At 45.7% G+C, this 236,103-nt stretch overlaps 4 protein-coding genes and 2 pseudogenes across 14 annotated transcripts; 1 reads left to right on the top strand and 5 right to left on the bottom strand.

Annotated features, from left to right (window-relative positions):
* Window positions 1-427: 427 nt before the first annotated feature.
* Window positions 428-21,873, bottom strand: FAIM (Fas apoptotic inhibitory molecule). 3 transcript variants are annotated; one of them, XM_023621012.2, is made up of 6 exons: window positions 21,182-21,316; window positions 17,580-17,638; window positions 15,833-15,965; window positions 15,267-15,495; window positions 4,008-4,057; window positions 428-886 (listed from the first exon to the last, which is right to left on the bottom strand). In XM_023621012.2, exons 2-6 carry the CDS (start codon window positions 17,621-17,623, stop codon window positions 737-739), a joined length of 606 nt encoding a protein of 201 aa, XP_023476780.1. In that variant the 5' UTR covers window positions 17,624-17,638; window positions 21,182-21,316; the 3' UTR covers window positions 428-736. The 3 variants fall into 3 exon arrangements, with proteins under 3 accessions (XP_023476780.1, XP_070095206.1, XP_023476781.1); XM_070239105.1 differs by lacking the exons at window positions 17,580-17,638; window positions 21,182-21,316 and adding an exon at window positions 21,432-21,873; XM_023621013.2 differs by lacking the exon at window positions 17,580-17,638.
* Window positions 21,874-25,859: 3,986 nt separating this feature from the next.
* Window positions 25,860-26,786, bottom strand: LOC100064644 (disks large-associated protein 5 pseudogene; annotated as a pseudogene).
* A 170-nt stretch (window positions 26,787-26,956) lies between these two features.
* On the bottom strand, window positions 26,957-29,643 carry LOC138917960 (disks large-associated protein 5 pseudogene; annotated as a pseudogene).
* A 1,573-nt stretch (window positions 29,644-31,216) lies between these two features.
* Window positions 31,217-90,671, top strand: CEP70 (centrosomal protein 70). Of its 3 annotated transcripts, none has more exons than XM_070239104.1 (18): window positions 31,217-31,418; window positions 34,005-34,107; window positions 49,824-49,947; window positions 52,800-52,890; window positions 52,998-53,121; window positions 53,447-53,627; window positions 58,579-58,748; window positions 59,249-59,305; window positions 63,352-63,439; window positions 63,531-63,619; window positions 65,155-65,229; window positions 73,548-73,653; window positions 81,186-81,353; window positions 85,085-85,231; window positions 85,409-85,577; window positions 85,760-85,874; window positions 87,181-87,260; window positions 89,924-90,671. In XM_070239104.1, the coding sequence occupies exons 3-18, from the start codon at window positions 49,861-49,863 to the stop codon at window positions 89,983-89,985; spliced, it is 1,809 nt and encodes a 602-aa protein (XP_070095205.1). In that variant the 5' UTR covers window positions 31,217-31,418; window positions 34,005-34,107; window positions 49,824-49,860; the 3' UTR covers window positions 89,986-90,671. The 3 variants fall into 3 exon arrangements, with proteins under 3 accessions (XP_070095205.1, XP_005601013.2, XP_005601014.2); XM_005600956.4 differs by lacking the exon at window positions 31,217-31,418 and adding an exon at window positions 31,972-32,173; XM_005600957.4 differs by lacking the exon at window positions 31,217-31,418 and adding an exon at window positions 32,139-32,642.
* A 4,429-nt stretch (window positions 90,672-95,100) lies between these two features.
* On the bottom strand, window positions 95,101-144,348 carry ESYT3 (extended synaptotagmin 3). Of its 2 annotated transcripts, none has more exons than XM_023621008.2 (23): window positions 143,779-144,348; window positions 127,797-127,838; window positions 125,702-125,836; window positions 122,313-122,389; window positions 120,746-120,812; window positions 120,000-120,089; window positions 119,515-119,570; window positions 117,982-118,102; window positions 115,547-115,717; window positions 114,760-114,842; window positions 113,016-113,064; window positions 112,491-112,580; window positions 111,943-112,005; window positions 111,752-111,814; window positions 111,089-111,157; window positions 110,522-110,608; window positions 109,644-109,793; window positions 107,340-107,836; window positions 106,350-106,448; window positions 105,696-105,827; window positions 97,925-98,030; window positions 97,033-97,082; window positions 95,101-96,695 (listed from the first exon to the last, which is right to left on the bottom strand). In XM_023621008.2, the coding sequence occupies exons 1-23, from the start codon at window positions 144,094-144,096 to the stop codon at window positions 96,659-96,661; spliced, it is 2,652 nt and encodes an 883-aa protein (XP_023476776.1). In that variant the 5' UTR covers window positions 144,097-144,348; the 3' UTR covers window positions 95,101-96,658. The 2 variants fall into 2 exon arrangements, 1 of the variants encoding a protein (XP_023476776.1); XR_011427368.1 differs by having other exon boundaries at window positions 95,751-96,695; window positions 105,696-105,765; window positions 143,779-144,332.
* A 24,639-nt stretch (window positions 144,349-168,987) lies between these two features.
* Window positions 168,988-227,548, bottom strand: MRAS (muscle RAS oncogene homolog). Of its 6 annotated transcripts, XM_023621006.2 has the most exons (7): window positions 226,832-226,939; window positions 226,601-226,692; window positions 202,841-203,051; window positions 179,924-180,077; window positions 178,166-178,265; window positions 173,679-173,758; window positions 168,988-172,333 (listed from the first exon to the last, which is right to left on the bottom strand). In XM_023621006.2, the coding sequence occupies exons 3-7, from the start codon at window positions 203,031-203,033 to the stop codon at window positions 172,234-172,236; spliced, it is 627 nt and encodes a 208-aa protein (XP_023476774.1). In that variant the 5' UTR covers window positions 203,034-203,051; window positions 226,601-226,692; window positions 226,832-226,939; the 3' UTR covers window positions 168,988-172,233. The 6 variants fall into 6 exon arrangements, with proteins under 6 accessions (XP_023476774.1, XP_070095203.1, XP_023476773.1 ...); XM_070239102.1 differs by lacking the exons at window positions 226,601-226,692; window positions 226,832-226,939 and adding an exon at window positions 227,352-227,548; XM_023621005.2 differs by lacking the exon at window positions 226,601-226,692 and having other exon boundaries at window positions 226,832-227,027.
* Window positions 227,549-236,103: the final 8,555 nt, after the last annotated feature.

Below are 236,103 nucleotides of genomic sequence, written 5' to 3'. Positions count from 1 at the left end.
CTGACGAGTGTAGGTCTGTACCAAGGATCTGAACCCGCAAATCTGGGCTGCCGAAGCAGAGTGCGCTGAACTTAACCACTACGCCACCGGGCCGGCCCCCAGCCCTGCCTTTTTAAACATGCCTGAGGATGCAGCTGTGCAGTCTCGGTAGAGGTTTGCTTCTTCCTCTTGTTTTGCTTGTCCTCACCATGCTGATTACACAAAACAACTACATCTTCAGAAACCCATTTTTAATTAAATTCTTATGTGTCACTATTTGACATTTCCTTAATATTAAATTTCCAGTTAGAAAATGTTCCTCATTTTCTCCAATTAAACTAATCATATAATTATGTACCAACTGCTTTGAACAAGAGACAACCTAGCTGAACAGGTTAAAAATATATGCAGACATCCATTTTTAGAAACACCAGGAAGCAGGACCAACTTTGTTTCATAGTATTTATTATAGTAAAAGTTCCCCTTGTAAAACATTAGTGATTTTGGTCCATATCTTATTTTCCATTTGGCTTTAAAACATTTTACATTATTTACAAAGTAAATTGGAATTTTTATGATTGTACATAATTCTTTTGGTTTTTTCTGACCCTTGGAACATTACAGATTCAAGTAACTAAAAACTAAGGACATGGCAGACTAAATGTACTGAGAAGTACATACTGAACATATTTAATTACCACAGTAATTTAAAAGTCCTGATCTTTACTTCTCAAGATTAACATTCATGAACATGAAGTCACCCAGAAGCCTCTGGGATTTCTCTGTTATCCACGATGAGCGTGTGAACAATGCCTTCCTTCCGCTTCCCGCTGCTCACGGCCTTTATGTAACAGGCGTGCTTCCCCAGACCGAAGTGCGTTTCGGTCCCGTCATCTACGAACTCACCCTGGGCCGACAAAAGGAGGAGGAATTAGTGTGCCAGAAACATCTGTCTTTGTCTAGAACGTTAACACCATGTCAAAGGGGGAATAATAAAGTACGTATTAGCTAAATGTTAAGCTTTGCAAAATTAAACTTAGAAGTTGATATTTTGATGTTTTTACATTTCTGCTAAGAATCGAAGGTTTCTTTTTTGCCCCCCCCCAACAATGTTTAAGAATCTTAAGTTTCAGAGGAAAAAACTACACACCTCATGGCTGTGTGTTTATAATACCTACTATGCAGACATACAGATTATCTTCAAAAGTAAAAGCGGTAAACACGCTAGCAAGCCTTGACTAGTCACTCATGCTACGCCAGGAGCAGCGCGCATGCGCTACCTCATTGTGACCTCACAATAACCCTGATGAGGGGCCATCATTATCCTCCTTTCAGAGACGAGGAAATTGAGGCACAGAGTGGTTAAATAACTTGCCGAAGGCCCCAGTCAGAGGGATGGAGTGTTCTTAACCGCTCTGAAGATCTGAGTCCTTGGGGTTCTAAGGTGTCTTACAATAAAATACACAGAGAACCTGAAACCCAACACTCCTAAATCTAGACCTGCTCCGGCCAGCACAGGAGCCACTAGCCACAGGCAGCAACCGGGCCCTTGAAATGTGCTGAGTCTGAAAGGAGATGCGCTGTGTAAGTATAAAATACACGCTGGATTTGGAAGACTTAGTGTGAAACAAAGAAAGCAAAATAACTCACTAAAAACTTTTATATTGATCACATGTTAAATGATAGTATTTTTGATATACTGATTTAAATCACATATATTATTAAAATAAACTTCATCTTAAAACTTTGTATTGTGGCTACCAGGAAGTTCCATCTGAAGCTCACACCTGTGGCTCATGTTTCTATTGAACGGCACTGATCTGGAGTAAAAAGATAGGGGCCAAGTAGTAGAGAGAAGGGAGGAAGAGGAGGCTTAGAGGATAAAAGTGAATTACGCCAGGCAACAAAGAAGCCACAATCAGACTTAAGATTTGTCTGTGAGCTCCCTGGCAGCCAAAGCAGAAAGAGCAAAGTCCCACAGCTGACATCTAAACCAAGAAAGCACGGGCTGTGTTGGGAGAGAAGCTCAGCCCCAGCTCTGAGAAGAACCTGGCCAGTGGCTCCTTCTGGGAGGTGTACTGAATGCCACCACAGGACCGGATGGACTGGTCCTGGAGCGCAGTGTGTGCTTTTCACTCTTTATATGGAGCCTTGAAAACAGCCTTTAGGCCATGCTTCTGCAAAAATCAACTTAGAGGGCAGGGCAAGGGGTGAGCAATACCATCCCCGTAAGTAGCTTCTTGGCAATCTGACAGATGCACAGTCTTGGTCACGATGCTTTGAGATGAAAAGACAACGGAGAAAATGAGCTGTCACTCACAGGCCGCAAGAACAGGTGTGCATAGTACTGGGGAAGGCTGCCTGGATACGGAGCTGCCCCAAATGCCCTGCAAGCTAGTTACAATGAGGAGGGAGCTGGCTTAGAAGGAACTATTACTCAAACGCTCGTGGGTTCCCGTCCACTACCGCGGAACAAAGACACTGTGAGTGAATATTATTTTCAACTTCTTACTCACTTACAACCACACTTTTAATACCACGAAACAACATTCTCTTTACATTTGCACTGGAGAATTCCTTGAAGGGGGGAGGGACCATGATTCAAAATTGCTGATTCTCCATCTAGAGAATTCCAAGGTAGAAAAGAAAGGACAGGAAGGAACGCCAGCTGTGGCATTGGGCACACAGTAGGTACCCAACCCACGTTAATGGAAAATGAAACTGTCCTAAAAGGGTCCAGAAAATATCGCCGAGCTCCCGAACGTCTCCGCACAGAAGTCTCCATCAGTAGGTCTAACCCAGAGAGTGGCTCAAGCTCCGAAGATCAATTCTGAGTGAGCCCAGGTTAAATCTCCCTTCGAGAATTAACACCCGGATTAAGAAAAACAAAAGCATTCATTTTTGTAACTCTGGAGTCTGGCTTCGGCTTCCTGAGAAGCAGACAGCTAGAGGGCCCAGCAGGTTCTAGGTAGTTTCTCTGCCCTTCCCTCCGGGCGCCTCTCCTCACCTCCCTACCTGTAACAGACTAAGGGGATAACGGCAGCAACCACAATGTGCAGCTAGCTGAAGTGTGACCAAGAGGAGCTCTCCAACCCAGCCCTGGCGTTCACGTCTGAAGCCAGCGTGAAAGGCGGGGGCCTGCGAGAGTGCCCCCTGCTCGCCACAGATCACATGGGGATTTCCACCCAGTGATTTCAGCTCCTGGTCCCACACTCCCTGCTTCCCACGACGGTCTCTTCTGCTCCCACTTTCTCCCCATGCCGTGCACACCACTGTGATTCTCGCTTGAAAGTCACGCCTATATTCATCCCACCCACAATCATGACAGTGCAAGCAGCTGAGAGCAAAAGCAGAATGTCCTGGGGTCGAGATGGGGATTGCAGCGCGCTCGGCCTCCATGAGTGGGGCAGCCTGTTTCTCCCGCATCTTGACTGCCAGTCTACCAGTTCCACCTGTCTCTGGGGTTTCTGATGGTGACTCTTCCTGTCTGCTGTGTGTCATCTCACATTGTGTGCATCACTTCTTTTTCAGAAACTTTGCTTTTAGAAAATTACCACCTGTGTTGAGTGTGTGGCGTGGAGCCTTCTGAGTCTCAGTGTGACCTGGGGCCCAGCAGCTTTGGCATCACCTGGGGAAATGTCACACTTAGCATTTTAACAAGATCCCAGGTGATTTCTGTGCATGCAAGTTTGAGAAGCAGTGGTATAAACATGGATAAACACAGCATGCCCACTGTTGGGGGAGGAATTTTTTCACACGGGAATCTAGGCTACAGCCCGGTCCAGGAGAGGAAGGGCGGAGGGGCAGGTGTACCAGCTCAAAGCCTCAGTCGTCTCCACGCTCTCACTGCCCCAGGCACCGTCTGGGGAGGGTCTTCAGAATTTGGTATCCGGAGTACTTAATCTCTTTTTTGTTTTCAACCAAGAGGACCTTTTTTAATTATAAAATCTCCATAATTAGGAAACACAGCAACATTTCAATGGTAACTTATACACATGGTGCTAAGAGTAATCAAAAAGTCAACTTACTGCTGTCTCCATTTTTTTACCGTTGCACCATACATCCATAGTGTCTTTTTCTGTAAAAGTAACAAATTTAAAAAAATTATAATCTACGATTTAAAGATAAAGTTAACTCTTGATATTTATTATTTTAAAAAAGTTTGATACACTAGATTTCTAAAACTCCATTAATATCTAAAACTCAATACTTTTCATGGCTTTGAAATTCTTCTAAATTTGAAGGAAGTGTCGGTTCTTTGTTCGAAGCCTTGTTAAACAAAATAAACAGTGAAGCGCAGTCTCTGACGGAGGATGCACACCCATGAAGGCGAGGAGGGACCTTTCCACGCTGTCCGTGATCAGATGACGCCCCCGCCTCCCCAGGTGACGGCACAGGGAGACCACCAAAAAAGGCTGCCGTGGGTTCAAAGGAGATCGCATGATAATAGCTATTCATTTCACTGTCTCTATTTATTTTCCCCAAATGGTTTCACTTTGGGGGAAAATTATTGGATCACAAGGAAAAATGTACTGTGGACTCAGCTGTGTGAGTAGAGTGCTGACGCCACAGAGCACAGTGCTGCCACGAAACATGTGGGCATTGGTTAAGCTGCCACAGCTCACTTCAGGGAAGTGTGTATTTGTGTGTGTGTGCACAAAAGCAAGTGCATTTTGGGGGGAGGATCCCCAGACTGGCTTGTGAATGTTAATGTCCCGGGGAATGGAGGGGAGAAGTCTGCACTTCAAGCAGCCAGAGGATGAGCTTTGGGTGTTACTATTAAGACGGGAGAGAAGTGTGACCTGTGTGTGTGACCTGTGTGTGCATGAGGAGCCCAGAGGTCAAAAACCCACCTGGGAGTTTAACCACTGGCCCTGTGTTCGAGTGGTTAAGTTCACGTGCTCCGCTTCGGCAGCCCAGGGTTTGGGTGGTTCAAATCCTGGGCGCGAGCCTCGCACCACTCATCAAGCCATGCTGGGGCAGTGTCCCACACGCCACAACTAGAAGGACCCACAACTAAATATACAACTATGTACCGGGTGGGCTTTGGACAGAAGAAGGAAAAATAAAAATGAAAAGATAAAATAAAATCATTAAAAAAAAGCCCCCCGGGAGTCCAGGTTGGGGCATCAGTCAGGGGCTTGACTCCGACAGGCCGTCTACTCCAGGAACACGGTCTAAAGTGGATTCTCTTCTCCCCACAACTCGAGATGGGAGCCTCACTCAGAGAATGCAGAAAGGCCTTTGAGCTGCGCTAGAGGGAGACAGAGAAACGTAGAGGGGCCCAGGGGACACAGGCAGGGTCGCCCCAACGGCAGCCTGAGTGGGAAGCGTCCACAGGCACAGCTGCAGGGAAACCCAGCATGTCCCAACACATGAGCAGAGCACACAGGCCTAAAGCGAACCACGAGGGTGGTGAAAATTGGAATTTTATTTAATGTGCCTACTAGACCTGTGCACGTCCTCAGATTTTCTACAATAGCTATTACTAACATGCCTCTGAAGAACACCACTAATCCAGAAGCCATAAAAGTAATATGGAATGAATCTGACTACATAAAAGTAAAAAAGACTTCTGCATGATTTAAAAAACCAGGCACACATATAAGCAAAGTCATACAATAAATGACAAACTGGGAAAACATATCTGAGACTCACAGCACAGACTAAGGGCTAATCTTGGTAATGTAAGGGCTCCTAGCAACCAAGGAGAAAAGACCAAGAACCCAAAAGAAAATGAGTCAAAGGACACGAACAGGCATTCTCAGGAGAGAAACACGCAGAGGAAAAGGCGCTCTCCCTCGCTCGGTGTTGAAAAAGGCAAATAGAAACAACCCTGAAATACCATGTTTCACCTAGTAGAATATCAAAAATCCCAAACTCTGACAACAGGCTCTGTTGGAGAAGCTGTGGACACGCAGGTAGCGAGAGTACAAAACTGTAAAAGCCCCATGGGTGGGGGGAAAACCTACTACGATGATAACTGCAAGGCTTCCCCTTTTCCAACTTATGGGAATTTATCCTAACGCGACACGCGCACTGTATTCCGAGAGGCGTGCGAACAAAGCTACGCAGGGAGCACTGCTTATGCTGACAACAGAGGAAAGAAAGCCCAAGGGCCCATCATTCGGGAATGAGTTAAATAAACTATTTTATTTACTTTTGAAATTTACTCTGCAGCTATAAAAAAGATGAGAAAGTTCTTTATGTACTGATATAAAAGGATCTTCAGAATATACTACAGAGTCACAAGCAGGATGCTTTTATGTAACAAGGAAGTAATAAAATATTTGTATTTGCTTGAGTCTGAATAAAGACACACTAGAAAGACTCACTATTAAAAATGGCTATCTCTCAGTTCAAATCCTGGGTGTGGACACGGCACTGCTCATCAGGCCACGCTGAGGCGGCGTCCCACATGCCACAAGTAGGAGGACCCACAACTAAAAATACACAACTATGTACCGGGGGGCTTTGAGAGAAAAAGGAAAAATAAAATCTTAAAAAAAAATGGCTATCTTTATGGGGAAACAGGGTGGATGGGAGCAGGAGTGGAAGCGAGATTTCTCAATGTGTCTTTCTGTATCATCTTGATTTCCGAATCACGTGAGTATATCACCTGTTCAGAAAGATACGTTGATAAAAGAACCCATCTGCCTGACGAAGTATGAGCTCATCACGGCCCAGCAGTGGATCCCATGAACCGCAGCGGGTCCTGGCACATGTTCACGTGGGAGCCTCTCCTCCGCCTGCCTGCAGACTCCCTCAGCCCACATGACCAATGGCGGGGGAGCCTACAGACGAGTCCCGAGCAGGTATGTTCTGTAAATGCTTGCACAGAAGGGCACAGTTTCAGAACAGAAAGACAACTTCCTCCCAATGTGAAGCTTCATCATAACAGCACTTCCCTCTTGCTGTCTTTCTTTTCCTCCCATGATGTTCAGTAGTGTGTTGACTACCAGACCGAACAATGCTAACCCATGCTATCTTTGGTCCCCTTGTGTGCCTCATATCCTTCGGGTGGTGAAAAAGAAGTACGTGATCTTTGAGGTCGGAGAGCCCTGGGTTCAGACCCCGGCTTCACGATTTACCAGCAGTCTCCTTGGTCAGGGCAGCACCACCCTGAGCCTCCATTAGCCTCAGTCTCCTCATGGGTAAAAGAAGACGACACCACTTTTCTTGCAGGCTGTTAGAAGGATTAGAAATAAAGTGCCTAGCGTAGTATCTGGCACAGAATATGGCCTCAGTAAATCATACTGTTTTTGTTATTAAGAGCTTTTTCTGGCCTTGTTCTAACTTTTCAATATAAAATTTAGAAAATTATATAATATTGTTATTTGAAATCTGTCATATAATATGTAGGTCACTTTCACCCTAAGACCCTAGATAAGTCCTTTCTTTGCCTGTAACAATAACCACAAATAATACTGTGAAAGAACTGACTGTGTGAGAAACACTGCTAAGTGTTTACCTGTACTAACTCTGTTAAAGCACATCCACCCGGCTCCGTGAGGGACACACTATCACTATCCCCACTTTACAGCCGAGGAGACCAGGGCTCGGAGGTTAAGGAATTTGCCCGTCACACAGCTCTGATGCTGGACCTGCTTTCTTCATCACTCATCTGCAAAACACAGGCCTTAGGCAGAAGAGTCTGGGGTTTGGTGGATCTTGGAAGCAGAAGTTCAAGCAACATGAATACTCTAGGTAATTCTGCCCTCACCTCAGTCAATGACACTGGCCTTGTCCCTTTATCAAGGTCCCTTTCAGACAAGCAGCAAAAGGGACAAATTTGGGCTGACCTTCATCTCCCTTTCAGGCTCATGAGGGGCTGCAAATGGACAGAGCAGAGTGAAGGCAGACGGGGGAAGCAGGAGAAGAGGAGCTGTAAAGGACTAAGAGAAGTCACAGTGGATAGGCAGCTTCCCGGGCAGTTAGAGAAAACTAGCTATAAGCTAGGCATGGCCTACGTAGTCTCTGTCATTTCACCTATGGAAATCCATATCAATTGTATTACAATGTTGGTGAAGTAGCTGATTAAGTGCCTAAAAGTATTTCAAAGGCTTGGCTTCATCATATGAAACCCAATATGTTACAATGTGTTGAGAGTCCTGCTCATGGCCAAGTGGGTAAGTTCGCACGCTCCACTGCAGCAGCCCAGGGTTTCACCAGTTTGGATCCTGGGCGCGGACATGGCACCGCTCGTCAGGCCATGCTGAGGTGGCATCCCACATGCCACAACTAGAGGGACCCACAGCTAAAATATACACAACTGTGTACCGGGGGCCTTGGGGAGAAGAAGAACAAACAAACAAAAAAGATTGTTAACAGATGTGAGCTCAGGTACCCATTTAAAAAAAAAAAAAAGTGTTGACACTAATTCTAATCCCTTCAAAACGAAAACTTCCATTCGTAAGCAAAGATGGAATGTTCTCCAAATTTATTGTAGATTGAGCCACTACAACTCTAAACACATCATTATGAAAGATAAAGACGAACCGCCAAAAGCTTCCAGAAAGAAAAAAAAAGAGATTCAGACTGGCACAAAACTTCTCATTCAAAACAATGGCGAACACAGGATACTGAAACAAGGCTTTAAAAAATTCGGAGAAAAAATTATTTTGAAGCTAAAACTCTATAATCAGCAGAAATACCAATTTTGCATGAGGGCCAAGTAATGTTTATCTCCTAGGCACCTTTTATTAGGAAATTACTTAAGGATATTTACCAGTAAACAAAAGTGAGCGGGGAGTTGCGGGGTTCCATAACTGAGGAACTAAACCAGGAGCTCCACGACACCAGGGCGCTGGCCGCCACGCAGCGGCTGGAAGGCAACCCATCTAGTTTCAAACAGGAAGTCAACAGACACCCGAGAACATCGTCTTTAAGAATGAAAAGAATTCCAAGCAATAGATAACATGAGTAAAAATGCTAACAGACATTGGAATATGAGCAAAGATACACATCCCCTTCCAATAAGAAAACACAAAGGCAATCAGGAAAGCCTAGAAAAACAAAAAGACTGTACAGAAAAATCATGGTCCGACTATGCAGCAGACTAAAATGAGGTATAATTTTGAGCGACTGGTAGATTATAAAACAGAAAACCCATTTGACCATGACTGAAAACAACTTCCTTTGAGTGGCACGGGGGGTGTGACAACGTAGAGAAAGAATGTAACCACAGCCCACCCTAAAAATGCTTATATAATCATAATAATATAAATGCTCTTTACTGGCTTTTAATTTTAGCATCAATCTGTAGAAAAAACAAACAAGACTTAATCATGGCTGCAGAACAGAATGCAAATATTAACGACTTTGTGATGTAAAACCAAAAGCAGAGGAGACAGAGGTCCAGGCAGGGAAACGCGCACTGCTTACAGCCTCGTCTGACACGACGGGCATGAGGTAAATCTACAAGCTGATGACGAAGATGCTGGTAGTGGCAGCAGGGGCAAGATTCTTTACTGTCCCCTAACTCCCTCCATTAAAACAGACAGGGCGGGACCGGCCCTGGGGCGCAGTGGTTGGGTGCGCACGTTCCACTTCGGGTGGCCCGGGGTTCGCCACCCGGGTGCGGACATGGCACCGCTTGGCATGCCATGCTGTGGTGGGCGTCCCACGTATAAAGTAGAGGAAGACGGGCATGGATGTTAGCTCAGGGCCAGTCTTCCTCAGCAAAAAGAGGAGGATTGGCAGCACTTAGCTCAGGGCTAATCTTCCTCAAAAAGAAAACCAAAAAAACAAAAAAATAGACAGGGTAACATAACCAAACCAAAAGCCCATGGCCAGTATCCACAACACCAACAGGTGGGGGAACCATGGACAACCACATGACCTGCAGTGGTAGGATGGGCACCTGTGCAGAAGAAAGCAGGAGGGGCAACAGGGCCTGTGATGGACCTAAGAGTCCCCCAAACGCTGTCCCAGTCCTACCTGGAAAGTTGGGGGGGGGCCAGTTTGTGAAGAGCAACTGAAACGGAAGGGGTTTTACACACTCTAACGGTGGCTGGAGTACAGGAGGAGCATGCAGAAGTCTGGAGCAGTCTGGCCCAATGACCCCACAAAACTAACCAGCCAAAGCTACGTCCAGTACAAAACGCCACGCCAAGAAGAAACTTCTGGGAAGAGAATCCACATTGAGCAGCTCAGGGACACTAGAGCAAAAGAAGGAGAAGACCTAAGGAAAAATGGGGAAGGGAATATGGCATGCATTTGGGAAGTACGCCCTTGATTTTTAACATTATCCAAAAACAATGGAAAGGGGAATTCTAGAGCCTGACGTTTATGAAGTTGTCCACAACCACACTCTCTTCTACAAATTCAGGAAGACTAAGTTCATATAAAAATGAGCAAAGAAAGGTATTGAGCTCTAGCTCCATAAAAAGTTATAAGGAAAAAGAACAGACATCATTACAGATAATAAAAGCATCAGAAAGACATGCCTACAAAAAAGACAAAACTATAAAATACTGTTTCAAAATGAGCTAAAAGAAATTTAGAAAACCATACAAGATATGTAATAACATAAATAAGAATTAGAAAAACTCTGAGAAATGAAATAATAAGAACTCAGTAAAAAATTATAAGTAAAAATAAAAATAACTTCAGAAATGAAGACTAAACTAAAAGGAACACATAGCAAATAAACACAATAAACACTGCCTTAACAGAAATAGAAGATGAAGAGGAGGACTCTTTTTTCTAGTAAGGAAGACTGGCCCTGAGCTAACATCTGTTGCCAGTCTTCCTCTTTTTGCTTGAGGAAGGTGGTTCCTGAGCTAACGTCTGTGGCAATCTTCTTCCTCTGTTTTCTATGTGGACGCCACCACAGGGTGGCTTGCTGAGAGGTGTGTAGGTCCGTCCCTGGGATCCAAACCCACAAACCCTGGGCTGTGGAAATGGAGCATGTGAACTTAACCACTACACCACCCAGCCAGCCCTAGAGGAGTAAATTTTTAAAAATCAAAAAGAAGGTGACAAGACAAACCACAGATTGAGAGAAAACATTTATAAAACACTTATCTGATAAAGAATTTGTATTTAAAATATACAAAGAGCTCTTAAAACTCAACAATAAGAAAACAAACAACTCAATTAAAAAGAGGGCAAAAGATCTGCACAAAAAGGTCACCAAAGAAGATACACAGACGGCAAATAAGCAATTGAAAAGGTGCTCAACACCACACATCATTAGGAAACTGCAAATTAAAATGAGGCATCGGGGCTGGCCCTGTGGCCGAGTGGTGAAGTTCACGCCCTCCACTGCAGGTGGCCCAGTGTTTCGTTGGTTCGAATCCTGGGCGCAGACATGGCACTGCTCACCAAGCCATGCTGAGGCAGCATCCCACATGTGACAACTAAAAAAGGACCCACAACAAAGAATATACAACTATGTACTGGGGGGCTTTGGGGAGAAAAAGGAAAAAAATAAAATCTTTAAAAAAAAATGAGGTATCATTATACACTTATTGGAATGGCTAAAATCTAAAACACTGACAACACTACTGGCAAGGATGCTGAGCAAGAGGAACTCACATTCATTGCTGGTGGGAATGCAAAATGGTACAGCCACTTTGGAAGACAGATTGATGGTTTCTTCCAAAACTAAACATACTCTTACCATATGATCCAGCAATCAAGCTCCTAGTTAATTACCCAACTGATGTGAAAATTTATGTCCACATAAAAACCTGCACACAAATGTTTATAGCAGCTTTATTCATAATTGCCAAAAACTGGAAGCAACCAAGACGTCCTTCAGTAGGTGAGCAGATAAACAAACTGTGGTACATCCGCACAATGTAATACTATTCAGCAAGAAGAAGAAATGAGCGTTCAAGTCATGAAGAGACATAGAAGAATCTTAAACACACATTGCTAAGTAACAAAAGCTAGTCTGAAAAAGCTACATACTGTATGATTCCAACTATGTGACATTCTGGAAAAGGCAAAACTATAGAGACAATAGAAAGATCAGTGGTTGCAGGGGCTGGGGGAGGCGGGGGGGAGGGAAGGATGAATAGGTAAGAGCATGGGATTTTTAGGACAGTGAAAGAATTCTGTAGGATACTGTAATGGTGGATACAGGACATTTTACATTTGGCAAAACCCACAGAACTGCACAAGGCAAGAGTGAACTCTAATGTAACCTATGAGCTTTAGTTAATAACACGTCAATATTGGTTTGCCAATTTGTCACCAATGTACCACACCAATGCAAGATGTTAATAATGGGGAAAACTGAGGGGGGCGGGTAGAGGAAGTATGCGGAAACTCTGAGATATTCTAGTAAAACGAGGCAAAGACAAAGCACTTCCAAAGGAAAGAAGATCAGATTGTCATCAGACTTTTTGACAGTAACACTTTATGCCAGAAGAAAGTGGAGTAATATATCTAAGATACTTAAGGAAAGGAAATGTGAGCCAAGAATATTAAGTATAAAGTACACAGAAAAATGTCATCAGCATGCAAGAACTCAAGTAACATCGTTAGTAGTCCTAAGGAATGCACTAGAGAACAAGTGTCAGACAAGCAAATGATCAGAGACAGGAGCAATACGATAACTTCAAAGCAAGAGATAAATATTTACTTATAGGACTGAGAGTGGGTTGGAAGGGAAAGGGCACAGTGTATAATGGCCGTATGCTCTGACAATGTAGATACAGTACAATTGGAAAAGGATATGCAAGAAAATGCTTTAAATTTTTTTGGTAATAGTATTAACGATGGTAGTACTTGTGTTGTTAACTGAGACTACTATGCATGTAAGGCGGCACAAAGCAAAGGAGTAATTATATCATATTTTAATTGCATCATCCTCTGTGTCCTTGAGAAGCAGGATTCTCAGTGTGGAAGAAAGAACGTACAGATGTTAGCCAAGGTTAAGTAAAAACCTAGTATTCCCGGGGCTGGCCCGGTGGCACAGCAGTTAAGTGTGCACGTTTAGCTTCGGCGGCCCAGGGGTCCCCAGTTCGGATCCCCAGTGCAGACATGGCACCACTTGGCATGCCATGCTGTGGTAGGCGTCCCACATATAAAGTAGAGGAAGATGGGCACGGATGTTAGCTCAGGGCCAGTCTTCCTCAGCAAAAAGAGGAGGATTGGCAGCAGATGTTAATCTTCCTCAAAAAATAAAATAAAATAAATAAAAAATTTAAAAACCTAGTATTCCTGAATTTGAATTACAAGGATCAGTACAAACTCACAATCTATTTTATCTCTAAAAAAGTCTCTCCCTCCTCCCTCCATCTACCTATCTATCTAATCTATCTGTCTATGCATGTATATAATTTCCTTGCTCCATCCACCGAATACCTAAAAATACTGAATAAGCATTCTGAACGTATGCTCACATGATGCTCTTGAAATACCATTTTTCTCTAACAGAAACTAGGGCTTCTTGGAGAAATGGGTGATTCCAGGTCTGGGTAGAAAATGTTCAAAATGAGCCTAGAACATCTTGTCATAACAGCCAGTCTACCAAGGATGTGTCAGAAGGGCTCAGTGGCCAATCGAAAGAGCACTCCATTGGCCAAAAATGGGACAATCTGAGCATCAATAAGGATAATAACTCAAGAAGTACTGAAACACATCAAATTGTTTAAATCCATGAGTTAAAAAACAAAAACCAAACCTAAATGATCACCTTTAGGGGAGAAGGAGCCAGTTCAATATCCTGAAAATTGGTAAATAAAGGGAAAATAAGCAGATCTCCTGCATTTCTTATGCAAATTATACCTCTGTGTAACCAAATAGTAGAGGACAGGAAGTTTCTCATTATAGAAGTATTCCAGCTAATGAGCAAGGAATGAGAGAAGCAGAGTATCAGCACTGGGCGACTGCTAATGAGTTAATGGATGAGGCACTAGGTATTGATGGTTGTCGACATCCTTGGCAAATAAACACCATGTGCCTCTTGATATAACAAACAATAAAGTGGTCTTGCCAGAAAAAAATAATCACACCTAAACTTGACCAATTCTTCAGAGTCAACTACCAAGTTACAGGAAATATTAAAGACAGAAGCACATCACAGGAAAGCCATCAACAAAATCCAGACCACAGCAAACTCTTCAAGACAAACTGACCCAGTTTCGTCAATAAATAAGCTATACAGGAGTTTCTGGTTTCATTTTTCAACTATGTGTATTTATTACTTGATAAACATTTTCATTGTTACAAGTTTTTTTTTTTGAGGTATTTGCTAGCATTTGACTAGACTGCAGACTCTTTGAGGTATGGACAAGGTCTCTTCATCTCTGCACCCTCAGTGCTTGCTACACTAACTGCCTTAGAAGGTGTCAATATTATCTAAATAAATCAGTCAATGAATTAACAAGATGATCTAAACAGTCTTAACTTAGTGATAAGAAAGGGGTAACCAGAAGAGAGATAAGGTAGTAACTGGCAAATATTTGTCTCCCAAGTTTCGTGGGCCTGATAGAAACTGAGAACACACATCGCAATCTGTGACAACAGAACTTAGTTTAAACATCAGCAGCTTATTACTTTTTATTTTTTAATCTACTTTATCTGGACTTTGACGATTTTGATCTTGCTGCAGTCCTAAACCTATTGCCACCTAGAGAAAAGTTCTTACTGATGAATCTTAAATTTCCAACTGCCTTTAGATATGCTTTTAAATAGAAACATCAAATAATAACAAATGTCCACATCAATCTTTTTTAATCCAAGTTTAAATAATCCTCAAATCCATCACTATATGGTTCTCATATATTTTATATATAAATCAGTCAATTAAATGAACATTCCATCCACACAGGACACATGAGAAATACAGTGCAGCTGGGCAGTCCTTGAGGGTATTAGGCTAAGTGAAATAAGTCAGAGGGAGAAAGTCAAATACTGTATGATCTCACCATAAATAGCAGATAAAAACAACAACAAACAAACACACAGATGCAGAGATTAGATTGGTGGTTACCAGAGGGGAAGCGGAGACGGAGAAGGGTGAAGCGGTTATTAGGCACACGTGTGTGGTGATGGATGGTAATTAGTCCTTGGATGGTGAACATGACGTAATCTACACAGAAATCCAAATATAATGATGTACACCTGAAATTTATATAGTGTTATAAACCAATGTTTACCTCAATTAAAAAAATTTGTAATTCCACAACTCAAAAAGAAAAAAAAAAGAAATACTCTTGCACTTATTCTCTCCTATTCACAGCTCCCACAAAAGGTCGGGACAGTTAGAGGAACTAATGAAACAGCCATCATAAAGAGCCGATAAATGCTGCAGAACAGCACTCACTCACCCAAGACGACTCTAAAGTCCTCCCCGTCCACATGTAACACCCAAGTGTTGGTGGTTTTTGATCTGTTCTCCATATACTTCTTGAGACTTTTCCCATTAATTTCCAGAGTATATTCATAAGCAAAGCCACTGACGGCATCTATATTTATGGTTGCTTTTGTCTTCGCTGCTCCAACGCAGAAGGTTTCTTTGCCCACTAATTTGAACATCCATTCTTTTCTTATCTCTTCCTAAGTAATAAAATACAAAAGTTGAAAACACACAAATGCAAGAAAATTTAATACTTAATTTTAGAAATAATGTAATTCAAGGGAGCAAATAGCCATGCTACTTAGATGTAATTTTATTAACTCATGATGGAAAGATTAGAAAATAAAGGCATTTTAAGTTCAAACATTAGAGGTTATAGTTTATGAGTTTTATAACCATTATTAGTTTGCTTTGTACAGCAAAATGATGCAGGCCCAAATAGAGAGAGAACCACTGTAAGAGAAAAGCCTTGAATTCACAAATGAAGAATCCACATTAACAAAGCCACGCTTTACGAAGTAACATATTTTTTCCTACCTTCCCATCTACATATACCACTCGTTTGCCTGACGTGGTCCCGTGTTCAAATTCGATCTTATGAACTCCGTCACTTAAAGCAACATCCCAAACGGCGACGAGATCTGTCATTTTTTCCAGGCTATAAGGAGGGCTAAGGGAATAAAATAAAGCAATTACAATCGGCCAAAACCAGTGATAGAATAACCACGTAATCCTCGCAAGATGAAACATCAGGTTTCTAGAACCCCTGGAATTACAAAATATTAAAGTGATATTGTCTAAGAAATCCTCCTCACAGTTCAGGGAACTATCTTCTGCCTCTCATGCACTCTCCCTTTAAGATGAAACTGCTATCTATGGGTTTATAGTCGGATCATCTCAAAGTCACCTTAATATTAATAGGATTAGGAATCTATCAGGTTATCCAGCACAGTATTCTAAGTTAGGCTACAGAATAATGCTTGGAAAGGTCAGTAAAAAGTCTGTACTTCTCCCTCCTTCCACTTACAAAGCGCAGTATTTAATTTTGGTTTTTCTTTTTCAGATGCAATCACGCCAAAACAAGAACTCTCCAAACCTTTCATACTTAAAACAGCAACTAGAGATTCATTTTAAGAAAAAGGTTCTAATTTATTACACAAAGACTGAGAAAAAGAGAAGTCACGGAAGACGTGTCCTATAATAGAGATAAAAATGCTATGGAAAATAGTAATTATTATCATTATTATAGGAAATCTTATTAAAAAATAAACGATTCTGTTTGTCAGAAGTTTCTGGCACAACTTAAATACATATTTTTGATGTTAGTATTTTTTTTTTTAAGATTGGCACCTGAGCTAACATCTGTTGCCAATCTTCTTTTTTTTTTCTGCTTTTTCTCTCCAAAGCCCCCCAGTACATAGTTGTGTATTTTCAGTTGTGGGTCCTTCTAGTTGCGGCATGTGGGATGCTGCCTCAGCATGGCCTGACGAGCGGTGCCATGTCCGTGCCCAGGATCCAAACCAGCAAAACCCTGGGCCACCGAAGCAGAGCACGTGAACTTAACCACTGGGCCATGGGGCTGACCCCTGATGTTAGTATTCTTAAATAAAATATATAACATATGCGTCCTATGTGAATAATACATATTATAAATAATGCATGTATAATATGTAATTAACATTTTGAGAGATGTAACATTAGAGCAATAAAGATCATAGCTAACAGCTATTAAGTGCTTACTGTGTGTCAGTCACTGTTCTAAGAGTTTTACACATATTAAATCATAGAATCCTCACATGAGATGGGTGCTATTATTATCCCTATTTTATAGATGAGGAAACAGGCACAGAGCGGCCAAGGGCTTGTCTAAGGTCACAGTGACAGAAAGTGGCAGATGGGAGTTAAACCCAGGACTGTGGTGCCAGATTCTGTTCTCTCAACTATGCCCGACTCTTCATTCACCCTGATCTCCTGTGTATCCTCTAAATCAGAGACGAGACATGGATTTATACCACTCTGAAGTGATTTCCAAGAACTCTGTGCTGAGAGGGATTTGGAGATCTCACAACCAGACCCCGTGGGAAAAGATGCCACATGAGTGGCAGCCACCGCCATGCCAGGTGTTTCCTACACTTGTTCTAAATACAGAAAAGCAAAACCATGCATTCTGCAATCTTACAAAACGTGTCCTTAAAAAAGCAGCCTAGATAAATAACTCTTTTGAATGATTAAAACAATCTTGAAAGTTCCAAAAGCTAGTTTTATTGTAATGTAAGACATTTACCTTTCGTCATCTTCAAAGATAGGACTGTCATCTCCAGATGCCATGGTTGGCAAAACAGTCTTTAATCCAATTAGCAGCCAGGAAAGAAAAAAGCAGAATTGCAGCGAAGAAAGCATGAGAGCGACAAAGATGATATCTGCAAAGGGTTGTTATAACTTTGCAATCCATTTCTTAAATTGCATGCAGTTTCTGATGAAACAACTTTTACATACAATAGAATTGCAATCTCTAATTTGCAGGGAAAGAAGTCATGCAAATCGACCAAAATTTTTCCCTAGTATGGATTTATAATTTCCTAAAACTAGAAAATAAACTCCAGTTTACTTCAAGTATTATACCACATCAGAGTTGCAAGAGACCTAGAGGTCCTCTGGGTCCCACGCTTCTCAAATTGAGGCACAAGAAGCCCCAAGGGGTATGAGGCAGTGGGTCAGGGAATACATAAAACTCCAAGATAAACAGAATGCATATTCTGGAAGCACCAACATTTCAGGGTGGTAACATTTAAAATGCAATCTTCATATTAAATTTCAGAAAGCTATATTAGGGTGGAATATATAATTTTAAAAATTTATTTTTTAGATAACTTCAAAGAAATGTTGAGTTTCCAGGAAGCAGCCAGGGACAAGCTAGTTAGCTTTCTAAGAGTAAACAATTTACCCACCTACACAAGCCCACTTAATTTACTAGTGCCAGTAAGGAATCCCCAAAAGTAATGTGGTTTGCTCAGGTCACTAGCAGGGCCCAAGCCAGAACTAGAGCTCAGGACTCCTGCTCAATTAACTAAACAGCGAGTGGGCTGTAGTGCTAATTAAGTTCTACTGAAATCAGAAGCACACAGGTACTAACATGCATAGGAAACTCTCCACATTTGAAGACTTGGGATTAACAGGTATACCCCTGCCAAAGCTGTTGGAAAACAGGCTCAGCCATTTTTTGCTCCCAAGATCTACTCTAGCCTTTTCCCTATAGATGCCCAAGAGTGCTCTCTCCTTGTTAAAAACGAGAGATTACCAACCTTCTTTGGCTGGAAACAGCCAGAAGCCACAAATTATTTTTAAAAAGATGTTAAAGAAGAGATTAGCAGCCAGAAAAGCAACCCAATAGGCAAAGAAAAGTTAAGAATTTTAGAATAAAAACTAGGTAAAGATTCAAAACACTTTGTACCTAAAATAAATCCCTCGTTTTTTTTATCAGCACCTTACAAATGTGTGGATTTTTCTAGTCTTAAGAAGCCCTAAGATACCTTCTGTGAAGGTGGAGGGTATCCTGCAACTATGAAAGCAAAGAGAAAACACAGCAATAGAGTAAGCCAAACAGCATAAGAGAAAGGCGTCCTTTGTAAGTCAGAGTGGACCTAGGGATATCATTCAAGTTTTGTTCTACAACTTTTATTCTAGAAAGTTCAGTAATGCAGCATTCAAACTTGAAACGACTGCCCAGTTTTTCATTACAAGGAACTTCAAACATTACTAAATCACACTGAGATAAGGCACGGTAGCATCTTAATTATATTAACTTTTCACAAGGAAGTATAGAAGACAACACAACAGATTAGAAGGGAGTTGGAAATCAAGATCACATTTATTTTTTAAACATTTTCTCTAAACTATCAACATTCATTGGTACATTCAACACTTATTTATGGAGTATTCTGTTTAAGGTGTTGAAAAAGTTTTGGAAATAGACAGTGGTGAATGGTTGCACAACACTGTGATGTACTTAATGCCAATGAGTTGTACACTTAACGGTTAAAATGGCACTTTCTATGTTATATATGTTTTAGCATAACTTTAAAAAATTAATACTGTAATATACAAAAAAACACTGAATTGTAGATGCTTCAAATAGGTGAACTGTATGTATGTGAATTATACCTCAACAAAGTTGTTATAAAAAAAAAAAAGAGACCCCGTGGCTCTGCTGGTTGTGTTTCCTGGAATGTACCTGTAACTAAGAGATGATCGCAACTGTCCTTGTTCCTGATTTCTACTTCACTGATGTGAATGAGAAATGTGTGTCACACACAGATCTCTAAGTTACCAACTGGACTTAATAACCACATGCCATATTCCAACTTCGTCCAGTACGCTAAGAGTTATCAGTCACTTCTGTGCCAGGCGCTCAGCTGGGCACGAAGCTCAGAGGAAGGGACTCTGGAGAGACCCAAAGATGACTACCGCACAGCCATGGGGGTGTCTTGTAAAGAGGAGCAGTAAAGGACAGAGGGGGCCGCAGAACAAGGATCCTAGCCCTGCCGAATGGGTGGGAAGCCCAGGGAAAGCTTTGGTTTAAAACTTGGGAGAAAGGAATTAATCCGCTGTCATTTTTAAACTCTTATACACACACTTAATGTTCAGGATCATGTGATCAAACTGGAAAATGATAAATACAAAGAAAAATTCTCTTTCTTTTAGCGCAAAGTTTTAAAATGTAAATGAAAAGGATGGAAAACAAATTCCATTTATTTTGATTGTCGGGGACGATGTTGCTCATTTGAAATTTCTTAGCTGGCTTCAAAGAGAGCTTTTTGAGTATCTAGTGATGTACCCATCACCGTCATCTTTTAAAATCCTTTCCCTAGCAACCCAACACCCATGTTTCAGAGTATGGCTTTAAATATTCACACGTTTCCACTGTTCATCTAACCCCAGCTTGAATTGTCCCTTAACTTAGGTTTAACTGTACTGGGGACCGCACTGGTTTGTCCAAGTTGAACACAATTCGTTTTTAAAATTACTAAAGTGCTGATAGTTCCCTTTTCAGCAAAAGCTCTAGGCAAGGCCGGCCACAAGGCAGGCCGCCCTTCAACAAGCAGGTGCTGACACTGTACGCCCCGTCCCTTGCGAAGCACTGGGGCCTCCAGCAAAGTCGGCCAGGAACCTCCTGGAGCCAGGTATTCCCAAACGCTACGGGAGCGACAAAGACGAGAAACGCTCTTCTGAGGATCATTTTGCAACGGATACCATAAGGTTTATGAGGGATTCACTCTAAGCAAATGATCACGCCCCCCAAACAAGCCGGAACCGTGCTCACTGGAGCCGCTTTTTATAATACCGAAAAACCGAAAACCACCTTTCTGTTCGCCGTGAGGGAGGGAATCCGTTGAGTAAATCACAGTCCTGCCCCTCCACAAACCGACCGCCAAGCCCGGGCGGCGGGCACCCCGCCCCGCAGTCAGCGCGGCCAGCACAGAGGACGCAGAAAACCCCTGGAAGCCACGGGCACATGCGCGTGAGGTGTTATTAAGAGAAAGCAGCCCAGTTACAGCACGCCACCATCCAGGTTCTGCAAAACTGCGGTCCGCTCGTGCTCACAGGGGAAGCGGGGCTAAGGAGAGACGCCTTAGTGTTCAGCGCTGCCTCCGGGGCGCAGGGTCGCCTCCCGGGCTTCCTTCCTGCGCCACCTTTGCCACAGCGACAAGGAGGAACCGCAGAGTTGGGGAGAGGCCGACGCCGGTCGCCGGGCCTGGCCGGGCAGGGGCTCCCCCGCCTGCCCCCGGCCCCGCCTCTGCCGCGGCCCGACCGTCCCGAGGGTCCCGGGGCCGCACGGGCCGCCTGGCTGCCGGGCACCCCCCAGCCCGCCCCGGGCCGCGCTCTCACCTGCACGCCGTGGCCACGGAGGCTCCGGGCCCCGCCCCGGGGGCCGCCGACCGAGCGCCTGGGGCCGCGGGGCCTGGCTCCCTCCGCCGAGAGCAGCCGCAGCTCCGCGGAGGCCACAGCGCGGCGGCGCGAGGACGGGCGCGGCGGCTCTTGGTCGCGCTCGGGTCCCCGAGGTGCCCGCGCAGGCCGCCCCCCGCCTCGCCGCCCGGCCCCGCCCGCTGCCTCCGCCGAGGCCCGGCCTGGAGCGCACCCGGGAAACGGTCCCGCGCCGCCTCCCGTCGTCCTGCCGGCCAGTGGCGGTGGGAACCGGCCGAGGGCTGGGGGGCACGGCGCGCTGGGGACGCCGGGGACGCCCCGCTGGACAAGGGCAGCCCTGGGCCCCCTCGAAGACTCTTTATGGCTTCTGGTTCCCCCGTGCGGGGGACAGGAGGCCCCGTGTATGATGCAGCCCCTGCCCGCGCGGCTCCATTTAGGTCCTCTCAGGAGGCCTGCTCCGTCTGACCCCAGGGCCTCGGCAGCTGCTCTTCCCTCTGCCTGCACGCTCCTCCCCGCCTCTTGCCTTAGTTAACCTCCATTTTGTTGTCGACATTGTTCCTCAGATATCATTTCTTAAGGAAAACTCTCCTGGCCCCTAAGATTTGCGGCACCTGGAATTCTCCTTCTAGTTGCTTTCGGAGCGTGCAATCGTGTGTGTAATTTCTGCTTGCTGTGTAACTTAACAGTAGACTGAGGTCCCTGAAGGCCGGGACCGTGGCGGCTTTGCTCTCGCTTTTGTGTCTCCCTCACTGCACACTGCAGGCTCGGAGTCGGCTCGGATAAATATTTGTTGAATGAATGAATGAAGAGCAGGCCTGGGTAATGTTTTAGGGGGCCTCGATTTTCACTTTAAGGAGGAGACAGTGTCACCTGTAGAGAAGGAGGAAGGTTGTCGAGTGGGCCGTCTGAGAAGAGCCGTGACTGGTTCCCGTGGAGAGTAGGGCCAGCAACAAAATAGAGACAAGCGGAGAGATTCTGGAGGAGTTGTGAGGGCCCAGCAGCCCTGGGGGCGGAGGGGTGTCCAGGCCCCACTGAGGAATTTCTTCTGCAGCTTGATGTTAATGTAAAGAAGGATTGTCTCACCCTTGGGCTTGGTAGGGTGGATGTGATTTCTAGATGCTGAGCAAGTATGTGAGAGAAGGGAGAATTGAAAGGTAGTGGGGCACAGTCCGTAGACTAGGTTGACCAGCCTGCAAAGTCGTGACTGAGCTCCTCACCAGGTTAGTCACAGGGATTCTGCTTAGGGAGTCCTTGTTTGCCACCCTGTGTTGAAAGCTCTCCAAAGACAAAGACTTTTCGTATTTGTTTTTTCTTCTGCACCAGTATCTTGAACAGAGTTTTCAATAAATACCTATTGAAAGAATGAATTAGGGGGGAAAGGTGAAAGCCCGCAGAATGGAAATTTCCAGAGATGGGACAAGGCTAGCTGAAGACACCTCTCTAATTCCTTTTTCCTAGTGCTTAGTTCTTCTGAAAAACAGTCCTGAGTTGTTGAGCTAGGACCAGGAAACCCTGGTTGGGCAGCAGCTCAAAGAAGTTGTTTAATGAAGAATCATATGTTTTTGTAAAACTTTAGGAATCGGGATGTCTTACAAGACCAATAACGTGTAATTTATTGAATGCTTGCTATGTGTCGTATATATCGTGGCCTGTAGTGCTCACTACACCCCAGTGATAATATTTACAATCATTTTACAGAGAGACCCAAAGCCCTTCAGAAGTTGCAGGGCCAGCATGTGGAACCAGGCCTATGAGGTTTGAAAAGTTCATGTTAGAGGGCCTGTTATGAGAAAAGTATTCACTGTGTTTGAAGAAAAATCTGGGCACTGTCTTAGAGGCCTGGGGAGCCCCTCTGCCCAGGGGCCCCGGAGTGCAGTGGAGTTCAGCCTCCCCACGAGGTGCACCCCAGTCTGCATCCAGAATAGGCAAGGCAGTCTGAGTCCTCAGCTGGCTTGTTTTGTGCCACTATTTCCTCTTTGGGTGTGGTTTCTGGGGTGCCTGGAATTAAGGAACATGCCTGTTTGGGCTGTATTGCCCACCTACTCATTCCCTGGGCCCAGGACATGGGAGACAGGAATAGTCACTTGTTACCAGACAGGATTGTTATGGAAAGAAAGAAAACCTGAACAAAGCACTGTGAGAGATATTGGACTTGAGTATCAAACATACTCCTCCAGGCTGATGCTGCTTTTGACTTTATTTTCACTCAGATTGTTTCCCAGAAAGTACCTAGTTGCTGCTCTAACCTCTGAAACTGCCTCTCACCAGCTTACTAATAGACATTGGGGATTTATTTTAAGAGAGCAGCTAAAAATGCTTTCATTCATAGGAGTCCAGGTTTTCATTGGGCTTCCTTTTGAAAAGGGAACTGTTAATGGATTGACTGATTTTCTGAACTTACTTTTAAAACAGCCTGAATGAAGATCAAAATAAAAGGAAAAAGTTACATAATCTGATACCTACAGATTTAGAATTTTCCATGTGTCCTTCCAGTGTTGGTCCAGCGTGACTATTGGTTGTGTGTTAGGGAAAGAGGCAGCAGAGCTTTAGAAAGGAGCGCAGGGCCCAGGATTCTGGCCTCAGAGGATTGTGTTGGAACCAGGGCCAGTAACCACAGTCTCAGCTGCCGGCCAGGCTGCTGCTGTGCAGGCCTCTCTCCCTCAGCACAAGGAAGCTGTGACTCTATCTACATCAACACAGAAAGTGGAGAAGCAGCGGACCAAGGTGATTTTGTAGAAATTCAAACCAGAAAAGCCTGGCAATTTCAGGAGGAAATAAGTTTTGGTCTGAGTCATCTGGAGAGGGGGGTTTGTAGATACACCCTTAATTAGAGCAGAAAGCCAAAGGAAGGCAGGATAGACACATGTTCCAATTGGGTGAGACTTTTACAATTTGTATCTAGCATATTTTGAGAAATTTTAAAAATATAGAAAAGTGGAGAGAATAATACCCATATTCCCACCACCCAGAATTGACCATCATTAAATATTGCCTCAATAAAAAATTTCATCAGAAGAAAACATTGCAGGTGAAGCCCTATTTGACTTTCAACCCCAACACCATTACTTTCTTCTCCTCCTCAAAGGCCATCATTCTCATGAATTTGGTGTGTTTCCTTCCAAGCCCACTTTCTATAGTTATATAGAAATTGTATACATGAATAAAGGTTCTTGGGCATCATGTATTCCTTCTTTTAAAAATTATTTAAATGTTACCATGAATGGCAACAGGGAATTTGTGTATGAGTGTAAGACAGGATTATAGGGAGCTCATCCTTTGGAATTCACATCACCATCATCATTACATTTATTTGGTATTTGCTCACAGTCTGTTCTGTGTCAGGTGCTGTGGCAGAGAATATAACAGTGAGCAGCACTGATGGTTTTTCCCCACTAGTGAAGTTTACATTCTAGTAGAGGAGGCAGTCACAAAAAACGAGCAAACAGACTGAGTAGGTTGCCTCCAAGATGGCTCCTAGTGATCCCCACTTCCTGTATTCTCATCCTTGTGTAGTCCTCTCCCACATTTTACCAGGGTTGGTCTGTGTGATCAATAGCATAGAGCAGAAGGGATGAAATGTCACTTGCAAGATTAGGTTATAAAAAAGACTTCTGCTTCTCTCATAGGTGGTCACACATTCTCTTGGATTACTCCCTCTATGCAAAGCTGCCAGTCGTGGGGACCCTCAGGCAGCCCAAGGAGAGGCCCACTTGACAAGGAAAGAACTGAGGCCTGCCAACAACCACGTGAGTGAGTTTGGAAGTGAATCCTTCAGTCCCAGTTGAACGTGGAGATGACTGCAGCCTGACCAATAGGTTGACTACAACCTCATGAAAGGTTCTGCCAGACCATCCAGCTAAGCCACTCCTGTATTCCTGACCCACAGAAACTTCGAGATCATGTTTGTTTTAAGCTGCTGTGACTAGGGGTAGTTTGTTACGCATCAATAGATAATTAATACACAGACAGATTAAATAATTGCAAATTGGAATAAGTGCAGACACCAATCCTGTGGAAGAACAGACGCCCATCATGAGAAGTGATATGGTCAAGTGGTTAATGAAATAGGCTTTGGAGCCTGAATGCTGGTTTCAGATCCTGGCTCTGCCACATACTAGCTGTGTGAACTTAGCAAGTCATTTTTTTTTACTTCTATTTTCTAATCTGATCATTTGTAAAATAAAGATAATAACAGTACTTACATTAAGGTTGCTATGAAGAGTCAAAAGTTAGTAAATGGAAGTGCTTAGCCGAGAGCCTGAAACATTTTAAGGGCTCAATTAATATAACTATTGTTATTCTGTATAGATTCTTTTTTTTTTCCATATTCTTTAACTTTTCAGTATTTGAAGAATACACTACAGCATGGAGAATATGAAGAGAAATGTTTTGCTTTTTTTAATTCACAATTCTTCTGGTTGATTTCCATTAGGAGGCGTTGGAGGTGAAAAGGCAATTAAGTCCCCACCAAAGGAAGTATGTCTGGCATGCTCCTGTCGTTTCCTCTGCACCTGTGTGAAGGGATTGCTGCACCCTGGGCGTGGTGAATCAAGAAGATGGCATTCAGTCATAAGATTTTTATTGTCAAATACTGAGAACGATTTAACGGGACTTTCAATTCTAAAAAATCCAGCGTCAAACACTATTTGATCAACTTCCTTCGGCGCTGCAGAGCCCTCGGCCTCGGCCTGCTCTCCCCGTGCATCCTCTCTCTCACTGCCTTCTTCACAGCAGCGAGGCGACTTCTGGCTGCAATTCTCCCAGCATCGTCCTGTTTTGGTTTACTTGCTATACCCGAAACAACTTTTTTCTGAAAGACTTTTTTGCTTGTATTATTATTGTTTTGCCATTCACACTCCTCCAGTTTGGTCAGATTGTTGAATTTTTGGTTTACATCCCATATCTGAAGGCTAGCCATATCCCAAAAGCCATCCAGGTCTGTACAGGTGGTATCCTTTTCTCCTCGTTTATAGTCACAATTGTCCACCAGTTCTTCAAACTGTTTGAACCTTTCTTTCATAAGGAGTCTTGTTTGACCAACTGCCAGGCGAATAAGGTCTTTGGCTTCATCTGGAATGTCCAATTCAAGCTTCCTTTCCCACTCAAGGCAGTGTGAAGTTAGTTTTTCAGTTTCTGACTGGAGAATATTTCTGAAATACAGCACGTGTGGTTGCTGAGATGTCTGATCCTCATTTATTTCAAGTGATGGGACTTCTTTTATTGGAAGGCCATGTAGATTTTCAGTAGTAGTTTCATTTTTCTTTAAGACACGATCTGTGCTCCCGACTGCTAGGGAGCGCAAAGGACGGCGAAATTCATCGTAATCTTGATGTGCTGAAGGTTTACATTTCTGTGCCAAAATTTCTTTTGTTGCTTCTAGAGCCTTATCAACTTCCGTGTTTAAAGAGCTGCAGCTGTAAGCGGGCGTCCACGCAGTGGTTTTTGTGGGCTTCCTAGGTGTTATCTCGTAGCTCTTCAGACCATCTGGAGGCCGAAATACGAAATCTACTGGTGCGAAGGATGGCCTCCCTTTCACTGCTGCAGGATTTGACTTAGGTAACTTTTCCATTTTTTATAAGACTCCATCTGGATCCGTTCCGTTTGTCACATTGGTTTGTGACTCCAAAGTATTTTCTTCACTATCAACTTTAAAGGAAACGACCTTGCCAGGTTTTCTTTCTATCTTTTTGGTAGGCCTTCCTTGATTGGGTACTTTTCTTTCTGTTTCTTTATCACGCGTCACTCCTGTGGCCGGCGCGGCGGAGGCTGCTTTCGCAGAGGCTGCACCGGCGGAGGCTGCTCCCGCGGTCTGCTTCGCTCTTTAGTCATCAATCGAGTGGTTCTCACGCACGTGGGCATTGCAGGCTGCCCTGCTGTTTTCTCGGTGGACACTTTCTTTTCAGAAGATTGTCTTTGACCAGATCGGGTTGCTCGAACATCACTCCCATTACCAATCTTTTTTGGGTGGTATTCTGTTATTGCTGAAAGAAAACAAGGCTTGTCAGGTCTATAAAGACCCACTTTAAATACTCCTTGCTGAGCTTTCTCTCTCTGCTCTTTCAATTTTTAAAGTTGCTTTTCCTCCTGGTATTTCTGGAGCATTTGTCTTCGTTGATCACTTAGAACAGATTTCACTGACCTTGGCTTGACACTCATCTCTTCTGGAATAAGCTCCTGAGATGTCTCCTCTAATTCAAGATTTCTACGTTCCAAGGTTGGAATGTTGACATCTTTCAAACCAAAGCGTCTATTTTGTTCATATTCCTTGTGTCTGTTTGCTTTCTGAGATAGAGATTTCCTATGAACAATTTTAATTCTAATCATATCAATACTTAAATCCTTTCTCAGTCGACTGGCAAAATGTGATGAAGCCATCTCTTCTGGAGGATGGAGCCATGGCTGCGGGGGGACAGGTAACTCGTCCTAGAGGAGCCTCCCCTGAGCGGCGGCCAGCTCGCCACTCCTGTAGAGATTCTTGAGCTTTTGTTATTAATATGTTTGCCTGAGCTGTTTGCTTATAGTCTTTCAAAATGGAAAATGAGTACTGAAGGTGATTGCCCCTGTATGAATCTGACTCAGATTTAACAATGTAATTCAACCCTGTATTGAGCACCGACCTGTGCCAGGGACCATGCTGGGTGCTGGAAAAAGTTTAGTGAGATATGATCCATGTCCCCAGGAGTTCAAATTCTCATGGAGGAGGCAGAAACAAATGTATTAGTCTAATAAAGGGTTCTAAGTCTAAAAGACTTGTGAGTTGAAGAATCTTCCAGAATTCATCACCAAATGCCATTCATATTTGGTATACTCTTTGTTGTGGGAAGAAACCTGATAGTTCTGTATCCAGGAGAATATCTGAGAATCAGTTTAGAAGTTTCGATATTAAGAGGTCTGTTTTAGTTGCTAATGAAGGTTATAATTTATACTGGGAAGTCAAAGCACAGAGGACAGCAGTAAGCTGAAAGGAGGAGAGGCTTTGGATCTCAGCTTAACTCTCATTTCCTCAGACAGGCCTCCTCCACACACCACTGTTCTCCTTCCTAGCACTTAGCATAATTTTATGCTCATTTGTGTTTTATATTCCTCTTCCCAACCAGACTAGCAGCTCCACGAGGGCAGAAACCACATCTGGTTTACTCACCACTGTAAACTCCACATCTGGTTCAATCCCTGGTTCATAATGGGTACATGAATGAATGAATGTTAAATGAGTGTTTAGAACCATTAGAATCCTGGTGGGTGGATGAGGCCCAAAGAAAACTCTTGAGACCAATGCAGCAGGATGCTGCGCTAAAGACTGAACTTGAGTGCAGTCTTTTCCTTCTCTAGAAAAAAGAAAGGAAAGGGCTTGGTGGTCCATAGGAAGGGAATTCCTTTGGGGGACAGTGCTACAGAGCTTCCTCCCCTCCAATGGCTACACACAAAATCAGGAGTGATGAGAGGGAGGCTCTGTGGTTAGGAAACAGAAAGCAATCAGCCTTTCTGATTTTCTGTGCTCTTTCTGTGCTCTGAAGATTGTGAAGGATAGTGGTGATCATGCACCTAGCATCCATTGTCTTCTCGCCCCTTCCAGGACTCCAGTTTGACTCAAGTAGCCATACGTCCACGTTGCAACCCATGTCACTCAAGGAGCACCTACCACACTGCCAGTTCCAATTATGGTAACCCCTTTCCCCTTCTGGAACCCAGGCTTACACCATCCGCACATTTGCCAGGTAGTTACTGATTGGGAGGCAGAGTATGTACCTGTGTGAACTAATTGGCTCAAAAAACCAGGAGGAAAGATTTTAGCTGGAAAAGAAAGCATGTGGTCCTGATTGTTCCTGGTAGACATCTGGCAAATCACTTTAGTATGAATTTGAAACCTACCATGTTTACAGCAGAGCAGAGAGACCGAAAGAAATTGGGTCCTTGATAACTTGAGCCATCAAATTAACCAGCCCCAAAGTCTATGTTGCCTCTGGACTTCCTGTTATGTGAGATTGAAACTGGCTCAATACAAGGTTGACATAAGTGAAGCCATATTGTAGAAAAGAGACTATATTGTAACTTTGAATGACATCTGACTAACCCAGCTGGATTCACATCCTCCAGGAGATCCACCTGCTCTGTAGATTTTATGATCCCTGCTTGTGCATGTATCTCCCAGCTGCGATAAGATGATAACTTCGTTCTTTTGAGTTCCTTAGGAATGTGATGACCCCGGAACAGAGAGTCTGTGCTGGTAGTCATCATTCATGAAAACTGAAAGATCTGGTGTGGCAGTTCCCAGTCTGTAATACCAGAGGGTCAACATTCCTAACCCCTCCCCTATAACCCACTGGCCCATATAACCACTTTAAGATTCTGTGCCCTTTCAAACGGTTGTTTTGGACATTAGTTGGCCATCTTCCCTCTTGCTAGCAAGCTGTAATAAAATGCCCTTTCTCTGCCACCATCTTGCCTCTTGACGATTGACTTTTGTCTTGGGGTGAGCAGATCGTGTCCTTTGTGTGGTAACAAGATAATCAATTTATTTATTTTTTAAAGATTGGCACCTGAGCTAACAACTGTTGCCAATCTTCTTTTTTCTTTTTCCTGCTTTTTCTCCCCAAATCCCCTCAGTACATAGTTGTGTATCAGTTGCGGGTCCTTCTAGTTGTGGCATGTGGGACACCGCCTCAACATGGCCTAACGAGCAGTGCCATGTCCGCCCCCAGGATCTGAACCTGCGAAACCCTGGGCCACAGAAGCAGAGTGGGAGAACTTAAGCACTCAGCCACGGGGCTGGCCCCAAGATAATCAATTTCTTGATTGTTAAGAAGACAGTTTGAATCACGTTTTCTCTTATTTGCTGCCAAAATAATGCTAACTGACCCAATGATGTTTGGTCCTGGCCACAATTAGGGTAGCTACACTCAGAAGAGTGGGCAAGTCACCCTATTCTCCTGGAAAAGGCAACCACTGAGATTCTTTGTGTTTTGAGCATTGAAAATGAAAATCTTCGAGCCTTTGCTAGTGTGAATAGCCAGGTATGGAAAAGGCGGGGGCGGGGGGGGAGCATGTTTGCATGGGGCAGAAACAGAGATCAAATTCACAGTGGCCCCAGATGCCTGGAAGAAGGCTCAGTATGGTCCTGAAAGTAATGAACCCTAAGAGCTGTGACCCCAAGACCTCCTTGTGAGGGACGGCCATGCCCTCCGTCGAAGATCCCTGTTGGCCACTGTGGGACCCGCACCCACACACCTGCATCATTTGATCAATTGGAAAATACAGGTTGTCAACGGCGACACCATGTGGCTGTAAGATGCAATGACAATGGTGGGCAGATGAGAGGTGAGGCCTTCCCTCAGGTGTGTGGAAGTTGGATTTTCCCTTAGGAATTTTTGGATCACTTAACCAGGTATGAGTTTTTGAAAATGGTGGGCAGGGACCCTATTTGTAGATTCTGAATTTTTTAAAGTGCGAAATGAAGATTGAGCTGATTTCCTTTTGTGGGGGAAAAAAAACCAGAGCAGTGATTTTATTAGTATACTGTGGAGCCATTTTTACAGTTTTTACCTATATATCAGGATGCAAGAATATTAGGCTTGAAGACACCCAAACGAAAACGTTCCCATTTTATATCCCCTTTGAAAACTCGTCTATGGTTCCCCATCACCTGGTGGATAAAGTCTCAGTTGCTTACCACACCTCCTAAAGCCTTCTCCTCTGCCTCTCCAATGATGCAACACACTCCTCAGCTTTCTCAGGAAGCCCTCAGTAAGATTCACTATATTTGTAAATACTTTGGGATTTAGGTTTTGGCGGAGGGCAGATATGAGCTGTACCAAAGGCGTCCAGGTTTAATTACCAAAAAAAAAAAGTGAAGTTTACCGAGCACTTGCGAACTAGTTATTCACTTAGTGCTTTGGAGTTATTTAATTTGCACATGAAGTTTTCTCTAAATACCTTTCTTCCCTTTATTGCTGGGGAATTCTTATTCACCATTTAGAATTTTTCTCCTCATGTATCCCTCCAGGTTCGCAGTTGTTGATCTTGGCTGCACTTTGGAATTGTCTGGAAGCTTTACAAACTATCGACGCCTAAGGCCTACCCTGGAGATTCTGATTAATTGGTTTGGGGTCTGGGCATCAAGACTTTTCAGAGCTCCCCAGGTGATTCTCATGTGCAGCCAGGGCTGAGACCCACTGGTCTTGGAAGACTTCAGTGACTGACTTAGGTAATCCTCTTTCTCTTTCCCTTCTCTGCACTGCACACCCTTCTCTGCTCATGCCTATCACTCTGTATCTTAATTTCAGAGTGTATACCCATTTCCCTAACTATATTTTGAGCATCCCGAGTCAGCCACCTTTGCATTTCTGGAGGCCTGACAGTTCGTGGAGATTTGGAAAATGCTGAATGGGAGGGTAAAAAGTCCTCAACACTTATTGGGATCCTCCAAATGCCAGACGCTGAAGCTCAGCCAGGTCTGGAACGCAAAGAACACACTGAGCGGTCCCGCAGCAAGAGCTCGCAGGCAAAGCGTGTGTATGTATATAGAGGGCAGCCTGCGGCGGCCACGTGACCCGGGCCTCCCTTTCACTGATGGCCTCAAACGTGTATTTCTGACGTCTTCCTGGTAGATAAAGTTCCAGGTAGGCGATAAAGCATCCGTGAGACCTGCGCATGTTGAAAGTGCGATGGGAGCGCGCAGGCGCAGACGGCAAAGCAACCTCGGCGCGCTCGCGTCTACGTTACGGCAAGCCCCGCCCCCAGCAGCGGAGCCAACCAGAGGGCGCGGGCCGTCCCAGCCTCCCGGCGCGACCCGAGAGCCTAGCTGCCGGCGCTCGGAGGCGGGGCCGAGGCAGGCCCTCGACGCGCTCCGGCTCGATTGGCCGGCCTTCACGGCGCGGTAACGGTCGCGGAGGCGGGGCCGGAGGGGGCGGAGCGGGGCCGGGCTGGGCGCGCTGCTGGCGGAGGCGGCGGCTGAGGAAGGTGAGTGCCGCTCGGGTTCGCAGACTCGCCTGCCAGAGCCCCTCCCTACGGCAGTCCCGGAATCGGCCTCACCTGCGCCCTGCGTGTGGCCAGCCTGACCCTTGTCCGGCCCCGGAGAGGAGCCGTCTGGGACGGACTCGCCAGTGAAAACTCCCGGGAGACTTTTAGGGACCTGACGAACCTGGTTGAGTCCTGGCTCCCCGGCCTTTGTGATCCTCGGCTCCTCGTTGACCGTCTTCGCGCTCCAGTTTCTTCGTTTGTAGACCGCAGCTGGCATTCTGGCCCTTCGTGGTGGGCGAGGGGGTTAAACGAGGCAGTAAGAGGACGGCTTAGAGTGACACCTGGCGCGGACTGGATTCTGGATGAGTCGTAGGGAATCACACATGCACGAGGGTTGGCTGGGGCTGCCCAGCTCCGCTTCTCGGGGTCAAGGTGTCCCAGGAGGTTGCCTGGCTAGTCAAGCCTCGGAGTAAGCGGTGGGGGATGCGCGAAGGGGTAGAGGAGTAACCCCTTTCTCCGGTTTATTAGGCTCAATCCAGACGAGGGGCAGAGGGGGGCTCTAACATACACCAAACAGAAAGGGTTTCTACCACCGCTTTATTTTCTAACCGTGATGATATTAAGCACTGTGCAGGCGTTGCCCGTGTTGGTTTCAGTCCTCTGCAGGAGTTTTTTCACTTTTGGTATCCCCAAGTAGCTCCGGGCCGCCGCGCCCCGCCCCGGGGAAGAGGTGCTAACTAGATGGAGTTTGCGCGCGGCTTCTGCTTCCAGGAGGGAGAGGCGCGCTCTGGCCCTGTACGTAACCTGTCCCGAAGCAGAGTGTTTTGGTGGAGATGATGTCCAATCCTAACTCCAATTCCTTATATTTGATAGATTCAGTTCTTCTTAGGAACATTACGTAGCGTATTGGCGTATTTTTGGAATAGAGCTTTTGCGTTTAATAGACAATAGAGACTTTGAAAGCATTGCATGTTCCATCTAATTCAGGAATGTGACATAGATGCTTTTGAGAAAGCTACTCGTAGATTTCGATGTGACTCACTTGAGAAAGAACAGTTACTGGCCATGCTTTGTTATTTGCAGCTTTTTCCCAAAAAAGTGGTGGAAAATAACTACATTTTAATGTATGGTGCATGTTACAGGGGCTTCAGACCCATAAAGGGCAAGTTACCAAAGCACTCTTGGGAAAACTGGGCAGTGCTGGAAGATGGTATTGTGTTTTGCTTCTCTGCCCTTGGCTTTCTGTACCATGTACAAACCAACTCGTACCCTGCAACCCCTATTCCCACAGTCCTGCTTTAGGTGTGTTATGACACTGATGAAATCTACAGCTTCTGCCTTGGCTTAGGGAAGCATTTAGTCTCTTTCTGTAACATGAGGTTCCAGACCTGTGTCCTGTCACAGCCGGTAGTGGGGAAGAGGCTGCTGCAAATGATTGGCATGTTAATTTCGCAGCACGGACCTCTGAAAAGGAGGGCTTGGTTACAGGTGGAATTGAGAGAGTTTTTCTTCCTGCCTTTTGTGTTGAGTGCTGTTTGTCTATCAGAGAGTGCTCCGTTTTAGTACCCTGCAAACAAGAATACTCTACCGTTGAAGCCAGAAGTCAGGATTGGTGATAGATGATAATAGATTTGGACCCCCAGCTCAGTGTTTCCACAAAGCAGGGAGAAGGCACCTGGTGGTGAGCACTGGAGTAGCAGTTACTTCAGTTGTTTAGCTTCGGTTCAGGGTTACCTGTCCCACAGACCCCTGCTCTGGAAATAACACAAGGCCGTTCTTCCTAGGAGATTGAACATTAAGATTTTGGTCTCTTTATCTTTTTGAAACCTAGATGAAGATCCAGTTTTGGACGTGAGACTCACTGGCTGATCATTTCATTGAGATCAACCTCAATGACCAGGTGAAAGGTGCAAGAGGAATGTGCTATGACTGAGGTATGTCTGTTGTGACAGATCCTGTCTGGATGTTGGGAGGCCGTGGAAAGGTATTGAATACTCTGCTAGTTACATTATATATATCTCCTTTTGACCTCCTGATAATCCTATCAGGTAGATATTTCAAACTCATTTAAGGAAACTGAAGCCCAAGAGATTAAGTAACTACTTAAGATATCACAGATAGCTATAATCACCGACTATAATCACCACCTCTGTCCCATTGTGTGCCAGCCACTGTTCTATTTGTCCTTTCTATATTAACTCACCTAATCTTCACAAGAACCCTGTGAGCTTAGTGCTTCTGGTAGCCTCGTTTTATGATAAGGAAATTGAGGCATAGAAAGATTAGTACTTTCCTGGCTGTGTGGCGGAGTCCACGATTCCAACCCAGGCAGTTTGGCTACAGAGCTATACCAGCTTTCTTTTGGTTAGTATTTCCTTTTTGTTTTTATTGTTATTTAACAAAATCTTTTTATTGTAAAATGGATTTTTATTATGAAATCAAATGGAAAAGAACACACATACCAAATGTATAGCTTAACAAGTTATTAAAAGATGATACCACCTGGGTCAGGCCATGCCAGAGCCCCTCCATTGCCCCATCCCAGTCACAGCTACTTCTGTACTCTCATTAGTTGCCATTCTTCTGACTTTTGAAGTAGTTGCCTCCTTGTGTTAAAGAAAAAAGTACATCAGAGTTCCAGTTCCTTCAAATCCTTGCAAACACTTGGTATAGTCTGTCTTAAGCCATTCAAATTGGCGTGTAGTTGTTTCACATTGTAGATTTTAACTTGCATTTCCTTCCTGACTAACAACTTTTAGTGTCTTTTTATGTGTTTCTTTGTCTGTATGTCTTCTTTGATGAAATGTGTATTCAAATTTTGTGCCCCTTTTTAAGCTGGGTTGTTTGCTTTCTTATTAATTGTATTTTGAGAGTTCTTTATGTATTTTGGGTATGAGTTCTTTATGATTTGCACTTATTTTCTCCTAGTCTGTGATTTGGCTTAACATTCTTCTAACAGTATCTTTCAAAGAAAAGTTCTTATTTTTATGAAGCCCAATTTATCAGTTTGTTCCTTTATGGATCATGCTTTTGATGTTGTATCCAAGAAATTTTTGCCTTATCCAAGGTCACAAAGGTTTTCTCCTATTTTTTTCTAGACATTTTGTAATTTTAGGTTTTAGATTTATGTCTGTGATTCATTTTGAGCTAATTTTTGTATATGATGTGAGAGGTATGGATCAAAGTCTTTCTTTTTTTTTTGCATATGCATATCCAGTTGTACTATTTTTTGAAAAGACTATCCTTTCTTTTCTGAATCGCATTACACGTTTGGTGAAAATTAGTTGTCATGTATGTGTGGGTCTGTTTCTGGACTCTATATTCTGTTTCATTTATCTATTTGTCTATCTTGACAGCAATGCCATACTGTCGTGATTACTGTAGCTTTGCAAGCCTCGAAATCAGGTAGTGTTAGTCCTCCAACTTTGTCTTTTTCAAAGTATTTTGACTAAGTCCTTTGCGTTTCTTTTTCTTTTCTTTTTTTTTTTGAGGAAGATTATCCCTGAGCTAACATCTGCCGCCATTCCTCCTCTTTTTGCTGTGGAAGACTGGCCCTGAGCTAACATCTGTGCCCATCTTCCTCTACTTTATATGTGGAACGCCTACCACAGCATGGCTTCCCTAGTGGTACCACGTCCGCACCTGGGATCTGAACCGGTGAACCCCAGGCCACCGAAGTGGAATGTGGGCACTTAACTGCTGCACCAGTGGGCCGGCCCCCTAAGTCCTTTGCATTTCTGCACAAGTTTTAGAATCAGGGAAGTTTTCCTGAATTACATTTTTTACTATTGGTTCTATTCCGCTGCTTTAGTTTTCTTTTTCAGTTACTCCTATTATCTGTTTGAGCTTCTTTACCTATTTGGCATTTTCTTTCATATCTTTTTAATTCTTAAAATTTTTTTCCTTTAACCTCTGTTTCTCTTAAAACATTATCTGTTGTGTTTATTCATTCTTGTGTTTCTTCCTGCTTGCTCTTTATTTCTGAAACAATTATTATTTAAAAAAATTTTTAGGGGCTGGCCCCACGGCAGAGTGATTAAGTTTGCACACTCCACTTCAGTGGCCTGGGTTTGTGAGTTTGGATCCCAGGCACAGACCTACACCACTGGTCAGTTATGCTGTGGCAGTGACCCACATACAAAATAGAGGAAGACTGGCACAGATGTTAGCTCAGGGCTTATCTTCCTCAAGCAAGAAAAAAAAAAGAAGAAGAAGATTGGCAGTGGATTTAGCTCAGGGTGAATCCTCCTCAACAACAGTAACAAAAAACCAAAACAAACAAACAAAATTTTTAATTCTTTCCTGGGTTCTATTACCTCATTTCCAAGTTTTTCTAATTCTGGCTTATGTTGTTTTCTCATATCTTATAGAATTTTCCTAGTATACTTTAACTTATTTTAAAACAGTGGGTTATAGTTCTGATCTGTTTTGTGGGCTCATATCTGGCACGTTTGTCTTGTCTATAGGGATGTTATTCTCTTTTTTTATATTAACTTTTGTTTGACTTAGATCGCAAAGCTTTTTTTGTTCATTTTTATGTGAAATTTTTTTGTGAATTTTTTTCAATGTAACAGCTTTATCGAGATATAATTCACATACCACTCAATTCACCCGTTTAAAGGGTACAGTTCAGTGTTTTTTGGTCTATTCACAGTTGTACAACCATTGCCACAATCAAATTTAGAATGTTTTCTTAACCCCTGAAAGAAACCCCATACCCATTTGCCATCACTCCCCGTTTCCTTCTTATTCCTCCCCCTCCCCACTCCCAGTCCTAGCCGACTACTAATGTGCTTTCCTTATCTCTAGATTTGAGGATGTGGCTATTTTTGCCATTGATGTACTCACATCTCCTTTTAAAGGACTGGTATGAAATATACTATTCTCTGAGCAAGAGAGCACTGGTCTCCTTGAATATATGATTTAAATTCTACTTCTCTCATATCTAAGACTTTATTTGAAATAGCCGTCTTCCATCAGAACCTCAGTGGAGGAGACCTCTGTTACTGGAAGTTTGTCTAGGCATAGGCAGCTGGCCTCAACCAGGGAAATTCTGACTTTAAATTTCATATAAAAGCTTCAGTAACTTGTAGGTTAAGAAAAGTTCAACCATGTGTTTCTCCTATTTCTTTTCTTTTCCCTCTGCTCTTCTCCATCTGCAAATAGAACCGTGAGTGTTGGAATGTTGCAAGCAAAAATAAATGATACTCCCGTAGTAAATCTGTTCCAAGCAAAAGCAGAAAGTGCCAAGGAATCTCATGGACGAACCTCTTCTCAATGATTTTCAGCTGAATTTTTCAGGCCCAGGAGATTAGGATGGTTAAACTTTGGATAAATGCTCTTGGCTTTTTATTCACTTATAGACTAACCCTCAGTTCTTTTGAGGTTCAACCATCAGCACTTTTCCCCCCAACTTTTTGAATTGTGGTAAAATACACAAACTTAAAATTTACCATCTTAACCATTTTAAGTATACCGTTCAGTGATACTAAATACATTCATAATGTGCTAACATCATCACTATCCATCTACGGAACTCTTTTCATCTTGTAAAACTGAAGCTCTATACCCATGAAACAATAACTCACCTTTCCCTCAAGGTTCTGGCAACCCCCATTCTACTTTCTGTCTCTATGATTTTATTACTGTAAGTATCTCTTCTAAGTGGAATCATAAAACATTTTTCTTTTTGTGACTGAAGATCCTTAAGGTTCACCCATGGTGTAGCATGTTGCAAAATTTCTTTCCTGTTTAGGGCTGAATAATATTCCATTGTATGGATAATACCACATTTTACTTATCCATTCATCTGTCAATGGACACTTGGGTTGTTTCCACATTTTAGCTATTGTGAATAGTGCCGCTGTGGACATGGTTGTACAAATATCTGTTTGAGACCTTTCTTTCACTTCTTTTGAGTATATACCCAGAAGTAGAATGGCTGGATCATATGGTAATTATATGTTTAAGTTTTTGAAAAACCGCCATGCTGTTTTTCACAGCAACTGTACCATTTTACATTCCCGCCAACAGTGTGTAAGGGTTCCAATTTCTCCACATTCTCGCCAGTACTTGTTACTTTCTGTTTTTTTGATAGTAGCCATCCTAATGGGTGTGAAGTGGTATCTTACTGTAGTTTTGATTTGCATTTACCTAATGGATAGAGATGTTGAACATCTTTCATGTGTTTATTGGCCATTTGTATATCTTCTTTAGAGAGATGTCTATTTAAGTTTTTTGTCCATTTTTTAATCAGGTTGTTTTTTTGCTGTTGAGTTTTAGGAGTTCTATATATATTCTGGATATTAATCCCTTATCAGATATATGATATGCAAGTATTTTCTCCCATTCTGTGGGTTGCCTTTTTACTCTGTTGATAGTTTGATGCACAAAAATTTTAAATTTTCATGAAGTCCAATTTGTCTGCTTTTTCTTTTGTTGCCTGTGCCTTTGGTGTCATAGCCCAGAAACATCCAGTGTTTTATAGTTTTGGCTTCTACATTTAGGTCTTTGATCCATTTTGAGTTAGTTTTTGTATATGGTGTTAGATGTGAGGGTCCAATTTCATTCTCTTTCTGGTTTTCCTGGCACCATTTGTTAAGGAGACTGTTCTCTCCCTATTGAATATATGTGGGGAATTATTTCTGGGCTCTCTGTTCTATTCCACTGATCTGTATGTCTCTATGCCAGTTCCACACTGTTTTGATTTATGTAGCTTTGCAGTGAGTTGCGAAATCAGGAAGTATGGGTCCTCCAGCTTTGTTCTTTTTCAAGATTGTCTTGGCTATTTAGGGTCCTTTGAGATTCCCTATATATTTTAGGATGGGTTTTCTATTTCTGCAAAAAATGTCCTTGGGATTTTGATAGGAATTGAATTGAATCTGTAGATTGCTTTGTGTAGTATTGACATCTTAATATTAAGTCTTATAATTCATGTACATAAGATGTGTTTCCATTTATTTATGTCTTTTTAATTTCTTTGAGCAGTAGTTTGTAGTTTTCCTTATACAAGTCTTCCACTTTCTTGGTTGAGTTTATTCCTAACTATTTTATTCTTTTGGATGCTATTGTAAATGGAACTATTGTCTTAATTTCCTTTTTAGATTGTTCATTGTTAGTGTATAGAAATGCAACTGATTTTTGTGTGTTGACTTTGTATCCTGCTACTTTATTAAATTCATTTATTAGTTCTAACAGGTGTTTTTGTGGACTCTTTAGAGTTTTCTATATGTAAGATCATATCATCTGTAAAGAGAGATAATTTTATCTCCCTTTCCAATTCAGATGTCTTTTATTTCTCTTTCTTGCTTATTTGCTTTGGCTAGAATTTCTAGTACTGTGTGGAACAGAAGTGGCAAACGTGGACATCCTTGCCTTGTTCCTGATTTTAGAGGAAAAGCTTTCAGTCTTTCATCATTGAGTATGATGCTCACGGTGGGTTTTTCATATATGGCCTTTGTTACGTTGAGATAGTTTCTTTTTATTCCTAATTTGTTGAGTGTTTTTTTATCATGAAAGGGTATTAAATTTTGTCAAATCCTTTTTCTGCATCAATTGAAATGATCATGTAGTTTTTTCCCTTTCATTCTATTAATGTAGCGTATTACATTGATTGCTTTACATATGTTGAACTATTTTTACCTTCCAGGAATGACTCCCACTTGGTTGTGGTGTATAATCCTTTTAATATGCTGCTAAATTTGGTTTACTTGTATTTTGTTAAGGATTTTTACATCAGTATTCGTAAGTAATATTGGTCTTTGGTTTTCTTGTATTGTCTTTGTCTGGCTTTGGTATTAGGATCGCTAAAAATTAGTTGGAAAGTGTTCCTTCCTCTTTAATGTTTTGGAAAAGTTTGGGAAAAAAATGTTTTTTGGAAAAGTTTGGATGGATTGGTGTTAGTTTTTTAAATGTTTGGTAGAATTCCTCAGTGAAGCCTCTAGGTCCAAGGCTTTTCTTTCTTGGGAGATTTTTTTGTTACTGATTCAATCTTCTTACTAGTTACAGGTCTGTTCAGATTTCCTATTTCTTTGTGATTTAGTCGTGGTAGGTTTTGTGTTTCTAGGAATTTGTCCATTTCATCTTGGTTATCTAATTTGTTGGCATTCAACTGTTCATAGTACTGTCTTATGCTTTTTATTTCTGTATAATTGGTAGTAATGTCCTCACTTTTATTTCTGATTTTAGCAATTTGAGTCCTCTTTCTTTTCTAAATGTTTGTCAATTCTATCTTTTCAAATAACTAGCTTTTTATTTTATTGATTTTTCTTTATTGCTTTTCTATTCTGTATTTCCTTTATCTCTGCTCTAATCTTTACTGTTTCCTTTCTTTTGCTAGCTTTGGGTTTAGTTTATTCTTCTTTTTCTAGTTCCTTAAGTTGAAAAGTTAGGTTGTTAACTTGAGATCTTTCATGTTTTCCAAGGTGAATGTTTATAACTATAAATTTCCCCCTTAGCACTGCTTTCACTATGTCCCATAAGTTTTGGTCTGTTGTGTTTTTGTTTTCAGTAATCTTTAAGTATTTTCTAATTTCCCTTGTGATTTCTTCTTTCATCCATTGGCTGTTAAGAGTGTCTTGTTTAATTTCTACAAATTTATGAATTTTCTAGTTTTACTTCTATTATTGATTTCTAACTTCATCCCATTGTGGCCAGAGAATATACGTTGTATGATACGTATCTTTTAAAATCTGTTGTAACTTAATTTGAGGCCCTAACGTGGTCTATCCTGGAAAATGTCTCATGCGCACTTGACAAGACTGTTGGGTAGAGTGTTCTATAAAAATCTATTAGCTCTGGTTGGTTTATTGTGTTGTCCAAGTCCTCCCTTTCATTGTTTGTCTTCTGTCTGGTTGTTCTATCCATTATTGAGAGTGGGGTATTAAAGCCTCCAACTATTATTGTAGAACTGTGTCAATTCTGTCACTTTTTGCTTCGTTTGTTTTGATGGCCTGTTATTAAGTAAATAAATGTTTATAATTATTATATATTCTTGATGCATTGAACCTTTTATTAATATGTAATGTCCTTTGTCTCTTGTAACCTTTTTTGGTTTAAAGTCTGTTTTGTCTGATATTAATATTGCCACCCTTGCTCTCTTTTGGTTATTATTTACATGGAAAATCTTTTAACATCCTTTCACTTTCAGCCTCTTTGTGTCTTTAGATTTAAAGTGAGTTTGTTTTAGACAGCATGTAGTTGGATATTTTTTTATTCATTCTGCCAGTCTGTCAAGAGTTTAATCCATTTACATTTAAATGCTGATAAGAAGGGACTTATTTCTGTCATTTTTCTATTTTTCATATTGTCTTATAGTTTTTTTGGTTCCTCATTTCCTGTTACTGTCTTCTTTTGTGTTTAGTTGATTTTTTTGTAGTTTAAATGTTTAAATTCCTTTCATTTCTTTTTGTATATATTCTAGTAACTATTTTCTTTGTGGTTACCATGGGGATTACATTTAACATCCTAAAATTATAACACTCTAATTTGAATTTGTAACGGCTTAACTTAAATAACATCAGAAACCGCCCCTTTACAGCTCCATCTCCACCTCTTTTAGTTGTTGGTGTCACACAATTACATCTTTATACATGTGTGCCCCAAACCGTAAACTAATAATTCTTTTAAATCCATTTAGTCTCCTAAATTATGTAGCAAATGAGATGTGACATTGCAAAGCAAAGTTACAGTAATATTCACTTTTAGACTAATGATTGTTTTTAAAAAAATTCTCTCTCTTAAATCGTGTAGAAAACAAAAAGTGGAGTTACAAACCATTGTTATAATAATATTAACTTATACATCCGAAAAAAATAAAAATTAAAAAAAAATAATATTAACTTTGATAATTGTCCTGTCATTTACCTTTACTGAGATCTTTATTTTTTCATATGACTTTGAGTTACTGTCTGATGTCCTTTCATTTCAGCTTGCAGGACTCCCTTTAGCATTTCTTGCAGGGCAGGTCTAATGTTAATGAACTTCTTCAGCTTTTTTTCCCTGGGAATGTCTTAATTTTTCCCTCACTTTTGAAGGACAATTTTGCCAGATTCTTGATTGACAGTTTCTTTCTTTTAGCATTTTGAATATATCATTCCACTACCTTCTGGCCTCCAAGTTTCTGACAAGAAATCTGCTTGTAATCTTATTGAGGGTTTTTTTTATGTGATCTGTTACTTCTCGCTTGCTGCTTTCAGGATTCTCTCTTTGTCTTTCAAAAGTTTGATTATAATATTTCTTGGTGTAGGTTTTTTTGAGTTCATCTTTCTTGGAGTTTGCTGAACTTCTTGAATTTATATATTTGTGTCTTTCAACAAATTTGGGAAGTTCTCAACCATTGTCTCTTTAAATATTCTCTCTGCCACTCTTTCTCTCTTTTCTTCTTCTGGGACTCCCACAATTTGTGTGTTGGCCTGCTTGATGGTGTCCCACAGGTCCTTTAGGCACTGTTCACTTTTCTTCAGTTTTTTTTCTTTCTCTTCCTTAGGCTTGATAATTTCCATTGTCCTATCTTCAAATTTACTATTTCTTTCTTTTGCCTGCTCAAATCTACCTTTGAATGCCTCTAGTGAATTTTTCATTTCAGTTATTGTGTTGTACTTTTCAGCTCCAGAATTTCTTTTTGATTTCTTGTAGGTTTTCCATTTCTTTATTGATATTTCCATTTTGTTCAATTTTTTTAGTAGTAGAATTCTTTTTTATAAAAATTATTTAATTATTTTATTGAAGTAATATTGGCTTATAACATTATGTAATTTCAGGTGTACATTATCGTATATCAGTTTCTGTATAGACTGCATTGTGTTCACCACCAACAGTCTAGTTTTTATCTGTCACCATACATATGTGCCGCTTTACCCCTTTCAAGTTCCCCCCTCCCTCTCTGGTAACCACTAATCTGTTCTCCTTATCCATGTGTTTGTTTATCTTCCATGTATGAATGAAATCATATGGTGTTTTTCTTTCTCTGACTGGCTTGTTTCATTTAGCATAATACCCTCAAGGTCCATCCAAGTTGTTGCAAATGGCACGATTTTGTCCTTTTTCTTTTTTTTTTTTTTGAGGAAGATTAGCCCTGACCTAACATCTGTCACCAATCCTCCTCTTTTTGCTGAGAAAGACTGGCCCTGAGCTAACATCCGTGCCCATCTTCCTCTACTTTATCTGTGGGATGCCTGCCATACCATAACTTGACAAGCGATGCATAGGTTCTCCCCCAGGATCTGAACTGGTGAATCCTGCGCCGCCAAAGCAGATCATGCGAACTTAACTGCTGCACCACTGAGCTGGCCCCAAGATTTTGTCCTTTTTTATGACTGAGTAGTATTCCATTGTAGATATAGGTACCACATCTTCTTTATCCATCCATCTGTTGATGGGCACTTGGGTTGCTTCCATCTCTTGGCTATTTTGAATAATGCTGTGATGAACATAGGGATGCATAAATCTCTTTGAATTGTTGATTTTGTGGTCTTTGGATAAGTAACCAGTAGTGGGATAGCTGGATTGCATGATATTTCTATTTTTAATTTTTTGAGAAATCTCCATACTGTTTTCCATAGTGACTGCACCAGTTTGCATTCCCACCAGCAGTATATGAGTGTTCCCTTCTCCACATCCTCTCCAACATTTGTTATTTCTTGTTAATTATAGCCATTCTGACAGATGTGAGGTGATATCTCATTGTAGTTTAGTTTCCCTAGTAGTTTAGTGATGTTGAACATCTTTTCGTGTGTCTGTTGGCCATCTGTTTATCTTCTTTGGAAAAATGTCTGTTCATATCCTCTGCCCATTTTTTATCAGGTTTTTGTTTTTTTGTTGTTGAGTTGTATGAGTTCTTTATATATTTTAGAAATTAACCCCTTGTTGGATATATGATTTGCAAGTATTTTCTCCCTGTTGGTGGGTTGTCTTTTTGTTTTGCTCATGGTTTCCTTTGCCTTTCAGAAGCTTTTTACGTATATTGTTTTCTTGATTTTCTCCATATCTTTCTTTAGTTCTTTGCGCATCTTTAAGATGGTTGTTTTGAAGTCTTTGTCTAGTAGATCTGCCATTAGGTCTTTTTTTCAGGGACAGTTTCTGTTGATTTGGTTTTTTCCTTTGCATGGGCCATGCTTTCCTGATTCTTTGTGTGCCTTGTTATTTTTTTGTAAAAAACTGTATGTTTGAATCTAATAATGTGATGTCTGGAAATCACATTCTCCTCCTTTACCAAGTTTTCTGGGTTTTGTTTTGTTTATTTTATTTGTATTTTTTTTTAATTGTTGTAGGCTGTCTCTGTGCTGAGGATCAGCCTGAAATGTAAACTTAAGGTCTTCTCAGGTCTTTTTCAGCCTGCACCTTTCCCTGGACATGTGCAGTGACTTTCTAATGCCTCATATATGCATTTGCTTTTAAATGTCCTAGTCTTTAATGTCTGGCTCCTGAAAGGGGAAAAAGAGAAAAATGAAGGAGGGAAGAAAAGGATGATGGCTATTTAAATCCCTTGGAAGTCTCTGTAGCAAGAGTGGCAGGGGCTTATAACAATGGGGGTAGGTACAACAACGACCTCTGCCTCTTTCTCTGCTCCTCTGAGATCTAAAGCAGCAATCTGTGATCAGGTCACAGAACCCTGATATTTGGAGGACAGGTCCTTTTTGCTCACCCTGATACACAAACTGAGTGCAAGCTGCTCCTGGTATGCTGTGCACAGCTGTCTGCCATTGGGGTGGGTGTGGGGAACGTGTAGCTGTTACTGTGCTAAGAGCTGAAATTGATCAAAATTAACTACAAATTCTCATTCAAGCCTGCCCTGGAATTTGAGAGCCTCAATAGACTCCAAGTTCCAAAATAGTTACATGAGACAAAGATTCTAACAGTGCACTTGTTGTCTGGGTGGGGAGAGACATTCCTGCTGCTTCCTACTCTGCCATCTTCCCAGAATCCTCTCCTTCTGAACTTTTACAATGGGGTAGGATTCAGGAAAGCGTTTCAAAGTTCTCAGATTTTCCTCTTGTGTTGCTTTTATGTAGTGTTCGAAAATATAGCAGTTTTCCAAAATTTTGTGGCTCTGTTACCCATCCTACCTTAGTCTCAACCTTGCCTTCCTCTCTCTTGTCTCTGTCTTGCTCAATTTTGATTTCATTCCCAGAAGTTTCTTCTCATTGTGAACCCTTCATGGAGCTCTAGCATGTCAATTTTGAGAGTTCATAGGCTTCCAGCATCTTCAGTCCTTACAGCAAGAGAGAGCAACACCCTTTCCAGTTTCACCTGCTGTTTTCATATTAGTGCGGTAGTGGATATTAGTGAATACCAACGATTGGGGAATCCTCCTGTCCTCATAACTGTGAGAATGCTGCCTGTGCTTTTGTTGTCTTCCTGCACAGATGCTGATACCCTACAGTTCTTGTTGCTATTAGTGATTTGCCCCATCCCCTTATATTTTGATGTTTGTGGAAATAACTTGTCACTAAGTTTTAATATAAATATTGTTTTTTGGTTTTTGTCTTTGCTACCTTGTTGCTTCTGTTTTTGTGTAGAAATTCAGAGATTTAAAAACTGCTGTCACCATGCCATCAATCCTTTCTTTATTCTTTCACTTTTACCATTCTATATGTTTATATTTTGCATGACTTTTTAATATTTTAGATGTCTTTTTTCCTTCAACCACATGAAGTTTGATTTTTTTAATCCAGCTTGACAGTCTTTCTCTTTTCACTGGAGCAATTGATCTGTTTGCATTTAATATAATTATTAATGTGAGTTTAACTCTGCTATATTACCATGTGTTTTCTCTTTGCTGCACCTGTTCCCTGTTTATTTTTCTCTCCTTTTGGATTCATTTTTATCCATCATCATGATTTCTTTTTCCCCTTTGTTAGTCAGGAAATGACACATTTGTGTTGTCTTCTTTAGTGGTTATCCTGGAAATTCTCATGCATCCTTAATTTACAAAAGCCTGACATTAATAGATACCTTACCTTCCTTCTGGATTATAAACAAAATTAGAACACTGTTGCTCCATTTACCCTACTCCCAGCTAATTTATTTTTGTTATTGTGCATTTTAGTTATATTTTTTAAACTTGAAAAGATTATATTATTTTGTGTAGTCAGTGTGTGTTTACACTCACCCATTTCTTTGCTCTTTATTCATTTCTACATCTCTGCCTTTCTGTGACATCTTCTGCATGAAGTATCTCCTTTAGAATGTTTTATAGAACAGATCTGTCAGATTTGTTTTGTTTGTTTGAAAATATCTTACTTTTGCCTTTATTATTAATGGATATTTTCACTGGGTTTAGAATTTTATATTGGTGATTATTTTCTGTCAGCACATTGAAGATATTAGTCCATTATTAGTTTCCATTGTTACTGCTAAGAAGTTAGCTGACATTCCAACTGTTACTCTTTTGAAGATGATCTTTTTTCCTATGATTGCTTTTAAGATTTTCTCTCTGTTTTTGTTTTTCTATACATTAATATGATGTGTCTAGATGTGATTTTTTTTTCTCTAGTCTGTGCTTCTAGAATCTGTGGATTTGTGTCTTTCATTGGCTCTCAAAACTTCTTAGCCATTATATTTTTAAATGCTACTTTTGCTCCAGTCTTTCCTCTGTTTTTTGGATGCCAATTATACATGCATCCCTTCCATTTGTAGTAGAATTTCTTCCATGTTTTCCTGAATACAGTGTAGAGAACTAAAAAGGTGGATATCTCTTCCACCTTCTCTTCTAGTCATTTAATTTTTTCTTGCTCTTTCTAGTCTACTGTTAAGCCTGTGACTTGAGATGTTAATTTCAATTACTGTGATTTTTTTGCTATAAATTTTTAACTTATTCTTTTTCACACCTGTTCTGTCTCCTTTTCAGTTTATATTTCTCTGCCAAAAGTTTTAAGCTTTGATTTTTATTTCTTTGAACATTGTCAGCATGGTTGTTTTATGGTCTGTGCCTAATAATTACAATACCAAAAGTCTTTCTTTGTTGGTTGGTTTCTTTTGACTGTTGTTTCTATTCTCCTTTTATCTTGTTTCCTGTATACTTTGGTTATCTTTGGTAACAGGTAACGGACTGATCTTTAGCATGCATTTTCACAGCTCTTTCTTTGGATTTGGCAAATGCCTTAAGGGGAAAAATGAGTTCTCCTCCTCTCAATTTTTTGCCTGATAATTCCTCATTATCTTGTTAGTAAGAAAAAATTTTTTTAATGCATTTTATTCAGCTTTCTTCATTGTCTTTAAAGGCAGAATTGCTTACTCTACCATTACAAAAAAGTAGGCTACTTATCTCATGGAATTTAGTCTTACCTAGACATATTTATATAACCAACTTGTGTCAGATAATCAGCAGAGTAATTTGTAGAAAAAGTCTCGTATACAGTGGTATGGTTAGGTAAGATCCATTTTGTTCAGCATACTTAGATATAACAACCACCACCAATTATCTATCAGTTTCTTTGTGCCAGGCACTTGTTTTAAGTACTTTCTGCATGTTGTCTGACTTAATTCAATGTATGAGATGTAGCTATTACTATGTTTTCTCTTTTACATATGGAGAAATCAAGGCTCAAAGATGTTAATGATTTTGTCCATGTTGCACATTTAATAAATGGTTAAGCTGGTAGTCAGTCACTCAGGCCATCGGAGTCTGAACTCTAAACCTCTCTACTTTACTCTTTATAGTGCTACAAGAGCACATAACGGGAGGACCTGATCTAGTCATGGTATTAGGGAGATTTCCCTTAAGAAGGAAATTTGAACCGAGATCTGAAGGTCAAGTATGAGTTAACTAAGTGAAGAAGAAGATAAGAGTCCCCAGGCCTTGAGCCTGGAGGGAGAAGACACTTCTGAAGATTTAGAAGAGCTCCAGTGTGGCTTTAGGGAGATTGTCAGAATATGTGGCTCCACACTCTTTGGGGGATTGTCTACCACCCTTATGTCTGGCCAACAGGGTGTATTTTTCCCACTTAAACACTCTGATTTGAAAGGCTAATTCTTGGTGGTGATGCAGTAAGAACACAGTACCCCCTCTGAAGTATTCTTGCCAAAAACTACTGAACCTGAAGTTAATCGAGTTTCTACATATAGCCAGTTGACAAGAAATATAAGGGATGGAGAAATATGTTAAATGATAAGAATACAATAAGCCAAATCTGAAATGTGGGTAATTCTGCAAAACAGATGACTTGTTTTTTTAACAAATAAATGGCATGTTAAAGAAAAGGGTGGGGGAAGTGAGACTGTTATAAATTAAAGGAAACTTAAGAGTGCCGTGTGGACCTTGTTCGGATATTGATTTGAAAGGAAAAAAGTCATAAAAAGACATTTTAAAGACATTTGGGGGAAAATTGAACATGGACTAGATATTAAGTGATAGTAAGGAATTATTGTTAATTTTAGTGTGTGTGATAATAGGATTGAAGTTATGTTTAAAGAGAGTCTGTATTTGTTAGAGATGTGTACTAAAATATAAGTGGATGAGGAAGAACTGAAACTAAGGGAAGAATATTGTTTATCATTGAAGCTAGATTGTAAATACATAGGTTCATTGTACTCTTTCTCTACTTCTGTGTATTTTTGAAAACTTCTAGATGAAAAGTTAAAAAACTAGCTGAAAGGTGGTAGCGGCTGACGTTTCCTGATATTTTCAAAAAGGATCTTTATTTAAAATAAAGGAGGCGGGATGAACATAGTGGGTGATTGAGTTGTTGAAAGGACCAAAATTTAAAGAGGAGAGAGTAGTCTATGATGCCAAGCAACAAAAATGGCAGAATTTGAGAATTTGTAACATGTTGTTAGATTTAGTTGAAAATAGATTGTTGGTGACTACTAAATTGCTTAGTTGGATTTCACTGTCAGAAGCAGATACAGATGGGTGGAAGGGTGCTTTGGAAGAAATACTGAACTGGCAGCAAGGAGGCCTACTTCTAATCAATCCTGGGAAGATCATTTCTCTCTGCGTCTCAGATGGTTTTAGTATCTAATATGTTGGTACAACTTTCTCTGCACTATTTCCTGCCAGCTATGAATAGCTAGAGACTTCGGATTAAACAATTCCGAGGTCCTCTTGAGCTCTAAAATTCCGCGAAGCTAATGAATGTGTGTGATTGTGCCTCTGGAAAGGAGGAATTAGACCTATATATCATAGAATCCAAGGAAATATTTTCCCATAGAATGGCAGAATCAGATAACAAGAGCAAGTGATGGTAGGGTAGACTCAGTATAAACTTTTGTGTGTGCCAAACAGAATCGTTTGTTGCTGGCTTCTGATCTACTTAGAAATAAAGACCACTAAGAAAGTGGTACTCCATTCACCTTTCGAGTTAGTCCAGTGAATTGTTAAACTGACCTGTAACTTTGGGTCAGGCACGATTCTTTTGGTTTTTGGAAAGCAACTTCCAAAAGATAAGAGTTTATTTATTAGCATCATATGCTTTTTGCATTATATACATAAATAGTGTTCTATGTGTGTGTGTATGTGTGTAAAACCTCATAATGTTTTATTTCTAGAGAACATTATAAGGTAGGTTTTATTCTAATCATTCTTAAAATCAGCTTTCTAAGAAGTCATAAAAGTTTTTACACAGGAGTGTCTTAAATTACCCAAAAGTAGTGGGTTCTTTTAAATATAATTTCCTTTAACACCTATTGTACTTTTTCATTTTTCATTTAGGGAACTCAAATTTTTTATTGCCACTCTACTTCTTTTGATGCTACGAAAGAAACTGTTATCTCCAGCAGCCCCTAAAGCCCAGGAGTCCAGTAAATCATCAGACAGACTCATGACTGAAAAACAGGTAAACTTGTAATATTTGAAGCCAGTGTTTCTCAAAGTATGTGCCAAAGAATACTACGTCTACTAAAGTAAAAAAACCTTATTTTAAAAGGATTTTTTAGTAAAATAATTTTGGGAAATGCTGGGTTAAAGACTATTAAATGATTTCGTTATTTTAAAACTTCACAATACTGTCAGTCTCCAGAAGGATGCTTTAGTATACAGTATTTCCTACTTGTTTGACAAGCGCTGCAGCACAAACCAGTACCCTGCTTATCTGTGGTTTTACTTTCTGTGGTTTCAGTTACCCACAGTCAAACATGGTCCAAAAATATTAAATGGTAAATTCCAGAAATAAATAATTCATAAGTTTTAAATGCACCCCGTTCTGGGTGGCGTGATGAAATCTTGCTCTGTCCCACCTGGGATGGGAGTCACCCCTTCGTCCAGCATATCCGTGCTGTATATGCTGCCTGCCCATTAGTTAGTAGCCGTCTTGGTTATCAGATTGACTGTGGCGCTATCACAGTGCTTGTGTTCAAGTAACCGTTGTTTTACTTCATAATGGCCCCAAAGCCTAAGAATAGTGATACTGGCAATTTGCATATGCAAAAGAGTAGCCATAAAGCGCTTCCTTTAAGTGAAAAGGTGAAAGTTCTTGACTTAAGGAAAGAAAAAAAAATCGTATGCTGAGGTTGCCAAGATCTACGATAACTTTTGCTATGGTATGTTGTTATAGTTGTTCTATTTTATTAGTAATTATTGTTGTTAACCTCTTACTGTTCCTAATTTATAAATTAATCATAGGCATGTGTGTATAGGAAAAGACATAGTATATATATAGTTTGGTACTATCTGGTTTCAGGCATCTACTCGAGATCTCGGAACGTATCTCCCAAGGATAAGGGGGAAATGACCGTACTTTGGAAAATGCCATTCTCACCTATTTTCAGAATTTGCAAACAGGTTATTCTTTCTCTTAAAATGGTTATAGAGGGGGCTGGCCCAGTGGCACAGCAGTTAAGTTCACATGTTCCACTTCTCAGCTGCCCGGGGTTCATCAGTTTGGAACCCGGGTGTGGACATGGCACCACTTGGCAAAAGCCGTGCTGTGGTAGGCGTCCCACGTGTAAAGTAGAGGAAGATGTGCATGAATGTTAGCTCAAGGCCAGTCTTACTCAGCAAAAAGAGGAGGATTGGTGGTAGATGTTAGCTCAGGGCTAATCTTCCTAAAAAAACAAAAAACCAAGAGATATCAGAGAACAATATGTATAATTTGATCATTCAAAATGTGTGACATTATTATTTACAGAGCATTTTGTTTTTATGAGTCATAGTAGATATCCACTGAGATACCCACACAGAACTTTTGGCTCCTAAAACAGATATCAGCAATTTTAGTTCTGTGTCGTTAAACTTTGTGACCAGAAGACCTAAAGTATAAATAAGGGAAAAGCTTCTGGGAGGGAGAAGTGTAGAAAGGATAAAGAAGGGGTGGAAAGTCAGCAGTCAAAAGGAAAGATTTATTTGGCGCTGCAAGTGTCATGAGCAATTTGTTCCTTTCTTGTCTTGGTAGATTCTTGAATGTCTGAGGGGCATTTGGGTGCGGAGAGTAATACCTTTTTTTTTTTTTAAAGATTTTATTTTTTTTCCTTTTTCTCCCCAAAGCCCCCTGGTACATAGTTGTATGTTTTTCATTGTGGGTCCTTCTAGTTGTGGCATGTGGGATGCTGCCTCAGTGTGGTTTGATGAGCAGTGCCATGTCCGCGCCCAGGATTCGAACCAACGAAACACTGGGCCGCCTGCAGCAGAGCGCGCGAACTTAACCACTCAGCCACGGGGCCAGCCCCAAGAGAGTAATACTTTAATTTGTACTATTGCCTATATTATTAATATTTAAACTGTTGTAATATTTACATACTATACTACTAATAAAAAATTATTGTATAAATTATATATTTTTTCAAGCATTTAATCACTGAAAACTCACTCAAATTACCTTTTCACCAATATACTTTAATGGCTTAAAAAGCAAGCAAAGCACTTCACACAGTGATTTCAAAATTGATTATTGTACTTACTTTAAAAGCCCATTATAAAACTATTAATATCATGGCTTTAAATGTGTCATTTTTAAAAATCATCTCTATTTCTATTCTTTCCTGTATTTTATGTTCTTAGTACTTTTTTCTTCCCATTGTTGTTTTTATTCACTTAATCTAGAGAGTTAGATTTCCCCTCTTGGGTTTATGGTGTAAACACACATTTAGAATCAGGGAGACAAAACTTGAGCATGTCTTTCAGAGTGATTCCACCAGAATCAGTTACCTAGATGGACAGACTCCTTTGTAGAGGTGGGCCTTGTCTGTTATACAAGGACTGTCTAGATTATTGACTTTGGCCGGTCAGATACGTTTTGATCTTTTTGTGACTCTAGTTATTGTTAAAGTGGCACTTGTTTCTGAGTGACTCACCTTTTCTTTACTATTCAATTAGTGTAACCTAATTTGCAGCTGTTTCTTTTTAGTGGAGCCTGGTCTGGATCAGTTAAATAAAAAACCTAAGGTCTGTTTGGTTCACTGAAATTACAAGGTGTTTTTGTTTTAATTTATCCCTTAAGCCTATATATGAGTATTCTGGAAGTATATAATATAATTATTTGTGCTTATTTGCATCCTTTTTAGTCTGCTAATTTTGTTAGAAACAAATGTATTGTTTTAATTTTAATCATTATATGTGCATAACAAATTCACGTTAAAAAACTTTTGGAGAAAACGTTCTGTTATTCTGAAAACAAAGGAAATTATATACAAGAGAGTGTTTGTTCACTTTGTATCTTAAAGTTGATCCTTTTCTCTGTCCTTGTAATTGTAGCGGGAAGAAGCAGAATGGGAAAGCATAAATGTGCTCTTGATGACGCGTGGCTTAAAACCTTTGTCTCTAGTCCAAAGAACAGATCTTACAGGTAATAGATCCTATTCTTGCTGTTTATTGTAAAAAGCCTTCTTTTGCTTTAAAAATTATTGCCTTACCTTTATTTTTAATATCTGTATTGCATTTCAAAAAATGTAGATCTCATCATTTTTGACAAACAGTCATCGAAAAGGATGAGACAGAATTTGAAAACGTTGGTGGAAGAAACAACACGTCAACAGAACATGATCCAGGAGCTCATAGAAACTAATCAGCAACTTAAGTATGAAAATGGAAAAAAAAAATCTCTTTTGAATTGTTTGTATACAGGATATGCTTTCTAAAAATAACCTTTGAAAAGAATCTTGCAATTTAATTTTCTGTTTTGATTAAATATTAAGTTAAAAAATATATTTAATAGGTAAATCTTTTGGTGATAGCTTAGCTTAGGTATGTAATGGTATCCTATACTACTTCTATTGGTTTGTGTTATATGAAATTTTAAGAATGCAGAGAAATTTTAGAAATTTCATTTTCTTGTTAGATGGATATGTGTGTTGATGTGATTTATGCTTGTTAGTAAGGGAAGGGATTGTGTCTGTTATTAGAAATGAACTTCAGCTAGAGCAAAGCCGAGCAGCAGACCAGGAACAACGAGCTAATGACTTGGAACAAATTTTGGAGAGTGTGAAATCCAAAATTGGTGAATTGGAGGATGAATCCCTTAATAGGGCTTGCCAGCAACAGAATAAAATAAAAGATCTTCAAATGGAGCATAAAGCTTTACAGGTACTGAGTTATGTGTTTTCTTCCATGATAGATAGTACTAAAACAGCTCATCAAGGTCACAGGTTGTTAGATGGATTTGTTTAAGCAACTTCCATGTTGCTTCATTCAATGATCCTTACCTTACTTGACCTATCACTGTTGCCTTCTTGAAATTCTTTCTTTGCTTGGTTCTAGAATATCCTTTCTTCTGGTTTGCCTCTAGCCCCATTGGCCATTCTTCAACTGCTTTGCTGGTTCTTCTTGACTCCTTAACCTCTTAGTGTTGGGATTCCGCAGTACTCATTCCTTAGACCTTTTCTCTTTCCTGTGTACTCTAACTCCCTTGGTGATGCTCCATCTAATTCATAGCACCTAATTTAAATCTGTAGCCCAGAACTCTTCCTTTAATCCCAGACTCAATCCTGCAGCCTACTTGATATCTCTACTGGATGTCTAGTAGGCATCTAGAACTTTACACGTCTAAAACTGAGTTCCTGAATTTCCTCCCAAAACTTTCTTCTTTTAGTCTCCACTCTGGTCCAAGTCACCTTCATTTCTCTCCTGCTTCTCTTTTGGTCTCCCTGCTTCTACCCTTGCCTTTTTCATTGTGCTTTCAGCATAGTAGCTTGAAACCCTCCAATGGCTTTTGTTTTTCTTTAGAGGAAAATCAAAAAGTCTTACCATGGCCTCCAAGGGTGTACATGATCTGGCCCCTGTCATCTTCTGACTTCATCCACTGTACCCCTTGCTTGTTCTACTCCAGCCACACTGACATCCTTACTTTTCCTTGAACATTTTCCTTTAACATTCTCACTTGGAGCCTTTGTACATTTTGTTCTTTCTCTTTCCTCTGTCATGCATACTTTTTCCCAGATAGCTGCAGGGCTTGTTCCCTCTCTCCTTACTCATATGTCACCATCTCTCAGGGATTCTTTTCTCGACTACTTATGGTTGGCAGTCCCGTGCCCCACACATCATATTGCCTTCTCAGCTTTATATTTTATCTATAGTTCTTACCACCATCTAACATGTTAACAAACTATATATACTTTATTTGTTTTGTTTGTATATGTCCCTGTGTTAGAATGCAGTTTCCATGAGGGCAGATATTTTTGTTATTTTGTTTAGGGCTGAAAGAGTGCCTGCATTAGTATTAGTACTGGATGCCTAATAAATATTTGAATTATTGAGTTAAATTTTCCCAATATTTATATGGCATATGCATATAATTACAAGTTGTTTTGTTACTTTTCTTTTTATAGAAATAGCAGTATTATAACATTGAATACTTGATTTCCTAATTTAAAAAAACCCTTATTTTAAAATTTGGGTGTTTATTGTGATTAAAAGAAATAAATATTTTATAGTGATAACAAATGTTTAGTTGTATGAAATATTACAGATCCTTACAAACATCATATCATTATAAACATTATCTTATTTTAAAGTGGTTTTGTTGGCCCAACTCTGTATGTACCTATTGTACACAGGAGTTCAGGCTGCCTAAAAGGGACCAGTACTCATCAGGCCAGGGGGTCTGGGTGTCCCCTCAGTTGATGCTGGCAGCTCTGAAATGATCAGATGACTTAATATAAATTCCAGGGGGTCAGAGAGAATCAACTAGAAATACTAGGGAATTCTGGTGTAAGGATGGAGGCAGCTGGTGTTCTGCACACATTTAGGCTATCAGCTTGGGGTAGGCAGTGCTGCATCTGCTGGTGTTGATCATGGCTCCAAAGAAGACACTATCATTCTTTGATGGCCAACTCTGTTTCTAATACTCATCAGTCAACAAAATCCTCTACCATTAGAATATTCTGTTTTTGGGTTGGCTTTGTTAGGTTTCTTTCCTCATCAATGACACATTATAAAATCTCTATAAAGGGAGGGAAGATTTTGGAAATATTTCTATATCAGTTTGATTTTGACCTTGCTCTCAGATATAGGGCATGTGGAAACCTGAAGACCTTTAAGTCATCAACTTGTTGATGTGAGAAAGCAGCCACCAGGAGTGGTAAAGGTGCTGGGTCCTTGGCTCACAGAGGAAATTGAGGGCAGGGGAGACTAGTGTTCTTTTTTTAGGAAGATATCTATTTATCTTTTCAAAGAGGTTGATATATAAATAATTACGAAGTTAAATTATTAGAATATAAGACATGAATTTATCAGGATTTTAGGCACTTCGAAAAACAGATGCTTGAGGGTTCATTGGCAAGGGGTGGTTTGAGTGGAGTGACATATATTTTCTATCAAGTAGTTCCATCTGTCATAAATCACTTATGGTGCTATTAGCTTTTTGTTTCAGGTCCCAGCAGTTTGTTATGTAGCTTACAAATTGGTCCAGAGGAGCTCTCATGTTCCAATCTGCAATGGAGGAGGACAGACAGAATTAGCATTGGGGTGTGGACACCTGGTGTTGGGGAAGGCTGTCTGTGCTAATTTGATCAATTGAAATTGTTTGTTTTTAAGTCCTTAAAGGGTACTTTCTATAGTGTCAACAAAAATTGGCAAACCCAAGAAATTGCTGCCCCTCAGTGTTTATCTATTGTCCTGTTCCATTACAGACCTGCTCTGCATTCTATTCCATACTAGTCAGTCTGTGCTTTCTTAGGGAAAATGGAAGAACAATTATTTCACAGTTTTTTGGCATTTGGTTGTTTCCAATTTTAGAATGATTTATTGCTGCATGTTTTGCAATTGAGAGAAAGGAAACATTGATTTTGTAGGCATGTGGCAAAGAGGTCCAGGAAATCAACAGACATTTGATAATAGTATATTGAAAGTTTGCTGGAGAAATGCAGAAATCAAAAGACAACATTTTATTTGCAGTTTCTGTGTTCTGTAGTGCGGTTTCTTTTTCTGTACTTAGACCAGTGTATTGGCTTCTTTGGAAATAGTTTTCTAAACTTTTAAGTAACTCTTTAGTTTAAGTCAGTGTGATCTGTATCAGGATGTAGTTCTCCCTCTTTGCAAAAATGTTAGTGATCTTCGTAGTGAATATATGGATCAAGAAGTTGATTTGTACTGTTCTTTTAGTGGTTACCTCAAAGATTAAAATATGCATTCTTGACTTCTCAAAATCTAATGTTACTTTGTCATTTTTACCTTATTCCATGACAGTGCAATAATTCTAAAACAAGTTTGCCACTCCCCAACTTATAGTATTGTTGTGTATTTTAATTCCATATTTATTTTTATTCTCTCTATATAGATTTATTTACTACTGAAAATTGAAATAACCCAAAATATTTCCTTCCTATTATTATTTCATTTATTCTAACAGGTTTTTTTTGTGTGGAATCTTGAGGGTTTTCTGCATATAAGATCATATCATCTGCAAACAGAGATAATTTTACTTCTTCATTTCCAATTTGGATGTCTTTTATTTCTCTTTCTTGCCTAATTGCTCTGGCTAGCACTTCCACTACTATGTGGAATACAAGTGGCGAATGCAGGCATCTTTGCCTTGTTCCTGATCTTAGAGGAAACGCTTTCAGTCTTTCACCATTGAGTATGATGTTCACTGTGGATTGTTCACATGTGGCTTTTATTGTGTTGAGGTAGTTTCCTTCTGTTCCTAGTTTGTTGAGTGTTTTTATCATGAAAGGGTGTGGATTTTGTCAAATACTTTTTCTGCATCAATTGAGATTATCATATGGTTTTTCTTCCTTCATTCTGTTAATGTGGTGTATTTCATTGATCATCTTTGATATGTTGAACCATTCTTGCATTCCAGGAATAAATCTTACTTGGTCATGGTGTATAATCCTTGAATATGCTGCTGAATTTGATTTGCTAGTATTTTGTTGAGGATTTTTTGCATCATTGTTTATAAGGGATGTTGGTTTGTGGTTCTTTTTTTTGTGTCATTTGGCTTTGGTATCAGTGTTGGCCTCATAGAACGACTTAGGAGAGATACAATTCATTCTTGTATATTGCTCTTATACCTCCAACCTTACAAAACTCAATTATTAGTTGTAGTTTCACAGCTAATTTATAGATAGAGGTGGACCTGGGACCCATGTCACTTGGCTGTAGAGCTCCTGCCGGGCTTTCAGGATGAGACTGAGGCAGAGAATCAATTCCGGGTGTAGCCTGTGGTTACTGAGAGATGGTATGGTACCAGAAGCTGAGTCCCCTTTTCCCCTGAGGGTCTCTTAAGTCTCAGCAAATTTGACACTATGGACAGATGAACATGTGCCTAGACATGGCGTCCTCTTCTGAAAGTGATATGTCTTAGTAATGTGCAGGCCAGATGGGGATAGGATTTCTCACTGAGCTTTATAAAAAGTATATTCATAATAAGAGTGATGGTGCGATTGATAGTGAGCATTCAAAGGACACTGAGGGATAGAATCTAGGGAATAAGCTAGGGAATAAAGGAAAAGCAGGCCAGTGTTATTTCCCTAAAGACAAGGAAGAGAGTATCCAAGATTTATGTTCCTTTGTATAGATCTTGGGATATATATTGTTTGTTAATAACTGCCTGGCTAGAGACTTACTCTGAGTTTTCAGTCTCCCATATTGCATGAATGCCTAAGTTGATTAAACCATCTGTAATCTTAAGTTATCATTGATCACTTAAGAATCTTAATTTTAATTCCTGGTTCTTTTTAACATCCTTAATATTGGTCCCTTCCTGATGATTGTTTTCATCTAAACCTTATACATAAACTCATGTCAGTTTTATGGAGATTCTTGAGTTCCCTTACTTATTCTGAAACCTTGAATGCATGCAGTTATCAGCTATATTTTTCTCATTTTACACCTATTTTACTTGTTACATTTTTTGTATTTATCACATATTAATGTTCCTGGAGCTGGCACTCATTTAAAAACAGGCTCAATATTGAAGTTCTTGAAAGAAGCAGATTGATAGAAACTGCGAAGATGGCTTCGTGTACAGTATTGTTAGGAGAGCATGTCCTAGATGTGCATATCCTAATTATGTTTTTTGAAAAATTCCTTACAGGCAAAATGTCACCATTATAAGAAAAAACGAATGGAGCAACAAGAGACTATTGCTTCTTTGCAAAAGGATATCTGTAGATTAACAAAGGAGGAAGAAGAGCGCATTGTCACTCAAAACAGAGTGTTTGCTTCTCTCTGCAAGAGAGTTCCTCATACCATCTTGGATAGACAGTAATGTTTGCTACATAAATTGATACGTAGCTAGAAATACAAATTTACATTACTTCTTCTAATCCTTCATCATTTTCTTTAGTATGGATGTGTTGTTATTTACTTAAATTTTCCCTTGTTGGAGAATATTTAGATTGTTTCCGGGTTTTCAGTCTTATAGATAATGCTGCAATAAACAGCTTTGTTGTTCTTGAGTTAGAACCTTGGCAGATATTACCGTGGGAGTGATTGCTAGAGGTAGAAATGTTGGGACAAGGAGAATATGCATTTAATATCTTGAGGTATAATGTTTGTGGTTATTTTAAAATCTTTCCTTTGAAATTAATATAAAATATATGGCTTAGTATAATACTTGCTTCTGGCAAAAATCACTTAAATTTTTTATAAACTTGCTAGATAACCTGTATGTTTATCATTGTAATTTGAAATTTTGCAGAGAGAATAGGAAATGCTCCAACATCACATTTTGAAAATAATTTAGTTTATCTTCTGTTTTCTAGGTTGCTTTGCCTAATTGATTACTATGAATCTAAAATTAGAAGATTTCATGAACAGAGGTATGACTAATCCTGTATTACAAATTTTAAAGTTATTTTCCAATCACGAATCAGACTAAAAGTTTTTAAAAGCCTTTTGAGACTTTAAATATGCTTTGGAAATCTACCTAATATGTAACTGTGAATTCCTTTCTTTATATTGATCTTGAAGACTATGTTTTACCACTTATATTAAAATGTGTTGTTGCATTTATATTAAAATGTGTATGTTTATTAATCACCAAAGTATTGGTCACAGAAGAAATAATATTTACTTTTTATTTTGATGAAGTGTTATAGTTTGTTCTACTGAAGTCATCTAGCCGTTGGATAGTTACTCAGTGTATCCACAAAGTGTGTAGGATTAGATTAGCTGCCTACCTAAGAGAAACCTAATTAGTATACAGATTTATGGAATAAAGATAAAATGTCATAGTGAAAAATCATGCAATAGAGTAAAACACACTTGTTACCTCTGATTAAAGAAATAAGGATGAAGATTAAAATAATGGTCTTTGGCTAACCTAAAATAGCTGAAGGATATCTAAGGCCAAATAATCCAAAATGCTTTAATGTGAGATCATTAAAACAGTAGCTGTTCTGTTTCATTGTTCATATATGGAACAGTTCTTTTAACAAATAAAGACTTATCTGAGCACCTACTTTGAGCCGTGTTCTGTTTCAGGTACTGAGGATATCATAAAAACAAAGCAGATGAATTCTCCGCTTTCATCAAGTGTACATTCTAATATTCTTGCCTCATGAATAATAATGACTTTCCAGAAACCCAGCAGGACCAGTAGCAGACTGTGCTGGTTGCTGATTCATTCTAGCGTCTTGGGGACTCTTAAAAAAAGGAGAGCAGGGTGGAGGGAAGAAGGGAAGAAAGAAGTGAAAAAGGGAGGAAGGGAAGATGAAAGAACAACTAATGACAGAGCAACTTCTTTCTTGATTCTATTCAGAAAGCAGCATTGTATCAGGGAAGTTCAGGGCCTTTCTGATTTCCAGATGGAACTGTGTATGTTAGGTGGTAGCTGAGGTGTTAGATAGATTCTGTAGAGAGAGGACAAAGTTTTGGATATGGTCCTTACCTTCTAGGAGTTTACAGTCTAGTGAGGAAGATCAAATGTAAACACATTAATAATTAAGAAAAATAATATGAGGCTTAGAAAACACTAATATGTAATATCACAATAGAGTAATTACTAAAAGTTGTACAGACAGTAATATAGGAGTTTGGAAGAGGAACACATTAGTTTTGTTTGGAGTGACCAGGGTAGCCTTTACAAAGCAGGTGGGGGTTGTGCTTGAGTTTGAAGGGTAAGTAAAATTTGGGAAAGCAGAAAGGCGAGAAAAAAAAAAAAAGCCATTTTAGACTGCTTAGATGCTATGAACAAAAGTGTATTGATATAAAAGTGTAGACTTTTTTTATGGTGCTGTAATTAAGCCAGTTTGGCTGGAGTCCAAGGGATTTGTTGGCATCTTCATAAATAGAGGTGGTAATCTGTGGAGAGCAGTCGTTCACATGCTGGACCAAAAGTAAGCTATAAATGAACAAGCAGACGTCATTTGTCTTGGAAAGAAAGAAGGCACTTTTTCCTTTAATACAGAAAAGCTGGGTGATGGGGTTATAGGCACATGTGTATTTGTCAGGATTCTCAAGAGAAACAGAACCAATAGGATGTACATTTATATATAGAGAGAGATTTAATTTAAAGGAATTGGTTCATGCAGTCGTGAGGCTGGCAAGTCTGAAATGTGTGAGGCAGGCCTGCAGGCTGGAGACCCGGGGAAGAGTGGATGTTGCAGTGTTGGAGCTGAAGGCAGTCTGGAGGCAGAATACCTTCCTTCTCCGGAGTCTCAGGCTTTGCTCTTAAGGCCTTTAACTAATTGCATGAGGCTCACCACATTGTGTAGGTAATCTGCTTTATTCAAAGTCTGTTGATTTAAATGTTAATCCCTTCTGAAAAATACCTCACAGCTATATCTAGACTGCTGTTTTATCAAACAGCTGGGCACCACAACCTAGCCAAGATGATGCTAAAATGAACAACACAGTATATAAGAGTAAAGAGAAGGAAAATGAATTTTATGGCTTGAGAGGTTGCAAACTCTTATGCTCACAGAATCAAGAAAATAATGAAAATGAGTGAAGCAGGTTAGGTGGGGTCTGTGGCAAATTGGAGAGCTGTGTACCGTCTGTCCATCTGTCTTAAGGGGGTGGTTACTATGTACTCTAGCCAGTTGATGCCATGCAAGGATGTGAGCCCCAGATTTCCACTACAGATCCGTGACAACCAATGCAACACCACTAGCTGCAACGGCCTCAATCCTTTCATCATTTGTATTCAGAGACCCCATGTGTACAACTTCAGAGGCAACCTCTCACACCACACTGCACAGGACAGACTTCAGTGATGCTATGCTAAACTTCTCTACTCTCACTAAAAATCCCACTCTCTCTCCTCATCACCTGGATCAGCAGTCAGCAAACTCCTGTGGGCTACATCTAGCCACGTTTTATGGAACACAACCATGCCAATTTATTTGCATATCATCTATGGCTGAGTTCGTGCTATAACAGCAGCACTGAGTAGTTGCAAGAGACTATACAACCTAAAATATTTACTGTTTGGCCGTTTACAGAAAAAATTTTGCCAACCCTTGAATCTAGATTAAAATTCACAAAAGTTGCAACTGATACTCAGTTAACTGTCTAGCTGAAGAGCTGAAGTGAAATACTTTGGCCTGTACAAGCTATGCTCAAGTCAGATATTTGGATTGGATATCTCTCATTAAGGGAGAAGGAGATAGGAAGAAAAATAGGAGCTGGTATCCCTGAAAGCTCAAGAACTTTTTAATTTTATAAAGTCCAATTTATCTGTGTTTTCTTTTGTCACTTTTCACCCAACAGCTTTTTCATTTTGTTCTGCAGCAAATTACAATAGCATTCATTAGGAAATTTGTGACATACCTTTTTTCAGTGTCTTTTCTTTAGTGTCCCTGTTGTTGTTCTCTCAGATGTTATCTCCACTTGATTCTGTTAAAAATCTGTCCATATTTATTTTTTTAACTAGGAAAAATAGTTTCGTTTTTATAATTAAAGTAATAAATATATTGATTTAATTATCAATTATGATTATATAGGTTTCACCATAGACTCAGTACCAGAATAAACACATTACAATTTTATATTGGTGTGTAGGGGGAAAAAATCATTCCAGGTGAATCAATCTGTTGACACTGCCAGCCTGGTGGTGTCTTTTTGGTTAGTACTACAGACCACGCATGCACCCAGTGCCCAGTAGGCTACAGCAGTAATACCTTAATGTGATGCAACAAAGTGGAATATAGTCTTGAACAATAAAGTTGTGTTTAACAAAAAACTATTTTACATTGCTTCAGTTTTTAAATTTTAATTTTAATTAAAATTAAATTAAAAGTTTAGTTCTTCAGTCGCATTAGCCATATTTCAAGTGCTCATTAGCCATGTGTAGCTAATGTCTTTTATTTATTTTTAACACCAATCCTGTGAGGTGGATGTGACATATTATCTCTGTTTGACAGATGAGAACACACATTCTGACAGATTGACCTACAGAGATAACACAACTGGTTAATGGTGGTGTCAAGACTTGAATTGGGACTGTTAATCTGTTGCCTTGTCCACTTAGATTCTGCATTTTTTCCTGTAGGTTTTTTTGGTGACCTAAAAGTACTAGAAGGATAAAACAACATATGTTGTTTGTTTATTCGTTCAACAAGTTTTTTTTCACCCCTTCTCATGCCCCATACTCTTCTAGGCAGTGAGATATAATGGTGAACAAGACAAAGTTCTGGTCCACATGGATCTTAAACATTGTAGTTAAGATGAAAGTGAACAGATATATACTATAATATTAGGTAATAGTATGTTCTAATACCATTCTCTATGAGAACAAGTAGGAAATTTGCCTTCAGTTTAATAGGTTATAAAACTCTTATTGGATTGATTTAATTTGTTAACCAGGTTTTTTCTTTGAAGATTGATTTTTCATAAGAAGTACATTGCGTGTATCTTTTCATAGGCGGTATAAAGAAGATGAAAGTCAGTCAGAAGAAGAAAAAGACTACAGAAGTCTGGATGCTTCAGCAACCTACAAAGGCCTTCTAATGGTATGGGGACTGCATGACCAATAAATGCTTTTTTATAAAGTAAAATAATCTCCCAGGAAAGTTAATTGTTTTTCTGTGAAATGTGTTGCAGTCATTGCAGAATGAACTCAAAGAATCGAAATCCAAGCTTGATGTACTTTTAAGTGAAAAGCTGAATCTCCAAAAAGATTTGGAAAGCAGGTGAGAGAAACTTCAGTCATTTTTATTCAGTTTTTGGAAAGTAAACACATACTGGAGTTTGGAATGTTAAATGAATCATTCTAGCCCCTTTACTCTAAAACTAATCTTGGGAACCTCATACTCTTATAATTGGTTTAGTCAGTTGTCTCTCATACGATGGAAGGAACAAGAAAATATAGGTAGGCAAGGGAAATGAGAAAATAGGAGTCCACATTAAAGAAGATAAAACTGGGTAGGAACTCAGAGTATATTCAGTCTTATACTAGCAGGTTTCCAATTCCCAAATTACTTTAAAATGACTTGTTATTTCATCTTATCTCTGTGTTGTGGGAGAAGAAAACTAAGAGGTTTAAATGGCATACAATAGAAAAGTATACAGTGGTCTCCCCTTATCCTCAGGGGATACATTCCAAGACCCCCAGTGGATGCCTGAAACTGTGGCTAGTACCGAACTGATACTGCAACAGTTGATCTGATAACCAAGATGGCTACTAAGTGACTAACGGGATGGAGGTATGAGGGGGTGGGGTATACAGCATGGATACGCTGGACAAAGGGATGATTTACAGCCCAGGTGGGACGGAGCGGAACAGCACAAGATTTCATCACACCATTCAGAACGATGAGCAGTTTAAAACTTATGAATTGTTTCTTTCTAGAGTTTTCCATCTAATATTTTTGGACCTCGGTTGACGGCAGTTGACCGCAGATAACTGAAACTGTGGAAAGTGAAACCACAGATAAGGGGGGACTACTGTATTTATATACAGCATACTGCCACAAAAGGATGACATTCTAGATGTTGGCAGTGAGTAATAAGGAGTGAACATTGTCGAGACTTTTTTCATTCAATAAATATTTGTTTACCTATTATCACTTAGACACTGTCCTTGGCTCTGGTGTAATAGAATGACCAAAACAAATACCTTGTTCTCACAAGGCTTATACTTTAATGGAGAGACACTGATATCTACAGTACAAACCATTTATATAAAGTTTAAAAACCTGCCACATAATATGTAAATTTATGGTTATATAAGTATGTAGTAAAAATTTTAAAACGTGCATGGGAATAATGAACACTGAATCTGGGATAGTGGTTACCTGTAGTACGGTAAGGAGAGGAATGACATTAATGAGGGACATATGTGGAGTTTTAAGTATATGTATAATGTTTAAGTTAAAAAAAGATTTGAAACATCTGTTAATATTCAACTTTGCTGAAGCTGAGTGGTGGACACACCACTGTTTGTTTTTCTATTCTCTATTCTTGTCTGTATATTTGAAATATTTCACTATAAAAACAAGTAATAGATTTACAACAGTAAAAACAGGTAAAAAATTTTGAACAGGGACTACACAGAAGAAGAAATCCGATGGCTAATAAACACCTGACTAGCAGTCATGAAATATTTTAAGAATTTTAATAAGCATGTTTGTAACAAGTATTAAGATATACTGTATTGTTTACTATTCAATATATTATAATTTTTTTCAAAAAATTGAATGCATTCAACATGATTTATTTTCTACAGGCCCACACAGCATGAATTACGACTTTATAAACAACAGGTGAAGAAACTGGAGAAAGCCCTTAAGAAAAACATCAAGTAATTATATTTTACCAAAGTTACAAATTTATTAGGGTTTTGTATTTTATTATTTTTATTACCTATCAGCTTACCTTATGATGGTGGGGAAATGGCATTAAAAGGAAGATTTCTGGCTTCACAGTTTAAAAACAGTTTCTACTGTGTTGGGTTTGGCTATATATTTGTCTTAAATGAGCACATGAAAAAGGTAGTTGCCTGATGTAAGGAAGGGCAAAGGTTTTAACTAGAAAATTGTCTTTGGAAGTCGTGGAGGAATTGCAAGAGAATCATTGAAATTAGAGATGATAGGGGCCAGCCCCGTGGCCGGGTGGTTAAGTTTGCGCTCTCTGCTTCAGTGGCCCAGGGTTTCACTGGTTCGGATCTTGGGCACAGACACGGCACCGCTCGTCAGGCCACGTTGAGGCAGCATCCCACATGCCGCAACTAGAAGGACCCACAACTAAACATATATAACTATGTACTGGGGGAGCTTTGGGGAGAAAAAAGAAAAATAAAATCTTAAAAAAAAAAGAGAGAAATTAGAGATAACAAGCCCCAAATTTTTGTTGATGGTAGTCATGACCTGAATAGTGTATAACCTCGTCACACTTTAAGAGTTCCAGAACGAATGCAGTGAGCCATTCATATCCACCACTGGTACCTTCTTGACTTTGAAAAGCACATACTCAGAGGAGTTTCAAAAAGTTGGTTCTCAAATAGTGATAGTATCCCATGAATATTATCTATGCGTGCTCTTCGATTCAAGGGAATGGGGCGTGAAGTGCTATGGGGAGCACTGGGGTGAAATATTTTGAAAACTGTATGAGTTAATATATGCATTAGATGTATTAAATCAGTTATATTAGCATATATGGATTCAATTTTCAGTGACAGCTGCGTTTCCTCCTTCCATTGCAACATATGCCACAGTGCAAAGCAAGTATTCTGGACATCCAGGAATTACATGTTGAGTTAAATGAAGATAGTAGGGAAGGAAAACTAATAAAGAAAAGAAAAGTGGAAGGTTTGGAAAGGCTACATTTATTCATTCAATTAATATTTTTTCTCTTCCAACTATTGCTTGACATTTTGGGTATCTCTAGTACCTCCTACTATCTGGTTGGCATTCTGGGTACTGGAATTACAGTGGTAAACCAAATAGAAAAGGTCCCTGCCCTCATGGAGATTATGTGAAGGGAGAAGGACAGTGAAAAAATAAATAAGACAATTTTGATATAATATAAATACTAAATGTAAAATAGTGTGAGTTGCTATTGTGTGAATTTGGACAAGAGGTGGCGGTGACATGGTCACAGGTTGCAGACGTGGAGGTGGTGAGAAGTCTTTGGAATGTCGGAGGTAGAACTGATGGGACTTAATGATGGATTGGAAATAGGCCGCTGGGGGTGGGGAGAATCAAGACTCCTAAATTTTAGGCCTGAATAGCTAGGTAATTGTTGGTCCATTAACTGAGATGGGAAAATTGGTTGTGAAGCAGCTGGCAAAAGGAGGATGTAGAGGGATAAAAAGTCAGAGGAGAAAGTATCAGGAGGAATAACATTTCCTCAGCCCTCTTAAGGCCCCTGGCTAGGCCTGAAAATTAAACTGACGATGAGAGATTAACAGGAGAAAAACATACAAATTTATTTAATATAAGTTTTATGTGACATGGGAGCCTTCATAAGGAAATGAAGACCTGAAGAAACAGTTAAGCCTGAGCGTTTTTATCCTGGGTTTGATGAAGAGTGGAAAGTTGTGAAAAAACGTGATAGGACAAAAGGGCATGAGCTAAGGGCGGTAAACTGGGGGAAATGTGGATTCCTCTTGGCGTCCCTTTGTCTTCAGAGATAAAGATGCTCCTTTCTTCCGGGTACAGGGAGGGCACCTGTCACGTGAGGGTCTTAGGATCAGCTTCAGGAGAGGAGTAGGAGGAAGTCAGAGAGTCCTTCCTGCACCTGCCATTTCTTAAATTCCTTCAGCTTAAAACATTTCTTACGTCAAAGTGGCATATTTTGGAGTGGCGTATCCAGATCCCCTTCAAAGAAATCTTGTTGACTTCAAGGCAGATATGTTAGTGAAGTTCGACACACATATGCTCTTATATGTGTATGCACTTACATATGTATGTATGCACATAGATATACATATATGTGCATGCACTTATATATACGTAGACACAGTCAGTCCTCATTATTTTCAGATTCCGTATTTGTGAATTTGCCTACCTGTTGAAATGTATTTTTAATCCCAAAATCAATACTTGCCTCATTTTTGCAGTCATTCATGGGCATGCCCAACACACACATTTCCAGCTGTTGACCAGGGTGATGCTCTACCCTCTTGTTTCACCTCTCACACTATAAACAAGCATCCTTTTTTTTTTCTCATAGTACTACTTTTTTTTTTTGCACTTTTTGTTAGTGATTTCTAACAAGATGGCCCCAAGCATAGTGTTGAAGTGCTGTCTAGTGTTCCTACACACAAGAAGGCTATGTGCCTTACAGAGAGAATGCATGTCTTAGATAGACTTCTTTAAGGCATGAGTTATAGTGCTCTTAGCCATGAATTCAATGTTAACGAATCAACAATATTAAATAAAGTGTCTTTAAATATTAACACACGTAAAACAAGGTTATATATTGATCAGTTGAGGAAAATGTGAACAGAGGCATGCAGGAACCTGACTGTGGTTCCGTAGGAGCAGTGGTTCCATCTTCACTAATTCAGTGTTTATGGTGATTTTATAGAACATAACTACCACCAATAATGAGAATTGACCGTATATTCATTTTCTGTTGGGCTCTGGTCTTTAGATTGACTTTTCACTATTAGCCTTTAAGATTATGTTTCAGAACCCAACCCTGTTATATTTTATGCTGAATTTTGACAAAATTATTTGTTTATAAGTTTTGTCTAAAAACTTAAATTTTTAGAAATTTAAATTTGGAATTAAAAAAATTTATGTTTGGAGCTTTTGTAGTATCTAGATATGGAAACAGAGAATTAGGAATGTTAGGTAACTTGCCCACATCACACAGGAAGAACTCGGAAAGAAGTCAGGTCTGTACCCAATCATTCTGACTCCAGAGCTCACAGTTTTAACCATCACGTTAATAATTAGACCCAAACAAGACACCCAGTGAAGACAAATTTTTTTAAGGTAAAACTGTAGAAATTTTTATTATCTACAGTGGCAGAAATAGAATATATTTTTCAAAGAACTAGTGATATTGGGGAAATAATTTAAAATAAAATCTCTGTCAACCCAGCAAACCCTCTACATATGTAGAAAAAAAAAAAGAAGCAGTTTTATTACTGAATAAACATTCAGCTAGACTGTGATGTGCATTATGGGCAATCTGCTAAAGACAGTGAAAAGACAGAAAGAAATCTCACCTTTAATATAGGCAGGCAGACTCAACCGATTACATACATGTGAAGTGTCTTTATCTAAAGGAAAAATAAAACTTCTCATATCTTTGTCAAAGCAGGAAGTTACAACTTCGGGCCAGGAGCCTAGACTAAACTCTAACAGAGACAGAGAGACAAGGCACCATCCTTCTCAATGTCTACATTTCAAAGATATGGTTTCAAAGGGCAACCCGGTGGTGTAGCAGTTAAGTTCATGCACTCTGCTTTGGTTGCCTGGGGTTCACCGGTTTGGATCCCGGGTGTGGACCTACGTACCGCTTATCAAGCCATGCTGTGGCAGGCATCCCATATATAAAGTAGAGGGAGATGGGCACAGATGTTAGCTCAGGGCCAGTCTTCCTCAGCAAAAAGAGGGGAATTGGTGGCAGATGTTAGCTCAGGGCTCATCTTCCTCAAAAAACAAAAAAACAGATATGGTTTCAAGGTTTTTAGGAAAGACATTTCTAGGAGTTAAAATTGGCAAGAGGCTTATGTAAATATTAAAAAGATTTACTACGTACTTCTTAAAGGGACAGAGAAAGAACTTGCAACTACAACTTTTCCAAAGTAAATGCTATAAGAAAACGAGGGGGGAAAGTCTCTCGCCCTTTTAGAACTAGAGAAAATTAAGTTTTTTTCTTTAGATTTGTAGTTACTTTTCAACTAACCAACCTTCAATATCAAACGAGGCTATTAATTTAACGTGGGAAAACATGGACTCTTCTTGTTTGAGTTAATATTACAAACAGGTTGATTATAAAATTCTGTTGCTAGGAAGTGATCAAATAGGCCTGCCAGTGCAAGATAAGCAAAGGTACTACACTAATTCTATTTAATTTTTCATTGGTATTTGTATGTGGCTAGGAGAAAACAAAATCAGAATCCCACCCCCTTAGCGTTGAGCTGACTAGTGTTGAACACCCCAGTGTTGAGGTGTTGTGGTCAGTTAGGACAATGAGCCAAACTGAAATTAACAATCAAGCTTTTATTCACTTACGGCAATAGTATAAGCAAGAGGCCGAAAAGAAAAGGGCTTGCTCCTATGTGTTCCGTTTTTCCTCATGGAATGACACCAGGCAAGGGTCCGTCAGTGACATGCAGCCCAGATGGGAGGAAACATCTCCCTGCCTAGGATTCCTGCACAAAAGATTCCTGCTGTTTCGTAGGCCTAGAGGAGGGCCTGAGAGTGGAAAAATACTGAGTCAGAGTGGAGAAAAGTGTTTTATTTAAGGCTCCCCCACCCCATAAGAAGTGAAAAGTGCCTTAGTCACGGCCCCCCAGTAAAGAGGCCTCAGCACGGAGGCACCTGGGTTAGGAATGCAGAAATGCCTGTGAGCATGGCTGGCCCTGAAGTTGAGAGTCAGGAAGGAGGGGTTAGGGAGACTGAGTCAGCAACTCCCTCCAGAGATGCAGTGCACAGGCTGTGTATCAGTCTGGTGTGGAGACGGCATCCTTCCCCCATGAGGCTTTCCAGGCAAAGCCTTTGTAATTGCCTATGGTTTGGGCCTGAAAGATAACGTATAGTATTTGGCTTGGAGCTGGGCTCCCTCTCCTGGAGAAATAGTTGCCTTCAGAGTTCTGGCATTGGTGCTGCTAGATGGGAGAGAACCACCCTTCTTTTCATCCTAATCATTTAAAAAATCCTAGGAATGTGGGGAAAAGGACTCGGGGAACATACAATTGTGAGAGTCTCAGTTGATGCATACATGTGTTTTGTATCATTGTGGCTAAATTAGCATGATTTTTTTAAAACAAAATTGGCATTCCACTTTTCAACTCATTCCTCTTCTCCCGAATGGGAGTTGCCATGAGATCATGGAAAGGCTTCAACAGACACAGTTAAAAGCTATGAAGCGTCTGCACATAGACACTTAGGGAGACGGCTCGAGAAAACAGGAGACGACACAGCGTATTTCAAGTTGGAGGTGCAGTTTTCTGGATTTCCCAGACTCCACAAAAAAATACAGCTGTTGCTGCTGGCTGCACGGAATGAGTGTCTGCTAAGTATGTAAAGCATCCCTTAGCTACTCTTGGGGGATTTTTGTGGCCTTCAGGCCCTGCTCACTGCTCTGGAGACTACAAAACAACCCTGGCATATTTCTGGGTACAGCCTATTCTGCTGCAACATAGGTTTTGAAAACACCAATTAAGTCATATGCAATTGGAAAATAAGGGCATGATTAGTAGTATAACATAGGAGTCGCATTGGCCACACACAATTTTTCCTAAGTATGAGGAGCTAGAGCAGCAGTAGTGGTAGAACCTTCAGGAAAGGGAAAAGTTCTGCTAGTACTAGGCAGCTGCCCTTTCAGCTCTTTTTTAAGAAAATTTAAAATGAGAAACTGCACCCAGAGCTCCCTCCTGCCCCCCAGCATTAGGCAGACTCTGGGCTGGAGGCAAGTTGCACTTCCTCCCTCGCCTATTTTAACCTCAGCTGCTTTGGCCGGGAGCTCCACTTCTGTCTTCATAGTCTTGGCATCCTCAAGCCAACATTTCTGCTGTGCTGTCTGTGCATTTTTAATATCCCCTAAGGCAACCTCTAGACATACTTGAGCTGTCTAACTTACCTCCTGAGGTACCAATTACTGTGTTTGCTGGTTTTCTGGTTACAGGCTGCGTCAGTTTTAAATCGTCTGGTTTCTAACACTGCTTTTCTCCTGAGCCCTGTTATGTTTGAGTGTGTGTTTTTGTAGAATACAAAGTTTTTCAGGAGGCTTATGCTATGGCAGATACTTACTGTGAGACTAAGTGAACTAAAGATCAATATCCCATGAGTCCCTAGCTTTTACTAATCCTTATCTTCTGTAAACTTAGAAAAAACAATGGGATTAAATAAATTTATACATGTAAAGTGCTTAGAAGAATTCCTGCATAGAGAAGGTTCTCAATAAATACTAATTATCATCATCACCAGGTTCTCAATATATGTTAGTTACTATCATTATTAAATGAGGGTATCTCTTTATTCATCTAGTTAATTGAATCACATTTCATTTCCCGTAGTGACTGTAACTAGTACGTACAATTATATATTTAGGTTACTATACTGACAGCTAAAATGTTCTATATCCGTAGTGTTATATTTAATAATCAGATTTGCAAACAGTTCATTGATAAGTTAAATATTTTTACCTGAGTGAAAGGTTAACTAACATTTAAATTTACATGTATCAGTTAACATGTATTCCCACTAGACAGCATAACAGTTTTGCTATGTCCCTTTTGTATTCTAGATAATAGGCTCCTGGTGCTGCCCTTAGGCAAACCTGTAAAGTATGTGAATGTGGTAAATAGGTGGGAAGTCAAGTGGAAAATGGATTGTGAGGTCTTTGTGTCCACTAGAGGAAGGAGGTTGACTCTTTACCTAGAGCTGATTCCATTTATCAATTTGTTTTGGGCATATACTCAATAGAGAGCAGAGAAAAGCGGTTGAGTGAAGATCAAGGGCAATACAAGTGATTGGAGTAAATAGTTTAGGGTAGTAGTAAGAGATGAGCTAAGAAGCCAGTCAGTAGGAATATTAGGTTAAGACATTCAAGCTAACCCAAGGAGATTAGATTTAGTTAACAAAGCAATGGGAAGCCATTGATTGTTTTCTTAGCAGGCAAATGACATGATGGAATGTTGCTATTATATTTTACAAACAGCAGGTCAAGCTCATTAATGAGTCACAGAATCAGTTTAATGGGTCAGGGTTTCCACAGGAAACTGATAGGCATACTCAAATTTAATAAGGGACTGCATTTTTCCAAAGGCATGGTGGGTGAGAGGAGGAAGATTTACTAGCTTGACTTCAGAGATATTTGGAGAAGGGCAAGGGTTTTCTACTAGGTGAATACGCTCATACATAGTTAGGTTTCTGGGCAAAGAGACTCTTCCCTCAGAGTTCCGGTAGCCACCTGGGACAGTGGTCTCTTGGGTTTCTGTGCCCTCTTGACTGGCCCAGGCATTACTGTTGTCTGTTCTTTAGCGCAAGTGGACTATGAAGAAGGAAGAACCATAGTGTTTAGCTCTTGCTGCTACAGTGTCCACACTGATTGTTCTGCCCATTGCTTCTTCCTCTCCTTACTGTAACTTCCAAACTTGGAGTGTCTTGGAAGTTGCTTCCCTCCTTTGCTGTAGTTCTTTCTTACTCTGTTTTTTGCAAGTGTTGGGGAGTAGTTATATTACGGCACAAAATTGGAGTTCTCTTGCCTGATGCGCATAAAGAGCCAATTATTACAGCATCAGCTTTTGAGAAAAGAAAAAAGCTTTATTGTGAGGTCGACCTGCAAGGAGACAGGAGACGAAAGCTCTCAAATCTGTCTACCTGATGTGGGGCTTGGGGCAAAATTTATAGGATGAGGGGCAGGGCATTCTGAAGTGTGGAGATAGATGATTGGAGATGAGGAGAACTGAGGTAATTGATGATCTGTGCCAGCATAGTCAAGCTTCCTGGCTCTTCATAGGACACGTGTTCACAAAATAGTGGTATTAGTGTGATTTGAGGGAGGAGTTTTTGGCCTCTTGACATCGAAAGGGTCACTTATCGGGTATTTGCACAGGCCCAGTTGATAGGTTGGGGGTCTCAACTGGCCTGAACTGCACAAGGGGCCGACTCTCAGTTCCTAAACTGAGAGGATGGGGTCAGTTGAACTGGTCTTACTGGGCCCGTGGTTACAGTTACAGCTTTCTTCTTCAGTCTGATCCTCTTTTTCAGGGATTCCTTCTGCTTTGTGGTTATTGAGAGGACCTTCCTGTTTTCCAGTGATGATATGGCTTAAAATTTTTAAAAAATTTTATGTATGGGTATATGTGCATACACACACGCGCGTGTGTGTGTGTGTAAGCTGTTGGGAGGGTAGCTGGATCATTGGCTCAGTTTTTCATCTTAATCTAGTGTCTAGAAAAGCATTTTGTATTATCTTGACTTTTTTCCCCTTTAGATTACAGGATATTATTGGCCAAAGAAAGGCTGAGGACACTGAGAAAAAAGATGAGCCCAGCAAGGATAATCTGCAGCAGGCCCTAATTGACCAGAGATACTTTCAGGTATTAAACAATTGGCAAAGAGACTGGTACTGTAGTGAACCTTGGTTTTAATTGCAGTGTGATGGATTATCAGTGGGTAAGGAATACTTGTGTCCTGTATTTGTGTGTGCTTATCCTGTGTTGTCTTGCCATGACATACCTACTTAGCTAAAAACATTGCAGGTAGCTTGACTTAGAATTTGTCTTAACCCTTAAAAGAGACTTGGCCTAGTTCAAAGCAGGTAAGCTTTTAAAAAGATTTTATAATCCTTTTCCCTACTCTCCCCCTTTAAGCCATTGCCCTTTTTATTGTTTTTGTTGTTGCTGTTGTTGGTATTATTATTATAGAAGTAAATGTGTTTTCTTTAAGGTCCTTGTATGGTTTTGTTTTTTATTTAGCTACTTAGTCCATCTGAAATTTAATTTCCTGTGTGGTGTGATTTAGAGACCTAACCTTACTGGTTTTGTAGACCATCGATGGAATAGATGAGCAATTAAGCCTGGTAGTTTACTGACTGAACTAGGCCTGCACTCATATTTTATCGGTCCCATGCAGAGTTTTTTAAACTTTGAATTAATTACTAATATTTTTTAATTAAATTTTTTAAGTCCCTCTTTCTAGCTTCTCTTAAAAAGCCGAAGAATCTGGCAGCAAATTCCTGCACAGTCATTATCAGAGGAGAATTATGCCTTCCCTTGTCACATTCGGCCATGTGCTTTTCACTTAGCCCCAGTCCTCACCGTGCTTGCTTCACTCACTTATGCTCTTACCTGGCTTCTATAGTCATTTGAGTTGGCAGTTTCCAATAGACCATTCTTTCTCTACTTTACTGTATTTTCTTATATGTATAGTTTTGTTTCTAGACTCTCTTTCATTTTTATACTATTTCCATATTCTTTTAATTTCTATAGTTTTATAGTAGGTTTTGATAGCTTTTAGGATAAGTATCTTGTTGCTTTTTAGAATTTTTCCTTGGCTATATTATTAGCATATTTATTCTTCTGAATGAACAGTTTGTCAAATTGAAAAATAGATCCCATTAAGAGGAGGTGAAATTGGATTAACTTTTTGAATTAGTATTTGGAAAAATGACACCTTTACAGTTTTAAACTGTCTTGCTCAGAAATATGTCTCTAATTTTATTTGAGTCTTCCTTTACAGCCTTTAATAAAATTTTATATGTTTTAAAATTTAGCTCTTGCATATTTCTAGTTAGGTTTATTTCCTAGGTATTTTATAACTTTTATTGCTATTGTGAAGGGGATCTTTTTTTTTTATTGAGTTATTGATAGGTTACAATCTTGTGAAATTTCAGTTGTACATTAATGTTTGTTAGTTGTGTTGTAGGTGCACCACTTCACCCTTTGTGCCCACCCCCCACCCCTCCTTTCCCCTCGTATCTACTAAACTGTTCTCTTAGTCCACATTTTTAAATTCCTTATATGAGTGGAGTCATCATACACAGATTATCCTTCTCTATCTGGCTTCTCTCACTTAACATAATTCCCTTAAGGTCCATCCATGTTATTGCAAATGGAATGATTTTGTTCTGTTTTGCAGCTGAGTAGTATTCCATTGTATATATGTACCACATCTTCTTTATCCATTCATCTGTTGATGGGCACTTAGGTTGCTTCCATATCTTGGCTATTGTAAATAATGCTGCAATGAACATTGGGGTACATAGGACTTTTGGGATTGCTGACTTCAAGCTCTTTGGATAAATACCCAGTAGTGGGATGGCTGGATCGTATGGTAGTTCTATTTTTAATTTTTTGAGGAATCTCCATACTGTTTTCCATAGTGGCTGCACCAGTTTGCATTCCTACCAGCAGTGTATGAGGGTTCCTTTTTCTCCACAACCTCTCTAACATTTGTTACTATTAGTTTTAGATATTTTTGTCATTCTAATGGGTGTAAGGTGATATCTTAGTGTAGTTTTGATTTGCATTTCCCTGATGATCAGCGATGATGAGCATCTTTTCATGTGCCTATTGGCCATCCGTATATCTTCTTTGGAGAAATGTCTGTTCATGTCTCCAGCCCATTTTTTGATCGGGTCGTTTGATTTTTTGTTGTTGAGTTGTGAGAGTTCTTTATATATTATGGATATTAAGCCTTTGTCAGATATATGACTTGCAAATATTTTTTCCCAGTTAGTGGGTTGTTTTCTTGTTTCAATCCTGTTTTCATTTGCCTTGAAGAAGCTCTTTAGTCTGATGAAGTCCCATTCGTTTATTCTTTCTATTGTTTCCCTTCTCTGAGAAGACATGGTGTCCAAAAAGATCCTTTTAATACTGATGTCAAAGAATGTACTGCCTATGTTTTCTTCTAGAAGCCTTATGGTTTCAGGTCTCACCTTTAGGTCTTTGATCCATTTTGAGTTTATTTTGGTGAATGGTGAAAAAGAATGGTCAATTTTCATTCTTTTACATGTGGCTTTCCAGTTTTCCCAGCACCTTTTGTTGAAAAGACTTTCTTTTCTCCATTGTATGCCCTCAGCTCCTTTGTCGAAGATAAGCTGTCCATAGATGTGTGGTTTTATTTCTGGGCTTTCAATTCTGTTCCATTGATCTGTGCACCTGTTTTTGTACCAGTACCATGCTGTTTTGATTACTGTAGCTTTGTAGTATGTTTTGAAGTCAGGGATTGTGATGCCTCCCGTTTTGTTCTTTTTTCTCAGGATTGCTTTAGAAATTCGGGGTCTTTTGTTGCCCCATATGAATTTTAGGATTCTTTGTTTGAAGGGGATCTTTTTTTCCGTTACATTTTCTAATTGATTATTCCTGGTTCTTCATATATCTCTGTGTTAATTACATGCCCAGGCACCTTTCTGAAAACTGTTGTGTTTTAGATAATTCTCTTGTACCCAGTATATAACTGAATGGCTTTTACTTCATTTTGTTTCTTAGATTCAATTTGAGAGGCTTTGTCCTTTAACAGGGGAATTAAACCATTCATGGACATTGACACCAATTCATATATCTGCTTTTGTTCCTGACGTCTTACTTTCTGTTTGCTATTTACATGGTTTCTTATTCCATTCTTTTCTTGACATTTGCTAGCTTGAGATTTCTTTGTCTTTTTTTTCTCTTAAAGTAGTTAGGACATTCATTTTCTTAATTCTTTTCTATTCATCTAGTGATTACCCTTAAAAATATATTTTTTATCCATATCAAACTCTTTCTGAGTAAGATAAGACCTATGTTGTAAATTTTCTTTCTCTAATTCCCATCTCTCTGGGAATTGTTTGTCATTTTTCCATTTCCTCACTAATACATCTTTGCTGCCAGTCATCAGAGTGTGAATAAGCCGTAAGAAAGAATATGCTCTGCTGTCGGTAATTCAGGGGAGGAGATTTAATGAATTTTTTCTGTTAAAATGATGTGTTTAAATATAAGAGAAGTGAAATGGTGAAATACACTCTCTTGAACTAAAAACAAAAAGCTCCTCAATAAACATCTAAAGTAATATTACCAGGAATAGGGACAAAGATTCAAGATCAAAATGGCATCTTGTCACAACCAGAAGGACCCACAACTAAAATATACGACTATGTATGGGGGGGATTTGGGGAGAAAAAGCAGGAAAAAAAAAAACGGTATCTTGTCTTTATACTTGTGTAACTGTTTATTAAATAGGCTGGGCTTCATGGTGGTAAATAAGCAAATGGCTTTTTACTCTTCTTCCTTTAAACTTGTTGTTTTCAGTCTTTCTTCCCTCTTCTTGGATGATATATAAGGTAGAACTCATTGCTTTTGGCAGAGGGGTTATAGTCACATATTATACATATTAAGATATTTAAAATTCAGTGCAGGCATTGATGATATTAGGGAATTATTGTTAATTTTTGTATGTATAATAATGATAGTGTGATTTTGTAGGAAAATATGCCTACTTTTTTTTTTTTGTTTTTTTACTTTTCCTCCCCAAAACCCCCCAGAACATAGTTGTATATTTTAGTTGTGGGTCCTTCTAGCTGTGGCATGTGGGATGCCTCCTCTCCATGGCCTGATGAGCGGTGCCATGCCTGCACCCAGGATCCAAACCGGTGAAACCCTGGGCCACCGAAGCAGAGCATGCGAACTTAACCACTCGGCCGTGGGGCCGGCCGCACCTACTTTTTTTTTAAGCTGGGAAAGATTCGCCCTGAGCTAACATCTGTTGCCAATCTCCCTCTTTTTTTTTTCCCTCCCCAAAGCCCCAGTGCAGAGCTGTATATTCTGGTTGTAAGTCCTTCTAGTTCTTCTATGTGAGACATTGCCTCAGCATGGCAGCACAGACGAGTGCTGTGGTTCTGTGACTGGGAACTGAACCCAAGCTGCTGAAGTGGTGAGAGCACTGAACTTTAACCACTAGACCATCAGGGCTGACTCAAAGTATGCCTGCTTTTAAGAGATGCATGCTTAAGTATTTGAGGGTGAAGTGTTATCAGGTCTGCATTTTCTTTAAATGGTTCAGCTAAAAAGATAGATAGCTGGAGTGAGCAAATATGGCAAAATGTTGACAATTGTTGACTCTAGATAGTGATTATATGGGTATTTGTGATGGTTCATTTTATATATTAAATTGACTGGGCCATGGATGCCCAGATATTTTGTCAAACATTATTCTGGGTGTGTCTGTGAGGGTGTTTCTGTATGAAATTAACGTTTGAGTTGGAAGACTAGGGAAAGCAGATTGCACTCCCTGATGTGAGTGGGCTCATCCAATCAGTTGAAGGCCTCAATAGAACAATCAGATCTTGGGACTTGTCAGGCCTGAGCCAGTTCCTTGTAGTAAATAAATACACACACATATCCTATTGGTTCTGTTTCTTTGGAGAACCCTGACTAATACAGTGTTTCTTATTTATATTCTTTTTATTTTTTTGTATGTTTCAAAATTTTCTTGATGAAAAATTGGGAGAAAAAGTCATTCAAATCTCAGTCAAGGGGCTGGTGGAGTGGTTGGGTTCACATGCTCTGCTTCGGCGGCCCAGGGTTTCACTGGTTTAGATCCTGGGCACGAACATGGCGCTGCTCGTCAGGCCATGCTGAGGTGGCTTCTCACGTGCCACAACTAGAAGGACCCACAACTAAAAAGTACACAACTATGTGCCGGGGGGCTTTGGGAGAAAAAGGAAAAATAAAATCTTAAAAAAAAAAAAACTCAATCAAAACTTCAATCTCATTTAGTTCAAAGCTTCTACTTTATGCCTAGTTTATTTCATGCCTGACCTATGCTTCTTCAAACAAGCAGTGTGGCGAGCGGCTGTGGTCCATTTCTCTATTGCCATTGCTCCACCTTCTCTCCTAGTCCTCTGCTGTATCTGGCTTCTCCAAGTTTGGCAGTGAGGGTGCATGTTGGGTGAGAATAGAAAGCAAGAGAGTAGAATCTTTCTTGACTGGTGCTGGTGCAGTCTAGCACTGGTGCCGTGTTGTGGCTGATGACCAAATACTGCCTGTTTTTCTCTTCAGGGAATGCTTGTGTATACGTGTGTGTGTGTGTGCACTTATTTCCTCCCCACCAACTAGGGACTTTGGCAATGTACCGTTAATTCTACGGGCAGTGCACTTTCCAGCTGACCTCTTATGAATCCCTTTCCTCCTCCTGTTCAAGTGATATTACCCCTGAGTCTTCCAGCTATAGGTAGTGTTCTTTCATGAAAGCAAAGCTTGACTCTCTTCTAAAGTGTCTGCTTGGCCACAGGGTGTATTCTTGGCCTACCACAGTGTAAAAGGGCAGGCTTCTCTTGTTGCTGCCTCCTCTCCTTGCTCTCTTCCATCTTTATCTTTATATGTATATCAGTTCATTTTTGCTGTGTAACGGACTCTCCTAAAACTTAGTTACTTAAAATAACAACACTTTAATATCATTGTGCTTGGCCAGCTGGGCGGTTCTCTTGATTTTGGTTGGGTTCCCTCATGCATCTGCTGTCAGATACAAGTCAGCTAAGTGGCTCTGCTTCTGTGAGTTGGGTGGGTATTGGCTCAGGGTAATAGGGATGACTGGGGCATGTGTCTTTTTATCATCCACCATCTAGCCTGGGCTTGCCAACACAGCAACAGAGTTCAAAGAGAGAGAGAGCAGAAATAATCAAGACCCTTCGAGTCTTGGAGCCCACGCTGGCACAGCATTACTTCCTTTTCTGTGGGCCAGCGCAAGCCCCAGGATCAGCCCAGATTCAAGGAGTAGAAAATAGACTCCATTTCTTTTTCTTTTTTTTTTTTTTTGAGGAAGATTAGCCCTGAGCTACTAGCTGCTGCCAATTCTCCTCTTTTTGCTGAGGAAGACTGGCCCTGAGCTAACATCCGTGCCCATCTTCCTCTACTTTATATGTGGGACGCCTACCACAGCATGGCGTGCCAAGTGGTGCCATGTCCGCACCCGGCATCCGAACCGGCAAATCCTGGGCCACTGAAGCGGAACGTGCAAACTTAACCACTGTGCCACCAGGCAGGCCCCTAGACTCCATCTTGATGAGAGAATCCTGCAGTGTCATACTGCAAAGGGGAGAGGATATAAGGAAGAAAAATAATGATGATAATTTTTACAAACAATCTACTACAAAATATGGATGCATACTGCTGGACATACATGTAATCCGCCTTGGTTCTCCACCTCCATCATGGAGTGGGATTGTCCTGTAAGCTTCTGAAGCTCGGCCAGTATCAGCTCCCTGATCTCTTTCAGGAGTTCTGCTGCCCTTCTTAGATTTGGTGTGAGGCAGAGGGAGAGGGGGAACTATGTGTCTGCTCTCAGTAATTTAATGGAGAAGAGTTAATTGTTTTTTCCATTTTCAAAGAGGAGTTTAAACATAACAAGTGAAATACTGAAATGTACTCTCATATACTTAAATAACAATAACAAGACTGCTTGTAAATAAGCATCATAAGTCAAATTCTCAGGAGACCTGTAGTTTTCTGTAGCTTTCTATGGGAAGAAAAGAAAAACAACACAGCATTTTTCACTCACTAGGTCTGTATATTCCTTTAAAAGACATTCGTCCTGGTGAATCCTGTCCAATGACTCTCTAACATTTTCTTAGATAGGCTGGTCACTATCCAAGATCACTTTGATCACCTCTTAGCGAGACCTACGTGCTGTTTCCAGGTTTTCGATTTAGAAGGTGTTGAACTTATTTATTGTCCTTACTTTGAACTTCAAGTGAAGCTATGAAACAACAGGAAATACCCCTTTTAACATCCTACTTCGCTTAAATATGAAGAGATAGAAAGTGGGAAATGTGGGACTCTAGCTAAGGATGTCTGGATGGTTACTCTTCCCTATGTGGATTATAATCATTCATAACTACTTTCGAATCTAAATGGTTTAAAAATGCATTTTAGTTTTCCTGTGAAGTCTGTGATCCTCATTAGGACTGATGTGTTTAATCATGTTGATGAAGCTGTTGTCCTTCAAAGCATTACCTGTCAATCTTGTTAAAGATCTTAATGTCTAAAATTAACTCTAAAAAATGTTACTTTGAATGTAAAGCACTCCTTTAACATATATCACTTTGACAGAGCAATGATAAACATTTCAACTAAAAACATTGTCTTTTTTAAAGGTGCTGAGTAGCATCAATTCAATTATTCACAATCCAAGAGCTCCAGTAATAATTTATAAACAGAGCAGAGGAGCCCAACATTTCAATAAAGAGCTTGTTCAAGATTGTGGATTTGAGCATCTTGTTCCTATAATAGAAATGTGGGCAGATCAACTGACTTCCCTCAAGGTAAAGGGTTGAATATTGTTTACATGCTTTGAAAATACATTGGAGTCTATGGCTTTATTAATAGAACTAGGCTTAATTTTTTTGTTTGTTTAACTGTAAAGCTGAAAAGGCCTAGTTTATCTATAACTTGAATCTTGGTACTTATGTATCTGTTTTGAGTACTACGTATTCGCTGTTGTCATTACCATAAGCTTTGCCTCCTATAAAGTTCTACCAAAGAAGACATGTTTTAGGCCTGTTGCATTGTTGAAAATCTATAGTGGATCCACTTTGCACTTCTAGGCCCTTCCCTGTTCTACCTTCGTTTTCTCTTTTTGGTATCCTCATGCTACAGATTTTCCTGGCCCTTATTCCTCTACAGATGTAATGTCTTATTCTTATTCCATTTTAACTGGAGGTGTTTTTTCTCTTTTTATATTTTAAATTATTTTTCTTCTCTCAAAACTTAGCTTATCTCCATGTCTCTCTATTCTCTAGAGCAGGTTGTAGTCAGATAGCAGCCAGTACCACTCTTACCTATCCTGTCTATCCATGGAAGATTAAAATCTCTCCACTTTATAGAGTTATTGTGTATTCTTTATTACATAACTTCAGATTTTGTTCAGTTTTTGTTGAGTAGTTCACTGAGAGGTGAATTGCTAAAGTCAGTATTTAATTTCTATTCCCCTTAAACTTTAGATTTTTCAATAACCTATACATAGAGATGTAGCAGCACCTCTGTTCATGCAGGTGTGATTCAACAGTAGTGTTTGTCAGGAGAAGACTTAGTGCATGAAGTGTAGATAATGCAGAATATGTGTGTAAGAATGGGTAGGCTCCGTGAGTTTTGTCTTTTTTGTTTTCTGATGTGTCCCAATGAACCTCCTGATACTTGATGAGTGCTCAATATTTGTCAAAAGAATGAAGCAGAATACACATTTCAAGACAACCAAATGGAGATGATGCTGAATTAAAAGAAAATTTTAATGAAAACATACTTGTAACTGATGAAGCAGTCTTCACATTCAGCCTAATTTAGCCTTCCTTTTTTATATAGGGCTCAGATAGAGCTACAAAATAAAAAACACTTTAATTAAGTGACAGTATTGGATTAATATACCTGTTTTATAGGTCTGAGTTCCTCCAGTTTATATCTCAGAAGAGGGTAAAATGATTAGTGGTAGGTTATGTAAATCATGGCATTTTCCCAGTCATTGCTTGTCTGGGGGTTGGAAGAAATCGTGCTAACTCCTTTTCTCCTTCTCAGGGAAATGGGCTAGAAAATGCCCCAGCCTTCCCAAGAGAAGGGAAAAGACTAGCAGAGAAAGCTGACAAAGGGAAGAATCAAATAAATGGATAGTTATTATTTACTATATTCAGTGCATTGAGGGTGGTATCAGAAAAGGTGAACACGAGATTTAGACTAATTGGATGGTCAAAACATACTAAAATATGAAATAAAGTTTAACCATTCAGGATATCACTAGAAGAAATGAATGCCATAAAAGCAGCCCATGATGAAATACTAAGTGAATGATGCAGATAACTCCAGATTCTGGAGGAGGGAGAGCCTTCAAGAAAAGCTTCACAGAGGTGATGAATTCTTGCTACTTGCAGTTTTCCCGCTAGGAGACAAGGAGAGTTAGCTTTATAATTAGAATATTCTGAGGACCCCCAGGAGGAATTTACTTGTTCTACTACTCAAGGAACTCATGGATTTTAGGCAGTGCTTCAGATATTTTTCTTATGCTGCAGAGTCAGGATCCAAATTGAGAAACGACATGAGGTTATTTGAGGCCTCCTTATATGAAAAGTTTTCTCTGCCATAGCAGCCTCTAAGTTTGGGACAACCATCTTCCCAGATTAGTTGTTCTCTCAGGTTAGATTTTGCTTAAAAGAGAAGAATGGGAAAAGCATGGAGCTGGCTGTCAGCCTCCTTCCTTCTGTCTTTCTCACCCGTCTGTCCGGGAAAGGTGAGCTACAGACACAGAGGCTCTCGCAACCCAGTACACTCTTGTATGCCGAGTCTTTGCCATCCCCCACTGCTCCAGAGGCCAGCCATACGCAATCAGACAGGACCTTGGTTGTATTTCTGCATCCCTGCTACTGAGTAATGTGGTGAACCTAGGAGGCCTTCTTTTAGATTTCTCAGGGTTTGCTTAGATAGACTGTGCTATAAGTAGACCAGAACATCTGTTTTTCTTAACCTTGTAATACTTTTATTCTCAAGCAAAAATTTATATTTGGTGCGTTTTTCACCATAGACCATTTCTTTATAATCACACTTTGTTGATGGAGCGTTGGTTAATGAAGATATCATTATGCTGTGACTTCCTGACTTTTTTTTTCCAATTCTGGTGGCACTTATTACTTAAAACATTCATTTGACACGGAATGTATTGCCTTGAATTGCTAAAATAGGTAATTGCCTTCTTACCAAATGAAAGGTTAAAGATATGAGTATGTGAGGTCTGGGCATTAATTAGAGAGTGTTAAATAAGCAAAGGACTAAAATAAGAAGTTGGAAAAAGAATTTCCTGTACCTCTTTCTGTATTTTGGAGTTGTGCTGTCTAATACAGTAACCACTAGCCACATGTAGCTTTTGATCACTTGAAATGTGGCCAGTCCTAACTAAGATGTGCCGTGAGTATAAAATACACGCCAGATTTAGAAGACTTAATATTGAAAAAAAATAATTAAAATATTGATTATGTGTTGAAATGAAAATATTTTTGATATATTGGGTTAAGTAAAATATATTACTAAAGTTAATGTCTCTTGTTTCTTTTTACCTTTCTAAGTGTGGCTACAAGACAATTTAGAATTACTGTGACTCACGTACGTTTCTTTGGGACAGCATTGTTCTGAAGGGCCAAGCACTGCACCATGCACATAGCAGATGCTCAGTAGATATTTATCGGTTGGCCAGTCTTAGTATTCTAAACTTCCAGTAGCCTTGCCTCTTGTGCAGTTTTAAAATACGTTAGGACCACATGTCTAGGCCAGGAAACTAAGTAGACTGTCATGAAGATTAAGTAGAATTAATTTAGTCATCCTTTCAAATTAAGAATTGCCTGGAGATACATGCTATAACATGGATCAATCTTGAAAACATTATCATAAGTGAAAGAAGCCAGTCACAAAAGGCCACTATTGTATGATTCCATTTTATGTGAAACGCTGAGAATAGGCAAATTTCATAGAAACAGAAAGTAGATTAGTAGTTATTCAGGAACTGAGGGCAGGGGAGAATGGGGAATGACTGCAAGTGGGTATGGGGGTTTTTTGGGAGGTGATGAAAATGTCCTGAAATTAGCTAATGGTGATGGTTGCACATCTCTAAATGTATTAGAACCACTGAATTGTACACACAAAGAAGGTGAATTTTATGGTATATGAATTACATCTCAATAAATCTGTTATGAAAAAATTAATGGCCAGAATACAAAGAACAAACTTATTTTTCTCCATCTATAATTCAAAATAATTACTTAAATAAATACTAATAATATAATTACTTAAAACATCCAGATATGGGATAAACAATATATAATGTTTTTTGTAAGGCCTATATTTACCTGGAGAAAACGAATTTAACACACTTTTTCTAAACTGGAAGTTGTTTTTAAAAAAATACTGATGATGATTAATATATATATTAAACCTGCCTGGATAATTATATTTTATCAGCATTATTATGGAAAATATTTTTTAAAATCAATAATACCATGTCATTTCTTTTGTTATAAAGGATTTATATAAGTCCTTGAAAATACTATCTGCAGAACTAGTGCCTTGGCATAATTTAAAGAAGCAGGATGAAAATGAAGGGATCAGAGTTGAAGATCTGTTGTTTATAGTAGATACCATGTTGGAAGAAGTTGAAAATAAGGAAAAGGTAATACTTATGCAAATATTCACATTTTAATGTAATCTTATCTTAAAAACTGGTAATGGTATGGATATTGATATTTATTCTACTAGGATTCTTTGTCTTTTTAAAGTTTTTATTAAAGATTTGGGGTTATTTTAAGATGTGAACTATCTTTTTTTTTTCTCCCTCTCTTTTGGACAGGACAGCAATATGCCAGACTTTCAAACTTTGCAAGCTATTGTTTCTCACTTCCAAAAATTATTTGATGTGCCTTCTTTAAATGGAGTCTATCCCCGAATGCATGAAGTTTATACTAGGCTTGGAGAAATGAACAATGCTGTGAGAAACCTCCAAGAACTCTTAGAATTAGGTGATGACCCTTTGTTCTTTTTGGCCCCCATTTAAGAATTATTCCTGATAAATCAATAAAATATAGGTAAAACAGTTTAAAGCAAAAAAAAAAAAAAATGAGGATAACTGAAGCAGTGTTTGATTTAATGATTTTGAAAATTCTCTTTTGAAATACCCTATCCTTTTATTTCTCCTTTGCAGATAGTTCATCCTCATTGTGTGTGCTGGTGAGCACAGTTGGAAAATTGTGTAGGCTGATTAATGAGGATGTGAGTGAACAGGTTACGCAGGTATTGGGACCTGAAGACCTCCAGAGGTATTTATTTTAAAAAGTTTTCGAAGTATCATTCAGAATGCGTGGAGTGGTAAAATTAAAGACTTTCGAAACTTTATAAGTTATTTACCTTTCCTGTTTGGAATAGCGTCTTTTAAATAACTAGACAATTGAAAATGATCTCCCACCTTAGGAATGGAGAGAAGGCCAACTATTTCAAGATAAAAGTAGATTGTAGAGCCTGTAAGTTTCCATAGGGTAGGTCAAGACTCCAGCGTTATTGCTGTAAGCCTCTTCCCAGGGAAAATTATATCTGGAGAAATTCAAACCTGGTTAGCAACTTCATGTGAGTTCAGAATGTATAAACAAGTGCTATCTTTAGTACACTACCGTAGACCACTGAATAGTCCCTCACAGTATATTTATTATTTGATTAGAAGATAAATGGTAAGGATTTTGTAAAAAGCTAGGCATCTCTAACATAAAACCTAATGGTTTTTTTAAAATACTGAAACATTTTAGCTTTGCTTAAATGGACTCTTCCTCCCCTGCACCCCTCTCCAAATGTTACACTGCAACATTTGGGAAGGGGAACACGTAGTATCCCGCCTGTTCCATATGTTCTGCAGGTTTTCCAAGAAGAGCCCTTACCTAATCTGACATTTGAGTTTTCTGATACTTGATTTTTTTTTTTTTTTTAAAGATTTTATTTTTTCCTTTTTCTCCCCAAAGCCCCCCGGTACATAGTTGTATCTTCTTCGTTGTGGGTCCTTCTAGTTGTGGCATGTGGGACGCTGCCTCAGCGTGGTTTGATGAGCAGTGCCATGTCCGCGCCCAGGATTCGCACCAACGAAACACTGGGCCGCCTGCAGCAGAGCGTGCGAACTTAACCACTCGGCCATGGGGCCAGCCCCTACTTGATGTTTTTAAAAGGAACATGTATCTCATATTGGTCTTTCCCCCCTTCCTACAGTTTTCCTGACTGCTGATACTTGTTCTTAATGTTTAATAGAATACTAGATATTCAAGCCAATTATTTTTAGAGAATGTTATAAAATCATGGTCTCTTAAGAATCCTAGAGCTAAATGGAAAGTTTCCCAGATTAGGAATATTATATAAATTTAACTTTGGAACAGATGTTTACACTAATAATAAGAGATTTTTCTTTTAGAAAAATGATATTAATTGAACAAAGTGCTCAAAAAGGAAGGATTGTAGTAAATGATCATTAAATTTATATTTAAATCAGCAGGAAATTTCTTTCCATTTTGAAAATGTTCTGTTTTCAATCAGAGGCAAGAACTTTAAGTTGGAAATTCAGTGTAAACTGTGCATTTTTTTTTAAAGCATTATCAACAAATTGGAAGAACATGAGGAATTTTTCCCAGCATTTCAGGCCTTTACTAATGACCTTCTTGAAATCTTAGGTAAGACCTCTGTTGGTGGTGGTTAAATTTCCAGTCTTAAGATGTGAGCAGGTTTGAGAGAAGAGTGTTCTTTGTCACTGGCTTGGTGTTTTTCCCTAGAGTGTTTGTAGAAAGTGTCTGGAAACCACTAATGGTTCTGGAAGTGCACTCCCACCTCACAGCTGGAGCTGGTTGGGATTAGTCTACAGGAGAGAGACACGTGCTTTAAGGAGCTGGGCTGGCTGCCTCGTTTTGGGACCTTAAAATGAGAAATGGCAGTACTCTGGCTATGCCCAGTTTTAACCTTGACTTTGTCATTCCCAATTGAGAAACCTTGGTAGAATTTATGATCTTGGAAGATACTTTTTTCATCCCTTTTTTTTTTTTTTGAAGATAGTTCCTACTGGATGTTTTTAAAAAATATACAAATTAAATTTCCTTTTGAGGTGATAGGAAGTAATGTAAAGTAAACATCTGTAGAAAGGAAGAGAGGTTTATAAATCTGTAGAAGGAAAGAGCTGCATTTATGCTCTTGGTCAGACTGAGGGCTTTGTTAGTATAATCTCTCTTAAAAGGAAAAAATGTAATTTGCTTAGGAATCATAGGCAAGATAGACACCAAAGCCTCCTATTTTAAGTGCGATTGTATATGGCTATAAAAATAATTTGTCTTATTATTAACTCTTTCTAAAGTTTAAAGTGATTTATTCACTAATGAATTTTTTTTTCTAAATAGCTCATTTGAAAAAAAGTTTTTTTAAAGAATGGCTTCTTGACATAGAGTAAATTAGAGGAGGAAATGAGGTATAGTAGAAGATAAAGGAATGAGTAAATTAAAATTTGGAAAGAATTTGGATAAATGAAAACAGTATCTGACTGGAGTACTTAGGTGAGTGAATATAAAGGAAGTTTCGTGGCCAGTTTTCTGTAGTCTGTGAAAGCAAATGAGGCAGTGAGTGAGCGTGCTTCAGAGATGCTGGTATGTTTGAAAAGGTCATAGGAAGGGAAAATGTAATCTGAAGGTTAAACTCAAGATGAGACATGAAATTATAGAAATGTGTTGCCTCATATCTCCAAGAGCCTTGTTTCATAGAATAATATGATTTTAGTTGCTTTGGGGTAACAATTAACTTAAACAGTGAGGTTCTCATCATTAATAAACATTTTAATAGTTGTGCTAGTAACACTTATTTCAGAATTCTTCTGTAGAAACCTCCTCTCAGATATTATGATACTTGGTATGGGGCTTGTGGGATCATTTGCTTCAAGAAACCAAGTCATCCTGCAGATGAACTCCATATTTTGGTCACAGTTGAAATTCTTGAGTTAAATATTATATTTAACATTGTGAAAGTTAAATTTGTTTTGGCAAGCATGAATATTTTTATTATTACTAGATGTCGTGTTAAGCATCTAGAACAACAGAGCGGTGTACCAAATACCAGATATGAAGAAGGTCTGTCTTTTTCTCATAGAGGGATGTGATTAGCTGAAAAAATTCTCCTATCAGCCAAGAGCCTTCTCTGTGAGGTTCATTTGTAAGGCAGATTTCTCATTTAGTGAGAAAACAGGTGTGATTTCAGAATGGGGGGTCAGATTATAATTTGATCTTGTACCTTACCACAATGTAAGGCGTGAACCAAATTCTCTGTTGTAGATTTGCTTTATTTTTTTCCTTTCCTATATCTTGATGCTGTATTTATAAGTGGATCCAGACAAGTATTCTGACTGAAGTCAGGAGCTTAAACATCATGAGTCATGTGTTTAGGCTAAAGGAAGAACAACCAAAATCCAGCTAAATGTGGAGGGAGAGAGGTAGGATCCAAGGAGGCATGTTTTATGTAAAGGAAATGAGTTTATGAGAACAGTAAGCTAGCAGAATAATCTAGGAAAAAGTGGTGAGAATCTAGAGAACTTGCCACTGGGACTTAACTTAAGTAGGGCTGGAGTCTAGATAATGAGAGAAAGCACCGCTTCCTCAGCAGTCAGGAACCTTCAGACAGTGAATTCTAAGTTATGCTGGTTAGAAGAAGGTAGTCTTAGGAAGAGAAATCAAATTCAGACAGAACCCGGCAGAGAAGAACCTGCACTGGTTTATCTGGTAAGCTGGGCCGGGCTAAGCTCTATGAGACATTGCACCTGAGCTTTGTACTTGGAGAAGCCTCACACCTTTTATTAGGTAGATGTGTTTCATCCTAAAGGTGGACCTAAGAGGGACTCTACTCATGAGAAATCTTTCCAGGAGAATTAAGGATACAACTGTGTTCCATGAGAAGAAATCCCAAAGTCTTCAGATGGAGACCCATGAAAGAGACAGCCTCTACCTGGGATTTCACTATGTGGGCTCACCCAAGTAACCACAGAGACTTAAAGAGGCAATAGCATAATATCGTAAATGTGGCCAGTAGGGTCTGTTAATAGGAGCACATTGCTAATGAGATTAATATCACACTTAGAGGATGCTTGTAGGTAGGTGGTAGCTATACAGACAGATGCCCTGTGAAACATCTGTGTCTGAGTCACTGATACTCTTATCACCACTGTTGGAGAAAATTTCATGTGCCCAAAAGCACTAGTGTTGTTGCCTTTGTGTTTGAGGTTTGCCTTTGCATAGAGATTCTCATTTCGTCTGAGTCTGTCACTAGATAAAGCTACTCTTTTATTATTCTTGTTTTTCTGTTACAGAAATTGATGACTTGGATGCCATTGTACCTGCAGTAAAGAAATTAAAAGTACTTTCATACTGAAAACAAATCAAATAATTTTTACTGTGTAAATTGCATTCTTAACGTTCTAAGTATTTTGTAGGATTGATCTTACTTTGAGACAAGGGTTATAAAAATGTATTTACTCTGAGAATTCATCCCTTTCTTAGAATTGGGTCCTTGTCCATCCATGTAATTTTTAACTTTGAGTTCTTATGTAGAAAACAGTTGCTAAGTTAAAGAAGTAAGTTAACTTTAGATCCTTTAATCATTTCGTAAGCAATTCTTGAGTGCTTAAAATTTAAGATTGTTTTAAAGTATAGTGTGTGAGTAAAAGAGAAACTCAGGGAGAGATATTGCAAGTAATAGAAAAGTTATATTTAAGTTCAGGGTTTAGTGACCTTTTTGGTTCTGGGAACAAGGAATGCCAATGGCTCTCTTACATCCAGCCAGTAGAAAGCTATTGCTTTCCTGGCAAGGAAATGGCACATTCTATTATATCCCTTATGGCACGTGCCCTTTCAAAGCAGGGGGAAGGAAAGGAAGAGGGAGAAAGTGTTTTATCATTGTTTTGGGGTAGGAAATGAATTATGAAGTGAAACAGATGAGTAAATAGATAGTAGATAGTCTCTCTTTTATAAAAAAGTGTCTTTTTTGCAATCTTGATGTAATGTACTTTTTATAAGGGCATGAGATCTTAAATAAAATTTTTGTAAAGAATTTCCAAACGTAAGTGTCCTCAGTGACTTATTTGTATTACTCACAAATAGTAGGTCATATTCTCTTACTAGGCTGAGCATTCCTTAGGCAACTGGTTCACACTTGCTGCATTTTACGTAAGAGTACTTTTCTTGCTGCCTTCTACTTATTCTCTGTTCTTAATATTCAGTCTGATTTCCTTAAGGGACCAGTGTTGTGCCTCATATCTATAAGTACAAGCCACTTTGGGTTAGTGCCACTGCCCCTACCCTGTTTATAAGTAGCAGGCCTAGGAAGACTTCTCAGTTATTCTTGTTTGTTGTCATGTAGAACATGGTAAAGAGTTTCCAGGAAGCAGCATGGTGGAATGGAGAGAGTAAATGTCAGTAGGTAGCATCCAGATCCTTGGTGGTGTGACCTTAGGGATTAGATATAAAATAATGTCTTAAGTTTGATACCTCAACCCAAGCTTGACATAAGGGAAGCCATATTGTAGAAAAGAGACCATATTGTAACTTTGAGAGACCTCTGACTAACTAACCTGGCTAGATATGCACCCTCCAGGAGATCCACCTGCTCTGTAGATTTTATGACCCCTGCTTGTGTATGTCCCTCCCAGCTGCGATAAGACGATAGCTTCATTCCTTGGAGTTCCTTAGGAATGTGATGACACCCGAACAGAGAGTCTATGCTGACTGTCACCATCAGTGAAAACTGAAAGATCTGGTAACACCAGAGGGTCAACATTCCTAACCCCTGCCCCATAACCCACTGGCCCATATAACCGCTTCAAGATTCTGTGCCTCCTTCAGGTGGTGGTTTTGGACATGAGTGGGCCACCTTCCCTCTTGCTAGCAAGCTGCAATAAAATGCCCTTTCTCTGCCACCATCTTGCCTCTTGGCTTTTGTCTTGCAGCAAGCAGATCGTGCCCTTTGTGCAGTAACAGGTTCTTTCTAGATTTAAAATTCTTTGTTTTGTTAGCCTGCAGTTACATTTCTAAACACTAGACTACACTTTGTGAAAGAACCTGTGTCTTTCACGGATGTATAGAAACAGTATTTGGATAGTCATAATGTAAATACTCTGAGTTGATTAGATTACTCCAAGAAATTGCTATGAGACAGTTATAAAATGTAACAGTATTTGAAAGGAAGAAATGTAATTTAAAAATAATGCCAATCTAAATTTTGTCAGCTAGTTTGAGAGTCTGTGGTTAACAGCTTGAAACAGAGGTTTTCAAACTCCTCCTCAGAGGCCTAAGAGTTCCTTGGAGGGCTACAGAGAGAGACAGTGCCACTAGAAGGAACAGCCGCAGGCCTCTCTATCAGGTCTACCTTTGTCTAGTTTTAGTTATTTAAAATATAAGTAAAGATCTACAATTATTGTTTAGCTCTTGATTTTTTTACAATTTTATTGATGTATAATTGACATATAATGAACAGTACATATTTAAAGTATACAATTTGATAACTTCTGATAAACATATACACCTTTGAAACCATCACCACAATCACAATAATAAATGTACCCATCACTCCGAAAGTTCTCTCTTTGCCTTGGATAATCCCTGCTCATCCCCTCCCGTCTCTAGGCGTCAGCTGATCTGTTTTTCGTCACTATAGACTAGCTTGCATTTTATGGGATTTTATCTAAATGGAATCATACAATATGTTCTTTTTTGTTTGGCCTCTTTCACTTAGCATAATTTGAGATTTTTGCATGTTGTTATATTTATTAACAGTTCATTCCTTTTTATTGCGGTGTAGTATTATTGTATGACTATACCACAGTTTATCTGTTTACCTGTTGATGGAAATTTGGGTTACTTCCAATTTTTGATAACTATGAACCTTTATATTCAGGTCTTTGTATGGACATATGCCTGATATCCAGTGTCTTGAAAACTGTCATTTTCATGTATTTTGCCTGTTTTTTGTTGTATTTTGATTTTAGTTTTTGTTGGTACAGGCAAATGGGTACTTTTTTTTTTTGAGGAAGATTAGCCCTGAGCTAACTGCTGCCAATCCTCCTCTTTTTGCTGAGGAAGACTGGCCCTGAGCTAACATCCATGCCCACCTTCCTCTACTTTATATGTGGGATGCCTACCACAGCATGGCATGCCAAGCGGTGCCATGTCCGCACCTGGGATCTGAACAGGCGAACCCCGGGCTGCTGAAGCAGAATGTGTGCACTTAACCGCTGCACCACCAGGCTGGCCCCCAAATGGGTAAATTTGGTTTCTGTTACTCTATCCTGGTTAAAAGTGGAAGTTTAGAAGTATTAAGTCTGAAAATATGTAGGATTTCTTAGGTTTTTATTATTTTTCTCTAATTTTATCACATTGTAGTCAGAGAATATGGTCTTTTTGGTATTGAATCTTTGGAATTTTTGAGACTTTTGTGGCTTTCCATGTGATGAATTTTATACATGTTCCACATGTTCTTTAAAAAAAGTCTAATCTCTATTTGATATATAGTGCTATTATGTGGTTTAAATCTGCTTCATTTCTATCAATTTTTTATTTGCTTGATTTGTTAGTTTATGGAACTCAGATTTCTCTATGGGTTTGTCTAATTTTGTTTTATATATTTTGAGCCTATTTTATAAGTACTTATAAATTCATAGTTGATAGTATCTTCTTGATTAGTATCTCTTTATTGCTACTCATGCTTCTTGCCTTGAATGCAATTTTGTTCTTTTTCCTTTTTTTCTTTTTAATTTATTCACTAATCTTTTTCTTGTAAAATATAAGACATCCTAAAATGGAATAAACCATAAATGTCTAGTGTAATAAATGCTTATAAAGTGAACACCCATGCAACAACCAAGAAATAGAACTTCACCAACACTCCGAAAGGCCTCTCCCACCCACCATGTGTTCCTTCCCCCACGAGGTAACCATTAGTTGACTTATGTTAATTACTTCCTTGTTTTATTTAGTTCTGCCACTTTTGTATGTATGCCTAAACCAAGATAGTTGAGTTTTGCCTGTTTCTGAACTTTATAAAAATGCAATCATATTATATATTCTTTTTTAATGTTTTTTATTTTGTTCAGTATTATGTTTATATTATTCATCCCTGTTGTAATGTGTAGGTGCAGGTCACTTGTTGTCATTGCTGTCTAGTATTCCTCTATGAATATTCCACAATTCATTTATCTGTTCTACTGGGGATTGACATTTGGGTTGTTTCTAGTTTTTGGCTATTGTGAACTTGCTGCTGTGAACATTCTTGTATATGCATCCTCGTACACTTGTGTGCAAGTTTTTAGACTCAATATCCAGGAAATAAAATGCCAAGTCCTAGGGGAAAATACTACTGTGTTTTTGAACCCAGTTTTTGCAGAAAACTTTGGTTGTTTGCTTACTTGTTAATATTTCTTAAACTATCAAGACTTATTAATTTTACTAACATTTTATGGATTTCTTTGCTCCCTCGTTTCTCCTGTGCCACTCCTGCCTTCATGTTACTTTTTTTTTTTTTCCCTGAGGTAGATTCATTTGTTAGCATGGCTGCTAACAGAGCGGTGTAGGTCCATACCCGGGAATTGAACCTAGACTGCCAAAGTGGAGTGCGCCAAACTTAACCACTAGACTGCTGGGGCTGGCCCATATTTTCCTTCTTGCTGAAATACATCTAGTGGCCATTTTTCAGTTTGCTATTCCCATTTGTTGCATATTTTTAAAATTGTTTTTGTTTTATAATTTTTGCCTGTGAGCTTCCCTTTAGTGGGAACTGTCTGCTGCAGTAGTCCCATGTGTGCCCTGGATGGATGTGGCAACCCAGGGGCCAGTTTTGTGCTTGCCTGTCAGGGCTTCTCATGGTTCCAGGTTCTAAACCAATTTCCACATTGGTATCAAGGTTTGGGGGTTTCCACACCAAATCAGTTGTGTGTAACTTCTGACCCTGTGCTCCTGTAGGCAGATTAGCTGATTGTTTCCACCCACTGCTGACAACCAATTCCTTGTCTTCATTGGCAGCCAAGGTGTTTAATGATGACACAACACTTCTCAGGCTCCTTGTCCCTGACACAGCAGCCTTGCCTCCTGTCTGGTGTGTGCTGAAGTTCTGGTTCCCTTCAACACTTAAACTCCCCTTTTACCCTTAGTGCTTTAGAGTTCCTCTTTGGGCCATCACCAGGAACTTTCCCTGTGTTACTTTTTAAGTAACCGTGTTTAAAATAAATGTCATTCACAGTTTAACTAGGTTTTCTATGTCTTCGGAAGAGGCAGGCTAGGTTTTCACTTGTCTGCTTTGTCTGCCATCTTGATCGGTGGTAGTTTTAGGGTTGCATTAGCAGCCTGTATCAGGATGGGATATGTGATGCCTTCCCTTACACTTCTCTGGTGCCTTAGCATCTTCAAGGCACTTGTCTATTCAGTGAACGTTACAATGTCATTGGGAGGCAGACAGGACAGGCATCAGTTGCCCTATTTTGTCATTCAAAATAGAAAAAGCAGAAACAAATTTTATTACATATGTACCACGTACTCAGCATATGCTGTCTTGGATACTGTGGGTGAAAATCAATTTAAGTAGCTTATAGTTCAGTTGGAGAGTAAGCAAACATTAAATGCCAAACACAATACAAGTAATTGCTTAGCATGTGACATTAGCAGATACCTGATAAAAAATTTTTTAAATTAAATGTTACAAGGCAGGGAATTGTTAAAATGAAAAATGCACAGTATTGACAGTAAATACTATAGGTGGTGGGGAGAGGCCATTTCAGTGTGGACTGGCTTAATGGAGGAGGTGGGTTTAAAATAGGCCTTTAAGAGGCAAGTAGGATTTGAGTAGGCAGGATATAATATTTGGACTATTCTGGTATAGAGCACCTGCACATGAGTAAAGTAGCGAAAAACTGGAGACCAAATTATGTTAGGTCTAAAAAGCAAACTGAGGAGTGGGTTTTAATCTTGTAGAATAAAGGACATCATAGATAGTTTATATGTGGGAGAAACATGACAAAAATTTTAATATGTTACCATTTTTCGTAAATGTGGCAGTAAAGGCTGTGGTGGGGACAGGAAACTGATGGCAGGGGGTGTTGCCTGAGTGGAAGGAGAAAAGAGGATTTGACCTCAACAACAGCTCTAGGAACATCAGAGAGGACAAGAATATTTGGTTTTATAAAGTTTGAAATGCAAAAGAGGCACTTGTTTAAATACACAATTTACATATTTTGCTTTTTACATGTTTGTTATTTAGGTGCACAAGCCGTCTCTTAGAAAAGTAGAGAATTCCCACATCTGTCTGAGAGAGAATCAAACAGCCTTTTTCCTTTCTGGCACTGGTGCTCTGTAGCAGTCTCCAGTGCTCTGCAGTGGGAGTGCAGACGTGGCCCTGGGTTTGGAACTTGGCTTGCATTTTCCTGTGGAAATCATGCCACATGCTGGAGTTTGGTCCCAGACCATCCCACACTGGAGATTTTAGCTCAAGGTATATCGCTGTAACATTGTTGCCATCAGAAAAGTACATTTTAGTTCCAAATCAGCTATAGGAACAAATCCCCAGGCAGCGAAGTACCAGCGGTGGCAGCTAGAAGGGTTAAGTAGTGTTAGGTCTTGGCACTTTCGGCGGGGGTCACTTTTTATTCCCATAAAAGAAACCTCCTCCCTTGGTCAGTTAGTGCCCAGGAATACTGGCAGCTGCTCCAGGAACAGTCCTCCCTCACCCTGTGTCTGAGACACGATGCTTCTGACACGCACATTCAGGCAAGTCCTAAGTCAGATGGTCTGTATTACCTACCAAAGGTGAAAACTCGCCACTGAGGTTTGGACAATTTATTAGGCACGAATACCCCATTTCTTTCTGGATTTGAACAATTAAATCCAACCGAGAGAGTAGTTCTTGCTTTTCCATATGTTTACCTCTTCCTAATACTATCCAGTCATGCAGTTAAATTTCACACAAGAACGTATGTATATATTTTCAGATGGCTGTTCTGGTTTAAATTACAAAATATACATATGTACACGTTTTCATATAAAGGTGATAATGGTGCTCATCATCAGCTTCTGGGCTGTCCATCTGGAGTCAGCTCATACCTGTAAGACAGTTGGGATCAGACTTGTGTTAGTATTGAGGGTGTGCTATGGCAGCATCAGGACAAGCCCCCTAGTCTAGCCTGCCTGGGCCTCTGTAGGGCCAGGGAACCCATCTCTCTGTAAATTGGCCAGCCAGGGTTAAGGCCAGAGTTTACAGAGGTCCTTTAGGAGAGTCAGATCTGCAGGCAGTTGAGATAATACTCTGTCCCTCTCCTTGATAACCAAAGGAGCTAAGATGTACTGAAAAGGGAGGGACTTGGGAGAGAGATTAGGTGGAACCATCTGAGACACTGTCCTGAGTAGCAGATTAACATGATAAAATGAAGGGTTCACTTACCATTGTGAGAAGCCCTTAATCAGATCTTCTTTTGATAAGTCAATCAGTACCTAAACAACCACAAATAATCAGTTCCCTTCCAAAAAACTGCATTAAATGAAACATTGGGATAAATGGAATTGATCACAAAAATGGCCTCCTTGAGTTTTGGAGTTTTGAGCAGGGGCCGTTTCCTTTGGCTTTCAACATGGAGCCTCTCCAGAAGGACTGTACAGACACTGACCTCAGTGTCCTGGGAAAAGGTGAATTCCTGTTTGGAGTTAAACCTCGGGAATTTATTTATGAATGTTATGGAAAGAGAGAACAACTTGCCTTTACTCATTAACTAATTCGTAATTTTAAGCAAGATACCATAATTATCTCAACTACAAAAATGGGGATAGTATCACCTACTTCATAGAAGCTTTAAAAAGATGAGTATAAGAAGGTGTTTATTAAAATACAACTACAAAGTATTATACAAATATCATTCTTTTTTGTCTCTTCTTGGCATCTTCCTGAGGATTACATTTCCTCTACTTCTACTTTAAGTAAAATCCCATCACCACAAAAATCTTGACATGATGAGATCCAGAGTTCACACAATGCTGTATTTATCAAAACAATTCTTAATACCATAGATGTTCAAATACTTGTGCAATGATGAATTTGGATAGATTCTCGAGTTTGTTAAAATAGAGTTTATCATATTAATTTGTACATCTATATTGTTTAGTTTCAAGAGTATTTTTAAAAAATCAAACACACATAAAATTAAAAAACCTCCCAATGAGGCTACACCCTCCTTGAGGTCTGTTCTGGTAACAGCCAGATGATCCCATCAGAATTTCTGCAAGGGCGGGTGCCACCAATGAGCTGCAGTTAGAGTACCAGGAGCCCCTCTTGTACTTACTTTTCCTAGCTCCTTCCTTCTGTGTGAGCCAAGTGGCCTACTGTTCTTCACTGCGACGTCTAGTGACCTCTTCTTTACTTCTTCCATGGGAACAAAAAATTCAAATCTTTAAGAAGCAAAAAGTCAGGAAATGAGATTTACATATTTTAATCATTTTTGTTGAAAAGCTAAAGTGTTTCTCCCATTTTCCTACTTTTAAAACAGAAGATGTAGACCACTAAGGGGAGCATCTAGAATAGTATTGGCTCAGCAGATACTGAGTGCATCATTATTACAGATAATTACTGTCTTGTTATTCACAAACCCTGGAAGTGTCAAGAGGCTGTTTGCCTGAGAAGCGCCTCAGCCCTTTGCTTTCTCTGACTCTGTCCTGGCTGCTGCGCTTTCAGCTGCCCCTTCTCACTCTGAACGGTGCCTTCTCATAGGACCACCTCAACCCCTTTTGAGTTGTTTCTTCTGACCCACTAAGGGGTAGGATGCTGAATAGTTAGGTTTGTTGAAGTTGCATGGAAAATAGTGGCCTCTTCCCTCTTCTGCTTATGGAGTAAGGCAGAGGAATCTTAGCGTACAGGCTTTGTCATGTGTTCACAAGAAGCCTCTAGACTCCTTACTTCCAGGTTTTGGGCGGTTTTTCTCTTTTTCGTTGAGGAAGATTGGTCCTGAGCTAACATCTGTGCCAGTGCTCCTCTATTTTGTTTGTGAGTCACCACCATAGCAGGGTTGCCAACGAGTGGTGTAGGTCCACACCTGGGAACCAAACCTGGGCCACCAAAGCCGAGTGTGCTGAACTTAACCACTAGGCCATGGGGCTGGCCCATTTTTTTTTTAATCTTTTTTAATTAATTTTTTATTGAGTTATAAGTGATATAACATTTTATTAGTTTCAGGTGTATAACATAATGACTTGATATTTGTAAATATTGCAAAATGATCACCACAGTAAGTCCAGTTTACATCTGTCACCATACATAGTTACAAAATTTTTTTTCTTGCCATGAGAACTTTCAAGATCCACTCTGCTAGCTACTTTCAAATATGTAATACAGTATCATTAACTATAGTCACCATGCTGTACCTTATAGCCCCAGGACTTATTCATTTTATAAGTGGAAATTTGTACCTTTTGACCCCCTTCACCCATTTTGACCACCCCCCACTCCCTGCATCAGGCAACTACCAGTCTGTTCTCCATATTCATGAGCTTGGTTTTTGGGTTTGGGGTTTTTTTTAGATTCCAAATACAAGTGAGATCATATGGTAATTATCTTTTTCTGTCTGACTTATTTCACTTAGCATGATACCCTCAAGGTCTATACATGTTTCACAAATGGCAAGATTTCAGTTTTTATATCTAAATAATATTCCATTGTGTACATACAGTCACGCATCACTTACTGACAGGAATACATTCTGAGAAATGCATTGTTAGGCAGTTTCCTAGTTGTGTGAACATCATAGACTGTACTTCCACAAACCTAGATGGTATAGCCTACTACACACCTAGGCTATATGGTACTATCTTGTGGGACCACCTTGTATATGTGGTTCTTTGGTGATTGAAACATCATTATGTGGTGCATGACTGTCCCACATTTTCTTTATCCATTCATCTATCGATGGACACTTAGGTTTTCTCCATTATCTTGGCTGTTGTGAATAATGCTACAGTGAACATGGGTTGCAGATATCTTTTCGGATTAATGTTTTCATTTTATTCAGATAAATACCCAGAAGTGGAATTGCTGGATCATATGGTAGTTCTATTTTTAATTTTTTTGAGGACTCTCCATACTGTTTTCTTTCTTTCTTTTTTTTTCTGAGGAAGATTAGCCCTGAGCTAACTACTGTCAATCCTCTTCTTGCTGAGGAAGACTGGACCTGAGCTAACATCCATGCCCGTCTTCATCTACTTTATATGTGGGACGCCTACCACAGCATGGCTTTTGCCAAGCGGTGCCATGTCTGCACCCAGGATCTGAACCGGTAAACCCTGGGCTGCCGACAAGCGCAACTGCGCCACCGGGCCAGCCCCTCCATACTGTTTTCCATAGTGGCTGCACTACATTTCCACCAGCCATGCACAAGCGTTCCTTTTCTCCACATCCTTGCCAACACTTGTTATTGCTTGTCCTTTTGATAGTAGCCATTCTAACAGGTGTGAGGTGATGTTTCATTGTGTTTTGATTTGCATTTCCGTGCTTATATTAGTGATGTTAAGCACCTCTTCATGTACCTGTTGGCCATCTGTATGTCTTCTCTGGAAAATGTCTATTCAGATACTCTGCTCATTTTTTATTCAGATTGTTTGTTTTTTTGCTATAAATATATGTATTGTATAAATTCTTTATATATTTTGGATATTAACTCTTTATCAGATATATGATTTGTAAATATTTTCTCCCATTCATTAGGTTGCCTTTTCATTTTGTAGCTGGTTTCTTTTGCTGTGCAAAAGCTTTTTAGTTTGATGTAGTCCCCACTTGTTTATTTTTGCTCTTCTTGCCTTGCTTTTGGAGTCAGATTTAAAAATCCAATGCCTATTGGCTAGCCTGGTGGTGTAGTGGTTAAGTTTGTGCGCTCCACTTCAGTGGCCTGGGTTTGGTGGGTTCATATCCCGGGCATGGACATAAATACCACTCATCAAGCCATGCTGAGGCAGTGTCCCACATACAAAATAGAGGGCACAGATGTTAGCTCAGTGACAATCTTCCTCAAGCAAAAAGAGGAAGAGTGGCAACAGATGTTGGCTCAGGGCCAGTCTTCCTCACCAAAATAAAATTTCAACGCCAAGACTGATGTCAAGAAGCTTACCGCCTATGTTTCCTTCTGAGAGTTTTATGGTTTCAGGTCTTACATTCAAGTCGTTAATCCATTTTGAGTTGATTTTTGTGTATAGTCTAAGATCATGGTCCAGTTTCCCCAACATCATTTATTGAAGAGACTGTCCTTTCCCCATTGTATATTCTTGGCTCCTTTGTCATAAATTAATTGACCATATATGTGTGAGTTTATTTCTGGGCTGTTTTGTTCTGTTGACCTTTGTGTCTGTTTTTATGCCAATACCATATAGTTTTGATTACTATAGCTTTGTAATATAATTTGAAATCAGGGAGCATGATGCCTCCAGCTTTGTTCTTCTCTCTCAAGGGTCTTTCACGGTTCCGTACAAATTGTAGGATTGTTTGTTCTATTTCTGAAAAATGCCATTGGAATTTTGATAGGGATTACATTGAGTCTGTAGACTGCTTTGGGTAGTATAGATATTTTTAACAATATTAATTCTTCCAATTCATGAGCATGAAATATCTTTCCATTTATATGTGTCATCTGCAGTTTCTTTCATTGTTCTATAGTTGTCAATATAGAGATCTTTCACCTCCTTGGTTAAATTTATTCCTAGGTATTTTATTCTTTTTGATGCAAGTGTAAATGGGATTTCTCTTGCTGATAGTTCATTATTAGTGTGTAGAAATCCAATAGATTTTTGCATGTTGGTTTTGTATCTTGCAACTTTACTGAATTCATTGATTAGCTGTAACAGTTTTTGGTGGAGCCTTTAAGTTGTTATATATATAATATCGTGCCATCTGCAAAAATGAGAGTTTTACTTCTTCCTTTTTGATTTGGATGCCTTTTCTTTCTTTTTCTTCCCTAATTGCACTGGCAAAGACTTCAAATAGTATGTTGAAAAAAAGTGGTGAGAGTGGGCATCCTTATCTAGTTCCTCATCCTAGAGAAAAAATTTATAACTTTTCACCATTGAGCATGATGTTAGCTGTGGGCTTGTCATGTATGACCTTTATTATGTTGAGGTACATTCCCTCTATTCCCACTTTGTTGACAGTTTTTATCATAAATGGGTGTTGAATTTTGTTAAATGCTTTTTCTGCATCTATTGAGATGATCATATGATTTTTATCCTTCATTTTATTAACGTGGTGTATCACACTGATTTGTCAATGTTGAACTATCCTTGCATCCCTGGAATAAATCCCACTTGATCATGGTGTATGATCCTTTAATGTATTGTTGAATTCAGTTTGCTAATATTTTGTTCAGGATTTTTGTATCTATATTCATCAGGGATATTGGCTTGTAATTTTCTTTTCTTGTGGTGTCCTTGTCTGGTTTTGGTATCAGGGTAATGCTGGCCTTGTACAATGAGTTTGGAAGTGTTCCTTAGTACATTTTGGAAGAGTTTGAGAAAGATTGGTATTAATTCTTCTTTGAATGTTTGGTAGAATTCACCAGTGAAGCCGTCTAGTCCTGGACTTTTGTTTATTGGGAAGTTTTTGATTACTGAGTCAATCTCCTTACTAGTAATTGGTCTGTTCAGATTTCCTGTTTCTTCATGATTCAGTCTTGGTAGGTTGTATGGTTCTAGGAACTTACCCATTTCTTCTAGGTCATCCAATTTGCTGGCATATAATTGTTCACAATCCTTTGCATTTCAGTGGTATCAGTTGTAATATCTCCTCTTTCATTTCTGATTTTGTGTCCCCTTCTTTTCTTGATGAGTCTAAGTAAAGGTTTGTCAATTTTGTTTATCTTTTCAAAGAACCAGCTCTTAGTTTCATTGATCTTTTCTATTGTCTTTTAGTCTCTGTTTCATTTTTTTCTGCTCTGATCTTTGTTATTTCCCTCCTTCTGCTAACTTTGGGCTTCATTTGTTCCTTTTCTAGTTCTTGAGGTGTAAAGTTAGGTTGTTTCTTTGGGATTTTTCTTGTTTCCTGATGCAAGCATTTATTGCTGTGAACTTCCCTCTTAGAAACTACTTTTGCTGTATCCCATAAGTTTTTTTTTTTTTTTAAAGATTTTATTTTTCTCCTTTTTCTCCCCAAAGCCCCCCGGTACATAGTTGTATATTTCGTTGTGGGTCCTTCTAGTTGTGGCATGTGGGATGCTGCCTCAACGTGGCCTGATGAGCAGTGCCATGTCCGCGCCCAGGATTCGAACCAACGAAACACTGGGCCGCCTGCAGCGGAGCGCGCGAACTTAACCACTCGGCCACGGGGCCAGCCCCCTGTATCCCATAAGTTTTATTTCCATTTGTCTTAAGGTATTTTTTTATTTCTCTTTTGATTTCTTCTTTGACCCACTGGTTGTTCAGTAGCATGTTGTTTAATCTTCACATATTTGTGAATTTTTCAGTTTTCTTCTTGTAGTTGATTTCTAGTTTCATCCCATTGTGGTTGGAGGAGATGCTTGATATAATTTTAGTCTTAAGTTTATTAAGACTTGTTTTGTGGCCTAACATCTGATCTATATGGAAAATATTCCATGTGCACTTGAGAAGAATGTGTATCCTGTTGCTTTTCGATATAATGTTCTGTATATACCTGTTAAGTCCATCTGGTCTAATGTGTTGTTTAAGGCCAATATTTCCTCATTGATTTTCTGTCTGGATGATCTATCTATTGATGTAAGTGGGGTTTTAAAGTCCTCTACTATTATTGTATTGCTATGTCTCTCTTTAGGTCTGTTAATATATGCTTTATATTTTTAGGTGCTCCTATGTTAGGTGCATATTTACAAATGTTAGACCCTCTTGTTGGACTGCCCTCTTTATCACTATGTACTGCCCTTCTTTGTCTCTAACTATAGTCTTTATTTTAAAGTCTGTTTGTCTGATAGAAATATAGCTAACCCAGCTTTCTTTTCATTTCCATTTGCATGGAATATCTTTTTCCATCCCTTCACTTTCAGTCTGTGTGTGAAGTGAGTCTTACATTTACATTTCACTTACATCTGAAGTGCATCTCTTGTAGGCAGCATATAGATGGGTCTTGTTTTTTTAGCCATTCAGCCACTCTGTCTTTTGACTAGAGAATTTAGTCCATCTACATTTAAAGTAATTAGATAGGTATGTACTTATTGCCATTTTGTTATTGTTTTCTGGCTGTCTTGTAGTTCCTCTCTGTTCCTTTCTTCTTATCTTGCTCTCTTCCTTTGTGGTTTGATGACTTCCTTTAGTGGTATGCTTTCTTTAGATTCCTTTCTCTTTCTCCTTTGTTTACCTTACAGGTTTTTGCTTTGTGGTTACCGTTAGGCTTACAAGTAACAACTTATAACAGTCCACTTTAAGTTGGTAACAACTTGAGCTTGAACACATTCTAAAGCTCTACATTTTTACCACTCTCTCTGTTTTATGTTTTTGATGTCATATTTTACATCTTTGTATCCTGTGTATCCCTTAACTAATTATTGTAGTTATAATTTTTACTGCTTTCATCTTTTAATCTTAATGCTAGCTTTATAAGTGATTAATCCACCAACTTTACTATATATTTACATTTACCAGTGAGATTTATACTTTCATATGTTTTCTTGTTACTAATTAGCACTCTTTCTTTTCAGCCCAAAGAAGTCCCTTTAACATTTCTTGTAATGCTGACTTAGTGGTGATGAACTCCTTTAGCTTTGCTTGTCTGGAAAACTTTCTCTCTCCTTCAGTTCTGAATGATAACTTTGCTGGGTAGAGTATTCATTGGAAGGTTTTTTCTTTCAGTACTTTGAATATATCATGCCACTCCTTTCTGGGCTGCAAGGATTCTGCTGAAAAATCTGCTGATAGTCTTATGAGGGTTCTTTATACCTAACAAGTTGTTTTTCTCTTGCTGCTTTTAAGATTCTCTCCTTCCCTTTAACTTTTGACATTTTAATTATGTCTTGGTGTGTGTCATGTACTCGCAAGAGGCCTCTGGACTCCTTCCTTTTAGGTTTATTTTTAGGGTGGAGGTTTTCAAGTCTGTCCTCCAGATAAACCAGGCAATTCTGAGAGAGAATTACTAACAGATTAGGTTTGTCACAAATGTCAAACCTCTCCCTCCTATGTTCCCATAGCAATTTTGACATCTTTTTATAATTATGTCAGAGCTTTCTTTGAGGGCAAAGTCTCTTGTGTGGCTCTAGAACATAGGATGGTGCCTGCCATAAAGTGTTCGATAAATGTTTAATGAATAAATTCTCTCTCACCCACATCCTTTCTTGGTATTGATGAACTCAAAGTGTAGCTCTTGAAGGAACATATTAGTTCTTAGATGTGGCCCAATGAGGACTCAGTACAGCTCTTTTAAAATGAGTATTTACTGACTAAGATAAGAGGAAACCAAAATTATCAAGTATAATATCTTCCTAGGCTGGCTAGAAATGTCTTCTCCTAGGATCCTGACGCAGAAGGAAGCGATGATGAGATTCTGATTTCTATACCTTGAGGTTGACTTGAAATCAAGAATAAGAATATCAAATATAAGACTTGCCACTGCAGACCCATCAAAAGCAAGAAATGTGATTGGAATTTGTCTACCAGTCTTGTCCCCAAGGACATGAGTGGACATGCTGGGGGTGGGGGTGGTGGGGGTGGTATTTGTTTCACTTGCCACCTGTGCTTTGTTGCAGGAGGGAAGACAAGCCAAAGAGCTTGGAGCTTTGGAGGAAATTTTAGGTCCTTAGGTTCAAGGTATGTTTATTTTTAACTGCTGTTTTAAAACAGATTCAAAGAAAACATATTTGACCAGATTCTAATCCTTTTACTGCCAAAGAGGCTTCACTTAAAGAGGAGTATGGAACATTTCATAATCAGGAACACTTTAGCCCCTATGGGCAAGAAAATGGGGTAGCTGTTTGGCTAAACTGCCCTGGCAGTCCTTTTGTCCCACTAATGTATAGAAGCCTCAGGAAGGCATAGAGCATGTTGTCCTGTTCCACCCTAGCCATTCCCAGCATCTGGCAGGCTGTCAGGCACTCTGGGAAGGCCAATAGGCCCACTTACGTCTCATCAAACAGGGGTTCCAGGGTCCTCCGTTTCACTGAGGTCTTCTTACGACTTGCCCACCTCCTTTCTGGCAACAAGTAGACACGGACGTAGGGATCAGCTCCACTGATGGTACAGGGTGTGAGGTTTCTGATTTTGTTTCAAAGACATTAAAGAAAGAAAGCCCCTGGTTTTGAAACATTGAAAATACCCTTTTGGAGAAAGCTGTAGTTTGCCACTCAGATCTAGATGGCCTTGAAGATAAAAATGCCCTGTAGTCTAGATGACCAAAAAAGCAAAAGACTGCAGAATTTGGAGGACAAAACATTAGATACATGGTTTTGAAAACACGCATTTTTGTAAAGTCTGGAGCAAATACTTTCCATCTAAAGGAAGTTGGAGATTCCCACTTGAGAAAATGTACTGGCTCCCAGCCACCCTAGACAGGTTTGCAGTGGTGTCTGAACAAAGCCCTTGGCTCTGGAGCCCATCAGCACTGTTGAGGATCTTGTCACTCACAGCATGCAGGCCTTCAAACCTCACTCCTTCCCAGTCTATTTACTTGTCTACTTTAGGGCCATCCACCCCTGCCATTGCTCCAAGTACCCCTACTCTGGTTTTTGGCCACTTAATCCTCCCAAAGGACCTTTCCTGGCCCCAGCATCCCTTTACCTGCAGCCATTGATTAGCACACTGAGGCAGCGCCGCAGACTCACGTAGCGCACTGTGAGCTGAATCTCACCCAGCCCCCGCTGCCTGAGATCCCCGCCTCTGTAAAGAAAGAGCTTGTCACTTCTCTTGCCATTACCAGCGTTGGCCTCTCCCCACATCCCCAAGACAGACGCATGGCCTGCTTTAGGAACGCAGAGCCATGTGGGTTAATAAAATAATTCTCAGTAGGTCCCTTTCAGTTAGAAGTCAGTTCCTCACAGCACTCATGTATGATTATCCTACTTCACAGTAGGAAAAGCATGAACCCGGGCGTGGGATCTGCCTTTATACCACGGTTTCATGTGGGACCTTAGGTGAGTCGTTTGACCTTTATGATAGTAAGTTATTGTGAAGATAAAATTAATCAAATACAGTCATGCATTGCTTAACAGGGATATGTTCTTAGAAATGCATTGTTAGGTGATTTTGTCATTGTATGAACATCATAGGGTGTGTTCACACAAACCTAGATGAAATAGCCTACTACATACCTAGGCTGTACAGTATGAATCTTATGGGACCACTGTCATATCTGTGGTCCGTTGTTGACCGGAACGTCATTACACAGCAGATGACGGTAACATGCTAAGCCCATAGTAAACAATAAATGGCAGCCACTTATTACATAATTCCACATTCTAAGCTTTCCATATCATCCCAGTAGACTTTAGAATTCAGGAAATATCTCTGCCGTAAGGAACTTTAACAACCAAAGTCGAGCATCTGTTTTACAGTTGGTAGGTAGCTAGAGCCACACCAGACTGTTTGGGGTGCAAGCAAACCCTTTCTCTCCCCATCTTGTGTTCCTTCTGCCACATCGTGCTGCCTCTCGTGGAGCCATTTTGTGAAAAAACAGAACTTGCACGGAAAAGAAAGTTAGCTACTTTTCCACCCAGGGAGGTATTTTTCATGCAGGTGATTTTAGAAAAGATTAAGCAGAGAGGTGCATACTCAATGTTGAGGCTGATATCTGTCAGGTCAAAGCAGGAAGAGGCCAGGGAGTTGAGCGAGGACATGCTGGGAGCCAGCCTCTTGGGCGGCCATGCGAATGGGGAGGCAGGGCATTTCATGGGTCTGGGTGACTTGATGGGCCCTGGCGAGTGGGGGCCTGGGACAGTCAGGAAGATGGTGGCCGAACTCTTCTTCTCCCCCTTGGGCTCACAGAACCCTTTGGCACTGTCCTTGCCTTTGGCCTCTGGGCCTGTCTCTTGGGGTGTGGGCTCGGTGGCAGCAGTGGTGGCACTGGTGGTTGTCGTGGTGCACTTGGAGGCTTCCTTGGTATCAGAAGCAGGGTCTGGGGGGCATGGCAGATCTGTAGGGCCCTCTCCCTGGGGTGGGGCTTTGGGGCCCTGGTTGGTGGCCACCTTCTTAATGAACAGAGGGCCTTTCTTTAGGGCTTCATGTCCTGTGTATGGGCTCCCCAGCTCTCGTTCTTCCACACGCAGGAACTGCAAGCAGACGACAGGGTTGTTTATAGGCTGGGCCCACCTCTTCCACTTTCTCCTCCTCTGCTCTCACATTAACCTCTGGGAAATGGTTCCTTCTCCTCTTTCTGGAAGGAACAGTTTTCTCAAAACTCAGTTCCTTCCTGACTGCCTAATCCATAGATTCTTCCCCCTAGACCATATCTTCCTTAACCTCTCTTGGCCCCTGGCCCCCTCTGACCAATGCTTCTCTGTCTTTTCCCTTCCTCTTGCCTCACTAGTGGGTCTTCATGAAGACTCAGTCCTGGCCCCCTTCTCTCTCTGTAGTCGCACCAGCTGCTGGAGTCTCACAGCATGCACTTTCCCTCTGTGCAGGGGACTCCCAGATCTACACCTCCAGTCTTGCCCTCACCTTAAGCTTCACATATGTTACCAGCTGCTTTCTGGATATGGTCATTTCCAGCTGTCACCTCATTCACCATTGCTTTCTCTAAAATGTGTTTCCTATACAGACACATCCCTGGGCTCCTAGCACCAGAGTTTCAAACCTCGGCCATTGTGTTTCTCCTTCCCCCTTTCCCCTCAGTCATCAATTATCAAGAGCCTTCCTAGGGACTTTCATTTCCAGTAATATGGCGGGCAGAATATCCTAAAAAACCTCTTGTTAGGAATGCCCAACAAAATGAACAAACATCCTTTTAAATGCATAGCCAAATTCACAAGAAAGTAAAAAAAATCTCTAGGGTTTCAAAAGAAAGAGAACTGAAAAATAAAGGTTAATCTTTCCTAGGGTCATTTATCAACCTTGGAATCTAGGGGTTAGGAGAAGAGGCCTTGGGTGGATGTGAGGCTGGGGGTTGGAGCAGGACCCACGAGGGTGGGATCTCTGTAGTGAAGAAGTCATCCAGGATAAATGTTCCACTCTCCAGCAAAGACTGATGACAAGAAATGTGTCTGTCTCAGCCTATACTCTGGTTGGGAGGAAATAAAGTCTTTGTTGAGAATATGGCGCCTTATAGGCCTGTCTCATATGAATTTTGGGTTCATATTTATACTACCTGTAGGGTCTTGAAACCCAAAGTTAAAAAATTAACATAAAAATGGACCCAGTTTATAATGCCCCTGAGGTACTCAGTTGCAGTGAAAGCAGAACCTCTTTGGAAGTGAACCACCTCAATCCAGGTCACAAAAGAACACTGAACACGTGTTTGCAATCCAAGTTACCAAACTCAGAAATGAGTAACCATGGAAAAGCATCAGCAGATACAACAAACATCAAAGTTTAACTCCCAAGATCTTCAGATAATAGAATTAACAGACATACATTATAACATAAGTATTTTTAAATGATTAAAGATGGAGTAGAAACAGGAGAAGATAATAAAACACAATGAAAAAAGACAAGGTGGATTTGGAAAAGAAAATCAGAAATGAAAAATAGCCTTTGAAATAAAAACCATGAACAGGTTAAACAGCTGATTAGGCATAACCAAAGAAAGAATTAGTGGTCTGGAAGACAGATCTGAGGAAATTAGGATGGGCCCCAAGAGATAAAGAGATGGAAAAGATGAAGGTGAGGTCAGGTCAAGACATGGAGGAGATGATGAGACGGTCCAGCATAGAAGGGGTTCTAGAAGGAAGGATTAAAAGAATGAGAGAGGCAATATTTGAAGAGAGAGTGGCTGACAATATTCCACAATTCATGAAAAATATGAATCCATCTCCTAGCTTCTTCCCAACACAGAGCAGATACTTAATGCAGGGCAATCCACCTTGCTCCATAGCCAGAGCTCCACCCCCACCCACACTGGGGGACAGGGGAGATATTTACCCGAAGCACCAGCCTCATGGAGATGAGGCTTTCCAGGCCTGAATGGTCCAGCTGAAAGCGCTGCTCCAGGGTAAGGTCTGCACAGGGTAGAATCTGGCACAGGGGGACCTCCAGCACTCCCAGAGCACACTCCTGGTCATCGTCAAGCACCTGGACAGTGGGCCAGTCACAAAACAAGAGGATAACCAAGCCCCACCCCCACCACCCCCACTCTTGGGTCCCAGCCAATTCTGAGTTCACTTCAGTAAGTATGTACTATGCTTCTACTGGCCTCTTGTCCTGTTCTGAAAACTGGGAATGGCACCAGGCCTAGTCCCTGCCTTTAGTCAAGGGAAGAGAGTAACTCAGGGTAGAGGCAATTATGATGCCCAGGGCCAGGGGGGCTTTAGGGACTGATGAGCTCTGCTGCTCCATGCTGGGACATCCAGATAGGGCTGAGGGCCCCGAAAGATCCCAGTCCTTCCACTTGTTGGTCATGAGATCTCAGACAAGCCATTGTGGGAGCTTCTTTGCTCATGTGTAAAATGAAGATATCTCTGTCCACAGATCTTTTGTGAAAACTAAATATCTTCTTTTAGAAAGCACATCATCATTAATGTCCTGGGTAGATTCCAACACAGGTCACTCTGGGTGCTATGTTCCAGCTGGGAAGACTCTTGCAGAGAGAGCCAAGGGACTTGAGGATTGTCATTTCATGGCCTCTCACTCAGTGACCTTGGGCACAGCCTCATGAAGATGTGGGGCCTCAGTATCCTGTCCCTCACGGAAGGGGCTGACTGTACCGCCAGGAGAACCTGCTCAAGGTGCACTTCGAGCTCCCACCCTTCCCGGCTTCGACACCGCTTAGCTCTGTTCCAAGAGCCCAACTTGAAGCAAACCTTCAGATGCAGCTGCTCCGCTGCCACGTTCTGCACAAAGAAGGAGAACACCTGGCTCCACACGGGGTCCTTGCTGTGGGGACAGGTCTGGGGACGGAAGAGGGAGAGATGATTGAAGGGGGTTGGGCAGAGTAGGATACTGCCACCCTCTCCTCCCATTCTGACCACCGGTACCCTGGGGAGCCCACTGTCTGCCCAGGCCATGCACTCTACAGCTTGTGGGAAGCTCTCGGGCAGGGCAGCCAGACTCAAAGGCAAGGAGAGGTTTGCCAGGAAGCTTTACAGGGGCTGAAAATCATGCTTGCATTAGAGCTTGCTTCCAGGGGAGGGGTCAGCAGGATTTCTGCTGCTGGACTGAGAAACTTGGTGGGTGGTGAGAAGGACACAGGGCTTAGAGCTGTCTAAGCTTGAACCCTAGTTCTCCTGCTTGCCAGCATGTGCCCTTGGGCAAGTCACTGATTTGACCTGCAGATTCTTGAACTATGAAACTATTTTGCCTACTAGGCCCTAAGGGCAAAGCAAATTCCCCATTTCCTTATTCCATGGCCACTCACTAAGCTATCTTACCTTGCTTGTGTGTGTCTTCTTGCCTACAGATAACTTGACATAGGAAGAAGGGTCTCTGCTGACCTTATTCTGTGAGGGGGCAAATCCACAGTGAAGGTGGCACCATCAGTGTCAGCTTGAGACACCACCCTCCCACTCCCTATCCCACCTCCCAACCCCCAGGAGCATCAGTGGGACCTGGGGCCAGCCAATTGCTTCCCTTTGAGAGATGGCTACCCAGGTGCACCCAGGACCCCTGGGCTGCCATCACTGTGCAAGCAACAGGGCAAGGCTGACCCCAGGGGGAGGTTCCAACTTAAAGACAGGAGGTCTGAGCCGGCCAGCTGGGCACAGGCTCTTGTTCCCTGGAGCTGTAGAGACAGAGAGGGTGGAGTCAAGTTCTGGCTCCTCCCTTAGCTATGTGACCCAGGCACTTAACCTTCTGGGTCCTATTTGTAAAATGGCAATAGAAACAGACACACAGTCATCATGGTACTTGGACATAACAAACGTGGGATGAGTTGCCAAGTTTGGTGCCTGACACACACTGGCCTCAGTGAATGGCAGCACCTGCCATGCCCAGGCTATGTGCGCACAGCTTGGCGCTCAGAAGACACCGGGCTCGGTTACTCTGGGGAAAAGGAGCCGTGACTTGCTCTTACTCAAGTTTTCAGCCACACACACCTTGGCAAATCTGGAGAGTTTTTTGGCTCGATATTCGCCATTCAGGTAGTCAAAAGGGTTTCTCTGCAGCACAAAAAGAATAGGGTAAGTGAGCAGCACAACATTTGTAAATGTCCATTTTTAATTGGACCTTTGAAAGGGATGGGCACAAGGCAGGGTGTGTGTGGCACTCTGGCCATGTCACCACTCACCGGCAGGTTGCAGGCGCTCTCCAAGAAGACCACAAGGATGGCAGTGGACAGGCCACCATGGTCCTACAAGAAGACACAGACCCTCACTGGGAGCAGCAGGAGACACAGATTGGTTTTGGAGAAGCCTGTCTGTGGCCAAAGGAAGCCAGCCAGCCCTTGCTCTCCAGCCTAGCCATCAGCTCCCTTACCACCTATCTTTTTTGTTGAGGCTGTGAATGCAACTGCAGCATGACAAATTCAAGTCAGACACAAGGGTGGATTTTCCCTATGAACTAGGCTGATGGGCACTAAGAGAGCTTTGAAGGATCCCATCTTCCCTGAAGATGGCTGAGATGCTGAGAGGCCATCTGCTGAGATCAGGAGCTGCAGTGTGTGGAGACAAGGGCTGAGGGACATGTCCTCCAGAGGGTGGGGCTGGCCAGAGGACTCTCTGAGCAAGATCTGGGGGCTTCATCTCCCTCCACAGGCACAGCCCACACACAGACCAGTCCTGCCACAAGTCCCCACCCCCACCTTTCTGCTAGGGAGCCCCAACACCCTGCATTCACCTCAGTCAGAGCTTCCGGGTCAGCGATCAGTGACAGCCACTCCAGCCGCAGGTGCAGCCGCCCGCTGGTTGTGTCATTCAAGACAAACCACTGCAGGGAGAGCAGGGAGAGGAAAGCTTGGGGAAGGGGCCAGGGAGATGCTACTGACCCTCTGCAGTCAGCTCAGTTCTGGCACCAGGTGGGGCCCAGACAGGCAGCTTGAGGGACGGGGAGTGGAGGTTTTATGGAAGTGCTATGCTTTGGGATGGAAAACACTCCTACTCAGGTCTTACCCATCCCAGCCTGTCCTCTCTGTAACGTGACCACCTCCTGCTAGAGGTCCTTGGTCTGGGGGCATTTCCAGGGAAGCTCTTCCAACCAAGGCCCTGGCAGGTTCCCTGGGCCCATCTGTGCCTCACCCAGCTCTTGCGCCTGAGGACAGGCATGTGTGGCTCAGCACAGAATGGCCCATTTCATAGGACTAGCTGAGCTGAAGGAGCCTGCCAGAGCTGTCCACGGGGAGGGGGTTGCAGGCACCAACTCTACCTCATCCACCACTCTGTTCGTCATGACGTCCCCGAGGCAGATCTGTAGGCTGGAATACACAGGGAGCGAGAGGTCAGCCCAGCTCAGAGAAGGCAAGAAGCAGAGGGCGTGGAGGCCCAACTTGGAAGCCATTTTCAGATATCTGAGTGGGGCCTTCAAGATAGAGGATCTTATTTATCCCAAGGAGCCAATGGGAGACCACTTTCAGCTCAGGCACTGGAAGGACTGTCTGATCATCAGAGCTGCTCCCATTGGGCATGCTGCCTGGGGAGGGAGGTGGCTCCGATCCCCAGAGGAGAATAAGCAGATGCTGCTGGACACATCAGCTCTGGATTTCTAAATGGCAGTGCTACTGGCATTTTGAGTGAGATGATTCTTCATTGTGCAAAACTGCCCATGCATTGCAGGAATTTAGCTTCCCTGTCCTGTGCCCTCTAAATGCCCGTGGCCACCACCTCCTGCAGTCATTGTAACAACCCCAAATGCCCCTCCATTTCCAAAACTGCCCAGATGCCCTGCGTGCAAAGAGATAGCCCCCACATTCACAGCATGCCTCCCATCTACCCTGACCCAAGCCCAAACGGAAGGTCCTGACAGCCAGAGGGGAAATTAATTTCATGTAACTGTTGGGAATGTGCTTGAGCTCCAAACACACTTGAAATCAGTTACATAAAACATAAACCACAAACCACACTTCTAATCTGCAACATTACAAAAACTGCAACTTTTCTCATTAAGATGAAAAATGATAAGCCACCTCTGGTGGTGAGCTGTTTCTCAGGCTGTCTGATTGGGCCCTTCCCACTCTGTTTTCTTTCTGCTTTTTAAAATTACATGTTCACAGAAACAAGCTAAACAGTACAAGAGTATGACGATTTGGATAAACTCTTTTCCGTCCCCTAATCTCAGCCCTCCAAGATGAGCAGTGTGGACGGCCTGCTGTGTAGCTTCCGTGCCTTTCTCGGTGCTTACACGAACACATGCACACACAAGGGTCCTCCCTGGAAAGACGATCAAACTGCACAGGTCACTCCCAGATGCTTTCCCCTGCTTACTAATATGTCAGGGACCTCCCCCAGGTCAACACACACGCATCCTGCCCATCGTGTGTAACAGCTGCTGAATATTCTGTAGTTTGGCAGCAGCAAATTTATTCAAGCTTTCAACCAGTGTCCTCTGAGCTGGACATTCATGCTGTTTCCAGCTTTTGTTCTGCCACCACAGACACTTCTGTGATAAACAGTTCAGGCACAGTGCTTTTATTCTATAGGGGATACCTGCCTGGAAAGGGGACTGCCGGACCAAAAGACCTGTAAATTTGAAGTTTGATAGCCAGCCCCATCCCGGCCATTCCGTCCTCCCTCAGCCCTGACGTTCTGTGCTCCAGCCCAGCGGGAGCGCCCAGGGCTCTCTGCACTGGGCACCTGGCCATCTGTGCCAGCCTTGCCCCCTGCCTTCTGCTCCAAAGGGGAACTCTGGGTACACTACCAGGAGCACAGAAAGCAGAGCCCATGGTGCACAAACTGTGGGGACCTCTCTGTTCCCCCAGGGCCCAACTCAGGGCTGGGGTCTCAGGAGACATCTGGGAAGGAGGTTTGTGGCAGGAACGTGGAATGATGGGGCGGGTTGCCTGGCATGGTACTGTCAGAAGAGGGCTGCAGGTCACTGAGCAGTGGAAGCAGAGGTACCTGTGCCCCAAGGCCTGGCCCAGCTCCTCCCGGCCCAGCTCAGCCCTCCTCCTCACCTGCCCAGGAAGTCATCCTTATCAGGGTCCTCGTCATACAGGTCCACCTCCAGGTCCTGCCCAGGGACTTCATACACTATGAACTAGAAGGAAAGAGGGGTGACGTGACCCGCACACCACAACAGCTGATGAAGAGAGATCAAACGTGACCCAGGAAAGCCAAGTTCCAGCTCCACCACCTGCAAGCTCTGAGTGCTGGGCAGCTTCCTGCCCCTCTCAGCGCCCGGAGAACCCCACGTGTAAGAGGGAGTGGACCCCTCCCCTGCAGGTGGCGAAGCTCAGAGCCAGGTGCCAGCCCACGGCAGGGGGTGCTCAGGGGACACGGCTGCTGAGTGTTCTGCAGGGGCCTGACAGCTTCCAGAACACTCAGCAGGCTGGGGGGCCTCCCCTCACATGGTGGGGTTGCGGCTGAACTGAAGGAGGAAGGTCTGGCCCCAGCAGGGAGGCTGAGAGGACTGGGGAGAACTGCCTTCGAGGTTCTCTCTTTCCTTTGATTTGAAAACTTCCAGCAAAGCTGACCGGTGGGGAAAGGCAGTGGGAATTCACCTACTAGCTGTCCCTCCAACGGGGCCAGAGCAGCTCACCTCTGGAATCCTGGTGGATACGGGAAGCAGGAGTTACACACACCTGTCTGCCTGTCCCGAGAGCCCACTCCTCTGGCCCAGTGTCACCCCAAGGGTATGTGAGGACGATGAGGGAAGGCCCGCCCTTGTCCGTGCCCAGCACAACCCAGAGAGGAGCCCAGAGGGCATGGAGAGCAGCCAGGAACAGCTGAGGAGACCCTCACCTCAAACACCTCGTTCCAGGCGGGGTTCAGGTTCTTGTAGATGGTCCTGCTCCGGAAATGCTGCAGGCCAATGCTCACCTTGGCATAGGGGTCTGACTTGCCTCGGATCCCCAGGAAGTTGTCCTTCTGGGCCAGCTTCTCCGCCTCCAGCAAGTGGACTCTGATCACTCCCTGGAAATTGTCCCAGCATGGAGGTCACAGCTGCTTCCTGGGCCATGCCAGCCCGCAAGGCCCGCAACATCAGAGCCAAGGCCTTCAGACGTCACCCCGGCCCCATCTGACCCTCTCTGTGGTCTCGATGGGGAGAAAGAAGCCAGAGACGGCTGTCTCCTGGCCAAGGCCACACAGCAAGTGATGGCACGGCACAGGGCTCTGTCCACCGCATCGCATTCCTGGCCTTCACCACCCTCCCTGCCTCCAACCTGTCACCTGAATGGCTTATTCAGCTGCAGCTATTTTCTACTCCTGTGCCAACAAGCACCCCACCTGAGGAGCCTGCCGTCTTTGTTCCAGCCCGTCTCTGTAACCTGCATGTAGACTGAGTTGCACTGGACGCACACCTGTGGGCACTGCCTGCTGCTGGCAGTGGGTCCCCGGGCTCACAAAGGCCCTGGCCCCAAGTCTCACCCCACTCCCCATACTCTGCGCTGTCATGGGCAGAACAGAGCACAAGACTCGGGAAAAACACAGTTCACAGGGCTAGTAGGCCTCCTGCCTAGAACTATTTGTTGTTGTTGTTGTTGTTTCCTCGGAGGAAGATTAGCCCTGAGCTAACTGCTGCCAATCCTCCTCTTTTTGCTGAGGAAGACTGGCCCTGAGCTAACATCCGTGCCCATCTTCCTCTGCTTTCTATGTGGGACACCTGGCACAGCATGGCTTGACAAGCAGTGCCATGTCCCAACCCGGGATCTGAACCGGCGAACCCCGGGCCGCTGAAGCGGAACGTGCGCACTTAACTGCTGTGCCACCGGGCTGGCCCCTATTTTTTTTTGAATATCAGTAAATACACACGCATTTGCCCTTTGACCCAGCAATCCCACTTGTAGAAAGCCATCCTAAAGGCAGAGTGGCAAAAATATAAAAAGACACATACAATGCTATTCATGACAGCACTACTTGAAACAGCAAAAGACCAGACACAACTCATCCATGCATCCGTGGACAACTGGTTAAATAAACTACAGCACATTCACACTGTGGGGTACGATGCAGCTGTAAGAAAATGAGGGAGGAGGGGCTCCATCCACACCGTCAGGAAGTGATCCCCGTGACACAGGAAGTGATAAAGGCCAAGTGGGGCGAAATGCAGTGTCCTGCCGTCCAAGAGCGAGGATGTGAACGTAATCAAATATGCACGCACATGACCACATGTGTGCGTCCACTCACTTCTGAAAACAGTGGGAATACCGGAAGGATAAGACATTACTTAGGGGGGAGGGCGGAGACGAGGTGAGGGAACATAGGGGTAGAAGCCAGATGCCTAAAAATACAACTTGTTCTTCCTATTGCACTTTGGAAGTGTGCAAATATTTTACATGATTGTAAAAGGAACTTAAGGAAAGCTTAAACCCTGGAAATAGAAAATGGTATGAAACAAATCACTGTAAATATTCATGGCCAGTTGTGTCACAAACACACAGAGAGGAACTATTCCAAGTGAGTTTAAATCGCAGCAACCTGACGGGACCTCTGTGCTGGGATATGCCGTGGGGGCAGAATGCTGTCAGTGGTGGTGATGTGGGTGAGGGTGCTGCACTGTTATTCTGAGACTGCCCAGCATGCAGAGTGGGATAAAGCCGATGCATCACGGGAGGGCTGAGGGATGGGCTGCTGCCCGGCTGGCCTGGGCGTCACCCCCATGAGGCCTGAGCAGACCAGTGCCTCACAGCTGGTGTGGGTGGTGAACATGGGCGTCTTCCCTGATCCTGAGGCCCTGACTCCCAGCCCTGCAGGGCTCAGGCCCATGTGGCTTCCTCAGGGGCCTCCTGAGGCAGGCCCAGGATGGGCGAGGGCAGCGGGGCCGAGCACCCCAGGAAGCCCCGCATCCTAGCTTGACCAAGCACTGTCCTTCCCAGGCAACCCCAAGGATTCTCCCCACCCATAAGTGACGGAGTCAGGAGCCTCATGTCCCTGAAGGGAGGATGGGAAGCTCCTGGAGGTTCCTGGGGGGAAAGTGACTGCCCATAGTCCCCAACACAGGCCACATGGGCGGACGAAGACCCAGGGAGGAATGCCACCTGGACTTTGCCCCTCCCTAGAGGGTGACCTTGGGCAAGTCATTCAACCTTCCCGAGACTCAGTCTTGGCCCTATAAAATGGGGATGCCACCCCCTCACAGGGCGGAAGTAAGGACTGCCATCTGGGAGTACACTACCCCACCAGCTCGTCTGTCCCTCTACTCTGGGCCCGGCGCGGTGGCCAGTGCGGGTACTCACACAGGGCAGAGGGAAGCGCAGGTTGGTCACGTCCAGCCCCTTCTTCACGGGCACAGTCACGCGGTTGGGCAGCACCAGGTGGGCGGCAATGAGGTCCTCCAGCAGGCTGTCTGACACCTCGCTGGGGAGAGCAGGCACCACCAGCTGTGGAAGGGTGGCTCTCCCTCCCCCAGGCCACCTGCCTCCACCCATCTCTGGAGCTGGACCCAGGAGCAGAGCCTGCTGTGGTGTCCCCACCCGGGAGAGAGCAGCCCTGGCCCCAGCCTGCCTGGAGGGGGAGCGGTGGGGTCTACATTTGACGGCCCGGCTCCCCTAGTCCTGCTTTGTCCTCTGAGGCATCACGGCAAGGCAGCAGGGAGTGCTGACCTGGAGCCTGTGTTAGAATCTCAGCTCCACCCACCACGAACTGTGGGCCTCGGGTAAGTCACTAACCTTGATGGACTTGCTTCCTCGTCTCTAAAATAGGATAATCACGCCTGCCTCCTAGGTTGTTATGGCGGTGAGTTCACGGTAAATGATAGGTAAGTGGTTGCTGTCATGGCCCTTCCACGCCCTGACATCGTATCAGAGTTCCCTTTGTTTACTGCCTGACTCCATCTCCCAAGTAAGGGAGCAGGGACAGGGCCTACAACAACATGGGCACACAGCTGGTGCTCAGTAAATATTTTTTGAATGAAAGAATGCATGACTGGATTCTCTGCATCCAGGGGCCGAGGTCAGTGGAATGTCCCCAGTGAGCGAGCAAGTGGTCCTCCTCGCAAGTGGGGCAGCAGCTGTCTGAGCCTGGCAAGCCAGCCACCCTGGCTGGTCCAACTGTCCCTCTCTCCTGGGGAGGGGTGTCCACATGTGGCTGGAGTCCTTCTCTGTTCCTCTCGGTGTTGCGGGTAGCCCCAGGAAGGTGGGGTTTCCCAGCCCAGCTCCTCCTCACTGGCCTCTGCTGTGACAGCCACTCCCCCTCACATGTGTATCTGATGCCATGGTCAGGGGAGGCCACATGGGCCTCTCCCCACATACTTGGGAGGGGGTAGAGTAAGGACAAAAGGAGGACACTCGTGTGTGTCTACACCCACTGTGTCACCCCCACACTCACCGTGGTGTTTTCCCAGGGACCCCAAGATAGAGGAGCCAGGCTCCCCTTTTATTGAGGAAGAGCCCAGAGAGGTGAAGTAACTTGTCCAAAGATACAGTTGCTAAGCAACAGAGCCAGAAGCCTGGTCCAGCTGGGTCTGGTTCCAGAACTCATGCTGTCATCAGGCCTGCTGCTCACCTCTCACCCACAACTCCCCTGCTCACCTGCAACGTGTGTGTTCTGGGTGCAGCGCCTGCCCACAGAGGCCACGCAACACTGTTGCCTCCCACTCCCACTCCGAACACCGACATTCCTCCGCTCGGGGGGAGGCCTTGGTGCCCGCCCCAACTCCTCACACATGGAGTGGGGAGGGGGCCACAGCCAGGGTGCAGCTCCGGGCCCTGACTGCACAGCCCGGAGGGCCCCATGGGTAGCATCTGCCTAGCGGCTCTCAGGGCACTTACTTGATTCCTGGCGCATCCAGCAGGTTGGTCAGGCCCGTCCAGTTGATCTGCAGGTGCTGCAGGGGCAGAGGGAGACTGTCAGGCTGGAGGGAGCCAGAAGCCCAGGGCTGAGAACCCTCTGCAGGGGAGTCAGGCAGGTGAGGTGCCTCCCAGGCCTGCTCAGGCCTCGGCTCAGGATGGGCCGGGACCACCACAGGAGTAGGCCAGCACCCAGGGCACAGGCCGGCCTGGACTCAGAGAGGTCTGAGCTATGGCCTCCTCACCACCTCAGACTACCTGTGTGACCTCAGCAAGCCAGTTCTCTGAGTTGTTTCCAGGTCTTGGGGAGAGCAAGTGGCCTTAGATTGAGGAGACGAGGAGTTGCAAGTGCCCAGGTCCAGGGGGCTCAAGCAGTGTCCACTCTTGGGCTCAAAGCCAGCGCCTGGGCCAGTGGGTGAGGGCTTCCTCACAGGGAGCGGCAGTCCTGCCCTCGCCCCTGGACTCACCGGCTTTTGAAGGAAGAACATGGTCACGGCTCCCACGAAGGGCTTGTCCACCAGGAGGGGCTCCAGGATGACCCGCAGCGTGCCCTGCAACTGCACGGGCACAGAGGCCGGTGAGGGACCTTGGCCTCCCTTCCTCCTGCACCTGCTGCACTCAACTGAGGCCACTGCTGTCTCATTCAGGCCCCTGCCACCCCCAAATGTCAGGCCACCTGCTGTCATGGCAGGGACCGCACTCGGGGAACCGAAGCCTGCACATGGCTGCCACCCCTTTGCCAGGTAAACAGGGGCCATGAGCTGGCCCTCACTGCCGTCCACTGCCACGCGGGCCTGCAGCCCTGCCCACATTTGCGGCTGGCCCGGCCAGCAGGGACCCAGGAGTGCCTTCCAGCTCCAGCTCCGCTCCTCCACTCCTGCCGCCAGATACTTCTCCTCAACCCACTCAGTTTCCAAGCACCGGCTCTGCATCGCTCCATAACAGAACCTCTCCGTGCCCCAGGCAGCCGAAGCCTCTGGGGGGACTTTACACACAGGCAGGCGTGGGGTGGCGCTTTGGGGCTGCGCAGCAGTTTGGTGAAGCTCAGCCACCACTCCCTGGCCGTGGGACCTCGGGCCTGGAGTCCCCTGCTCATTACCAGCATCTGTGTTTGGTGTCATCATCCCCATCCACAGCCTGCTCCCCACTGCCCTGACCCCCACCCTGGGGCAGGAATTGGGGAGCAGGGACAGTCCCTCCAGGCTCCACCCACCTGGATCCCGTTCACACCAGCCTGTATCTTCTGCAGCTCCACACTGATCTCGCAGTCCCCGATGTAGCTGAAAGCGGGAAGGGAGAAGGAAGGTGGAGGGGAGGGATGGGTCCACCACTCAGAGAGGTCAGGAAACTCGCCCAGTGTCACCCAGCCCAAACCCAGGTGGCCGGCCAACAAGCCTAAGCCCTGCATCACCTCCCTACCAGCCTCGGGCTTTCTGGGTTCTGTGCAGACACTGACCAGGCCCAGACTCTGGGAGGCAGCCCCCCAGCTCCCTGCCCCCAGGTGCCCCCTGCACATCCTCACCTCTGCTCAAGAGGGCAGTGACTCTGGGCAACACCTCGCCCCATGACACCCCACAGATGCAAAGGAGGGGCTCTTGGTGAACACACTGCCCACTCCTGTCTCTTCCCCGAGAACACGGGGCAGCCACCCCCACCCCGCTCACGTCCAGCCATTCCCCTAGTCACTGCTGGCTGGTGGAGATGGGCAAGGGGAACAAGGGCTCAGAGCTGGAGTCCAGCTGGGGGCTGTTGCCACAATTGGGCACAGGGAGCCCAGGCTGATGCCCTTGAGGGTAAAGATCAGGAGACCCTGTCAAAGGACTGAAGGAAAGGACTAAAGGAGGGAAAGGGCGGCCCCCAAATGCTTGTGGGGGCCGCAGGGGCTGTCTGAGCTGATTGGGAGCTGCGTGGGTGGGCTGGATGACCCTGACATGCCCCAACTAGTCATACAAGGATCTTGTGGCAGAGCCTTGGGGTCAGGAGTGCCCAATAGCCATCACCATCCCAACACTCTTGAGACCAGCCCCCAAATAGGGTTGGGTGTTCCCAGAGCTGACTCCTGTCTTCCCAATGAGCTCTCAGTGCCAGCCTCTGGGCTAAGGACAGGAAGTATGAGACATCAGAAAGGAACGGCAACATTCTGGAACTTCAGGAGTTGATCTTTAGTCCTTTAAAATACAAATCTCACCACCTCCAGGAAGACTTCCTAGATTGAATCTCTCTTCTCTCCAACTCAAGCCTATTACAAACCTCATACCAAAGAGGAGCCCTTGCCCAGCCCACTGAAGTCGTCACTCATGTGCCTTTGCATCCTTGAGTTTTTCTGAAGTGCCGCAGAGCCCAGTTCTCCCACTGGTCTCTCACAGTCTGTGCCTCGAGCTCCTTGGGCCTCCCCACACCTTCTTGTCACACTTGCTCCCTCTTGCTCCATCCCCTCTGAGGCAGCTGGTCTGACCTTCCAGGTGACCTGGCCCTGGCCTCCCAGAAAGCTCTGCTGCCTGGGCCTTGGTGCCAAAGTATGTGGTGCCTGGGCTGATGGGAGAAGCCAGGCCTGGACTGAGGGGTCAGCCAGCCATGGCTCCCCTGGACCATCCATTCTCCTGACACTCCTCCCTGTCCCAAGCAGGGACCTCGTGCTGCAGCCTGGGGCGGGGGGTATGTGTGCTGTGAGGAGCTTTCATACCCCAAATTAGAGTGTATGTATGCCACGCCATCTTCAAACTGGCGGTGCCTACAGTGTCCCCTGCACCCCACACCAGCCCCAGGGCACGCGGGCTCACCATATCTGCAAGTCCAGGACCACCTGTCTCCGGTTGTGCTTGTTGGTGTGCGCCTTGACTCCGTTGACCCTGGGGCACTGGGAGAGATGCCAGAGGGTCGGGTCAGCAGGGGTCTTGCAGCAGGGGACAGCTGCTGCCCCCACCCAGCAGTGGGCTCTGTCCGCAACAACCAGCATGACCACTGCACGCCTGGGACGAGGCACAAACACAGAAACCCACCCCGCAGCCCCATCTGTCCTTGGCACCCTGATACTGCCCTCCCAAGAATGTGTACCCTTCTTTCTCTCCCTCCTCCCACAGGTATGGACTGAGCACCTGCTGGGTGCCAGGCCCCGGACTGCGGAGAAGGCAAGGAGCAGGGCAGGCTGAGCCGGGAGCCTGCCCGCATGGCTCACAGCCCAGCAGAGGAGGCAACGGGGTAGGGCACACGAGGAGGTGCAGCCCATGCCACCACATCGGGGTCTGGGGCCTCCAGGAGCTCCTCCTCACCCAGCTTGGGGTGGACGGGGGTTAATGAAGCCTTCCTGGAGGAGGAGGCATTTAAACAGTTCTGACAGATGAGCAGGAGTTGGCCCCCTAAGGGCAAGGGAAGAGGGCAGTGTCCCTGACTGAGGGATCCGACCCTAGGAATTGAAGTGCCCCACCCCAGGGCCACGGTCCCAGCCTCAGGGGCGGAGGGCTGAACTCCTAGGTACCTGTTCCTCCCCCCTCTGCCCAGACTCTTATCCTCCTGTCGGGTGGCACTGGAGTGGCGCGTGGTTATTATTCATCAAGGATAAAAAATAAATGTCACTTGAATTTGAGTTAGTGATATGCATACGGAGGTGGGGAGGGGTGAAGTTCACTGACGTCTGCAACTTAGTTTGAAATGCATTTAAAAAAACGACAAGGGGAACGGATGCAGAGATACGCACTAAAGCAAACAGAGCAATTTTAACAACAGAACGATCCAGATGGTTCACTGCCTAATGCTCTCAATTTTTCTCTATGTTTGAAATTTTTCATCATAAAATGTCAGAGAGAAAAATTCAACCACACTAGAGGAAAGATTCCATTATCTTTCTATTCTCTCCATAGATGGTGATACTTACAAACGCATTGTCACGTGAAAAGGTTATCAGAAAGTGCAAAGCAAAAAATGCAGGGAAAAAAGTATTATAGGGACACGTTGAGCAGTTAATTACAATTATGTGTAATTTTTCCAGAGTTTGTCATGTCTTTTTAAAATGTATAACTTGCTAGGATTTATTTCCTCATTCTTTCTCATATTTATTTAGTACCAATTTTTGTCCTAATTTTACATTTTTAATTTTATACTCTTTTTCTTTAAGGGAATCCCCAGAATTGTAGAAGCTTCAGGCCACACAGCACCCTGGCTCTGCCCAGGCCTCCAGGGCCTTGATGTTAAAGACCCAGAAAAGCCAGAGGAAGCCTGGGGGACACTGACCAACCCCCACAGCCTGGAGCCTGCTCCCGGGCTGGGGTTGGTTTGCATGCCCCTGTCAAAGCTCAGCCAGCCTCACGACCCCCATCTGCAGAGACGGGTCCTGGGAGAGGCTGCCCGCCTGGGGGCCCCACCGCAGAGAGGAGGGAAACCACCATCTGAGCATCTGCTCTGTTCCAGGCAGAGCCTGACAGGCCCAGGGCTTACAGTTAGGTGAAGGGTGCCAGGCTGGCGTTTGGCCTCCACTGGCAGAGCACTACTCACACAGCCATGAAGAGCGACCCTGAGGCCAGGACTATCAGTCATGCTTCACAACCACCTCACTTCCCTTTTACACATGAGGAAACTGGAGCTCAGAGAGGTTAAGTCACTGGCCCAAGGTCATCACAGCACAGAGCAGAGTTGGGCATGGACATGGGAATAGGAGGGAGCTGGAAACACTCATGGGCATGAAGGAAGGGGGTGTGGCAAGTGCACTGGGTCCTTGCCAAGCCCAGGAAGGTCACATGAGGAGTCCTCTGTGACCCCCTCAAAGGAGAGGAGGTGAGAGGAGGGGATGTGAGAGCCGAGGGGAAGTGGGAGGAGCCAGGATATGAAGGCTTTGCATGCCAGGACCAGGAGTCAGGTATTTCTCCTGCAGGGCAGGGCATCTGGTCAGCCAGGCTCTCCTGACATGATAAAAATCATCCCTTAGGATCAGCCACCACCAGGCCTGTGGATGCTGCCAGGAAGGGAGAGCTTTCCAGCAGGGCCACATTCCATGGGCATCACCAGTGAGCAGCGCAGCCGGGCAGGCTCTGCTATCAACACAGCAGTCTGCAGCCTGCTGGCTTTGTCCGCTGAATTCTTCAAATGCCAACCCAGACGTCACCCCCTCCTGGAAGTCTTCCCTGACTGCCACAGCCCCACAACGCTCCAGTCCTGAATTCACACATTCCTCCACCATCGTGCAGACACTGCCACATTGTCATCCACCAGTTAATGTGTCTGCCTCTACAACAGGACAGTGACCTTCCTGCAGGCAGGGGCACGGCCATCCGTCTATGTACGGTGCCTCGCACACAGCCATGCTCAGTAAGTCAGACATGAACGAACCAGGGAAGGAACGAGTGGAGCAAGAGACGCTGGGACAAGCCAGTCCTGGCAGAGTCTGAGGGGCACCAACCAGAATCTCCAGGGCTCAGGCCTGCCTGACCACCCCCCCCACTTGGGGCCAGCGGGGCAGGGCTGAGCACACCCAGGGCTGGGGACAGCTCTCAGCAGACTCCCGCATTCTGACAGCTGCTTGTTCCAGAGCCAACCAGATGGCCACGCCTCTCATCTGCTGGGTGATGGACATTACTGCGGCTCTCTGCCTGGGGGATCAAGATAAGACTCATCTCGAGGGGGCACTCTGGGGCTGGGGGAGAACAGGAAGCTCAGTCTAGAAAGGGACATGGCGTTAGGTATGTTAACCACAAACTTCTCTTATCCTGGGCCACCTGTCATCTTCACAGAACTAGCGTGGGCTTGTCACACTGACGGCAGAATCCGTTGGTGAGGAGAGAAGTCTACACTGCTCGCGGCCCTGTCTCACTCCGTGAAGGCGTGTCCTCCCCAGCGGAGGCCTGAGGTCAGCGAGCGTGGCTTGTACATCTTTGTATCTGGCTGGCTTCCCCTCATGGCGTGTTTTCAAGATGTTGCTTAAGAAAAGTGGAGTCAGTTCCACCCCTCCTCCTCGTTCTCTGAGCCAGGCTTCCTGAGAACCGGCAGGGGGGCTGGGCTGGGCTGGGGGGTGAGGGGTGGGGGGTCTACAGAGGCCGAGAGGCTGGGAAGGGCAGGCGGGGCTGGCACCTGTGAGGTCCAGTGGGATCTTTTCAGTGGGGTTAGTGACCTGGGGCAAGGGGCGGGGACAGAGAAAAAACGGCAGAGCGGGTCCCGCTGGCCTTCCCCAGGGAGCACCGACCTTCTGTCCGAAGTGGAGCTTGGTGAAGGCAAAGGTCCTCAGGTGGACGCTCTTCTCCCGGATCTTGGGCTCCAGTTTCTCCCGGAACTTGTTTTCCATGATCATGCTCAGGTAGGGCCAGGTCTGGGAGATGACCTGTGAGACCAGGAAGAGAACCTTGGTGGTCCGGCGTGCGCCCCCCCACCCCCACCCCAGACCCACGGCTGCTCAGGACTCCCTGGCCCCGGCGGTGGGGTCGCATGGCCCTCACGTGAGCTGCAGTACCCGTCACCTGCCTGCCCACCCGTCTACCCACCACGCCCCCACCCCTCTGTCAGTCAAGCATCGGAGAACCACACCAGCGGTTCTCGCTCTTGCACAGGCAGTGGGACCCCAAGATTTGGGACCATTTTGCAAAGCACCATGCAACAGTCATTCACTAAACTTAACACCATGAAGCCCTTTAGTTCTGAGCTAAAACAGAAACTAGCTGAACCGACACCGTGGTGTAAAAACAAGTAGCAGGTGTCAGAGGTTTAAGGAAAAAAAAAAAATCAGAAGAGAAAGTTAAATCATTCCCTGTGGATTTAATTTTTCTCTAGCAATCAGGAAAGGCTGCCTTCAGCTGATGTCTGCAGCGGAGTGACCTAAGGCGCTGGTCTGGGAACCAAGCGTGGACCCGGGAGAGGGAGGGAGGCCGAGAGATGGAGAGGGGATCAGAGAGGGGGATCAGAGAGGGGCAGAGGGCGGGTAGCCGGCCACTGTGCTCTCTTTGGGGTAAAGGCTTCTCGCTCTTCCTTCTCGCGGACTTGGGCCTCACTTAAAGATGCGCCTTCCCCGGTTCTGAACCTGTAACTGGAGAGCCTGAAGGCGGCGAGGTGTCAGGGCTGTTCTAGGGGCCAGTCCCTTCTTCCCATGTCACTGCTCTGTCACCTGCTGAGCGCCTCTTGAGTACGAAGCTCTTTGGGACATACTTGGTGCCCTAGTGTGGTCTGTCTACACAGCTGTTCCCCCATCCATGCCCTGAGCTCAGCAGGGAGCCTCTTCCTAACGGCCATGTATCACCCCTACTGTGGGTCTATGTGTTAGTGCAAGAAAGACGCCACGCATGCGGGGACCATGAACTGGCTGGCAACGTGCAGGAAGAACTCCAGTTAGGGGGCACAGCCCAAGGTTTGTCCCAGGGGCCCCGGGCCCCGCATTAATCCACAGAAATCCTCTTAAAGCAGCAACCTACTCCCTCCGACTTTTACCCAGAGGCTGGGAAAGGTTTTTGATCCACTCGGCAATGACATTTCCGGTAACGGGAGAATGCCAACCTTAAATCAAAAACCATCAGGAAGGCCTTTTTTATACCTGTCATCCCTGCTACGGGGTAAACTTCTTCCAGAACAGAGGCAAGGCTTGTGTTAGAAAAAGTCCTGAGTCACGAGACTTGGGGGGCGGGGTGCAGGAGTCTTCAGGTTTAGGGCCAGGCTCGGCAGATCAGCCAGGGGCCACTCTGCTTCCTGGGCTGTAAGGGGGGGGGCCGGACCCGGGCCCCACCCCCATCGGACATCCCTGGGGAGTTCCCATGAAGGACCCAACAGCAGTCATTGGGATGATGACAGCTCCACCAGCCTTCACGACATGCCAGGCACTGTGGTGCATTAATTACCCCATTAATCGTCACAACGGCCACGACGCAGGGGCCATAATTATTCCCACTGCACAGATGAGGGAACCAGCTCTGAGAGGTTAGGCAACCTGCCCAGGGTCACACAGTGCCTGTGGATCTCGACTGGAAATCAGGCGAAATCTGGCAGCAGTTGTCACATCACCGCCTTCCTCTCCCCAGAAAGCACTGATCTTGGCCTGGGGTGGGGGAGGGCCCTGGAGGGGGACTTTTCTCTCTGTATTTTCTAACTTTTCTGCTGTGGTCATGCAGTAATTTCACAATTAAAACCAAAAACACTTTATAAAGAAAAGACAGCCTATCAGGTGATGAGAAGAACCTGAGCGTGGGAAGCGTGAGACAGGCAGAAGGCCACCCCGCAGCGGGGAAGGGCCATGTGCGGGGGACCCAGCTCAGGGCCGCGGGGAGGCCGAGGCTGGCCCCAGGGCACCCCGGCCTTACCTTGTTGGCCCACTCGACCCGCTCCACGTCCGGGAAGTGGATCTAGGGAACAGAAGCCCCGAAAAGAAGTTAGACTGGAGACCTGCCGCCGCCCCATGGAGCCGACAGGCGCCCTACGCACGCCCCGCCCTCCGTCCATCCGCAAGGAGCGCACCGTGCGGTAGGGCAGGCGGCAAGCAACCCGCGGGGGAGGCCGCCGGCTGGGCCCGGGGCCGCTTCAGCGGGTCAGCCCCACCGCCCCCGTGGGCCGCCCCAGGGGAACAGCCGCCTTTGCTCCTTGCAGGTTCCGTCCCCCTTATTCCTTTTAATGACACAAGTAATGGTTGCTTCTGTAGAAAAATTGGGAAATGTAGCTAAGCCAAATGACAAATATTTTATCAGAGAAAGCCACTCCAGGATCATGGCTCTTAAAAGTCGATGCATTTCCTTCCAGTCTCTTCCAGAAGCAAGTATGTGCAGTTTTCACAGAAACTGAGGTCACTGTGCCTTTCTGTAAGCTTTTTTTCACTTAACAATATACAGTGTGCTGACTCTGAAGGTAATTAGTGCTTATCTGAAAGGCCAAAAAGGGCATCAGGTCATTTTCACTGACAGCTGGTGAGGGCCTCTCCTTGCCCCTCCTGGGCTCCCAGGAGCCCCCCAAGCCTCTCGCATCCCCAGCAGGAAAGCCCCTGGGGCAGGTCCCACAGTCACACAGCAGAGCTTCCTCCAGGTCACACCCCCAGCCACTGGGCCTGCTGGGTGAGTCCTGCCACATCCCTCAGTTGGGATGGGGTCCCCAAGATGAAGTGACAATCCTGTTGGCTAACCTTTGCATGACATGATTCTGAGCGTGCTCACCCCCTCCCCTTCAAGAGTCTCGGTCTCCAAATATGTCTCCTGAGCTGCTCACCACCTCCCCCCAGAAGGTTTTCTAGGACAGATGGAGGGGTTCTTAGCGTACGGTGCCTGGCAAAAACATGGATCAGTATAATGGTAGTGACAGCCACGGTGGCCAAGCCCCAAGTCCCGAGCACGAGGCCAACTCGGGATCAGACTCACAGTAGGCCAGGGACCCCCACGGTCGAGAAAGGGCCTGCCCTTCCCTCTGGGGGCTCAGAAGGCTCACTGTCCAGGGACTGTGTACATGTGTCCATGCACTTCACACACTAGTGCAGTGCACACCTAGTGCACACCCACAGGTGCCAGGCCCTGGCCCAGCTCCGGGGATGCCCTGAAGGCCCAAACTCAGACCCTGGCCTGGACCACTTGCCAAGGAGGAGAGCCACTCCCAAAGGAGGGGACAGACGCATTGAGTTCCCTTAGGAGGAGTTTTTATCAGCCTTGAGAGGTGAGAGGAGCCCAGTGCTTCTCCGACTCCTGGGACATCATGCCATGCTCGCAGCCTCAGTTTCCCCAGCTCTGGGCAGTGGCCCATACTAACCTGAAGAAGCATTTAACATTACTGGGTACTGAAGGAAAGTGCTGCCTGGTTCCCAGAGGGGGAGCTGGCCCAGCCCTCAGGAACAGAGGGAATGTTGGAGGAAGGAATCTTGGGGGAGGCGGGGCAGGAGCTAGGCGCAGCCCGTGCAGTTCAGCCAGGTCCACACGTCCCCAGCAGCCACCACAGGTCAGGTCCCAAGCTGGGTACCAGGCAAGTGGAGGGGAGCCCCTTCCATTGCTCCCATCCCACTGCCCAGCACTGAAGTAAAAACTCCTGCACAGGGGTCCTGAGAGGGGCCCCAGCTCCCAGCATGGCCTCATCCCCCAGACTCTGCCCTGAGACCCGTCAGTACGGCCACTTTGGCCTTTTCTGTTCCCAACAAAGACCTGCACACACCATTCCCTAGGTCTGCAACAGACTTCTCTGCACCCCTTCGACTGCCCCACCCATCGCCATCTTAGACTTCACTTCCTCCAGCCAGTCCTTCCAGATCTCTCAGGTGGGGAATAGGTGTCCCTGTTAGGTGTCTGCCGGTTCTCCATCGTGGCCTTTAACACAGCCTAGTACAGCTGCTTGGTCTTCCTGCCTCCTTATTAGACTGGAAGCCCTAGTGGGCTGACTCAGCCTGGTTCCCCATTGGCGCCTGTCCCTGGCATATGAATGTCTAAATAAATATTTGTAGAATGAATGAATGTATGACTGAATACAAGGTTCTTGCCTTCAAGGAGCTCCCAGACTGGTAAGGAAGCAGGCAATGAACTGACCATTCCAGAACAGGGTCAGTACCAAGGCTGGGGGCGGGGGGCGGAGGGGCCCCCACGGAGGAGAGCTTGGTTACAGCTGGGCTCTCACTGGTACTCCTGGCCTCTCTCTCTCCTCCTTCCATCCTAACCACTGCACTTCCTTCCTGCTCCCAGGACACACCTTCTGTGCACACCCCTTCCAACCTCCCACCCAGACCCCCAGGCGGTTCTGCACCCCGGAAGCTGAGAGGTTCTGATTGCTGGGCCCTGGAAACGTGATCAAGCTTGGCGGGGCCAACCCTGGCCACACGTGGGAGCCAGTCCGACGAAGATTCCTGAGCTGCCCCACACCTGCTGAATCAGAGTGTATGGGGTGGGGCTTCCAATTTACTTTTAACAAGCTCCTGGCATGATGCTGGAGTTCAGTCAGGGTTGGTTGTGAGCTATCAGTGGCCAGCCCACCCCTTGCTGTAGGGTGACCCACACCCACCCTGACAGTGAGGACAGCACCGGCACACCCAGGGCGCACACTGAGTACATTTCATGGTGTCCCGTGGCCACCCATGTCTGTGGTTGAGGCTCCTCACTCAGAGATTCCTCCAGAGAGCGAGTCTGAACCCCCTGATGAGAGCAGCAATTCAGATCAAGCAAATAGACAGTAAAGTCACCCGCTTCTGCCTTAGGCGCCCTGCAGGCTGCCCTCGGCCTGAACCTCAGCACCTGTCGTCACTCCCCAGTGACCCGGTACTCAGGAGCCCGGCCACCTCCTTTGTGACCACCCCTGACTTAGTTCTGGACCAGGGAACGAAGTCAGAGACCGACGCTGTGGAGCATCTCCTCATCCCACTGCTCCCTCAGCCTGACGTGGACAAATCACTGTTTTTCCATTATAATTGGTCTTTTTTGGATCTTTCCCTACTCCAAACTCTCAAAGTTATTCTAGAGTTTTACCTATCGGCTTTATATTTTAGCTTTTGTGTTTAGGTCTTCCATCTGTCTGGAATTGTTTATAGCAGGTGAGATAGGCACACAATTTTATTGCTCTCCACACTCTCACTAAGGCAATTTTCTAACATCCCATACAAAAAAAAAAAAAAAAAGTCCATCTTTTGCCTAACTCCTGAAGCTCCTTGCCTCATAAATCAGCTTCCCTGTGTACCTGGTGTGTTCTGCACTTGGCGTTGAACTCCACGGCCCACGTGCCTGCTCCCACATCACACCACACTGTTTCAACCTCTGCGGCTTCACAGGACGACCTTGGAGGCGATTCCTCTCTTTTGCTTTTCTTTTTCAAACTGATTTAGCTAATAGTAGGTATTCGTACTTCCATGTGAATTTTAGAATCATCTTGCCGATCTTCCCAAAAAGATCCTCCTGGGATTTTGATTGTTACAGTCACGTGCCGCATATGATGTTTCCGTCAACGATGGACTGCGTATGTGACGGTGGTCCCAGAAGATTAGTACCACACAGCCTAGATGTGCTATACCATGTAGGTTTGCGTAAGTCCACTGCAGGATGTTTGCACAATGACGAAATCGCCTAACGAAGCATTTCTCAGAACGTATCACTGTCATTAAGCGACGCATGACTGTATTTTTGAATTTATAATTTCTGGCAGAACTGACATCTTTACAATTTTAAGTTTTGCATCCATGAACAGAATAGTTCCCTTTATTCACATTTGATTTTATTCACATCTGGGATCATAAACTTTTTTCTGTAAAAGTCTTGTACATATTTTGCTAGATTACTTTGTGGGTTTTACAGTTATTAAAGATGGTATTTGGGCTGGACGGCCCCTGTCAGGTTGAGAAAGCTCTGTTGAATTCCTACAAATTTCTAAGAGCTTTCCATTATAAGTGGGTATTGAACTATATTCAGTCCTTTCTCAAATCTATTGAGATAATCATGTTATTTTTTTTCCCCTTTTCTCCATTAATGCGGTCAACTTACCTGATGTTTCTTTCTAAAACAGAACCCTCTCTAGTTCCTGGGATAAACCCCACTAAAGTGTAATATATTTAGTTAGCTTGAGATTTCATTTAGGTTTTATACACTCGTGATTCAAAGTGATACCTACAATTTTTATTCTTGTACGGTTCATGTCTGCTTTTAGTATAAAGATTTTACAATGAATTGTAAAATGAGTGGGACAGCTTTAGTTATCCTATTTTCTGAAATAACTTGCAAATATAGGAATTATCCGATCAATGAAATTTAGCATATCTTACCTATAAAACCACCTTAGCCTGAGGCTTTTTGGGGTGGTAAATTACCATTTCTCTCTTTAGTGTTTAATGGTGTATTCAAAGTCTACTTATCTCTGTATTGTGGTAATTTTGGCATTTATATTTTTCTAGAAATGTATCTAGTTCATCTAGGTTTTCAAATGTATTGATGTATAGTTGTTTATAATGTTATTTTTAATGTTATATTTGTAGTTATTTCTACCTTTTTCATCACATCTTGTTTATTTTCATCTTTTCTATATTTTCATGATCAATCTTGACAAAGGTTTTGCCTATTGTACTAATCTTTTCAGAGAACTAGCTTTAGTTGTTGTTAATTTTCTTTCCTCTTTATCTCTATTTTTAAATTTTTGTTCATTTTCATCCATATAGTTATTATTTCTTTCCTTATTTCTTTGATCTAAATCTATTACTCTTATGTTCTTACAGCTGAACTCTGAGTTCTGGAGTTGAATCATTCATTTTCAATTTTTCTTGTTTTATGATAAATAAATTCAAAGTTATAAATTCCCCTACAATTTTTGACACTGTTTTCATTGTTATTCAGCTCTCAAATTTTTTTGTAATTTCCAATTTGACCTCCTCTTAAACAATGACTTCTTAAATAGCAATACTTAAAAATATCTAGACATGTGAGATTTCTATAGCTTTTTATTATCATTTTTTAATTTCATTTCTTTATCATCTCAACCGTCTGTAGGATGGTATTCATTGGAATATGTTGATAATTCCTTTGTGGCCAGTACATGACCAATTTCCATGACTGTTCCATGTATGATCAAGTTATTAATCATGCCCTTCGAATATTCATTATCCTTGTTTATTCTCTGTCTACCTTATTTTCAGAAAGGAATGTATTAAAGTTTCCAAGCCCAACTGTTGACTACTCACTTCTCCATGCAGTTCTGTCAGTTGTTGGTTTATATTTCAAATCTATATTGTGAAGTATATATATGTCCACAATTATTATATTATCTTATTAATTATTACTCCTTTTGGGAGGATACAACATCCTTGTCTCTATGATTTAGCTGAATTATATTCTATTTTGTCTAATATGGAAATTGCTATTCCAGCTTTCTTTTGTTTCAAAGTTGCCCATCCTATTTTTAATCTTTTTGAGTTCATGTTATCTCATGTCATTTAACACTCACCTTAATCCCTTATTAGCTCCATTTTACAGATTAGAAAACTAAGGCTCAGAGAGGTTACTTACAATCACCAGCTGTGGAGTGCTGGTGCTCAGCCCGGGATCCAGGTTTGTCTGATCACAGAGTGCTTTTCCACACCTCCCCACTCACTCCTCGTAAGAAAACCTTACATCCGCTGTGTTTTCCTCTTTCATAGAAAGTCTAATTTATCGAGGATGGCATTCATGGGACCTGAGTCTTCACTGGTAGGCCACGCTTTACAGCTTACAAAGGACATCCACACTTTCATTCAATCCACCTAAAACTCCCTAAGGTGACCAGCAAATCTACAACTGTCCCCATTTTACAGAGGAGGAGAGGCTCAGAGATGAGTTAGGACTTGCCCAGATCACCCAGGTGACCAGAACCCAGATCTTCTCACCTGCGTGGGATTTGAGCCCAGCCTTCAAATCTTTGCTTGCCCCTTTTCTCCTCCCCTTCCCCCACCTGAAACGTCAGTATTTAAAGTTCATTTCTTAGTGTTCTTCTAACTATTCCCTGTGCATTTAAAATTCCACCTCTGTATGCCTCAGTTCTCTCCTCCACAGGATGGGCACAATACTGCCAATTTCACAGAGTTCCTGAAAAACCGATGTAAAGAAGCCAATGCCTGTGAGGCCTCAGTATCCTTCCTGGCACAGAGTAAATGTTCCAGAAGTGGTGAGTGTTGTTGGCGGCTCTATAGACCCCGGAGGTGCAGACACTCTGACACCTTTGACCTCAAGTACACGCCAAGAACAAGGTCACCTGGGCTATGTGTCCAGTTCTGTGTGACCCAAAGCCCCGCAAATTCTCTACTGGGGCTCCCAGTGCCTGCAGCTCAGCCCTTTGGAGAACCGCTGAGAAGGGAGAATAGAAGATGAGGAGAGCATCACACGGCAAAGCGGCTGAGGCCAAGGGCAAGGACCCGAGTCGACAGCTGTGTCCCTGGCCTCCGCTGACTGGCCGAGCCATCCGTCCTGTCCCGGGGACAGACCACAGACCTGCCGGGCCCGCCGCCTGTGGGGTGCATGTGCGGCTCCGCCCAACGGAGGCGCTCCACGGCGAGACTGGCAGAGGGGCCAAATCCCAGCCTGTCTGTGTCCCTCCCTCGCTAGGTAGACAGAGGGAAGGCACAAAAAGAAGGCAGGTGCTCGCTCCCAGACTGCGTCCTAAAACCTCTGAGCTTTTGTGCCAATTCCCCCGAGGCGGGGAGTCTCCGGGACCAGGGAGCGGGGAGAAAGACTCCCACACCACCTGGCAACGCAAAGGACCAGCCTCAGGCAGCGCTCCTCCACCTTTCCGAAGGAAAACCACCTGAGAGCTCGATACAGACTGGCTCCTGGTCAGGGCCCGCAGAGATCCTGATTCAGGAGGATGGGACAGGGGCCTGGAAACCTGCATCTTTGACGAGCCGCCCAGGTCGTTCAGATCGTGGTGCTGCAGGGTGTGGAGGAACGCGTGGACAGGGCTCCCCGGGCTGGGGGACCTGCGCAGGCCCTGGGGCTGCGGACTAGGGCTTCAAAGTCACAGCCTGTGTCTCCAGCTGTCACTCTGGGAGAACACTGCTTTGTCATCAAATTCTTACCAGCAGCCTATGGACTTCAATTCTTTTACAAAGGGAATCTCTGTTCTGCCACAGACAGCAAGAGGAGGCAAGGGCTAGCAGGCGAAAAACACTTCCGATACCATGATTCCGCAGGCTCTGGGCACTGCCCTGCCCCTAAAAGGGGAGCCCTCCCACCCCATAGCCGCCACCTCATAGGAGTAGGAAGTGCGGCCAGGGGGCAGAGGAGCAGGGTCAAGTCCAGACGCACTTCCTGCAGCTCAGGTCTCTTCTGATCGAGAAGGGAGCCTGTCAGTTCCTGTGCTGCCCAGGATCTGCAGTCTGGATCTACAGTCAAGGGAGATCATGGATGGGAATCAGCTTCCAGACGGAGACAAATTCAGAGCAAGGTTCACCCAGCAGAAGTGTGAATGCTACCCTGACTGATGGATTCCAGGTGTGGGCATTTCCCCACAGCAGGCCTGGAAAATTCCAAAGTTGCCTGGGCCCACGGTCATGTCACCAGGCTCTCAGATGCCTGCTATTCCCCCTGCAGTACCCCCGGAGAAGTTTAAATAGATGGGGTCCTGGCCCCCATCTGAGGCCTCCTTAAGCTAACACACATCTTGCTGATGTCACTGTACTTGGGCTGAAGCCTTCCAGGCAAAGTGGGCTAATATTTTAATGACAGCGTTTTGTGACATTGTCAAGGGAGCGGCAGTAATGAGAGCTTAAGGAGGAGAGACAGACTGTAGAGCATACTCAAGTCTAAGTCAGAATTCCAGGCTGGCAGAGGCCACCAACACAGCCCACATGGATGTGTCATCTTTAGGTGGTCATGTGCTTGCTTTCTTAAACCCTTTAGGAAAAATGATTCACAGTAGCGAGGAAATGGAGCCAGAGTGATGGCTGCGTCCCCGCCTGGGCCCAGCCCACAGGGGCTGGGGTGAAGGTGGGAGGCCTGGACAGGAGCTTTTGGACACCAGACCCTCTGAGGAGGCAGGGGGATTCACTTAAAGGGCCTGCCTGTCACTAGGTGACTCCTGCTGGCTCCCTCTCACAGGAACGGGAGCTCCTCCCATGGGAGCAGCCATGTCCAGAGACATAGACACAGAGATACAAAGAGACACACAGACATACAGAGATACGTGGACACACATATACAGAAACACACACACAGACATACATACCAAGATATACACAGACACACACAAAGTCACACATACACAGACACATACAAAAAGACCTGAGACACGCATTCCCAGAACTACTGAGACACATCCACAGGTGTGTATACATGTGATACACACCCTCTTTGCTGAAAAAAAAAAAAAAGCTTCGTGGCTCTTCTCCGCCCCAAAGGGCATTCTTACCCACACACACTGGCATTGCCAACACCCTCCCTAGGCTCAGAGAGGAGAGGAGACCCGTCATTCCGGCGTCTTGCAGGGATGTCCTACACAAGCAGGCCCCTGCTCTGTGGGGGCCTGTTCAGTGGTTCCTGCTCTACTGGCAAACAGGCCCCTCACTCACTTTTCTCCTCATGAAGCGCAGCCTTTTGTCCCTCTTTCTCTGTTCTTGAGAGGTAAACGTTCAACCACGAAAACTGCTTTTACATCTGCCCACTCATCTGCTTAAAATTACCCTGCTAAAAGTGCTTTAAGGGAAAGAACTGCTTTGCCAACTTGAAATTCTGTCTAGCGCTGTTCTAGAATCCACAGGCTCCATAACACCCAGCCTGCAAACTGGCCTAAGTCAGCTGGACCCAGCAGCAGCAGGACAGCTGAGCAGATCAACCCCAAAGGCAGTGATCGGTGACAAGAACACTGGTGCCAGGAACCTGTCGCCCTTTGCTGAGGAATAAGGGCTCGGAGCAGTGGGGGACTGCCCTGAGCTGTCCAGAGAGTCATTTTTTCAAGGAGACCTGAGGGAGGTAAGTTGCTGGAGATTTCAATGACCCACTTAGGTTTAGTAAGGCCTACAGGTTAAAAAACTTATCCTCTTGCTTATCAAACTAGTAAAAGGCCAGAAAACATAATACTCCATGCTGATACGGCCGCAGTGAGGTAGGAACGGTAAGCTTTAAGAGTTCATGAGCTTTGACATATTGGTTTAGTGTGCAGGAATCTCTAGCAAGGAACTGGAGAAACACGGACTAAGATTTATATAGCAGACATCCCCTGTGTCATTCACACAACAGACTTTTATTGAGAGCCTACTACGTACTGGGCACTGAGTGAGGAGCTGAGGGTACAGAGATGAACAAGAATCACCCGCTGCCTTAAAAGAACGTTCAGTCTGGAGGAAAAGTCAGACCTAAAAATAAGTGATCAGCACGGGAAGTGGGGTGATGGAGACCTGCTCGGGGGGCTGTGGGCCCTGAGCCTGGACTCGAAAAGCCAAGGGAGCCAGACTGGCCGATCAGAGGGAGAAATTCCAGACAGAGAGAGGGGCCACCATCCACCTTGGCCAGCTGCCTGGACAGGGCGAACTGGGAAATAATTAATGTTAGACAAATGGGTCAGCAGCTTATAGCATATTCATATTTAGGATATCATAATTCTTAAACATGTGTTTTTGAAGAATGTTTGTAATATAATGTTAAGAACATAAAAAATAATAAGGGGCCGACCCCATGGCCGAGTGGTTAGGATCGCGTGCTCTGCTTTGGCAGCCCAGGGTTTCGCCGGTTTGAATCCTGGGTGCGGACATGGCACTGCTCATCAGGCCATGCTGAGGCGGCATCCCACATGCAACAACTAGAGGGACCCACAACTAAAATATACAGCTATGTACCAGGGGGCTTTGGGAGAAAAAGGAAAAAAAATGCACAAGTTTTTAAAAAATTGTGTGCATAGACCTTCCATACAAAGGAAGTACACCCAAATATAATGAGGTATCTTGGGGGTTTGGGGGAGGATGGTAAATGCTTAATCTAATTTTCACTTTTAGGCTGTTTTCAAATAACTCTACTGTGGGAATATTTTTACTTTTATAACCAGAAAAAACAGATTTTTAAGCAGTTTATAACCAGTTACTGAAAAAGTAAACACAACCTGGGCCAAGGAATGGAGTGGGTGACTCCAGGGTCTTGAAACATCCTGTGTCCTAGAGAAATCCCTTGGCTTTGACTCTGAGCATTGGGAGGACGAATGACTTGGGGTACCCTGGGGCGGGACCCTGCGCTCCCACAGAGATGGCTTGCAGGCGCTGGCCCTGCCGCCCTTGAAATGACAGGGTGGTAAGAGAATGGGCCTTTGTCCCTTTAATAGTTCCCACGGGCAGAAAACATCCTAACTCTCCGCCCCCCCCCCCCACCCGTTTGCAGTAGAGGAGGAGAAGGGCCACCTCTGTCCTCAGGTGCAGGTGAGCACTTTGGGATACAGGTGGTAGGGCTCCCCTGGCACCCTGCCTGGGGAGGTAAGTCTGAATGGAGGGGTGGGAGGGGCAGAGAGGGAAGGCAAGGCCCCAGTCCCCTGCTCCTCGGAGTAGCTGGGTTGTGGCCTTCACGGGTCATCAAGGGGCAGCTCGCATCTCCCAGTGGCTCCCCCAAAGGCACTGGGGACATTCCCACAGACGTGCCGTCTCTGTTGTTGTCCAGGCTCTGGGCCAGGAGGCCAAGAGAAGCTGGTGATCAGCTCTCCACACCTTTCTGCCCACGGGAGAGAGAGCCATGTCAGAGGAGGGGACGGGGCTGTCCCGCCCTTGGCCCTGTTCCTCACTCACCAGAGGACCTCCCAGAGACTCACATCCTCAGACCCTTGGCTTGGAGAAAAGGTTGCTGCAGACACTCGTGTCCCAGGGACAGCCAGTCCCTGGTAAGTTAGGCAGCAAGCAGTCTCCTGTGAGTTTGGGTGTCATAAATTGCTGTCCCAGAACCTGGACACCCCAGGATGAGATACTGAGTTCAAGTGACCAAACCTGTGGAAAACTTCGGGCCCTGAGTCCCCCACCCCTGACCACGCCAGCAACACCCAGCAGATGTTGCTCCTTCATCCAAGGAGCCTTCCTGGGTGACTTCCGGCCCGCTTAGAACCCTCCCCCTAGGCCTTCTCAGAACCTTGCAATTCTCAGAACCTGTTCTCATGGCTCTGAATCTTCATCTAGCCCGGGGGTTCCTTGAGGCCAGGGACCGTGTGTCACTCATGTCGAGGGCCAGGCTGCAGCACTGTCTGACACACTGCAAGCCCTCCACCGATGTTTGCCTGCTGAGTCCAGGAATGAACACGGACGCCTGAGCTCCCCGCGCTGGGCCTGGAGGGAGGGAGGCCCACATTCTGTTCCTTATTGCTCAATCCTGGCCCAGGACATGATAAGTCCGTGAAGCATCACTAAGACATGGGGCAGAGACTCAAGAGGCAGGCTAAAACCTGCCACGCCTCTTCCTTCCTGAGGACAAGCCTGACTCCAAGCCATACGAATGGCCCCACAGGGCTGCAGGGACCTCGTAGGGAAGAAGTCTCCCAACTCCAAGCCACCCGCAACCAGTACTGATGTTTAAAACCAGCTTCCATGTCACTGGCTCCGAGAGTTGAGCTTTGTGGTCTAATTTGAGAGAGCCCAGCCTAGCTCAGCTGTCAGTGCATTTACTTCCCCTAATTAACAAATGATCAGTTCAGGACAGACCATGAGAACTGGGCCCCAGAAGACTGCTGCTCTACCCACAGAAAGAACGTCAAACTCTCAGCCCCAGGAAAGCAAAGCACTTGGCCCTGCCAGTGGCCTGATTGGCTGGCAGGGAGGCTTGGAGGGGACCAGCATCCCAGGGATGCTGCGAGCCTTGGAATGCTCACTGCTTTGGGTGAATGGCTCACCCTTCCCCAGCGCTCGCCTCAGCCAGCACCCCCAGGTAGATGGTGGATAGGCGGGAAAGGTTGGGGAACAGGGTCCTATGGGCACGTGGCACCAGAGAAAGACTAATTTGGGACTGATTCATGATGGCAGATCCTATAGCTAAAAACACTCTACAGAACATCTCCTAAAACCTCATCATTTTCAGAGGGGAATCAGGGCCCCAGAGAAGATAGGACCTTCTCAAGGTCCCCCAGTAAACGAGCATCGGATCCAAGTCCATCCCTGCCACCACATCACGTCAGCTCCCTCCCCCTCCCCCTGGCAGATTCACAAGGGTTAACTGTTCCTACAAGGCTGCCAGCTGACTGCTATCAGAGGGCAGGAGAGCAAGCCCTTGACTGACCTGAGACCACAGACGGACGAAACTACCAGGTTTTCTTTCCCCTCTCTACCTGGCCCCAGGCCCTCTTGCCCCAAACACAGCCCACCTGACATGGAGCCGGGCGAGGCTCTCACCAAACTTCCCTCCTCAGGCCAGTCCAGCCGTGGCAGGGGTCAAACAGATCTCTGATACACAAACCAACCACCCAGCTGTGGTCAAGTGTTTGATGAACAACCCGAAAATGCATGGAGCAGTGAAGGGCCGGACCAGTGGGCGAATCGGGGAGGCCGCCTGCAGACCTTTAACCGAGGGCCCATGCCGAGGGGGGTGGGGCAGGGAAGCAGCGAAGTTACCCAAGAAGGGCCTTGAGGAGCCCAGAGCATGAAGGAGCGGCTCTGAAGACCAAAGGGCAGTGGCTCCTGGGGCACCAGAGCTGGGATTCCAGACCTCCAGGAGCAGCCCCAGGGCCACAGGATGGAGCCTCACCCACGTGCTCTGCTCCGTCCTACCTGCTCCAGCCTCTGCGGTCATCCAGCTCCAGAGACACGTTTGCAGCTGGGACGCATGGTAATGAGTTTCACGTTAGGAAAAGGCAGAGTCAGGAAGCCTGGGAAACTGAGGAGATACAGCACCAGCTGCTGCTGCGCACTCCAGTGGGCCTGGCCCTGCACAAGCGGCTTCTCAGACACTCAGCTCACCACGACCATGTGCAGGCCCGAGCTTTCAAGGCCTACAGCCAGGTGAGGCGGAGGGGGGGTTTCACCAGCCCGGTAGCATCACAGGCCCCACTCTGATCACTGTGCTGTCCACAGTCCCCAGCCCTGGCAAGGGCTGAGCAGGCTCTTAATTCCTTGAAAAATATATCTAGAAATGTGCAAGGAACATTCGCACGTAAACAGTGAGTGGCAGCCGCTCCTCTGTTCAGAGTGGCCAGGCCACACTCACCAGACAAGGGGATCCACAGGTCCTTCCCTTGTGACCCCTTTTAAAGCAGAAGAATCCTTTCTTCAAGTTCTGTCTTCCATGCAAGAGAACCAGAGGAGGAGCAGGTCTGTCGAAGTTTGACCAGAAACAACCTCCTTTTACAGGTGAGGACACCGAGGCCAAACGAGGGAGAGCAACTTCTGGGGTCACCTGGAGGCAGCAGCTTGGAGCACGGTATTGAGGAGTCTAACAGGGCAGCAAGGCGCTGCTAAGAATTGACCAAGAATGGCCTGGCAGGGGAGCGCAACGGCATCCTGGCTCCAGCCCAGCCTGGCCTTGTTCTCTACCCCCTCACAGGTGCTTGGTGCAAAGTAGAATAAGGTGCACTTTCCAAACAGCACTCAGCTTGACAAGCAGCAGGTGGGCTGTAGATCTCCCCCCCCCCCCCCCGCCCAGTGGGTGCCGCACAGCGAGGCAGGCCTGAGGGTGGTAGCACATACCAGGCCCTGGTGACCCTCAACTTTCCTTCAGTTCCTGACTACTGGTTTGCCATCTGTTACTTTGTAAAAATATTTCTTGATATTAAAGGAGGTCAGAAGCCATCAGCCCTACCTCCATGAAGGAAATGAGTGCTCAAAACCCAGAAGAAGGCACCCTGAGAACTGCATTTAAGTATAAAGACACTTGTGCTCCAAAATCGTAGGCAAAGGTCACGCTACCCCCACCATACCCAGAGCCACATATCTCTGCCTTCATAAGCAGAACGTGTTCCTCAGGAGGCAGAGAGAACGGAAAAATATCTACCCAAGCAGGTCCCAGGCCTTCCCCACCATCCTGAGGCTTGGAAACCTTCAGGAAGTGGGTCCAAAAGCCCACATTTACATCTATTTGCATGCTTTTCACAGGTGCTCACACAGACAACCATCCTCCCCAGATCTGCTTCTCCTTCTGGATTCCCAACCCCAGTAATGGGTGTCCAGCTCCCCAAATCAGAAAGCCCCCCGGAGACCCCTGGATCCTTCCTTTGCGCCAATCTAGAGGCCACCAAGCGTGTGGAGTCCCACTCGCACACACCTTTCATCCCCACCTCCTCATCCCCGCTACTGCCATCTTGGCTTAAATCAATTTCTCAGCTGGTTTCTCTCCTCCAGCTTCACTCCTCCCTCCATGCTGTGTTTTACAGGGTGCTTCCAAAACCTTCAGAGTCAGGCACAACCTCCATCAGGCCTGCCACAACTTGGCCCCTGTCCACAGCGCCATCACACACTTCAGCCAGGCCAAACCACACGGTGCTCCCGCATACACTGGCCACGCTGCGCCTCCACGCTGTGCCGGCAAGCTGAATTGTATCTCCCAAATTCATATGTTGAAATCTTAAACCCAGTACCTCCGAAGCTGACTGTTTCTGAAAATAGGGCCTTTAAAGAAGTGATTACGTTAAAATGAGGTCATTAGGGAGAGCCCTAATCCAATCTGACTGGTGACCTTATAAGAAAAGGAAACTTGGACACATGTACGCAGGCAAGACCACGCAAAGACACAAGAGGAAGTCAGCTAACCGCAAGCCAGAGAGAGAGGGAGGACTCAGAAGAAAGCAACTCTGCTGACACCTTGGTCTTGGTAAACTTGTGTTGTTTAAGCCACGCGGTCCGTGGTACTTTGATATGGCACCTCTGACAAACTGATACAGTAAGGCTGAACTTCTCTCTCTTTTTTTTTTTTTTAAAGATAAACAGGCCTTTCTGATATTTTCTTCTCACACCCCACTTTGATGGCCACTGTCATGGGCAGGAGTGAGGAACCTATGGCCTGGCTGGAATTTAGAACACAAGCCTCAGGCCAGAGGAAATGAGGGTCTGGCGGCCTCTGGACCTCTCCTCTGTGGGCCTGAGCATTTCTGGAAGTACCAGAGAAGAACCCAGCGGGGGAGGTGCCCAGAGACCACGCCTTGGACTGAACGCCCCTCTTGCAGTGTTTCCCAAACTCGCCTAATCATAAGATTCACATGGGTGCCCCAACCCCACCTAGGGGTTGTGAGGTAGGGCCCACAACTTGTTTTTAAGTGGACCAGGTGATTGTCAGAACCAGAAGCGTTGGAGAAACCAGAATCCAGGCCTTCCACACCAGGAGATGGGTCTGTAGCTGTAGAGTGTGTGTGTGTAACTGAGCATCCCTCCCAGGCGGAGGGAGGAAGGGAGGGAAGCCCGTGACCCAGCGCAGCCGGGCCTCTCCGCTGCCCGCTCTCAGCCCCATCCCTGCCCTGCCATCTCTAGCCCGGTCGCCTCCCTCTGTCCGGGCCAGTTTCTGCCATGGCTGTCTTTGCCCATCAGTTTCGCGCCCTGCCTTCTTTCTGCGAATCAACAGGCGGGTAGAAGAAATGCCCTCTGCTTCCCTCTCGAGCAACTTCGCAGAGTCCCAGACACCCTTGTTTTTCTCCTGGGTGTGGTCCGCCCGTGACTTTTCTCCTGGGCTCTGGGCCCTTAAGTGAAACCCAGGTTCCCCGCTCCCAGAGCAGCCCGACCAGAAGTGAGAATGCGGCTGAGGGGCTCCGTGGTGAGGGGCACGGCCACCGCCTCCAGGGTCTGGGCGCCGGGCGCGGTGGGGCACCGGGTGTGCAGGTCGTGGGGCTCCCGCCCTCCCTCGGGTCTGTGCGCCCCAGCTCCCCGGCAGACCGCAGGTTCCTTCCGAACCTCCAAGGGCATCCGCCCCACCTCCGACCCCCGCCCGGCTCTTAGCCGGTCCGGCTCACCCAGGCCGGCAGGTGCTGGCCGCGCAGCTCGCGGCTGATGAACTGGCGTTCGTTGTTCAGGAATTCGAAGGCGGCCGCCAGGCGCCCGAGCTTCCCGCGGCGGTTCCTGCGCCACCACGTCCACAGCAGGGCGCCGAGCAACAGCCAGGTTATGCTGAGCCCCAGGTAGCCGGCTAGGTAGATGGGCGCCAGGTAGAACAGCACGCGCGCCACGAAGGTGTACAGCTCGGGCAGCAGCTGGCTGGACAGGCGCGGCTCGGCGCCGGGCTCGCGCTGGGTTCCCAGGGCACCGGGGGCGCAGGGCTCCTCCGCTGGCATCTCCTCGCCTCCGTCTTGCCCTTTCCGAGAGCTTCACCTGAGCTCTGGTCGGCGCACCCCGACTCCTGGGCACATCTGTCCTCCAAGCGCGAGGATAGGACCGCCGCCCCTGCCCCGCCGGCCCCTGCGCCGTCTCCGCGCTCCGGGTCCTCGTCGCGCCCTGGAGCGCGTAGCCCAGGAATGCACCGCGGGCCGCGCCGCCGCTGCGCTCCTCTCGGCGCCAGGCCCACAGCTCCCGAGGTCTCCGCCCCCAGGGGCGGGCCCAGGCGGGAGGGGGCGGGGTCCGACCGGGGGCTGGCGCCTGCTGGGGCCCAAAAATGATCCCGTTGGAAGAGGGCGCCGTGGGACCTCAACGTCCCGCGTAGGCGTCAGCGGAGGGTGCAGTCGCAACATCCGGATAGAACTTGGGTTGGACCAAGTGCTGCCCCAAGAGGTTTATGACTCACCGAGGTATGTGGACAAATGGCTTGTCGTGGATAAACATCACCTAAAACCTGTTTCCTACGCCCAGTCCACAATCTGCGGTCCAGTGTAGACTCTTAGCTGGGCATTCGAGGCCTTCCCAGCCCCAGGGTGGGCCTGACCCTGTGTCTAAGCCCTCCGAGTGGCCCCTCCAGCTCTGCATCGCTGCCCCATCCTCTGGCATATATAAAGCGTAGGCCCGGCTCCCAGTCCAACCTGACCAAGCTCAGGGCCCCTCCTGTGCCCCTCTTCTGCCCTGCACTCCCCACCCTCTGTGCGGGTGTCAGGTTGAATCTTCATCCCCTGCATCATCAGACCGGGAGTTTCCAGGGGCCAGGCCAGTCCTGCTCATCTCTGGGGCGCCCAGCATGGCAAGCGATGGGTGAATGACAAGAGAAATGATGAGCAAGCTGGGGTGCTTGGGGGTCAGTTGGGAAGCCCACGGCTTCCATCTAATCCTTTCTGAATGATCAGAGCTGGTGGAGGTCTGAGACTCCAAGTGCAGACAGTAAATCTCCAGGGTGATGAAAGAATAAATTTTCTGTTGTTCTAAGCCACCCAGTTTGTGGTACTTTGTTATCACAGCCCTTGGAAACTAAGACAGCCACTGACCAAGTGCGGGGCACTCTTGTAGGCACAGGAGATTCAGGGTGAACAGAATAGACAGGATCCCTACTCTCATAGAGCTGACATCTCGTCGGGAAGACAAACAGTCAAATAAAGAAGAAAATAGCAGGTAAGGAGAAATGCTCTGAGGACAAGGCAGTAAGTGGCGTGGGAGAGAGTGACCAGCCTGGGGTGGAGGGCTGTTTTAGCCAGGGTGATGTGGAAAGAACTCTCTGAGGAGGTCACATTTGACTTGAGACCTAAATAGAAAAGTGTATGTACAATTTTATCTTTTTTAAAAAACGCTATCTCAGAAAAGCACCTCTCCTTTGGAATAGAAAGATGAATAGCCTCTGCTATATGTCATCAGTTTTACTTTTGCATCTCCATATGGGGCTAGAGGAATTTTCCTGGTGTCTGCCCTCTCTGTCAGACGGAATTCCTCGAGGGCGGCGGCTGTGTCCAATACATCTTATGTTCTCAGTGTCCGGCACAGAGTTGGACATACAAAGGGAGATGGGAGGGCACTGGGTCAGAGCAGTCTTTGTCATTTGTTTGCCTGAGTTTACATCAAGCAGTCCCTGACTCCAGGAAAGCTCCCTAACTTCTCTGCAGTTCAGTTTCCTCATCTGTAAAATGGGGATCATAGTAATCCTTAAATCCTAGGGTGGTTAAGAGGATTAAGTAAGACAGACTGTGTATAAAGCTGTACATCCAGACGGGGAAGTTGTCAAGGAAGACTTTAGTTTTGTCTGTATTGTTTGACTTTTTACAGCAAGAATGTGTTTGTGTATTATCTGTATAATTTTTAAAAATTTGCTGTGATCAATTACACATCACATGATCTTTACTGTCTCAGCCGTGTTAGGTGCACGGTTCAGTGGTATTAAGCACATTTATATTGTTGTGTAACCACCACACCATCCATCTCCAGAACTCTTTTCGTCTTGCAAATCTGAAACCCTGGACCCATCAACCAACCACCCACTTCTCCTTCCCCCTGGTCCCTGGTACCACTATTCTACTTACTGTCTCTATGATTTTGACTACTCTAGGTACCTCATCTAAGTGGAATCATACCGTATTTACTTTTTGTGACTGATTTATTTCACTTAGCATAATGTCCTCAAGGTTCATCCGTGTGACAGCATGTGTCAGAACTTCCTTTTTAAAGCTGAGTAATATTCCATTGTGTGTATATACCACATTTTGTTTATCCATCCATCTGTCCACTGATGGACGATTGGGTTGTTTCTACCTTTGGCTCTTGTCAATAATGTTGTTATGAACATGAGTGTACAAATATCTCTTGAGACCCTGCTTTCAGTTTTTTTTTGGGGGGGGGCATATATACCCAGAAGTGGAATTGCTGGGTTTTATGGCAATTCTGTGTTTAAGTTTTTGAGGAAGCACTGGACTATTTTTCACAACAGCTGTACCATTTTACATTCCCACCAACAGTGCACAAGGGTTCCAGTTTCTCCACAAACACTTGTTATTTGGGGGAGGTTTTGATAGTAGCCATCCTAATTGGTGTGAGGTGGTATCCCATTGTGGTTTTGCCTTGCATTTCTCTAGTGATTAGTAATGTTGAGCTGCTTTTCATATGCTTGTAGGCCATTGCACTTCTGAGGATGTAATGTACAACATGGTCACCATAGTTAAAAAAAAATACCGTATTGTATTTTGAAAGCTGCAAAGAGAGTAGATCTTAAAAGTCTTCACCACACACTCAAAAATTCTAACTATGTGGGGTGATGGATGTGTTAACTACCCTTATTTTGGTGATTGTATCACAATATATACATATATCAAATCATTACATTGTACACCTTAAGCTTATGCAATGTTATATGTCAGTTATACATCAATAAAGCTGGAAAAAAAATTTAAAAACAGTGATTTGCTGTATGAGCTTGTGCAGATCTCATTCCTGCTCTGGACTCCTTTGGTCAAACGAATAGTTTAACCAGAGTATCTGTGAGGTGTTCTTCTGTTAAGAGGCTGCAATTCTCTCTGTGTCTTGATAATCCACTGGGTTATCAAGCTTGGTCCCTGGCAGTAGGTGGTTAATGTTTGTGGAGGAACACACACATGAATGAATACGTGAATGTGTTAGAGCCAAGAATAGGTTCTTAATCATGTCATCTGATAAAAAAACTACGGAGGGAGCTGCAAACTCATAGGCTGCTTAGCCTATAACCTTTTCAGGCCATTTATACAACAGCCGATGAAATTTGACAACATTTGTAGAGCACTGTTTGTGGTCCTGGGATGGGGGCGGGTGCAGAGAATGCACCTAAGAAGTTGGTTATTTTACACTCTTATCATGAAAATGTGGTGGAGGGGTCTGTGTGTGTGTGTGTGTGTGTGTGTGTGTGTGTGTGTGTGTTGAAGTGGTGGGGCAGCAGGAAGATTTCAAGGGCGGGAGTTGGGGCATGTCCCTACAATGTTCTTCATGATTTGACCCCTGCCTGCCACTCCAAGATGACCTCTTGGCAGATCCAGCCTGTGCTTCCAGTGCCACCACACTTCCCACACACTCTAACACCCTCAGGGGAGGAAGGTGGCCATAGGGGTCTTCACTGTTCTGAATCAAATTGGGGTTCCTGGGCACATCCACCAGGGCACAGGAGCGTGGCCATTGCTGCCATCTGAAAAGGTCAGGCTCTAACTGCTTCTCTCCTCCTCCAACCTAATACGGGGAGGAGGCTGGTGGGGTGACCACCTTGTTAAGGCCTCAGCAGGGCCTCCCCCAGAGGCCCACCCTGGGCTGGGGCTGTGACCCCATATCCCTCTGCCTGCCCACAGGTGTGGGTCCAGAACTCCTTAGATAGGGCCTGAAGGCCAGGTCTGGGAGTCCTGCCTCACCTTCTCCTTCAGTTCTCTTCTCTTCCCGCCCCTTTTCTCCATCTTGTTGGCTCCAACTTCCACTCTTGCAATTCTTGACATCTACACACTAGTATTTATTTACAAAAAGTAAATGAGACCAAAGATGTCTTATTTTTGTGTGTTAAAATATACATAACATAAAATTTACCCTTTTAGCCATTTTTAAGGGCTCAGTTCAGTGGCATTAAGTACTTCCACATTGTTGTGCAACCAGCACCATCATCCATCTCCAGGACTTTTCCATGATCCCAAAGTGAAACTGTTCCCATTAAACAGGCTGCTCACTCTCCTTCCCCCAGCCCTTGGCAGCCACCATTTTATCTTCTGTCTCTGAATTTGACTACTCTAGGTACCTCATGTAAATGGAATATGTGTCCTTTCGTGTCTGGTTTATTTCACTTAACACAATATCTTCAAGTTTCGTCCACATTGTAGCATGTGTCAGAATTTCCTTCCTTTTTAAGGCTGAATAATATTCCATATGTGTATGCCACATTTTGTTCATCCATTCACCACCCATTGATGGACGCTTGGGTTGTTTCCACCTTTTGGCTATTGTGAATAATGCTGCTATGAAGATGGGTGCACAGGGCCAGCCCTGGTGGCCTAGTGGTTAAGTTCAGCACGCTCCGGTTCAGTGGCCCAGGTTTGGTTCCCAGGTGTGGACCTACACCACTCTGTTAGTAGCTATGCTGTGCTGGCGGCCCACTTACTAAAAAATAGAGGAAGATTGGCATGGATGTTAGCTCAGGGTGAATCTTCCTCAGCAAAACAAACAAACAAAAAACCCCAAAACAAAAACAAACAAAAGATGGGTGTACAAATATCTGTTTAAGTCCCTGCTTTCAATTCTTTTGGGTCTATACCCAGGAAGTGGGATTGCTGGATCGTGTAGTAATTCTATGTTTAGTTTCTTAAGAAAAACACCATAATGTTTCTCGTTTGTTTGTTAAATTTATTTTATTCGAGTTTATGAAATTACAAAAATAATTCATGTTTGCTTTAACAAATAGTGTAAAGATGTAGGAAGAAGAGTTTAAAATCCTGCACCCACGTATGAGCAAGATTATCTGTTTGGTTGATATCCCGCCTCGCCTCTCTCTCTCCCCAGACAAAGACATACAAGCAGAGCTAGTTTGAGTTTTAGTTTCTTCTTTTTCTTTCTTTCTTTTTTTTCCTCACAAAATGGGATAATAGAAACTCAAAAGCTCTCCGGTATCAATCCGATGAAATCCCTATGAGGTATGTGTAATTATTGAAATTATGTTATGGTTGGTTATTAAAACAGAGTGATCAAAATAACATTCATGTGCTCGTGAAGGTGGTAGAATATGTAGGGGAAGAAACAACCAGTAGAATTGTTTGAAACAGAAAAAAGAAATCACAAAAAATTGGGGGAAAAAAGTCAGAACCCAAAATAATCTTCCAGATAGCTCTTCTCTCCTCGTATGTTACCCTGCAGATGCTAAATGGATTTTACACAAGACCAGTAGAGAACAAGGTCTAAGGTTTTTTTCTGTAAAAGTAAAAGCAGAGATGAGATCTGTCATTCAAATTATGATATGAAATCTCATCCAACACACAGTCCAGAAGAATGCCAGGAAGCGTAAGACTAGCTCTCACTTTTAGCAGAAGGACGGCACAGTGACCACTGCATTGAGACTTCCTTGATTTCTCCTTGGAATTCCCCAGCAGCTAGCCTAATGTATGGATGGCCTCTCCCCGTCTCTGGGGAGAGCGTCTCTGAGACCCCATCCGCTTATTCCAGGCACACTCGTCCCCCACTTCTACCACCCAGTAAACAGCAACTGGCTGAAGCTAATCCCTGATGAATGTCGTCACTCGTGGAATAAGTGAATCTCCTTGATTATAAGAAAAGTTCTGTTTTGTCTTTCCAAAAGCGTATATAGATATATATCCTCAGAGACAATAAGACCAGGTGTATTTTAGAATCTATAGTTAGGTCTGCCTTATATGTGCCAATAAGTCTCTTTTAGGTCAGACTGGTATGCAGGGAAGCTGCCACTCTCATTCCTGAACTGAGAAGAGTAGGCTGCAGGGGTCCAGTAGGTTTTTATACTGTCGTGGTGGATAATTGTCTAAGACCTGTCAGAGATTCAAATTCTGACTGTACACACGTATAATCATTCAGGAGATTTTTTTAGTGTGGAAACATGATCTGAAAGTTTTGATATTATTTTTGTTTGATTTTTGCACAATATCGTTCCCCTTATCTTGCAACATCTGAAAAATTGACTCCTCTCATTGTCCAACAAGAGGCCTGGCTTCTCCAATCTGGTGTGTAATTTTCCTCCCAGATTTTACACTTTGTCTTTCACTCTTTTGTTCATTCAGTCAACAAGCACTCACTGAGGGCCTTCACCGTTTAGGACACAGGAGAGACAGCAACGAATAAAACAGACAAAACTCCGGCCTTCGGAAGCTTACGTTCTAGTTTTGGTTTTCTAGCTTGGTTGGCTGCCAATATATGTTTTTTCCCCTACATCTTCCACTCAACTATTTAGGGGCGTCATCTAACTTTTGAGTTTCTTCTTCCTGCAACTAGAAGCAGGCAGACGCTCTCTTTCACGTCAGACAGCAGGCCTAGTTATCAGCAGGGAACGCTATCTGAAGTCTGCTCACATTAGTAAAGAAACCGATTGTTCTGTTTCACAGGCCCTTTGCATTTCTTTGGTCTTTTGTCAATTCCAGTCCTGTTACCCAGCTGGAGACTGCCCCTCATGTTCCCATCTGGGTGACTCCTAGGGTACAGATCCTCGCAGGGTGGGCAGATGCAAGAGTGGCCCAAGTGCCACTGTGGAGGGTCCCCGGTCTCTCAGGTAATCCACACTGACACAAGCATTCTCTTTCTATTTATATATTTATTTTTATTAAATATAATTTACATATAGTAAACTATACAAGTCTTAAAGGTACAGCTCAACCAATTTCTACCAGTTATACATCTGTATAGTCACCAGATCCAGATACAGAACATTTTTATCTCAGACGTTTTCCTCATGCTTCTTTCCAGCCCATGTCCAGAGGGAACCACTCTTCTGATTTCTATTACCATCGATTAGATGCGCCTGTTCTTGAGCCTCATATAAATTAAATCCAACAGTATGTACACTTTCATGTCTGGCTTTTTTGGCTTAATTTAATGTTTTGGATATTTATCTGTGTTGTTGCATGTATGAGATTTTAAAACTTGCCATGTAATACTTCATTGTATGGATATACTACAATTTTGAAATAATAATAATTTCACACTTCCTGATTTCAAGCTATATTATAAAGCTATAGTAAACATGTGGTAAAAGTATGGTCAACTAATATTTGACACGGAAGCCAAGAATATTCAATTGAGAAAAGACAATCTCTTCAATAAATGGTGCTGGGAAAACTGGATATTCATACATAAAAGAATGGAACTTGACTCCTGTCTTACACCACTCACAAAAATTAACTTGAAATGGCCTAAAGGCTTAAATGTAAGACATGAAACTCCTAGGAGAAAATTTAGGAAAAAATTCCTGGGCATGGGTCTTGGCAATGATTTTTTGGAAATCACACCTAAAGCACAAGCAACCAAATCAAACATAAATGAGTGGGACTACATCGAACTAAAAAGCTTCTGCATAGCAAAAGAAATGATCAAGAAAATGAAAAGACAACCTAAGGAATGGGAAAAAAATATTTGCAAACCCTGGGCTGCTGCTAGCACTTAACTGCTGTGCCAGCAGGCTGGCCCCCTATAGGAGAGTTCTTAATTATCGATCTAATTTCATTAACACCTATGACTGGTCAGATATTTTATTTATTCTTATGTCACATTTATGTTCAATATGTTATAATTTTCTTATTTGTTCAGTTAAAAATTATTCTATTTTCCATTGTGATTTCCTCTTTGATCCATGGATTATTTAGAAGTTCCTGTTTAATTTTTACATAGTTGGGGATTTTTTAGTTTGTTTATTATTGATTTCTTATTTAATTCCATTGTGGTTAGAGGATATATTTTGTATGACTTCAATCCTCAGAAATATGTTGAGGCTTGTTTTATGGCTCAGCATATAGTCTGTCTTGGTCCTATGTGCACTTGAAAAGAAGGTGTATTCTGCAGTTGTTGGGATAATAGTCTGTAAATGTTATTTAGAGCAAGAGGATTAATCGTATGGTTCAGAGCTTCCACATCCTTACTAATTTTTTGTCTAGTTATTCTGTAAGTTACTAAGAGGAGGGTTAAAATCTCCAGCTGTGATGGCTGGTTTGTCTCTTTCTCCTCTTAGTTCTGTGAAGTATTGTTTCATGTATTTTGAAGCTCTGATATTAGGCACACACACATTTATAATTGTCTCTTTCTAATGAATTCACCATTTTATTATTATAAAATGTCCTTGTTTACCTCTGATAGTTTTCCTTGTCTTGAAGTATATTTGGCCTGATAGGAATATAATCACTCCAGCTTTCTTGCACTTACTGCTTGTATGATGTATCTCTTTGTATCCTTTTACTTTCCACTTATCTATGTTCTTATAAGTGTATCTCTCATATATAAAAATTGGGTCATTTAAAAAAACTAATCAGACAATCTGCCTTTAATTGTAGTGTTTAGACCTTTTGTAGTTAATGTAATAACTGATATATTTGGGTTTAAGTCTGCTATATTGTTCTTTGTTTTCAATTTGTTCCATCTTGTGTTTATTCACTTTTTCTCCTTTCCTACCATTAAAAAAATTAAGCAAAGGGAGAAATGAAAATTCTTCAATGGTAATTGGAGGTTTTAACATTCCTCCCTCAACAATTCATAGAACTATACATAATATCAGCAAAATACGGAAGATCTGAACACAGTCACACTTCATCTTAATTGATATTTGTAGGACACTGCACCACAAAAAGCCTAACTATACTTTCAAGTGTACATGGTATACCATATGCTAAGCCATGCAATTAAAAGGATTGAAATTATACAGAGTATATTCTCCAACCACAGTGGAATTAAATTAGAGCTCAGTAACAATAAGATAACTGGAAAAACTCAAAATATTTGAAAATTAAACAACACACTTCTATATAATCCATGGATCAAAGAAAAAAATCACAAGAAAAATTGGAAAATATTTTAATCCAATGATAAGGAAAATACAACACATCAAATTTTGTGAGATGCAGCTAAAGTAGTATTAAGAGGAAAATTCATAGCTTTAAGTGTTAATACTCCAAAGGAGAAAAATCTAAAGCCAATGACCTGTGTTTTTACCTCAATAAATTGGGAAAAGTAGTTCAAATTAAACCTAAACTAAGTAGAAGGAAGGAAATCATAAAGACAAGTGCAGTAATTAATGAAATAGAACATAGACCAAAAATAGTGAAAATCAATGAAAACAAAACTGGTTCTTTGAAAATATTGATAAAATTGATAAACTTTTAGCTAAACTCACCGAGAATAAAAGAGGGACGACAAAATATTAATATTAGGAAATAAAGATGAAACATCACTACAGTCTCTACAGATATTAAAAGGACAGTAGGGAATAGAATATTATGAACAACTTTATGCCAAAAAATTGTACAACCTAGATGAAATTAACAAATTTTCTTTTTTTTTTTTTCTGCTTTATCTCCCCAAATCCCCCCTGGTACATAGTTGTATATTCTAGTTGCAGGTCCTTCTAGTTGTGGCATATGGGACGCTGCCTCAACATGGCCTGATGAGCAGTGCCATGTCTCCGTCCAGGATCTGAACCAGCGAAACCCTGGGCCGCCACAGCGGAGCTAGCGAACTTAACCACTCGGCCACGGGGCCAGCCCCCAAATTTTCTAAAAGACAAAAACTACCAAAACTAGCCCAGAAGAAACAGAAGATATGGATAAAATTTGGCTATTAATTTCAAAAATTGAATTTGTAATTTAAACTTTCCCACAAAGGCACCTCCAGGGCCAGAGGCTTCACTCATGGATTCTATGAAACATTTTTAAAAAGAAAATATCTATCCTATACAAAGTCTTTTTAAAAATAGGGAAGTATGAGGGCTGGCTCCATGGCATAGTGGTTAAGTCTGGCATGCTCCACTTCAGCGACCCAGGTTCACGGGTTCACGTCTCTGACACAGGTCTACATCACTCATCAGCCATGCTGTGGCGGTGACCTACATATAAAATGGAGGAAGATTGGCACAGATGTTAACTCAGGGCTAGTCTTCCTCAAGCAAAAAAAGAGGAAGATTGGCAAGACATGTTGGCTCAGGGCTAATCTTCTCAGCCAAAAAACAAAAAAAAAGGAAATATGGAACACTTCCCAATTCATTTTACCAGGCCAGTATTACCTAAATACTAAAACCAGAGGAAGGCATTACAGGAAAAGAGAACTACAGACTAATATTGCTCATGAACATAGATGCAAATTTAAGTAAAGTTAAATTTTATACCCATGTGTATGTACGTATGTATCTCTAGACTTCTATCTGTAAATATGTATTGAAAGATACCTGGAATGATGTTTACCTAATATTACTGATGATTGTTTCTGGTTGGTAGTTTAAAAAAAGCTTTACTATTGCACTTTTCTGCATTGTTTGCTTTTTAAAAAACACATATTATGCAGTGGAATAATTTTTCTTTTAAAAAACTGGTAATCAAATACAGCAACTTAGTTCTAGGTGATGATTTCGTTTTTCTTTGTATTTTTCTGAATTTTTAACATGAAAATAGATATCAGTTGTTGGTTTTGGGTATGTCATCTTTAAAATTTTAGGTAGTTTCTTTCCATTCCTATTTTATCAGTGTTTTCTATGGGGAATGCGTACTGAATTTTATCAAATGTCTTCTCAGCATCTACAAATTCAAGCACACGATTTTTAAACTATCCTAGTACAAGCCACACTTGCACTCCTGGTGGCACGGGTTTATTGCACAGATATCTACACAGGGAGGTGTAAGCAGAAAGCAAGCTCTTCCCACCCTCTGGGCATGAGCTTCCCTGCTCTGGGTGAAATCTTGGACAGCTCTCAACTTTTCCAATCCTTTCTAGTCTAAGAACAATTTTATTTCAGTAATTAAAAGCCCTATTCAATCCAATATTTAAACTCCAATCTTTTACCCGGTTTAAATTTCTCCTCTCCCTTAGCTCTGCCTCAGACTGGGAAATCTGTGGTGAGGACAGGCTCTTTTCTAAGTGCTCTTTTGGGAGCTGTATTAGTCGGGGTTCTCCAGAGAAATAAAACCAATAGGAGACAGATAGATATAATATGAATTTATTATAAAGAATTGGCTCATGTGCTTATGGAGGCTGAGAGGTCCCACCATCCGGGTCTGCCAGCTGGACACCCAGGAGGGCTTGTGCTGTAATTCAGCCTGAGTCTGAAGGCGTGAGACCCAGGGGAGCTGACGGTGTAAATCCCAATCTGAGGGCCGAAGACCAATATCCCAGCTCAAGGAGTCAGGCAGAGAGAGAGAATTCTCCCTTGCTCTGTCTTTTTGTTCTATTCAGGCCCTCAGTGGACTAGATGATGCCCACTGGTATTGGGGAGGGCCATCCTCTTTACTCAGCCTACTGATTCAAGTGCTAATCTCATCCAGAACCACCCTCGTAGACACACCCAGAATAATGTTTAACCAAGTATCTGGGCGCCCTGTGGCCTAGTCAAGTTGACACACAAAATTAGCCATCACAAGGATCCTCTGGGAGAGAGCAGAGACAAGGAGCAGCAAGGTCCTATTAGTTTGGTACAGTGTCACCTGGTGTTGGTGCCCTGGAGGGGAGTTGCACTTAGAGTTTCTGAGAGGGGCTTGCTCGGCCAACACTCAGGCTCACTCTCCTGCAGAGCCGTTGACCCAGGCAATGCCTCCTCCAGTTGGCAGTGTGACTGCCCACCTCAGATGCCTGGGTGTCCTTTTGCCCAGTGAAGAGTCTCTACTAAGCACCCTCCCGTGGGGCCCACCTCTGGCCCACAGGACATATGCGCATGCCGTTGCTGAAGGCTGGGAATGCAGGCCTTTCTTGAGACAGTCCTCACCTAATCTGCTCCTAGGCAAGGACAGCTCCAGCCACAGTCTCTGACCTTGAGTCTTTACTGGTTCCAATGTCCCTCAGGCTTCAGGAGCCCCTCCTTTGACTTGAGCTAGAAGGCCAGGTGGAGGGTATGCCCATTGACAACACTTTCCAAACATGTCCCCACTCCAACTCCTCAGATCTCAAGGAAACCTCAAGGTTGGAGGGTCCTAATGCTCCGGGAGTGGTCGGGCGTCTCCCTTAAGAAAGGGTGATGCTTGACAACTCCGCTCTTGTTCTTGGCTGTGGGGCTTCTGCCCAAACTCAGACATCAGGAAGTGCTGCTTTTAATGTCCCTTATGCTGGAATAAATCCTCCTGATCATGGCATAGTATTCTTTTTATACACTGCTAGATTTCTTCATATATTTTTGTTTGCATCTATTTCCATACGTGATATTTCTCATTTATTTTTTCCACTCGATTTATCAGACTTTGATACTAAGGTATTTCTAGCTTTATGAAATGACTTACGGGCTTTTCTCCATATGGCTCTATACAGTTTGAATAACAAGAGAATTGTTTATTGGGGAAGTAAAACTTGGCTGTAAAACAATCTCGGCACGGTGCTTCATAAAGTGGTAACTCTAACAACTTTCCCAAGTTTTTCTGTTGTTACTGAACTGTTCGGGTTTTCTCTCTCATTCTGGGTCATATTTGGCAACATAAACTTTGTCAGAAAATCATCCGTTTTCCTTCTAGGCTTTCAACTTGATTGCCGTAAAGTAGACATAATGTCTCGTGTTAGTTTCTTAGGGCTGCTGTAACCAATTACCACAAACTAGGGGCTTAAGACAATAGAACTTGATTCTCTCGCAGTTCTGGAGGCCAGAAGTCAGAAGTCAAGGTGTTGACAGGACTGATTCCTCCCGGAGGCTCTGAGGGAGCGTCTACGCCCCTCTCCTAACTTCTGGTGGCTGTCAGCAATCCTTGGAGTTCCTTGGCTTGTAGATGCGTCACTCCAATGTCTGCCTTCATGTTCACATGGCCTCCCCCTCTGTGTGTCTCTGATCTCATCTCCTTTCTCTTATAAGGACACCAGACATTGGATTTAGGGCCCACCCTAAATCCAGGATAATCCCATCACGAGATCTTTAACTTGATTACATCTGCAAAGACCTTAATTCCATAAAGTCACATTCACAGGTATGTGAGTTAGGACTTGGGGATATCTTTTGAGGCACCACTCTTCAATCCACTGCACTTCTATTCATAGAATCATGAGAATTGGGTTAAGGGTTTCTGAGAAACATACAAGTTTATTTGTAATTAGAAAAAAATCTTTATTTTTTCACAACCTCCAGCATCATTAACAGAGCCTTGCTTAAATGATGCCACCAGCTCCATTTTCCCAGGAAATAAGTCTAGCTTTTCTCTCTCCCACATGTGTGTTGGGGTGGGGGTGGGGATTTGGATGGCCATGCCAAGTTCTATGAAATTCACCTCTTGGATGTGACCAGGAGGGAAAGGAATGAACTGTTCACACTTTCTGTCAAAAGTTTACTTGTCTGTTTGAGATTGAGCTCCCTAAAGAATGCGTCTGTACCTCTCATTCCTCCAGGTACCAAGCTGTTCCCATCCCAGGCCTGGCTCTTCCCCAGGGCAGGGCTCTCATTAACATCATGGGGGGTGGGGGTGGCTGAGAGCACGGCCTGTATCTCCTCCCCCTTCACACTACAAGGCCACCTCAGTGTCCCAGTGCACCTCCCCTTGCCTCAGAGGAGAAAAATAGTATAGCTGTCGGAAATAAGATAGATCATGCAATCTGATAATCTGTGAAGTTGGCTATCACCACTCAAGATTCTATTTGCTAAGCAACTGTAATGAAAACATTACACATTTTCATCAAGATAAAAAGTAAAACCAGGATAGCTTTGAGCACCATCGCAACCACATCGAGTGGCACACCACGCAACCCACCAACCACACCATAACATTTTAGTTCCTTGGAAATGACGAATTAGACCCATGAGGGCTCTGGAGAGAGAGATTTGGCCGTGTCTGTGGAGAGGGGTCCAGCAGCCTCAGAAGAGGGGAGAGTGCAAGTCAGTGAGTCTCAAACTTCCCAGGGCAGCAGCAGCTCCTGGAGGATACCCTCACCCCAGAGTTTCGGAGTCAGTAGGTGGGGGGTGGGGAGAATTTGCGTTTCTTACAAGTTCCCCGGAGATGCGGAGCAGCTGTCCTGGGACCACACCTCGAGAACCACTGGCCCAACGTGGGGCTTTGGACCCTCCCCTGTTAATAAGCTCTATCTGTGGTCTGAGGCAGGCAGTCCTCACACATTTTGTGAAATGCTGCTTGCAGAGTGAACAGGCCAGAGGCCAGAGGTCAGGGACTTGGGGTCTCCCAGGTGAGGTAGTGGTGGGGCTGTGAATATGTGTGGAGCTCAGTGAGAATGGAGCCAAGAAGAGGCTTTCTGAAACTCCTTCTTGGGGACCCTGCATTTCCTTGTATCTACCCGGAAAGCACGAAGCAGATGGAGTCAACATTGCCTAGAGCCTTTGAGGTCAGCCATGAGGGGTTTGTTTTGGCTTTCAGCGTGAAGTGTCCAGAAGGAGCTGGCCTGGCCTCTGGTGGGGAGGTTTAGATCTAGAGAGGGGCACATGCCAGGTTCATCAAACCGCTCCTGAGAAGGTTCTCCAGCCTGGCTCTGTGAACAATTTGGCAAATAAATACGTAGGGTGAACTTGATGAGCCCCAGACCCTGGGTCGCCAGGGAATACATTTACCTGGATGGTGAGAGCAGGGGCAGGCAGCAGGGGGTCTGACCTTTCACATCCCAGGGCTCCTACGGGAGCCGCAGGACTTCCCCGCAAACCGCTGCTGAGAACCATCCGCTCTGCGATGGTGCCACCTGGTGGACGAGAGGGACACTGGTCCGGGTTTCCAGGCGTTCTCGGAGCAGCCAGGGGAAGCTCAAATGGGGATATTGATACCAACTGCTGCTGCTGCTACTGCGACAATAATGCTGGTGAAGCTAAAAGCAGCCACTACGAAGAACTGAGAATTTTCTACGTGTATGTTAGACACGAGTGCAAGCTCTTTGAATGCACCAACTCATTTAATCCTCACAACAACCTAGAAGTAAGTACTCACAGGAGCTGCGTGTTTCCGACCAGGGAACCGGGGCCCAGAGAGTCGGAATAACTTGCCAAGGCCACATCGTTAGTGAGGAAGTGTCCTCTGATCCCAGTTTGGGGTTGGCTCGGAGGACACACAGAGTACTGGCTTTGCCGCTCGGCCCTGTGAGGGCTTGTGGGAGTTATTTAACATCTCCGGGGCTCAGTTTCCTCACCTGGGGGAGTTTAATGTCCTCGTGGGGACCCAGTGAGAAGCAACGTGGTGAAAGCAGGTGCCTTGTCTGCTGTGAAGGCCAGGGGGCGCCATTCACACAAATGCCTGGTCAGCCGTGCCCGCAGGGCTGTGCAGCCGGCAGGCCCTCCCCAGCACAGAGGGAGCCCTCAAAAAGTGGCATTTCAGCCCCTTGCCTGAAAAAAAGAGGCGTCCCTGTCAATAAATCCCATCTCTTTCCCTAACCTTTGGTACCACGCCCCCCAGAGAAAATGTGTGTCTCTTCTGGAGAACTTCCTCGCAGGGGTGAATGATAAGAAGGGAGAGGAATTGACACTGTTTGAGCTTCAGACGGAGGATCTCCGGCCCTTACTGGACCCAGGAACCAGCAGTGGCCAGAGAGCGTGGCTGGGTGACCCCCAGGGGATAGAGCACCTCTCAACACAGGGCCTCTACTTCTCCTGGCTCCTACCTGCAGGTGCTGCTGTGTTGGGGGCAGTTGGCCACCTTGACGGAGCATCTTCAGTGGGCTGTGGGAGGAGGGTGGTTAGAGAAACAGGGGGTTCATTGGCCCAGAGGCCAAAGTGAAGGGAAGGTTTGTGGAAAGACTGAGGCCAAGAGGCGCTGACCCTGGGTTGGGGAAGGAGACAGCCGTCAGGCTGAGTGTGTCTTGGCTCTGCACCCTATCTCCTTGGGAAACCTGTTGTGGCAGAGGCCTTGAACTTGACATGAGAGAGAGTACTTGGTGAAGGGTGAGCAGGGAGTTTTGGAGCAGTCTCACCCCCAGCCCAGGGCTCTGTAAAGGGAATTCCCCCTGGAACCCTGGGGTCAGCAAACAGATCGAATTCCAGACACAGGCTTTTTGATGAGGACAAGACATATTATCGAATAAATAGTGTTGGGACAGGCTTAACACAAAGCTAAAACCTATTTCACACCTAACTCCAGAATAAATTTCCAATGAATTAAAGTTTAAAGTACTAATAGCTAATAATGACAGAGCACTGACCATGTGCCAGTTATTATTTCTAGAGCTTTCCATAAATTAGCTCTTTTAATCTTCACTATAATGGTTTGAGGTATAGACAGCTCCATTTTATTATTTAATGGATAGGAAGTTATCTGAAAAAGGGTGTAAATATAAAGGTGTTAGAAGAAAATGATATTTGGGGGCTGGCCCCGTGGCCGAGTGGTTAAGTATGTGCGCTCTACTTTGGTGGCCCAGGGTTTCACCAGTTCTGATCCTGGGCATGGACATGGCACTGCTCATTAGGCCATGCTGAGGTGACATTCCACATGCCACAACTTGAAGGACCCACAACTAAATGTATACAACTATGTACCGGGGGGCTTTGGAGAGAAGAAGGAAAAATAAAATCTTAAAAGAAAAAAAAGAAGAAGAAAATGATATTTGGATGAGAACGCACCATGTTATACCAAAGACAAAAACCATAAAGGAGAAAATGATAGCTTTGAACATTTAAAATTAGAAATGTCTATAGTATAAAAATCATGAATAAAATTAAAAGAGAAATCTCATGCTAGGGAAAAATTTGGCAATAAATGTGACATATAAGTGGTCAATAAACAATACATAAAAACTAATAAGTAAGAAAAATGAAATCTCCAATAGAAAATTGAAGAGAGGGTGTAAATAGGCAATTTACAGGAAATAAAAACTGACAAATCTTAGAAAGTCCAATCTTACTGGTGGTCAAAGAAATGAAAATAAAATAGAAATTAGATGCCATTTTCTTCACGTTTCCACTAAGCAAAGATTTCAAAAAAGATAATAACATATAGGTCTGGTGAAAGTGCAGGAAATGTCAATTTTTTTATGCTGGTTCACACATCTTTAATTGCTGGGTAATAAATACTCCATTATATAGGTAGAGGATTATTTATTTAATCATTCCCCAATTATTGTTCACCTAGATCATTTCCAATTTTTTGTCTTATAAATGCAAAGATCATCTTTCTTCACCATTTTTTTGCGTCTTTGATGGTTTCTTTAGGAAAGGTCCCAGGAGCGGAATTTTTAGGATAGAAGATTTTAAGCCTCCCATGATGGCTGAATCTGTTTTGATTGACAAGGGGAGCTGGGTAAGAGCAGAGCTCAGAGCAGCCCCAGGACCAGGAGAGGAGAGGGCAACAGGCAGAGTGAGCGGGTGTGGAGGCTGCCTTTCAGATGAAGAGCATGGGGCAGGGGGAGTGAGGCCGACAGGGGAGAGGCGGGAGGGCAGGAGCTGTGGCCAGAGGGTGGGGGTGCAGGAAGGAGACTTCCAGGTTGGCCATCCAAGGGAGAGTGGTGATGCGGGGATGCCGAGCCTCTTCGCTGATGCCCAGCCCAGGGCCTGCCCCACAAGGGAGGCAGAGGGGGCCCTGCGGGGCAGGTTGGCCTGGACTGGGATCCTAGCACCCCACTTACTGGGGCTGTGTGCTTGGGCAATTCACCCAGCTCCTCCACGCCTTAAGTGAGGTGACCCGTGCACAGCACAATGACTGGTGCTTGCTGTGTTTGATAAATGGTGGCTGTAGTTACTAGCAGGCACTCCAAAACCACTTACTGATTTGATTCTAGGATCTTGGCTAACATCTGAATAGCGATTCTTGTGCCGGCCATTATTCTGAAAGAATATAGCTAATTCAAACCTAACAATAGCCCAAGAGCCCTAAGAAGTACAATCATTATCATCAACCCAATTTGACAAATGGGGAAATCAAGGCATAGAGAGGTCAAGCAACTTGCCTAAGGTCATTAGTCAGCAGCATAGCTGGGCTGGACCCGGGCAACCATGCTCTTACCACCACCCCACACAGCCTCTGTGCACCAATAATACCAGAAATCTCGGCAATGCCAGCCACAAAGCTGGAACAAAAGTCTGGATTCCTTTGGGGCTGGGGATGGGGAAGACTTATTATATTAACAAAAAACAGTGTAGTGCCCAGAGTCAAGGGCTCCTCCAGGCTGCCTTCAAGGGAGTAGGGCCAAGGTGGGGCCCCAGGGTTCCTGGCTGTGGGGTGCTCTCCTGGTCTGGAGATCAGAGGCCCCCAAATTGCACTTGAGGCCTCCGGGGTCCTGCTCACTCTGCTGACTGCTGGCCGGGCCCGGCCTGGCCTTGCTCAGGAGGAGGCTGGAGACAGACAGCAGGAGGGACAGGACTGGAGGCCCCTGGGAGGAGGCCCGGCACACAAGCTCCGGAAAATGACAGCGACCTAGGTTCACAACGCTGCTGCTGAGTCACCAGGGGAAGTGGATCTGCGTTCAGCTCCCGTGGAAGAAGGCGGGGATGTGGGGGACGCGTTGAAAGATTTTCCTCAAACAAGTTAAAATTAAAACGGGTGGGGCAGCTCGCTGGGACGGGCTGGTCCTCAGCGGGGCGGGCGGGGGTGGTAGTGAGCCGAGCACAGTCTGTGGAGCCAGAGAACTGGCTGCAAGTTCAGGCAACTTCTGGCTGTTCCTGGGCCTCAGTTTCCCTTTCTGTAAAACAAGCACCATCGCACCTACCTCACAGGTGCCCATGAGGATTAAATGCGGTAATACAGATAAATAGCACAGGGCCTGGCTTACAGCGAGCGCTTGACAAAACGTCTGCTGGTAACTACTATTTGTTGTGCATTCACTCCGTGCCCAGCTCTGTGCTGAGTGTGTAATGGGGGTTAGATAACTGAGAGTTCTCGAAGTGTGCTGCCAGACCAGCAACATCACGCCCCGGGAAGCTGTGAGAAGGGCAAATTCTAGGGTCCCCCCCGCGACATCTGCTGCATCCAAAAGTCCTGTGTTTTAAGCAGCCTCCCAGGAGGCTATGATGTTTGATCAAGTTCAACAACTACCACCTAATTTATAGTTATTAGTACTGTTGTTACAGAACACAGTGAAAAATTTTATTCTCACTAGGAGGGTGACCTGGTTTGCCTGGGAATGTCCTAGTGTTAGCATTGAAAGTCCCACGTCCCAGGAAACCCCTCAGTCCTGAGCAAACTGGAAACTTTTGTCACCTTATTAAGTTGGAGTCGTGTTTTACTCTAGGAAGGGATTATGGGATGTGGCAAAAGCAAGCAAACCAGCCGAGGATGAGAGAAGCTGGGGGATGAGTGTTGAGCTGACTGGGGGCTGACGTGGGGGGAGGAGTGGAGGGTCCGGTGTGGCATGAGGTGAAGGCCAATCGAGAGGTCCGGACAGCAGAGGGGCCATCCCTGGGACCCCCAGGTCCTCAGCAAAGCTCAGGGATGGTTACTGAGGGTGGGCTCTTTCTGTGGAGACTGAGGCAGGAGCTGAACTTCAGAGTTGGGGGGCTGTGGAACAGCGACAGAAGTGGAGGTCACCGTGAGCACCTCAAGAACTCTGCGGAGTCTGCAGCTGGCCTTGGGATGCCACAGGCCATGGGGTTGGGGGCAGAGGAGGGTGGTAGGAGCCTATCTGACTTGGGTTTTAAGGCATGGAGACCACTGCTGATTTCTGTAACAATTATTCATTCGTTCAACAAACATTAAGTGTTAACTCTGTACCACCAGGCCCTCCCCTGGACCTGGGGATATAAAAACGGAAGGGATGTGAGCAAATGAGGTACCGTTGTAGATTGTGACCAGAAGAATTGACAAGTCAGGCAGAGAGGACCTGCTGTAACGAAAAGAAAAATCCCTGGGGTCAAAGTTCATTTACAAAGGGCCGGGGTCCTTGAGTGGCTTTAGACACTGGCTTCTCCAGGAGGTGGTTTCTTTTACAACCACTGAGAAGCCACAGTATTCAAGGGACCAGAATAAAACGGACCCCAGCAAGCGGTCTCAGCCCTGGCTGTACAGCCTGACCCCGCAGGGAGCTTTAAAAAGTCCTCATACCTGGGCCCCACCCCAGACCCATTGCACCAGATTCTCTGGGGCCTGGCCTGGGCCCTGAGTTTTTCTCCCCAAGCTGCCGAAGTGACTTGGATCCTAAGGTGCAGCCCCTTGAGGAATCGCTGGTCTAGGTGGTGACAGGTTCGAGATGATGGCCGGGACTTCCAGTGCCTTTGCTACAGGCACACGTCTCTCCTCTGCCCCGATTCCCAGCCGGGCTCCCACCCCAGTGGTGGGTTGCCGAGTCATCCCGGGGCTGTCACAGCGTCCTGAATTTCCTCTCCCCCTGTGCCGGTTCTGGCCCAGGGTGTTGGGGGCCTGAGCAGCAGGTGGTGCTGACTACGGTGGGGGAGGGGCTGGGTGAGTCATGTGTGGGTCACGCTTAGTCACGAGGGGGAACTGGGAGAAGAAGGGCGGCCGGCCCCCTCCCTCAGGATGTTGTGGGGGCGAGTTCAGGGATGTGTCAACCAGTGAAGAATTTTGTCAGAGCTTCTTAGAAGAGTCGGTGGGTCTTTGCTCCTTTCATTTCCTCTTCCTACTCTCAGTAGCCGTGAAACTACCAGAAGGGCCTGGAGTCAGAGAAGCAGGGTTAGCGGCCAGTTCATTTTTCGCTGGGTAACACACAGTGAGAATCGGATAAAGGGTGATCGTCTCCCCAGAAAATGCATGTAGACCCACAATTTTGCATATGATTTGGGGGGGCAGTCAGCCACTCCTCTGTCACCCCATGGAGCCCAGGTTAATACCCCTATACTGGGGTGCCTGGGTTCCAAGCCTGGAGGGACCCCCGTTGATCCGCTGCAGGAAGGAGAGGGGAGGGACCTGGGCTCTCAGCCTAGAGAGCCAGCTGCTGCGCTGCAGATGAGAACAAAACAGGCTGCCACTTACCTTCACGTGGCGGGGATTTTTATTTTGACCTGCATGCATGAATTCAGTGGTTCTCCAACTTTAGGGAGCATCAGCATCTGCTGGAGGGCTTGTTAAAACACACATTCCTACGCCTCCCCTCAGAATTTCTGACTCAGTAGGTCTGAGATGGGGCCATTTGCATTTCTAACAAGGTGATGCTGAAGTGGCTGGTCTGGGGCCCACACTTTGAGAACCACGTATCCAATTATTTTACCTCTGCTCGTCAGCCCAGGCGCCAGGCTCAGGACTGACTAGGAAGCGGGGTTTGGGTCAGAGTTAATGGTTTACCGCATCATCGCCAGGATGCACATTCTCCTGAAAGCATCCATCAGTTCTTGGCTCGAGATGAACTCAGCTTTGTTTTTTTGTTTGAAGTTTCACATTAGCATGATAATGAGCTGTTTGGCACGATGTTGGAGCCCAGCAAAGTGAAAGTTCCAGGCGGCGAGAGTGTCTGCAGCTTGCATAGAACGTCCCACCTCTGGAGAACACAGAGCCTGTAAACTCTCAGCTTGGATTCTTTACATTGAACACAGTTGTCCACATTTTAAGAAGAATGCTGGAGTGTTTGAGAGGCAAACCAGGAGCCCACATGCCTTTGGGTAAAAACTTCCCATAACTAAGGGCACCACATGCAGACTGTGGGGTACGTCTGAGCTGACTGCCTTGCCAGGCAGAATTGTGCAGCTGATATAGGCAGAGGAGCAAACTCCACAGGCCAAGATGAATGCCGATGAGGCCTCCTCTGGTGGGATGTGGCTGACCTGGGTCCTGAGGCACAGTGAGTCCGGGGCTGGATTTCAATCTGATGCTGAGTTGAAGTTCTAAGGTGTGATACTCAAGCTTCACTGTGTCCATGAATCGTCTCGTTAAAATGCAGATTCTGATCGAGTAGTTCAAGGCAGAGCCCAAGAGTCTGCATTTCCAACAAGCTTCTGGGTGATATCAATGCACATCTGTGCCACCTGGGAACTTTCATCCAGTGCCTCTTCAGAAATGTGTAGAGATGGAGATGGAGTTTATTTTAAATAGTCCTGGAATGGACCAGGGAACCTGGTGCATGCTTTAGAAAGTGAAACCTTTTATCTTCAAAAGAGATGGAATTAGCGGGCCCAATATGTGACTGAAATTTTCACGAGTCAGTGAGCATGCTCCTCGTCTACTGGGTGCAGGTTTATGAGAGCCCCTCTTCAGCTCCCCCAGGTCGAGGATTCCTCTTAATGCACAGATCTTAATGGTTCATCATTCCCATTAAGCTGTGAACCCTGTGACATGGTGACTGGATTTTAACGTCCTCTGTTGTCCTGATGTGGGCTCAGTGCGCCATCAGTATTTGTTGCCTGAATGAATATATTTGACTTCCCTCTCTTGTGGGTAACGAATATCGGCCCATTACTAGGTGTTCAGTGGCATTGTCCACTCTGACATGTCTTAAAAATGAGATGGGGGAGCCATTGGGGAGGGGAGGTTTGAACAGAGTGGAGATATAATTTGACTTCCATTTTCCCAAAATTTCTGTGGTGGTTGTATTGAGAATACAATTGAGAAGTGCAGGAGGACAAGAGTAAAGCAGGCATGAGTGATGGCGGCTTGGGCTAGAATGGTAGCAGTGGAGGGGAGGAGAAATGGGCGGGTTCTCGATACATTCTGCAGGTAGAGTCAGCAGGATTTGCTGACAGATTGGATGTGAGGTGTGAGAGAAAGAGGAATTAAGGACAACTCCGATGCTTTTGGCCTGAGCCACTGGAAGCGTGGACTGCCATCAACTGAGCTGGGGAAGGCTAGGGGTGAAGCAGGCAGCGAGGTGAAGGTCAGGAACTCAGTTTGGGACACAGGAACGTTGAGACACTCTATTTGAGTACATCCAAGTGGAGGTGTCAGGTAGGCAGTTGGGAATATGAGTGGGATTTGGAAGTTTCGAGCTAGAGACAGACCTTTGGGAGTCGCCAGCACATGAAAGGCACTGAAGTCTCGAGATTGGATGAGATCACCAGGAGAGTGAGTTTAGGAGAGAAGAGGCCCCAGGGCTGGGCTCTGGGGTGTTCCAAAGTTAACAAGTTAGGTGGAAGAGGAGGAACCAGCAAAGGGGAATAGAGAATGATCATGTGGAGGGAGGAAAACCAAGAGATAGCAGCATCCTAGAAGCCAATGGAAGCAAGTTTAACAAGGAAGAGGGGGTGAGCAACTGTTAATGCTGCAAGAAGACCAATGAGAAGATCACATGAGAAGACTGAGACCAACCACTAATTTTAGTGAGACGGAAGCCATTGGTGACCATGAGAGAAAGGTGGTAGTGGCACAGTGGTGGCTGAAAGCCTGTGTGGAGCAGTTTAAAGAGAAAGGAATGAGAGGAATTCATGACAGTGAGGATAGAGAACTCTTTTAAGATGGCTTCCTGCAAAAGACAGCAGAGAAGCAAGTGGTATCTGGCAGAGGAGGTGGGTCAAAGGTTTTGTTCCTGTTTAAGATGGGAAAGATCCAGAAGAGAGAGAACTGATGATGCAGAAGAGAGAGGGGTGAAGTGCGGGAGCAAGGTCCTGGCTGTGTTCTAGAGCGCAAGAGAAGGGACCAGCTTTAGCCAGCAGCATGGATGGTTCACCCGTAGCAGCCAGGAAGGCAGAGTATGTGGGTGCAGAGGCTGGTGGGTGAGGAGAGGCGGAGGAAGGAGTCTGTGGAAATTCTGTTCGGCTGGCTTCAACTTTCTCAGTAAAGGAGGAAGCATCAAGTGAGAGAGATTTGACACACACAGAGGAGAAGGTGATGTGAAGATGGAGAAGAGAGAGGTCTGGAGACGCTGGCCTTGAAGACTGGAGTGATGTGGCCATGGATTGCCAGCAGCTGGAAGAGGCACGGGGCGGATTCTGCTCTAGAGCCTCTGGAGGGAGCACAGCCCTGCCGACACCATGACGTCAGCCCAATGTTACTGAGTTTGGACTTCTGGACTCGAGAACTGAGAGAGAACAAACTTCTGTTTTAAGCCACTAGGTTTGTGGTAATTTTTAAAACAGCATCAGGAAACGAATACAGACTCAAGGAGAACTGGTTGTCAGAAGACCCCCTGCCTGTTCCCCACCGTATGCCTAGTGCATGGTGGAGCCCAACAAGTATGTGTGGAATGAATGAAGGGGCAGCAGCCAGGCCTGAGTGGCCACCCCCACCCCTCCCTGCGGTCTGGCCTTCTCTGCTGCCAGCCCAGGGGGTGTGACAAGCACCCTCTAGCTCCTGGGTTTACATGTTTTAGCTATTGTCACCCAAAAAAGTACCAAGAGAGAGACTAGGCCTCTATTCCCTGGAAAAAGGGACCCTGAGAGGCTCAGCTTGGTCAAGTACCCAGCAGGTTCCATCAACAGAGAAATAAAATCACACTGTACCAGGACTATAGTCCTGTGGATGGGGGCGGGGGCAGCTCCCCTGAGAAGCAGCATCGGACCACCCAATAGGTGTCCTTTACAAAGAGCACCGTTTCTGGGCTCCTGACCACGAGCTCCCAGATGGAGCTTTAGCCCTCGGTCTACTCCGCAGGTGCCCACTGCTGTCCCGTTCACAGGCGGGACACTGACAATTAAAGCAGATCACTTGCTCAAAGGCACATAAAGGTCGGCGGCAGAGCCTGAATCCAGGGCTGCCTGACATCCAGAGGCTGTGTCTAAACGCTGTGCTCACCGACCTTCCTCCTCCAATCCGCACAGAAAGGAGACGCCCCTCGGCCCCCAGCCGTCTCCTCCTTACTTAGGTTTGCTCCGTAAGAGGGGGCGTTCTGGGCCCGACACCGACAACTCACAATGGTCTCGGGCAAACTTTAGGACCATCTGAATGAGAGGAAATAGGACAGACACGCGCTCCTCTGCTTTTCTTTATTAATGAGTGGAGATACACAAAGACTTAAGAAAAAGTTACATAAAAGGCTCAAGCATCCTCGAGATCTTCAGGCATCACTCTCCCTTCACGACAATGGCCACCTGCTAATACTGTGTAACAGAAGCTGGGCGCTCGCAGGCGCTCAGTAATTCAAGTATCTTTCATTCGGAAGAAGCCCAATATGGGATTTTGTAATCCAATGGGCTGCTAACGGAGGGCACCTGTCTGTGGCTCTGGATTCACTGTACCACGTCTGAGGGGCCTCTGGGTAGAGCTGCCATGTGCTAGTGGGTCGTGTCTCCTGGTACAGTGAGACAGGCCACACTAGGCTACTAGGCACTCTCCACAGCAAGCGCCGCAAGAAAGTAGAGGGCAAAGTCCTAAGAGAAACCATCCAAGCGTCCCCTGTGTGGCAAAGTACAGGGGAAGTCAGTGGCCATAGCCCCAGGCTGTGGGGGTGGGAAGGATGGCTGGGATTGCCTGCTGGGGAGAAAAAGAGCCCTCTATTGGGGTGGGGGGTGTCAGAACTGTAGAAGGAAATCTGAGAGTACACTGTGGCAAGGGTATGGAGTGAGGGGGTTTCAGGAAGGGTATGCTCCAGCAGATATGATGGTAGCACTATTCAGGTGGTCTGAGAAAACAGTGGGAACAGCAAGATGTCACCAAAGACACAAGTCCCAGTGGGATCCTCAGTCATGGAGTAGCGTGGCCAAATGGTTTCCCAGACCAACCCTGCCAGGTGACCATGGAGAAGACATACTGGGGACGCCCCAGGAAACATCCCACTCTGGCCTATCTAGAAGCTGTCACTGCCACAAGGGCCCATGGTCCTCTAAAACACAAGGAACTGGCTTTTAAAAGTGTTATTCACCCATCTCACCTATGGTGAAAACGATGTCATGGAGATGAAGGCTGACTGTTGCCTCAACAGCAGAGGCTGCGGAAGGCCACCTGGACTATGGAGTTACGCTGTGGGTTGAGTGCAGGGCAGATGCCCTGGCAGATGGGGCCAGGGGTGGGGCAGATGCACTGCCCTGCTTGGGGGGACCAGAAGTGGTTGGAAGGCCTCTGTCTGGTTACCTTCATGGTTAGGGGCTTTGTTCCAGGTCATCTGATCTGCTTCTAAGAGACTCCCCACACAGTGCTCTCAGGGAGTGGCAGCCTCCACAGTGGGTAGGGGTGTGTGGTGGTGGTCCGTGTGTGGCAGAAGTTCTCTGGCTGTGGACACTCCCCTGTGTGCAGGGCTTCTTGTCCTACTCACCACTCCCTTGACATGAAGCAGCTCCATCCTTATGTCCTCCGGCCTGCCTTGCCTCTTCCTCGGCTCTGGTCTATAGCTGCCATCACACTGCATGTGGGGCTGCTGGGGACATGGCTCAGAGGAGCAGGGGGGCTGAAACAGCCTTGTCCTGTTAATGTTTGAAATGCCCATTAACATGACAGGATCTTGGGAAGCTCTGAAGTGCCTGACCTAGAATGTTCTTTGATATCCTTCCTTTTAGAGTCAGAAAAAAGGGCCATTTAGCCAAAGAAGTTTGATTTCCAACTAACAGAAGTCCCACCTGTCTCCTTCTGCAGCAGCATCGCTCTTCGGCTGGGCTCCTCAGTGCTGGTGAGCTTGCTGAGGTAGGAACCCAGCACAGGCCCAGAACGGGAGAAGGATCAGGGGTCCCGATGTCCAGCTGGGTGCTCACTGTCCTGGGAGTTCTTTCTCCAAACAGTGGCCAGGCCACCTGCTGAGGGATGTTCTACTTTGCCTAGTGACCTGGTTTGTAACATAAGGAAAATAAGGCCACTAGCCGTGCCACCTCATCTTTTGACCTTCTCTCAGGGGTGCGCTATTGTTCTTGCTGCCCCTCCAGCCCCACCCTGGCTGGAAAATTCTAGCCTTAGGTTCATACCAGCAGCACCTGAGAGGGAGGTGGGCATCATGAGGGAGCTGGGGGACTGTCCCCTTGCAGAAACAAGTGTATGGGAGCCATGTCAGTGCCCCAACCTTCCTTTCTCCTCCAATTATATATTATAGTTAAGATCCAAGAGGTTCAGAGAAGTGTGCGCTAGAAGGGCAACCTATTAGTCAGTTGGTAAATGCTCAAGGGGTTTGCACATTGACTGGGCGTGAGAAGTGGTAGCTGATTGACTCCAAGGGAAGATGGCTTCAGGTCTCGCTGCTGTCTTAGTAATAACATGATTGGATCACTTTTGGTTAAGGTTCAGCATGAACTAGAGTTTGCTGGATGGCGTCCACACTAGCTTACTTCGATGTGGAGACACATCCATGCCCATGTCCGTGTGTTTGTGTCAGAGGCACCAGGCAGCCCAGGTGATGAGAGAGCAGGGAGAGGTGGGCCTGAGGAAGCCCTTACATGGCTGCGGAGAACTCAGAATTGAGCCCACACCTCTGAAAAAGCTTCGGCAAAGCCAACCAGCTTGCTTTAGTTTACACGTTTCCAGGATGATGAAAACCCCCGTTAGAAGGGACATCGTGCCAGCCTCTGCCCTCAGCAAAATAGAATCCTGTTTCCTAAGAGCTGCATCCTCATCCACGGGAAGACCCTCTGGGTGAACACGTCTCTTCTCTCCAGTTTACAGGCCGTGAGCAGCTCTGCTTCTCCCGAGGCCTCCAGCTCCGGTCCCCATTGACTTCCGGTCTCTCCCTCAGCCCACTTCCACGTTGAGTTGAGTTTTGGCACTGCTGGAAAAACTCAGTCAACACAACAACAACAATATTCCAGACATGAGATCAGAGAGGTCTGCTGAAGATGTGAAACTTCACCAGGCAGTGGGCACAGACCCTTTTAATAAAATAATAATCACTAAAATAATTTAAAAATCTACAAAAGACACCCAAGCTCAGACACTGTGGCCGGGGGCGGGGGAAGCTTGTTCATGGCTTGTTCTGGACTCTGGACGTGGGTAAGACTTCCACATGGAACCGACACGATGTAGTTCAAAGAAACAACACAGCCACCAAGGGGGGGACCGGGTGGGATCACCACGGGGGGCTCAGGTGCTGCTTCTGTGGAGTGTCACTTCCTTGTCCCTTGTCAGACGGGAAAGCCTCTGCCCTTTCGGCAAAGCCAGCCCCGAGCTCCTCCCTTCCTCCCTCCCTGTGCCGAGTCCTCGGGCCAAGGGTCTGGTTAGAAATGGTTTTCAGTGAGGTTAGGCAGTGGAGGGGTCCCGAGGGCTGGCCAGTTCACAGTCACTGTGCCCAGGGCCTCAGGCCCGTCACAATATCATGCACTGCAGTTTGTGGGTGCCAGTGGCCCGGTCTCCCCGCCATTTGGTTTTCTTCTTCTTCTTCTGGCTTTTTTCCGGGATCTGTTGCCTTTTGAGACAATGGAAGGCAGAAAAATAAAGTCAGAATGGGCTGTGCTTCTCCCAGCCCCCCTCCCTGCCCCTGCGTCTGCAGCTCTGGGCACGGGGCGGGGGCATGCTGCTCTCCTAGACACCGGAGGAGGGCCTGGCCGGGTATCCTCTCTGAGGCAAGGAAAGGGGGAGGGCGAGAGGGCAGGGAAAAACCGGTCATTCACAGAAGAGAAATCCTGACATCAGGCTGTGGCCACATTTATTTAAGTCGTAAGCTATATTATGCTACATAGTGTTGGCCTCTATTTCCATGTTTCATATTTTAGATCAAATAACAGGTCAACTGAGTACAAAAGCATTTTACATGTTTTCTGTGAATGTTTCTCATGTCTAAAACCTGCCCTTGGAATTACAGGTCTGTAACCAAGACTTTGCAACCTCCCAGCGGTGGCACATCCTAACTGGAGGCAAAGTGCCCACGTGACAATCACTTCAGGAGTGCCGAACGCCGGCTAAGCACACGCCCATGCCGGGAATGAGGAGAGGAGGCGGCTGTGGAGCGTGTGCGTGTGTGCCCTGGGGGCCGGGGGGAGGCGTGGGTCGGGTCACAAAGGTCGGGTCAGAACCTATATGTGGTTTCACCACCACCCAGTGGCCCTGGAGGTCAGCAGCCTAAGGCAACACACTCAGCGCTGGGTGTTTGCGAACTGCTGGGTGGGCTGCTCTGAATGTTGGAGATTTTGGAAACGGGAAAGGTGGTGACAGGGAGACGGGCCAGGAGGCTGTTCCAGTCACCTGAGCACGAGGTGATCAAGGTTCAGACCCTGACCACGCAAAGGAACATCCCGGGGCTGTGGCCTGGGATTTCTGACCAGCCTGGAGACTGACCGCGCGGGGTGGGGGCTGGAAAGGAGAGACACATGCGCCGTGGGAATCAGTGTGGGCTGTTCAAGTGGATGTCAAAGGGCGCTCTGACAGCAGGGCGGGGAAGGGAGGACTGGACCTGCTTTTCCCCGTGTTGACGGCTGCGGTGTTGGGAAAGCACGGGGGGGTGAGGGGGATGGGGGCGCTGCCCCCAGGGAGCCTGCGCTGCAGGACCAGGGGAGGCTGGAGAGGGGGCTGGGCTGCACTTGGGCAGGAAGGCGCTTCTGTGTAGCTGGTGTGCTGGCTTCACCCACAGGTAGCGGGGAGGGCAAAGGTCAGTGGAGGGCAGGACGATATGGATGGAGGTAGAGAAATCCAAAACAGCCCAGAGCCACCACCTCTGCCTGGGAACAAGGAGCGTGTGTCCCTGCAACTCCCAGCGCCTGTCCTGCTGCAGAGACCATTTTGGGCGGGGGGGTGGTGGGGGGGGGCCGGCTCACCTAATGACTCTAACAAGGTCATGGAAGGCTTTGTCGACGTTGAGAGGTGGGTCCTTGGCACTGGTTTCTATGTACGGAATCTGAAAGGCAAAGCTCAGCTGGGTAAGAGCAGCACTGAGCTCCACAGAGCCCCGTCCCCAAATGCCACGCCCAGGGGGCCGTGTGCTTTAAAGCTCCCCAGGACCCTGGCTCCTCAGCCTCCAGCCCGTCGGCGGCTTCTTGCTCTCTAAGGTTGGAAAGTTTTCCTGACAGCTTTTCCAATCTCTCTTGTTCTCTAGTCACAGAGATATTTAATAGCTCCCTAAAAATAGAACAGAAATGATCTTTTTATACACTTGAAGACTAAAGACTGTTTCATTTATCAAACTAAAATACGTGCTGCTTCTCTTCACTTTTCGTTCCAAGGTCTATCTCTCGACCTTGGGGTGATGCTGCCCCTCCTCCCGGGCCCTCCAGAGGGACTCGGGTGGGAAAGGCTGTGGCGAGGCCATGCCATGGGCAGCACTTGCACGCTGGCGACCCCTGGCCGGTCTGTGCCTCCCACCCCCAAAACAAGCCTGCCTGGCCCAGCTCTTGTTTGCTCTGCACCTCTGAGCCTGGGAGCTGAGCCATGTGTACGGAAGGCTCGTGTCTGCACGTTTAATGCTGTGGAATCATCGCCTGGCTAGAAGGCAGCTGTACGTTGGGAGATGTGGAAGATGATCCTGCAGGATGGGTTGCAAGGGCCCCGTCTACACCAAGGCTTGGGCTGGCACAGGGAGGAGAAGGAAGTCTCCATGGGGTCAGGACACAGTCCTGAGCGCTCGTCCTCTCCTGTAACAGGGACCCCACAAAGGCAGGAAGGGCTCGCTCCCCCACACACACACTGGTGGAGACAGTGGAGTTCACACAACACGCAGGGCCTCCCCAGGGGAGGTGGAGGTAAGCCATCTGGGAGGAGACTGGAGAATTTGGGTATTTTCCGTAACTTTTTCCTGATTACAAGATAAAGCCGTTTCATTATAATACATTTGAAAAAGAAAAGCACAGTGAAGACAATAAAAACAGTCGACTTTAAATGTCTGGGGAGCTGGGTTATTATTTAGAGGAGCATGTTGTAAACCATTGCCCAGAACTCATAATAAAGTCAGTGTCTTCCCACTGATGGATTCTCATCACGGGAGATCAGATGTTCACACGCTGCTGTGGCTTCAAGCAGGGTCTTGTTGCAGCTGACCAGACACCCACGGCAGAGCACAAAGGGCATGCGTGGCTCAGACCCCTGAACCAGTCATTCACAAATATCCGAGCCTTGGATAACACGGAAAGGAAACCGCCCTCCGCTGTAGGCGGTCCCACTGTGGGCTGCTCCACCGAGACTGTGGCTGTTTAACCAAGATGAGTGTGAGCTGTTTGGCCTCCCAGGTCTCTATATCCTGACCTCGCTTAATCCTCATGTTAACCCTCAGGGGTAAGCAAGTATCTCCATTTTGCAGCTGGGGAAACTGAGCTCAGAGTAGTGACATACTCGCCCAAGGCCACACAGCAGCCAGCAGAGAATCAAGATTTGAACCGGATTCCACCTCCTGCCTGGCCTCCCCCAGGACAGGTGGGGGTGCCGAGGTCAGCTTTGGAGGCTCTCCCAGGTGAGGCAGGTGCCTGGGAGTGCCCAGCAGCTGGAGTCCTCTGAGACCCTGTGAGGCGGGGACAACGCTCTTCCCTGTGCGAGCCGGGAAGGGAAGCGGGCAGGCACCTGTAGCTGCGGCTGGGACCTACCTGGAGCCCCTTCGCATCCCATAATCCTGCCAGCTCAGTCTGTCCCAGCTTTCAGGGGCCTCAGCCCCCTGCTGCTGGCCGTCCCACTGCATCACTTAGAAGTACACTGCAATATCCCCTGGGTCCCCAGACACCCTCCACCTTCCTTCTGGGGGTCCTGCCTCTGCCACTGAAGAAACGCTGATGTGCATTATCTGGGTCCCTAGAATTCCAGGATTTCAGCAGCAACAAGACTTAAACCAGGGGAAAACCTGCAATAAAATGGTAGCACCATTTATCCCCACCAACGGGCTAGGAAATGCCAGCTTCCTGCATCAGGTCAGGGTGACCTGCCCTGGTCAGCTAAGAGGAACTTGCCGTACAAGCTCTAAAATTAGGATAGTAGCTCATGGAGTCATTTGTCAAATGATAAGGGAGGCAGCAGCATTCACTGTAGTAGAAACGTAGGCTGAGAGACAGGGGCCCTGGGTTCTGGGGGGATGGGGACACTATTCACCAGCTGGGAGGCCCCTGGAACTCACTCACCCTCCTGTGTCTCATTCCCTTTGATCTGCAGAATGGGATACTGCTACCCCTTGCAGTATCCTCACCCCCCCAGGGCTGCTGGGAGGGACACGAGAAGGTGTTGTGACAGCCCTTAGCACACCCTTTCAGGCAGGGTGTCTGGGACCTGGGAGGACGTGGGCACTCTCCACGAAGCCTGCATCCAACGTTAAACCCGGCGGTCAGTCCCCAGCCTTCACCCAGACACTTCCGGGCAGCACCTGTCTTGGTGATCTCGATCACTCCCTCCTCCTTGAGGCATTTTCTTTACTTGGCTCCCATGACACCCCATTCTGGTCCTCGCATATCACTGACCCCTCAGTCCCTTTGACTGCACCCCCTCATCTCCCCACCCTCACAACACTGAAGGGTCCCCGGCCTCACTCCCAAACTCCTTCCCTATCTATCCTCACTCCCTCGGGTTTGATGGCTTTAAAGTCTATCTCTGTGTTACCAATTTCCGATGCTACCGCCAGACGGGTCTATCTGGCTGCTGTCTGACGTCTCCACTTGATTATCCACTCAGCTCCTCAAACTAAAGACGTCAAAAGCTGGGCCCCTCGCCTTCCCCGCACACTTACTGCCACGGTCTCCCCAGCCCGCTGACTGTCACTGCAGTCTTCTGAAAGTCGCTCCTGCCCCAAACCTTGGAGTCATCCTCACTTCCCTCCTCTTTCTCTCACCCCACATCCAATCTGTGAACCAATCCTGCTGGCTCTCTTAGGAACAGACCCAGAACCCAAGCATGGCGCCACCTCCACAGGCACCACGCTGGTCCAGGTCAGCCTGCACCTGGGTTATCGTCACAGCCCCTGACTGGCCTCCTGCTCCGCCCTGGCCCCTACAGACCATTCTTAACATGGCCACCAGACAGAAGCTGTGTAGCCCTAAGTCTCACCACATCCGTCACTCCTCGCTCCAAACCCTCCAGTGGTTTCCCTTCTCACTCTTGGTAAAACCCCATAATGCGTTAAACCACCTCCGACCTCATAGCTGCCACTCACCCCTGCTGCTGCTCTGGCCATACTGGCTCCTTGCTGTTCCTCAAACTCCCACCTCAGGGCCTTTGCACTGATTATTCCCTCTGCTGGCACATTCTTTCCCCAGATATCTACATGGTTTATTCCTTCTGCTCCATGAGTCCTCACTGGCATGACCCTTCCCCACAGGTCTTCCCTGACCACCCTAGTTGGAAAAGCAGCCCCCCATTTCCACATTCTCTACCCCCTTCCCTGATTTACTTTTTCCTGCAGCACATGTCACCTTCTGACAGACTCTAATTTGCTTTGTTTATTGTCTGTCTCCTGTCACTAGAAGTCAGCAGCACGAGGCAGGGAGTGTTGTCTCCCAGGGCCGAGGACTGTTGAATGAATATGTGAATGAACTCAGAGGGCAGAGACAAGCAGAACTGATGCGCAGTGGGCCCCTCCCTCTACTCATGCAGCGGGGCCCAGCAGGCAGAGGGAAGGTGCGACTGTGCAGCGCTCCCAGCAGGCCGGGTGGACCTCCACACAACTGACCAGTGAGGCCAGGGGCCCGGGCTGCGCCAGTGTGGGGAGGGCTGGGAAGAAGCCCGTGACCCCACCCAGCGCCATCCAGAGGGCGAAGGGGCATCACAGTGAACTGAAAAAAAGCTAGGATTTCTGCTGATAGTCATTGGGCGGCCTGGGCAAACCTCAGTCTGACCCATTGTAAGATGGGATAATTACACCACCCACCTCAGCGTGTGGCTGTGAGGAGTAAATGCTCCCCCTGCACAATGCCTGGCACGGAGCAGGGCTCAGTGAACGGTGGCCGATGCTGAGGAGGCTGAGCATAATAAGGCAGCTGGCTCAGAGAAGGCGACAGAAGCCAATGTCTGCACAGCCCACGAGGAATCTGCCATGTCAGGGGCCAGGAGGTGGCCTGAACGCCACGGCTTGCAGGCCACTGTGAAGGTACCTGGCCCTCATGTCAGAGCCTCTACTGACTGATGAGAGGGTGCTTTCTCTCTGGTCTGTTGTCTTGTTTCACAAAAGATCCCACATCCCACATGGCCTGCTAGGCCTCTCTGTGGAGTCTAGCCCGCTCCCTAGTAGGCCCAGGTGCTAATCTGCAGACCAGGACTGCAGGAGTGACGGCTATCGACTCTAACATCCCCTGACCCTCCAACACACACGCACACACAAATACACACACACACAACCTACATTGTGTTTGGTCGCCATTTCTTTTCCTTGCTCCCTGGTGATTTTCCTCAAGTGCATCAGATCGACCTTGTTGGCCACGAGGATCATCGGAAACGACTCCCTGAGCAATGAAGGAACAGCAGCTCATGAGGTTTCGCTGCCCCCACACTGGTGAAGGCCATGCAACCACAACACAGGCACGGGACAGCCCACATCACCTCCCCAGTCAGCCCGGAGCTGACTTACAGGCCCTTCCCTCCACGGCTCCAGGATGTGGAGAGGGGCCCTGGGGCTGCTGGCTCTCTTGGTTTGAAGCCTTAGGCTTGCTGCAAGGAGAGTGAGGGGCCCCCCGGGAACTCCCTTGCTCAACACTGTCAGTGAAGGTGCCACTGGGCTGCTGGGCCTGGGCTGGGTTCCCAGACCGGCTTCTTCCCATCTGGGTCACCCTGATGCACCAACCACGCCATCAGCAATGGCTCGTGAAGAGCACCAGGGCCAGGGGCTGGCCCACCGCTGGTGCTCGGTACACGGTAGGTGCAAAATCGGGACAGCTCCCAGGAGAGGAAGGGGGATCGAGAGGCATGTCTGCCTGAAAGATTCCCATTGACATACGGGGTCACACTGCTGCCCCAAAGTGAAGGAATGCGGGTCTCACAGCATCTTCGGCAGCACTGGGTATTTTCCTCAGAAATATTATAACGTGACAGGTGAGAAATGGTACATTATTATTTCTCCTTGCACTTCTTTGATTAGAAAGACGGTTGAATATTTTCCCACATCTGAGTCATTTGTTTTCTCTCTTGAGATTTCTACAGTCACGGGCTTGACCCACATTTATCTCTTGAGCTTTGTGTGTGTGAGTGTGTGCATGCGTGAGTGTGTGAGTGTGCATGTATGAGTGTGTATCTGTTTACCTGGCAAAGCTATTAACCCTTTGCCTTAGGAATAGGTGTTGACTGGATTTTTCCATCTTTACTAACATTTGCTCAAAGCTTGCTGTTTTCCTGTTAGTTCATCCCTTTATTTTCTTTACATTGCCTCTTTAAGATCCAATTAACTGAAAAAATCAGTTAAAACATGCTTCCAATTATTTAACTACTCCACAGACAGCAGTCTGCCATTATCCACGGTTTCAGTTACCTTTGGTCATTTGCAGTCCAAAAATATTAAAAGGTAAATTTCAGAAATAAACAATTCATAGGTTTTAAATTGCATGCTGTTCGCGCTGTCTACTCCGTCCCACCCGGGGCGTGAATCATTCCTTTGTCCAGCATACCCACGCTCTACTGTACAGGAAAAAACGTGGTCTACACAGGGTTCGGTACCATGAGTGGTTTCAGGCCTCCACTGGGGGGTCTTGGAATGTATCCCTGGGGGTAAGGAGGGACCACTGTAATAATAGTGAAAAAATGAGACTTTATTTAGGGGCTTGTAAATCTCGCAAATTGGAAAATGTTTCTGGAGAGAAAATTCACTTTTTCTTTGAACGTAATAAAATTTGGTTAAATTGGAGCTGAAAAACAGAGATATTACTTCTGATTTCTCGCTTCATCTGTGGGGACGGTTCAGGAGAGATGGCAGGGAGCTGACCCCTCCAGGCCTTGGAAGCAGCTGGCCCCGAAGAACTAGGGCAGGAATCAGAGGGATCAGGTCCGACTTCAGCTCTGCCCTCAGTGCCTCAGCTTTTGCCTGAAAATCTCAGAGAGGGAGAGACAGACAGACAGACAGAGGGAGCCTGCTCTGAGCAGGAGTCGGGAGGCCCTGGCCCGCCGCCCTCACCTGTCCTTGACGCGCAGGATGAGCTGGTGGAAGCGGTCCACGTGCTCGAAGCTGGCCTTGTCTGTGACCGAGTAGACGATGAGGAAGCCGTCCCCCGTGCGCATGTACTGCTCCCGCATGGCGCTGAACTCCTCCTGCCCGGCCGTGTCCAGAACTGGGGTGGGATGAGGCCACTCAGGGGCTGTCACCACCCACCCTGGAGCTCCCCTAGCCTGCAGACCCCCACGCTGCTCCTGCTGTCCCGACTGTGGCTAGCCCTGAGCTGTCCCCACAAGAGGCCGCTGGAGCTCCCTGGGCTGTGCTGGAAGAGACCTCAGGGCCAGGCTCTGACGGACTTGTTTGTGGACGTACCGATTCCAACCCATGGTGCTTCCTGGGCCTTAATTCTCTGTCTAGAGAAAAGCTTCTTCAAGTCAGTGGTCGACTCTGCTATAAAACCCCGCCGGAGTCCCCAGACCTGGGCGTTGGATCCCTGCTGCAGCCCTTACAATGGAGTCGGGGGGCAGTTACCTGACTCTCTGAGCCCCACTTCCTCCTCTGTAAAATGGAAACCATGCCTCCACCTTGTAGGGCCTAGGGAGGAGGGGGAGAGCACCAGGACGTGCCTGGGGGCAGCCCTGAAGAGGCCATCCTGGCCAGGCAGGGTCCTCAGGCCCTGTGTGGACAGACAACAGGCAGCCATGGGGAAGGAGTGGCCCCCAGAGAGCCAGGGTCACTCCCTGCGTAGGATGGGGCTGTCACAGTGGTGGCGGGAGGGGAAGCTGGGGCTGGCAGAGGGGTGCTGGGAAGAACCATCTCAGCACAGGCTTTCCCCCACCCCATCCAGCCCTCCCACTGCCCCACCCTGTGAACTCCTGAAGCCCACTTGCCTTCAGCTTCCTTCCTGCTGAGATACAATGCTCACCCCTGCCTGTTTCAGAGAGATCATGTCCACAGCTGGGGAGCGGGTGTCTCCCTTCAGACGTGCAAGCCTGACCTCCTCACACCCTGCTGAAGCCCTATGGGGGCATGAAGTCTGAACCCCTCAGTGTCCCGCAAGCCCTGCCCACTGTCTAACCTCCCCATTCTCCTAGGTTGCTCTACTCTGACCAGACCCAGCTTTCCCGCTTCCTAGGGGCAGCGGAGTAGCTGGTTACAGATTTTGGAGCCAGACACCTGGGCTGAGTCTGGCTCATTCCCAGAGTGTGACCCTGCCCAAGCTTGCTTCTCTGTGCCTCCATTTCCTAAAATGGGATCATCAGGGTTGTTTCCAGTTACTATTCTGAAGGAAAATGTGGCGATATAGGGGACGAGAGAGAACGGCTTTGAGGGCAGTGGCTGTTTATGATGAACGGTGGCATCATATACTGAGGGGGGACGACTGGGTGACAAGCAGGGTTCGGGGGCTGTTTCTGAGAACCTCTCAGACACCTATGGGGATTTCAAATAGGCATTTGGAGACTTACGTCAGGAACTAAGAAGAGAAGAGGGGCAAGAGACACAGGTGTGGGAGTCGTCAGCTATCCCGTACACCTGGGAATCCACATCTCAGGCAGGCACCCTGAGAGAGTGCCCGAGAATGACGCTGTCCCCACAGCCTGTCATCCCTGCACCTCCTCCCGAGTCACTCAGCGTGTCAGAGGGGCAAGGCTTGGTGGACACAAGGACCCGAGATGTGCCCCAGACGTAGAAGCGGCTCACGGCTATTCTCGCTCATTCCTGTGGACCTCATTCTCTTCATGTACGAAATGAGGGGCAGGGCTTCTGGACCTTCAGGTGCTTTGAGCTCTGACATTAGAATCTGATCTGGATGTAAAACGAAGGGGCTCAGAGAACAAGATCCACAGCTAAGGACCAGTGGGGAGACTGAAGCAGTGTCCCCAGTTATTTCCCAGGAGCAGCTTCACCTGGAGGGAGAGGAGCCTTTTTTTCTAAATAAACCCCACTCAGAACTGCAGTGAGAAAACAGAAGGAAATGGCATGGATTTGGCTGAAGTGGGGATGAGAAGACCTGAACTGAATAGCAGAAGACATTTAGGCAATATTGTAGTTAATATACTCACAGATTTTGAGGGTACATATTATCCAAAACAAAAACTACAGATCTGGGATATTTAAAAATATGATCATCCAGAATTTAAAAAAAAAACTCAATAGGGAGTTGAAAGTCAAAATGGACCCTCTGGAAAAGAAAAATAGTCATTTCAGACGTTCAAGGTCTTAGAAATTATATTACCCATGCTTTCTAAAAGAACTCTTGGAGGATATACTTTAGCAAAGTGAAAAACAGATCCATAAAAGAGACAGGTGAGTGGTATTATAAACAATGGCAAGCAAACAACAAAACATAAAAGTTTAAATAAATATCGTTACACAATTTGAATAGAATGAATGACGGATTAGAACCAAAATCTCTGATGATCCATAAACGAGGGTGGAGGCCGGGGAAAAGGAAGCTACTACCAAAGTTCCTGCCTCATTTGGGAAGACGCTAAAGATACTGACTACATCGATGCTGACAAAAAATAAAAGTGTACACACATGTACATATATAGAATAACCACCAGACTAGAAATAAAACTCAAAACTTCCTAACTATTAGAGGAAAGAAAACAGGATAAAATAAATGGGACCAATCCAATGAAAGGGAAAAACAAAAGAAACAAAAATAAGAAAGCTAAACAAGTAGACATGAAACAAGATGGCAGAAATAAATCTATGATGCATGACAATAAATGTTGATGGGTTAAATTCACCTATTAAAAGCTGATACTCAATACAAAATCTGTTTCTCTGCTACTACGAAGGACACATATAACACAAAATGACACAGAAAGGATGAAAAATAATGGGATAAAAAAGAATACGCCAGCCATATGCATCCACAAAACAGAACTCAAGGCTACCACATTAAACAGGACAAACCAGAGTATTTGTAAGAGAAAACGTACAAGCATTGAGAAGTGCCAAAGTCACGAATCATAAGCATCTATGAATGTTGCCTAAAAATATATATGCATAAAAAACTGATTTCTAAAAACAATAGGAATTGACACATCCCATAATCATTGTGGGAGAACTGCACAGCCTCTCAGAGACAGACAGAACAAGCGGGCCCTCAAAAGTAATGATCTTCATTAAATGATACAATTTAAAAACTGAATCTGACAGACAGAACAAACTTTACATTCAAACAGTAAATAAGTATTTTCAAACACACATGAAAGAGTCACAAAAATTGGCCATATATTCCGAGATAAATGAAAATTCCAATAAATTCCAGAAAGCAGAAATCACAAAGGCCATGTTTTGTCTATAATGCAGTAAGATCAGAAATTGACAGAAACATGAGTATGAAAGAAACTATCCACTTGAAAATTTAAAAAGCGTATGTACTGATCTCTAACTCTCCAGTTCAAGGGAAAAGCAAAGCAGAAATGATGATTTAGAACTGAGCAACAATGAACAGAAACAAACCTCTGGTTTGAGGCCAAAGTGGTACTCGGAGGAAAATTATACCTTTAAATGCACTTCAGAAAACAAGGAAGACTGAAAACTAACTAAGCATTTAAACCAAGAGGCTAGAAAATGAAAACTAAAATAAAAACCAAAGAAAGAAGAAATCATTAATAAATGTAGAAATTAAGAAAATGGGAGGACGGAAAAAGTAGCTGGTATCTAAAAAATCAAAAGCTGATTCTTTGAAAGGACCAATTACAAAAAAAAACTTTTGCAATTCTTATCAGAGAAAAAAAGAAAAGACAAATGAGCATTTGGAATGAGAAAAGGCCTATGACTATGGATATAGATATATATGTAATTATGAGAGAAAACTATATACAGTTGGATAGCAATAAATTTTCAATTCTCGAAGAATTGGATGAGTTAGGAAAATATAAATGAACAAAGTTGGCTCAAGAAAATATGTAAAACTTGAACAGGCCAATAATTATAGATGAAACTGAAGGACAGAATCTGCCGCACGGATGGCACAAAGCTATTCTTGTAATCTACAGATTGTTCCAGAGCACAGAAAACATAGGAACTTTCCGGTTCATTGCGGGAGCCTGGTATAATCCTAGTAACAGTCTGGACAGGAATAGCTTGTGGGTGCGCGGTAACCGCCAGGCCCCTCCCACCTTTGGGGGACAGAAGCAGCCTACATGTGGGACCCCAAGAGGTGTATTGAGTCATCGATTTGCCAATTATTTTCTGAGCACCTACTCTGTGCCAACCACTCTGCCTGGTACTTTGGGTGATTAAAGAGTAAGACGCATCTCGCGATCCAGGCACTTAGAAGCTGGCTGGGCTGATACTTAGAGAAAAATAATAATATGGGATAGAAAGTGATACATACTTTCTGAGATCTAGGGAACAAGGCGCCTTCAGCTGGGAGGGATAATGGAAGGTTTTCAAGAGAGGGGACATTTATCCTGCCCCTGAAGGAAGACTAGAATTTGACATAAAAAGTTGGGGCTGGAGGAAAGGCCTTCCAAGCACAGAAACAGCATCAGCAAAGGCAGGGAGGCTGGAAAGAACAGAGCAGCGAGGAGGCTGGGTGCTGGGGTAAAAGGTCGGAGCCGGGGAAGAAGTGGGAGAAAGAGGAGACAGAGAGCCCAGAGGCTGGGGACCTTGGATCCTAAAGTAGAATGTCTGGACCCTGTGGGCACAGGGAGCTACTGAAGGTTCAGAGAGGGGCGAGATGTGGACAGAGGAGGGTGAGTCTGGCATCAAGGAGGGAGGGGACTGGAGGAGCAAACGAAGACGTGGAGGAGGGACTCGGGCAGAGAAATCAGAGCATGAGCCAGGCAGGCGTGCTTGAGACAGAGAGGAAGGAATGAATGCGGATGCACTGAGAACACAGACCAGAGAGAATGGCCGTGGGGGCCCAGGGAGAGAGGAGAGTTGAGGGCATCTTGGAAATTCCAAACCATGGGCCCCGGGAGGACAGTGCAACCAGGGAGGAGGAGGTGGGGCTGAGCTGGCCTAGTCTGGTCCGGGGTCCAGCCCTCCCCTCCACACACATACACCTGGAAATGCTGGTCACAGGCCCCTTGTTAGCAGCTCTGCCTCCAAGGCTTCCTTCAGGAGGCTGAGGACAACAGGCAGCAATGCTTTTAACTGCCTGCGTTCCCCACGCCTGATGTCATGAAGGTAGGAGGACTCCCGAGACAGAAAGTATTAGTCACTGTGGGAGAAGAGGTGTTCTGCCAGCGTGTATGTATGTGTGTGTGTACGTATTTATGTATGTATGCCTGTGTGTGTGTGTGCGTGTGTGTATGTGTGAGAGGGACAGATAGACAGAGGCGGCCAGACTGGGGAAGGAGGGAGAAGAGAGGAACAGACTCTGGAGACAGAGGGTCAGTGTGGGGCACCTCCGTCTGCCCTACCCAGTCCTCCCGCCTGGGTTGATGGGGCAGCAGTGTTGCTGAGGATTTCAGTGGAAACCCGGGGGCTGCTCTTGGATCTTGCAGATTTCAGAAGCCAAGCTCCACGTGCTGCTGTGGCCCGGGGGCCCAGGCAGGCGGGCAGCCAGCATGGAGGGGGCACCAGCCTGGATCCCTGTGGGCCCTCTTCCCCCTCCTCTTGCCCCCTTTCCTTTTCCTCTCTCTCCCTCCCTCCCTCCTCTCCCTCCTCCTTCTCCTCCTCCTCTTCCTCCCCCTCCAGGGCTTCCAGAGGTGGGCAAACTCTGACATGGGCTCTGGGGGCTCTGATGTTGGCCCGCAGCCCAGGGTACAGTCCAAGCTCTTTGGCTGAAAGCAGTCCCACCCATCACGTTCCTGCTGGCAGCACGTGCTGCCGGGCTCTATACACACACGCCCTCTCATCCTCTTCACAGCCTCGGAAAGAAGGTTTTACAGCCCCTAGCACAGATGAGGAGACTGAGGCTCAGGGAGTCCAAGGGGTGCGTTCAAGGCCACACGCAGGGGAGGAGCGCACTCCAGTTTCCCCAAGGCCCAGCTGCCCAGCCGTCCAGTCTTTTTTCTCCAACCAGAGGGTATGGTTGTGGCCACCAGAACCAGCCTGGCTGTCTCATTCTAAGCCTTTGCCCAAGCCGTGATCTCCACCCAGAGTGCCCTCCACACGGCTACCCTGGCCGCTCGCCGCACGGCCGCAGTCGCCTCCTCTGAGGGCCCCAGCCCCTGGCCTCCGTCTCTGAACCCTTCCCGTTGCGTGTGTCATCTGTGCCTCTGGGCCTGGCTCAGCTCCCCACCATGGGGCAAAGCCCGAGCAAGGAGCCCAGCTTTTGTTTCCCTGGGTCCCCCAAAAGCTTCAGCATCCAATGAGGGCTGAAAAAGTGCTTGCAGAAGTACTAGACAAATGACACGCATGCAACAGGAAAAGCAGTTCTTGCATTCAAACAGCCCACGCCACCTTTAAGGAAAATCACTAAAAACTGACTTTTTGTCTTCTATCATGCACCCTTCAGGGTGAAGTAAGGGTTCTGGACCATGAAACAACAGATGTGATCATTTCTAGAGATAACATGCCTCCAAGGCCCATGCCCGGGGTTTTGACATCTCTCTCGTGCACAGAGTGGTCTCGACCCGCTGTGGGAGGCAGGAGTGGTTATGCCTATCTTACAGGGGAGCCAGGTGGGAAAGCCTGCACCCTGCCTAGGAAAAGACTCAAAAGAAAAAAAAAAAAGCCGCCTCATTAAGCATCAATTGTGATGAGGGCTCTTTACTGTTTTAACTTGCACTCCCACTTCTGGGTAAGGGTGTGCATGGGGCAGGCTGGGTGCATTGACTGTGCTCTGTTCCCAGAAAAAGGGCTGCTTTCTTCTTCTCTAAAGTGCTGGCAGCGTGTGGAAGGCCAGGCCACTGGGGACTCTCTAAGTGGGCGGGAGCTAGAATCCTGTGGCAGGCGCCAGCTGGCTCCCTGGTGACGGGGGAAGATTCCCTCTGGCGGTGGCCCCAATCTCCCAACACGCTGACTTCAGGCCGACATCCGGGGAGAAGTGCTGGCCACCAGCCCCGTGTTCCCGAGGCCACACTACTGCAGCTGGGGGAAGAGAGTGAGGAGGTCTTCAGAGAGGTTTTCATGAGGTCCATGAAGCCCAGGGCTTTGGGGGAGTCTTACAAGAGCCTGCTCCCCCTCAAATGTTGCTCTCAGGGAGGCAAAAGAAGAGAGCGGGGAAAGGGCAGCAGAGGGTCTCAGGTGTGTAACCAGGAGCCCAGGAACAGGCAGGGACAGATGGAGGGCCTGGCAGTGGAGAGGGACAGGGAGGCAAAGCATGGTCCTACAGCCCCACTTCCACCTCACAGCCACTCGCGGGGCCAGCGTCTTACAGGGAAAGAAACTGCTCAGGGCCATGCTGCTAATGAGCGGTAGAGGCAGGATCTGAACCCAGGCCAGTCTGGGTCCGAGTCTTGCTCTGCTCCTGGCACGAGCTGTCTTTGAATGAAGAGCCAGCAGCAGTGTCCCCAAGGCCTGTGAAGAGAAGCAGGTCTACACGGAGGGCTGAAGACAGAAGGTCCCAGGTATGCAGAGGTGGAAGACAATGGCCTGGAGGCTATGCTTCATACACCCACCCCCACCTGCTCCACACCTGCCCCTGGGCAGTCACATGTGGCTGGGAGGAGAGAACTCACGGCTGTGCCAGCCTGCTTCCCTTGAAAGCCCTGAGCACCAATGTCCAGCGCCTCTGGAGGACCCAAGGATTCTAAACACACGCCTATCCAGTCACTCCCCCACTCCTAGGGCCACTGTTTCCCACCGCCTCCTCTCTCCTCCAGCCTCCACTCCAAGCTGAGGATCTGAAACAGAGACCGCCAGGAGCCAAAGTCCACAAGCTTCCAAATCAGCCTGCTCGGGGACGGCAGGGCCTCATGCACCGCAGGTGAGGAGGGTGAAGTGGTGCGGCCACTTTAGAAAAGAGTCTGGCAGTTCTCAGAATGCTTAACACTGAGTGACTACACGACCTAGCGATTCCATTCCCAGGCATGTACGTACCCAAGAGCAGGGAGAACACACATCCAAGCCAAAACCTGCGCCTGAATGCTCACAGCAGCATTACTCACAACAGCCCAAAAGGGGAAAGAGCCCAAATGGCCAGCAGCTGATGAAAGGATAAACAAAGTGTGGTCTATCCATATACCAGAATATTATTCACGCCCAAAAGGGATTCAATTCTGACACACGCCACAACAGGATGAAGTTGAAAATAGCACGCCAAGTGAAAGGAGCCCGTCACAAAGACCGCATGTTATAGGATCCCATTTATATGAAATGTCCAGAATAGGCAAATCCATGGACAGAAAGTAGATCAGTGGGTTCCAGGACTCGGGGGACAGGGAAATGGGAACGAGTGCTGATGGGTGTGAGTTTTTTTGGGAGGGGGATGAAAATGTTAAGGAATTAGTGGTGGTTCCAGTGATTGCTGATTTGTGGCTCAATCAGCAATTTGTGATTGCACAACTTTGTGTATTTACCATAAACCACTGAATTGTACACTTTAAAAGGAAGAATTGTACACGTGAATTATATCTCAATTTTAATAACTGTATGAGAAAAAAACCCACCTCCCTTTCTCTGAAACACAGGCTCTGCCCACCCTCTGGCAACAGTGGATGCCCTGGCCCCTCCGGGGGGCACTGGACCCTATACCCTGTCACCTACGCAAGGACAGTGCAGCTACTGTTGTCCCCTCCCTCTCCGGCATCATCCATTTCTCTCTCTATTGGTTCATTTCCATCAGTATGTAAACATGCCATAATTTCTTTCATATTAAAAAAAAAAACAAAAATAAAGCCCCCTTAAATTAAAAAGAAAATCCCAGCCCCTTGACCCCACACCTTTCAGCTGCTGTCCATTTCTCTATTCCTCTTTACAGCCACACTCCTTGGCCTGTCTATTCTCACTGCCTGCTCTTCCTCTCCTCCACTCTCTCTTGACCACTCGACCAAAATTGATCTTGTCAAGCCACCTGTGAGCTCCATGTCACTAAATCCAATGGGCACTTCTCAGTCCTCACCCCACTGGACCACTCCCCAGCATCTGATACAGTTGCTGGTTCCCTCCTTGTGAAGAGCCTTCTTCACTCGGCCTTGGGACGTCACGCTCTCTCGGTTCTTCTCCTACCGCAGTGACTGGTCCTGCTCGGTCGCCTCATTTCCCCACTATCTAAACATTGGTGGGTCCCTGTGCTCAGTCCTGGGGCCCCTTCTCTAACCTTTCACTTCCTCGGTGATCTCTCATCTCGTGGCTTTATATGTTGACCCCCCAATTTCCATCGCTGGCCTACACATCTCCCCTGACTCCGGACTCAGACATCCAGCTGCCGGTTTGACTTCTATTTGTATGTGTGAAAGGCACCTTGGATTTAACGTGTCCAAAATTAGACTCTTGATTTCCCCCCAAAACTTGCTTTTCACCAGTCTTCCTAATCTTGATCAGCATAAGTCTATTCTACCAGTTGTACAGGCCGAAGACTCTCCCCTCTCCCCACCATCCATCCCATATTCTCCACCAACAAATCCCATTGTTTCCTCCTTCAAAGTACGGCCAGAATCTAACTCCTTCTCACCACCTCCGTCACCAGTGCCCTAGTCCACCATGAGGAACCTCTTAACCGGTCACTGATTCTGCCCTGGTTCCCCTGTGGTCTATTCTCCACAACTTTTAAAACATCAGTCTGACCAGGTCCCTCCTCTGCTCAAAACCCTCCAATGGCTTCTTATTTTCCTCCAAGGTCCTAGGAGATCAGTGCCCCCCAGCTAGCTCTCTGACCTCTCTTCTTAGAGGTCACTTACTCTGTACCCTGGCCTCCTAGTTATTCCCCAAACAGGCCAAGCACAGTCCTGTCTCAGGGCCTTTGCACGTGATACTCTCCCTGTCTGAGATTCTCTTCCCCCAGGTACAGGCACAGCTTTCTCCTTCAGTTCTCTGCTCTGACATCCCCTTATCAGGAGGGCCTTCCCCGAGCAGCCTACACAAGATAACAAGCCCTTCCCCACTGTCCCCTTCCTTTAGCTTGCCTTCTTCTCCTTCACAGCATTTACCACCACCTGACACATCACATATTTGTTACTCCTCTGTCCCCCAACTCTAACACAGGCTTCATGAGAGCAGGGACTTGACTTTGCCAACTGCTGCCTCCTCAGAGCCCAACAGAGAGCCAAGCACACAGCAGGTACCCAAAAGTATTTACTGAAGCAATTCTTGAACACATTCATGCACACAGGACTCAGGGGCCACTCCACACATCACTGAGGGAAAGGCAGCTGCTCCAGGTCAGGGGCTCGAGCCTCACTCCCGGACCTCCCCAGATGCTGGCAGATGCGTCGGGGACCCCTCATCTCTACACGGGATGGAGCCAATTCCAAAAGCACCAAGCCACCCAATTATAGTAATATAAACCATATCAGAGCAATCACAGCAACAATAGCATCTTCTGAGGCTGACTATGGCCACGGCCCTCACAAGGGACTTCACTCCCTTCCTCACTCAACAGGCAATGACTATGCACCTAATAGGTGCCAGCTCCAGGCTGGCATCAGAGATACGACAAAGGTGGGCAAAGGACACAGTCTCTCTCCTTGAGGAGCTTAACATCTGTATTGTTTCATTTATTCTTTGCAACAACTGTGAGGGTGTATCCCATTTGGGACACAGCCCACCGATGAGGGTGCACCGTCTTGGTCCAGAGGCTGTTTGTGCCCAGGGGAAAGAGGAAACCCCCGACACTCCAACCTGGGGCATAGTGAAGACAACAGACTGACAGTGGCTACACGGGTCTGGAGCTGGAGCATCACCCAACACAAGGGCAGACAGGTGAGATCCCGAACTTATCAACCGGGCTGGTGCACTCAGCCGGGAGAGGTCACGTGACTTCTAACAGTGCTCAACACGAAGCTCTGAAATCAGGGCAAAACCAAAATGAACTGCAGGAGTACAGGACCTGATTGTCTGCAACGGGAGTAGGAGGAAACCAGCCAGGGTCTGGGGTGCTGACAAGCTTGCCAGGAGCCCAGGCTGTGTGGTGCCTTTGAAGGGGGAGGGGTACACACTGCCCTCACCCCTTCATCACTCAGCCCCGCTGAGCTGACTCCAGGCACTGGCTGACGGTGGGTCCCTCTGTTCCCAGGATGGCTAGTTGGGCTCAGGTGAGCACAGAGCCAGATTAAGATGCCTTGCTTTGGGGTCATAGGGAATGGGGCTCTAATCAGCTGTGTGACCTTGGACATGTTACTTCCCCTCTCTGAGTCTTAGTTCCCTCACATGCCATGGCCTGACCAATCAGAGGGCTGCCGGACAGGCGGTGGAGCAGGAGGTCTGGGTTTCCAGGGAAGGGCCCTCGGGGACACAGGGCAGCAGCAGCGATTTTCCAATGGCTCGGAAATATTTCACCGTTGTTTCAACGGGTACAGCAGCACTGGTGCATACCGGCTGATGAGCAGCTGTGCTCACCTGTGAAGTAGAGATGCTAACCTCAATTGGGCAGAATTGTTACAAGGATGAAATGAAACAATCCCTGCAAAGCCCTTAGCATGGGGTCTTGCCTTCTAGAAAAGTCTGCTCAGCAGTAACAGCTGACGCTGCTCTGAGGGCAGCAGCAGTGAACGATGGTTTGGGGGCAGATGCGGCCTCAATGTAAGGAAGGGTTTTCTATCAGGAAGCACTGCCCCAGGCTCCTTGGGTACCAGTGAGCTCCCTGTTACTGGGAGCATTCAAGCAGTCATGGCTGATGGAACCAGGACAGAGGGTCAGGCAGAGGCCTGCAGGGCTGGATTTCATAATCTCAGGCCAGTGACCATGTTCCCTCATAAAGGGAAGGAGGGAAATTTCTCCCACATCACTGCTGGCAGGAAAAGGGGAGGATGGGTGGAAGGACAGGCCGGCTCTGCTTGTACCCCATTCTTAGTGGGGGCCCCTGGGGAAGTGCCTACTCTGAAGCTGCCCTAAGGGCTGCTGAGCACAGAGGCCTGAGTAAAGCCCTTGCACAGAAAAAAACTCCCAATAGATGTTCCTCTTTCTCTTGCTGCCCTTCCAATGTCCTCCCCCCGCCCCCTCCCTCTCCCCAGGAAAAATGTGGATTCAAGTGTTCAGGGAAAAGCCAGGTCCAGGCCCCTCTGAGAAGACAACAGCACTTGTGTCTGAGGTTTGGGCATAAGCCAGGGTGGAAATGTCCCAGCCTCTGAGGGTGCAGGAGGAGAGCCAGGGCTCTCACTCTTTGCAAAGACTGAGCCCTTGCTGGGGATATAGGGGAACAGAGTGGCTGCTAGAGCTGAGCCCAAGAGCCCCTAGGTGGAAGGGGTATTGGGAGACTCAGGGCCCACTGTTGTTCTCTGTTGATGGTAGAAAGATACAAGGTTCCAGAGGCTGGTGGGGCAGGGGTGGGGCCAGGAGCCACATGGGTGGGAAGGCCCAGAAACACCTGCCCCTATTGTAAGTGGGCAGAGGATGTGGTCAACATCCTACCCTGCAGGCCCGAGGCCTGGGCCAAAATAGGAGGCAGCAGGACAAAACAGGAGGTTCCTGGCAGAGGAAAGAGGCTGTAGGCCTGGCTGTGCCTCTAGGGGAGTCTGACCCTAGGCAAGTCACTTCTCCAGCTGCCCCACAGCTTCCTCAGCTGTAAAGTGAGGGCTGAGGAGCCTTCCAACCCTGACCTAAAAGAACAAGTGGGCACACAAGAACACCAAGACAATAGAACCGACAGCAGGGACTGGAACAGACATTAGCACACCCACGTGCACAGCAGCATTAGTCACGATAGCCAGAAGGTGGAAACAACCCCAATGTCCACTGCTGGATGAAAGGATAAACAAAACAGATACACATACAGTCGAATATTATTCAGTCTTAAAAAGGAAGGAAATTCTGACACATGTTATAACATGGATGAACCCTGAAGATACTGAGCTAAGTGAAATAAGCCAGTCACAAAAGGACAAATACTGTATGATTCCATTTATGTGAGGTACCTAGAGGAGCCAAAATCATAGAGACGGAAAGTGGGATGGTGGTGCCAGAGGCTGGGGGTGGGGGAAGGGGAGTCAGTGTTTAAGGGTGCAGAGTCTCCTTTGGAGGAGATGGCCGGAGAACAATGTGAATGTACTTAATGCCACGGACCCGTACCCTTCAGAATGGTTATGATGGTAAGCTTTATGTTATATATATTTTACCAATAAAAAGAAAAAAACACAAAACCCCAGGACTCAGCCTAAGGCTCGGGTCTTCCTGACTGATGAAGCCTGAGAAGCGGGGTGCTCGCGGCGAGTCAGACAGCTGTAAGCCAGGGCGAGGCGGCATCCAAAGCAAGAGGCCGGAAGAGAGGGCCGGAGAGGCGGGAGGTGGGGGTGCTGACGCAGCCCCACAGCAGGGAGGTGGGGACCAGACGGTGAGGAGGAGACGTTCCCAGGGCTGGGCCCTTAGCAGCGGAAGGTGAGACAAGGGTCCCGAACCCTTGTGGGAAGGAACTCAAAGCTCCAAAGCCGCGGGTTCCACAGACACTGCCGCGTCTGGCTGCTGGCCCCTGAGGTCAGCTGTCTCCCGTCTCTTAGATTCTGGGAGGACCAGGGCAATGAGATCCCTTGAAAGAAAACTAGAAACAGGTTTGTAAGTAAGTGGGCAGCCTGTGAGACTCCTCAGCGTGAAAACCCCAGAGAAGGCTTCCTGAGCAAGCTTAAGGATCTCCAACCTGAAAGTCCCATCAGGACAGGAGCAGGGGGCCCTCTGAAGGCCCTTGGGCAAGGGGTGAGAAGGGCAGGGAGTGCGTCTGTGAATCCTGGTAATCCAGGTCACATCCCTGCTCCGGGGACTTCAACTCCCATTCCGGAGACACAGGGACCAGCTGTGTGAGGTGGGAGAGGACCGTCCCACCCAACCAGAAGGACAGAGACAAGGGGAGTTCACATCACTGCTGGCTGTGTAAATCCCTCTGTGCTTTACTTGTATGCAGATAACAATAGCGGCTACCACAATAGTGTTTGTAAGGATTAAGAGAGAGCACATGCGGACTGCTTAGCACGGGCCTTCCACACAGTAACTGCCCATTAACATCATTATCGCCATTGTAATTATCCTCCTCTTCCTCCTCCTCATTCAGCTGCCATGCTTTTGCTCTTTCTGAATCTGGAAGAAGAGAAAGCTCAGAGTCCAGAGCACCTGGAAGGCATCAGAAGCCTATCACCGCCCCTGGGATGGCGTGGCCTCCAGGGAAGCAGAACCTCCGGGCTCTGGATGCCCAGGGAAAGTCCTGTCCATCCCAGGGCTGCATGTCACCCCCAGAGAAGATCAGCTCCAGGAAGGGTCAGAGTTACACTCGAGCCTAAATGCACCCAGCCCTTGATTAAAGTTCCCAAAATATGGGGCATCCTTTTAAATGCCAGACTAATTAATACTCAGCTGTACTGTTCTAAGGCTTCTTTTCCTAATAGAAGGCCTATTTGAGTAGGGAAGTGTGCTAACGGGGAATCCAGTATCTCCTGAGGAAGGCCTGGTGGGTAAGGCCCTAAGTCAGGCCTGACTCTGGCTACAGGATTAGGGGTGGAGCCCCCAAGGGGAGTGCAGGAGCTTCAGAACGCAGGCTTCACGAAGTCATGCTTATACAGGAACGCCGCAGCCACGCTGCCCCTCTGCCACCACGACTGTTAGAAGCGTTATCACGAAACCTTCCTAAAAACCACCCTTGAGGAAAACTTCTTTTTTTCTCAGAAACTGACCTAATACCCAAAGTTACTTAAAACAAAGTTAGCAAAGTTTACATGGCTGTAGAGAGAAATAATATTTATTGAGCTCCAACTATGTACCAGGCATGGTGTTAGTCTGCAACATGAATTGTGCAATGTTTTTCAGGATGTTTGCTGTGAGAATGGTCCAGAACGGTGTGTAAAACTTCTCCCTTTGGGAATCCCTAAGGATAATATGTCCTACCAACATATATGTTTGCAAATGGAAGGTTCTTCAAAGTCTTGCTGTAAAGAAACTATTTACGTTTTTTAACTCAGTATATCCCAAAGTACGGTATATATTCAAATGGGTGATACATTAGATAGTTTTAGAAAGTGCATAAATGTAAGTTTTAAATTTTAATAGTTATATGTATTTATTTTAATGTGAATTAGAAAATAATATATCTAGCACATCATAACTTTGACCAAACATATATTGTTTAGGACTCATTCACTCATTCATTCCAGAAATATTTACTGAGGACTTGCCATGAGCCAAGCAGGGTTCTAGATGCTGTGGATACAGCAGTAAATAAAATGAAGGCCTTGCTCTCAGAAACTGTAGTTTAGTGAGAGCAAGAAAAACTCAAACAAATAAGTATACTGAACTAATATAAATACATGTTCAAAGAAAAGGTAGACTAAAGAAAAAGACTTGGCAGGGGACAGAAACACCAGGGGTGGGGTGGGTACTGGAACAGACGGTTTGGTCAGGGAAGGCCTCTTGGAGGAAGCGACCTTTGAGAGGAGATCTAAATCAGAGAGAATGAATTTCTGCAGGAAGCATCCTCTAGGTGGAGAGCACCAAATGCAGAGTCCCTGAGGTGGGCATGTGCTTGGGACCTGGTGGGACTGTCCAAAGTCCCAGGGCTGCAGACAAGCCCCTGAAGGGTAGTGCTCAGTAAAATCAACAGATAATTCAAATACCATAATGTTCACCCTTTAAAGAGTACAATTCAGTGTTTTTAGTATCTATCCAAGGTAGCATTTTTTTAAAGTGATGATGTGGTTCTGGTTCTGGCCAAGATGGAGTAACAGGGATCAGATTTACCTTCTCACCTAAAACAACCAAAAAACAGATAAAATATATAAAACTGGTTTTCAAGACACTGACACCAGGGAACGAAGGACAATGATCCCTAAGAGATGGGTACAAAAGAGGTGAGGGGGATAAAGAACGTCGTTTTACACTAATAAAAGGGTCAATTCATCAAGAGGACGTATCAATCTTAAACATTTATGCACTTAATACCAGAGTGTTCAAATACATGCAGCAAAAACTGTCAGAACAAAAAGGAAAAAATATGCAAATCCTCAATTATACTTTGAAATTCAATAACTGACAGAAGAAGTAGACAGAAAATCAATAAGGACATAGAAGACAGACAACACTATCAACCAGCTTGATCTAACTGACATTCACAGAACACTCCACCCAACAACACATTCTTTTCATGTGCACATGGAACATTTACCAAGACAGACCATATCCTGGGGCATAAAACAAGCCTCAGCAAGTTTTAAAGAATTCAAATAATATACTGTATGTTCTCTGACACAATGAAATTAAAATAGAAATCAATGACAGAAAGATCTCTGGAAAATTCCAAAATACTTGAAAACTAAATGACATACTTCTAAACAACATACGGGTCAAAGAAGATATCAAAGGGAAATTAGAAAGTATTTTGAACTGAATGAAAATAAAAATACAACATACTAAAATTTGTGGGATACAGCTAAACGAGTAGTTAGGGGGAATTTATGGCACCAAATGAATATCTTAGAAAAGAACAAATGTTCAAATCAATGACATCAGTTTCCACTTTAAGAAGTTAGAAAAAGAAGGGCAAATTAAATCTAAAGTAGGCAGACAAAAGGAAATAATAAAGAAAAGAGAGGAAATCAATGGAACCAAAAGGGGGAAAAAAAAATCAATGGACTAAAAAGCTGGTTCTTTGTAAAAATCAACGATAGCCAGCCTAGTGAGGAAAAAAAGATACAAATTATCAATATCAGGAATGAGAGAGGTAACATCACTACAGATTCTACACATATTAAAAGGATAATAAGAGAATATTATGGACAACTTTATGCCAGTAAATTTGATAACTTTGATGAACAAATTTTTGGAAGACACAAACTGCCAAAGCTCACTGAAGAAGAAATAAATAACCTGAATAGCCCTACAGCTGTTAAGGAAATTGAATTTGTAGTTAAAAACCTTCCACAAAGAAGACTCCAGGCTCTGATGTCCTCATAGGTAAATTCTACTAAACATTTAAGGAAGAAATAATACCAATTTTGTCAAACTCTTCCAGAAAACTGATGAAGAGAGCATACTTCTCAATTCATTCTATAAAGACAGCATTACTCAGACATTACAAGAAAACTACAGACCAATACCTCTCAAGAACATAGATGCAAAAATTCTAAACAAAATTTTACCAAATCGGAAAGTCACAAATATGTGGAGACTAAACAACATGCTACTGAACAACCAATTATTGAAGAAATTAAAGGAGAAATCAAAAAATATCTGGAGACAAATGAAAATGAAAATACACCATACCAACTCATATGGCATGCAGCAAAAGTGGTCCTAAGAGGGAAATTCATAGCAATACAGGCCCACCTTAATGAACAAGAAAAACCTCAAATAAGCAATCTTAAACTACACCTAACAGAATTAGAAAAAGAAAAACAAACAAAGCCCAAAGTCAGCAGAAGGACAGAAATAATAAAAATTAAAGCAGAAGTAAATGAAACTGAAACCAAGAGAACAGTAGAAAGGATCAATGAAACTAAGAGCTGCTTCTTTGAAAAGATAAACAAAACTGACAAACCCTTAGCCAGACTCACTAAGAAAAAAGAGAGAAGATTCAAATAAATAAAATTAGATATGAAAGAAGAGAAATTACAACAGACACCACAGAAATAGAAAAGATTATAAGAGAATACTATGAAAAACTATATGCCGATGAACTGGACAATCTAGAAGAAATGGATCAATTCTTAGACTCATACAACCTCCTAAAACTGAATCAAGAAGAAACAGAGAATCTGAATAGACCAATCGCAAGTAAAGAGATTGAAACAGTAATCAAAAACCTCCCCCCAAAAAAGGTCCAGGACCAGATGGCTTCTCTGGAGAATTCTACCATTCAAAGAAGATTTGATACCTATCTTCTCAAACTATTCCAAAAAATTGAAGAAGACAGAACATTTTCTAACACATTTTACGAAGCAAACATCACCCTGATCCCAAAGCCAGACAAGGACAATGGAAAGAAGGAAAATTACAGGCCCATATCACTGATGAACATAGATGCAAAAATCCTCAACAGAATTTTGGCAAACCGAATACAGCAATACATCAAAAGGATCATACACCAAGATCAAGTGGGATTTATACCAGGGATGCAGGGATGGTTCAACATCCGCAAATAAAATCAATGCGATACACCACATTAATAAAATGAGGAATAAAAACCATTGTGCTCATCTCGATAGATGCAGAGAAAGCAGCATTTGACAAGATCCAACATCCATTTATGATAAAAACTCTCAATAAAATGGGTATAGAAGGAAATTACCTCAACATAATAAAGGCTATATATGACCAACCCACAGCCAACATCATACTCAACAGGCGGAAATGGAAAGCCATCCCTCTGAGAACAGGAACAAGACAAAGATACTCACTCTCACCACTCTTATTCAACATAGTACTGGCGGTTTTGGCCACAGCAATTAGGCAAGAAAAAGAAATAAAGGGTATCCAAATGGGCAATGAAGAAGTGAAACTCTTGCTGTTTGCAGATGACATGATTTTATATGTACAAAACCCTAAAGAATCCATTGGAAAACTATCAGAAATAATCAACAACTACAGCAAAGTTGCAGGGTACAAAATCAACTTACAAAAATCAGTGGCATTTCTATATTCCAACAACAAACTAACACAAAGAGAACTCAAGAATAAAATCCCATTTACAATTGCAACAAAAAGAATAAAATATCTGGGAATAAACTTAATCAATGAGGGGAAAGACCTATCAATGAAAACAATAAGACACTACTGAAAGAAATTGATGATGACATAAAGAAATGCAACGATATTCCATGCACCTGGATTGGAAGAATAAACACAATTTAAATGTCCATACTACCTAAAGCAATCTACAGATTCAGTGCAATCCCAATCAGAATCTCAATGACATTCTTCACGGAAACAGAATCCTAAAATCCTAAAGAATCCTAAAATTCAGATGGGGCAACAAAAGACCCTGAATAGCCAACGCAATCCTGAGAAACAAGAACAAAGCTGTAGGCATCACAATCTCTGGCTTCAAAATATACTGCAAAGCTACTGTAATCAAAACAGCATGGTACTGGTACAAAACCAGACACACAGATCAATGGAACAGAACTGAAAGCCCAGAAATAAAACCACATGTCTATGGACAGTTAATCTTTGACAAGAGAGCCAAGAACATACAATGGACAAAGGAAAGTCTCTTCAATAAATGGTGTTGGGAAAACTGGACAGCCACATGCAAAAGAATGAAAGTAGACCATTATCTTTCACCATACACAAAAATTAACTCAAAATGGCTTAAAGACTTGAAGGTAAGATGTGAACCATAAAACTCCTAGAAGAAAATAAAGGCAGCACACTCCTTGACATCAGTCTTAGAAGGATCTTTTTGAATACCATGTCTACTCAGGCAAGGGAAGCAAAAGAAAAAACAAATAGGACTTCATCAGACTAAAGAGCTTCTACAAGGCAAAGGAAACCAGGAACAAAATGAAAAGACAGGGGCCGGCCCTGTGGCAGGTTAAGTTCACACGCTCCGCTTCGGTGGCCCAGGGTTTCACTGGTTCAGATCCTGGGCACAGACATGGCACTGCTCAACAGGCCTACTGAGGCAGTGTCCCACACAGCAGAACTAGAAGCACCTACAACTAGAATATACAACTATGTACTTTGGGGAAGCAGAAGAAGAAGAAAAAAAGATTGGCAACAGATTGTTAGCTCAGGTGCCAATCTTAAAATAAAAACAACAAAAAGACAACCCACCAACTGGGAGAAAATATTTGCAATCATGTATCTGACAGGGGGTCAATCCCCAAAATATATAAAGAACTTGCACAACTCAACAAAAAAAACCCACAAAAAATCTGATCAAAAAATGGGCAGAGGATCTGAACATTTTTCCAAAGAAGATATACAGATGGCCAATAGGCACAGGAAAAGATGTTGAACATCACTAATCATCAGGTAAATGTAAATCAGAACTACACTGAGATATCACCTTACACCTGTCAGAATGGCTATAATCACCAAGACAAAAAATAACAAATGTTGGAGAGGGTGTGGAGAAAAGGGAACTGTCATACACTGCTGGTGGGAATGCAAACTGGTGCAGCCACTATGGCAAACAGTATGGAGATTTCTCACAAAATTAAAAATAGAAATACCATATGACCCAGCCATCCCACTACTGGGTATTTATCCAAAAAACATGAAATCAACAATTCAAAGAGACATGTACCCCTATGTTCATTGTAGCATTATTCACAATAGCCAAGACACGGAAGCAACCCAAGTGCCCACTGACCGATAAATAGATAAAGAAATGTGGTGTATATATATACAATGGAATACTACTCAGCCATAAAAAAGACAAAATTGTCCCATTTGCAACAACATGGACGGACCTGGAGGGCATTATGTTCAGCAAAACAAGCCCGACAGAGAAAGATAAACACTGTATGATTTCACTCATATGTGGAAGATAAATGAACACATGGACAAAGAGAACTGATTAGTGGTTACCAGAGGGCAAGGGAGTTGGGGGTGGGCATAAGAGGTAAAGGGGCACACTTATATGGTGACTGACAAATAATAATCCACAACTGAAATTCCACAATGTTATAAACTATTTTGACCTCAGTAAAAATTTTTTTTTTTTTTTACCAAATCAAAGACAACAATATATTAAAGGATAATACATCATGATCAAGTGGGGTTTATCCCAGGGACGCAATGTTAGTTTAACATTAGAAAAATTAATCAATGTAATTTACCATACGAACAGACTAAAGAAGAAAAATCATAGGATTATCTCAATAGACACAGAAAAAGCATTTGAGAAGATCCAAATCCACTCCTGACAAAAACTCTCGGCAAACTAGGAATAGAAAGGAACTTCCTCAACCTGATAAAGAGAATCTATAAAAAATCTACAGCTAACATCATACTTAATGTGAAAGACTGAAAGCTTTCTCCTTATGGTCAAGAGCAAGACAAGTATGTCTCTAGTCAGGGAAATGAGGCAAGAAAAAGAAATAGAAGCCATCCAGATTGGAAAGGAAGAAGTAAAACTATCTTTACTCACAGATATGATCATCTCTGCAGAAAATTCAATGGGATCTATAAAAAACCCACTCGAACTAATAACTGAGTTTAGCAAGGTTGCAGGTTACAAGATACAAAATTCTATTGTATTTTGATATACTAGCAACAAACAACTGAAAAATGAAAAGAAAAAACCCAAAACCATTTATAATACAGAAGAAGGCAGTGTAAATCCGACAAAATATGTAGAAGATCTATGCACTCAGAACTACACAACAATTGAGAGAATTAAAGACGACGAGTAAATGGAGAGAGAGGCTGTGTTCAGGGGTTGGAAGGCTCAACATTGTTAGGATGTCAGTTCTCCTCAAACTGACCTAGATTCAACACGATCTCAATCAAAACCTAGAATTTTAGGGGGGCTGGCCTGGTGGTGTAGTGGTTAAGTTTGCATGCTCCACTTTGGTGGCCCAGGGTTCGCAGGTTTGGATCCCAGGTGCGGACCTAGCACTGCTCAAGCCAGGCTGTGGCGGCATCCCACATAGAAGTAGAGGAAGATGGGCACAGATGTTAGCTCAGGGCCACTCTTCTTCACACACACACAGAGAAATCTAGAATTTTAGAATTTAACTGATTCTAAAATTGATATGGAAGTGCCAAAGACCTAGATTAGTGAAAACAACTTTGAAAAAGAACAAAGTTGGGAATTGAACAGTACCTGATTTCAAGATTTATCAGAAAGCTACAGTTATCAAGACAGTGTGGTATTGGTGTTAAGACAGACAAAGAGATCACACAAACAGAATATTGGACAATGAGTTTTCATCAAAGGGACAAAGAAAACTCTGTGGAGAAAGGGTAATCTCTTCAAGAAACAGTGCTGGGACAATTGCATATCCACATACAAAAAAAATGGACTTTGCTCCATACCTCACACCATGTACAAAAATTAACTCACTTAGATCATAAACCTAAATATAAAACCTAAAACCATTACACTTCTAGAAGAAAACAAAGCAAAAAACCTTTGTGACCTTGGGTTAGGGAAAGATTTCTTAGACACAACACCAAAAGCACTGTCCATAGGAGAACAAACTGACAAACTGGACTTCATCAAAATTAAAAACTCATCTTTGAAAGACATTGTTAAGAGAATGCAAAACAAGCCACAGACTGGGGGTAAACATTTGCGAATCACAGATCTGACAGAGGACTTGTATCCCAGCGGTTTTCAGAGCTCCCCACCTGGAATGACATTCAATGATTAAGCGCGCTTGGTTGGAGAGCGACAGAGAGCAGAAAGTAATAATCAGTAAGAATCTAGAGCAGTGGTTCTCTAACTTCGGCCTCACCTGGAGGGCTTGTTAAACACAGATTGCTGGGCCCCACCCTCAGAATTTTGGAATCCATAGGGCCTGAGGGTTTTCATCTCTGATGAGTTCCTTGGTGATGGCTAATGCTGCTGGCCTGGCTACCACACTTTGAGAACTGCTCATCCAGACCAATTTAGACTAAATTAGAAACAATGTCAGATGTAAGATTCCCCCCGCCAAGGGACAATTACCAAATAAACTGTGCTTATTAAGAAACAATTTATTTTTCCCTTCTTTATTAGCTAGAGACATCTGTAAATGTTAATCAGAGCTTCTGATCAGCAAGAAATAACAAACATGACATCACCGAATTGGCATGATTCTAGCCCTGCCTCTGCTGAATACACATTTTGGTTTCCACAAAGCTGTTCAGAATTCACCCTGGAAAACATACACGGCCTTATATCAACCATCCCACAATGGCAACATGAAAGAAACCATCACGTCCCACTGAAGCCTGTCACCTTCCCCTGACCTCCGGGATCTAACACCCCATCCCCACGCAGGCCTGCCATCCAGGTCTCACCGTCCAAGATGGCCCACTGATTGTCAATCTCTGTATGTTTCAGGTAGGAGTCTTCAATGGTGGGGTCGTAGTCAGGCACAAAGATCTTCTGGAAAAACTGGATGGTGAGGGCACTCTTGCCCACGCCCCCATCTCCCACCACCACCAGCTTGTACGTGGGGAGGTTGTCACTGGGGACGGCACTGGTTGCCATGTTTCTCGTAGGTCAGACCTGGAGAAGCAAGACATATGGAATGAGGCCGGGGGCTTTGACTTAGGGGAAAATATTCATGGGTTTTCCTCCCTTCTTATAGAGTCATAAATACTCCAAATTATATAAAGTTTTGAAAATGAAGTAAATGTCACCCCTGGTCCCACCATCCAGAGACAATCACTGCTAAAATGATTTATTCATTTACTGAATACCAACTAAATGCCAGGCCTGGTCTTGGGGACAGAGTAGTACCTGATGCCATGTGATTTTTAACAAGTACAGCCAAAAGCCATGTCAAAGAAGCTTTCCCACTACGCAGCTTGGCCCTATTCCTGTACAGGTAAACACGAGGGCCTGAGTCTGAGCAGGCATGGCACGGAGGCTCGCCTTTACGTCAACTCTGTCATTGGACTGCTGTGCTGAGAAGGATTTGGGGCTGTCTGAGCTTAAAGGGAAACAGGGCCACACCTGAGCTCAGGGTCTCTGAGGCCCCTTCCAACTCTCCGAATTCTGTGATCCTGGCTCCTTTCCTACGGTCTTCTTGCCCTTTATTAGGCTCAGTCATGCTAGAATCTCGAAGCATCCAGTCAACGCCTGTTTTAGTCGGGGAGGAGGGCGAGGAGGAGCAGGGCTAAGTTTTGTTTGACGATGTTGAGTCTAGCTAAGGCAGTGTTTCTCAACCAGGGGCAATTCTGTTCCCCAGGGATATTTGCAATGTCTGGAAATATGTCTCGTTGACAAAACCAAGTGGGTGCTACTAGCCTCAAGTGGGTAGAGGCCAGGGATGCTGCTAAACATCCTATAATGCACAGAACAGCCCCCTACAATAAAGGATTATCCATCCTAAAATGTCAATAGTGCCAAGGTTGAGAAACCTTGAGCTAAAGTAACTAGGAGAAGCTGGAAAGGTGGGACCAGGGCCTTAACAGATAAAGACTGATTGTGAAGAGACGATAGCAGAGAAGTGAAGAGTGACCTTTGGAAATAGTGTTACAAAGTGACAAGGAGGAGAGGGAGGCAGGGAGCATGGAAGGAGCACTCAGAAAAATGGAGGGAAACCAGGATCTGTCATAATGACGGAAGCCACGGTTTCCAGAAGGAGGAGGTTGACAGCACCAAACGCTAAACACCCGTGGGGGAGGCGGGGCGAGAGTCACCTAAAGAACAATTTGAGGGTTGTTGCCAGGGAGCGAAGCTGCTAACTGACGACCCTGGCAGGGAGAAGCAATACCACCTCCTCGTAGGGCATTCCTGGTAGCGTGAACACCGACCCTGAACTGAAAGTTTGATCCTACTCCAGGGAACGAGGAAAGAAAGCAGCTCTGTGCAAGTTTGGAGGGGGGAAGGCATGGTGAGTGTGTGATGGGGACGGAAGGGCTCGTGGGAGGGTGGTAGGCAGCATGCCTGGGCGGACAACAGACTGGGTGGCCTGTGTGTATGGCTGCTGTTGGGAAGGTCACTCACCTCTCTGAACCAAAGTTTCCTTACCTATCAGATTAAAGGGCTGGATTTTTACAGTTATTTTCAGCTCTAAAAGAGTCCCCAATTCTAGATTTCAACAGAAAGGGTGTCAGACAAAAATGCGGGTTATGTGGCCACACTGATTTGCATGGGGCTACAGGCGAGAGTCCTTGCATAATCTTTCCCAGTTACTGAAGCTTGATGTTGACATTTAGGACTTCCCTGCAGTGTGGGGAAGTAGGCGCTTGTATACACTGCGGGTGAGAGTGTACATCTGTCCAAAGTGGACTGAAAATACACTGCATCAATCTAGAAAAATTTTAAATGGACATTCCCACTCTCGAAGCTGCACCACACATGAGAATTTATTCTAAGGAGATACTCAGACAAGGGAAAAAACAGAAATAATTTAAATGTTGGGGGGAAAAGTCAAAGAAAAAGTTTATCCATACAATGCAATATGATGCAGCCATTAAAAAGGATGATATTCACTAACCTAGAAAAACTTTGTATTATGTACAAAAAACCCCAGACAGTCTACAAAACAGCAAGTGCATACGATTGTACTTCCATGAAGTTACCCATCCGTGAATCTACACGCCTAGATGTGGTTCTAGGTATGGAGAGGATTGGTATATCTCCGTCTCTGAGGCAGATTTGGGAGCACTTTCTCAGTTTTTCAATTTCCTACATCAAGCATGTATTATATTTGTATATTGGAAAAGCTTAACAATATTTAAATGTTCCTTCTCCTTTGAGTGGATTTAAGCTCCTTTGGTATGGGATAGAAGGCCCAGGCGCCAGCTGCAGCCCCAGCATCTGGTTCCCCAACTTCCCTACAAAGATGAGGATAAGCTGAGGCTTCAGTGAACTGAGCTCTCCCATGTGACAGAGATGTGGTCCAAAGGGCCCGGAGGGGAGGTGGAGGGACACAGGAATGAGGAGGCAGGGTATGGGCCAGCTCCCTCTCTCTGCCTCTCAGGTCAGGGGAGCGTGGTGTCAGCTCCTAGCTGCCCCTCCTTAACCGCTGGCCTGGCCTGGGGTGGCCAATGATGCTGAGCCAGGGTGAGCTTGTTTGCCTGTGAAAGAGGCTGTTTTTAAAATTCCCTTCCATTCTCTGCTGGCAGTGACACGAATAAAAAATACTAAGTGGGTGGGAAGGTACTGGGAAAGAAAATTGTTTCTCTTGATTTTCTTCTGAAAATAAAACAAGATAAGAAATATGATAGAGGACGTGAACTGAATCTTTGAGCCGGTGCTCAGACCACCCACAGCAGGATCACCTGCGGACTTGCTAAAACTTGCCAAGCAAGGCAGCTGGCAGGAAACAGTCTGACGAGGGCCCCTTCCTCTCACAGTGCCCTGCACTCAGCGCTTGAGGCCCCAAGAGCCCATGGGGAGCCAGCTCGGGGTTCCCTCCCAACTCAAGACTCAATGGAATGGGGTTAGAATGCAAAACTTCTAACCCTGTGTTAACACAAAAATTGGACTGGGCCTCTGGTGGTGAAAAACCCTTTAGTGCCGCCCATAGCTGACTGGTCAAGTCTGGGCTCCTTCACTGGACACTCAGGGCAGTCACAGGATGCCATGGCTGACCTCCCCAGCGGTACCCGTGCTGCAGCCTCTCACACTCTCCTCTCTCACCTGACCAGCTTTGCGTTCTCCCGGTGTGCCTTGTGGTCACACTGAGTCCTCTGCACACCCCGGGGGCCCTGGGAGAGCATGCACCTCTCCACAGGTCAGGCCCTGGTCCAGGAATCACATCCCTGGGAGGCATCACCTGCTACCCCGTGCCCCACACTTCCTGGTGCCAAGGCCAGCATCACGCTTGAAATCTTCTACACTTACTGTGCACAAAAAGGCAGGGACTGCACCCTGTCCCTCTCTGTATCACCAAAGCCTGGCGCAGCATCAGCCAGGAGCAGACACACTTGAAGGAACCAGAGGCTCAATACGAGCTTTTCTGACCAACCGTCAAACAACCTATAGCCACAGCGCCAGCCCTCCCCATGCCGAGGGCTAAGGGACAACTCTCCCAGCCAGGGTTTGGGAGTTCTCCCTCACTCCACTAAGTCAGGCCAATCACACAGATAAGACCCTTCTGGAAGCAAGTGTGAGCCTAGGAAAAAAAGATATTGCAAAGGCAGGACAAAGTCCAGAACACCCCCGAATTCATAAAGGCTCTCACCAGATCTTCTCCTCATGGGCATGTTTTTCCAGTCTTCAACCTCCCCCAGAATAATCCTTGACTAAATGATGTCTTTGTAAATGGGAAGGGCAGTCAAAATGCCAAGGGGCGTGCACCACACTCCTACAAAATAGGCTTCTTCACCATTTGGGGGTCATGGACGGCCCCTTGGAGGTGGGAGGGTGGGATAAGGTGGACTTAAGTTTTCTTTAAAGTCTCCCCACCAATTTTCTGGGCCGGACACTCTCCTACAGACGAACTGAGTGACCCTGGGCAAGGGACGGGTCACAGCCTCAGTTTCTAATTCGTAAGCCGGGGCTGGTTAGAGAATCAGCCTTTGCAGGACTGCTCTAAGCATGAAAATAAAACGAACGAAAACTGCCCAGTTTAGAGAAGGCGCTCAAATGTTTGTTCTCTCGCCTTGTTTACTTTGTTCCCAGAAGAGGCAGGCAGACGGACACACGCACCCTCCCAGCCTCCTCCCCTCCCCCACTGGAAGCCCGCCGCCACCTCAGCCCCAGCGCAGACCGATTAAACGGGCCTGTGCGGAACGTCACCCCCACTTAGAACGTTGTTTCCACGGGAAATGGCTCTGAGGTTCCCCACAGCTCCTCCACTCAGAAACCAACTTTTGGAACCGGAGCCGCAGGCCGCGAGGCGGTGGAGGCTGGTTCCCATGGCAACCACCGCTCCCAGAGCCCCTCCCAGTCCACAGGCAACCCAAACCCTCGCTCATGCTGCAAACTTCTTCCCAAAAGGAAGATCGCTGCCTCAACAATTTTACTAACGTGTAAACGAAAACTTTAGGCATCTTTAAGCTGAGGAGTAAGCTGTTTTGGCTGCCTTTGCTCCTTTTCTCGCCCCACAGTTAGCACTATCTTGCCTTTGAGGTTTGAAGTTGTTTCCTGAATGACAGATTCGCTTCCCCAGGCAGCTCCACGAGGACAAGAGCCACGTCTCCTCCCTCCCTTGCCTCTCACAGGGCCAGACAGGGGCCAACACATGGGAGGCTCAGGTTTATTCACTGACTGACTACTGGATGCTGCTCCAGTGCAGGCTTCCACTCACCCAGCCCTCCCTGGGGCCGATAAGCAGGGTTGATGCCTGCCCTTCTGACAGGGCAGGCTCATGCCTGGAGGTGGGGAGGCTGGGTGGACCGATGTCCCCAGAATAACCTTTTCACCCAGCAATTTTCAAAGTATGCTTGGGGTGGGGGTGGGGGTGTCTGAGACCTCTTGGGAACAGTCTTGTGCAAAGACCCCCTTGGATCTGGGGTGGGGGGACATTTGAGGGTGGGGTCAATAATAGCCTTCGACTGCAGCCAGGCAGCTCCAGCTCCTCTCAGTCTCTGGTATGGACTCCCTGTGTGACTGGAGCACGTTTCTTAACTTCCAGGAGCCTCAGTGAGAGCAAACTGAAGGCCCACCCAGCAAGGGCACATCTGCACTGATACGGGCCCCTGGTCTCCCCCCATCCTGGTAGACCCCACGGATCTGGACACCCGACTGCCCCATCCAGGTCCTAACAACCCCTGCGCTGCATAGGGCTGCTGTGGGACCCAATCCAGTAACAGAGAGAAATGCCCAGGATGGCAGAGGGCCCCAGCAGCCCCCTAAGAGGCATATCTGCCCCCTTCTCCCAAGGTCCCAAGTTTCTAGGGACTCTACAGACAGAGCTTGTTTCCCAAAAGAAGAGCCCCAAACACTGCCCATTTTTCTAAGTAGGCATAAGTAAAAGAAATGGCTTTGGCCGCAGACACTGTCAAGGGGTCCATGTGCTCCCTGGCCTCTGCATCCACCCCATTCCCTCAGGCAACACCACTTCCAAAGCAGTGTCATGTGGTCCTGGCCAGAACAAATGGTCCCCAGGAGACACTACATGGCAGTAACAAGCCCACCATTTAGTGCGCATCTGCAGTGGATCAGTCAGATGCCACAGGTCATGCTTGGAACCACCAGCCCACACTGCCTTGAATCCTTTTGGCAATTAGTTTTGCAGCATCACAGGGATTTTCTTTGACTGTCACTGTGATTCACTAACCCACAGGGCACTCTTCATCCTTGTGGCTGCTGTCCTAGGCCTGATTATAGGACCACGGATTCTTGGAGCTGGGGCAGTGGCCAACCCAGAGCCTCTCCCAAAGATGCTGCCAACTTTACTGAAGGTTTAGTTTTCACTGCTTCTTGCTTCTCTATGTCCATACTAATTATTTAAAGATTCCCCCAACCCCATCAGTTGAACTTCAAGCTGTCTGGTAAATAAGGCTGGAAGAGGGGGACACATTCACTATTAATGGAGCTCTTGGGAAAGTGAATGGACTTTCATTCACACTGAGCTGAGTCACCCCTGGGAAGCTAACTTCATCTCTGTGATGTCTGGGTGTGCCCAGCTCAGGGGGATGAGGATACATTGGGGGGAGTGACCCAGCCCATGTGGAGGAAATGGCTCCGCATTCCAGGAGCTGCCCTTCCCTTCTGCACAATTCCCAGAAATGGGCAGCTTCCCCAGGGCTGCTGATTTGCAGGCTGTGCATAAATGGTGCATAGCCCCGCCAGGGGTCTCGGCACTTGGCATCCCTTAAGGCTTCACTCTCCCCTCCCCAAGACTTTGCTCCCGCCATCTGCCTCACATCTTTGCTAATCCAAGCCCCAAATTGTCACTGCAACACTCCCTCCCTCCAGGAAGAAACCAGTGCTCAGCTCACTCCATTATTAAGACTTAACCACCCACCCAACCATGTTATGCTATGCTGTAAAGGACCTTAAACATCATCAGGTCTAGAGGGTGAATATGGGGCATGGGCGCTGCCCCTTCCACTCCCGGAGCCATGGCAGACATCATATCATGGTCCTCTTCCCTGCCTTTTCAATGCAGCACCTTGGCAGTCAGAGCCAAGTGACTGGTCCAGAGCGAAAGCTTGTTTGCCACCCTAGCTGTAACCCACTACTCTTCTGGTCCCCTCCAAAACATCCCACCTACTAGCCATGCTGTTCCATCGGAGGGCTCAGGACCTTTGGGGGAACCTGCCTGGTTATCTCTGGAGAACTCTATTTCCCAAGTCTTTGGTTAATACACCAGCCCCTGCTTTTCTACCCCATCAAATCCAAACTCCTCTGCCAGGATCACACCTGGACTGCTGGCAGCAGGGCAGAAATGATCAGACAGGAGTCCAGAGATCCAGGCAAAGCCCAACGCTTGCAGTAAGCCAAGTGAGGGACGCAGTGCCCTTGGCCTTGCTCACGACCCCCCAGTGCCACGTGCTTCCTTATATCACAACTGTTAACACTTGGGTCTTACCCACTGGTGTGGGAGCGCCTCCTGACAGGGCCTGGAGCTTAGCCATCTATGACCCAGCACTGTGAGTCCCAGAGCGGCTGTGCAGAAACCACCTGCTGTAATAATTACAACAGTGATCACGTTCAAAACAATAGGGGCACTTAATCAACCTAAGTGATGCGTCTGATGCTACTGGAAGATTTTACCAAATTAACTCATTGGATTCTCACAACAACCCTATGAGGTATGACTTTGATTATCCTCATTTTACAGTTGAAGAAACTGAGACACAAAGAAGTAAAATAACTTTCCTAAGGTCACCCAGCTAGAAAGCAGCAGTGCCAGAACCTGAAACCATGCAGTGTGGCTCCAGAGCCCGCAGCCAGCCCGTCATACGAGGCATCCTCTCGTGGCTGGCAGAGTGGTGAGTGGGTGCAGAGTCAGGCCAGGCCAGAGGCAGCAGATCCAGGAGAGCTGGGTAGAGGTCAGCAGTGAGCCAGGGAGTGGTGTTAGGGAGGGCTCCAGGGCCAGATGGCTGCTCCTGTGGGAGGGGCAGCTGAGCAGGTCAGGGCCCTAGAGGCACCCAGGGCAAATACTGGTCACTGGGAACAGACACGCCCCCATCCCGACTGGGACAGTCTGCCAAACAGGACACAGGTGTGGTATTGCCAGGTACTCCTGGCCTGAGGGCCAGGGAGGAAGCTGGGGGATCAGGCAGCTACCCAGCATCATGGGAGCACCAGGTGGCTTTGAGACTCTCATTTTCCAGCACCTCTGTGTGGTACCCTCTCCACTGTGCCGGTCCCTGCCCCAGCCCCAGCCTGTGTCCTTGTGTTCCTACACACCAGCTGCTTCCTGCCTATCTTGGGGCTGGCCCCTCACCGGGAACCGCTCACCAAGGAGCTTGAGCTACGGACTCAGCCTGCAACCTTAGGCAACTTACCTACCTCTGTCCCTTGTTTTCTCTTCTATAAAAGTGGCAGCATTGGCCTCATGGTGGTTGTGACAGACTACATTTATTTTCTTGGCCCAGTGCCTGGCCCATAGTGAGTACTTGACCAACATCAAGTTGTTACCATCATCAGCATCCTTCCAAGTCCCTCCCACATCTCTCCTCCTGCAGGAAGCCCTCCTGCCTTTCCAGACTCCTTCCTGAGCTCATGTCCTGCAAACTGGTCCCACAGGTAACAGGTCAACAGAACTCAGCCCCTCACCACTCCCGCCTTGCTGTGCTCTCACCTGATCTACATGCTGGCCTCAGCTCCCCATTCTGCCCTGGAGGGCAACATCCACACCTCAGCCTGCCACTGTCATTCTTAGAGCAATGCTGTGGAGACCAGCAAGCCCCGAAATGCTTGCTGACCCAATGAAGGATGAGGTTTAAGCCCCTCAAAGACATTTCCCCAAATGTTTAGGAGATGCTTGTTCACTGAATAGACTGCAGAAGATTCCAAACTGCTGAGGACTCAGCAGTGAATACGGTTTCCCCTCTGGGCTTTAATCCAGAAGTGCTCTCCATCATAAAACCTAGCCCCTCTCTTGGTACCTACTGGTTTGGTAGATATGTCCTTGGAAAGAAAAGCCTAACAGGACACACAACATGAGAAAGGGCCCAGTTTTACCTGAGCCAAGGGGAGAATGATCCAGAAGGGGTAAAATGGACAAGCCACCAGTGTTGACCATCCTTCCCCCAATACACACATACACTCAGACTCCAGGACACTCGCACATCCAGTAAATGCTCTCAGAACCTACGGTGTGCCTGGTCCTGGAAGCTGGGGATAACTGAGATGAAGGAGCCTCAGCCCCTGGCCTTGGGGCTCACAGTGTGGGTGCGTGGGAGGGGCAGACAGAGGGTTATAGTGTACAAGGCCAAGTGGGAGTGCAGGAGGAGTGGGGGCATCTCACCCAGCCTGGGGACACTGCGGGAGGATTCCTGGTAGAGGCAATGCCAAAAGGGAGCCTTGGAGGCCAAGCAGGTACTAGCTAAGGTGAACAGTAGAGACAAGTGTATCCTAGGTCAGGACCAGAAGCTGCAAAGGTATAAAGCATGGAGGTGCGAAAAACCAAGGAGGCACCAGCTGCTGCTGGCACTGTGATGTGGCTGGAGCACAGAATGTGTGACCTGTGCAGTGGGGGAAGGGGTGGGGGTGGTAAGCGCGTGGGGAGGAGGCTGCTGTCAGCTCCCTGACAACCAGGCATCTTTATCTTTGCATCCCTAGCACTAAGCACGGAGCCTGGCCCGCAGTGGCTGCTTAACAGCACTCAGGGACGAAGGAACAAGCGCCTGGCTGCAGGTGAGGCAGGCGAGAGCCCAGGGGCCCTGCAGGCCCTGGAAGCCCCCGGAGCACCATGCAGGCTCGCTGGACGGCTGCCCCACCCAACAGGCCCACCACTCTCTCTGGTGAGCACACTGAGGTAAACCAGCCAGAAAAGCCCAGTGGGATCGGACAACTCGCACTAAGTACTCCGGAAGCTCAGAGAAGGGGGAAAGGGCTGCAGGGTCAGGTGGGAGCAGAAAGGTCACGCAGGCAGGGCTGGCACGGCCACAAAGGCCTGAAGGCAGGACCATGTGCGGTGGCATTTAGTTTCCCCACTTTACCAGCGGGAGATAGAGTCAGAGACGTTGAAGCATTTGACAAGGACACAGCTTGGGAAAGGGAGAAGCTGGAATCTGACAACTGAAACTCTGTCCCACTCAACACCCGGCGTCCAGGGGCCTGGTGGGTCTGAGGCCCTCAGAACCCAGGGGTTAAACAGGGCCCTGTGTCTCGGGGGCCACACCACCCTTCAGAACAACGTGCCCCTTGGCCACCTGGCCCTCACCGCCTCAGAGGACTGGGTCGCCATGTCCCACTACCACAGAGAGGGTGGGAGTGAACGCAATCCCCTCCCCAAGCCAGGTCGCCAGGCCCCCACCACAGGGAGGGTGGGAGTGGACCCGGGGTGAGGGGCAGCGTCCTGCCTCCTGGCCTCCTTCAGTGGCAGCTAGGGGCAAAGGAGGAAGTGGCTTTATGTTTAAGTTCTTATTCTCAGTCCTGGGGGCCTATTAATATTTCCCTAGTGCTGGGGCAGTCTCACCGCAGCCGTGGAGGAGAACTTCTCTGCCTCCGACAGGGATCTGCACAGCCCCCGGGAAAGTCAGGCGGGCGTCACCCCACCGGGAAGGGTCAGCTTCTGGACACTAGGGTTCCCCAAACTGAGGGCCTTCAGACTCCCCAGAGCTTGGCAGGCCCCATCCTATCCCTCTCCCCATTCCGATTCAGCTATCCCCTCAGCCCTTACCCAGGGGAGGGGCTCCTGTGAGCCCCTCACCTCCTCACAGCTCCTCCTCGGGCTGCTCAGACTCACCCTTCACAAACCAGACTCAGCCAGCGCCACTCCCCAATCCCCCAGCCCCCCACCACTCCCCACACCACCCCTACTCCCAGCCTTCCCACTCCCCAACCTCCCCACTCGCCCATCACCACTCCTCAACCCCCTCCCTCCAGACCCCTTTTCCCACTTTTCTGTCCTGGCCTTCTCTCCCTCTTCCTCTCCCAACAGCTCAAACATCCCTTTAGCTCAAATCCGAGGCCAAGGCCTGCTTGCACATCACCTCGGTGGCTTGGCCTGCCCTCTGCCTGGGCCCCTCCACAGGCACTGCCCTGCCACCGCTCCAGCCTTACGGCCCCACAACCAACCCCTGGGATACTGCTCCTCCAGGAAAACCGCCCACAGGTACCTGAAGCTCTCCCCGCTGACCACGGCACTCCAGGCCCTCCTGGAGCTGCCCCCAGCACCCTGGCGCCCTCAGGCAGCCTCTGCTCCTGCTGATTCGGTGCCTTGAGGACAGGAGGGCACCGGATTCCTCCCGGCTGGAGCCCCCCGCAGGGTACCGCAGAGTCTGCCAACGAATGTTCTCTGCCTGCACTGCCTTTTCACCTTTCCTCCGCCTGTGAAAACAGTACCCCTCCAGAAGGAACAGCCTCCTGAAGTGACCCCTCCCCAGGCCTCCTTCCACGCAGCCACCATGATTGCACTGACACGTGCTGGCCAGGTGGCAGGTGGCAGCCAGAGTGCTTTGCAGCCATTATTCCACTGACTCCTCACAGCCACCTCACCGAGAAGGCATTGTTTAGCCGCTGCCAGTGATGAGGAACCCTGAGGTCACGGAGGCTCTGTGGCTTGTCCAAGGCCACATATCTCCATCCGCGAGTGCGACCACAAAGCTCCCAGCTCAGCCACATGGCCATTCTGCCTCTTCTCCCTTCAGATCTAGGACCTGGGAGTCACGTTCCGGTCACATTCCCCCTGCTAGGGTGGGGCAGGGGGCTGAGGGCTGGACCTCGTCTCTTTATCTCAGGGTCCCCCTGGCGCCCTGGCTTTCTGCACAGAGACGCTCCTGGTGTCTGCTGTCCACATTTCCAAAGCATAGGCTTGACACTGGGAGCAGACCCAGATTTTGGCTCGGACGGAGTGGAGGGCAGAGGTGGTGTAGGTGCCATGCCCATAGGCCACATGGGTCCCAGAGGAGTGGGGTGGTGGCCCTCATAAGGGAGACACCATGTGAGGAGTCCCAGTGGACACCAGCCCCGGAGAGCGGTCAAGAAGGAGGGGGTCCTTCCCTGCCACCCCTACTCCCCAAACACCGAGCTGCCTGCAGCTCCCAGTGCCCAGCTCCCTGGCTGCACCTGCCTCCTATGCTGGGGAGGCCATACCCTGCCCCTGAGCCTTCTGACGGCAGCAAGGCAAATCCCCTCATGCTGTCTTTCTCCCGAGTGGGGGGTGGGGAGCTAAACAGAGCACAACTTCACAGCTGTCCCTCAGGGCTGTCCCAGCCCAGAGCTGCCCATCCATGGCCTCACACCAGCGCAGGAGGTAAGCGGCCCAGGAGAAGGGCAGGGGCGGTGAAGACAGCAAAAGGAAGGCCTGAGCCCGGGGCAGGCATCCCTCTGCGCCAGCAGCCCCTGCCTATGAGATGGACACTTCCTGCCAGGGCTGACAATGGCCAAACCCCAGCCCTCCAAGTCCTGGCTGACCCATCTCAACTGCTTCATCCTGTAGTTCAGGAAGAGGGACTCGGGAAACAAATAGACATCCCAAACTCGTGTGTTGGCAGAGACTAGGTTGATAAATGAGAGAAGGGGGCAGGCACAGGCAATAAGGAGCAGTGGGGCCTGTGGTAAATAGGAGACAACTCTTACTCTGACTGTGGCAACATGAGCATCTCTGCAACAGGCTGGCCAGACAGTCTACACCGTTAAAGAGTAGCCAGAGATCTGAATTTTTATGTGAAACTGACTTTTTAAATGTTGGCTACCAATGAAAAAGTTTTACACATTATATAAGCCAAACAAGTGACCCCTGGGTGGCCCCAGCCCACAAGGGCACCTGCTGCCACCCTGGCACGCCTCACACATCAAGTGGTACGGCCACTGCAAGGCAGATGACTCCAGGCGCTGCCCCGGCCTGGCCTGGCTTTGGCTGCACGGAGGTGTGAGATCACAGCGGGTGGCAGTGACACTGTGGAGGGCAGCAGCCAGTGTCACTCACCTGGGGACTCTCCAGTCTTTGGGGGGAGGGCACGCAGCCCACCCCAGGAGTGGGCTGATCCCAGGGAGGACGAGGGCAGAAAGGCACATTCAAAAACGACTGTTGCTTTGATTTGTTTCCATCATTTATATTCAAAACGTTAAACACCATTAATGAAAAATGTGAAATATTTTATGTTTGACCAAAAATGCGAAGAAACAGGGTCTAAGCTGTTCTTTAAGGTGGTGAGAGGCACTCCAGTCTCTGTTTTAAAAGAGTAGCCAGGCTGTAGAGAGTCAGGCTGGAGCAAAATCTGAGGGAAACTTCCTGAAAACGAGGCGGGCATGGAGATGAGCGGCGGGGGAGGTGGGGGATTTTCCTGGGCAGAGGCTGTGAAGCAGGACAAGGGAGGGAGGAGGGTCGGGCTGCTGGCCCAGAGGGTGGGACCAGAGCTGGAGGGTCGGTGGGATGATGTCTCGGGGACCCTTCCAAACTCCGGAGCTCAAGCCCACTCAACTGGAAAGAAAAGCAGGAGGCCGCTTTCCCCAGCTCCCCCAGGCTCTAGAGAGCTGCTGCCTTTTCCCTGCTCTCCTAACCGGCCTGGCCAGGCGGGACAGCTAGTCCTGGCCGGCAGAGAGGGGCGGCAGGCAGAGCTGGCAGACCTGCTCCATTCCCAAGGGGCAGGACCTGTCCAGAAGCCACTGTTGGCCAGGGGTCCAGCCTCCCACCTCTCCTTTTCCTAGATACAGCACTTTCATAAAAAGTCATGAAACAAAGCTTTTGCCCCTCTGCTAGGCGTGTGACCTCTGGCACATTGCTCAACTCACTTTGTGCCTCCGTTTCCTCACCTGTTAATAACAGATCCACCTCCCAGCGTTGTTTTGAGGACAGAATGAGTGAATATACGCAAGTGTTTACAACAGGGCCCGGCACAGAAAGGGCTGCTGTTATTATTGCTATTATCAGCAGCAGCAGCACGTTGTAGGAACACGCGCCAATGCCCACTCCCCTAAACTGGGCAGCAGGGGCCACAGAGCTATGTTTTCCAGGGTGCCCCAAAGCCCTCATGGCAGGGGGAGTGTGGGGGGTGGGTGCTCGCTCTGCATCCCCTCCTTCAGCCTGAGAAGCTCTCAGCACAGCCTGCTCATAGGGAGACCCCGCCACTCAGCTGCACTGAAGTGTTACTGCTCCTGTGGCTTGGCCATGCCAGCGTTCAACAAGGAAGCCAGTTTTATTTCTGATGGCTGGAGGAATGATCATAACCCGCAACGCGCCCTGGCTTGTTTCAGGGGAGCAGAGAAAGGGGGCAGCTGCAGTGCTACAGCCCACCCCATAGTCCGTCTGATGTGGACACTCCCCACCGGGCACAGTGGGAGGCAGAGCAGAAGTTAGCAGCAAGGAAATGAATCTGACGGGCCCAGTTCTGAATCCCAGTTGTGTCACTTACTAGCTGTGTGACCTTGGAAAAATTATAAACCTCTTGGTGCAAAACTACTGTTGGTGAACGGTAGCGGTGGATCCCAGCCAGAAGAGGAATCAGTCCGAGTCCTGCGGCCACGGTTGATAGTTATCATGCCTGCTTATTATGAAGTCCTGACCACATGCTAAGTAAGCACTTTACATACATTTCCCTGACCATCCCCGCTGGCCCTCAGACTAGGTGAGATTGCTGTCAGGCCCTTCCGAAGTGCCCTGCTGTCTGTCTGGCCAGCACTTGGCATGCTGGGGGTCAACTGCTTAATGGTTTATGACGTACTGTGTCTCCCCTACTGGACTGTCAGCGCCAGGAGGGCAGGCCCGCCTTGTTTTATCTTCTACTATATCTCCAGTGCCCAGCACATGCCCGACACAAAGACGGCACTGGATCCATGGATCTACGTCAGCGCCAATCCTCACAGCTATGCTGCAAGAGGTTCTAACAGGAGGGAAAACCAATGAACACTTGGGTTTGCTCGGGTCCTTGGGAAAGAAGGCCTAACTCAAGAATTCCAACTGTCTAGTACCAAGGACAGTGATAATCCATCCTTCTGCTGGGTCTTACTGCAGGTAGAGGTGCTGGCCTTGCGGGTCGTAACTGGCTCAGACGAGCTCCCTACTGGCTCTTTTCAGGCATCAAAAGACAGGCCCACAGCCTCGTGGAGGATACATGTCATTACTGCTCTGCAATCAAAAGTAATGGAAACATGGAGTTCTCAGACGTCCTGGGGGAAAGGGTCCAGGAAAACTGGTCCCTGGAAAATGGCAGTAAACTAGACTTGAGGAGACAAACAGCCCGGGAGAAATTCTCTGGGGGTATGAGCAGGCAGGGCGAGGACGTCTGGTCCTCAGTTTTTACTTCTGCCCTGTTCTGAGCGATGGGTAACCCCCTTTCTTTAAGCCCTTGGTGAAGGCCTGTTATAACAACAGGCATGGCTTAGCGGGGCTTAGGGAAGGAGAAAGCCAAGTGCAGAGTGTGGCAGCTGACCTGGGAGGCCGGACGGCCAGCGAGCATGGTCCCCACCCCGAAATCCTCAGAAATACTGCAGATATGGAGGGTTTTCATCGACACTTGGGTAATTTTTAAAGAAAAATAAATGATACAGGTGGAAAACTTCTACAAGGAGAGAATCCTTTGGGAAGAAAGAAGAAATATTGGGGAGAGCCCCCCATTTCCACATATGTGGGATGAGGGCCTGACCCAGTAAAACTGGACTAGAGAAGAAAGGGACATGGGCCTGGCTGGGACAGCTGCGTTACAGCAGCCTTGTTCCCTGTGAGGGACACAGCAAAAGAGGCTCAGTGGTGGGGACTCGCCCAAGGTCACAGAGACAGCAGGTGGTGGGGCAGAACTTGGATCGGGGGGCTTGTGGGCCTACAGCCCGCGCCCCTGCCCTCTCCTGCAGGTCTTCTGATGAAGGAAAGGAGGACTGACATCCCCAAGGTCCTTCTGGCTGCCCACTCTGCAGCCCTGCTGGTGGCCCAGACCCCTGCCAGAGACCCTGCCGGTGGGGCCTCTCCTTCCACACGGAGAGGCTCTCCCAGCCCTCCGCCCGTCTCGCCCATTCACACACAGCGACCCTACAGAGAAAGAGGCCTGTCAAAGGCTGAGCTAGAAGGGTTATTTTGTTGAAGTGCCAAATGACCTGTTCCTGCTCCCCCTTTCCATCCCTCCAGCCACCCCAGTTTAAGTCCAGAAGTAAAACAAAGGCTTTGTTTCTTTATTTTGATTTCCTCTGTAAAATCTCAAACATGCAGGAAACACCCGCCCAGCCTCAGATAAGTAGACTCAGGCCGCTGTCCACTGTGGGCGGGTGGGGTCGGGGCAGCGAGCGGGGGCGGGTGGGAGGGTTCTGAAGCCAGCTGACCTTAGCTCCCCGGGAGTGCCAACAGGGCACCTGGGCCCCGGGCTCCTTAGCACGAAAAGAAGGGCTTGGGTGTGAGGAACACCAGGCCTTCCCAGCTCTGCCGCCCCAGGAGCCTCAACCTGAGGAACGTGGGGTAGAAGGATGGCTGAGAAGATAGATCTCATACAAGCTATTTTTTAATATATGCCTTCAAGGCTTCGGGACAGTGGCTCCACCCTTTTCCATCATCTCCGGTTACAATAAAGCAGGCATTGAAAGAAGAACATGATAGAGGCTATTCTGGGCTGTTGAGACAACTTGTGAGAGAACGGTACTTGCCAAGAAAGATGGGTTTGCCTCTCTCTCCTCCTCGGGACCTCCAGTTCCAGTGGAATCAAAATACAAAGGGGTGAATTTGTGGGTTATCTAAAAGGGGGACTTTTCAAGAAGGTATACTGAAATTCTAAAGGATAAAAAGGAAAAAAAACCCCCTAAACTTAATTAAAATTAATTTTGCTTTTGAAATGAATATATAATGCTTTGGGGAGGCAAGAATCTGTCCCTAGACTGCCCCAAAATGGTTGGCACCTATGGAGTGGGTGGGCCTCCCCAGCTCCACCACGCCTTCAGCAACCTCCACACACCTACAAGTACTTCTACTTTTAATGTGGGTGCTTGATATAACTAGGGGCAGCCTAACACACGGTTGTGTATAGCAGATTCTTTTTAAACCAGAACTTTTCTTTTAAAAGTGGGCCTGCAGCATCATTTCAAATAAAAAAATTTTTTTGACGGGAGAGCATTTTGGGGGAGGTACCCTATTCGTTTCCTTAACCAGTCTATCCCTCGGCCAGGGCTACACCACTTTCATCACCCCAGTTTGGTAGGGTATTTTAAGGGCTGGTAAGACCCGTCCCTTCTCCTCACTCATTCAACGGTCTATAAGCTAGGGGGGGAATCAAAGGCTCAACTTGGATTTTGAGACACTTCACTTTGGTCAACCATAGGATGCCATTTAGAGGCGGCAAAATTGGAGCTAGAGAAAGAGTTAGAAAGCTATTGCGGTCATCTAAGCGACAGATGCTAAGGCTGGAGCCAAAGCAGATACGGTTAGAAATAAGGGGAGAAGTTCAAGAAGAAATAACCAAAACCATCAGGATTCGGAAGAAAAAAAAATGTGGGCCTGGAAACATAACATATATGTATTTCTGTATAATCAAATAGGAATTGGTTTTATAATATGTTTAATTGCCTTCCCTGGTAAAGTCTTTGATCGCTTCTCTTGCGAGACAGACCCCTACAAAGCAGATCCTTCTGAGGTCTCTGGGCTCCAGCCGTTGCTGCCTTCTGCAGCATCTCCAGCAGAGTGAGGGAAAAGGACACAGGCAGTGTTGTTCTTTGTTGGCAACTCGGGGACAGAAAACATGTCAACTGCTTCTCATCACTTAGTAAGAGGATTTGGGGACTCCCTTGGGTCTCCACGTTCTATTATGAAACTAGTTCAAATCTTTGCCCCCCCCCAGTCGTGACTCCCTAAAAATGGGATCCGCCTGGGTGTGGGAGGCTTTTCCAGAAGCTCGGGAATCTTTTCTGCACAGCTTTAAAAAGCACTGCTTTGCTAACCGCTCTAACTCAAGCCCCAGCTCCACGCCCGCGGGATCACATCAGGCTCCCACTGGCTCGAGTCAGTCCGGGGGTGCGAAGGAGAAGGCTGCAAACAGGTGGGTGAGAAACCGTCTCTGTGGTCACAGGGAGCCCCAGCCTCTGCAGCTGAGACCTGCCTCTGCCTCCTGCTCAGCTCGGCAGGGAGGACGACCCAGGACCAGGCACCTGGGGCACTTTCTTTCTGGGAATGCTGAGCAAAGGGAAAGCTGGAGGGGCGAAGTGAGGGATCAGGAAGGTACCGCCTTGTACGTCAGTCTGCCTTCCTTTAAAGCAGCACTACACTTTAGAACATAAATCTATTTTATTAATGACTGTTCAGGATGAGCTGCTTAACAAATCACTGTCATCTAACTATAAAAAGAAAATCATGTTTTCTCTCTCTTTTTTCCAAATACATATATCTACCATTAAAATGACGGTTTGGTTTGGGCAGATGTGACTAAGCTGTGCTCTGCAGCCCGGCCTGAGCCCACAATGTCAGGGCAGGGGTTTTTGACGGCGGACAAACTTTCTGGAAAGCGTTAAATCCAAAAATGCCTACTCATTGGCAGCAAAAGGATCTGTCCCTGAGCTCGATGGAGGTCCAGGGGGTGTTTTCATTGAATTAGCAGGGACACGCACCTAAAAGAGCCAGGACATGGAAACTCAGGAGCAAGGCTCCAAAAGCTCCCACAGGCTGAGGACAGGCCAAACCACCAGGCCCAGTGACCAGGGACACGCAGAGAAGTCCTGCCCTTCCGAGCGCAGAGAAGACGGTCTCATCTGTTTATTTTGGGTAATGGGTACATGGTGTTTGTCATATTACCCTTTATATTTTTCAAAATGAAAAAATATACCAAGTGCGCAAATGATTTAGGGGTTCAGAGTTAACTATGACGTTAACGAGAGGCGGGGAAGACCAGGCCATGGTAGGCTCGCTCTCTGCCGCTCTTCACCCACTGATGCTTCTGCACCTCGTAACTTCTGCTGCCTCGTAATGTCTTCACACATCGGCTGCTCATCCCCTCTCAGGAGGCCCTTGCTCCACCACAGTGCTGATGATGTTTGGCCAGACCCCCGTGGGACATGCCCCATGTGCACCAGGAGAGACGGCACGTGTCATTTTCGCTCAGCCAGCTCTGGGAGCAGCGGAGTATAGCAGAAGGAACACGTGCTTCGGGACCAGACAGCCCTCGGGCAGACTCCTTCCAGGCTCTGCTCCTCTCAGGCTATGACTGAGGGCAGCCCAGTTGACCTCTCTGAGCCTCAGTGTCCACATCTGTCAAAGGCTAACAGCAAAACTGATGTAGGGTTAGAGATGGCAGATATAGGGTGTCTAGCCAGGCAGCCCACAAGTCTTCGTCGAAGGAAAGATGGAAGGATGGGAGGGAGGGAGGGAGGGAAGGGCAGGCTGACATACTGAGAGGCTGTCTTTAAACCATGCCACTCAAGGAGCAGGTGAAGAAAGCAGAGCTGCTCCTCGTGCTGGAGAAATGCACGAGGCCAAAGGTTCATGTGGGACAGAGCCAGCGGGACAGGCTAAAGGAAGAAAGGAAAGAACTTTGCAAGGATGAGAGAATCCTCGAATGGAGTGGACTGACTTGAGGGGCAGCAAGCTCCCTGTCTCTGAAGCGTCCAGCTGGAGACAAGGTCCCCACAGGCTGCTTGGAGGGGCTCCCCTGTTGAAAGTTTCCCAGCTGTGACTCAGGGCTCACTTGCCCATTTGGCTCATAGTGTCTATTACTGAACTATTACTGGCTTAATCTTTACCTTAGAATCATCATACTTTTTAACTCAAAATCTTTCTTTAGCCTTAATCTGAGCAAAATGTCCATCAAAGGACCGACCCAGTGGCCCAGTAATTAAGTTTGCACGCTCTGCTTGGGCAGCCCGGGATTTGCCAGTTAGGATCCCCAGTGTGGACTCATGTACTGCTTATCAAGCCGTGCTGTGGCAGGCATCCCACATATAAAGTAGAGGAAGATGGGCATGGATGTTAGCTCTGGGCCAACCTTCCTCAGCAAAAAAACCAAAAAACAAAAACAAAAAAAACCCCACTCATTAAAAAAACCCAGGTTTGTTGTGATGCCTGTACTTTTATAATACATACAAACAAGTATATAACTATTAAAATGAAAGATGCTGCATGTGTCCCACCTAAAACCATCTCCCTCACCACCAGGAGAAACACACTTTACTGGGTCTGAATCTAGACTAGAGGTGTCCCAGGCACTCCTTCTGGGTCTACATTCTGTTATCTTAAGGCTGCCTGAATATTGATAATGCTCTTAATTCTTATGACTCTTTCTGGTCTCCCAAGCACCTTCTCATCTGTGTATTGCATCTAATCCCCATGACAAGCCTGAGGGCGGGCAGAGATGGAGCCTGGGCCCCTGCAGCACGGGACCCACCCAAGGCCCCACAGACAGTCAGAGGACCAGATCCTGAGCTCAGAGCTCCCAGCGCTCCATCCCACCCTCCTTTATTCCACCATTACACGCTGCACCGCCAAACGCACGCCTGGTGCTCTCCAAAATCTCAACAGCAATACAACCCAAATGCAAACTGTGATGTTTTATCCATCTAGGTGGCCAGATGCCAGACTCTCTAGATGAAATATGCCCCTCTGAGACCCAGAATGTCACCTCAGCAACCTGTGATGACCCACATCGTCATTTGGCCATCTGGCCCTCAGCAGGCCCCACCTAGTAAAACAACAAGAATACTAAAGGACGATGATAGGGACATTAAAAAGCTAAATACAGGCCTGGCCCCGTGGCCAAGTGCTTAAAGTTCCATGCACTCTGCTTCAGTGGCCTGGGTTTGCAGGTTTGGATCCTGGGTGTGGACCTACTCCCCTCACCAGACATCCTGTGGAAGTGTCCCAAATACAAAAATATAGAGGACAACTGGCACAGATGTTAGCTCAGGGCTAAGCTTTCTTAAGCAAAAAAGAGGAGGATTGGCAGCAGATGTTAGTTCAGGGGCTAATCTTTCTCAGCAAAAAGAAAAAAAAGGCTAAATACACATTGCTACTTCATGACTCCTACAAGAGGGACGGCCACAGAAAGCTGCGTTGGATCATGCCAACCAGCTAAAAGGGCCTAGGGGCTCAACAGTGGAGGCCAGGCCAAAGAGGACGAGGGGGTGGAGACTCCGGGAATAGGCGGGACTAACCTCATCCCCTATCACACACAACAGGAACACTACCTAGAAGTGTTAGAAGACAGGAGACAGGCACCATGGAGTGCACGGCAGGCACCAAGGAGTGCAATGTGGCTGTCAGCTCGGTCTCAACACAGTGGGCTCTGCTGGCTGAAGTACCGCTCTCTTGGTAGGAGTTCCATAAGACAGATCTGCTGGCTAACTGCAACTCACAGGCTGAGAACTGACAATGGTCCCACCCTGTTTTCACCCTTGACACCCATCTCTACCACAACGGCACGCTGGCCTGGTGGGAGGGCAGCGCCAAGTAGGTCCTCGTAAACAAAAGTGAAGCAACGTGGCTCTGACCAGGGGATCTAATCTGGGATCCAGGTCTCATTTTCAGAGATCCATGAGCCCCCTGAACTGTATGCCCCACTTTGTACATCCAAGCAACTTTTCTCTGGGCTTCCCATTGGCATGTTAAAGAGGCTGTGACCCAAGAAGGTAAAAACCATTGCTCTGGACCCCAGACCCTCAGCCTTCTTGGCTGCCTGTCCCATGCAAGAACTTGCTGGAAGTGGCACTAATGTCCCATCCCCATGTACAGAGACTTCACAAGAGCTGAGAGCATCTTTGGGAGATCTAAGCTCTGCTTAATCCACTACTACTTGGGTTTTGTTATTTATAGCCAACAGCATCCCCAAGGATCCAGTACCATAGGGCCCAGTAGCATCATCCAAGACCACGAGGGTTGGCAAGGCCTCAGAGTCCACCCACAAAATTGCTCTCAAAGCTTGAGTTCTCTGCTCAGCCTTGAGACAATGGAGACCTGCCAGATGCCCCAGGGCACAGGGAGCTCACCCAGATCCTTCCTTTTTCCCACCCCCAGACAAAGGTAACTGTACCTTATAGCCAGCCGGATACCTGCCCCGGACCTGGCAGTTACAGAGCCGCGGGCATTCAACACACTCTCTGGACACTTGAGAACATTCTAGCTTTGCACAAGAATGTGCTCCCACTTAGTTCCCATGAGTATGGTTTATATGAAGGACACAGCACTCAGGAGCAAGTATGTTTTCTGTCGCTGGCAGGGAGGCACACTCCATTAGGGCATTTCATCGGCAGAACAATGACTGGAGCAGGCGTGAAATATAAAATGGAGGTCACATTTCCCTGAGAACTCACTTGATCCAGCAGGCTGATCAACATGGAATTCAGACTGAGGTTAGGACCGCCACCCCAGGAGCGAGTTCAGTTCATCAGCGCCTAGCAGTCCCCCTGGGTCCAGGTGAGCACTCAAGCTCAGGAAGCAAACCGTGGGATAAGGGACCTGTCACTTTATAAGCAGCTCAGACTAACTGAAAGCGTGAAATACCTGTGGTTAGAGCTAATAACAAAATAACAGTTATACTCGTCACAAAAACATCTTACACAGGTGAAAACATGAGTAGTGGAAAATGCAAGCTGCCATATGCAGGAGCAGAGCTGGCAACCCTGGAAGACTGTCGCTTGCCTCCCGAGGGTTCAGCAGAGGGCCTTGACGCCCCCTCTCCGTAAGGAAAAGTCCAGGACACGGAGAGGGGAGGCAGTTTCTACCAGAGAACCCATCTTACTCAACACCCTCCCCCCAAAGAGGATGGCAGCCCCTGCGGCCTTGAAAACCCCAAAGCCTCAAAGCTCGGTGCCTCCCGCCTGGCCCGAGAAAGGGCGAACGACACCACTAACCACAGACAGAGAAGCCAACTGACTGCTGAGAACAGACCCAAGGGTGAAAACCAGGGCCCAAAATGTTTTCAGCCCCAGTCAGCAGGGACACGCGATTTACAGGAAATTAGGAGCTTTACAAAATGCTGGCCAGCTCAAGTTTCTACCCCGGGAAGAGAAGCAGGACCAACTCTCAGAACTGTCCCAGAACATGCTTTGTTCACTGCAAAGCCCCTGACACGTGTCAGTTATTAATACCAACAGCTCACCATCCCACACTTCAACCAATCAGCCAATGTCGATGGAGCCAAAGCTTAACACTATCTGCCCCCGGAGCCTCCATCCGCGGGACAGCCAGACCCTCTCGGGAGGGGTCTGAGCAGCTGCATAGTCTAAAGTGTGGATTCTAGACGCGATCATGGGCAAGTTACTGAGTCTTTCTAGCCCCGATCTAGTTCGCCATTTGCATATAGGATAATAATAAAACCTTTCTGGAGGAGTCTTGTCAAATGATGAGCCAGCACGTCCACCCAGCCCCGGTCTCTGTGAGCCCTGCCGGCTGCTCTGATTACGGAGAGCTCCAGGGAGCTCTTAAGACAGATCTCATCCTCTCGCGGCCAGGAAGGGCACTCTTTGGAGCCCACAATTCCCAGCCTTGTCAGTCCCCATCTCTGGTCAGGTCCGGGAGGGAGGGTGAGTCCTGGAGGCGGAAGCACCATTCTAGCCCAAGGAGGCCCGTGGGGGGAGGGGGGCAACTCCAGAGCTCCGCGATCAGGGCCCCGATGAAGCAGCCCTTGTCCACCGCTCCAGCCTCGGCTTTGTCCCCGGCCAGCACAGACCTCCGTTTCAGCCAGAGTCTAACTGGGTGTCCAGTGCCCAGGCATCACCTCCTCTAGGAGGCCTTCCCTGACCTTCCACACTGTCTGCTCCCCCAACCACCGCGCTTCGCTGATCCCAGTCCCGACCACGCTGGGCTGTCGCTCAATTTGCGTCCCTACCTTCCGCGCCGAGTGGGAACTGGCACTGTGCCCCACACACGGGGGGCGCCCCAGCCAGGTCCGGTCAATGAATGAGCCGGGCCCTCGCTGCGACCAGAGCCCCAAGCCCCGGCGCAGTGCAGGGTTGTTTATGAAGCAGGCTGCTTTTCATTATTCTGATGACTCTGACAAGTCCCCCCGGCGGATCCCTGCCCTTGTTACGCCATTTTAAAAGGGGAGAAAGAGCCCCCGCCCCCACCCCCACCCCCAGCCCAGCCGCCCACCTCCCCGCGGGTTCTCGCCAGGGCAGACATGGAACCCAAGGGCGGTTACCAGGAAAGGGGCTCTCTGGGCGGTGGGCAGGCCCTCCCCACTGGGGTCTCGATCGTGGCCGATTTCTCGATAGCACACCGTTACGTGGGAGCCTGCGGTGGGGGCAAAAGGCCACTCACCGCCAGTCCAGAACGCACCCCCCACCCCCCGCCCGGAGGCGGCCACACCTCCGCCCCGGAACAAAGCACCCGCCCGGGCCCCCTCCCCTGCCCTGCCGCGCCGACCACTCACCGCGCGCTCCGGCCCCGCTCGGCTCTGGCCCTCAGGCCGCCTCCTCCATGCCCGCGCCGGCGAGGAGGCAGCGCCGCGCCCGCCCGGCCCCGCGGCAGCCGGACTGACGGCTCCCGGCCCGCGGGCCCGCCGGCCGCTCTCGCCCGTCCCCGCCCCGGCGCCTCCTTAAAGCGACCGCTCAGCCCGCGCGCGCCCCGAGCCCCGGCGCGCCGCGCATTCCTTATATTGCAACAGCGCCTGCTAAAAATAGAGCGCCGCCTGGGCGCGGGGGGAGCCGGGCCGGCGCCGCGACCCCGCCGCCCCCGCGTGCCGCCCGGCCACCCGGGCGCGCGGCCCGCCAAGTCCGGGCCACCCGCGCCGAGTCCCCCGGGCCGGGCCACGGAACTGGGCCCGCGCCGCTGCCTCCCCCGCGGCGCCGCGCACTTAGCCGGGTCCGACCCGTGGCGCCGCGGCGCCGGCGTTAAGGTGGACGCCGAATGGGAATTCGCCCGGGCCTCTTTAAGAGCCTCTGCGCTCCAACCTTTAAATCTCCGCTCGGCTGGGCCAACTTCTGAGCCGCCGGGCGCCTCCCTGGTCCTAGGCGATCCCGGGCCGCCGCCTTAACCGCGTTCCCTTCGCATCCCGCGACCTGTTTCTTCCTGGATCCTGCCCCCGGCGTCGCTTCCCCCAGGCCCTCTTGGTGCGCCTATCCTGGGCCCAAAGTTCGTTCAGATGGATACCACGGGGACAGGCGACACTCGCGCTCCATTTCATTGTTTCCTAACTCCTCTCCATCGGCGTCATTTTTTCCTTATTTTTTTTTTAAAAATTGAGATATAATTCACATACCATAGAATTCTACCTTTTAAAGTGTACAATTCAGTGGTTTTTAGTATGTTCACAAAGTCCTGCAACCATCACCATTATCTAATTCCAGAACATTTTCATATCCCCACTCCACCCCAAAAACCTACCCATTTGCAGTCCCTCCCCATTTCCCCCTCCCTTCAGCCCCTGGAAACCACTAATCTACTTTCTGTCTCTATGGATTTGCTTATTGCAGACATTTAGTATAAATGGACTCACAACAGGTGGTCTTCGTGACCAGCTTCTTTCACTCAGCACAACGTGTTCAAGGTTTACGCATGGTGCAGCGCGGAGCAGCCCCGCTTCCCTTTTCAAGACCGAATACTGTTCCACTGCATGTGTACACATTTTGTTTATCCATTCATCAGTCGGTGGACAGCTTCTTTGGACTTTTTGCCTATAATGAATCATGCTGCTATGAACATTTGTGTACAAGTCTTTGTATGAACATGCGTTTTCATTTCTCTTGGGTATATACCTAGGAGTAGAATTGTGGGTCATATCCTATGTTTAACATTTTGAGGAACTCCCAAACTGTTTGCCAAAGCAGCTGCACCATTTTACACTGCCACCGACACTGTATAAGAGTTCCAATGTCTCCACATCCTCACAGACACTTGTTCTTGTCTGTCTTTTTTGATGATAAGCATCCTAGTGGGGGTGAAGTGGTATCTCGTAATTTTGATTATCCGTGTCATTTTTGAGGACGTTCTTTTTCTGGGTGGACCTCAATGATGACTTGGAATCAGCTTTACAAGTCCAGGTAACCCATTCCCTTGTCATTTTGAGAGCTTCCCCCCTTACCCCAGGCCTAAGGGGACCTTTGCCCTGAGTCCTTCATGCCCTGCTGGGGCTGCCAATCCGATGCAGGTTTCAACTGGAAACCCAGGTGCCCAGGCAGCCGGTTGGTGAGAACCGTTGTGCCCCCTGCATCCCCACTCCCGCCTGCTGCTCTGAGGGCTCCGTGGACCCCAGGAGTCGCCGTGGCAGGGGGAATGCACTGGACACCCTCACCAGTCCCTCACCCTGGTAGGGAGTAAAAGAACTGGCTGAGGAGGGGCCTGGAGGGACGGATGTCCAGTTTGACTGGCTGGGTCTTGCCCTGGAACCCGCCTCTTCCTCCCCCTTCCATTTACCACAGGCCTTGGGGGAGGTGGGCAGGGGTCTGTGTGTCCGGGTTGTCTGTCAGCCCCTCTGTCAAGAGACGTCCTCTCCTGGGCCCTGACTGGCACAGTAGCCAGACTGTTGCCCCCAGTTGAGCTGAGTCAAAAATTAGTCTTTAGGCCACTTTCATACATAAATCTTTAATAATCTGTCTCCTGAGTAAATGGAACTTACTCAGCTGGTGGTGACACACAGGTACCTGTGATTCTTTCAGGGTGAGGTTACACCCTGCCGGTTGTGGCTGGGGTCTTACCATGGGGCGTGTGTCCCATTTCAGCTGCTTCCTCTGCTCTGAACTTTGAATGAAAGCATGGCTAGCTTGCTGGCAAGTGGGGCTTTAGAGAACAGGGTTACTCAGCAGAAAAGTGAGGCCTGGGGTTGCTAGTTCATTCATTCATTCCGTCAACACTGCCAGAGCACCTACTGAGTGCCAGGCACTACCTCTGAGCAAACTCAGAGTGCCAGCCGCCAGCCGAGGGGTATGTGGTGTGGAAGAGGGAGGCACCAGGGCTGTGGGAACCCAGAGGGGAGGGGGCGAGGGCCCAGGGCAGGCTTTCTGGGAGAGGTGATAATTGAGCCAGGGCTTAAAGGACAATAACGTTAGCTAGGCTGAGAAAGAGGGAGCAAACCTTACACACTGAGGGTATGATTGAATGAAGTCTTTCCAAAAACTCCAGCAATCCGCATAGCTGAACAGGTGTGTTTGGGGCACGGTAGAAGCCAGACTCCTGGCCAAAAACCCAGGCAGGGCTCAGGCCCAACTTTCAGGCCCTGAGGTCCACTGCCAGCCGCAGAGCCAGGAGCTAGCTCCTGGAATAGGGTGAAGATCAGAGCCGCTGGGCTGACCCAGAGTAGAACTTCCCTGCTCAGTGACACGAGCAGACGGGCCTCATCCCCTGCAATGTGTCTGCACTTGTCTCTCGGCCCTGAGGCTTGCTGAGGACCAGGCCCCAGAGCAGACCCAACCTGGTCCAGTGGGCAAACCTCTGGGCTTGGGGACTTCAGGGCCAGGAGCCAGCCAGGTCATTGCGGGACAACTTTCTTCCAGAACTGCCTGCCCCAGTGTGGTCCCTGGGGGGTAAAAGCATCTCTGAGTTCCTGAGCATTCATGGTGTGCCAGACATGGGCACAGTGACGAGTCCGCACAGCTCCCAACACCGTGTGCAGAAGGTCTTACCCGCCCTCTTTGAGACATAAGGAGACCACAAGCCTAGTCCCACGGGGCCAGTAGACTGAGACACTGGCTCTTGTGACCACAGGGTCTATACCCTTTCCCCTCTGTCTGTTGGCCTCGACAGCAGGTCAGTTATGTGTGTGTTTGGTGTTGGGAAAGCAGGGAGAAGGTGACGAGGACAACGGCACTCATTCCAGTCATAGTCTCTTCAGGCCCGTGGCGGGAAGTGGATCTTTTGCTGACCCTGAAGCACCACCATGGGTTAGCAGAAGAGCCCCACTCCACCCCCAGGCCCGTTCATCCCCTCAGCTGACCTCTCTTCTGTGCCAAGTACAAGGCCTTTGTTCCCCTGGGCTGACCACCATGTGGCACCAAGAACTACTTAATCTTCTCCCAGGTTTTTTAAGGCCGTTCCCAATCCAAGTTCAGTCGTTTCTCATCTTTAGCTCTCCCTGCACCCCGTCTGCAAAGCCCCCCACCCACCCCACAAAGCGCCCCAGCCCCATTAGGAGTAGGCTTCACAGGATTTTCTCCTCTGATGCTTATGGTTCATCCCTCACACGGGCTCCCTCTTGCTCTCTGGGGCCAGAAGAGCAGCTTTCAATCAATGCACTTCCCGATCACGGCCAAACTTCTCCAAAAAGTGGTCCATATGCAACTAATGTGTTTGTTTCTGATCATTTGTTTTTCTCCTCCTTGGCTTTTCCTCCGTTTAAGCTAAAGTCCAGTGAGTTAAACATTTTGAGTTGCAACCCACAGGAACAAACAGATTTTACATTACGAACCAGAACACACACAAGTGAAACACAAATTTCATGAAATAAGACTTATCTTTACTATGTGTGATGCACTCGGATCTGTTTTTTTCTGTTTCATCAAAACATCCTAGCAAGATGCGGGTCAGGCCAGTGGCGCAGCAGTTAAGTTCACACGTTGCACTCTGGCAGCCCAGGGTTCACCGGTTCGGATCCTGGGTGCAGACATGGCCCATGCTGGGGCAGGTGTCCCACATATAAAGTAAAGGAAGATGGGCACGGATATTAGCTCAGGGCTGGTCTTCCTCAGCAAAAAGAGGAGGATTGGTGGCAGATATGAGCTCAGAGCTAATCTTCCTCAAAAAAAAAAACGAATTAAAACCAAAAATCCTAGCAAGACCTACTAAATTGATTTCATGCCCCACTAATGGGTTGTGACCTACAGTTTGAAAAACGTTGAACCATATTTTGATACCCGTAGCCTCAAGGTAGTGACATTACATCAGAAATTTGTCAAGAAAGAAAAGTCAACTCTAAGGTTTTGAAACACATGCTAGAGACAATAGTTTGAAAAGAAAAGAACTTTGAATTTCAAAAGCCTATGAGATTTCCTCTTCTAGGCAGGATGTAGTAGGTTGTGGCTGGCCAACGCTCCTACCGCAACAAAAGGAGATGAAGCTCTCCAGCTGTTCCCTCTCCCCTTCCCCAGGACATTAGCCAGTTTGGGGCACTGGCCAATGATCAACTTTGCCCAGAAGGAAGACCTCTAATGGAGGAAAGAGGAAAGCAGCAAAGCTTTTAGAGGCCACCTGGTAGTAGAATGACGAATTGGAAGATAGGGGGCCTTAAAAACACAACCAATTTTCTCCACATGACATCTGCTAAGTTCTGGGCCTGACAATGCATCTAAAAAGCAGAGTAAAATCTTCCCACAGTCCCACAGTGCTTAGAAAATAAAGGCTCGGGGCCAGCCCGGTGGCACAGTGGTTAAGTTCGCACATTACGCTTCTCGGCGGCCTGGGGTTTGTCGGTTCAGATCCCGGGTGCGGACATGGCACTGCTTGGCACGCCATGCTGTGGTCGGCGTCCCACAAAAAGTAGAGGAAGATGGGCACAGATGTTAGCTCAGGACCAGTCTTCCTCAGCAAAAAGAGGAGGATTGGCAGCAGTTAGCTCAGGGTTAATCTTCCTCAAAAAAGAAAAAAGGAAAGAAAAGAAAGCCTCCTCAAGAAGAAAGAGCCTGTCTTAAACACAAGGCCAGCTCCTGCCTCATGACATTTGCCAGATTTTGAACATCCGTGGGGACAGATTCTGGACAGCTGGATTGGAACCCTCTGAAGGGCAGAGCTGAATCTCCACAGTCTTTCATGGCTGAGGACACAGAGACCTTCGAGGCTCTCAATCGAAATCCATATATGAGGAATAGGGGTAAACCAGAGATAGAATAAATCCTGCAAAAACTGAAATCTAGCCCCAACCCAGCTCAGTCCTTTGCTGGACTGAGATGCTCATTGCTCACTCCCATCTGTTTAATGGAGGAAAGAGGGAACCCTCTGTGTGACAATTTGCATTATCTGGATCCTCTACGCCTCTTATATACAACGTCTGCACACAGTAAAAAATAACTAGTCAAGTGAAGAGGCATGAAAATGTGAGTGCTAGCAAGAGAAAAAACAGACAATAGAACAAACACACAGATCCTTCAGATATTGCAGTTAGTAGACAGGACTTTAAAATAACTGATTTGGGAGGAACTAGAATTCTTAGACATTGCTGTTGGAGGTATAAAATGGTACATCCATGTATCAGCCAAAGTTCACTCAGGATACAGAAACCACACAGTAAGTGGGACAAAGAAATTTTAATATAAAGAGTTATTAGTTATGAGAGGGGACTACCTACTGAGGAGAAAAGAGAACTCCAAAGGATATAGTTACAGTAGATACAGGGAGCAGCCTGTGGGGCTGGGGCAGACCAGCCAAGGAAGGAACAAACCCATATGAGGTCCCGACCCTCACCTTCTAACCACCAGGCTGAGATCCACACCTTGTTGGAGACAGTGCAGCCATGATCCACTGGACGATGAAGAAGTTTGCTGAAGTCCCATGCAGACGGAATTCACTGGAAAGCATTCCTCCTGGGTGCTGAGGGAAGCCATGCATGGAAATGTGCCACAGTGTGGAAATCGCAGAAAACATCCTACAGCAGTGATGCATTGGAAAGTTGACTTCTAGGGTATTGGAGGAAGCTGCTCGTGGAAATGGAGTGTGTGTTTCTGGCTGCAACATGTGCAGGAACCCTGTGCTGCAGGAACCTGCCAAGGGAGCACGTGAGAACCAGGAAGAGACGCTTCTTTCTCCTGCAGCGGCTGCCAGTGCTATCTACCGACAAAGCTTAACATTGCGCCAGACGGGGAAGGAGAAATGTTTGCAGGTGATGGATAATTACCTCCCCTATCACAGAGCACATAATTAAGGACAGATTTGGAGCTGAGAGATAATAAATTGATAACTGGAACAACTGTCTTTGAAAAACTGTTGAGTAGATTCTGCTAAAGCTAAACATACACTTACCTCTGATTCACCATTTCTACTTCTAGGTATATACCTAAGAGAAATTAGTAAACATGTTCACCAAAAGACGTGTATAAGAATATTTATAGCAGCTTTAGTCATAATAGTAAAAAACTGGAGACAACCCAAATATGTATTAACTGAAGAATGAATAAATGAATTATGATTGAGTCCTACAATGGAATATTATACTGCAACAAATAAGAATGAAGGACTGAAGCATAAGAAATACAAATGAATCTCAGAGACTTTATATTAAAAGGTAGAGAGAAAAAGAGATAATAGCGTAAAAGATGTGTGGATATATTCAAATGTCTAACGTTCATGTCACTGGAGTCCTGGAAGGAGACAACAGAGAGAATGAGACTGAAGCAATATTCAGAGAGATAATGGCAGAAAATTTTCCAAAACTGGTAAAAGATATAAATCTACAGATTCAAGGAGATTGGTGAATTCGAAAAAGAGTCAGCATGAAGAAAACCACATGCATGCATGTAATAGTTAAACTGCTGAACACAGTGTAAAAACTAATTTTTTATTTACACCTTTCTTCATTGAAAAAAATCCCTTGATGAACATTTTCTGGAGCTGATAAAGCTGAGCTTGGGTGAGAGCCGTTCCCTGCCACATGAACACTGTGGTCGGGCCTCTCGACAGGAGACACCCTCAAGGACATTGCGCAACTTGGAGCTGAGGCCAGCATCCTGAGCATCTCTTCTGATAACCACCCAGCCCCGGCTTGCCAAACAGTGGGAAAACGATCGTCATTTGTAGCCACATGTTTTCATGAGTCTTGGTATTTGAAATATTATAATACCAAGTCAGAGAAAGAAAAATGGCCTGGATTTTGAACCTCAAATGCAGAGTTTACTCACTTCAATTTAGCCCAGTTTTCCAAAACCCAATAGCATCGCTTCTGTAAACAAACAAGACAGTTAGAAAAATGTTGTTCTCAATGACTAGAATTTTAAAACATTATTTTTACTCTAAAACAAATAATAGAGATGGCATGTAGCATTCCAAAATACGCACAAATCTTTGAGATAAATATTATTGAAGTTTAGAGAACCCAGAAGGCCGTTTAGCATTAAGCCCTCAGATGTGTGGGGCAGTCAGGCAGGAAGCTTCAGGAGACGCGTTGGAGCAGCGGAGTCTTTGGTAATGAGGTCTTTGAGCCTTGACTGAGATCCAGATCTGCCTCAAAAGCTTCTTTTCTTGGCCCAAATAGATGAGCAAGGAGTTCTGTTCTAATGGGAGGTTAGACAGGAAATAGGTCCTGCTCTCTAATCTCCCAGAGGAACCTAAACAATCAAGGGATAAAGCTCGTTATCTCTTGGGAGGTGTCAGAAGCTGTGAAGGTCTGAGATTTTATCCTACTTGCAAGCTAACAAGTTACCCTTCCATAGTTTGATGGATACTGGCAGAAGACATGAAATCCTGGGTCGGAGATGAAGGATAGGTTATTACTCAGAGCAATAGTAGTAACCAGCGTATTAACCAGGGTATTATTTTTGCACAGCTTTCCTGGAGCTCAGTTCCCATAGGACAATGCAAAGAGGGCCAGGTACACCTGCACATGCGGTGGGTTGTTTTACAGGAGAAGAAGCCTGAGCTTTGGGAAACTAAAACTTTTACACTGGAGAGTAAGTATGCTGGCTCTAGAGGGAGACGTGATCTCTATCTTCCAAGGCTGTAAGCAAACCTGCCCTTTGTTTTAGGAAGAGATACCATCTCTATCTTTCAAGGCCATTCACTGTATAAACATTCCTGAAAAGATAGTTGGGAATAAAGGCAGGCAGTGCTTCTGCTTGCAAAATGTGCAGAAACACGAGACAGCCGTGCAGAAATGCTGCTGACAGGGGGAAGCTGTGCTCAGACCACTCTAAGTCGTGCAGAATGTCACCTCGCCATCTCCTTTAACTCTCATAAGCCTGAGTGATGGGCAGTACAGGGCTCATTAGTCCCGTTCACGGTGGGAACCCGAGACTCCCTGAAAAAAGAGTCCCCAGGAAGTAGCTGGGCAGCCTGGCCTACAGGGACTCATGATGCAGATCAGCGGTTTGACGGGAACCCTCACTGACTCGACAACGTGAAGAGAATGCGACACGGTGCAATGCAGTTTGGTGGGCTTGGAGAGACAGGTGGCCTCCATTTAGTGGCTTACCAGCTTGTGTTTCCAAAGTCATCCTCACCATCAATGAAAAACTACTGAAACCAATACGTGAGTTTCGCAAGCCTCAGAATAAAAAGTCAATATACAAAAATCAGTCTATTTCTGTGTACTGGCAGCACATAATTGGAATGAAGTAAAACAAAAAGCAATTTCATTAATAAGAGCGTTAACAAACAAAATACAAATGACTTGCAATAACTATAAAACATTGCTGAAATTAAAGAGTAAACAAATGGAAAGATATGCCATAGTTACGGATTGGAAGACAATATTATTGAGATGTCAGTTCTCCCCAAGTTCATCTTTAGATCCAATGCAGTCCTAAGCAAATTTCCAACAGGAGTTTTAGAAAAATACTAACAAGGATCCTAAAATTTATATGAAAATCAAAAGACTTAGAATAGCCAAAGCAATTTTGAAAAAGAAAACCAGGGGCAGGCCCTGTGGTCGAGTGGTTAAGTTTTTGCGCTCTGCTTCGGCGGCCCAGGGTTTCATCAGTTGGGATCCTGGGCATGGACATGGCACCGCTCATCAGACCACACTGAGGGGGCGTCCCACATGCTACAACCAGGACCTACAACTAGAAT

Source organism: Equus caballus, chromosome 16, assembly GCF_041296265.1.
Source record: "Equus caballus isolate H_3958 breed thoroughbred chromosome 16, TB-T2T, whole genome shotgun sequence".
Taxonomy (NCBI): domain Eukaryota; kingdom Metazoa; phylum Chordata; class Mammalia; order Perissodactyla; family Equidae; genus Equus; species Equus caballus.
Note: the sequence above shows the minus strand (reverse complement) of the source record. Positions and strands in the feature narration are given on the sequence as shown.

Bases quoted from the DNA above. Each gene is read 5' to 3' on its own strand.
- ESYT3 (XM_023621008.2), bottom strand. From the start codon at position 144,096: ATGCCAGCGGAGGAGCCCTGCGCCCCCGGTGCCCTGGGAACCCAGCGC. The intron at 119,571-119,999 runs GTGAGTCCAGGG...CTGCCCCTGCAG, and splicing joins TGTTCTTCCTTCAAAAGCCG to CACCTGCAGATCAACTGGAC. The intron at 112,006-112,490 runs GTGAATGCAGGG...GTCTTCTTGTAG, and splicing joins ACCCGGAAGCTCTGACTGAG to GACCATGGTGGCCTGTCCAC.
- MRAS (XM_070239102.1), bottom strand. From the start codon at position 203,033: ATGGCAACCAGTGCCGTCCCCAGTGACAACCTCCCCACGTACAAGCTG. The intron at 178,266-179,923 runs GTGAGGGCGGCG...TTCATTGCTCAG, and splicing joins ATCCTGCGCGTCAAGGACAG to GGAGTCGTTTCCGATGATCC. The intron at 173,759-178,165 runs GTAGGTTGTGTG...TTTGCCTTTCAG, and splicing joins AAATGGCGACCAAACACAAT to ATTCCGTACATAGAAACCAG.
- FAIM (XM_023621012.2), bottom strand. From the start codon at position 17,623: ATGGCATCTGGAGATGACAGTCCTATCTTTGAAGATGACGAAAG. The intron at 15,496-15,832 runs GTAGGAAAAAAT...TTTATTACTTAG, and splicing joins TGGTATATGTAGATGGGAAG to GAAGAGATAAGAAAAGAATG. The intron at 4,058-15,266 runs GTGAGTGAGTGC...TTACTTTTACAG, and splicing joins GGACTTTAGAGTCGTCTTGG to AAAAAGACACTATGGATGTA.
- CEP70 (XM_070239104.1), top strand. From the start codon at position 49,861: ATGCTACGAAAGAAACTGTTATCTCCAGCAGCCCCTAAAGCCCAGGAG. The intron at 58,749-59,248 runs GTAATGTTTGCT...TCTGTTTTCTAG, and splicing joins CATACCATCTTGGATAGACA to GTTGCTTTGCCTAATTGATT. The intron at 63,440-63,530 runs GTATGGGGACTG...AATGTGTTGCAG, and splicing joins CCTACAAAGGCCTTCTAATG to TCATTGCAGAATGAACTCAA.